Source organism: Rhinoderma darwinii, chromosome 3 (assembly GCF_050947455.1).
Source record: "Rhinoderma darwinii isolate aRhiDar2 chromosome 3, aRhiDar2.hap1, whole genome shotgun sequence".
NCBI lineage: Eukaryota > Metazoa > Chordata > Amphibia > Anura > Rhinodermatidae > Rhinoderma > Rhinoderma darwinii.
In genome coordinates, this window is record NC_134689.1 from 26731331 (window position 1) to 27018625 (window position 287295).

At 41.3% G+C, this 287295-nt stretch overlaps 7 protein-coding genes across 8 annotated transcripts; 3 read left to right on the forward strand and 4 right to left on the reverse strand.

Annotated features, from left to right (window-relative positions):
* Positions 1-39171: 39171 nt before the first annotated feature.
* Positions 39172-204020, forward strand: CAMK2A (calcium/calmodulin dependent protein kinase II alpha). Of its 2 annotated transcripts, XM_075856171.1 has the most exons (19): positions 39172-39861; positions 74709-74803; positions 104752-104811; positions 126088-126142; positions 127947-128012; positions 129261-129333; positions 147599-147701; positions 154686-154769; positions 155148-155242; positions 157885-158007; positions 158091-158174; positions 166964-167006; positions 172705-172745; positions 184054-184086; positions 188036-188084; positions 189607-189682; positions 197039-197133; positions 197588-197816; positions 198240-204020. In XM_075856171.1, the coding sequence occupies exons 1-19, from the start codon at positions 39800-39802 to the stop codon at positions 198241-198243; spliced, it is 1470 nt and encodes a 489-aa protein (XP_075712286.1). In that variant the 5' UTR covers positions 39172-39799; the 3' UTR covers positions 198244-204020. The 2 variants fall into 2 exon arrangements, with proteins under 2 accessions (XP_075712286.1, XP_075712287.1); XM_075856172.1 differs by lacking the exon at positions 184054-184086 and having other exon boundaries at positions 39177-39861.
* LOC142748481 (uncharacterized) lies at positions 55347-58729 on the forward strand. Its single transcript, XM_075855569.1, has 3 exons — positions 55347-55581; positions 56170-57096; positions 57583-58729. Exons 1-3 carry the CDS (start codon positions 55347-55349, stop codon positions 57597-57599), a joined length of 1179 nt encoding a protein of 392 aa, XP_075711684.1. The 3' UTR covers positions 57600-58729.
* Positions 204021-211062: 7042 nt separating the features above from the next.
* Positions 211063-211452, reverse strand: LOC142750333 (histone H2A-like). The gene has a single exon (XM_075859330.1). The coding sequence runs from the start codon at positions 211450-211452 to the stop codon at positions 211063-211065; it is 390 nt and encodes a 129-aa protein (XP_075715445.1).
* A 1648-nt stretch (positions 211453-213100) lies between these two features.
* Positions 213101-213490, reverse strand: LOC142750334 (histone H2A-like). The gene has a single exon (XM_075859331.1). The coding sequence runs from the start codon at positions 213488-213490 to the stop codon at positions 213101-213103; it is 390 nt and encodes a 129-aa protein (XP_075715446.1).
* Positions 213491-217698: 4208 nt separating this feature from the next.
* LOC142750930 (calcium/calmodulin-dependent protein kinase type II subunit alpha-like) lies at positions 217699-220382 on the forward strand. The gene is made up of 3 exons (XM_075859905.1): positions 217699-217787; positions 218242-218470; positions 218888-220382. Exons 1-3 carry the CDS (start codon positions 217712-217714, stop codon positions 218889-218891), a joined length of 309 nt encoding a protein of 102 aa, XP_075716020.1. The 5' UTR covers positions 217699-217711; the 3' UTR covers positions 218892-220382.
* An 11499-nt stretch (positions 220383-231881) lies between these two features.
* On the reverse strand, positions 231882-232271 carry LOC142750335 (histone H2A-like). The gene has a single exon (XM_075859332.1). It carries the CDS (start codon positions 232269-232271, stop codon positions 231882-231884), a length of 390 nt encoding a protein of 129 aa, XP_075715447.1.
* An 11588-nt stretch (positions 232272-243859) lies between these two features.
* LOC142750336 (histone H2A-like) lies at positions 243860-244249 on the reverse strand. The gene has a single exon (XM_075859333.1). The coding sequence runs from the start codon at positions 244247-244249 to the stop codon at positions 243860-243862; it is 390 nt and encodes a 129-aa protein (XP_075715448.1).
* Between the last annotated feature and the right edge of the window lie 43046 nt (positions 244250-287295).

Consider the following 287295-nt stretch of genomic DNA (forward strand, 5'->3'; position numbering starts at 1 on the left):
GCAGCTGTATCTCAAAAAGCGAAAATATTTTTTAATAAAACGTAATTACAAAGTTGCACCAAACACACATTTTTATTAAAAAAAAATAAAACCGACGTGATTTTTGCGACATTTTTTCCGTAGACAATGCAGGTTTCGTTTTTATACACACCTTTTTTGCTATTTTAGAATTTTTATTCATAAAGTTTGAAAATAATAGTAAAAAAATAAGCTTTTTTACGTTTCAGCTATTTTTTTGGGTAATAACATAGTTTTACCCTAAAATAGACCTTTTATTTGTGATCGTCATTGTCTACCGTAAATTTAAATATATTACATGTCTATATTAGGGTAATTGGGTCAGCGCTAGCGTTACAACAATGATTGGCGGGGGGAAGTTTTTTTGGGGTGGGTATTTTATGTGTATTTATTATTTAATTTTTTTTTGCACTTTACTTTATTTTTTTTTTATTACTATGGTCTGTTCCTCAAAGGTCAAAAAAGACCTTTGGGGAACTTTATATATTTTTTTTCCTTCTTTTACACCATGTTTTTCCACTGTAACTGGGGCTGCACAGCAGCCCCAGTTACAGGGGAAATCAGCCCTCTCATAGTGACGATTGTCACTAATAGGGCTGTGTTGGGTCTAGTAAGACCCAGCAACAGTCTGCCACTAACGGCACCCGGCGATCATGTGACCAGTCACATGATCACCGGGAGGAATAGAGACAGCGCCGCTGCTGCTGTCTCTATTCCTTTACACAGCGTTCATTGAGCGCTGTGTAAAAAGACATCAGAGAAGACAGAAGCAGCGAAAGCTGCTTCTATCTTCTCCTCAGGGTCCCCGGCAGTCACTGACTGCCGGAGACCCGACATTCAGCTGCCCGATCGCGTGGGCAGCAAGTTAAAACCCGAGCCGTAGAAAGTCTATGGCTCGGGTTTTAAGGACCCGTCCCTGACCGCTGGCCGTAAAAATACAGCCAGCGGTCGGGAACCAGTTGGGCAGGATAAGTCTACTAACCTAAGCGCCGGTGACCGACCGCCCGGCTCTTCTCTTGCAGCTTTGGAGTAACAGAACAGCCGTCCATCGCTGTTCTGTTACTCAATGGCGGCACCCGCACTGTCAGGGAGGCGTGTCCTACCCCTGGATCCCGGCCAATTCCCTGCTCCTCCCCATCTTCGGCAGCTAGCAGCGCTAGCGCGCTGAATAGGTTTACAGGACGATGTGCGGTTCGGGCTGCCATGGGCCCCCTGGCGGCCCCCCGAATCGCCCATATGATAATCCGCCACTGTTTGTGGCAGTCTAAGGCTTTGTTCACATCTGCATTGGGGTTCCGTTCATGGGTTCTGTCAGTGGGAAACCATGAACACAAACCAAATGGAAACCATAGGTTTCCTTTTGCATTATCATTGATTTCAATAATAAGGGTTTCATTGCTAATGGTTTCTGTTTGTCTCCGTTCCATAAGGTTTAAATTTTTTGGGGGGAATCAATAGCGAAGTCGACTACACTTTTGATTCCGCCAGAAAAGCGGAAACCTTACGGAACGGAGACAAATGGAAACCATTAGCAATGGAAGCATTACCATTGAAGTCAATGGTAATGCAAACAGAAACCTATGGTTTCCGTTCATGGGTTCCCCTGACAGAAAGGTCTGACAGAACCCATGAGCGGGACCTTGACGCGGATGTAAACGAAGCCCAATGCTGTGAGAGGGGTGGAAGGAGGAGGGGTGTCATGTTACAGTCTCTTTTTCTCAGCCTGTGTGTTAGATTCATGTTGTGGGAGGGGAGTGGAAGCAGCAACGGGAGGAACTGATTGGCCAGAGCACACAGCAAAGCTCTAGAGCTCCACACCAGCAAACTCTAGAGCTCCACGCCACTCGTCACAGTTATAGAGAGAAAACTAACATAAAGAAAAGAATATAGAAAAAGAATATAGAAAATGCCTTTCCACATAGTCAATAAGATGTAGGCACAGCCTTTATAATTATATGAAGAACAAAAAATGTAAGGCATGTATGTCAATCAAGATCGTAAAACAAGATTTAAATTACCATAGTCATACTCTACTAACAATGCTATATGGTAGGGAATCTCTGGTTCTAGGGTGTCGAGTATGACAAATCCCTGCTATTACCATAATATGAAATACTATGAATAAATGATGGTTATAAAATAGACATGAAGAAACTAAAATAAAATCTGCCTGACTAAAATGAGCACTGGTGGTTATATTGGAAACTTCATCACTGTCAAACTCTTGCATTAGTAATTATTCTCTTCTGCAACTATGACATAGTTTAATCAAAGCTTCATGCATTTTATGCAGGGAGAATATGATTCTATTACCCACTGTGATTTTTTCCTGCTAGAGGAATTGTTGAGTACATATTAAGGAGGATGGTGTATGGACCCCCAGCATTCAATGCTAAAAAAAACCCACACACAAAGGAATAATATAATATCACTCACACATAAAATACAAGCTACACATGCGCCACTCACATACAGGACACATGTCGCACATGCCCCAATCACAAACAGAGCCCATGTCGCACATGCCCCACTCACCTACAAAACCCATGTCGCACATACCCCACTCACATACAGGACCCATGTCGCACATACCCCACTCACATACAGAAGCCATGTCGCACATGCCCCACTCACATACAGGACCCATGTCGCACATGCCCCACTCATATACAGGACCCATGTCGCCCATGCCCCACTCACATGCAGGACCCATGTCTCACCAGCCCCACTCACATACAGGACCCATGTCGCACATACCCCACTCACATACAGAACCCATGTCGCACATGCCCCACTCACATACACGACCCATGTCGCACATGCCCCACTCATATACAGGACCCATGTCGCCCATGCCCCACTCACGCGCTGTAAACATACCGCATGTATGCCAATCACAGGCTGGAGACATGCCATACAAGCGCTCATCACACACTTTCACATTGCACACCGATCACTCGTACTAACCAGGTTTCTCATTCTTAATGCTGATGCCTGGTAGAATCCCTGCAGGAAGTAAAGGAAGACAACACCTGCTGATACAGAGCCACGACCACTTATCACAGAAAAGCCACTCTTCCATGACATGGTTACCTTCACGTAGATTTATAGATGAGTCAGTCCCTACTGCAAGCCCTATAGAAGTCCCCCTACCCCTGTAGGAGCCTGATACATATGTAATCTCCAGGCCCACATGTGTTTATCAGCAATGCTGTTTAGTGTGTATTGAGTTTACCATTACACTATAGCCAGCGTGAGAAAATATCCATTCCTCCATACTCACAATAAAATATTCTGAAGAAAATTACATTCATTAAGTTTAATTTGATCATATATTCTTTAAGCAAGAAGATCGGTGGATGTCAGAATAGCTAATCATATTGTAAAAGTAGGGTACAATAGGGTTTTTGTATGCATCTTGCCTTTGCCCAAATTTGACCGTAACTAATACCATAGCAGCTGCCTAGGGTTTAAGTTGCGGTATCCCCATTCTAGTGAAATACAGGGATTTCAATAGACTGTCTGGGTCTTCCAGAGGGTGAGGCACTCATTGTAGCCATTCTCTTACCTAATTGGTGAGTGTCTTAAACATGGGACCTCCACTCTATTTATTCAGAATTCCATAATCGGGTGTTTGAAAAGGGGTTTTCTAAATTAGACAACCCCTTTAAGGATGAGGCCAAGACAAGTGCTAACTGGATAGTTCTTTACCAAACTGACACATGGTTGTGGATTAAGGGGGTGATCTGGAATAATAGAAATATACAAATCGAATTCAGTCTGTATTTTCCAAAAGTTTCAGATTTGGGATTTGCGGCGCATGAATTGTGGCAACAGGGCGGCCTTTTCATTTTACAGATTAGGAAAAAGATCACATGACCTCGGGTGGGCTTTCCCATAATGCCTTGAAGGCAGCAACCTCAAAATGAACTTCGGTTATCCCATCTTTTAGCACAGCCAATCATGAGGGGTATTGGTGGATGACTCATATTCACTAAAAAAGGCCCAACCAGAAAATATGCTGCTGGTTGGATACAGTCCTGGAAAACATCAGAGATTCAGACACAAGTTTGGTCCAAATGTAATCAGACGGCTGATTCAATCAATTCCGACCCAAATAAAATTTTGGTAAAATTTGCTTATCTCTAGAATTTTTTTATTTATTTCTTTTAATCATCACCTTACCTGGTTGCATGTTTCACAAGGAAGTTATGACGGTTCCTTCTTAAACTGTGAGATGTCTAAGTGTGAGTGAGGAGCTAGTAAAATATAGTCTACATGTGAACCTTTGACTTGTATACATTCATGCTTCAAGCCATCAGGTAATTAGGTCAGCTGAGAATTGGTTAATTCATGGGATATTAATGACCTACTAGACATAATACATGAATCTTACTATACTTGTAGTGGTTCCAATCAAAATTTGTGTTGATTTGATTTATTTTTTATATTTTGTCCTTCATAATATGATTTTATTAGAGCAATACAGGAATCTTATGTTGAGTAATTCAGATTAATGTTTGTATCGGAGGAAATCGATCATATGACTTGCGATATAAATCATGTTTATTGATGTAGTGCCTGAACTAAATGTTTTATTTTATTTTATTGAAAACCATTTATTACCATGTGTACGGGGAGCATATAAGCTGTATATGGGCGGAATGTAAGTGTCTGAGTCTCAGTATAATTATATAGAATATCTTAAATAGACTAGTAGTAAGCTACAACGTCTTTGTTTTGAAAGGGTTACACTTTATCAGACTCAGATTCAACAATAATGGGTGAAAAATGTCATCACTGATGCACAGCGCCATTTAAAGAGAATCTATCGTCAGAATATGACCTATTGTTTAAATCAAGTTCTTATGTTAATATTTTATTAAGAATTTTAATAATATTTTTTCAAATTTTCCATGTCACTACATATACAGTATGAAAAAAAGATATTTTTCCCACTGAACACTGGATGTCACGATAGGGAACATGAGTCTACGCCCAGGGCAGGTGGCGCAATGTATTGACAGCAAAGTCACTGCGCCAGCCCACTGAGAGAGCAAGATGTTGGGGGCCTGGTGCAGACAGCACGATGATATCAGGGCGCGCCAATGTCTTGTGCTCTTAGCACCACAGCACAGGCAGCACGATAACACTACTGCATCTTGCCGTCTGCAGCTAACGGTACAGGCCAGAAGAGGCCCCAGCCACTCTGCTCGTCGGCGGAACGGGTTATGTAAGTATAATTGTTTCACATATTATTTTATATTGCTTTAAAATTACTGTCAGGAAGCACAAAACGGGACATTCATTTTGTATGTGGGGTACAATTTGGGCATTATTGCTCAGTGGAGTACAAAGAGGGTATATTTTATTGTGTGGAGCCTTAAAGGGCAACGTAATGTCAGTGGGAGGTCTGAAGGGTGGCACTTTTAGTGAGTGGGGCCTAAAAGGAGGCGCTGTTACCCATACAAATGGGTGTTTTTACTGTGTGGAGCACTATTACCGTCCAGGTCACTATAACTGTTTGGCTCAATATTTATCTGTCATTATTTTTTTCAGTGATATCGAGTCATGGCTGGAAGAAGTCATTATGGTAGTTTGGGCCGGATTGTGAAGAAAAGGAAGGGATAACGACTACAATACAAAAAATATATCACATGTGAGTCTAAACCCTTCCTATTTAGTTGCCACAAAAAACGTATCTCTAAATAGATAGAATTGTTCTTTTGATGTTTAATTGTTAGGGTACGTTCACACGCAGAGTCAAAACGTCTCAAAATACGGAGCTGTTTTCAAGAGAAAACAGCTACTGATTTTCAGAAGTTTTTCGTGCCACTCGCTATTTTCGCGGCCGTTTTTGGTTCTTTTTTCAATAGAGTCTATGGAAAACGGGTCCAAAAACTTCCCAAGAAGTGTCCTGCACTTCTTTTTCGCGGCCGTTTTTTTACGCGTAAGAAAACGCAGCGAAAAACGCTCCGTCGGAACAGAACCCTCATTTTTGCTATTCATTCTATGAACATAGCTGGTGCTTTGGCCCGGTGTCCCGGATCCCTGGCGACTGCCGCAATTCGTGTCGCAGTTGCGACCGGGCCGTGGAAGCCTGCACCACATAAATAAAAGTTTCTATGGTAACTGGGGCCTATGTAATAAAATATACGGGCCCCTGTTACTAGAGGAGGAGGAGAGGGAAGTGTAAGGTTACAGTCTGCTGGGGTCCTGTATCTAAGCCTGCCTTGTGGTAGCCTTAGATACAGGGTCCAACAGACCATGTCACACATGGACCCTGTATCTAAGCTTACCACATAGTAGGCTTAGATACAGGGCCCCAGCAGACAGTAATCTTATACTGTATAAGATTACTGTCTGCTGGAGGCCTGTATCTAAGCCTGCCTTGTGGTAGGCTTAGATACATGGTCTAACAGACAGTATCACACATGGGCCCTGTATCTAAGCCTACCATATTTGTTACTAATGGGGTTTTTGTGTATTTTTTGTTTTTTTACAGGTTCGGTCGTTGGACTACGTCGGATTCGAGGACTACTTCGATGACGGATTTTTTTTATTTTAAATAAAATGGTTAATGAGGGTTGTGTTTTTTTTTCAATTTCAATAAAATATTTATCTATGTTTTTGTATTTCCTTTTAAACTTTATTGCTAATGCCTTAGTAATGGTCGCTGGCTGATTGAGAACGTCCATTACTAAGGCGGGGCTTAGAGTTAGCCGGTGTAGAGGCTAACACTAACCCCCATTATTACCCTGGTACCCACCGCCATCAGGGGTACTGGGAAGAGCCGGGTACGATCCAGTACCCGACCATCTGTAGCGATGGTCGGGCTCTGGGGCGGCCGCAGGCTGATATTATTAGACTGGGAAAAGCCCAAAACAGTGGCCCTTCCCACCCTGGTAATGCTAGGCTGCTGCTACTGTGTTATATCTGGCTGGTGATGAAAATTGGGGGGGATCCCACGTTATTTTTTCTTATTATTTATTTTATTTTTTTATAAATATTTGGAAAAAACGGCATGCCTCTCCCCCATTTTTATCACGAGCCAGATGCAACAAAGCAGCAGCAACCTAGCATTACCAGGATGGGAAGGGGCACTGTTTTTGGCCTTTCCCAGCCTAATAATACCAGCCTGCGGCTGCCCCATTGCACGACCATCCCTACAGATCGTCGGGTACTGTATCGTACCCAGCTTTTCCCGGCACCCCTGGTGGCGGTGGGTTCCGGGGTAATAATGGGGGTTAATGTTAGCCTCTGCACCGACTAACACTAAGCCCTGCCTTAGTAATGGACGCTGTCAATCAGCCAGCAGCTACTAATGAGACAGTGGTAATAAAGTTTTAAAAAAATATTTTATTGAAATAAAATAACCCACACAACCCGCATTAACCATTTTATTGAGAATAAAAAAAGCTGTCATCGAAGTAGTCAGTAGGCAGTCATTAACACATAAAGGCATTCTACTTAATAATACAATGGCAACATTCATTCCATGGGTACAGAATAATGTATTCATGGAAAGTTATTTGAAACAGATAGGTAGAGAAACAACAATATGCATAGATTGAGAGATCATGATTGTGTTTCACCTGTATGAAGCATCGGGGGTTCTCTTCTGCTTTGTATTGGTAGTTTTCGTGTTTTACATCACAAGTGAGTCTAGAGTAGAGAGTAGGAACGGAAGAGGAGCATCTTATTGGCTTAAAGAAGAGGGGCCAATCCTAATCCTTACATGAAGTCAGGGGCAGAAAACACTCTCTAGACTTTCCCAACTACCCTTTTTTTCCTTTGGAACTGTTCAGGTTGCTAAGAAAAATCTTCTGCTCCTGGTCACCACCTCTACATTATACCGTAGATCTCAATGCTAGTTACCGAGAACGGATGTCATCTCGTTGTCTCAGCAACCAAAAAGCTTTATAAAGAAAAAATCAGCTGCTCTACTACTGATACTACCAGTGGATAAGGTGCCAAGTGCACTGGTCATAAGCATAAACTCTACAAGACATGAGCTAAAAAAAAAGTAAATGTATCAATGTAGACCTTTAAGGCCGGGTTCACACAGAGTTTTTTGCAGGTGGAAAATCTGCCTCAAAATTCCGTTTGGAAGTTTGAGGCAGATTTTCCTCTGCTTGCATGCCGATTTTCGCTGCGTTTTTCGCCCACGGTCGCGGGAGAAAACCGCCCCCGCCTCCCATTGAAATCAATAGGAGGCATTTTCGGCCGTTTTTTTTGGGTGAGTTTTGGGGAGCGGTTTCCGCGTCAAAAAACTTGTAAAAAAACTCAGTGTGAACATACCCTAAAGGATCCAGCCTTTGAAAAGTATTTAGTTATCATTATACTGTAATACACATAAATAATAAACTTACTAATGTACTTTGCATTGCCAAGATGCCCAGGAACTTGGCTCTGAGATAGGGGCACGTGATGGTAAGTCAGCTGTAAACTTCCTGTATCTGTGATGTTTCGTATTTTAATCACACGGTCCCTCTCACCCCTTTTACATATACTGTACACATTTGTGCAGTCCAGTTCCCTCCTTACGTGTACAAGTGGGGGCGGCATGTACCTCCTGGTGAATGGCTTATTATAAGCAGGCGACTGATGCACCCCTCCCATGTGGCTGGTGGTGGTGGCCTCGTCCGAGCCCCATCTCCCTGTTACTCCATGGTGGCTCTGGGTCTTGCAATCACTGTGTGTACAGTACATGTGTGTGCCCTGCGGATGGTGAGAGGCGCACACAAATATACTGTGCACACTTCAGCTGCCTGATTATAATTAGCCAATCTCCAGGTACACGCCGCTGCCGCTCATACCTGGGTAGTGGGAGCAGGATTGCACAAGCTGTAAGATAACTTTTCATACACCGCCTGGGAAAGACAAACATCTCGGAGTTCCCCGGGGGGAGGGTGAGACGACGGTGATTGGGAGATTGATTACTACATATTGTGTGTGAAGGCTGTGGTTAGAGCTGAAGAGAAGGGGCCCCGTTTCAAAGCAAGCACGGGAATCATGGAACATGTAGTTACCACTTTGATACTAGCGTAGCAGGACCATTCAGGTTTTGGAAGAAGCAGATATACACAAGAGCGCCATGAGACAGAAAATGTAACAAAACAAGAAACTGCACGATAGGACACAGGAGGCACGTGTGAGTATACATTCATGTCATACATATTTTTCATTTTGAAAGTCGGATAACCCCTTTAACCACTTAAGGACACAGTCTGTTTTCATCTAATGGACCAGGCTATTTTATTCAAGTCTGGCATCTGTCACTTTATGTGATAATAACTTTTGGAATGCTTTTATTTTTTCAAGTGATTGTTTTCTTGTGACACATTGTACTTTAAAGAGGCTCTGTTACCAGATTTTGCAACCCCTATCTGCTATTGCAGCAGATAGGCGCTGCAATGTAGATTACAGTAACGTTTTTATTTTTAAAAAACGAGCATTTTTGGCCAAGTTATGACCATTTTTGTATTTATGCAAATGAGGCTTGCAAAAGTCCAAGTGGGCGTGTTTAAAGTAAAAGTCCAACTGGGCGTGTATTATGTGCGTACATCGGGGCCTTTTTACTACTTTTACTAGCTGGGCGTTCTGACGAGAAGTATCATCCACTTCTCTTCAGAATGCCCAGCTTCTGGCAGTGCAGACACACAGCGTGTTCTCGAGAGATCATGTGACATCACTCACAGTTCCTGCATTGTGTCGGACGAGCGAGGACACATCGGCACCAGAGGCTACAGTTGATTCTGCAGAAGCATCAGCGTTTGCAGGTAAGTCGATGTAGCTACTTACCTGCAAACGCTGATGCTGCTGCAGAATCAACTGTAGCCTCTGGTGCCGATGTGGCCGACACGATGCAGGACCTGGGGCAGGAAGTGAGTGACGTCACAGCGTGATCTCTCGAGAACACGCTGTGTGTCTGCACTGCCAGAAGCTGGGCGTTGTGAAGAGAAGTGGATGATACTTCTCGTCAGAACGCCCAGCTAGTAAAAGTAGTAAAAACGCCCCGATGTACACACATAATACACGCCCACTTGGACTTTTGCAAGCCTCATTTGCATAAATACAAAAATGGTCATAACCGTTACTCTTATCTACATTGCAGCGCCGATCTGCTGCAATAGCAGATAGGGGTTGCAAAATCTGGTGACAGAGCCTCTTTAAGTTAGTGGTAAAATTTGGTCGATACATTCAGTGTTTATTTGTGAAAAATACCAAGATTAAGACAAAATTAGGAAAAATTAGAATTTTTCTAAATTTAAATGTATCTACTTGTAAAGCAGTTACTAATACCACACAAATCACTTACTAGTTAACATTTCCCATATGTCTACTTTATATTTGCATTGTTTTTTGAACATTCTTTTATTTTTCCAGGATGTTACAAGGCTTAGAACTTTAGCAGCAATTTCTCACATTTTCAAGAAAATGTCAAAAGGCTCTTTTTTCGGGGACCAGTTCAGTTCTAAAGTGGCTATGAGGGCCTTATATATTAAAAAAAAAACTAAAAAAACACCCCATTCTAAAAACTACACCCCTCAAAGAATTCGGAACAGCATTTGGAAAGTTTCTTAACCCTTTTGGTGCTTCACAGGAATTAAAGCAAAGTGGAGGTGAAATTTACAAATTAATTTTTTTTTGCAGAAAATCTATATGAAATAATTTTTTTCTGTAACACAGAAGGTTTTACCAGAGAAGCGCAACTCCATATGTATTGCCCAGATTCTGCTGTTTTTAGAAATATCCCACATGTGGCCCTAGTGTGCTACTGGACTGAAGCACCAGACTCAGAAACAAAGGAGCACCTAGTGGATTTTGGGGCCTCCATTTTATTAGAATATATTTTAGTTCAGGTTTGAAGAGGTTCAGTGGAAACCCCACCAAAAAGACACCATTTGGCAAGCTACACCCCTCAAGAAATTTATCAAGGGGTATAGTGAGCATTTTAACCACACAGGTTTTTTTGCTGAATTTAGTGGAACTAGGGTGTAAAAATGTAAATCTCAATTTTTGCCAATAAAATGTAGAAATCCTCAATATTTACAAGGCGTAAAGGAGAAAACCCATCCCAACATTTAAAAAGCAATTTCTCCCGATTACGGCAATTCCCCATATGTAGTAATAAACTGCTGTTGAACCCATGGCACGGCTTAGAAGAGAAGGAGCGCCATTTGACTTTTGGAGCTCAAGTTTTGCTGGAGTGGTTTTCTGGTACCATGTCACATTTGCAAAGCCCCTGTGGGACTAAAACAATAGAAACCCCCCAAAAGTGACCCCTTTTGGGAAACTACACCCCTGAAGGAATTTATCGAGGGGTATAGTGAGCATTAGGCTGTGAAAATTAAAATCTAAGTTTTTCCTAATAAAATGTACTTTTAGCTAAGATTTCTCCATTTTCACAATAGATAATAGAGAAAAACACACCAAAATTTGTAACGTGAACTCTTCTGAGAACGGCAATACCCCATATGTGGTGATAAACTGAACTGCTGTTTGGATCCACAGCAGGGCTTAGAAGGGAAGGAGCACCATTTGGCTTTTGGAGCTCACATTTTGCTGAAATGGTTTGCGGCACCATGTCACATTTGCAAAGACCTTGAGGGACCAAATCAGTTGAAACGACCAAAAATTTACCCCCGTTTGGGAAACGACACTCCTGAAGGAATTTATAGACGGGTATAGTGAGCATTTTGACCCCGTAGGCTTTTTGCTTAATTTAGTGGAATTATGCTGGGAAATTGAAAATTTAATTTTCTTCTGACAAAATGTGGAAGTTTTCAACCTTTACAAGGAATAAAGGAGAAAAAGTGCCCCAACATTTGCAAAGCAATTTCTCCCGAGTACTGCAATACCCCACATGTGGTCATAAACTGCTGTTTGGATACACGGCAGGGCTCAGAATGGCAGGAGCGCTATTTGGCATGCAGATTTTGCTGGCTTGGTTTTTGGGCGCCATGTTGCATTTGAAAACCCTGAGGTACCAGAGTACAATGGAAGCCCCCAAGAAGTGATCCCATTTTAGAAACTACACCCCTCAAGGCGTTTATCATTTGCCTGGACATATGACAGGGCTCAGAAGTGAAGAGCAACACACGCATTTGATGTCTTTTTTGATGATTTTCACAGCATAAGCCCACAATTGCAGGGCTCTGATATCAAATAGTAAAATAAATTCCCCAAGTAGTGACCCCTATTTTGGAAACGACATCCCTTAAGGCATTTTAAGAGGTGTAGTGAGCATTTTGACCCCACAGGTGTTTTTTCATTAGAAATTAATGCGCAGCGGATGGTGCAAAGTGAAAATTTCAATTTTCCACTGATATGCCATTTTAGTGCACAATATGTTGTGCCCAGTTTGTGCCACTGGAGACAAATACCTCATAAAATGTTGAGCGGGTTCTCATGGGTATGGTGATGCCATATATGTGGACGTGAACTGCTGTTTGGGCACGCTGTAGGGCTCAGAAGTGAGGGAGCGACATTTGGCATTTAGAGCGCAGATTCTGCTTGGCAGTTGTTGTGTTTGGGGTTTTGCTGGTATTTCAGTTTATAATCTGGGGCATATGTAATCTGTGCGGAGTACATCAGGGTATAATAATGGGAAAAATAAATAATAATTCATAGATGTGTGGCCAGTGTCACACTAATAAGTGGTGCCCAATCTTATCTGCTTTTGGAACGCTCTGCACATTTTGTGTTGTCATATTCAGAACCAGAACCAGAGCCAGAACTGTGTGAGGGCTTATTTGTTGCGGGACAATCTGTAGTTTTCATTGGTACCATTTTGAGGTACACACAATTCTTTGATCACTTTTTATTACATTTTTTGGCAAGCAATTCTGACAATGTTTTATATTCTTTTTTTTTTTTTTACAGTGCTCACCTCTCGCTATAAATGACAATTTAACTTTATTGTGCGGGTTCATACGATTACGGCAATACCAAATGTATATATTCTTTTACGTTTTACATCGTTTGTGCAATAAAATCACTTTTTTTTTTTTTTAATTTATTTTTTGTCACCATATTCTGAGAGAGCTCTGAATTTTTTATTTTTCAGTCAAAAAAGCTGTGTAAGGACTTGTTTTTTGCGGAACAGATTGTAGTTTTTATTGGTACCATTTTGGGTACTTTTTGATCACTTTTTATTCCATGTTTTGGGAGGGGTGGTGATAAAAAAAAATAGTGATTCGCGCACAGTTTTTTTATAAATTTTTTATGTGCTGTTCACCGTGCAGGAAAAATAATATTAGAGTTTTATAGTTTGGGTCGTTAAGGATGCGGTGATACAAAATATGTGTACTTTTTTTTAACGTTTTAATTTTTTTCCTGTAATAAAAGCCTTATTATAGGAAAAAAGGCAGTGTTTGTTGAAACTTATAATAATAATAATAATAATTTTTATTTATAGAGCGCCAACATATTACGCAGCACTTTACAATTTAGAGGGAACATAAACAGACAATATCAGACATTAGATAGTGACAAAGCTAATTCACAATTCAGACAGGATTGTGGACCCTGCTCGCCTGAGCTTACAATTATTTTTACATTTTTTTTCAAAATTTTTAATACGTTTTTCAACTTTGTTAGGCATCCAGTCTGCCAGATCAGTCATCGGAACCCCGCGATTGCATTGCGGGGTTCCGTTCTGCTAGGAAACACCATAGATGCAGCGCTCACTTTTGAGCGCTGCATCTAAGGGGTTAGTTGGCCGGATCGGAGACTAGCTCCGGTCCTGGCCATGCAGCAGGGTGTCATCTCTATTATACACCTAACACCCGCTGGCGATGGTGCGGGCTCAGCTTCTTAGCCAGCATCAGCAATACAACGTACTAGTACTTTGGATGTCGTTAAGGGGTTAACATTGTTTTGTCCTAGCAATGTGCACTTGAATGTTTGGAGTGATGATGGAGCTTCAACTTCCAGCTGCTGACCATCATCTATTAAAAACTAAATTACCTGATGACAGACATTGGAATCCTTGCCCTGTTCATTTTCTGCCATATTTCAACCAAGCACAGAAGAGGCCCATGGGAGGTAAACCGGTTTAAGATAAAAAAAAATTAGGAAAGTCAGAGAAAAGACACATTGATATATACTTCACAGTGTAACCTAATGTGAACCTTTTCACATTTCTCTAGAGAATGCAAGAATGTAATAATTCTCTAGAGAATGCAAGAATGTAATAAAAAGTATAAAAGAACACATAACAGCAATGCTAAAAACACATTTCACTTAGTCCTTAGTACTGTGGTTCATGAGGGTTGTTTAGTGTCAGTGAAATAGAGGAATGAGGATAGTCTCTTTAGTACGCCTATCATGAGACTGATAAATTTTACAGAGGGATCTCTGCAAGATGCCCCTAAGGAACTAAACTAGTAGGCTCTGGCTAGAGTAGGTACTCCAGTCATTCATCTAAAGCGGAGATCAGGGAAGTGCAAGAAAGACTTGTCGGCCTCATCCTTAACACTTTGGGGGATTAAATAGGGGGCGCTGTTAACTTGCACCAAATAGGGTCGAATTATGGGGAGAACAAAAAGGGCAACAGCCCTATGGCATCCACCCCTTAGAGCAGGGGTCTCAAACTCGGCCGGTAAATGGGCCGTACATATAAAAAATATGAAGTTCATGCACCGCATTACTTTCAAATTTGATACAACACAAAATTATTGTTAATCAATTAGTCTTCGTTCACATCTTCATCAGGGCTCCATTTATGGATTCTGTCGGAGCTTTCCATCAGGGGAACCCAGGAACGGAACCCTGACTGAAACAAATGGAAACCATAGGTTTCCGTTTCCATCACCATTGATTTCAATGGTGACGGATCCGGTGCAAATGGTTTCCGTTTATCACCGTTGTTTAAGGGTTCCGTCGTTTTAGCGGAATCAATACCGTAGTCGACTGCGCTATTCATTCCGTCAAAACGACGGAACCAAGATATGATAACACCACCTTGAGGAAGGAGGTTTCTTCATCGTGAGAACTGGAAATAGCATATATCCCACTGCTGCTCAGTTTTTAGATGATATTATTTGATTATTCATATTATATTTGTTGTGTATTTTTTTGTAATAAATAATTTTACATGTGGTATAATAAGTCTTCTGTATGTATAACCATGCAAATAGCAAATAAATTACTATTTCTTATAAGGTGCATTGTCTTGTTGAGGGTATCCTCTGGAGCTTTTATAAATGGTATCTGTAAGCAGAAGAACCTGGAATTAATATCCTGCGCTGTCCTGTTTTGTCCAAACTTGTTTTAAGGGACCCATTTCTGATAAAGAATGACATACTGTTTGCTGAGATATATTCCAGCTGTCAGTTGATGACGTATGGCCCGTCATGTCTGTCATCAGGCCGTCTCTTTTTTTTTTGTCCTCTCACGAAAGCAAAATTTCAACTTTATATATATATATATATATATATATATATATACATATATACATATATATATATATATATATATATATATAAAAATGTAAACATTTTTTTTTATTTTTTCATTGATAGCAATGAAAAATGCTGCTTTTATTGATTCCGACAGGATAATCACTGTGTGCTGTCAGATGGACTAAGTGACTCCCTCTTTCTACACCACTGTGAACTGTCTCTGTTCCAGTGTCACTATCAGCATGCCTGAGACTAATGGCAGCTATTTAGTCTTGCAGATAGAGCAATTATTCCATTGCGGGAACGTCCACACACATAGAAGCCTGTTCTGGCTCCTGATGTATAACTAGTCATATGGATTCCTAATACGGAGCCTATAGCCTGCTATGGGTCCAAACTGTGCTACTCATTCTAAATGGAGCCAAACTGAGATCCATGCTCCATGACATGTTATTTTATGGAGATACCCTCCCCCAGAAGCGACCATACAGCGGCACATGAAGTGCCTAAGGGTCTTAGACACTACGTGTATAGCCATGCGCAGAAGCTCTTAGATAGTAAGCTCTTCTAACATTATATTGACATGCTTCTCTTGCCTGTTGTATCTAGTTTAAACTGGGTATAATTTAGTCTTGTTGTATGCTGCATTGTTTTTATGTATCTACTTATTATAAATGGGTAAATATCTTACAATGCACCAGTAGTATATTAGCAATAATAATTATTATTATATGTATCCTTACGGTCACGGATACATTTTCTAATCAAGGGTGCAGATTTCCCACTGTGTATAACAATTATGTTAGTAGAATAGATCCATAGATTTGCATAATGAATAATCCTTATTGGTCGGATCAGCTTGGATGGGGGGGGGGGGGTGGGGGGACGGGACGGGACAAGTAACAATGTCCCCAGCTAGCGGTATATTCTATATAAATGTTTGTATACTATGAAGTAAAGCCTGATTTAATTAGTACACGGTCTCAGTCATGTGGAAATCTAGTTACAGCCTTGCTTTAAATTGCAATATAATCAACATCATTTGGAATGCAGATCATATGGGATGATATGTACCATCTGGACGGAGAGTACATAGCAGGGCAATACACAAGGCGTTTGATTCGGGTTCAATTGTTTATACTGGTTTAGTTGGGTATTATGACCTAACAGTTTCAGAAGCTCATAATCATTGCCAGCATTTCACAGGTTATTAAGGGGAGTTTTAATGTTATTCCTGTTTATAACAAAATAATAAGCTTTTAGCACACTGAGAATAGCACACTGTGAGTGTGTGGGTGTGGGGCTCTATTATGCTTAGTATGTTCTGCACAGCGCTGCTATTAAGCTGCTTCACAGTGCTGACATTGTGCCTGCTATCATAATGAAGATATAGGGGGACTTTGCTATTGTATAACTTTTGCAATCGAACCACCGATTGGGGGCTCAAAGTACATTTGCCTGTAGCAAACAACCATGCTGAAAGTGTGATTGTTAGAAAATTAAAGCAATAATCAGTGGCTTACATACAGTGGAGGAAATAAGTATTTGATCCCTTGCTGATTTTGTAAGTTTGCCCACTGTCAAAGTCATGAGCAGTCTAGAATTTTTAGGCTAGGTTAATTTTACCAGTGAGAGATAGATTATATATAAAAAAAAAAAAAAAAATCACATAGTCAAAATTATATATATTTATTTGCATTGTGCACAGAGAAATAAGTATTTGATCCCCTACCAACCATTAAGAGTTCAGCCTCCTCCAGACCAGTTACACGCTCCAAATCAACTTGGTGCCTGCATTAAAGACAGCTGTCTTACATGGTCACCTGTATAAAAGACTCCTGTCCACAGACTCAATTAATCAGTCTGACTCTAACCTCTACAACATGGGCAAGACCAAAGAGCTTTCAAAGGATGTCAGGGACAAGATCATAGACCTGCACAAGGCTGGAATTGGCTACAAAACCATAAGTAAGACGCTGGGTGAGAAGGAGACAACTGTTGGTGCAATAGTAAGAAAATGGAAGACATACAAAATGACTGTCAATCGACATCGATCTGGGGCTCCATGCAAAATCTCACCTCGTGGGGTATCCTTGATCCTGAGGAAGGTGAGAGCTCAGCCGAAAACTACACGGGGGGAGCTTGCTAATGATCTCAAGGCAGCTGGGACCACAGTCACCAAGAAAACCATTGGTAACACATTACGCCGTAATGGATTAAAATCCTGCAGTGCCCGCAAGGTCCCCCTGCTCAAGAAGGCACATGTACAGGCCCGTCTGAAGTTTGCAAATGAAAATCTGGATGATTCTGAGAGTGATTGGGAGAAGGTGCTGTGGTCAGATGAGACTAAAATTGAGCTCTTTGGCATTAACTCAACTCGCCGTGTTTGGAGGAAGAGAAATGCTGCCTATGACCCAAAGAACACCGTCCCCACTGTCAAGCATGGAGGTGGAAACATTATGTTTTGGGGGTGTTTCTCTGCTAAGGGCACAGGACTACTTCACCGCATCAATGGGAGAATGGACGGAGCCATGTACCGTCAAATCTTGAGTGACAACCTCCTTCTTTCCACCAGGACATTAAAAATGGCTCGTGGCTGGGTCTTCCAGCACGACAATGACCCGAAACATACAGCCAAGGCAACAAAGGAGTGACTCAAAAAGAAGCACATTAAGGTCATGGAGTGGCCTAGCCAGTCTCCAGACCTTAATCCCAGCGAAAACTTATGGAGGGAGCTGAAGATCCGAGTTGCCAAGCGACAGCCTCGAAATCTTAATGATTTACAGATGATCTTCAAAGAGGAGGGGGCCAAAATTCCATCTAACGTGTGCAAACCTCATCACCAACTCCTAAAAATGTCTGACTTCTGTGTTTGCCAACAAGGGTTTTGCCACCAAGTATTAAGTCTTGTTTGCCAAAGGGATCAAATACTTATTTCTCTGTGCACAATGCAAATAAATATATATAATTTTGACAATGTTATTTATTATTTTTTTTTATATAATCTATCTCTCACTGGTAAAATTAACCTAGCCTAAAAATTCTAGACTGTTCATGTCTTTGACAGTGGGCAAACTTACAAAATCAGCAAGGGATCAAATACTTATTTCCTTCACTGTAGAGGATAAAAATGTGGCCCCTTTTCAGGAGCTGCTTGACACCATCACACTCCTAACACCCGTGACAGGAGGTTCTGGTGCCCTCATCACATTTTGAGGCCTCGAGTAAAAAAAATTCTTTGTTTGCTAACATCGCAGCACCTGTGGAGACCCCATTCATGTGCAGGTATCACCACCCATTAAAATAGGGACAAGAACAACTTGCAGGGCTGGCATCAGCACCCAGCAAGGTCAGGGCCCACTGGAGGGTCCACTGCTGCTCTCCATTATATCTTGTGTAGAGTCTCCTCTGACCCAGGATGTTGGCGGTGCTCCAGCCTAGAGGATTTTCTCTGCCTATAGCACCTCGATAGCATGCTTCTTCACTGTCATAATGTACTGGTATATAAATACATATTTCTATATGCCAGTACATTATAGGTAGAAAAAAAAGGTGAAAAGTAAAAGTTGCATTTTTTTTCGTTAAAGTTACTAAAAAAATGTCAGCGCATAAACAAATACAATAAACACATTCTTTTAAATACACAAAATAAACCTCATATAACAGTACGTAACATATTTGGTATCCTTGGAACCGTAACAACCCATACAACACAATGAACATGATATTTACCATACCATCTTGGGGTTGTCGTTGGGGTTGTTGAGACAATCCCTTTAAAGGTTAGCTTACACTACAATTCATATATATCCATGATTAATTTGGGTAGATGTACTGTTAGTAACCAATAATAAATGAACTGTTCCAAAATTATCTATAATAAAAGGTGGAGGTAGATAGCAAACATATGAATACATGTAAAATAGATCCAAAAACCAGGCAATTTCGGCATATGGTGCTTTCACAGTAACAAGAATTTGGAAACAGGCATATAAATGAGAAAATTTATAATATTTGACTGTGAATAGAAAGTGGGCCATAAATCCAAATGGAAATATAAGAAATGATGTACGGCACAGTGGAAGATGTAGAGTTTGGTAGCATTTTAACTGTGGTCACCGACTAATATAACCAGTATTAGAACCTCTTGAAATACGGTGATGAGGTTCTGTTTACAAGGGTGTATTTTACTCCCATGTGTTGTAATAACTCTTCCGGCAAAATTGTGCAGCAACCATGGAAATCATGCATAATGGATTTTTTTTTCCTGAGTTTATTTTGCTGATAGCTATATTTTATTGAATTGTAGAAATTAAATAATGTGTACAGTAAGCAAACAGCCCTTCTTACTGTTCACATTCTTTAATTTATAAAGTTTAACAGAAAGCAATCATAATGATAAAAAAACTTGGGGGAGACTTACCAAAACTAGTGCAAAACTGAAGAATTTGCACATCTTATTTATTGCAACTGCTCCACTTTTCTAGATTTGATAATTCTTGCCAAATTGAGTTCCAAATCTGCCCAGTTTCTTAAGATGGGTGCTGCTTCTGGAGATGCTGTTGTTTAGCATCCAAGGGCATTGCACAACAGGATCCTTTGGTAGGTCCAGTCTGTCATGATCTGTGGGTGTGTGGACCCACTGGGCAGCACCTCCGTAGCGGGATAGCAGCTGGCCAAACTACAGTGTACCAAGTCAATATATATATAGTCCAAGCACAAGCGTACCTGTGATAGTCCAGACAGTAGTAATGGTAGGCACAGACGGGATCTTTGGCAGCAGGTGATGCAAGACGATGCGGAGGACACCAGACGTGGTGTAACACAGCAGGCGTAATAGACAGCACAACGCGACTCCACATTAGAGATGGCACAAGAACAAGTACAGCATGGGATATAGGATACGGGAACACAGGGAACAGGATACGACTATGGGACCATTTGCAAGACTAACAGAGGAATACAAACAACACTCAGGCAAGGAGTGAAAGGGCAAAGCCCTTGTTATAGTCCAGGGTGATCATGGGCTACGTAGAACATTTTACATGTGCGTGCGCTGGCCCCTTAAGGCCGAGCACGAGCATGCATGCGCCCCCTACGGGAGACTGCAGAGCGTTGCGGAAGTGAGTGCTGGCATCTCCTAGGAAGGAGACGCAGGCCGGCACTCACAGATCCATGGCCGCGGCCGTCGAGGAGTGAGCAGGAATAACGGTCCGCGGCAATGGACGCTACACGGTCTTTGACACAATAATGGACCCCATATGTCCATTAGAAGAGAACACAGAATTCCCCATTATTAGAGCTACCTGCAAAGAGTTTGTCTTACAGAGGCATGGAAGTAGGGCCCATCCGGTCCTAGAGAAGGTGCCCCAAACCAAATTAGAAGGCATTCGTTTGGTTTTTAACTACGGGTTGGCTTTAAGAGAAAGATTTTAAAGGGATTTTCCGGGACTTTTATATTGATAGCCTATCCTTAGGCTAGACCATCAATATGAGATCGGTGGGGGTTCGATTAACGGCACCCCCACGATCAGCTGACTGAAGGGGCCGCGGCGATAATTACCCGAACCTTTTCATAGTTTATCAGGCCCAGCGCCGTAGACATCTGCAGCGGCTGTGCCTGGGATTGCAGCTCAGTTCCATTCACTTGAATGGGACTGGGCTGCAGAGAACTGAAATCCCAGGCACAGCCGCTATGGATGTGTATGGCACTGTGCCTAGAAAACTATGAAGAATCCATGGCATTCATCACCATGGCCTCTTCAGTCAGCTGATCGGTGAGGATGCCAGGAGTCAGACCCCCACTGATCTTACAATCAAAGCCTATCCTAAGAATAGGCAATCAATATAAAAGTCCCGGAAAATCCCCTTTTAAGTGAAGGATTAAAAGATGGATGTGTACATGTTCTGTATAGATAAAGGGAATAACTTCCTCTGGTGGGTTCAAAGAATCCGAGTATGGTGCTGTATCCATGGACAAAAAAGGTCAAGCTGTAGATTGCTTTATGACATTATCCTATTAAAAGCTTCTCTTCTTGAAACACGAACACATGCGCACACACACACACACACACACACACACACACACACACACACACACACACACACACGGCTCTGTTCATACTGTACTTCCATCAGTTCTTTTCCATCAGGTTTCCATTGATTTTTAAAGGTCAGAATAATGTAGCATGCTGCAATATACTGTCCAGTAAGTAAAATGGAAACCTAACGGACCTATTGTAAGTCGATTGGAAAAAATGATTGTGAAAGATCATGGTGGATCATAATAGATCATCATATCCATCATGAGTGTCCGTATCCTAACTCTGTGATGCCCCACTGGAGGCCCTCATGTGACTAATGTGTGCCCCCAAAGGAAAGGCAAATTCATATAGTATAGTTGCCTTCCCCAGGATAATGATTAGGTATGGGTAGTCTGCTCAACCATAAAGAACGGAGCAGTCTTTCTGTTTTCTCCCCTGTAATGGTGGCACTGTCGTATCTTTCCTATCTCCAAAAGTTGTGTTGTGTCTTTGCTTATGTACATATAACTATGTATAGGTTTTTTTCATGCCTATATTTGCAATCTGTGTTCCCTTTTAGCAGATCGGTTCTGCACAAACTTGTTTTTGCCAAAATAAAATGTATGGAATAAACACTGGCAGAAATACAGTTGTGTAAAAAAGTCATGTATGTGCCAATCCCTTCAAGCCAAGGGACAAATTTTGTGGCTTCTCACAATATATGTCTGGTTTACCACTACCTCCCTGTAGCACTTAAATTGGATTTAAACTGGGACACATCCTTATTCTCGGGAATAATGAAGGTCTCAGTTGGAAATACACACCAGAGAAAATCATTGAGAACCCACTATACAGAACATATACATATTCATATTAAATGAATCACAAACCATGTTGGATCTCCGGAACTCTTATGGCTAGGCTCCATTTTTGCATCAGAACCTAGGCTCACTGGGGGATCCTCTGATGGGCAGTCCAACCCTGACACACAAGGGGGCTTTCAGTTGAATAATCTTTTGACTGATAGCTTTAGTATCTTCCTCAACTTCCTAGTAAATATACAAGATCAACTTGGTTGAGCATGCATGTTCTTCATAAGGGTTATAGGGATTAGCGGCAACTAGACTTCAATTTGTTTGACCATTGTTTTTCCAAATGGAAGACAATGGGGGGACTGCTAGGCTGTCCCCATACACATTAGGATGGGTTCTACAGAACTAATGTATAGTGCCAGTTTTTCTGTATACAATATACTATTTAGCACTGGTAGACAGTAAACCTAGTCTCTCTTATCTACCCTTGCTGCACCAGAATGCAATCTATTGTTTCATGTTACTGAATATAATTAGACAAAAACAAATTTAAAACATAGAAGGCTGAGGGTTCAGAAAAAGCATTCCAGGCTTACTAAGATCTCAATGATAAAAGTAAATATTAAATCAGGTTAGCAAAGTTATCCGCAGAAAAACAAATTGCTAACAACATTAAACTGAATCCCAAAAATGTTGTCAATAAATAAATGCCAAAAAGAAAAATATCTGATATCAGCCCCTTAAAAAATTACCATGGGAATATAATAATAAAGGACAAAGGGAAGGCAGAGATAATAAACACATACTTTACATCTGTGTTCCCCAGTGAGCTGCCAGTGGCAGATATCATTCAGGGGGACACTAATCAAGGTTCGCCACCCAATAATACTAAGTTAGAACTAGAAAAAAATCTGCTGAGTTTGAGCAAATTAAATATTGATAAAGTCCCTGGCCTAGATGGCATTCATTCCTGGATATTAACGGAATTGAGTTTGGCAATTGATAGAGCATATATATTTAAGAAGGGTAAGAAGATGGAACCGTGCAACTACTGTCCAGTAAGTCTGACATCTATGGTATGTAAAATATTTGAAGGTATTCTAAGAAATAAACTACAAATGTATATAGCAGAGAATTATCCAATAACTGATAACTGGTATGGATGAATGATAAACTGGACTTTAGTCGTGTGAATTATGTGATACAGTATATCTAGATTTTTGCAAAAGCATTTGATATCTTACTGCCCAACCGCCTTGTACTGATGCAGGGACTGGAAGAACATGTATGTACTTGGGTAAAGAATTGGTTAAGGGACAGATAACAAAGAGTCGTTATAAATGGTATGCACTCAAAATGGCCTAAAGTCAGTAGTGAGAAAGCACAAGTATTTGGGTAATATCTTTATTAATCGTCTTTTATATAGGATTGAAAGTAAAATGTAATTTTTTGCTGGTGATAGAAAGCTTCGTAGGATACTCAAAACTCAGCTTGATTGTAAAATATTACAGAAAGACCTTAATAAGCTGGCATACTGGACAAGAAGGTGGCAGATGAATGCACCTAGGCTGCAGTAAGGCTTCAGTAATCGTATTGCTACATTTACATTAAATTGAATAAAACTAGGGAGAACAAAACAAGAGAAGGACTTGGATATTTTGGTTACAAATAAGGTAAGCAGTACTCAATGTCAAGCAGCAGCTGCAAAAGCAAATACGAATTTAGGGTTTATAAAAAAAGATATAAAATTTCTCTATTAATCCCTTGTAAGACCACATCTTGAATATAGGATTCAGTTTTGGGCTCCACATTGTAAAAAGAATAAAGGAGAGCTGAAGAGGCTTCAAAGGCGGGTAAGTAGATAACTAAATGGGATGGGATATCTCTCCTATAATGAGAGGCTAGAAAAATCGGGGTTTGTTTAGCTTGGAAAATAGACTCAAAGGACCAGGGGACTTGCATTATGTGTGGGGGAAAGTCAACTCAGACATCAATGTAGAAAAGTATTCCTTACAGTTAGAGTAGTCAAAATATTGAATGCGCTACCCCAAGAGGTAGTAATGGCAGATACTATGTCAGCATTAAGCTAGTCTTATCTTATGACAAATGGCATTGAGGTTTATAATTAATCTAGCAATGAATGACGTATAATTGATCGAGGAAGGTTGAACATTTCTTTTTTCAACCTATGTCACTATTAACCATTTCAAGATGGAGAAATTCTGACCATAGTCAATAGGATTGTTCACAAAGCATCAATAAAATGTCCATCTCTAATGATCAGCCACACCTTATCTTACATATCTCCAGACGCATTTACATTTATTTGTTATATATTCGCATTTTTTCACCATTTGTTGCATGTGTCATGTGTATGCGAAGTATTATAAAAGAACATGTGCTTTTTACAAAGACTTACCACGAATCTTAATTTGTTTTTTAATCTGCAGCTTTCCACTTTCCGCAGTACAGAGATAAATGTGTCAAATTAGAAGTCTTTTGTCAATTTCCCAAAGTGCTTGTGTTTCGCTAGGTAAAATACAGTACTACTCTTTTGCCATGATCTGAGACTTTGAATGTCCCCTATGCTGCCAAATTTTATTTAAAGAACAAAAGTATGAGCAAGACTTGTATCAGCCAAAGGTGCCGTAGTGAGAAGATGTGAAAATGAAACACTTGTAACAAGGCGACAGGTTTTATTGTGATTGACTACAAAATGACTGCAGTGGATAGAAGCGTAGAGTGACATTTCCAGAATTGTAAAATCAAGAGAATTGCTTTTCCTCAGTGCGTTGTTTGACAATGAGGCTGGGTTCACACGACCTATTTTCTGAAAATACGGCTCCAATACGTCGGCAAACATCTGCCCATTCATTCGAATGGGTTTGCTGACGTACTGTGCCGACGACATGTAATTTACGCGTCGTCGTTTGACAGGACACTTCTTTGGATGTTTTTGGAGCCGTTTTCTCATAGACTCCAATGAAAACAGCTCCAAAAACGGACGTAAAAAACGCTGTGAAAAACGCTGCGAAAAACGCGAGTTGCGTATTTTCAGACGTAATTGCAGTTATCGTGTGCACATACCCTTAGGTTGAACATGGCTAGAATTATTTTGCCAGTGCCTATAGCAGAGTTGTCAAACTAATTTTCACCGTGGGCCACATCAGCTTTATAGTTACCTTCAAAGGGCCGATTGTGATTGTAAGACTGCATAAATATAACAGTTCGCTTAACTGTAAGGCTGGGTTCACACGACCTATTTTCAGACGTAAACAAGGCGTATTATGCCTCGTTTTACTTCTGAAAATACGGCTACAATACGTCAGCAAACATCTGCCCATTCATTTGAATGGGTTTGCCGACGTACTGTGCAGACGACCTGTCATTTACGCGTCGTCGTTTGACAGCTGTCAAACGACGACGCGTAAAATGACTGCCTCGGCAAAGAAGTGCAGGACACTTCTTTGCAACGTAGTTTGAGCCGTTCTTCATTGAAGTCAATGAAGAGCAGCTCAAAATTACAAACGTCAAAGAAGCCTCGCATATTACGAGGAGGAGCTTTTACGTCTGAAACGACGCAGCTGTTCTCTCCTGAAAACAGTCTGTCTTTTCAGACGTAAAAGCCTCTCATCGTGTGCACATACCCTTAAGGATTTATGCACGGCCATGACACGATTTCGATATGGGAGTAAACCAGGGTTTCCAAGCTCCACTCCAGTAATTTCTGGACGACTGAGCTAAAAATCTCTGACAGAGCAACATTTTTACGGACACAATACAAAATCATTGACTGTGCACTGTGCAGTATGCTAGGAGTGACTCACCAATCACAGCTCCGCTTGTAGCTTTCCCACTCTAACTTAGGTGATGTTTTCTCTGATTAGAGTCGTTTACTTTTCCTTTTTTTCTCCATCTGGCCCAGACCACTGTGACAACTTATTCCAGCCACGACTCGTCTCTGCAGAATTTGACACACAGACATGTTGGTTTCCCGCTTTTCCAGCATCCTCCCCTCCTACACCCCATCCCAGTCCAAACAAACTCGTAATCCACAGTGCCCCAGATGGTAATAATGATCCCTCAGTGCTCGACACAATAAAAGTGCTCCCTCAGTAACCATGCCCCCACACAGTAATAATGCCCTTGTTGAGCCCAACTCACACAGCCCCCTGGAGATAGCCCAACACACACCCCTCTTGTAGATAGTGCCACAAAGCACCCCTTGTACAGAGCATCACACATAGCCCCCCCTTGTATAGAGTGGCACACACATCCCCCCATGTACAGAGTGCCACACACAGCCCCCCCCCCCTTGTACAGAGTGCCACACACAGCCCCCCTTGTAGAGAGTGCCACACTTCCCGGGTGTATAGAGTGCCAAACAGCCCCCCTTGTAGACCGTGCCGCACAGTCCGCCCCTTGTAGATAGTTCCACACAAAGGGCCCAGAGTGCCCCAGGCCACAAAGGCCTCAGAGCAGGGAGCAGTAGCTTACCGCCACCGCTCTCCGCTCGGCCTGACGTCACTCACATTTAGGAGCAGGTCACGCGGAGGCTGTCTGAGTGAGGTCAGTGCCGGCCCGGGAATGATCCAGTCCAATCACCTGACCTGAGTCAGTCACCTGACCGCACGTCACTGACGTGAGGTCAGATGACTCAGGTCAGGTGACTGGAGTGGTCCACTCCCAACACTGACCTCACTCAGAAGTCAAACTTAGGAGTCCTGTGGTTGTGGCGCTGCATCTAAAAACCTGATTCAGGTTTTTACATGCATCAGACCTCGCGGGCCACAGAAAATGAGGTGGCGGGCCGGATTCGGCCCACAAGCATTATGTTTGACATGTGTGGCCTATAGGGTTCTCCCTTCAGAATGCTATCACAATAATTGATCTGCATTTTAAGGTGTCAGATTTTCCTCTAAAAAAAGACATACAAATGACTGTAGTAGTTTCTGTGGGTCCAGTGGGAATGGCTGGACATGGTGCCATGAACCACCATCACGAGGAAAAATACATTAAAGAAAAACATAAGAAAACAAGTTTTACGTTTGCCAAACAGCATGCGGCAGCCTCCCCAAACTCATGGAAGAAGGTTCTCTGGTCAGATGAGACTAAAATTTTACTTTTCGACCATCATGGTGTAAGGTAGGGGTGGGCGAGGTGCATTGATGAAGCCCCCTGCAGGAATGCCATGGAATATGATGAAACGAAGCAGGAAGTCAGCTTTAACTTTTACTTTAACAATATGTACAGTTCGTTTGCTGTGGCTGATGGTGCACTCGGCCACAAATATTATATACATTCTTCACAATGTAGGAGTTACAGCACATAGTTACAACTATATGCAGATGGAGCAGGCTGGCAATATAGCTGGCTTATTATTTTGTGTGGCTAGCAGACTTACAGCCAAGTGCACACCTCTCTGGATGCAAGGGTTTTTCTGCTTGTGCCTAGTAGGCCTCAAGATGGTGGCTGCTGCATCTGCGCACTTCGGGCCTATCTTCCCTTTTGTCAGTGGTGGCTGGCTGCTAACTCAGAAGCCCCCGATCGAGACCTATTGTGTGAGAACCAGCTACCCCCCCCCCCAACCATTGCTTGCTCTGTGGGGCCCTGCTGCAGCAAGGCCCTAACACAGATACAGCCTAGCCCGGTTCTCACCAGTCCTCGTGTGTTGCCTCAGTTCTAGTCCTTTCCTCAGACTTCACTTGTTTGGTCCACCGCAGTAATGAAAATTACTAAATGCTCACTGCCTCAATAAGCCATTGCACTCTTCTCTTCTCAATTCATAGCACACAGTTCAGGTTACACCTAGCTCTATCCCAACCCTGAACCTAGTTTGGTGGGGTTCACAGCATCGCGCCCTTAGTCGTGATGATATATGCACGTGCATGCGTCCATCATTACAGGACATTTTTTGGCCTTGGGTATAATAGATGTGTACAATGGCCCCATCTAGTTGGGAATGCAATTTCCACGTTACAATGGGAAATGCTGTCTGTGGCGCAAACCCAACACTTCCTATCACCCCCAAGAAATCCATTTCCACAATACAGCATGATAGTGGCATGCTGTGGGATTGCTTTTCATCGACGGGGACTGGAAAACTGGTCAGGATTGAAGCAAAGATGGGTGCCAGTAAATACAGGGAAAAAAAGAAAGAGAGAAATAGCAGCACATCACAGTCCCAGTTGCTTTATGGGAGATGGTTTTCAAATTTCAGGTATAAATTCGGTGCACGCAGTATAAGTCGTAGCAAAGCCGACTTTAAATGTAGGCAAAAAAAAATAGAAAAACCGCAGCACGCATTTCTTGAGATATCCTGAAATGTTAAATACTTTTGTGTCAAAAGTATTTATTCCACCATAATAGACAGCGACTTTTCGACCCTAAGTGTGGGTCTTTATCAAACAGTTAAGCAAAGCGCAAAGTGCAGTTTATATAAGGGATATGACATCACATTATCAATTCCATATGCAAATTGGTGTTTACAACAATCAAATTAATACAGACATTTATATATTTAATTATTTAACAATTACATGCAAAGTCATTTAAAGAACCTCATTAGATGTAAAACCGGACTTATATCCCACAAGAAACATAGCTATGAGCTAATGCATCAAAACGGTGTTCAATCCTCCCTACTGCCCATGCGCGAACCTAATCCCGCCTCGCGAGGGCATTGTCGTTACCTGGATACCATATGCACGTGATCACACGTCACGTCATCTCCAGTCACTCTCGACGCCATCGTTACCTGCTGTATACAAAAGAGCAGCACGATACATGGCCACATAGTTGCGTACAAACTCAAAATCGTTCTAAAGAGAGGGACTTATTGCATTCTTTTGCAATATTAGGGTAGGACATGACCAAATCACTATAATACCCCAAAACCCCAGTCAACTAACACACAGGGTAATTCATTCAGCGATCGCCCATTCCTACATCAGGAATTGGATGAGAGCAACGAACGATAAACCCGCATGGTCCACATCAGCGCCCCCCACGATGAAATCCTCAAATAAGGGGACAACTATCAAGGTAAGGCACCGACAGGGGCCACCCAGGAATACCCACAGAGAGGACATCGCCAAATTCATGACGTCCCATCAGCGGGAAACCCAAGGGGTAGAAGAAAGTGTACCAAGATCAAAGAAAAGAGATCAACCCATAAAACCCTATCAACAAAAAAGGTACCAGGGGTAGAGAGAATAACTTTTATTAATCACTGGTACAAGTGCCTTCATATCACTACATTAGATTAAATAATAAATATTCACTTATGGAAAAAGTACACAAGGCAGAGGGATATTGATCGTCGGATGCAAGAATTACAATGAAATACAGTCCGGGATTTCATCTTCACATATTTTCTAATTTAGGGATTTATATCCGCATATACAAATACCCTATAAAAAAGAAAAATAAACATATCAGTTTTATCAAACAGATTAAAAACATCATAACAGGCCAGTCCAATAAAGGATGACCCGCTAGGTACAAAACGTAATTGCTTGACACTCATGTTTAGAATCAAATCTATAGCAATGTAACACATACACGAACTCGGAAAAGAGACCTAAAAGAGGGAGCATATCCTAAACTCTCGATTTAACCCTTTGGGTTCCAAACAATCCAACTCATAGATCCAGCGTAGTTCTAGCCTTTTTAACATGGCTTCTGTATCGCCTCCTCTCCTTAATAAAGGAATCCCATCAATGATACTAAATCTTAATTGCAAAATATTATGTCGGTGACTGTCAAAGTGTTGTGGAATAGGTAACTCCAATTTCTGCTTACGAATGGTATATTTGTGCGGGTTTAGCCTGTTGCTACATTCTTGGGTAGTCTCAGCTACATACAGTAGCCCACAGGGGCACTGTATTAAGTAGATGACGTATTCAGATTTACATGTAAAATACTGTTTTATTAAATAACGTTTACACGTTCTGGGGTGTACAAAGCTGTTTCCCTTCTGCATGCTGTTGCAATTACAGCAACTAAGCATGGGAAGCAGCCTGTGTTTTTATGAGTCAATACCTGTGGGCCCATAACGTCCGTCTTAACCAGATGGTCTTTGAAATTCCTTGATCTACTGAAATACATTAAAGGTAAAGAATTAAATTCTATAATCTCAGGCAATGTTCGAGATAAAATAGACCAATTTTTGTTCAAAATCGTACCCATCTTTTTACCCGCATCTGAAAAAGTAGTCAGTATCATACCTCCTACATAGTGTCTCCTCTCTTTTGTATGATTTACATTTCTCCTATGTGTATTTATCAAATTCTTCGGATGACCTTGTTTCAAAAAACATCTACACATCTCATCTAGGCGTTCATTAACCTTGTCTTCCTCAGCCACTATTCTCAGTCTCAGTAGCTGGCTGAAGGGTAGGTACTCAATCAACCTCGTCTTCCTCAGCCACTATTCTTCTCACTCTCAGTAGTTGGCTGAAGGGTAGGTACTCAATCATACTTCTGGGATGTTAACTCTCATTTCATAAAGTACTATTCCTATCAGTCGATTTTACATAGATGTTGGTAATCAAACAACCGTTTTGTATGTATACCTTAATAACCAGAAACTGTATATATTAATTTGAATAAACCAAGGTAAATTGTAATACTCCATAAATACTGTTTAAATGGTTTAACCACTCATTGAGGCATTCTTCAGAACCTAACCACACAAAAAATATATCGTCAATGTATCTCATTCACCCCTTCACAAATTGAACAGGGCTGGATGAGTACACAAAATCTTGTTCAACTAATCTCATAAATATATTTGCATATGTTGGGGCCACATTTGACCCCATTGCAGTTCCCCTACATTGAATGATTGAAAATTAATTGAAAATCTATCTTGGAAAATAAAATAATTTACACGTAACACCAATTCAAGTAATGTACAGTAGAAAATTTCTACCATCCTCATCAAAAGACGAGTCTGACAACATATGTCTGACAGAGTCTATACCTTTATCATGGTCTATACTTGTATAAAGACTCAAGACATTAAATGAGGCCAACAAACACTCATCCTGGTCTTGAATATTCAAAGCCTCTCATTTCAAAATAAAATCGGTCATATCCCTGACGTATAATTGAGCCCCTATAGCAAAATCCCTAAATATTCTAACCAAAAAGGTAGCTAATGGAGTAAATACAGAACCTACCCCCAATACTATCGAGCGACCTGGTGGATCTCTTATATCTTTATGAATTTTAGGTAAAGTATAATTCATGTAGTGTGGTATCTATTATATCTGCGGTGAGCGCATAGTCTACGAGCAGTTTAATTTTCTGCATTATATCAAATTTGGGATCAGAATGTACCCTCTCATAAACATCATTCAATTGTCTTTCTATATCAGAATATAATAACAATGGCTCCCCCTTTGTCCGCAGGTTTAATCACGAGATTAAGGTTATCACATAATTTCCGTTCCCAAGAGATTAGGTCTGAATGAACATCCCGATGTCTTATGTTTAAACTCTACTACATCCTTTTTAACCAATGATATATAGGTCTCTGCCGCGCCACATGTAGTTGGAGGCTGAAAATCAGTTTTTTTCATATAGACCGTCATTTTTTAATGTCATCATATTGGAATCACAATGCTTAGCAGTACAAGCTATATTCACATCATCATCGTTTTTTACCATAAAAATATGCCCTAAAACACAATCCCCTAAAGAAAGCATTTAAATCAATTTCACATTTGAACCAATCAGTGTCAGCCCCTGTGCAAAAGGAAAGACCTCTATTCAATAAACTAATATCTGTAGGGGATAGTACAACAGATGAAATACTTACCACTAATTGTTCTTGGGCATTCCCCGTTTGTGCTGGTACTTCTCTGAATCTATTCTCATTTGTAAGTCCATTCCTGTAGGTAATTTCTTTGACCTGGTCAACCTGGTTCTTTCGCCATATGTGGTGCTTACGTCCTCTCCGTCTGTTATGTTTATATTTTTGTTCTTTGGTGCTGGTCTCTGACCTAAAAAAGAGGAGCTTCCACTTGGTTCATCTGATGATTCTGTCTCCGTAAAATTGATCAATGGACCCTTTAGCTTTTTTCGTTGAGTTCTCTTCGTCTGACGACTCCCCTGCTTTTCAAAAGAAGATTGCAAATTGTATACATAGCCTTTGTTATAATTTTCTAGGTCTCTATATAATTTCTGTTGTTTCATTAGTTCAATATTTTGAACGATGTTTAACTAGATTCCCCAATACCTTTTCATAAAAAAACAGGGCTATTCTTGAGGAAAACCTGTTTTAGTCTGCCAGAGATTCGTGACTTGGATGTAGGTTCACCTTCCAGCAGGACAATGACTCTAAACATACTGCGGAAGCTACACTGGGTGGTTTAAGGGGAAATATGTAAATGTATTGAAATGGCCTAGTCAAAGCCCAGACTTCAATCCAATTGAGAATCTGTGGCATGACTTGAACCCACTGTACACCAATGCAAACCATCTAACTTGAAGGAGTCGAAGCAGTTTTGCCTGGAAAAATGGGCAGAAAATCCCAGTGTCTAGATGTGTAAAGCTAATAAAGGCATACTCAAAGAGACTTACATCTGTAATTGTAGCAGAAGCTGGCACCACAAAATATTGAATTTCAGGGGTTGAATACTTATGTACAGTGTCATTTTCTGCTTTTTGTCTTAATTAATACATTAAAAAATATTTTGTACCTTCAAATTGGTAGATATTTTGTGTTAATCAAATGGTACAAACTCCCCAAAAGTCCATTTATATTAAAGGTTGTAATGATACAAAACAGGAAATACACCAATGGGGGTGAATAGTTTTGCAAGGAACTGGAAATTCATTTTCAAAATAAGTCTTAAGGGTGGTTTCACACATGGCTTAATTTTAAGCCACAGATTTGTCCGCAGTGTATCCGCTGCAAAGGATCACCATACAGTCCCTATACAGGGGTCACAACCAGTTCTATATAGGCGCTCTGCAGAGTATTATCACACTGGGTATACAGTGAAATGAATACAGTACAATAACATCCAGTGATTGGATTTGTTGATATTCCCTTTTCTCTCGATTCAACACAGAATGCCATGACGACTTCTCCCGGCCACAACTCGTCTCTGTAGATCTGGCTCTTCACTCTTCTAGCACCCTCCCCACCTTCTACACAAACTTTCCATCCTGCTTCTCACTGTAACAGTGTCCCAGTGCTGCATAGCTGCATCTATAGTGCCACCCAGAAGGTGCCCCCAAAAGTAATAGTGGCAAACTGTAAAGGATTTGCCTGACACAGCTTCTGTGTCGACGCCCGTGGTTAATCAGCCTGCATTTGTTCCTAGGTCTGCTAGAGTGACTCGATCTGCTACCACTCAGGCTGGTAGGCTGAGGAGTGGGAGAGCCTATCGCAGCCTGGCCAGTTCTAGCTCCCGCCCTTGGTCCACTTATACCTTCATTTGCTTCTTGTCCTTTGCCTGTGATTCTCCTGTTTCCTGGCTCTACTGTTCCTGCTGTTACTATTGACCTCTGCTTCATATTGGCTGACTATTCTCCTGCTCTGCATTTGTTACCACGTACACTCCTGGTTTGACTCAGCTTGTCCACTACTCTGTTGCTCACGGTGTTGCCGTGGGCAACTGCCCCACATTCCTTTGCTTTTGTGTTCCCTTGTCTTGTTTGTCTGTCGTGCACATATTGAGCGCAGGGACCGTCGCCCAGTTGTACGCCGTCGCCTAGGACGAGCTGTGCAAATAGGCAGGGACTGAGTGGCGGGTAGATTAGGGCTCACCTGTCTGTCTCCCGATCCTGTAATTACATAAACAGATACAAATGTAGTAAAGTTTAACTTGACTGATAACTTGCTGAAGCAGGATATCACACCAAAAAGCCATTGAAGAGTCACTAAAAATGTCAAGTTAAAGTTTATGGCCAAAGTGTATTAAATGGGTCAAGAGTCAAGTTAAAGATTGCTACATCCATAGTGCCTAACAATGTAAAAGTGCCCCTTTGTGCCACACACACTTTCATAGTGCCCTCTTTTTGTGCCACACAGTAACAGTGCCCCCACACAGTGATGTACCCCCTCACTGTAATAATGCCCCCTTAAAACCACTCACACAGTAAGGTCCCCCTCACAGTAATAAGCCCCCTTAGTGTTTCACACACAGTAAGGATGCCTTCTTAGTGCTCGCATATAGTAAGGAAGCCCTCATAGTGCCCCACATTAAAATTATGCCCTCTTAGCACCTCACTCACAGTAATGATGCCCACTTAGTGCCCCCTTTACAGTGATGATGCCCCCTTAGTGTCCCCTCACAGTAATAATTACCCTTTAGTAGCCCTCACACAGTAAGTATGCCCCCTTGGTACCCCTCAGCTAGTAAGGATTCACCCTTAATGCCCTACATAGTAAGGTTGCGCCCTTAGTGCTCTCACATAGAAATTATGTTCGCTTAGTGCATCCCTGACAGTAACGATGTTCTCTTTGTGTCCCACAGCAGTAGTAATGCACATTAGTGCCCCTCACACAGTAGTGATGCACCCATAGTGGCCCTCATGAAGCAGTGATGCCCTGTCAGTGCTCTATACTCAGTAGTGATGCCTCCTTAGTGGCCCCAACAAAATAGTGATGCTTGCTTAGCACCTTCCCACACAAGAATTGTGCACCTTAAAATAATAAACGTAACACTCAGCTCATTCTTCAGGGGTCTTCCGGCCTGTTAGGGGGTAACAGAGTGAATGGTGGAGCAGAGACCCATCAGCCGTCAGCATTATATTCAATTGTATCCACGTCCCGAATACGCAGATATGATTGAAAGTGGTTGTGGGCAACCTGGTGCGCCTGTGGGACAGCGGGTCAAGTAATAACTGCTATATCTGCTTTGGCGCTAGTTGCACCACAGCCTGTGTCCCTCTTGGTGCGGCTGCTAATCTGTGCTACTGGAGGAGATGCAGCTGACAATATTGTTGCCAATACTGTCAGCTGCCAGATCCCCTCAGGCAGCTGACAATATTGTTCTTTTCTTACTTCCCCTACATATAGGAAACACGGAATCCAGAAAAGTGAAGAAATGTACTATGTGACATCCACAGTATGAACTCTCTTGGAAACCAATGAAAATATAATAAACCATAAAGACTGAATAGACATGTGCATATCTGCTGTCAGGATTCAGAGCTTTAAAATCCAACAGACTAGGAAGAAGTCTCCTCAGCCATACGCCATGGTACTGCAGGGGCTCTGCTCCTTCCCTGACAAGCAGGGCAGAAAGCTGTTTCTATTGGCTGCTTTGTCCAGAGGATTACTATGCAGAGACCAGACTGTGGTGAGAGTGACTGAGCATGTGTGTCAACCAGCACTCGGCTTAGTATGTGGACATGCACACCAGGTGGCGCCATACTATGCACGGTAACTTAATGTCATACCTCTTCACTGGATCATTTTTTTAGCAGCATGTAAATGGCCAACATTGTTCTTTTTTTTATGATCTATACAAAGAATATGATATTTTATAGTGGGACAACCCCTTTATGGGTGAAAAATTATCGTGCTCTATCTCCATGTATGTTCCTCAAGTCAAGGATCTGTATACAGAATTTTTCACTCTCCCTTGACTTCCAGAGCTTAAAATCAACATCCATATAGCCCTCTGATGGACCGGGTTGCAACTTATTTTCATGAAGTAGTACACAGACTTCATTTAAAAAAAACTCTGTGCATCTATAAACATTTAAAACCTGCATTTTGTCAAGTTTTCAACATTTTGTCAACAATTTCTATTGTCTTTTTCTTTAAAGTTGCAAAATTGTTATTCAACTCTTTCTTGGTTATCCAGGAGCGTAGCTAGGGAGGGCAAGCGGGGCATGTGCCCCGTGCGCAAGTAGGTGGTATGGAAGGGGGGCGCCGCAGAGCAACTGATTGCTGATGATAGACGCCCTGTATGTCGGACAGCGACAGCGATTAGCGTTAGGAAGAGCCAGGAGTTCATGCGGCGGCGTTGTGAGTGGGGTCTGAGACGGCCCGGGAGTGGACCACTCCAGTCACCTGACCTCACATCAGTAACATGAGGTTAGATGACTCAGGTCAGGTGACTAGACTGGTCCACTCCCGGGCTGTTACCGACCCTAGTCACCTGCGCCGCGTGACCTCCTCGGCTCCTCCAGTGAGTCATGTCAGGCAGAGCAGAGAGTGGTAGCGGTAGGCTACCGCTACCACTCTTCGCTCTGTTTACACTGTGGCGCTAGTTACAAAAGGGGCGAGTGTGGCGCTATTCACAGGAGCTGGGGTGGCACTATTTACAAGGGGGCAGTGGGCTGTGTGGCACTATCATTCAAGGGGGGAGTGTGCCGCTAATTAAAAGGGGGGAGTGCGCCGCTATCTACAAGGGGGCAGTGTGCTGTGTGTGGCGCTTTCTACAAGGGGGCTGTGTTGCACTGTTTACAAGGGGGAGAAGTGTGGCACTATTTACAAGAGGGGGCAGTGTGGCGCTATTTACAAGGGGGCAGTGTGGCGCTATTTACAAGAGGGGGCTGTGTGGCACTATTTACATGGGGGTTGTGTGGCGCTATTTACAATGGGGGCTATGTGGTGCTATATACAAGGGGGCTGTGTGGCACTATCAACAAGTGGGAGTTGTGTGGAGCTATCTACAAGGGGGGCTGTGTGGAGCTATTTACAAGGGGGGCTGTGTGGAGCTATCTACAAGGTGTGCTGTGTGTGGTGCTATCTACAACAGGGGGCTGTGTGTGGAGCTATCTACAACAGGGGGCTGTGTATGGCACTATCTACAAAAGAGGGGGTGTGTGCGGCACTATCTACAAGGGGTGGTGAGTGTGGTGCTATTTACAAGGGGGCTGTGTGTGGCGATAGCTACAAGGGGGGCTGTGTGGCGCTATCTACAACAGGGGGCCTGTGTGGCGTTAACTACAAGGGGTGTGTGGCCTCTTTAATTTATTTTCTTTTAATTTATTGTTATGGTAACTCCCTTATGTAACTATATCGCTTGTAAAATGTAGACATGGTTTTATGAATGAGTTACATTAAAAAAATAGGGGAAAAAAATGTACACCTCATTGATTGGTAGGGAAAGAAAAACATGGCGAGGGGAAAGAGATGTCAGGAAATAAGTTGGGGACGGGGGACGCCAATCAGAATCTTTGCCCTGGGTGCAGGAGAACCTAGCTACGCCTCTGGGTTATCTAATTGTTAGTCAACCAATATGCAGGTCATTAAAGAGTTGTTGTCCAGCGATACATAAGGCTGGGTTCACACAACCTATTTTCAGGCGTACACGAGGCGTATTATGCCTCGATTTACGCCTGAAAATACGGCTACAATACGTCGGCAAACATCTGCCCATTCATTTGAATGGGTTTGCCGACATACTGTGCCGATGACCTGTAATTTACACGTCGTCGTTTGACAGCTGTCAAACGACGACGCGTAAAATGACTGTCTCGGCAAAGAAGTCCAGGACACTTCTTTGGACGTAATTTGAGCCGTTTTTCATTGAATTCAATGAAGAACAGCTCAAATTTACGGCCGTCAAAGACGGAGCTGTTCTCTCTTGAAAACAGTCTGTAATTTCAGACGTAAAAGGCAGCTATCGTGTGCACATACCCTAATCCCCCTCTTCTGGTTGTATAGCTGAGCAAATGTCACTTCTTCGTTTAGAACCTTAGGAAAGCAATGCAAGCCATTTGTTTATTTCAAAGTTTTTTCATAAACATCTGAAGGACTGATTTCCACAAATAAATGTCATATAAATATATATTATTAAAGAAACTTACATCCTCTCTGCTACCTCTCCTACTGCTTTGACTATGTGTCAGTGTTTACTGCAGTTCTGAAATTTCATTCATGAACCAGGATGAAAATGACAATAAATAACTTCCAGATTGCAAACTGTTCAAAATTGTGCTGCAATGCATAGAATTGTGGGAGGACACAAAAAAAATAGGAATTTAAACAGTAAGATACATTTATTTGTCAAATAAAGTATGAATAATACAGTATCTTGATAAGTAATGCTGCTTTTCAGTCTGCAATCTGTGGGTGCCTCCTGGTATCGCTCTTTAAAACTTAAAGGAATTGTCCAGTGTTTAAAAAAATATCTGCTTTCTTTTCAGATGCAGTACCCTTCTTGTCCAAGGGCTGTATCTGATATTGTAGGCCATCCCCATTCAGGTTAATAGGGCTAAGCTGCAATACCAGTCACAGCCCATGAACAGGAGTGGCGCTGTTTTTCTGAAGAAAAAAAAACGACCTTTTTTTTGTATTTATGTATAATGCCATAAAGCAGCATTATCATATATGTAGCTATTGTCATTTTTATATGTAATTAAACAACATTGCTTGTAATAAAGCAAATAAAACATTTTCTGTCGCTCTATTTGCGATATATGTGATGTGTCGGTGTCTATCCAATTCCAATAAAACCTTTATTAATTATAGCTATAAAACTGCACATTGTAATAAACTGATATGGATGTAAAATGTGATGGCGCTTAGGAATATTTAATTTCTTTACCATAATGGGGCAGAAATTTCTCTCCTTTTGGGCAATTAACTAAGCAGGGAAAATGCTGCTTGGAAACAATTTGGTACCTGTCTATAGTAAGGTATCAATCATGGTCACCATGGTAACAACATCCTGTCTTTCTAGGGACCAACTCTGAAGCTGTTGTTACCATAGTGATCTATCAGCTCGTACGGAACAGGGTCACCGTCCGTGCATATAATCAGGAGAGATGTGAGACGTTATTGTCACACTCCTGTCATCTGCTTGTCCCTGTGATTGTGATCAGCACTTATTTATTGTCCTCCAATATTCAGGAATTTTCTAAAAGTCAAAAGCGGGGTGGAAGGAAGGAGGAACAGGGAAGGGAAGGGAAGGGGGGCAGATGTTTGGGAAGCAGTTGCCCTGGCAACAGAGTTTGGGCGTTTCAGAGGGTGGTTGCTATGGAGATGTGGATGCTGACGACGGCTGGTAAGGTTGGGAGGACAGATTGGCTTCATGCTTATCTGCAGGCTTGTCAGTCAGAGCCCCTGCCTTCCTCACCTTCAAGATAGCAGCAGGGACCCAGCAGAACAAGAGTGAGCTACAGGGCAAATATTATACAGTGCCAAGCTGCCAGCACATATAACAGAGGGCTAGAGAGCCAGGGACGGGTACAGAACAGGCTGAGAAGGAGACAGAAAGGTGACCGTGGGGGAAGGAAAAAAAATATATTTTAGGGATAGATACCAAATTTTATGGAAACCTATATTTAAGTCTATAGCTTATATATTGGTGGAGCACATGCCCAAGTGATAACGGTGTAGGAAGACCAAGAAGGCAAAGAAGAGGGCGACAGGCTTAGTCAGTGACAAGAACAGAGGGGGAGTATAGAGACATCGCAACACTTTCAAGCAGCAGAGACCATTCTTTCGCATTTAGAAAAGGAGAACCAACCTGAAGATTGGCTGTCATCTGCCTGTGACATCTCCATACGACTGTCAACTACTGAACATCTCCAGGTCATTGCAGCGTGGTTAAAGCATGGCTACCATCACCTGCACACGCTTCAGCGAGGAGTACCAACTCTTTGAGGAACTGGGAAAGTAAGTCTTATATTCTTATAATGCTCTTGAAAGCTTGAAGGACACCTAGGGGGTCATACATGGGGTGATAAGGTCCTTGTAAGACATCTGATCTTTATAACATAGCATTGAGCTCAGGAATTCTGTACTTTGATGGTGCTTGATCTTGGAAAGTTTGGTGGGAAGTGTCTTGGACCAAGAAAAATGTATTCTGTAAAGATGTCTTAGTAGAAGAGATTTTCATGGATGGTAATGATTCAAAAGCAAATGGATTAAGCTGGCAACTTTGGTTGAGGGACCACAATGTCCAAGTATGTAGGAAATATTGGTTCTTCTAGTTCTTCGACAGGTTTATTGCTTACTCTACAATCTACCAGTCCAAAGTCAGATATCTACATTGTTCTTGTCTTCAGTATTAACCTCAGTTGAATACATTCCTTAACCGTAAGATCATTTCTTCAATAGGTTTTGGATACGCAATATAAAATGTAACCTTTAAATAGTCTTGGCATCTGTATGTGAGTCGATTTGATGGTCTCAGAGGTGACCATAAACCCTTCATGTTATCCATTTAACTAAATCAATCTATGAATAAATGACTAGACTGCTATCTGGTGATAGCCTCTGGGGTCATCTTCTACAGGTCCTTTTAGGAAATTTGTAGTGACATATGGCTGCTACGATGCACTGGGAATAGGATCAGTTTGCAAAAATCAAGGGCATCTTACACCTTTCAATTGGCATAGAGTCAAGAAAGCCAATGCCATGCTATGGATAGTGATAGTGTTTCCTGATATTGTGTCTGCGATGACAGCCACCGCCAACAGTATCCCAATAGGAATTCAGCTTACCCCGATCTATATTACATTAATTACACTTGCAACTTAGTCTATTAAATCAGATGGATCTACAGAATCTGTACGGAGCCTGAGATCTCCCATTGGAATAACTTAGTGACTATTTGTATTAGATAATTATACTGTAATTGATAAGCTGTGTCTACATCTATAGCCATAGTCAATATTCGGGATCAGTATTATGCCTGTGTGTGGTCGTACCCTGTATTATTGTATTGCTTAGATGGGGGGAATAATAAGGATTATATGGGAGCATTCTTGTGCACCATTCTTATGGTGCCAGCTTGTTGCTAAAACTTGGCTACATGTATATGTTGTATAGATTACAAATATTGCAACATATTGCAGAGTGCTGTTCATTTGCTTGCAGATGTAGCGAAGACACATTTGTCTATTTCGTTTCGTTGCATTCCTATGGAAAGCCACACAGATGACACATAATAATATCACGATGAGCTCTGCCAAATGACAAATTCATTTCAGCTACATTAACCAACTCAGCTCTGCTGCATCTGCATGTGAATATCGTCTACCATGGGTATCTTTTCCATGCATTAACATGGAATACTGAGATTCGCTAATGATTTAAACCCCCCCCCCCCCCACCACTTGTGATTTTAAAGCAACAAGATCCTGTTGCATTTAACAGTTTCACAGCTGAGGCGGTCGCTTGAATGTAGAGGTTATTATTTGCTCCAGAAATGCAATGTTTAAAGCTCTACAGCAATTGTATAACCAATAGTTTGAGCATTTTTTAATTGAAAGGGTTAAAATCCGAGTGGGAAAAAGAAGCTAAAGAAGATATATAGGTGGAGAACTGAATTTGATACACCCCCAGCTAGAATGGATGTTCCTGACAGCTTTTTCCCACCCACTGCAGTGTAATGACATCCAGCACAGAGAGGCTTAATGGGGGACCCCACGCTGCTCTCTGGAGCAGCCCCTAGAGCTTTTACATAGGGCTGGCTTGTGTTTTGCAGGGAAATCTGAAGGACCGTTTCCCATTTCGTAGACGGATGTTTTTATTTGCATTAAATTGGATAACCGTGCAGCTGAAAAGTGAAGAACATATTTCATTTGTCTGGTAGAGGGAAGAAGAAAATTGTCCCAGCGTGGGTCCATTGACCAAATTGTACTTCTACCACTGCGCTGTTTATAGTGCCCATGCCCTCGCCAACATCTTACAAAAAGCAAATCTTTCAATGCTACATTCTAAATAAGTGAACATCCAACATCTTGAGAATTGGCTTCTTTTGTACAAGAAGAAATTTGACCAAGAACATATACATGCAGGGGCGGACTGAGGTTAATCCAGGATCCTTGGACACGGACCTTTTACCACTACAGCCATGATATACATGGGTTAATAAAATTTATTTGAGCAGCAGTTATCACTTATTTTTCCCTTTCTTTCCTTACATGCCTTGCTCTTACTAACAAGGCAGCTGTGGACCCCCTCTGGCCATGGACCCTCAGGCACAGCTCGAATGCCAAAATGGTCCGCTCGCCTATGCATATGTATTATATAAGTTATATCTACATTAATGTGTCAATCATGGACAGCCTTAGGGGTATGTGACCTGTATTGTCACACAGGGCACATCACCTGTCTCTACTGAAGGGGGCTCCACTGGCCTAGATGGCTGTGGTTTGCACCCACAATCTCATACTTGGCGCACCAACCTAAGAAAGGCAGGTACCCAGGATGCAGCTACACTTCTCAGTTTATTAGTGCAATTTGGGCGCCTTACGGCAATGTTATTTGGGCACTGTATGGTATGATTATTTGCACACTGTATCATTTGAGCACTATATATATGTATAACGTAAGGAGCACATCAATAGAAGGTACTGCACAGGGCACCATCTAACCTAAGTGCTGTATAGAAAATGCATTTATATTGCTGCTATCCCTTCTGGGGTACACAGTCCATATCATAGGAAGTTTTTCGAAATGTGAAGAAACTTGTGACTGCAGGGAGAAAATGCAATCACCATATAGATCTACTCTAAGGTGGACCTCATCCTTTGTGAACCAAGGCAGCGAGTATGATGTCACTCCAAGTATTTATTATAAGCTTATGTTCAATGTACTTAGGCTACATGTGAAATTTGGCATTTACGGATGCCTAAGGCTGACGCCGGGTAATAATGTTTTGTTACCGACAGATATTACTTGCACTCTCAAATGGTGAATAGGGAAAGATTTATTCACCTGGTGTCAGGTGGCAAACCATCAACTTCCCCTTGTTTATTTGAATGTTTACTAGTGGGGCAATAAGACTAGCCTCTCAGGAAGCTTTGCACAGTATATTAGATGTAAAATGACAGTCAATGATTAATATAAAATCCCATTCATACAGTATAATAGTGCACTTTGCGTCACTGAGCCCCTGCTGCATTACATAACTATCGCAGCAGGCCTCTATCCCTTTTGTTAGTCCTGTGTTAGTCCATTAATCTGAGGTAGACTAGTTGCTAGGGATCTGCTACCTGACAACCCTATTGGAAGTGCAGCTTTTTCATAGCAACCATACTTCGATAGATGACAGCAGATAAATGAGAAGCTTGGCAAAAGTCAGGCCATGCCTTTATGTTGGGGAATAAGACATCTTATAAAAATATAGGTAGAAAACCTCTTTACAAACATTGTTAGGACCGGTCTCTCTTCTATTAAAATTGTACCTGTCTGGTGACATGATGTTAAATCTTAGGGCTCTCCTGGTCTTCTTCTCGCCACATGGGCCTCTAGGAACTGTTGACTTAACCAACCCCAGTGTCTTTGTAGGTAGATACTCTTTGTGCCAGAACCCATCATACACTACACAGCAAAAAGTATATGGATACCCAAATACAACTTCCATATTTATAAGTTGGACATCTCCAAGACCATAGGCATTAATATGGAATTGGTCCGTCCTTAGATGCTATACCAGCCACCACTCTTCTTGGAAGGCTTTCTAATAGACTTTGGAATATGGGCACATTGTCATGCAGTGACAGGAAAGGGCTTTCCCTAAAAATGTCCACAAAAACAGTTTTGAGTTAAACTCAAAATAAGAAAAAATAGTGCCAGACCCTGGTCCTTCACAATACATTTTTTAAGTTGGCACTGCACATTCGAGTAGGAAGTCTTCTCCTGGCATATTCTAAGACCCAGACTTGTCTATTAGATGGTGAAGCATGATTCATCATGCCAGAGAAATCCTTACAACTGTTCCAAAGTTCAGCAGTGATGTGCTCTATACCTCTTCGACAGACCACTGATATTGCACATGGTGATCACTATCTGGTATGTGACTCTTTGGCCATGGAAACTCATTCAATGAAACTTTTGATAACCAGTCCCTTTGCTGACGTTGCTTCCAGAGTCAGTTTGTGTGTTATTCTCAAGGACAGATCATTTTATGCACTATGCACTTCAGCACTCAGAGCTCTTGTTCTGTCAGATTCTGTGACCTGCTGCTTCACTGCTTTTCTTTAAATTTGATAAACTGACATCTACAACTAGTTGGAAAGTTGTCAGCCTATGACAGCTCCCCATTAGGTACGCAACAAGGTTAGGGTAAGGACAGCGCAGCAGTGAAAGTCAGTTAGTTTAGTGCACTTAGGTGCAAAATGATTATTTGGCCATTAGGGCAATGCCCGAGGGCCCCATGCTAGAAGCAGTCCATAGTCCCTTAGTCAGATACGTTAAAGTCCAGGGCCTGCAGAAAAAAAGAAGAGGTAAATGTTGCTTGAATGCAATGTCTTAACACAGCTCATGTGTATTATAACTATGGTGGTTAGTAAGAGGTCCATGACCATTAATTCTTGAGAGCTCACACCGCTCTCTGTCCTCCCCTGAGTATGACCATAACCATTTTATTGCTGGGGTTTCTCTATGGAAATTTCATGGCTGCTCGCCATACTTATTAATTGGAAGTAGTTTCTACATATTTTTTGCCGTGTAATGCTTGTACCATCTGGATCATCAGATATCACTAGGTATCATAACAACAAGCCTTGCAGGATACTTAGTCAGGAGGAAAGAAGACTAAGAGATTCCCCGAATCAACATATTAAAAGGGTTATACCAGAATAGACAATTATCACCTATCCACAGGATAGGTGATAATTATTTGAATGATGGGGCAGCACCACTGGGATCCCTGCCCATGCCGAGAACGGTGGTCCCGAACCTACCTTTCCTCTTCACTGCACCTCTTTCAGTGAGGAGGACCGCCGTTCCATTCAATGCCTATGGGGCTGATGGAAACAGCCAAGGCCTGTACTCATCTGCTTCCATCATTCCTATAGACAATGAATCGACTGGCAGTCATCCTCAATGCAGAGGGTGCAGTGAAAAGGAATTGGGGGTTCGGGAGGGCACATGCTCGACCACCGCTCCATCTAATGTCCTCCTCACTGCACTCGAGCAGTAAGGAGGAACAGGGAGTTCGGGACCCCGTTCTCGCGATCAGTGGGGATCCCAGCGATCAAACATTTATCAACTATCCTGTGGATAGGTGATAATTGTCGATTCTGGGAATATCCCTCTAAGGGACCCCTGGAATACATTTTTAAGTGCTTACGAAAAATCATGTGTTATTAGATATTAAGTGTTTTGGCATAGGGAATATATAGTTGCATAGATCTTTCGAAATTTGGAGAGAAAATAGGGAAAGAGTGATTTGGGTCATGAATAGATGGAGGTATGACTGAACACCAGCGTTGTCCATTACCTGTGACATAAGAAGCAATGCCATCCCAAATTCTAATTGAAGGGCAGGGTCAACTTACTGCAACACAAAGTAGTGATGAGTATATGATGTTACGCAACTTGATACAAAGAACATGGTCATTAGAGGTTGTTGAATCGATTTGCCAGGATTGAGATCCTCAGCAGATTAGACTCTTTTACTTCTTGGAGGATTTTGTTACGTTGCGCTCATTTTATATGGATGGTGGTCTCAATAAGAGTGGTTAGCATACAGCCTTACAGTCACTGACAGGAAGCATTTTAAAAAACATTGCCCCTCCACAAGTCTCATGGACCACATTCTAACAATTAAAAATCCATGTGTTCTGTCATTGAAGGTGTATTTAGATTAACTCTTTGAAATCATCATCCCAGACTCATGTATGAGAAAAAATTGATCAACAATAAAATTGATCAACAATAAAATTTTTATAGATATTTCTATTTATCACATTTTAATGGGGTTTCACAACATTTTTTTTTAACGTTTATATATATAGACCTAAAAAGTTAAAATAATAAACTTTCCAGCTGCGCTCCATTTTCCGTAGCTAGTCTCCTGGGTCCCATCCCTCATCCTGCAGGATGATATATCCATAGTGACCGTGCCATCCAAAGGTTGCGTACTGTGGTGACATTTTGTTCATAGTGATGTCATGTTTCATGGCAGTGATTGGTTGGTGCAGTCACATATCATGATGCCACTATGATCGGCACATTAGTCTGCAGGATTCCAAACAAAGAACGGTGGAGGACAAAGAAGACTAGCGATGGAGAAATGGGGGTGGTATTGTAGAGTTCAGTATAGTGGAAAGTTTATTATTTTTGTATTTTAAATAAGATTTAAACTTTGTTTAACATACTCGACTACCCCTTTAAGTTTACCCCTATTTTGGGACAATATTTATTCCAAACCATTATCCTAATACTGTAGAATTAACAAATGTGTAATGACAGATCAACCCTTTTGTAATCAGTACTCCGCCTGCAGCACATATTATATTTCATTATAATGTTTTCATTAATGAAAACAACAAATCAGCGGTCCGCACATTCTACCGCAATAATCAGTTAAATGAGGTTATTCTGAGTTGTATCATCAGGTCTGCTTCTGCAATCATACTCCCTTCTATCTATCCCCAACTTATTGCTAACAGAAGTAGAGGTCAGATTGAAGGAAATATGATTGAAGGATCAGACTATACAAGGCTTGTTATTAGTTATCTGTAACCATGGAAACACATAGGTATATAGGAACTGTATACCCAAAACGGTAGAATATCTTAATTAAAGACTATTTGCAAAGTTGCTTCATTTCATTTTATTTAGATGCATTGGAGCACTAAAAAAAAAAATGGTTGCCAAAGTGGACATAGCTTTTAAAAATTGTACCAGGGAATTATATTATCAGCATTTACTTAATATAACTGAGATCCATTTATTAGATTGATATATAAATAAATTAGACTAAATGTATTAGATCTAATATAATTCAAAGTGAGTGCCCCCTTCATGGTCTTTAGAAGCAGCCCATTGTATCAGTCCTCGGTTATAATTCTTCATTATTAAAAATGCATGTGCTGAAAAGTGTATAAGAGAAAAATGTCACATCAAAGTCTTACCTACTTTAGGATTATCAATTTCATTAAAGGACAACCCATCAGGGCAATCCTCTATTAGGAAATATGCACACCATAGATGGGGGTCCCCTGCTTGGGACCCTCTCTGAGTCAGAATGGAGAGCAGCTAGCAAGCATCAGCTCTTGAGGCCTTGGACAGTCAATGTGTTACATGGACGGCTATTCATCTGAGTGGCATAGATTTAATTCTACAAATGTTCAGCAACTGCAAACAGCTGATTTTGCTGGGGGTCTTGGGAGTCAGACCCATGCCCCATTATTAGAGGGGGTTGTTTTTTTGGCGCTGATCTTGACATGGAAACCGTGTCGGAATCAGCACCAAAAAACTACCGAAATCACCCCCCATTGATTTCAATAGGAGGCAGAGGCGTTTTTTTTCCCGGGCGACTTTTAGCCACTGACCTCGCATTGAAATCAATGGGAGGCAGAAAAAACCTGCGGCACTCATTTCTGATCGTTTTTCGCTTGCATTTTTAGCCTGCGGTCCTTGCATTAGCTTCAATGGCAGCAGGCAAAAAATTTTGTGAAAAACGCAACAAAAACAGTTGGCAAAAAAGCGCAGGCAGGTCAAAATCTGCCTCAAAATTCCTGAAGGAATCCTGAGGCAGATTTTTTCTGCCGGCAAAAAAACTCTTTGTGAACAGGGCCTAAAAGTGTGTTTTGTGTGTGTATTAAACTTACTAGTTATGTGGTATTAAAGTTAAATGTATACTCCACAACAAAATGATAAGCACCATAAGCACAAAAAGTTGCACCGGACGCAATGTCGCCCTATGTAAAATTTTGCTTTGTTGATGTGGTGCTTTGTGAAAAAATGTCAGTGATAAAACTTTATAAAATGTTTTGTTATTGTCAAAAAAATCTGTGAGTAAGATGAGTTTGATTGCCTGATTGGCTGCTATTGACATCAAGTCTGGTACATATAAGTGAAATTAATGAGTAGTAGTTGTTGGAAAGTTTTTAGTAAGTTGGGAGAAGATTTTTTGCTGTAGGTGGAGAAGTACGGGGTATTACTTAAAGCTCATGTGAAAATCTTAATTTGACTCTTCCATTAAGGCTGGGGGTAAAGTATATAAAAATACCTGCCAGATATATGAAGTTTATGTTCTCCCATACAGATGTTGGTATGTTCAGAGGCAGAGGAATGGAAATATGGGAATGAACAATACATAATGGGAAAGGAAAAGGAGGAGCAGTGTGTGGTTCTATTATGAAAATAATAAAACAATAAACTATATTGATTAGGCTCTGTTCACATTTGCGTTGGGGTCCCGTTCTGACGTTCCATCGGAGGTTTCCGTCAGAACGGGACCCTGAGCAGACACAAACTGACACAGACGCATTTCCATCACCATTGATTTCAATGGTGACGGAGCTGGTGCCCGTGGTTTCCGTTTGTATCTTTTGTGCACCAGATTCGTAGTTTTGCCGGAAGCAATAGCGTAGTCGACTACGCTATTGCTTCCAGCAAAACGACAGGTCCGGTGCACAACAGACACAAACGTAAATCACGGGCACCAGCTCCGTCACCATTGAAATCAATGGTGATGGAAACGTGTCAGTTTTTGTCTGCTCAGGGTCAGGCCAGGCTGTGATAGGTTCTCCCTCTCCTCAGCCAGCAAGCCTGAGTGGTAACAGATCGCGTCACTCTAGCAGACCTTGGAGCTGATGAGGGCTGATTAACCCCGGGCGTCGACACAGAACCTGTGTTTGGCAAACCCTTTACAGTACCCCCCTTTTATGAGGGGCCACCGGACCCTTCCTAGGTGGGCCTGGCTTGTTGGGGAACCGAAGATTAAATTTCCTGAGCAATATACTGGGTGATCATCCCGGGCGGGTACCCAAGTCCTCTCCTCAGGCCCGTATCCTCTCCAATGGACCAGGTACTGGAGGGAGGCTTGGACCATCCTGCTGTCCACAATCTTGGCTACCTTGAATTCGACCCCATCCAGAGTAGGAACAGGGACCGGAGGTTTCCTCGATGAAGCCAAGGACGGGGAGCAGCTTTTCAAAAGGGAGGCATGGAACACGTTGTGTATCTGAAAGGACGGGGGTAACTCCAGCCGGAAGGAGACAGGGTTGAGGACTTCCATGATCTTGTACGGCCCTATAAACCGGGGAGCAAATTTCTTGGACGGAAATTTAAGGCGCAAATTTTTAGAAGACAGCCACACCAGATCCCCGACCACAAATAAGGGGTTAGTGGAACGTCTTTTATCTGCCTGTGTCTTTTGGATGTTCTGGGACGCCTCAAGGTTCTTCTGAACCTGGACCCAGACTGTGCACAGTTCCCGATGAACGACATCTACCTCGGGATTGTTGGAACCACTAGGAGAAACGGAGGAGAACAGTGGATTAAACCCAAAATTACAGAAGAAGGGGGAGACCCCCGACGAGTTACTGACCCGGTTATTAAGGGAAAATTCGGCGAGGGGAATGAAGGAGACCCAATCATTTTGACAGTCTGAGATAAAACACCTTAAGTATTGTTCTAGAGACTGATTAGTCCTCTCAGTTTGGCCATTAGTTTCAAGATGGAAGGCCGAGGAAAAGGACAGATCAATCCCCAGCTTCTTACAGAAAGCTCTCCAAAATAATGAAACAAATTGTACCCCTCTGTCAGAAATAATATTGACCGGGACCCCATGGAGATGCAGGATGTGTTTAACAAACAAGGTAGCTAATGTCTTGGCATTGGGTAGTTTCTTGAGGGGTACAAAGTGGCACATCTTACTGAAGCGGTCTGCTACAACCCACACCACCAACTTGCCTTGGGATGGAGGCAGATCGGTGATAAAATCCATGGAGATATGGGTCCAAAGTCTCTGGGGAATGGGCAAAGAACATAGTAAGCCCGCAGGTCGGGACCTGGGAGTCTTAGACCTAGCACAAATCTCACAAGCGGCGATGTAGGCCTTAACGTCTTTAAGCAACCCAGGCCACCAATAGGTTCTTGAAATGAGGTGCTTGGTGCCCAGAATGCCTGGATGGCCAGATAGTGCGGAGTAATGATTCTCCCTGAGCAACCTTAGCCGGAATTGCAGGGGAACAAACAGCTTGTTCTTAGGAAGGTTCTCGGGAGCAGAACCTTGATCAGCCGCAATTTCGGAGACTAAGTCAGAATCCACGGAGGATATGATATGATATGATATGATAAATACAAGTGGGGTCCTCCTCAGGAGGCCATGAAGCTACGTGACAGAGCATCAGCTTTAATATTTTTTGACCCAGCCCTATAGGTAACCACAAAGTTGAACCTTGTAAAAAACAATGCCCATCGAGCTTGTCTTGGGTTTAGCCTCTGTGCAGATTCTAGGAAAACCAGATTCTTGTGGTAAGGACCGTTACCTTGTGCCTAGCCTCCTCCAGGAAGTGGCGCCACTCTTCAAATGCCCATTTAATGGCTAGGAGTTCGCGGTTGCCAACGTCATCATTTCTCACTGTGGAGGAGAACTTCCTGGAGAAGTAGGCACAGGGACGGAGATGGGTGAGAGACCTAGTACCCTGGGAAAAAACAGCACCCACTCCCACCTCGGAGGCGTCAACCTCCATGATGAATGGCTCCATTTGGTTGGGCTGAACCAGCACTGGGGCCGAGATTAAGCACTTCTTAAGGACCTCAAAAGCCTGGACAGCCTCAGGAGGCCAGTGGGGGAGATCAGCACCTTTGCGAGTGAGAGCCGTAAGAGGCTTAGCGATGACCGAGAAGTTAGCAATAAATCTCCTGTAATAATTAGCAAACCCCAGGAAAAACTGTAAGGCCTTCAGGGAGGCAGGGCGGACCCATTCTGCCACAGCCTGAACCTTGGCAGGGTCCATGCGAAATTCGTTAGGAGTGAGGATTTGACCCAAAAATGGTATCTCCTGCACCCCAAACACACATTTTTCGGTTTTAGCAAAGAGTTTGTTTTTCCGAAGGGCCTGGAGCACCTTTCTAATATGCTCAATGTGGGAGGACCAGTCCTTGGAAAACAGAAGTATATCATCAAGGTACACTACAAGCAATACCCCCAGATAGTCTCTTAAAATCTAATTTATGAAATTCTGGAAGACCGCGGGAGCATTATACAACCTAAAGGGCATGATGAGATATTCGAAATGACCTTCGGGTGTATTAAACGCAGTCTTCCACTCATCCCCCTCTCTGATCCGGATAAGGTTATAAGCCCCCCGAAGATCGAACTTAGAGAACCATTGGGCCCCCTGAACCTGATTGAAGAGATCAGGAATCAAAGGAAGGGGATATCGGTTCCTTACAGTGATCTTATTTAAATTTCGGTAATCGATGCACGGCCTAAGACCACCATCCTTCTTCCCCACTAAGAAGAAGCCAGCACCTACCGGAGAAGTAGAGGGGCGAATATAACCCTTGGCCAGGCTTTCATGGATATAACCTCTCATTGCTTCACGTTCAGGACAAGAGAGATTAAATATCCTACCTTTAGGGAGCCTTGCTCCTGGTACCAAATCGATTGCGCAATCGTACTCTTTAGAAAAGACATCAGCGAAGTCCTGAATAAACTCAGGTAGAGAGATCACCTCCTCAACTAGAGAAACCAAATTAATAGAAAAACATGACATCATGCATTCATTACCCCATTTAGTAAGATCACCAGTATTCCAGTCAAAAGTGGGATTATGCGTCTGCAACCAAGGGAGGCCTAAAATCAAATCGGACGATAACCCCTGTATCACTAACACAGAACACTGCTCCAAATGAATGGAGCCAACAATGAGTTCAAAAACAGGGGTATGCTGCATAAAATAACCATTGGCAAGCGGTGTGGAGTCTATACCCACTACCAAGATAGGCTTAGGCAAATCAATTAGTGGCATAGCTAGAGACATAGCAAATTCCACAGACATAATATTAGCAGCAGACCCTGAATCCACAAAGGCACTCGCGGTGGCAGACCTACCATCGAAAGAAACCTGAAAGGGAAGCAAGATTTTATTAGGCTTCATGTTTACGGAAAATACCTGTGCGCCCAAGCGACCTCCCCGATGGTCACTTAGGCGCGGAAGTTTTCCGGCTGCTTATTCTTGCGCCTGGGACAGGAGTTCAATTGATGCTTGTCATCCCCACAGTAGAAGCAGAGACCATTCCTCCTGCGGAAATCTCTACGTTGTTGGGGAGACACGGAGGCCCCGAGTTGCATCTGTTCATCCGAGTTCTCCGTGGAAGAACGAAGCAACGGAACCTCTGGAGCCATCATAGGGGAGCCAAAGGTGACGGCCCCAGAACGTTCAAGTCGTCGTTCCCTGAGACGTCGGTCAAGACGTACCGCTAAAGCCATAGCCTGATCTAGAGAGTCTGAGGAGGGGTAGCTAACTAACAGGTCCTTCAGGGCGTTCGACAGACCCAATCTAAACTGGCACCTCAAGGCAGGGTCAGTCCACCGAGAAGCAACACACCACTTCCTAAAGTCAGAACAGTACTCCTCAACGGGTCTCTTACCCTGACGTAAGGTCACCAGCTGACTCTCGGACAAGGCAGTCTTGTCAGTCTCGTCATAGATGAGCGCGAGAGCAGAAAAAAAAAGGTCAACAGAAGAAAGTTCAGGGGCGTCAGGAGCCAGGGAGAAGGCCCATTCCTGGGGACCGTCCTGGAGCGGAGTGGGGTCTTAATCGGAAATAGAGTCTACAACTCTCCCGAAAAGAGAAAAAGGTCCTCCGGTCCCCTGAGAACCGGTCAGGCAACTTGAGGTGGGGTTCAAGAGGTGAAGTGAAGGGCACTACCTGGGTAGCATCACGCTGGTTGAACCTCTGAGCGAGGTCTTGAACCTGTAGGGAAAGACCCTGCATTTGCTGAGCCAGGGCCTCAAGGGGGTCCATAGTAGAGTCAGGGACCAGGGAAGAAAAGGTATGTGGCCTGTGATTATGTAATGAATCGGGGTAGGGAGACGGACAGGTGAGCCCTAATCTACCCGCAACTCAGTCCCTGCCTACTTGCACGGCCCGTCCTAAGTGACGGCGTACAACTGGGCGACGGTCCCTACGCTCAGTAAGTGCAAGACAAACAACACAAGACAAGGGCACACAGAAGCAAGGGGGGGTTGGGGCTGTTGCCCACGGAGACACCGTGAGCAACAGGGAATGGTGAACGAGCCGAATCAAACCAGGGGAGTACGTAGTAGCAAATCAGAGCAGGAGAATAGTCAGGCAAGTCAGGGTCAACAAGTAACAGCGGTCAATCGGGTGAATAGCTGGAATCGCAAAGCCAGGAAACCAGACAATCACAGGCAAGGAGCATGCTGCAAGTGAGGATATAAATAGACCAAGGGTGGGAGCTAGAACTGTCAGGCCAGGCTGTGATAGGTTCTCCCTCTCCTTAGCCTGCAAGCCTGAGTGGTAACAGATCGCGTCACTCTAGCAGACCTTGGAGCTGATGAGGGCTGATTAACTCCGGGCGTTGACACAGAACCTGTGTCTGGCAAACCCTTTACACTATCATTAGAGAATTTTAAAAACGAAACACCCGATGCACGTTTCTCCTAGAACAAGCCGGAAATGACGGCGAAATGCGCGTCAGGTGTTTAGTATTTAAAATTGTATACGTCTGAAGGAGGCCTGTGACAGATGCCATTCAGTGGCATTCGTCCACCATGGGGTTTCATTGTGACCCTCTGTATGGAAAAGCGCAGTCTGCTGCTCTTTCCTATACAGTTTAAACGCATACTGGCCTGAACAGAGGCCAAAAGGACACTTTGGCCTTTATAAAGTAAATGGGGGCCTATGGATACGTTTAACATATACCCTGAACGTTTTCCAGAGAATTTTCTACATTTTTTGGCCTTTTATAGAACCTGTTGACTTGGTATATTCTTTGAATATCTGTTGTTGCATTGAGCTTTGCTTCACAGCTGTTTTATTTTAGTGGATATCCTACTTTTAGTTTTTGTTGGTTTTTATTATAAATTCTCCTACTTGCAAAAAAGGTGACAAAATCCATTAGCCAAACCCCCTTGGGTGAATATTTCAGCCTCTTACTTTTCTGCTAATGTGATAAATAACTTTTAATGTTAAAATATTCCCCCAATTGATTACGAAAATGTCACTGAATATGGTACTTTAAGTTATAGGGACATGTTGATTGTTGCAGATCATTATCTCTAAATGCGTAGAAAGATTTTATAATTGCGATCTAATCCCATGTTCCTTTTACTGTTATAGGATCATGATTGTATATAATATGATATTTATTTCATTACATGCATTTCATTCTCTTAAAATATATTGGGGGAAGCCTACAAAGCGATTTTTGCCCTTATTATGAATTCACCATATCTGTGAAGGCCACTTCAGACTGAGGGACCGTTGAGAAACTGCTGCTTTCCAGACACCATTAGTTTTTGATTTTCAATGAAAAAGTGATGGAGACAAATACAACCTAGTGTTACTTAATAGCATGCTGAATATTCCCCAACAGGCGTGCTCCTTTTAGGTTACATTACAAAGAACATGGGAAACTAGTTTGTCAGAGAACCTGTGGGCTCACAAATACATCTTAGTCAAGAGCTGAGACATAGCACAGTATATTTCAAGCAGAGGTGAACACAGACTGCAAAGGGCCCCTGTGCAAAAAATGTGCCTGGGCCCCCGATAACCTAACCACGCCCGCATGCATATAAAACTATACAAATCTATATTGACCATTTTATTACTAGTTTAGAACAAAAGTAACAAACATAAATAATGCAAAGAATTTCAATATTTAACAACTGAGTATAACACAAAGAACTCATGGAACTAACTTATAATGACTTCATCGTGCTACACAGGGCTGTCCTAAGCATCACTCCAGCAGGTGGAAGGGGGCGCTGCGCTGGCTCACTTCCCCTGCTTGTTTCAGAGCAGCAGCCTTTCCAACTGGGGGCTTCTTCACTCAGTGGCGTCGCTACCGCTGTAACAGGCATAGCGGCTGCTAGCGGCGACACAGGGCATGAGGGCGCCCGTCGGGAAGGCCCCCCCATGGTGGCGGTGCCGCTAGCAGCCGCTGCGGTTGCTACAGTGGTAGCGACGCCACTATAGCAGAGCAGGGAGGTATCGCCCTGATCTGCTATCTATTAGCACCACTGTAGTTCCCTGAATGGCAGAATCCCTGTGCGGCCGGGGATTCCGCTCCTGTACGGAGCGCTTGATGTCTCTGTCCATATATGGACAGTGACATCAGAAGCAACTCCTGAAGCGGAATCCCGTCCAAAGCGTTGCCGACTCGGTGACCGGGGATTCCACACTAGGAGAAACCCTTGATGTCACTGTCCATAAATGAACAGAGACGTCAGGGGCTACTCCTGGAGTGGAATCCCCGACGCTGTCACCGGGGATTGCACTACAGGAGAAGCCAGTGATGTCACTGTCAATAAATGGACACAGACAAAACAACTAACTAATACATCTTTTTACCAGGTTTTACCATCTGACCCAACTGATACCTTTAAGAAAAAATTGGATTTACTTATTGATGCAGCATCCCATTATGGTACCATCAATAACAATGAATGTAAGTATCTAAAAACAGAGAAACCTATTATACCAACATTTTATTTGGTGCCCAAGGTGCATAAATCTTTGACTAATCCTCCAGGTAGACCAATTGTAGCTGGTATAGGTAGCCTTTGTGAAAAGGCCTGCACTTATATAGATTATTTTTTACAGCCCATGGTACTACAACTTAAATCCTATACTAGGGATTCTATGCATCTTATAGAACAATTGAATGACTTGGAGGTTCCCCTTGGCACCCTGGTTATATCCTTGGATGTAGAATCCCTGTATACTAACATTAGGCATCATTTGGGACTGAGAGCAGTTATGCATCACCTTAATCAGCAGACGGCATCTAACAGACAGCATGATTCCTTTTTGCTTGATCTTCTTGAATTTGTCCTTGGACACAATTATTTTGTGTTTGATAGGAAATTTTATCGCCAAGTTTCTGGCACAGCTATGGGGGCACGTTGTGCTCCCTCCTACGCTAACCTTTTTTTAGGTTGGTGGGAGGAGACATACGTATATTCATCTATAAGTTTTCAACAGCATGTCATTAAATGGCAAAGATATATAGATGACATTCTCATTTTTTGGACAGGGACAGCAGAAGAATGCGGGTCATTCATTGAAGAACTTAATGAGAATCCATGGAATATACGCCTCACTGCCAAAATTTCAAAGGAAATGGTTGAGTTCCTCGACTTAAAAATCAAAATGCACGGACCTCAAGTAAAGACCACACTGTACCGTAAAGAAACAGCTACTAATAATCTGCTCCATTACCAAAGTTTTCACCCTCCACACTTGAAAAATGGTATTCCAACAGGACAATTCCTGAGGATTAGGAGAAACTGTAGCGAGGAACAAGATTTCAAATTTCATGCAAAGGATCTAAGTGAAAGATTTAAATCAAGAGGATATCCACAAAAAGTTATTTCGAAAGCTTTTTCAAAAGCAGCAAAGAGCAATAGAATCCAGACATTCACACCCAAACATCGGATAAAAGACAACAAGCCAAGGATCATAACAGCCTATAACAGTCAATGGCAAGATATCACCAAAATATTAAATAGAAATTGGAACATTCTATTATGTGAACCCAAACTTATACCACACATAACCGAGAGACCTCTCCTAACAGCAAGAAGAGCCCGCAATCTTGGGGACAGGGTAACAAGAAGTCATTTTTCAAGACCGACGACACGACTAGGTAGAGGAACTAAACTTATAGGTTCATATGCATGTGGGGATTGCAATATATGTCAATTTGTTGAATCTAGTGACACTTTCACAGATCCAGTTGACAAAAAGCAATACCCACTTAAGTCATACATTAACTGTCGAACTAAAAATATCATTTATGCGATAACCTGTTCTTGTCCCAAGGTTTATATAGGTCAGACAAGTCAAGAACTACGAAAACGAATACAACATCACCTATCAACCATCAGATTGGCAGAAAGAGATATTAAACAAAACAAGATTCTGACCTCGGTGGCTTCACACTTTTTACAAGTACACAAAGGTAAGACTTCTTGTCTTAAAGTGACCGGTCTGGAACACATACAGACAAACATTAGAGGGGGCAATATAGTCCCCAGACTTCTGCAACATGAAGCAAGGTGGATCTTCAATGTAAAATGCATGTCCCCTAGGGGCATAAATGAAGAACTACTATTCACCGGTTTCTATAAAACATAACGAGTCACTTTTCATTTTTACATATAGATTTTTCTTATGTTCTATTTGCACAGATCACATATTTTCGTTCACATTTATTATGACCTTCATATTTATTATGATTTATTCAGGTCTCTTACATTTCACATAATAATTCTTATATCCTTTCCCTCATTTATTTTTCACGTTCTAAATGATTTAAGTCACTAATGTTTATTTTATTATTATCACATAGCACGTCATTTATTGGCATTGTTATATGACAGATATAGTAGTTCATCTTGAAGCCATAGGTCTGAGATCAATTATTAAGTATGTTTTCTCCTTCTAGATCATATCTATGTATAGTGATCGGTTCTGAGGTGTTGAGCATCATATGAGAACATATGGACACAGAAGAGGAAAAAACAAAGAGAAAGAAAAAGAATATATTGTATTATAATCTGATACCCACTCTCGTATATTTTCTACACATATATATTGTCCAAATTCTGGTTAAACTGTTTTCTTCATTAGAAAATGTATCATACTCCTCAATTGTGTAAAATTAAATAAACAACATATTGACATAAAAGGTAATTAGCATGATGTATTCATCATTATGCCTAGAAGATTGAACGCTTAATATTTATGCACAATTACTCGATAACTAACTTGGACTAAGTTCCAACACATTGACATGTGATAACCTATATGTTTATTATAGTAACCTGTTGTTATGGGGTATGATAGTTTGTAGCGACTTATCCATAGCTGTCAATACATGTTGGCTTTCCAACCTCCCAGCCCTCCTTTTTTTTCCCATGCCTTTCCTCCCCTCCCGGTGACCTGGTTGTGCGCGCGCGCGGCTCACTGCATCATGATATCATGGTTGCGGGCCGGCGCGAGCGCATACTAAGTAACCACTCGCCTTGATTTACATGGCGATTGCAGTCCTGCTGGGTGTACTGCGCGTGCGCCGGGTCCGTCATCAGGTGCACATGGTGGCGGCTTCGGCGCATGCGCAGAGCGTCACGGCAATAGGGCAGCTGGGTTATCTCACCAGCTCACTCGTGGAGGTAGGGGTAGGTGTGTCCACAGGTGCAGGCCATTGCACTTTTGATTACTTTTTCCATTTGCTGTTCTACATAAAGACACTAAATGTTCACATGCAAACTTACCCCTGAGGAAGCCACTTTGTGGCGATACGCGTGGGGTTTCTTTCCCCTATTTTCCCCCATATAGCCTGAGATATAGGACATGCTGATCTGATGCCTAACTGATGCAACATTTTTACACACTCTTTTCAAGATTAATGCATTGCATGTCTGCTCTGGGGGTTTAGGTGAGTGTAAGGAGGTAGCTATTTGCTAGCCACTTATCAGGGTGGTATTCCTCCTTCAGTGATTTGTATATGGCATATCATATGCTATTTTAAATGTTTTTAACTTCTATGTAGTGTTTTGGTATTCAATAAACGGTTATTTTGTATACTCATATGGTTATTCTTTGAAAGTTATACCCGTTGCCTTATACATACCCATTTGTTTTGCTTTATATAAATGGACACAGACGACAGGGCTTCTACTGGAGTGGAATCCCCAGTCACAACGTCGGCAACGCTGTGGACGGGGATTCCGCTTCAGCAGTTGCCCCTGATGTTACTGTCCATATATGTACAGAGACATCAAGCGGAGCGCTCCAGGAGTGGAATCCCCGGCCAAAGGGGGATTCTGTTCCTTTAGGGAGCTACAGTGGCGCTATCTACAGGAAGGAGGGGTGCTATTTACAAGGGTGCTGTGTGGCACTACCTACAAGGGGGCTGTGTGGCACTATCTACAAGGGGGCTGTGTGGCACTACCTACAGGGGGCTGTGTGGCACTACCTACAGGGGGCTGTGTGGCACTACCTGCAAGGGGCTGTGTGGCACTATCTGCAGGGGGCTGTGTGGCACTACCTACAAGAGGGCTGTATGGTACTATGTACAGGGGGAATCTGTGAGTGTTGGGCTGATTTAAAAGTGCTATTGGGGGTGCTATTTACAAGGGGGCTGTGGGCTGTGTGGCCCTACCTACAAGGCAGCTGTGTGTCACTACCTACAGGGGGACTGTGTGGCACTACCTACAAGGGGGCTGTGTGGCACTACCTACAAGGTGGCTGTGTGGCACTAACTACAGGGGGCTGTGTGGCACTATCTACATAGGGCTTCATGGTACCACGTAAAAGGGGCCTGTGTGGAACTACCTACAAGGGGGCTGTGTGGCACTATCTACAAGGGGGCTGTGTGGCACTACCTACAGGGGGCTGTGTGGCACTACCTACAGAGGGCTGTGTGGCACTACCTGCAAGGGGCTGTGTGGCACTATCTACAGGGGGCTGTGAGGCACTATGTACATGGGAAATCTGTGAGTGGCAGGCTGATGTTCATTTTACTGTGTTTGCTGAGCTTATAGTCCTTTTAATGTGAAAGGGGGGCTGATGATTATTTTACTGTGAATGGGGGGCTGATAGTCTTCAAGTGGTTTCCACCTCTGAGCTCCAATTGAAATTAATAGGAGGCAGAAAATACGCTAGTTTGGTGCTTTTTTTGCCTGCGTCTTTTGCATTAGCTCCAACAGCTTTAAAAAAATGCAAAAAATAAAGGAAGATTTTTTTTTGCCTTACAAAAAACGCTGTGTGAACATACCCTACGAGTGTAGTGCTTGTTTTTAGCCATTTTCTGTCTTTCGCTAAAGAATTTTTGGTAGGGTGAGGGCCCAAAGTCCCCTCTGCCACATAGGAAGACGGCAGTATTATAAATGATGACAGGTAGGTGGAGGCCCTGTTACAGATTTTGCATTTAGACCAGGGAGCTTCAAGTTACGCCACTGCACTCACTGCTACCGTGTTTCCCCGATAGTAAGACACCCCCGATTGTAAGACGTATCGGGGGTTTCAGGGGGGTCGGCTAATATAAGCCGTACCCCGAAAGTAAGACATATGTCTTACTTTCGGGGAAACACGGGGGTATTGCCGCCTCCTGCCCACTTCCGCGCCGCCCCCCTCTCCATACGTCTCCATCAGCGGCAGGAGCACGGCTGTTATACACAGCCTGGCTCCTGCTGCAACTGCCGGAATCGAAGCGCGCGCCGATTCCGGCAGTTTAACCCATTAAATGCCGCTGTCAATAGTGACAGCGGCATTTAATGTGTTTGACAGAGGGGGGAGCTCCCTCTGTCACCCGATCGGCGCCCCCGCAAACAAATCGCGGGTCGCCGTCGGGTTTCCATGACAGCCGGGGGTCTAACAAAGACCCCCAGGTCTGCCTTCAGCATCTGCCTGTTAGGCGATGCCGGAGGCATGACCTAATAGGTTGCCTGTCAGTTTTACACTGACAGGCAATAATGCTTCGGTATACTAAGTATACCAAAGCATTATATATGCGATCGGCACATCGCATAGTGAAGTCCCCTGGTGGGACAAAAAAAAAAATGTAAAACAGTTAAATAAAGTTTGTGAAAAAAAAAAAAATAATAATTCGACAATTTTTTTCCAATATAAGACATACCCCGAAAGTAAGACATAGTGGGGCTTTTGGGGATAAAAAGAAAGTAAGACACTGTCTTACTTTCGGGGAAACACGGTAGCTAAAATGACCTCAATAGTAGGTTCCTGGGATGAGAACAGTTTTTTCAGGGGTTTCCCTGTGGAGACAAGGTTGATATAAAATATAAAAGTTGTAATTTCCCAAATCTGTGCCAGAGAAAAAAAAATTGATACATGAGGCACCACATCTCCTCAGTTTCTTAGGAATTGGACCAGACATATTTTGCAAAAACCAAAGATTAATGAGTAACCTACTTGTTTACGAGAAGCCTACTTTGTAATGTCTGTTATGTGCATTAACTATAAGGTTTCTGCATAAAACAATGAAAGATCTCATATCACCACTAACTCCTTGGAAAAGCAAGGTGTAATACACTCCCGGAAATAGACATGATACTGTCAGTGATAGGGACAACCTGTTGTACGTATATCCCCGACAATACCGGGCCCAAAGGAAAAGTCACAATGGCCATACATAAGCTGGAGAGCTTATCTCAGGAGTTGAAAAGGAACTCAGGTATTACCGACCCATGGGACCAGTATTTCTCATGGATGACTGGATGGCAGAAAATATTAGCGCAAATAGGAGTAGTGGTAGTCGCCTTTTTAATACTATTCTCTGTCCTTGTGTGCTGTGTTTTCCCTTGTATCAGGAAAATGATGACGAAAGCTGTAGAACAGACTGTGCCCACTATGTTTACACAAATAGACGAGGTGACACCGACAGTCCCTTTAAAGACAACCATCCTGTATACTGAGGAGAATAGGGACAGTTAGGACCATTCAGAAACCTTGGAAGTCCAGGTACAAAGGGGGGTTACTTATAAGGAGTAGCTGGTCTCAAGCTGGTGAAGAAATCCAAAACCCCTACCCGCCTAGTTCGAGTGGTCAGTGGTAGGTCGATAGGCAAGACTCAGGGATAGAATAATATTTTTAGGGGGGGACTGTCAGGGATCATTACCATGTATATTGTTTGAAAAATATTATCCTTACATATATATATATATTTATATTTATTCGGTATATTACACAAAGAGATTGGATTAATGGAGCACAAAGAGCCTGCATAACACGCCTATGGAAGACACCGCCCCCTGGAATGCAAAGAGGAGTGTGCAGAAGAATGTACAGGAAAACTTACAGCAGAGGAGCCAATGGGACTTAAGCAAGTCCCACATCTATAGGGAGGGGCATGTGTCTTCTCTGTGTGTTTCTTTCTTCTGAATAAAAGTTCAGTTCTCCTCTTTTCTGATGAAGGGAAAGTTGTGTAGCGAACATTTCTGACTCGTTCACTTCTTTCCAGGCATGCCTTCAGCTTTCAATTTACAGAGGTGGTTATTCGGTGTGAAATGACAGGGAGAAAGGAGCTTCCCTGATATACGGACCTGACATTTTATACTAACATCTTCACATGTCATTTTAACAAATGGATCCTGGCAAGTTTTACTAAAATAAATTCTCTTGATTATCATCACTGGTGAACCATATAGCAAGGTGTAATAATAACAACATATCCCTTTAGAAATCTGTATTCCAAGGGAGGATGCGCAGAGGTATTACTTGTTCAAATCAGTCTCCTCTGACACATAACTGTATGCAGCCAAGTGGAGCGCCCAATATTGATGGGCTTCTCCACTGTAGGCCTCATGTATATGGCACAGCCATGTGGACGGAGCCCGTATGGTGGAACATGAAGGCCCTACATATCTGTATTACGAAGTCGTAAGTGTGTGTCACCATGTGGTGCCTTCATGCGCTCCTCCTTTCCTTCGCCATTCTTTTTAATTTCAGCTCCCCAGCCAGTGCAGGGAGGACATGAATATTGCCGTCTCTCCTGCAGTCTTGCTCTATTATATTCAGTCTAAAGCACAAGCATCGCACTTGTTCTTTCAGATTGGCAATTATGACTGATGTGATGTTCTGGAAGCCACTAGATTTTGTTGAACCTGAAGCCCAGTATGAAGGCTTTAGTATTTCGAGGCACTAATACTTCAAGGCCACCATACTGAGACAATATCAGGCCATCTATTTTGAGAGAACGCCGCCATATGATGCATGACAGTGGCTACTATTATCAAACAGTGTTAGGAAGGAAGAGTCATTTTAATATATTTTGCCTTTACCTTCAGTCTAAAGATCATACATCTTGGGCTATAATCTAACTTAATAGTCCATGCTGACATCTCATCGGAAGGCTATTCAGGAAGGGTGTGAATTATGAAGGTGATTTTCTTCAGAGTAAGGCCTCATGCACACGGCAATGACATATGCCCAGGGTGCGTCTGTATGGTGGCACCATACTTTGGAGCCTTAGGCACTACGTACGCTGCCATATGGTGCCTCTATATATACAGTTACAGTGTATTAAGGAGATATTCTCTCCTAGAAGCAATGATTCTAGGGAAGGATAGCTCTGTAAAATAGCATCTGATAGCACAGTGCAAAAATTTATTTCTGTTGCATTCAGACGAAAATACCATCCATATGTTTTCCAAAGAAATCGCAGGTATACAGAGGTACAGTATGGCTTCAGAGAATTCCATGGGTTGTGTATTACAACATTCAGAGGTTATATGAAGCTGTAATGTGGCAATTTACATGAAGTCTTAAAGGGGCTGCCCAAAATTAGAAAAGGGTTTATCTAAACCGGATTGAGCTGCAATACCAGATACAACCCATGGACAAGGGTGGCGCTGTTATTGGAAAAAAAAAATAATCTTTTTTCAAATCTCAAACAACACTTTCAAGCAAATGAGGATGTTTATTTTGAAGCATGATTTCACAGAAGACATTAAAACACATGTATTAATATAGGCACATGCAATGCCTGGAAGAAGCGCTGTCAATTGGCTCCGCTGCACCTAATTTGCATACATTTGTGAAGACTGGGTTATAAATTAGTAATGGTGGTGGCCGTAATCATTCTTAGGTTATGGCATACATTTACGATTTCTCTGATAATTCGTATCTGAACACCATAGACATAGATTTCTGCTTTATATATAAGGCAATTATTTTTGCCATGCTATGTCATATTCCCATACACAAACAAACTTTTACGAGGTGCAAAAACAGAAAAAAATGACACAATGATCGTAAGGGCTCATGAACGTGGCCGTATTACTGCTCAATAAACCTCCAAGCTCTATGAAACGGTAATATAGCAACCATAAAGAAATATGGGCCCTTATACGGAAACAAATCTTGGCATGAAAAAAATCATAGAATTCTCCATCGGATTCCGTATGTATGGAGGTATTCTACCCTAGATGCATTGCTTCTTATCTCTATACATATGGCATGTGAAGGAAGACTGTACAGTGGCAGAAAGAGGCCACGCAGCTCCAACAAGCCTTCCCCAGACAGAAGTGAGGGGGGACACAACAAAGATTTCTAGTCTGCCAGAAAGGCTTGTCCAGGCTTGGAGATGAATATATGTATCTATATATGTATGTATGTCTTCTTTTGGGCAGAGAGACTTTTGGGACCTCTCAGGCACTAGGACCCAGGTGCAAAAGTTACTGCTGCACCCCCTCTAAGGCCATTTTCTTTTTTGTGTTTGGCGGGTGCAATATGATAATCTTCCTGCCAATCCAATTGGGAACAGATGACGGACATTTGTAAAGTATCTGTGAGGACATTGGTAGGGTACTGACTGTCAATGCATTGTGCAATTATGGCTGTTAATGCAAAGGGCTAAAAGCTATTGGTACACTGTAGGGCAATGGCCATTCCTGCAATGTTTGAGAATGCCTGTTGGTGCTGTGCCATTTCCTAATGTCATGCCAAACAGGATATTTATGTCATTCAGACTGCATGTTTTGGTTAACTTTATGAACATGGTTTCTTAAAGGTTTTTTTTCACAAAACACGTGTGATCCGACCGTTGCCACACCCAGCCATGAGGAGAACGTGCAACCGAAAGTCCCCGAAGTTCTCCATGAGAATGTAGCGCTGGTGCGCATGCTCGGCGGGCACTCCATTCAATTATATGGGACTTCTGGGCTGTCTCTGGCAGCTCCATAGAAGTGGACAGAGCGCTGGTCAAGCATGCGCACCAGCGCTACATTCTCACAGAGCACTTCGGGGACTTTCGGTCCCTCGTTCTCCTCATCACTTTGGGTCCCAGTCGTCGGACCCCCAGCGACCACAAATGTATCCCCTATCCTGTGGATAGGGGATACATGTCTTCGTAAGAAAACCCCTTTAAGTATTGTTGAACTGTGTTTATTATCAGTATTTTATCATTCGAGGAAAATTATATATGTATGTTCTATCTTCTTAATAAAACGGCTGCTGTGGCCATTTAATCCAGCCCGTGAGTCTGTGCTTTATTTAATACTTAGTGGAGTCGATGGGGACAACTCGACTTATTCAAGTCAGGGAACTGCAAACCTGTATTCAATATTTGAATTTATTTTTTTTGTGAATATGGATAATAAGTGGTAGGGTGAGTGAATTTCCTTAGAATTTTCGGCCTGAAGCTGGCCTGACGGTTTTGTCATTGTCCCTTATGCATTTAACTTTAGTTTTCCCTGGTGGGTTAGGAAGCTCATTATAGCTTAATTCAGAAGGCGCTGAACTGAAATACCTTAAATTGCTTTGTGAACACATCATTCTGATCATTTAAATGCTATAATGAGACTCCCATTGCAACACACCACAGACGTGGCAAAATCTTTCCGATAGGTGCAACACAAAATAAGAATTCTTTATTGGGCCATACAAAGCCAAAAATTATGTTAATGCGTTCAAGGGGTTTATTAGTCCTTTCACAGTTACCAAGGTAACAACAGAAATGTTTAATTATAAAACACTTCCATTTCCAAGAGCGCGATCACATAGAGATAGACATTCTGTACATGACTTTTAATTTTTATTACAATTTTTTTGTGCAAATTTGTAACACGTTCATTGTGTTACTGTGTCCCTCTGTACCCAGCTGCCTGCGTTCCTCCATTAGTTGTCATGCTGTGCAGACACTGATGATATACAATAAAAATACAATATGTTCTTTGCAATTTCTTACTGCATTTGAATGAAAGAGAACATCAGCAGGATGTTGTACTTAGTAAGAGGACAATGCAGTAAATGGAGGTATATCAGATCTCTCCTTCCAGGCCTTTCCTCCAGAGAACACAAAAATCTGAGCTACCCATAGTTATTTTTTATAAGAAATTCCTTTGGTAATAGCATCTTGTGTAGTGGTTCCCAACCCCATTGGTGTGAGGAAACCTTCCCCCAAAAATTTTTTCTATTTCCAGGAACCTCTATTTCCTTTCCTAAATTGAATTTTTGTCAAGTAAATCAGTCTATAATTTTTGCCCAGTGCTATATACTGGCCAAGATTTTTTTTACTTCTGTGTCTGCTGCTGCCCCAAGCATTTATTATCCATCAGATTCCTATCTTGATTCTGAAAGCTTTTACTGATGTCCTTCTCTAGGGTACAGTGACGTAACGATCATGGCCGTGGGTGGGGGTGCGATGACAAACAGGCTGGTAGAGAAAGGGAGCCTGCCCTGAATCCCTGATCGAGTGCCGCTTTCAACTATTAAAAACTCTTCACTGCCCTTCCGTACACAAATTTCCGTGCCCACAGGGCCCTCTGCCACATCAGGACCCGTCATACAAGGTCTGTGGGTGTTGTGCTGCCTAACTTCAGGACCTTGTATGCACTGCAGCACATACCTTGTGTGCCGGGCCTCATGTGGCAGGAGGCCTTATGTACCAGACCCTGAAGACAAGAGGAGCGAGGAGTGTTGAAAATATGTCCTTTGTTTTTGTTTTGTTTTTTTAATGTCTGATCTGGGGGTCTAATTTAGAGGGCTCAAATCTGATCTGGGTGTTCATGCTCAGGGGAGCCCCATTCAAAAGTGTGGCATAAGATCTAGCCCACTGTAGTTATGCCCCTGTTGGTGTACAACTCAGGAGCATAGCTATAGAGGTTGCAGAGGTAACAGTCGCAGCTGGGCACTGATGCCACAGGGGGGACCCCCCCTGACACATAAAAAGACCAATATTATAAATGGCACCAGATAATTGGGGACCTGTTACAGATTTTGCATTATGGCCCAGAGCTGGGGGAAGTTGCAGTCGACTAAATATTTTCCCTACAGAGGCTATATTACGTGAACGGCCGGCCATATAATACCTAGTTGGCTCTCGGTGGCCGGATTGAGAACCTCTTGCTCATAGAGGGGGGTCTCTTTTTGAGACAGCCCATTTAATGACACAGCATATAATTCCTGGTGAATCATCATAAGTATTTATGATATAAAACATATATTCCACAGAGTATTATATGACATGTATTATAAATTTTAATATTTCAGGAGTGATGGGTAATAGTTCTATGTTGCCCGTCTCCAGCTTCATACAGACTTTAGTTAGAAAAGAGAGGACAAGAAATATAAAAAAAAAATCACTGAATGGGTACAATGAGGTATAAACACCTCCGGTTATCTCAGGTACACATAGTAATAGTAGGATTACATGCTCTTTGTAGTCAGATCTGTATAAAGCTTTTAGCTACACTTCATTATTGGGAAGCAATTTCAAGAATAGATTTAACAGTAAAATGATACTCATTTATATCAGACAGCAAGTACTTAACGTCTAACAAAGAGAAAACAAGGAATTTAAGGCTCAAGTTAAAAAGAAAACATTTAATAAGCTTCACAGGAGATTTTCCAGAGGTGTGCATTAAGAGGGTATTATTGTGCTGGCTCATAACATTAAAGAGTTGCATCAGGGCTCCTCTAAGCATGTAACACTGGCATTGAGATTAGGAAACAATAAGGAATCTGGGCATTGCCAGGACATTTATTTTTTTTTTTTTTTTGCACATATAATGCTAACTCACCAGCAATATTCTACCAGTGTCATTTATTTCTTCCAGCTCAGCTGTATCCATGTATTTTGAACCCTTTCATTATGGGCAGCTGTGTCATGTGATCTCAGTCTGACCACCAGAATAGTCCATGCTCTCATGTGTAGACAGGTCACTCTCCCCTGGGTGTCTGACTTCCTGTGAACTACAGAATTACTTCATCACCTATCAAATCCCACTTGGCAGCTCTCAAACCCCTTCCCCTTCCCAACCAGCTCCACACGCCTTGTTCCTCTGTATGTCCCCCATGCATTTAGTGCTGTTTAACAGATTATTTCTGCCCTATCAGCAGGAGTGCAGTGATATAATAGGTGAGTCCATACAATGGTTAGCTTTAGAATTATAAAACTCCCCTGACTTACAATGACTGTCTATACTATTTGTGTGTACTATCTGCAGAGAGTTCAGTGTATTTCTATGAGATGCTGCTCCTCACTGTCTCCTGTGTAAAAACTGACATGGAGAAGTCTAACACAAGCAGCAGGCAGAGGAGACAGGGTGAGCTGCATCTCTGAGATTTTGCAGTGTGAGGACGTTCTATGACACTGATCTATCACTTGCTGCACTTAGATAGGACTCAGAGCAGAAAAAAATGCAGTGATAAGACTCCACCCCCTGCCTCTGAAAAGTCAGAAGCATCATGGGTAATGTAGGCTGCATTAGGGGAAGCATATTACAGGGTAAGAAGGAACCAAGATAGCAGACAACCCATAAGTGACACATTGACGAAAACAGGTATACAAAAGGCATACAAGGGAGCCTCTACAATAGCCTGTACTGCACCATATAGGCAAAAAAAGTATCTACTGGAGTGCTTCTTTAATGTATACACAGGGAAAAACTTCCAACGTATACGGTCAATGTAGGCTGTGATGGATGCCTAACATTGGCATCTGTCACCTACAGACTATTAAGGGTTACGTTTTATGTATACGTCATGAACTCTCATAACCTTTTCATGACATATATATGTTAAATAGACAATGGGTGACGGATGCCCCTGTTAGGTATCGATCACCCAAACACTATAATGGCATCTGTTTAACATATACATGATGGAAAGCTATTCTAGCGCTCTTGATGTATACATTTAATAGATGACTGTGCTGTATTCTATACAGTAGCATACCTCACCCATAGACTACCAAGTCAATAAAACATATATTGTAATACACATCGTGTGCATTTGGCCTTAGCCTCTGGCGGGCTAATAAAGCCTTATAGAGATGTTTAGCATGTCCTCCTCTCAGTCGCAAAGCATTATATATGTATAATTAACATATACATAGCCATAATTTACAGCTAAATCTACACTGTCCAGTGGATTCATATGTACATTTTCCCTGTAGCAGATGCTCTTCTCCCAGGTCAGCCTACTGTGGCTTTTGGTAAACCTGGCCATGTTTATTTTACACATGCCATATTTTGTACTGCAGCATTAGAATCGTTCTTGGACACATCATAAGGGACAATGCACAAAATCTGTATTAGGGATCTGTGTTGTACGGATCCGTAATATGGTGTCAATAGACTGTTATGGGCCCATACGATTTTATACATTAATGCATGTCGTATCACAGAGCTATTCTCCCCTAATTTTAGCAAATAATACGGTACTCCCACTGGGGCACCATACAGGGGCACATGGAATGCCTATGGGTCTAAAAAAACAGATCTGTAGGGACTTCATGTGCTGCCAGACAGTTGACCATGTAAATTGTAATGACTTCAATGTTTTTGGCCATTAGTCAAAAGCTGTTGCCTGTTTATGCGCTGCCAAGTAAAGAAAGGCTGGTCACCATAATGAGCATTCACATATCCTGCCTGAGAGTATTCATGTACAGTCATCTACACTGTCAAAGGTAAAAAACAGTGTACTATTTTGAAGAAGGTGTTGGCGGTCCTACTAGACGTAAAAACAAATGGTCATCCGGTAACTTCTGAACTTTAATAGAATTTTATGAGTTTGTCAAACTTTACAGTCATAAATTTCAAACAATTCAGAATGAGCAGCTACCTACGGTCTGTCCTAGATAGAATTGAATTACAATCCATATCTGCAAATAATAGATCTTTCTAAGTGACTCTCAAAAATGAAACATATCAACTTCATGACTTATTTGTTAGGCAGATGGATATATTTGAGATGGAGCCAGCAAATAGATGCTCATACTGAATGACTTGGGCATCAGACTGGGCATCATCATAAGTTTTTACTTCCAGACAATAGATTTCTGTTACTTAGACCACAATTTCTAGGACATGTGTCAGGACCAGCTGCTCCAATCTGGTGAAGTCTCTGGGCTTATAGAGATGGGATATGTCCAAGATAAAAACTGGTAATAAGAAGAGGACAATGTTCCAAACTATGTAAACTGATAAAGCTCACTCAAGTCATCTAGTTACAGTGCCCCTCACCCCTCCTAACGAATCACCAAAACCTTCTAGCAAAGCTTAATATTTTTATTATTAATATTTTATCTAAATTATTAAATAATTTCTACAAAAAATCTAATATTGTCTAACCATAACAGTCAGGTTTCCCTGGAATGTGATTCAATGAAGAAAAGTTACATGACTTAGATTGCACAGCTCGGCATTGTATGACAGAAGTCGCCATCATGATCTCAACCATAATTTGGGTAATGAACCCTGGGCTAAAAGGAATGTCCCTGTTATAAACAGAAATAGATATTGGGATGCAGTCCTCAATCTATTAGCGTGGTGCTAGTAAGGTAGGGACGAGAATCACACAATATTGGAAATATATAACCCCAGCACACACAGAGGTACACAAGAGATCCAGATGCAAGCAAATTTAAGTTTTATTGCAACAAAAGTTGGTATGGGATGTCCGCCGGACACACAGGGAAGATCCGGCGGACATCCCATACCAGCGATATCGACGAACAGCGACAGTGACAAAGGCCGGGGTACGGCCGAAACGTCTTACCAAGTCGCTTACTACCTCAACTTTACCAACTTTTGTTGCAATAAAACTTAAATTTGCTTGCATCTGGATCTCTTGTGTACCTCTGTGTGTGCTGGGGTTATATATTTCCTGCTATAAACAGGGCTGTCCTTATGTTGGATACTGCCTGTGCACTGCATTCCGTTGGCAGTGCCACCACCACAATGGATTGCTAAAACAATATACTGTACAGGAGCAGTACGACTCAAATTAAATACTACCATACAGTTCTCAAATATTGCCAAAATATAGTGACCAAAATCATTCCATATAGTAATCTATAATCTGTGCTATACAATGTCTAAATAATACTGCTATACAACTTATATTAAGATTTATGGTGGCCGCAAGTCTCTGCTGCCAGGCCATCAGTGGCACCCCCTTTCGAAGGAGCATCTCATTCATCATGTGTGACCACAGGTCGCACACCATTCGGCCTTGGCTGTATATACACATAATATATAATATAACAAGAATAGACTATACTGTACATCCACATATAAATACAGAACATACTACGTGGAATTGTTCTTTAAAACAACCTCAACTCATCCTTGTTTAAACTGGATGGAATTCATTTAAATCTCTAAATATACATCCCCTAAAACCATTGTTCATTAAAGTGTAGCGTTTCTGCTTGACACACACTATATCATTATATTCCCAGGGGTCATGCTCTATATTTATCTACTTCTTGAATAATATACTTTAGGGGTAAATTGCTCTACATTTGATACAATACATTATGTTTGAGGTATAAAACGCACTGGCAGTTTTCCTGGGGGTAAAATTGGCATAGTATGCTGACATAACCTCCTCCGCTTTTACATAGTTATGTATAATATAGTGAATTGAAAGATACAGTTGAATCACATATTAGGCTGCATAAACTATTAATTTTCTAGGCAAAAGCTGGCCCCATAGGGTATACTACAAAAAAAGAAATACATTCATCGCAAGAGATTATCTGTTAGAATTGCAATATCGCAACAATTAATATATGCCCCCATAGGGAAATGGGGGATGATTTATGGGGACCCTGACTGTTGCCCCAATTGAAGTGAGTCTTTATGCACTTGAAGGTGCTGATCTCTGATGATTGTATATCTGCAAATTATATTCCAGCCAATGATCGTAGCTTTCATATGGGCAGGGGGATAGCACCATGACCCACCTCACTGTCAGAGTGTCCTTTAAGACCAGCTAGTGTAGGCTGATATTTGGTGGCACATATTGGCATTGAGTCGCTAACATTGGTGGACCTTTGCAGAAATGGCTAAAACCTGTTTGGGAGCTAAAGTTTTTCTTGAGTATTGGTATCTGTAGTATACATGTTGGAAATTATATTTGAAGCCTATGGTGACATGGCATGTGGAGGAACTTGATGGAAGACTAATGGACTAATAGGTGAAGACTGTATTGGAATGATGCCAACCTGTCTATTGAAAATGCTTCTTAATTATTGCTACTGAGATACTAATAAATAGGACATCCTAGATAACTGATTTTAGTAGAGATGAGTGATCTCCTAGATGCCAGGCATGGTTGTCCACTTTTGCTATTAAAACAGTATGGAACAAAGGCATCAACCTCTAGAGAGCACTAATACAAGTGAGTGTGTAGTCCTTGTCCAGAATTACGAAATAGAATTAGGTCCTGATTTTTTTCCCCCAAAAAACAGCACCAAGCTTGTCCATGGGCTGTGTCAGGCATTGTAGTTGTCTATTCAAGTGAATAGGTGTGAACTGTAATAAAGACACAAGCCAGGACAAGAGGAGTACTGTTTCTGGAAGAAAAGAAGACCCCTTTTCTCAAAATTTGTTAACCCCTTTAAAATAACACACTGTCATGATAAAGAAACTTCAGATCTAATCTTTCGTATTTATTTTCGTATTTAATGGTCCCCCCTTCTCTATTAGCCAGAGAAACAAGCATTTCCCACTCTGGAGGACCTAGTGCATATGCTCATTACACATATACAGCCTATTAAATTTAATGTGTGCCATGTTATACCGGATTCAGATGACAAATAAAATATATATTAGACTTCGACCAATGCATACTTACCAACATTTAAATCCCTAAAATTTGGATATTTAGGTCCCGCCCTCATTCTGCCAGGGAACACTCACAAATTATTTGTAAACGCTCACCCTAAGTGTAAAATTCCATAAACCACGCCCCTTTTGTGGTCCTGTTTGTGGGGTTGTCCCTAAATTAGGACTGTTGGCAAGTATGCCAATGGGTAGTATAGGCTTCATTATGTTCTTGCTGGTGGGGTCCCAGTAGAAAAAGGTTTGGAAACACTGCTTTAGGGGACATGAACATTTGCTGGCTACTTAAAGGGGTTTTCCACGACCGGACAACTGATGACCTATCCACAGGATAGGTCATCAGTATATGATCGGTGCGGGTCCGACACCCGGACCCCACACCAATCAGCCGCTCTGGCTGCCTCTGGGTGCTAGATGTTTTGAATGGTATGTAGTAGTTGGAGCCAGAAGCAGATGGCTCCGGTCACGGAATAGCGGCCGAGCTGCAGTACTGCAGCTCTGCTCTTATACAAGTGAATAGGAGCAGAGCTGCAGTTTTGAAGAACGGCCGCTATGCAGTGGACCCGCACCGATCATTTACCGATGACCGATACTGTGGATAAGTCATTCGTTGTCCGGTCGTGGAAAACCCCTTTAACACAGCTCATTGCAGGGTTATCCCAGCAGTGGAGAATCCATAAAATCAATCAGAACATATCACTGGATCGATAGCCTACTGTATATCAAGGAATCTAATAAGCATCTCTAGTATCATTATGTGACGTGTTGTAAGAAGAAAATATATTGACATGTAATATAATATTATTTAATGTATATCTTAAAATAATGTAAAATACATTTTATATATTTAATGGATAAGATAATTAAAAACAAAATCTATTGTACCAATTAGAATAAAATAGGATACAAGTCACATGTGAGGTATCCCTACTATGACATTCACTATGTTTTAATCCCTACGTTTTCAAATACCTTTAAAAGGTTAGATAAGATTATAAATACATGACTGCTATCTTCTTGCATCAGCGCCAGTCCTGTCTCTTCACTTTAATGGGGCTGACCTGTCAAGGGAAACCGGGGTTTTGCAACAGAAAAAAATGAAGCTCTGACTTTTTTTTAACTATTTAGTATAAAAAATATAATGATAGACTGACTTTATTTTAAACCCACACTTTTTTTAAACATTAGATTGCAGATCCAACCAAAACTGGCGTGATCTACCAACAAATGTCCCATGTTTCAAATACCCTATTGTAGATTAAAGGGTGATCCCTATTCCAGACCCTCATCTTTTAGTTGAATGTCACTACATAGAGCTTAGTTCTACCTGGAGGACCCAGGATGTCCATTCATTACATAAATAGCTCACTGATTATAGTAGGCACTGTGTAATGCTTAATTTCCCCTCTGGTGGTGCTGCAGGGGAATTAAGCATCTGCAAGACACTCTATCTTCAGCTTTTTGAAAGGGAATTCCTCTAACAAAAAGATTGTCTAACAAAAATCTGTTAACATCCACGTGTTTTTTGTTGAAGGGGTAGTGGGTGAAATTTCGTTTTTGTGTAACAATGCATGAAAAATGGACTTGCAAATAGTTAAAAAATTGTATCAATATTTAAACTTATTCTTCCAAAGAATCGTTAAAGACATTTTTTTCCTAAAAATTTATGTTCATTCAGTTTTGGTTTTAAAGGCCAATAACAAATTGAATCTAAAATTATGATCTGTATATCCATAAATTTAACAGAACAAAACAGATTTCAATGCAATGGAGACAAACCAATTAAAATCAGCATTTTCTCATAAGTTCTAACCCCATAAAAGTCAAAAATATTTATACCCAACAACAAAGTGGACGACACCTAAAACTTTCTCCAAGAAATCGTGGTAATCATAATTCCTGTTTCCATCAGTGATCACTGCTGACATTTCAACGTACTATAACTAAATATTGACTATGCCGCCTTTTTCTTTCCTAGGGGAGCTTTCTCCATTGTCCGCAGATGCGTGAAAGTTTTATCTGGTCAGGAGTATGCAGCAAAAATCATTAACACCAAGAAGCTTTCAGCTCGAGGTGAGTGCGGGGTGACAACCTTTATTTCTTCCAGGCTGCCACAGATAGATAAGGTCACAGCTCCATATAGAATAAATCTAGATCCTATCTGTGAAAAACTAATTAAAAAAACTCAGAATGTGGGATGGGAGAGGGCACGTGTCACGGTGATGGAGAAGATGAGACATAACCGATAGAGAGACAAGAAGGAGGTGAGAGCTGAATACATACAAGAGGCTTAGAGTTATGTTGTAATTACCAAGTAACACAGATCCCTTAGTGCTGCGCAAATGGGGGCAAAAAGGTCAGGTTCATACACTGCAATTTTTTTATTTTGTAGTAAAAAAACAAAAACTCACTCTTGAAAAGTCTGCAGCACCATTTTTGCAATCAAAAATAGGGGTGGACACAGGGCCGGCCTTAGGATAGATGTCGCCCCATGCAAAATTATCTTTCGGCGCCCCACCTCATCATAAAAAATATGCCCTATAAAAAAAGTATAATGCCCCATACAGTATAATGCCCTATAGAGTGCCCCCACACAGTATATTGCCCCTTAGGTAGTGCCACACAGCCCCCTTGTAGGTAGTACTACACAACACCCTTGTGGGTAGTGCCACACAGACCCCTCGTAGGTAGTGCCAAACAGTCCCCTTGTAGCTAGTGCCATGCAGCCCCCTTGTAGGTAGTAGCAAACAGCCCCCTTGTAGGTAGTGCCACACAGCCCCCTTGTAGATAGCACCCCCCTTCCTGTAGATAGCGCCACTGTAGCTCCCTGTGGGATTCCGCTACTGGACGGAGCGCTTGATGTCTCTGTCCATATATGTACAGTGGCATCAGGGGCCACTCCTGAAGCGGAATCCCCGTCCATAGCATTGCCGACGCAGTGACTGGGGATTCTATTCCAAGAGAAGCTCTTGTCGTCTGTATCTATTTATGGACAGTGACGGCACTGGCTTCTCCTGGAGTAGAATCCCTGATCACAGCGCCGGCAATGGGGGATTCCGCTCCTTCAGAGACCTACAGTGGCGCTAGCAGATAGCAGAGCAGGGAGATACCTCCCTGCTCTGCTATAGTGGCATTGTGACCGCTGTAGCAGCTGCAGCGGCTGCTAGTGGCGCCGCGGCTTGCGGGGGGCGTCCCGACAGACGGCACGGGCGCCCTCATGCCCGGTGTCGTCGCTATGGCTGCTACAGCGGTAGTGACGCCACTGGGTGAAGAAGCGCCTGAGCGGAAAGGCAGCTGCTGAGTTCCCAGGCCCAGGTGTTTCTAAAACAGGCAGGGAAAGGGAGCCAGCGCAGTGCCCCCTTCCACCTGCTGGAGTGATGCGACCTGTGCAATGGCACAGGTCGCACGCCCCTAAGGCCGGCCCTGGGCGGACATATCATATGTGCACCTTGACAAATATAACGCACAAAAATAACAATGACTAAACGGGACTGTTGGCAAGTATGTGTAAGCGTCATCCATTACTGTGGTAGAGTCCAACTGAAGGGCTTCATCTGAAACATCTGCCCATCATCTATTTTCTGTAGGGACCAAGATGGTGTGATCACTTCCTTTAAGGGGTGGTACAGTATAGAGTAGACCCATAGCAGTCTAAGGGTAGAATATTATGGATCCATACCACACCACATGGATCCATACCATAGACTCAGTTCAGACTAAAGCAGATTTTCATCAGATTTCCCTGGTTTTTTTTAGATTTATTTACCCTCTACCTTGACCGGCCCTCTATATCTTTCTGGAGAAGAGTATCATAGAATGATGAAGACTCCACTATGGTGGGGATAGTCTTTTCTGGGTTTTTTTTGTTCCCATCGGACCATAAAAACTTTCTACCTGATTGCAGAGTCTTTTACGTGCCTTCGGCACACCGTTGGGCTGTGTTCACACTAGCGTCATGGCTTCCATTTATTCTGGTCTATTCTTGCTGTCAAAAGGGACAGAAACCCTGATGCAGGCTCTAAATGTTGATGCATGTGGTGTATTTACAGGAGGCAGTTTTGTAGGGTTTTTCCAGGTTTGACGTGTCAATCATAAACAGTTTTCGGATGATCTAAAATTGTGATTCTCCGTAAACAGGATGTAAGTGATTTGAAACGTTCCCTTTATCTATCCCCTGACTGGCCATTCTTGGTACTTGTGTTATTTATTAGTGTGATTTCATCATTATCTTTTGGCCTTGGTTTAAAGGCCCTTTACACTGGCCAATTATCAGGCAAAGGAAAGTTCACAGAATGTTCGTTCCTGATAAGTGCAGGGCAACGATCAGCCGATGAACAAGCAAACGCTCGTTCATCAGCTGGTCGTATCATTTTAAATACTGAAAATACTTTGCCTCTAAAAATAAAGCGTCATAAATGGGCTTAATAAAATGCACTACCACCATATTCAGTATCGATGAAGCATGCCGCAATTTGTACGAAATATAACAGAAAAAAACTCAATTTGCCTCTAAGTATTTTCTCTTGGATTTCGTACAAATTGCGGCATGCTTCATCGATACTGAATATGGTGGCAGTGCATTTTATTAAGCCCATTCATGACGCTGTATTTTTAGTCTGCATAAAACAGAATTGCAATGTGTGCCATTGGATGTCATACTTAGGACTGAGTTTTATCCTAGACTTGGTCTAAAATACAGCACTTTAAACCGTACTATGATGCACAAGGTCAGGTGTATGAGGCCTAATACTCATCCAAATTGCTCATCTCTAGTATTTCAAGAAACATTTTGGGTACACATAGGTTATCTACATTTGACTTGCCATGTAGAAAGAGCCCGTATGGCAGGAAGCGGGGAACATTGAGATACAGTAGATACAAAGGCTACCATGCACTAGAATAGGAGCCCTTTTCTGGCTCAGCTTATAACGGAGCTGTAATATCATGACCGTATGAATGACGCCATATTCTGTAACTTCTGAATCCAACAGGCAGGCTGTGTCAGTGGTGACTAGTAATAAGACGATGCATTTAATTATTTATATTTTAATTGCTATGGATCACTTTGTAGAGATTAGTGTTCACTTTGTCAATGAAGAGTCTTCTTCTATTGATTAGAGTAAAAAAAAAAACCACAAAATGAATCAACGAACCGTCAATGTTGTTATGTAATAAAACTCTAAAAAGCTCATGGTGCTGCAGCATTAAAATACAACATTTAAGATTTACTGCATCAATGTATTTATTGTATCGATTAATTTTTATAGTCACGATCATTTAATAACAAGCAGATGTAGATATATTCACTGCTTATCAATCTCTATATTATAGTTACATCGTAGCTACTATTAATATACTACTCAGCAGCACTGTCGTATGGGGCAATTTGATGGCACTTTTATTGGGGGGCACTTTAATGGAGCTACTAATGATGGCACTCTCATGGTACTGTTGATGGGGCACTCTCAAGGCCCTTTTAATGGGGGTACTGTTGGTAGTGGAACTCTGATGGCACTGTTATTGTGTGCCACTCTAATGGAGCTGTTAATAATGGCACTCTCATGGTACTGTTGATGGGGCACTCTCAAGGCCCTTTTAATGGGGGTACTGTTGGTAGTAAAACTGATAGCACTGTTATTGGGAGGCTTTCTGATGGTGCAGTTTATGAGGGCTCTAAAGACACAGGTAATGGGGGCAGTCTGATGGCACTGTTATTGGAGGGCATTTTGATGTTGTGTGCTGTAACAAGCATGTATGTTTCATTGGTACAGTTTATGCCCAAATCTTGATTGTGATAGATTTTCATATTCGCATATTACTCTGCATCTCTAAGGTTGTCGATCCCCAACCTAATGTGCCAATTGTTACATTTTCATATCATATGTATGATATATAATTTCATATCTATCATGTTAAGGAGGTTGTTCAGTTTAGAAAACCCATTTTCATATACCCTATTAGGGAATTGTAAGTTAATAGGGGAGGGGGTCCTTGGTTTAGGATCCTCATCTGATGGCTAGAATGGAGAGCGTCTCTTACTCTGGAGGACCCATCCTATCCTACATTTTACACAATCCATTGACATTAATTGGCCCGTATAATGCTTAATTTCTCCTGTGGTGGTGCTGCAGAGAAATTGAACACTTACTGCCAGGTTTACCCACAGATTACATCTGATATATGAGGGTCAGAGCAGGGAGATACTTTGTGACCTGCTTATTGTTAAAGGACCCTTTTAACAAGTAAGGATTTTTCAGAGCGGAGAACTCCTTTAAGGTCTTCTGGACTAGCAGATGCCGCCACAATGTGCACAATATAATCTGAATCACTGCATTCGCATGAAAATGGAAAGATACAGACAATAACAACAGCGGGTTGATTTGTCAAAAGTCAATACCTCCCCCAACCATATATTCAGTATTTATAGTCTGTATATTTGCACTATTCCAAATGACTCAAGATATATTTCAGGATAAATCACATAATATGGCATCTTCCATAGGAGATAATAATCATCAGAAGCCTGAAATAGCATCAATCTCCATAAAATATTGGCGACTTTGCTTGCAGTATTTTATAATGAGTTACATGATATGTTCTTCCCCATTTACATTGAAAGCTGATTCCAGTTTCCTGTTACCAAAATACAATGCATTGTGGGGGCTCAGACTCTAGGAAAACCACAAACATGCTTCAAGCGGCAAATAGGTGTAATGTTGCTTTTGCTTTGAATGTGAATGGTGAAGAAAACATGATAAATTAACATGAATCTATTAATTGTAAGTTTTCTATTAGCACAAATATTATATGACTATTATGGTCTAATATTGTAAGGGCACAGGCTTCTGCATTAATGAGCTATGGCACATCCAGCAGAAAACATTGCCATGGGCCATCCATAATTGGAGAATTCAGAGACACTGTAAACTGAGAATTTATGCAATGTTGATCAAATCCATTGTTGGCTGGGGAATTTGCAGATACATGGATCTTTCTTAAAGAGGCTCTGTCACCAGATTTTCAAACCCCTATCTCGTATTGCAGCAGATCGGCGCTGCAATGTAGATTACAGTAACGTTTTGTTTTTTTTCAAAAACGAGCATTTTTGGCCAAGTTATGAGCATTTTTATATTTATGCAAATGAGGCTTGCAAAAGTACAACTGGGCGTGTTTAAAGTTAAGTATAAGTGGGCGTGTATTGTGTGTGTACATCTGGGGGTTTTTACTTGTTTTACTAGCTGGGCGTTGTGAATGGAAGTGTATGATGCTAACAAATCAGCATCATCCCCTTCTCTTCGTTAACACCCAGCTTCTGGCAGTGCACAGACACACAGCGTGTTCTCGAGAGATCACGCTGTGACGTCACTTCCTGCCCCAGGTCCTGCATCGTGTCGGACGAGCGAGGACACATCGGCACCAGAGGCTACAGTTGATTCTGCAGCAGCATCGGCGTTTGCAGGTAAGTCGATGTAGCCTCTGTCGCCTGGTGCCGATGTGTCCTCGCTCGTCCGACACGATGCAGGACCTGGGGCAGGAAGTGACATCACAGCGTGATCTCTCGAGAACACGCTGTGTGTCTGTGCACTGCCAGAAGCTGGGTGTTAACGAAGAGAAGGGGATGATGCTGATTCGTCAGCACACCTTGCTTGTGTTACAAAAATATATTTTTATTTTTATTATGGATGCCAGAGGCTGTATGTGCGACGTCGACGTTTCGGTCAGACAGACCTTCGTCGGGCACTGAGCCGTGCTGGGGACTGGATCGGTACAAAATGATGCGTGTATAGCGCTGCTGTGGTCAGTAACCGGCGGCTTACCGCTCTGTGTTGGCGCTCAACACAGAGCGGTAAGCCGCCGGTTACTGACCACAGCAGCGCTATACACGCATCATTTTGTACCGATCCAGTCCCCAGCACGGCTCAGTGCCCGACGAAGGTCTGTCTGACCGAAACGTCGACGTCGCACATACAGCCTCTGGCATCCATAATAAAAATAAAAATATATTTTTGTAACACAAGCAAGGTGTGCCGAGTACAAATTCTTAACCTATACCCGGGTTGGGACCCTACCTCGAGCACCCAAAGAAACCAGTGCCATCTGAACACAACCATATATGCTGATTCGTCAGCATCATACACTTCCATTCACAACGCCCAGCTAGTAAAACAAGTAAAAACGCCCAGATGTACACACAATACATGCCCACTTGAACTTAACTTTAAACACGCCCAGTTGTACTTAAGAAAGGCTCATTTGCATAAATATAAAAATACTCATAACTTGGCCAAAAATGCTCGTTTTTGAAAAAAAACAAAAAATTTTACTGTTATCTACATTGCAGCGCCGATCTGCTGCAATACGAGATAGGGGTTTGAAAATCTGGTGACAGAGCCTCTTTAAGGCAAAATGTTGCTAAATAATTAAGTCCTACTTAGAGATTGACAGTTATCTCTGTATACAGACTCGCAAAGGGAAGGCTGTCAATGACTGACTCACTCCGCCCACTAGACTCAATAGGCTTTGAGGGAGCAGGGATTCAAATTATTATAAGGAAAAGTTATACTGAATCTTTTTTGCACAAAATTACAAATAAATTTGCTTCTCCTGCTCTATAACAAGCCACCAGCAGATAGGGAAGCACTTATCTCCTGAATGTGGGTCACCGAACATCTAGGCGGAGAATGAATGGAGAGGTGGCAGAACAGAATTGCGATAACCACAGCCACCTCTCCACCTGCCGCATCCAGCATTAAAATTTATGGAGGTCCAGATGACTCCAGTGGATATGCCATAAATGTCTAAGGTGGAAATAACCCATTAATAACAATGTGTCAAAACCAAATATAATGTACTGCTTGATTGATATATTTTAATGAAAATAATAATTATCGAGGAAAAACGTATTCATTTGACAAGCTACGTAGATGGTCAATGAGTAAAACCATTATCATCAAAGTGTGGCTGCACCAAAGTGGGTAAAAGCTGCCATAGACACATAATTCACCTAGTGTGATTGGTAAGGAACATTTGTAGACCGATAATTGGCATTTGTCAAATCTTATATTTAAATAAAAATCTCTTGCCATTTGTTGACCATAGATGTAATTAATATCATTAAAGGGGTATTCCAGGATTAGAAAAAAACATAACTGCCTTCTTCCAGAAACAGCACCACACCTGTCGATGGGTTGTGTCTGGTATTGTAGCTCAGTTCTACAGATTTAGGTCAAAGGCACTGTCACTGAATGGTAATCCATATGATGCCCTAGGGAATGTATGCTTCCATATGAAATGGGCATAGAAAGGTAGATCAAGGTCCCATATACTTCTTGGAGGTTGTACAAAGCAGTAAAACAGTCATATGCACAAGAACGAATGTTTTAATCATATTGCAGAACTTGTCAGATTGAGGGTAAATCATACAATTTATGGCCATTTTACATGTCCCCACCCTTATCTCTGAATGAATTTGGTTAAGGGCTCTAATTTCTCATGAAACAAATTCAATAAATTATCGCGACATGCTAGCAAAGCTCTTGACAGACTGCAACTCATACCACAACCACTGGGTGGCCACACAGACAAGTATAGCATAGACATCACGTGACATGTTGTTTTTTTAAAGCTGGTCATCTCATGCCACACATTCCGAGATATGTTGCGATATGGGGAAAGATAAGGAAGGACACATATGTAGGTGTTAGCTATCCGATAGCCTGTTGCTGCACATTGCTATTACCATTCAATACATCTCCTCTACTTTCCTAGTGATAGCATATACCATACTGTATGTGTCCCAACTCTTATGTGTTATTTGTAGTAATTGTCTGCCTATTTGGGGCAAAGGGACTTTTGGGCCACCTCAGACTCCATACTCTCTATACTCTCTATAGTTACACCCAAATTAATATTTGAAAACCTACAATATAAAGCCCCATGCACACGACCGTATTTTCATCTATCCGTAAATAATGTCCGTAAATATGGATCCGTAGTCATTTGTAACTTATCCGTACATACGAAACGGAATCTGCATATACGGTCCGTAGTGCATCCGTATTTGATCCGTATATATGGATTCGTAAAAAAAGAGGGGAGCTGCAAATGATGTCACCAACATGTTGCATAGCAACGCTTCCCTAAATAAAGATGGTTTACGGATGCACATCCGTAGCCATCCGTATTTACGAAAGTGCCTCTATGGGAGAGTTTGTGCCATAATTACGGACAAGAATAGGACAGGTTGTATCATTTTTTCAGCACAGACACCCATCCGTAAAAATAAGGAAAGGTGTCCGTGGCCAATAGAAAAGAATGGGTCCGTAATTACGGATGAAAAATACGGTCGTGTGCATGTGGCCATACAGTTATAATATAGATAATTTTTTAATCAATTAGTTAGAATGTAAGTGACTCCGCAAGAGTAAGACTAGCAATGACATTGCAATTAAGGTGAAATGTGTGATTTAGGACTAAAAATTTAGCTGCAAAATCCAACAAGATGCTAAATAATCCAATAAAATGCTGAATCTAAGTGAATCTCAAAAACTATGCAAATTAGTTCTAATAATTCCAAGTAATACACCCATCAATCTACAGTAAGAGTCAGTAGGGTGTCCAATAACATGGTCATTAGCAGTAACCCAATCATTATTCCCAGTAATACTCCAAATCCCATTAGGTCTAGTTATAAGGTTTACATTAGCAATAATGACCCATGCTTATTAGTAGACAGTGGGGTAATAATATCTATGCTAAGAACAGGAATGCCAACAAATCTACAATAGTAGCCATTCAGTATAATGCACACAGAAAGCGTTGTGATGATTATTGACCGGAAAATTAACTGCATTTAAAGGGACTGTCTTATCACAAACGTTCCCTTTCACATTGGAGCCTATGCGTCAATCATCTGATCTCTGTATGCCCGGCTATAAGGGAAATATAGTATTACATTGCAGCCATTCATGGCTCTCTGCTCTGGGTCATAGTGGAGGGTCTCGAGTGGGGGACCCCCTCTTTGACATCCGTATTCCCTAACAGAGCATTCCATCATGAGACAACCCCTTCAACAGTAATATTTGATTCCATCCCCCCCTAAGAAGCAAGCTTAGAAGAGGTTAGGAGATATTTGGTGGACTCTTCACACTAGACAGCTGCTTCATTCGTCTCCTAATTTAGTCTCCTCGACCCGTCTATGCATTTCATGGATGCCCATTAAATACTACATTACATGTCTGGTCAAAAGCAGCAGGAATAGCGGCTGATCGCCAGGAGTTAGAAAAGCTGCACCCTTGTCGATCAGCTGATTAGCTTTAAGGGTTTGGGAAATTTCTGAAACAGTACATGCGTTCCATACATCTGAATGGGGTTGTCTCTGCAGCGTGTGCATGGATATTTACAAACCGCATTCAGATATATGGGACATATGCAACAAATCTGCCATATGTGAGCATACCCTAATTCTGCAGCATACGATATAGATCTAGAGAACTGGGTGCTTCAAACTTTGTGGCAGCAGACCAAGAGATGGTCCTGAGATGGTCCTGACTCTAAAAAACCTTTGGAAAAAATGGTATAGAAATGTATGACATGTGAGTTTGGTCTTATTACCCAACATTAGTGCTTTACCTCAGTAACGATTTTGTTGCTGAATGGATGCGAATCCCTACAACTATTCTCCAACAACAGAGGGCACCTGTGCAAGAGTAGATTTTGGGTTCCTGGTTTTCAACTGGAAATTCGATTACAGTGGGGTGCTAGCCATAGAGCCCCTCATAAACAGCTCTCCCCCATCAGTGTGCCAATCCACTAATCCATCCATGGGTGGGAATGATCAAAGTCCCTTAGATGTGATCTAGCAGACAGTAGGGAGCACTGTTTTTATTTTTAAGGTAGCAGTGGGCCTCATTGCCTGCAGGGCGCCTGTGGAGCAGAATAGGTTCACAAATGGTATGTCCGCCCCTGCTCCAGAATAGAATCTCATATCCATCTATCTATCTATCTATCTATCTATCTATCTATCTATCTATCTATCTATCTATCTATCTATCTATCTATCTATCTATCTATCTATCTATCTATCTATCTATCTATCTATCTCATATCTATCTATCTATCTATCTATCTATCTATCTATCTATCTATCTATCTATCTATCTATCTATCTATCTATCTATCTATCTATCTATCTATCTATCTATCTATCTACCTATCTTCAGCCAATGAATAAAGAGTTTGACAAAAGCATCTAATGGATCATTGTAAGCGTAGCAATGTCTTCTTATCTCTGTTATAATGAACTTCAGCAACAACATGACATTTTGACAGCTTGTCCATTGCCAACCTGAACTTACCATCCAGATTATTAAAGGGTAACTAAACTTTCAACAAACTTGTGACATGTCATAGTGACATGTCAGAAGTTTTGATCAATGGGGGTCCGAGCACTGAGACACCAACTGATTGCTAGAACGAAGAGGCAGAAGCGCTGTACAGACTCAATAGAAAGTCTATTGGCCCATACACCGCTACATCGGATTTTCTGAAAAAAGCCGATCAGAAACTAAGCGGCTCAGCGCTCACCCGAGCGCTTCTGCCGCTTCATTTTAGCAATCGGTGGGAGTCTCAGTGTTCGGACTCCCACCGATCAAAAAGAAGTTTGTTGAAAATGTAGTTACCCTTTAAGCATTTGGGTTGGAGTTTAGGGATTCCTAAGGGCACTTTAGCTGTCGATACACGTGCTAGTTACTTGCCAATGGTTGTTTATCTGGCAATTATAATCACATATTCCTTTATTGATTTAATAGTTGATTTTTATGGAAGTCGCTCAGGTAGAGAAACAAAAATATCAGCGAATATAAATCCAGCATGGCTTATTTTCTAAAGTCTCTGGGTGCCTTAAAAGGGTCGTCCATATTGCGTAATGCCTAATAAATCTATATGAAAAAGTTAGGCAATTTTGTAATATAATTTGTGCAGAATTTTCAAAAAATATGCCTGCTGTCAGTGAATCAAAACTTTGTTGTCTAGATTTAGAGTGTAATGGCAGGAAGGGGGTGAAGGGAAGGTGAGCCCTAATCTACCCACCGCCCTGTCCCTGCCTACTTGCAACGACCCGCCCTAGGCGACGGGGTACAACTGGGCGGCGGTCCCTACGCTGACTAAGTGCACGGGAGAACAAACAGGGAACACGCAAGGGAAGGGGCAGTTGCCCACGGAACGCCGAGGAAACGGAGTGGTGAATGAGATGTCAGGACCAGGATGAAGTGGAGTATACCCAAGTGAGCACGGAGGAGGAAGCAAGCCGGAGGCAAAGCAAAGCGGGTTAAGCAGAACAGCAGCAAGGCAGAAGCACGGCAGGAGCAGGCTGGAGCAAGCAGCAGTGGGGCCAGGAATCCAAAAGAATTACAAGCACTGAGGAGGAGAACACAGCAGGTAATAAAGGACAGGGGGCGGAGCTAACTCAGACTGACCAGGCCGCGATAGGCTCTCCCACTCCTGAGCCTGCCACCCTGGTTGGTGGGAGATGGTGTCAGTCGAACAGGTCTGGCCTCAGGTGTGGATTGATTAATCCCAGGAGTATACCTAGACGTAGTACCTGGCAGATCCCTAACATAGAGGCTGAAATCTGTCCTGAACTAGTCTTGCTAGCACATCGGAGAGTTTGCTATAAAGCCTTCCAGAGCACAGGAGAAGTTTTGGAGAAGAGAATAAGCGATTGTGATTAAAAGAGCACCTGTCACCTCTAATGACATCTTTATTTTAGTAAAAACTTGTATTCTCCATGATATAACATTTCGGGAACATAATTTCTTAGAACACGCTGAGGCACTGCAGAGAGGGACAGAGCCCTTCTTATAGTCCTGGGTGATCTGGGAGCAATCAGCTCAATCTCACATATGTGTGCGCTCTGGCTCCTTACGGCTGGACTGAGCTCACGAGCGCACCCTAGTGGTCACTGCGGAACAGGATGACCGCATGTGCAGACATCTCTGGAGAGAAGGGCATCGACAAGTTGGGAGGAGTTCGTGTTCAGTGACCACGGACGTTACACATCCCTATACATTTGCACTTTGTCAGCAAAACATCCCCTGTTTACACAGGGAGATGTGCTGCTGACACGCAACCATTTATCTGGCTCCATAAAAGATCCGATCAACCGATCGACTGATTGGTGCCCTGTTTACAAAGGGCAATGGTCAGAATAGAGCGTTCAATCTAAGGGTCAAGGTTCGTCTAATAGGGCCTATAGGCTATAGGTAGAACCGAGCACCCTCTGTAGCAGCGATCTTATAGCCAACTATACAGATATTGAAATGTAAAGAAACAACGTTCCCTTCTCGATTGTATCCAACAAACAGAATTTACCTTTACGATTTAACATAATTACCCTTAAATAAGCCGTTTTTGTCATTTATTAGTGACAGATCAGCTCCATTGTATCTATTTTAGCACGGTGCATACAAGTCACCGAATAACAGATGGTCATGGCAGCTTCTATTCATTCTGCCATCATAGGACCTGGGCTGTCAGTTTGTTCCTGGCCTCCTCCTGATCATAGACAAACATTATTATTCAATTTGATGTGATGTAATTAGCAAATAGAATACATTGAATTTACTGAAAAGTGACAATGATATGTTGTCTAAGCTCACAGCAATTAAAAGTGTCAGGATTATCACTGCAGCTCTATTGATCTGGAGCCCCTGTAGCTGTGGATTCAATGTATTTTTGTAAGCCTTCTCCTGCATTTTTGTCATTTAAGATATTGGCACTCAGAACTTTTCATGGTGGAGCAATGTATGAGCTGAACAGCGGAGTATTTAATGGTGAGTCCTTTGGGGTGTGAGAAAGAGCAGCAGAAGTGATAGAAAAGGACGCTCGCTATATTGTATTGGAGACTATAAAGACAACTCAAGAAAGCTTCTGTATAGGATACAATGCTGGGGGCCAAATTATAAGTAGTCCATGGTGCACATATTCTGGTTTCTGGAGATGTGGAGGTGAAACCAATAAAGGCAGTGGTAGTGTATGACAATAATTGATGGGCACCAAAGTGGGTGCTGTTGCCAGAATTGCCCTGGAATCTAGAGCTATAGCTGGGTTTTCCTTACCCCGAGGCAAAGGTTTAGTGTGATGCCCCAACCCTGTATGTAAATATACTGGCCAAGGCAAAGTGGCTTATTGGCACCGCCCTGACAACCAGCCGGGCACATGCCTCGGTAGCTCGCACCCTAGCTTAGCTCCTGCTGGAATCTTACGAAGTCTGCTGACTAGCCAATAAAAGTACCGGTAAGCCTGATTTGCTTCAAGATTGTTCTCACACAGTCAATTATATTCTCTATATATCATTGTCCTTGAAGTATGAGACTTAAAATGTTGTGGAATGTTGATAATTGGGAAGGTGGAACAGGAATTGAGGATTTGGAAGGTGCGGGAGGGGTTAGACATGGTCCACTGTAGCATGTGTCAGCAATGGTGGGGTGTAGTAGTTGGGTATGGTAGAAGCAGGACTGGGGTAAAGGGTATGGCAAGGGGAAACGTTTGGACATGGCTTCGTGAAGCATGTGTTAGTAATGGTTGAGTGAGGTGGTTGAGGGAAAGTTGTGGCAAGTTGGAGAAGGTTGTGTGGTTGAGGCAAGAATTTTCACATGACCCAATAAAGTAGCAAGGAAAGGTAGTACCATTCAGGAGGACTTTAGTATGGTATAAGGTGGAGTTTGTTTGGTGTGTGCCAATTAAAGAACTGCCTCATACCATGAGAACTCTTAATATGGTTCTGTCTACTCCTATTCTGAGTTGCACGTAAGTAGCGGTATCTCAACTGTTAGGATATCAGTTTTCTTGTTAATGTTGAATCAACAAAGACCTGAAGACTGACCGCAATCCCCTTCACTCCTTAAAGAGGCTCTGTCACCAGATTCTCAAATCCCTATCTCCTATTGCATGTGATCGGCGCTGCAATGTAGATAACAGTAACGTTTTTTGTTAAAACTTTCATTTTTGGCCAAGTTATGAGCAATTTTATATATATACAAATGAGCTTTGAAATGGATAACTGGGCGTGTTTTTTTTCGTATGTCCAACTGGGCGTGTATTGTGTTTTTAACTAGGTGTGTTTACGTGTATGACGCTGACCAATCAGTGACCAGTCAGCGTCATACACTCCTCTCCATTCATTTACACAGGACATAGTGTTCTTACTAGAACGATGTGCAGCCACATACACAAGTGTCCTGATAATGAATACACATGACCTCCAGCCTGGACGTCATGTGTATTCAGAATCCTGACACTTCTGAATCTTTTCTGTGAGATTTCCAGCAAGGGAAACGAAATCTCGTTTACCTCGTAATCTCGTGAGATTACGCGTGACTTAATGAAATCTCACAGAAAAGGTTCAGAAGTGTCAGGATTCTGAATACACATGACGTCCAGGCTGGAGGTCATGTGTATTCATTATCAGGACACTTGTGTATGTGGCTGCACATCGTTCTAGTAAGAACACTATGTGCTGTGTAAATGAATGGAGAGGAGTGTATGACGCTGACTGGTCACTGATTGGTCAGCGTCATACACGTAAAAACGCCCAGTTAAAAAACACAATACACGCCCAGTTGGACATACGAAAAAAACACGCCCAGTTGTCCATTTCAAAGCTCATTTGCATATATATAAAATAGCTCATAGCTTGGCCAAAAATTAATGTTTTTAAAAAAAAACAAAACTTTACTGTTCTCTACATTGCAGCGCCGATCACATGCAATAGGAGATAGGGATTTGAGAATCTGGTGACAGAGCCTCTTTAAGACCTACTCAATCAATTCAGAGTAGGATGTAGCAGTGTGCAGCCTCCAAACTCTTAGTGCCCTCAGCTTTCACCCTAGATGGACATCTTATAGATGTCTGAGTTCAAAGGGTCTCATGACAGATGTGTTTTGGTATCCAATAAAGCGATAACTGCACCATGCGACTAAATATGAAGTCATCTTATAATAGTATTAAAGTATGTAAATAGTATTAAATGTAAGTAAAATTTTTGACAAAAAAATTATAATTTTTATGAGTCCTTTGATACCTCCTGTTCCCCTGACAATCATTGTCAGGCATGGTTCAACTGAAATCCCGGCTGTTGGCAATGATAAGTCTATCTTGTTCATGGTGAACCCGCTTCAACTTCTTTAACAGGTTCCCGACCGCTGGCCGTAAATATACGGCCAGCGGTCAGGGTCTCTAAAGTCCGCCGTATAGACTATTTACGGCGGCACTTCAGAGACTGTGCACGCGCGATCGCGTGCACACAGCTCTATGCCCTGGCTGTTGCTAACAGCCATGGGCACTGGGCAGAATGTCAGGGGTCAATCTTTTGGCCCCTGAACATGTGATCGCTGTGACAACCAATCACAGCGATCACATGCATTTCTGCATAGAAAACAGTGTGCACGCGATCGCGTGCACACAGCCCTGTGCCCACGCTGTTACCAACAGCTCTGGGCACTGGGCAGAGTATCAGGGACCAATCTGATGGTCCCTGAACATGTGGTCGCTGTGAAAACCTATCACAGCGACCACATTTGTTTTATTTAGACTTTTCTGGCAGTAAATCTCCTGCCTCTTTTCTTCTCCTCAAACATTGTTTCAGTGTGAGGAGAAGAAGAGACTCGGGAGAATTGCTGCCAGAAGATTACAGTTACAGTTTTACACAAAAAATACAGTTACACTCTAAAACATTCTCTGTATAGATAGATTTCTATCTATCTATACAATCTATCTATCCATCTATCTTTTTTTCTATATATCTACCTTTCTATCTTTTATTCTATTAGAATAGGCAGGTAGGGAGTATATAATTATATATATATCCACATATATATAATATATATAGCAATAGCGGTTTATTTTTTTGTTAGCGGTAGTGTAGATATATATAGCAGTTAGTTTGTGTGTTTTATATAAAAAAAAAACTAAAAAAAACCAATTTGTTTAGTTAGTGTTAGTGTTAGTTACGTTATGGCGAGGAAGTTGTTTAGCGCCGAGGAGGCATACGCCATGCTGTGGTCTGAGTCGGAGACCGCATCAGAGATGGCGTCCGAGATGGAACCTGTTTTAGGTAGTGACGATGACAGCGTCACTTCAGGTTCATCTTCAGGGGACGTTGTCCCTGATGCAGTTGAAACTGCAGAACTTGAAAGCGCAGGGCCAAGTAGCGCTGTAGCACGGGACAGCCTGGTCCCTTCAGTCCAGGCTCTTGTATGGGCACCTGCCCCATCTTTTGGGCCTAGAATCCACGGATTTACTGCCACTCCTGGCATAACCGTGGACAATACAAATTTTGTCCAAATGGATTACTTCCATTTATTTATAACGGACGACATCCTAAATCAGATTGTCCACGAAACAAATTTATATGCCACGCAATATATAAGGCAGAAACCTTCATCCACCCATGCCAGAGATTGGACGCCCACCAATTTGCTGAAATTAAAAAATTTTTTGGGGCTCACCCTAAATATGGGTATTGTCAAAAAGCCCTCCATTAGGTCTTACTGGTCAACAAGACCCGCCCAAGCCACCCCAGGATATTCTGCAGTAATGCCCAGGTCTCGTTATGAGACAATAATGAGGTTCCTCCACTTCAATGACAACGCACAGGCCCCCCCAAGTACCGATGCAATAATTTATTTCTGCAACTCTACACCCCTGAGCAGAATGTAAGTGTGGACGAATCCCTCCTCAACTTTCATGGCAGACTTAGCTTTCGCCAATATCTACCTTCAAAAAGGGCAAGATATGGCGTTAAGCTCTACAAATTGTGTGAAAGCGGGTCAGGATATACCACCGCCTTCAGAATTTATGAAGGGCGGGACCGCACAATAAATGTTCCTGGATGCCCCCCTGATCTTTCCACCAGCAGTAAGATCGTGTGGGAGATAATGCAGCCTCTGCTTCACAAGGGGTACCACCTGTACTGTGATAATTTTTATTCGAGTGTGCCCCTGTTTAGGCATTTGCATGCTGCAAGGACTGGGGCATGTGGTACCATGCGCAAAAACAGAATTGGTTTTCCACAGCAATTAGTGGGGAAGCGCATGGTAAAGGGGGACTCCTGTGCTTATGCATCTGAAGAATTGCTGGCGGTCAAGTTCAGGGATCACAAAGATGTGTATGTGCTAAGCACGATTCATACCGCAGGAACAGTGGCAGTGAGGGAAAGGGGGGCAACATCGGACAAGCACAAACCAGTGAGCGTGTCCGAATATAACAAGTACATGGGGGGGTGGATTTAAGCGACCAGGTTTTACAGCCTTAGGGTATGTTCACACGGCCTATTTACGGACGTAAATCGGGCGTTTTTGCCCCGAATTACGCCCGAAAATAGCGCCTCAATAGCGCTGACAAACATCTGCCCATTGAAAGCAATGGGCAGACGTTTGTCTGTTCACACGAGGCGTATATTTACGCGCCGCTGTCAAATGACGGCGCGCAAATAGACGCCCGCGTCAAAGAAGTGACCTGTCACTTCTTTGGCCGTAATTGGAGCCGCTATTCATTGACTCCAATGAATAGCAGCGCTAATTACGGCCGTAATTGACGCGGCGTTCAAGCGCCTGCACATGCCGGTACGGCTGAAATTACGGGGATGTTTTCAGGCTGAAACATCCCCGTAATTTCAGCCGTTACGGACCCCCGCCGTGTGAACATACCCTTATTTAGTAAAACGCAAAACTAAAACCTGGTACAAAAAGGTGGCCATTTATTTGTTACAGGTGGCCATCCACAATTCATTTGTGCTCTACAAAAAAAACAGAGGCAGAGACACATACCTGGATTTCCAGGAAAAAATTATTGAAGGCCTCATTTTTGATGTTCAGGACACCCGAGAATGCCCCCAGTCTGAGGATGTCACGCGACTGACTGAAAGACACTTCATCAGTCGGATTCCCCCAACACCAACCAGAAGCAACCCCCAGAAAAAGTGCCGCGTCTGCAGAAAAGACGGGCACCGCAAAGATTTCCGATATTTCTGTCCCTCATGTCCCTCACAACCAGGCCTGTGCATTGAGCCATGTTTTAAAAAATACCACACTGTTCTGAATTATTAGATTTTAGTTAATTCGTTGAAAATATATTTGCCCTTCATTACGTTTTTATTTTTCCCCTGATTTTACTCCAAGGGTGAGGGAGGGAATGGGTGGGGGGTGGATGTCATGTTTGCATATTCTCTAAAGTTCATCTGCTGGAGAGCTCCATTTGCATAAACCTGCAATTTCTTATTTTAGAAAACCCCAAAAAATAAATTCCCATTATACCCCTAGATGAATATTTTGGGATTTCTGCTTCAAGAGCAGATATTTTGGAAGTGTTATAGAAACTCTGTTGAGTTTTGTAAAACCAGCTTTGAAAAAAAGCGATTTGTGAAATAATCTTCTTCTATCGTCCGCCCTCCTACATCTCTATGTGATAAATAAGACACACATATTTGGTATCCCCATGCTCAGGAGAAGTGAAAGAATGTGAAAGGAGATGAATTTTGTCCGTGGTCTATGCCGTATGTGAAAAATACTAGCCTAAACTGACGCATTTGCTAAAAAATAGCTGTTTTTTTTTTGTTCCATCTTATTCAAGAAACTTTCAGAAGAAAACTGGACTTGCTAAAAATATGATAAACCCCTTGAAGGAAACCTTGTGGGGTCTACTTGTGTGAATGAAGTCATTTATGGGGTGATTCTAATGTTTCAGCAGCATTAGGCCCCCCAGAAAACAGTATGCGGCTATAAAATCAAATGCAAAATTCCTGGACCGAAAAGGCCGAAAAGCCTCCTTTTATGCCAAGCCCTGGCACATGCCCGCACAGTGAATAAGGCACACATATTTGGTATCCCCATGCACGGGAGAAGTGGAAGAATGTGAAAGGAGATTAATTTTGTCCGTGGTCCATACCGTGTGTGAAAAATGCTAGCATAAACTGGCGCAATTGCTAAATTCTTGCATTTTTTTCCAATTTTGCCCACTTTAGAGAAAAAAATAAAAATGATATATACTGACAAATGCCACTAAAACAAAGCCCTATCTGTCCTTTAAAAAGAGTGTAAAATTCAAAGATGAACTTTATTCACCTGCTGAGTTATAGTCATCTAAATAAGCGCATAGCAAAATTGTGAAATTTGCTCTGGTCATTTAGCTGTAAAAGAGCCTAGTCCTTAACCGGTTAAAGATGTCTTGTCACCGCAAAATATTACCGTTTATGGGCTCCGTCGGGCACCAATGGTGTCTGTCATGCGATGGAACTGGCGCTTCTGGTATTTTTATTGTTTTGCTCCTCTGACAGAGCAGGGCAACGGAAACACTGACGCAGCTGTGAACAGGCGCTTATTTAGTAGATGACCCACTAATGCTGAACTACTGTGTGCAGAGGCATCAATTAAACAGAACTGGCAGACAAAGACAGGAGAGGGCCCATGTGTAAGAATGTTTTGTGGGCCCACAACAGTTGATTAGTCAAGAACAAGGTGATTATCTTAGACCACCTCTCTAATGACTCTTTAGCAACTCCTGGCACTAGTGTGTAAATTTCTCTGGTATATCGCAATCCACTAATATTTGTGACCTGAGGGAATCATTAAAACAGTCCTACATGCCATCTAGTAGACAATAGGAGGACATTTGTTTTTGTAATGGCCCCAATGGCCAAAGTTCTTTAATGGTCATAACGGGCCATTGTGCAGCTGCACATACGATATGTCCATCCCTGCACAACCTCCATAAAAATAGCTGGCAGCAAATTAGCAGAGCCAAATGGGGTGACATCTAAACGTTACTTGTCTCAAGAGTAAAAAGGTAGGAATTATCCTTAAAGTTGTTAAAGGAAATTGGGTTTAGGATATAGCTTTATATATATATATATATATATATATATATATATATATATATATATATATATATAAAAAGGTTTAATTTCTCATTTATCGTATTTATTCAATGTTTTTATATAAGGAAGCGTTTCATATAAAGCATTAGAAAAATGCGGCAGCCGGGGTAACGGGAGCTCCTGGACCCCACTGAAAAACATAAAACATGTTCCTCAAATTTCATGCATCATTTATAGTCCTGGTCCCCTCATATTGGACCTCTTCAGGCTGTAAGCCCTAAGTGCAACCACAACCTATGCACCCCCTATATTTACATCCCTGGGCTGTAGGGAATTCTATACCCTTTCTGCTTCCCTGTCAGCCATGACAGCTTTTGCCTCTTACTCCATAGATAGGCTGCATGGTAAAGCAAGGAAGTTCAAGTTCCTTGCTTCCAAAGGGAACAATTACAAGAATAAGAATATATAAGGACATTTTTATTGTAAGCCCACGCTCTCCACCTTTATATGTTTGTCCCATACATTTGATGGATACATATATATCCCAATGGCCCATGGTAATCTGGTTAAAACCTGCTCTGCTCTTGTCAAGCAGAAGTTCGGGCTAGACAAGAAGCCTGCAATTACCCTGTCACTCAACCACCCAAATATACCTGTAGCCCCTGTACCTATTTTAATTACTAATTTATTTATTAATTTTATAAGAAGATAATAAATGGTTTTACAATTCTTTTATTTTTAAGTGGATTCACGGATAAAACATTTTGGCATCTTGTTTTGCGATTAGTAATAATGTAAGGAGAGGGCTCATCTGAGGCTTTGTTCAGTTTAATTCTCTTGGCAATAATACCATGCAGTTATTCTGCTGTGAGCACACAATGGTTTCTGATTGTTCAGCAGAGTCGCAGTTATCCCACTGTGTGATTGCTGCCTGTTCTCTAATGCAATTACCTATCATTGTGTCTCAGGCAACAACATAATAAGAAAAGGTTTCGTTTCTAAAAAAAAAAAAAGTGTGGAAAACATAGAATAAAATGATGAAAGGACAAAAAATAGGAACTAAAAGAGATAACAGATATATAAATTGTCATAAAAAGTAAACAAAAAAAATCTAATTTATACAGAACATACAACATATGTAATATTTATTAATAAGCGTAGGCAACATATGGGGGCATGGAATGAAATAATATCTCCCTAACTGAACCCTAAAAACAAATTGCTATTTAAAAAAATATATATATTTTTATATTTTTTACTCAGTTATCTGTCAACAAACTTGACAACAAAAAAAACATAATTAATGGTGCCTGTATAGACAGCATTATTGTATAGATTTACAGAGAGAGATAGAATGGGAGCTACATAGTGTAAACTAGGACTTGGGTTTGTATGGGGAGGCTTAGAGGGGAAAGAGTTAAAAGGGACCGGGGTGGAGGGAGATTAGGAGCAAAAGTGGCTTTGACAGGAGAAACAACAGGGGTGGAGAGTTAGAGGTACTTTGTAGGAAAAGTTGCCACACATTCCTGCCACAGCTCGGACCTGGAAAATGGTACCCATTGCCCTATTTTGGGGTTCCCATTGGGCGAGAGTTTAAGCAAGAGCACATTGTCATGGCCGTTATTTAGTTGGTTGTGGCCCATCCAAGGTATTGAGAACCCTCTGTAAGTTAGGGGCAGAGTAATGTCTAGTGTTCTTACTGGTAAACAGGTTGTAAAGGAACCAGGGTTTGGTCTCTGACAGCCTTGTCACCCTGAGCCAGTACGATGGGACTGGGGATTTGTTCATCCTGGTTAAAGGCCCTCCAAGGCCAAGATGTTCCTGAATGAACTTAAATGTACATGAAATTTATTTGCCTTGACACACAGCACTGAAATCTTTACAGTAACTACAGGCAAGACAAGCAGTATAACATGATAGTGTAAATTATTAAACTCACTAAATCCTGGGAGCAGCTGTCTCATACCAGCTGCGCCCAAATGAATACGGATAAATTCATACATTTCTTACTGTTCAGGGTTGAAACAGTAAAAATAAAGCAGGGTTGCCCTGAACATCAGGTTTAATGTGTTTTTTCAAGTTTGTTCATTGTTCGAAATTTTATAACTTTTTGCTTTTATAGTTGATGGCTTAATGTAGCAACATAAGCGCCTGATGCAAATTGTCCTTGGATATTTTTGGGAACAAATATGTCGCTGATAATTTTGCATATTATTTTTTCCTTTTTGCTATGTTTATTTTTTAGGATATGTCATATACATAACATTTTGGTCTGGGTCAAAATTTGTGTAAGGACCATTTTAAAGGGGTCCTTTCCATTTTCTTAGAATAGAATAGTCTCGTCCAGAAAATGAGCCTAATAACAATTTCATTCAGTGTTAAAAATCACAGTGCCCAAATAATAGTGCCATAAAGTGCAAAAATTATATTGCCATGTAGTGCTCAAATAAGTAACTTAGAATTGCACTGAACACTGGACTTAATATTTTTAACTTTTAGCACGTGCATTTTGAGATTCTTCGGGTGTCTTGTTTACAGTGGTCCTCGGCAGTGGAGGATTAAGTAGACCATAGGCCCTAGGCCGTTACCCAAACTTGGGCCCCCCTTCTCCACCGCCGCCCTGCTGCGCCGTAACTATTGTTAAAACTAACTTTTTGTGCAAGCATTAACAAATTGGTGTTACGATTCCCCTTGTCAAAGGGCTGTGTCCCTACATGCTGACAGTCTCCAACCATCGCTGACAGTATCACACTGTGCAGGGACACATCCTCCTGAGAAGGGGAATGGTAACACCTGGACTACAGAAAGACTTTTTGTGACATACAAGGATTTCCTATAATAAACATATCAGGAGAGGTGACAGATTCTCTATAAATCCAGTCACTCACAAGTGACTGCTCAGATTCTAGTCGTTATTTTTTTCTTCATCCGGTCCAGACCTCATGATGACTTCTCCCGGCCATGTCCCATTTCTGCAGAATATGCCACTCAGATGTCTTCTGCTCCTTACTTTTCCAACTTCTCCACACCTATAAACGAAGATAAAATTCTCATGGTGCCACACACTGTGCCTCTAAATATAATAGCACCATACACTGAGCCCCTGAATAAAATAGTACAAAACACTGTGCCCCTGAATGTAAATGTGTCAAACACTGTAAAGTAAAGCACCACATACACAGTGCCAACTGTGTATAGCGACCACACACAGCCCCTGTAGATAACATTACACACCCTTATAGATAACGCCACACACAGCCCCCCTTTAGATAGCACCACACAGACCCCCGAGAGATAGTGCCATACAGCCCCCCTGTAAATAGTGCCACACAACCCCTATAGATAGCGCCACACAGACACATGTAGATAGTGCCACACAGTCCCCTGTAGATAGCGCCACACACAGCCCCCTTGTAATTAGCGCCACACACACACTCTTGTAGATAGAGCCAAACAGCCCGCCCTGTAGATAGCGCCACACAGCCTCAATGTAAATAGTGCCACACATTCCCTGTAATTAGCACCACCCGCCTTGTAGATAGCACCACAGAGCCCCCTGTAGAAAGCGCCACACAACACCCCTGTAGAAATCGCCACACAGACCCCCTGTGGATGCGCCACCCGCTGTAGTTAGTGCCACACTTACCTGTCCCCGTTCCAGCGCCGTCCACTTCTCTGACGATGCAGGCCTGGTCTAGCGGAACGACGCAAGTGGTGCGATAACGTCATCGCGCCGACGTCATCGCACCACCTGCATTAAAAAAAGGCTGGATGGCGGGGAAGAGAACCGATGGTCCCCCTGCCTTGCCAGCGATGTCAATTGTATCCGCTACCTTTGGACGAGGATACAATTCATTCCAGGGGCCTTCAGTTTTGCTGTGGTTTTTGCTAATATTCGCGGCAAAAACATGACAAAACTGCGATGTGGTCTTTGGGCGGCCGCCCATAACAGATCTATGGGGATCCGCTACTGGTCCTCAGCTTTGAAGAGAAAAGGAATTTAATCCCAAGGGTAGATGAGGTCAAATTATATCATATACTGAGGTGCTAAATTTTACATGGGAATAGTTTATTTACCAGTCTTTTCAACAGTATCACTTTATGGTGGCTGTTTCAATTTATGGTAACTGTAGTGTTAGACCATGGTTGAAATATGGCAAGCTCTATGGGTTGACAAAAAGGGGCACATTTAAAAAAAGGTATGTAAGAATATGGAGCATTTACTATATATTAGTATACACTCAACAAACACATTCATTGGAATACTGTATAGGACATAGAACATTGCTTTATTGTCCCTACCCACAAACAGAAAACCAAGGAAAAAAGTTCCAAATATACAGTATATTAGCGACATGAAGATGCAATTCTACTCTAAAAGACTATTTGGGCCGGTTTTTAAAATAAGGCACCCCAGTCTTCTCTGCAGGTCAATAGCAAAAGTTCTAGTAAAATTAGCAGTGCTGCTACTATCAGGGTATGTTCACACGGGCTATTTTTGGCTGTTTTTCGGGCCGTAAACGGTCGAAAAACGGCCGAAAAATTGGAAGCAGAACACCTTCAAACATCTGCCCATTGATTGCAATTGGAAAAACGGCGTTCTGTTCCGACAGGACATTCTTTTTTTTAAAAACAGCCACGAAAAAGAAGTGCATGTCACTTCTTGAGATGTTTTTGAAGCCGTTTTTCATAGACTCTATAGAAAACAGCTCCAAAAACGGCCGTAAAAAACACTGTGAAAAACGTAGCGAAAATCGCGAGTGGCTTACAAAACGTCTGAAAATCAGGAGCTGTTTTCCCTTCAAAACAGCTCCGTATTTTCAGACCATTTTTGCTAAGCCTGTGAACATACCCTAATACTAGTCAGAAAATACACTATAATTTAAGTTCTAGATTTTGGGAAACGTCGGCACAAACTCTGTTATCCAAATTTTTAAGACTCATTTTCTTGCACAGTACAGTGCAATTTTCCTACAGCCAAAGTTGTATTTTTTGAATTACCCAACAGAGGGATTGCTCCAAGAATGTAGACTTCAAGCTCAAAAAGTAACTTTATCTGGTCTACCTAAGTGACATAGTCAACTATTGTCTTACAAAAACTCGGAAGCCTTGAAAATTCCTAAAGGAGGTGTAAATCATCTGCATCGTTACCCCAAATTTGGGACATAAGGATTTTTTACCTCCTACAACTGTACTCTTCCAGAGAGGTCATGCATGCGCAGATAGCCCAACCCTGCACTCCGCCTTCCCTATCTTCGGCATCTACAAGCACAGATGCTTATAGAAAGTATGGCTCTGAGACATTCTGCTGCAGTGTAAAGGTGTCCATATACATTCGACCAATGTCGGCCAAATCCACCGATTTCGGCGGCCATTTAATGTATAGTTCTTTTTTCACATCTAAAATCTAAACATCTATTTATAAACAAATACAATATAAATATATAACCCTTTTATCCCCTACAACCCTTCACCCCTAAGATAGAGGAGAAAAAAACACCTCAATATATAAACAATTTCCTAATATCAGAATTAAGTTAGGGTTTTAAAGCTTTTGAAAAAACAAAACAAAAAACATGACACGTCCCCTTTAAGTCCTCCTGTGCAGATTTTCATTAAGGACATTTATCCGTCTCTCTATAACGCATTTTTTTATTTTATTTAGTAGGGGTATAATGAGCTCTATGTAGCTAATAACTGTGAGCATCAAATAAAGAAGTATGTGGCACTATTCCTATGATATTATTCCACTGTTCCTTCGACATACCAGTTCTGACTTTCCTGTATTTTTCGTTAACAGTTGGTATAGCCTTGTTGTCCCTGTCTTTAAACGTATATATTTAAGAATAAACCCCAATCTCTCAAAGCCATCTAAGTCCACTTTATCTAGCATTACCTGGACTTTCAATGCTGAGGTCAGTTGTACATACTGAAAATACCTCGATTTCTTTACTCCATATTCTTGACAGATTCTTTCCTTGACTGCCTAAAGTTGGGATCCTTTTTTAGCTCCCAATTTTTAAACCCTTCACCATTGTAATAGCCCACCATACCTTTTGCATCAAATACTTTGTTCCATATATCTTAACAGGAAATTTCATCTTTGTTCCAGGGCCCCTAGAACTGATTCCACTTCCATGTGCTGTTGGACTAATTTTCAGTTAATATCTTGGCATTTAGGCTGCCCCATTCCCTTAATAAGTTTAGATAACATGCAAATAAAATATAGGCATGAGTTAGGAACAGCTATGTCCCTTTTCAGAGGCCCTAGGTTCTCCAGCACCCGGAGCAAAGATTCAGCTTGACGCTCCCCCCCCCCCAACCTCCTTCCCGACATCTCCTTCCCCCTCGCCATGTTTGTTTTCTCTACAAATCAATGACGTGTCATTTCTTTTCCACGTTTTTTTTATGTAACTCGAGCATAAAATCATTTGTACATTTTACAAGCAATATAGTTGTATACACAACACCAGAACCAAGCTCATTAATATATACAGCACCAGAACAAAGCTCATTACATATATACAGCACCAGAACCAAGCTCAGTACATAAATACAGCATCAGAACCAAGCTCAGTACATAAATACAGCTCCAGTACCAAGCTCTGTACATATATACAGCACCAGAACAAAGCTCATTACATATATACAGTACCAGAACAAAGCTCAGTACATAAATACAGCTCCAGAACCAAGATCATTACATATATACAGCACGAGAACAAAGCTCAGTACATAAATACAGCTCCAGAACCAATCTCAGTACATAAATACAGCCCCAGAACCAAGCTCAGTACATAAATATATAGTACCAGAACCATGCTCAGTACATATATACAGCACCAGCACAAATACAGCACAATTTAGTGCAACCCCTGCCGTATAGGTTTGTACTAAATTGTTACCAGCTCCCAGCATGGCCCGAACAATGGTAAGGATATGCTGGGAGTTGCTATTTCACCAAAAAAAAAATCATATCATAATCATACCACCCATTATCTCGCTGCAAATCATACAGTGACTACAGTACTGATTAGAGGCAGAATAAACATATACATTCAGTGACTCACTGGTGACGTCTCAGATCCTAGTTCTTTTTCCCAATCCGGTCCAGACCTCTATGATGACTTCTCCCGGTCACAGCCCATTTCTGCAGTATGCCGCTCAGATATCTTCAGTTTCTCACTTTTACAACATTTCTAGACCTATAAACAAAGATAAAGTTCTCATTATACCACACACTATGCCCCTAAATATAATAGCGCCATACACTGCAACTCTAATTATAAAAGCACCATACACTGAGTCCCACACGCACACACACCGTGCCCCCTGTAGATAGTGCCTGCCATAGAGCCCCCTTTAGATAGTGCCCCCCCATATAGCCCACCCCTGTATATAGTGTCCCACATATAGCTCCCCCTATAGTGCTCGACAGATAGCTCACACCTGTATATAGCGCCTCTGTAGATATAGCCCACCCCTGTATTTAGTGCTCCACATATAGCCAACCTGTGTATAGTGCTCCACAGATAGCCCACCCCTGTATATAGCCCCCTGTAGATATAGCCCATCCCTGTATATAGTGCTCCACATATTGCCCACCCCTGTATATAGTGCTCCACATATAGCCCACCCGAGTATATAGCCCCCTGTAGATAGAGCCCCCCATAGAGAAAGCCCCCCCATAGATAAAGCCACCCCCCATAGATAATGCCACACACTTTTTTATTAGGATAAAAAAGCAAACTATACAAACTCACCTTAATCCGTGATGTGATCGCGCCGCTTGCACCTATGAAAGGTGCTGACTGTCAGGGCAGAATGACTTTCCCTGTCACTCAGCGCCTTTCAACGACGCAAGCGGCTGCGCCGCTTCACTCATAGAAAGGCGCTGAATGGCCGGGCATGGAACGTACCCGGCCATTCATTGCTTCTAATTGTACCTGTGTTCTATAGATGCAGGTACAATTATAGTGGGAGTGGCTGGTTTCAGTGGCGCCGCCGACCCCTCAGAGAGGCAGCAGGACGCCGCCATGGATGGTGCGGCCTTGGCGCCCCCATCTAAGTTGCGCCCGGGGCCCTCGCCTGCCCCCCCCTGCCCTTTTATCTGGTCTATGTTGAAGTGTTTTAATCCTATCCTTGGGTTGCTCCCTTTCTAAATAATGCCCCTATAGATAAAGTCCACTTAAGTTTTGGATTAATCCATAATGGGATATTTGTAAGCAAATACAACAAAGGTGGATGTAAAATAGATTTTAGCAGGACTGTATGCCCATACGGACAATGGGAGTTTAGTCCATATTTGAACCTTATCTCGAAAATGTGGACAAAAGTAGCTTTATATTTAATTCCTCATAATCCATAAAAATTTTAGAAATTTGAATGCCCAGATAATTAAAACTAGAGCTACATATAGGGAGTGGCAAGATAAAGTTCTCTAATGGACCATCCGAAGGCATTATTACTGCTTTTTGTTTGTTTATCTTTTTAACTAAGTATGCAGAGAACTTTAATATCACATCAATATCAATCAGATATTGTCAGCATAAAGTGTAATTTTATTTTCCATACTCTGATACCTAAAACCTAATATCTGGGTCCCCATGAAGTGCCACGGCGAGAGTGCATTCCGCTACTCAACTGAAAGCAATGTATATTATTTGTTCGGCAGATGTCAGAGCAAAAAGGAACCGGACATGTTGAGTTTCCACATGCCCGATCTTTTGTTCCCAAGGGAGTTAAGCTGCCACCAGCAGAGTCTGGCAGCGGCTTATTCCCCTCTCCCCATTGAGAACACATAAATGTTCGGCCAAACCGAGCGTGCATATGTATGGGAATGTCGGGAGAAATAATTGTCTACCAAACGATCCTGTGGTCGACAGCTGATGAGGGTGTATGGCCACCTTTATATGATCTCTCAGCTACTGTATGATAACAGATATAGATATACATGTATAGGGTTTTGTTAGATTTACAGCCCCTGGCAGATGTTTTAGTGTTGAAAATATGGGCAGGGCAGCAGTCCGGGAAGCCGGTGTAGGTATACTCTTCTGAGAGGTCTATGCTAACCAGGAACAACAGAGGAGCCACATTTGAGATGAATAAGGCATGAAACATATGGGAGTAAGTCATTTGAAAGAATAAAGATGCTCAGATGCTTTATTCAATAATAACTTATGAACTTGGACACTTTTTCTATGAATTTCCGTCCTGAGACAACCCCCTTACATAAATGCTATATGAAACCTTAAGCAGATGTACCTGATGATATCATACTTTATTTCTGCACACGATTATACTTTGTAAACTGGGAATGGCACCAATTTTTAAGCTTAAGCCGCCAATGACTAAACAACCTTAATAAAAAAAACATGACACACTTTTGGCTGACGGTTCCTATTTTTTACTTTTCTTCCTTTCTATTTCCTGGCATCCATTGACTCATCTTATTATATATAAGTGGAAGAGGGGGAGATACATGAAGGTTGGTTTTGGAAAACATAGTCTATCCTCAATTTACTAGATATCAACTCCAAAGTTCACCCTTAGGACAGGACTACACAGGAACGTTTTTTAGTATTGCTCCAGCAACATACTGTAAATGGTCTACAAGTTTCCTTGTAGGACTGGACTGCCATATTAATTCCCGTTAACCTGGACGAACCAAGTTTTATCCCCTTTTGAGCAGCAGGGTCATTTTACAGCAGTCTTCTGAGTGACCTTCTTGACCGAAAAGCATAAACGCCTGTGTAGGTTTAGCCTTATAGAGAAGATTCAGTCAGGATCAGAAGGATCATCCGCCACAAGACTCACCACCAGTATTCTTTATAAAGAGCAGGAGACTAAATTTATGATGATATCAGCATATCTTGAGCATGCCTTGTTATATGGCACAACTTATAATGTCACAATGTGTTGCCTATGTTTTTCCATAGGGAAACCTACTGGGTTTTCTCAAGGGAAGTGAGCTATCAAAGTATATATATGCATAAGAAGCAATTAAATAACAAGTTTAGCTCTGCTACATTTAAATAAGTACAACTGTGTGAACAAAAAGGACTCATCATAGGATACCTAGTTAAAATGGTAACTTGGGCATCTTTACAATGGATTTATGAATAACTTGTTTTTCATTTGAATTTTTTAGATCACCAAAAACTGGAACGTGAAGCAAGAATTTGTCGTCTCCTGAAGCATCCACATATAGGTCAGTCTCCAGTATCTTACAAAAATATGGTTAAAAAACAGCCCCAACCCCAGGTTCAGCTGGTTGGTAAGCACAGCAATATGTGCTCACTTGTTACTTTAAACCAAACTAAAAAGGGAACATCTCACCTCAAACATGCAGCATGTTAAAGAGCGGGAGGAGCTGAGCAGTGATATATAATTTTGTGGGAAAAGATTCTGGATATCCTATAATTTATTGATTTAAATGCCTACTAACTGTGGGATTAAGAGTCAAGTGGGCGGTCCTAATGATTGGCAGCTACTTCTGCATTTACATTCATATAGGAAAGGATGTCAATCAATTATTGAGACCGACCACTGGACTCTTTAACCTAGTGAGTAGGGATTTTAATTAATAAATTACAGGTAATCTTGAATATTTTTCAGAAAACTATATAGCAATCTACTCGGCTCCTCCTGTACTATAACATAATGAATGCAGAGAGTGCAGCATGTTTAATGTGACAGGTTCCCTTTAAAAAGTGCATCTATCCTCCAAAAAACTTACAGGAGCTCAATGTACACCACATTGCTATGATCCTACAGGGTTCCAAACCCACTAACTGCAGGGCTCAGTACTCCATGCTTTATTTAACCTATCATTTGGCATGTTTTGAGTTCCTTCTATTGTTTTTGCCTTGTTAGTGTTTACTGTTATTCTCCACCTGCTGGTGGCCTAGTCATTGCCAATCCCAATACTGATGGTCTACTCTTTGTCCACAGGCCGCTGTAACTTGGGCTTACTGAAGGCTAACTGGTGGATTCAGGGGTCCTCTTAGCAGGCAGATATTGATGTGAAATTTTACCACTCCCTCTCCCCCAATTCAGGGGGGGGGGATGTGGAATGCTTTTTTGACACAATAGGTACACAGGCGAATGTTCAAGACAAAACTCTTCGATTCTAACTGACTAAAAACAATTCATGTTTGTGAAAGGTGTACCACCATCTATGAGGCACTGCGATAGGGAACCTCTGTGCCCCATCATATGCAAATCTGTTCATTTTCTGGTGGCTAACTAGGGGCAGGAGAATAGCTATGGAGGGTGCAGATGCAACAGTCGCAATCAAGCCTTGGTGCCTGAAGGGACCAAAATACCTCTCTGCCCCTATAGAAGACACCAATACTATAAAGGTGGGTTGGGATTTTTATTCGGGCCCAGGAGCTTCACGTTATACCTCTATTTAGGGAATCCTATTAATGTGACAGGGTCACTTTAAGGGCTTCATGCATTCTATATTGGTGATTGATTAGCAATGCCTTGTGGCACTAAATTTTATTGCAACCAGGGAAAAATATGCATGGGACGTTATATTAAAGTAGCACTCTGTTTGTTTTGTCCTATCATTAGATAGACGCGAGTATTACCCTATTTAGTTATTCATTTCTATCTGAATTCTTATTCTTTAGTTTGTTCATGTGACCTCACTCTGACCTGATAAAATATACAGCAATTAATGTGATTGAGAGTCAGCCTATTCACTTCCTGATTTATGGACTGTACCAACAGGTTTTTCATAGAGGGGATACAGAAACTTATGTTACTAACTACTGATGAGCAGACACATAACTGTCACACAGTTATAAGTCAGGAGATTGCCACCCCCTTCGTTATTACTGTATGATAGTTATGTGCTGGGGCGTAACTAGGAAAAACTGGGCCCCATAGAAAACTTTTGACAGGGCCCCCCCTAGGTGCCACACGCAGCCCTGTTATAGATAGTGCCCCCTGTAGACTGTACCATACAGCCCCCCTGTAGACAGTGCTATACAGCCCCCCCTGTAGACAGTGTCACACCCCACTTGTAGATAGTGCCATACAGCCCCCCTTTAGATATCGGCATAAAGCGCCCTTGTATATAGTGCCATACGGCTCCCCATGTATATAGTTGCACACAGCCCCCTCCCTTGTATATAGTGCCACACAGCCCCCCTTAGTAGATAATGCCACACAGCCCCCCCCTTAGTAGACAGTGCCACACACAGACCCCTGTAGATAGCGCCACAGCCCTTTCCTTTATAAATAGTGCCATACAACACCCCTAGCAGAAAGTGCAACACAGCCCCCTTAGTAGTGCCACACAGCCCCCCCTTTGTAGTGTCACACAGCCCCCCCTTTGTAGTGCCATACAGCCCCTTGTATATAGTGCCACACAGCGCCCCTTAGTAGTGCCACATAGCCCCACCTTAGTAGTTTAACACAGCCCCTTGTATATAGTGCCACCCTGCTCCCCCCTTGTATATAGTGCCACCCTGATCCCCCTTGTATATAGTGCCACCCTGCTCCCCCCCTTGAATATAGTGCCACACAGCCCCCCTCAAAAAAAATATATTGTACTTATCTTGCCCCGTTCTTGCGAAGGACGGAGTACTGCAGTGTCTCCGGTCGGGACACATGCGCAGACCAGTGTGATGCAGTGATGTCATTAGGCCGGCCCGCACAGGGAGTCTTCCCAGCACCTTATAGGCTGCAGGCCTAAAGTAGTCTGCAGCCTTAGGGCCAATTCTAGCTTTTCTGCTGCCTGATGCAAAAATTTAAATGCCCCCCCCCCCCAGACTTTGTTTGAAATCCCCCTGGCTGTTCTAAATTACTACCAGCTTCCTCAAACTCTTGCAGATGCGCCGTTGCCTTGTCCCTGGCATGCATGGTGCAGCGATAAAGCCGGACAGAGTACACCTTGCTGCAAGTAGTACAAGGCATTGGCGCATATGAGAAAGTTGTATCAGTCAGGGGGATGTCAATCAAACATGGAAAGGTGGGTTTGGAGGCAGGACTTTGTGACTCTTCAAGTTAGCGGCACCACCCCATGACCCTTTAATGAGTAATTAGCATATAGTGTGCACGGTTTAAAAGTTGATTTTTATAGATTTTGCTGCATCTGAAAATAATATACATTTGGAAATATTGTCAGATCATGTGTTACCGCATAGTGGCGGTTTAAGAGGTTAAAACAACCAGACAGGTTCCCATTAAATATACAATGAATTGAAAACAATCCAATCTGCCCACAATTTCGTTATTATAAATATATCCTATATAATTACAGCTCCAGAACAAAGCTCATACATATATACGGCACGAGAGCCAAGCTCAATACATATATACAGCACCAGAACTAACCGCAGTGTCACGCTGGGTACGTGGACCCACTGGGCCGTACCGCCTTAATGGTATGGCAGCTGGCCAACAGGACTCAGGTCACAGTCTATAGTTCGTATAGGTGTACCTGTGATAGCTCAGACAGTAGCAAGACAAGCTCGGCTGGGACCATACAGCAGGCAGGCACCGGCCGTGGTGTAGCAGGACAGGCATGGTACTCAGCGCAGCACGACTCCAACTCAATGCGGCACTTGGACCAGGATAGCACGGGATACAGGTTACAGGTAGCAGGAATGGGAAACACTGGAAACTGGAAAACACTTAGTAGACCATTTGCAAAGACAGACTAGGGTAACGACAACAAAGTTCAGGCAATGCAAGGAGGGGCAGAGCCCTTCTTATAGTCCAGGGTGATCTGGGAGCATTCAGCTCAATCTCACACATGTGTGCGCTCTGGCTCCTTTAGGCTGGACTGAGCTCGCAGGCGCACCCTAGTGGTGGCTGCGGAACAGGACGGCCGCATGTGCAGACATTTCTGGAGAGACAGGCATCGACAGGATGGGAGGAGTTCGTGGTCAGCGACCACGGATGATACACTCAGTACATAAATACGACACCAATACCAAACTCATACATATACAGTGAAGGAAATAAGTATTTGATCCCATGCTGACTTTGTAAGTTTGCCCTCTGTCAAAGACATGAACAGTCTAGAATTTTTAGGCTAGGTTAATTTTACCAGTGAGAGATAGATTATATTAAAAAAAAAAAAGAATATCACATTGTCAAAATTATATATATTTATTTGCATTGTGCACAGAGAAATAAGTATTTGATCCCTTTGGCAAACAAGACTTAATACTTGATGGCAAAACCCTTGTTGGCAAGCACAGCAGTCAGATGTTTTTTGTAGTTGATGATGAGGTTTGCACACATGTTAGATGGAATTTTGGCCCACTCCTCTTTGCAGATCATCTGTAAATCATTATGATTTCGAGGCTGTCGCTTGGCAACTCGGATCTTCAGCTCCCTCCATAAGTTTTAGATGGGATTAAGGTCTGGAGACTGGCTAGGCCACTCCATGACCTTAATGTGCTTCTTTTTGAGCCACTCCTTTGTTGCCTTGGCTGTATGTTTCGGGTCATTGTCGTGCTGGAAGACCCAGCCACGAGCCATTTTTAATGTCCTGATGGAGGGAAGGAGGTTGTCACTCAGGATTTCACGGTACATGGCTCCATCCATTCTCCCATTGATGCGGTGAAGTAGTCCTGTGCCCTTAGCAGAGAAACACCCCCAAAACATAATGTTTCCACCTCCATGCTTGACAGTGGGGACGGTGTTCTTTGGGTCATAGGCAGCATTTCTCTTCCTCCAAACACGGCGAGTTGAGTTAATGCCAAAGAGCTCAATTTTAGTCTGATCTGACCACAGCACCTTCTCCCAATCACTCTCAGAATCATCCAGATGTTCATTTGCAAACTTCAGACGGGCCTGTACATGTGCCTTTTTGAGCAGGGGGACTTTGCGGGCACTGCAGGATTTTAATCCATTACGGCGTAATGTGTTACCAATGGTTTTCTTGGTGACTGTGGTCCCAGCTGCCTTGAGATCATTAACAAGTTCCCCCCGTGTAGTTTTCGGCTGAGCTCTCACCTTCCTCAGGATCAAGGATACCCCACGAGGTCAGATTTTGCATGGAGCCCCAGATCGATGTCGATTGACAGTCATTTTGTATGTCTTCCATTTTCTTACTATTGCACCAACAGTTGTCTCCTTCTCACCCAGCGTCTTACTTATGGTTTTGTAGCCCATTCCAGCCTTGTGCAGGTCTATGATCTTGTCCCTGACATCCTTAGAAAGCTCTTTGGTCTTGCCCATGTTGTAGAGGTTAGAGTCAGACTGATTAATTGAGTCTGTGGACTGGAGTCTTTTATACAGGTGACCATTTAAGACAGCTGTCTTTAATGCAGGCACCAAGTTGATTTGGAGCGTGTAACTGGTCTGGAGGAGGCTGAACTCTTAATGGTTGGTAGGGGATCAAATACTTATTTCTCTGGGCACAATGCAAATAAATATATATATATAATTTTGACTATGTGATTTTCAGGTTTTTTTTTTCATATAATCTATCTCTCACTGGTAAAATTAACCTAGCCTAAAAATTCTAGACTGTTCATGACTTTGACAGTGGGCAAACTTACAAAATCAGCAAGGGATCAAATACTTATTTCCTTCACTGTATACATTACCGGAACAAAGTTCAGTACATAAATACAGCCTCAGAACCAAGTTTAGTAAATAAATACAGCACCAGAACAAAGCTCAGTACATAAATACAGCACCAGAACAAAGCTCAGTACATAAATACAGAACCAGAACAATCTTAGTACATATATACAGCTCCAGAACACAGCTCACTACATATATACAGCACCAGACCCAAGCTCAGTACATATATACAGCACTAGAACCAAGCTCAGTTCATATACACAGCACCAGAACAAAGCTAAATACATATATACAGCACCACAGCCAAGCTCAGTACATATATATAGCACCAGAACCAAGCTCAGTACATATATATAGTACTAGAACCAAGCTCTGACATATATACAGTACCAGAACCATGCTCAATACATATATACAATACCAGAACCAAGCTCAGTACATAAATACAGCACCAGACCCAAGCTCAGTACATATATACAGCACCAGAACAAAGCTCAGTACATAAATACAGCACCAGCACAAATCTAAGTACATATACTGTATACAGTACATATATACAGCCCCAGAACCAAGCTCAGTACATATATACAGCACCAGAACTAATACAGCTCAATTTAGTGCAGCCCCTGCCATATAGGTTTGTACGGCATAAAACTATAGCTCCCAGCATGGCCCGAATAATGGTAAGGATATGCTGGGAGATGCTGTTTCACGAAAAAAAATCATATCATAATCACACCACCCATCATCTCGCTGCAGATCATACAGTGAATACATTACTGATTAGAGGCAGAATAAATATTTACATTAAGTGACTCACCAGTGATGTCTCAGATTCTAGTTCTTTTTCTCTTTTCTTCTTCACCCAGTCCCAATGTCTATGATGACTTCTCCTGGCCACAACCCATTTCTGCAGTTTTCTGCTCAGATGTCTTCAGCTTCTCACTTTTCTGCACCTATAAGTGAAGATAAAATTCTCAACACCCCTAAATATAATAGTGCCATAAACTGCACCTCTAATTATAATCACATCATACACTGTGTCCCTGATTATAATAGTACCATACACTGTATCCCCCCCCACACACACACACACGCACGCATGCACACACACACACACACACACACACCGTTCCCCCCTGTAGATAGTGCCCCCATAGCCCCCGTGTAGATAGTAACCCCCATAGAGCCTCTGTAGATAGTGCCCTACACAGAAGCCCCTGTAGATAGAGCCCCACTTATGGACTCCAAAGCTACAAGGCAATAGTGCTAACCACTGAGCCACCGTTATGCCCTGTATATAGCTCCCCCTATAGATAGTGCTCCACATATAGCCCAGCTCTGTAAATAGTGCCTCACATATAGCTCCCCCTGTATATAGTGTTCCACATATAGCCGACCCCTGTAGACAGTACCCTACATATATTCCCCCCTGTAGATAGTGACCCACAGGTAACCCACCCCTGTATATAGTTTCCCACATATAGCCCACCCCTGCAGATAGTGCCTTACAAATAGATCCCCCTATAGATAGTGCTCCACATATAGCCAACCCCTGTAGATAGTGCTCTAAATATATAGCTCCCTCTGTATATAGTGCTTCACAACCCAACATATAGACCCCCCTGTAGATAAAGCCCCCCCTGTAGATAATGGCACCCAGTTTTATTAGAAAAAAAAAAAACTTTACATACTCACATGATCCCATTCCCGCACCGTCTGGTGGCAAGTCGTCTCTTATGCTGGGGCTGAACAATGCAAGTTCATGTGAACTAGCGTCATTGAAAGGCGCCCGATTGGCAGGGCAGAATGATTTGCCCCGTCAATCACCGCCTTTCAACAACGGAAGCGGCGCGATGACTTCATTGCGCCGCTAGCGTAGTTGAAAGGCGCTGATTGGCGGGCGGCACGGGCCCCTCATGCCGCAGGCCCCGTAGCAGCCGATACAGCGGTAGTTACACCACTGGTTATGTGTCTGACAGTTGTTTCTGTGTCCCCTCTGTGGAGAGCCTGTTTGGCACAGTCCATAAATCAGTAAGTGAGGAGGCTGACTCTTATCTACATTCACTGCTGTAGATTTTATCAGGTCAGAGTGGAGATCACATGACCCAACTAAAGAGAAGATTTCAGATAGAAATTAATAACTAAATAATGTAATACTCGCTGAGTATATATATTGGGGGGATAGGTATCTAATGATAGGAAAGAAAAACGTGCTTCTTTCATGTGACTTATGTTTGGGTATTACAGTTTTCTCCCAGTTTTTAAAAATGCAACTGAGATAAGGATGGAAAGTGCATTACAGTATTGAAGTCCATAAATCATGGTTAATAAAAAAAATTGAAAAAATTCCACATCTTATATATATTTTCGAATGTTTGTTTGAAGCCCGATTTTTCATTGATTTTAAATCAGGCAATAGCTATTTTTGATTGGACATGCGTTCCCCAGGTAACGGATTGCACTGACAGGCTCTGCCCCCTATTGATGATGTGGCAGCCCATAATTGGCTGCAACATACATCATTCTTCGCTGAATTGCCTAACACAGCAGCACTGCGATGTTGGCCACAGCGGGTTTACACAGAGGCAGGACAGTTGTCCTGTCTCGTATAATTGAGGGACTAAAATGCATGTAGAAGCAATGAGCGATGGAGGGACTAATGGTAAAGATGAGTAGCGAGGAAAAATTATGCCAAATGGGCACTAATCAGAAGTCCCCGCCCCTCATCCACCACTTCGTCTAGGAGCACTGGCTTAGGACTTTTATTTCCTAAAGGGAATAATTTTTTTTGATCATGTGATCATAGTGTTAAGGATATTTAATGGTGCTTCCAATAACATTGGGTCCGGTTTCACCAGTATTCCACCCGTACTTACGGACCCGTTTTCTATGCACTAATCGGCACCCTTCTCTGTATCAGTGCTGGAAAGGATGAAGTGGCAGACCCTTCGGGCAGTTTCCACAGCAATTGAAAGTAAAAGAAGTTCACACGTACCGTTGTCTTGGTGACATGTCCCTCTTGACATCCAGTCCGACCTCTCTGGACGACGCGGCAGTCCATGCGACCGCTGCAGCCTGTGTTTGGCCTATAATTGGCTGCAGTGGTCACATGGGATGAAACGTCATCCCGGGAGGCCTGACTGGAGGAAGAAGCAGGTAAGTTAACTTTTAATACTCTCTAATTATTATGTGGGTCGTGCTCCCATATAAAGTATGGGAGAACGGTCCGTAAAAAGCAAAAACAGGACATGTCCTATCTTTTGCGGAGCCTTTCTACGGCACGGACACCTTCCTGTAAATATACAGGAAGGTGTCCATGGGCAATAGAAGTGAATGGATCCGTAATTACGGACAAATTCTACGGTCGTTTGCATTGGGCCTTACAATACATAATTGCTGTATTTAAATAGTGAGCTTATACTCTATCTATACCGTAAGTCAACTTCCCGAGCAACGCCGGGTATAAAAGCTAGTATGGAATATTTTTGTCCTACAGAACATGTCTGTTTATCATACATTAAAATAACCCTAAGCTCTATGAAAAAATTGCCTTTTTATGTGATACCCACAAGGAAGCCGAAACGCTCAGCCGTTCCCAGCCCACAGAATTTATCATTCTAACAGAAGCAGAAATTTGCACTCGTGTTTTTTTCAGTCGACCCGCAGTATATTGTAAATAAACACCTACAATAACAATAATTGATGCAAAATAGAAACACAGAGCAGGCACAATATTATGTCTCTGCCACCCCGGTGATTTTGCTGCGCATACACTCACATATACAGAACAGGAGCGCCAGGGATTTATTAATGTTTTATATCATTTATGAGTAGCCTGTCAGGTTCAATCTGTCTCCAGCACCATGGACCTCTCATTCGTTCTTTTTCTTTTATTGGATAGTAGAACAGTTTCTTGCAGCGGGGGTTTCCATAGCAACAGAATTCTGAAGCACATGGAAATATTATAGAGGTCCGAAACAAGTAAACCCACTAAGCATTAGTACATCCTAGACCAAATCTATCACTAAAATAATCAGGTTTAGTGTCAGGTGCTTAGGCCAGGCTCATAGAATGGGGCTCATTTACAAAAAGAGCCTTTGTGCCAGTTTTTTGTATTCTTTGTATTTTTTGGATTCTAATTTTTAACAGGTTTTCTGTTTTACTGAGAAAGACATACCCGCCGAGGGGGGGGTCGCCGTGTTTTGCGGTTTATCGCACCATGGAAAATTATGCTAATAATTAAATAAAACAATACAATATTCCAAATACACCCACATATTAAAGTGGACTCTAAATAAAGAATTTCCCTGTCCAGAATCTTTAACTGGATTGCCACACTATGTATATAATTACATAAGCATACCTACCTACCTACTCACACATTATATTAAACTCACCCATTACGTATAGACCTATCTGCGCACATTCAATATCCTAAGCGTGCTCAGCCCATTTAGTTAGGCTGTGCACTGTAAGAAGGGTGGAGGACAGTGTGGTGTGCGCAGCAATCCGCGACAAATGTCCCAGCTAATGCACAGATACAGTGCCAGAACAGAAATCAGTACATATATACAATACCAGAACAAAGCTGAGTACATATATACAGCGTCAGAATCAGGTGCAGTAAAAATATACAGAACCAAGCTCGGTACATATATACAGCACCAGAATTAAGCACAGTACATGTATACAGAACCATAATCAAGCTCAGTACATAAATATAGCACCAGAACCAAGCTCAGTACATAAATACAGCACCAAAACCAAGCTCAGTACATATATGCAGGACCAGAACAAAGCTCAGTACATACATACATACAGCACATATACAACTCAGTACAGAGATCATTTGCAAATTCAATTTAACCGCTGCTATATAAGTTTGTACGACATAAAACTACAACTCCCAGTATGGCCTGAACAATGATAAGGATATGCTGGGAGTTGCTGTTTCACAAAAAGAACGATACACCCATCATCTAGCTGCAGATCATACAGTGATTACAGTACTGATCAGTCACAGGGAGAATAAATATTTACATTTAGTGATTGACAGGTGACGTCTTCTCAGATTGGAGTCATTCTTTTTCTCTTTTCGTTTCCATCCAGTCCAGACCACCATAACGACGCTTCCTGGCCACGACCCATTTCTGCAGAGTTTGCCGCTCAGATGTCTTCAGCTCCTCACGTTTCCAACATTTCTGCACCTATAAACGAAGATAAAATTCTTATGGTTCCACACATTATGCCTCTGAATATAATAGTTTCATACACTGCACCCCTGAATATAATAGTACTATGCACTGTGCCCCTGTAAATAATAGCACCATACACTGTCCTCATGAATATAATAGTACCATACACTTTGCCATAAATAAAATGGTGTCATATACTCTAAAGTACCACACATTCACAGTGCCCACTGTAGATAGTGCCACTCACAATGCCCCAGGTCGATCATGCCCCTCATAGAACCCACTGTAGATAGTGCCCCCATATAGTCCCATGTAGATAGTGACCCCTGTAGAGTCCCCTGTATATAGGGCCCTCCATAGAGTCCCCTGTAGATATTGCCTCCTGTAGTCTACAGGCTGTAGATAGTGCCCCTGCAGAGTCCCACAGATAGGGCCCCCTGTATATAGTGCCCCCTGTAGATAGGTCACCCCATAGAGTTCCCTGTAGATAGTGCCCCCTGTAGATAAGCCCCCATAGACTCTCCTGTAGATAGGGCCCCTGTAGATAGGGTCACCCAGAGTCCCCAGTAGATAGGGTCCGCCATAGAGTCCCCTGTAGATAGGGCCCCGTGTAGATAGTGTTCCCTGTAGAGTCCCCTGTAGATAGCACCCCCTGTAGATAGTGCCCCCAACCCAACACTGCCCACTGAAAAATAAATAAAAAACATTACATGTTCACCTGTCCCCATACCCAAACCATCCTCCAGCAATGCCAGGCCTCATCCAGCAGAACAACGTAGCTGCACGATGATGTCATCACTCTGACTGCATCATTACTAAAACGCCGAATGGCGAGGCAATCTGTCCCTCGCCAGGCAGCGCTGCACTCATCAATTGTGGCCGCATCCTAAGGACGTGGATACAATTGAGGGCAGGGGTCCGGACACAGCACTCACTAGAATGCCGCAGTTCCTTCAAACAGCTGACCGGTGGGGGTCCCGAAAGTCGAATCCCCATCAATCAGATATTTATGGCCTATCCCGAGGCTAGGCCATAAATTTTAGCTCACCAGGACAACCCCTTTAAAGTGAATCTCCAGTCTTTTCTTGATGCCTTCAAAATATCTACTCTTCCCAACCCCGTTCTGTCTTCTTCTATGACATCACCCTGCCAAACAGTGTGTGTTGGGTTTTAAGCTATGTCCTCCCTCTATGGCCAATGAAAGCAAGCAGTGATCTATAGCAGGTGTGGACATAGGCAGCAGAGGGCCCCACCCTGTGCAAGAACAGTTTATGGGCCCCTTGCTCTCAATTCATAGAGGATCCCTTTTATGTTTCTCCAACAATCCACCTGTAATTGTGAGCTATGAAATTCATTTGCTCAGTCCCTCACATGCATGCTAGCTGCCATTGAAGTAGCACATGTGGTATATCCACCCAAGTCAAAAGTCATGGTCACAGCTGTAGTTGTGACAACCCATGTTGTTGTGTTAGCAGCTATAAGCTACTAGCCAGATTACTATCAAATAAAATGTTTAAAGGGTACCTATGGTTTCATAAAACTCCTGACATGCTCATCTCGAGGACAAAAGCAGAGCGGTGTACGGACTCATAGAAAGTATATGAATCCATGGACAGACGAGTAAAGCCAATCACAGCCACAGGACCACAGCATATGAGCACTTCTGCCTCTTTGTTTCAGCGATTAGTGGGTGTCTCAGGACCCGGACCCCACTGATCAAAAACTCTGACATGTCAGGAGTTTTCTGAAAGTATACGTACACTTTAAACCCCTTATTAAAGAATCTCGAGCATGACAAATAAATTGTTGGGTCAATAGTGTGCAGCTACAGGCACAGCAAAGCATCTGTGCATCAGAATTGTACCAATATCATGCTTATATGTTGGAATGATGTTCTGTAAGCAGGATGTGGTAATGGGACCTCTGTTATCCAAAAAGTTTCACTTTTCACGGCTCAGTCCATGGAACAATATGCCAAAAGTCTAAGGGATCATCCAAATGCGCAATAAGAATTGATTTTACTCGTGGACCTCAGTTTTCCTTTCTAGTTTCTTTTGCCTTGCTACACTCCTGTCAAGGACTGTGACAGCTTCCGAGTGGCTGTATCTATTAGGCAGGAGGGCGCAAACAGCAAGAGTAATTAAGTAAAAGTCCTGGTTCGGTAAACAGATGAATGACCATAGGTAGTTATGTCAGGCAGAGACGTAGTCAGGAAAAAGCCCATGTTCGGTACACAGATAAACAGCAATTGGTAGTTACGTGAGACAGAGAAGAATTTAATCACAAGCAAAAAACCCATTAGTCTGAAAAGGAGTTACTGCAAGGTCCAGATTTATTTAGGAGCCGCAATGGTGAGACCAATCAAGGCAAGGAATCCGGGATGGCAGGAATCAATAGAGGCTAGTGTAAAGGATCTGCCAGGCACAACTTCTGTGTATACGCCCATAGGTAATCAGTCTGCACCTGAGTCTATGTCTCTGAGACTGACTCCATCTTCCACCACTCAGGATGGCAGGCTTAGGAGCGGGAGAGCCTATCGCAGCCTGGTCAGACGGAGCTAGCTCCCGCCCTCTGTCTATTTATACCTGCCTTTCCTGTTCCTCCTTTGCTTGTGATTCTTCTCGTGTGGTTTCCTGGCCCAGCTACAGCTTCTAACTATTTGATCCTGCTCCATACTGACCCTGGCTTACTGACTACTCTCCTGCTCTGCGTTTGGTACCTCGTTCACTCCTGCTTTGACTCGGCTCGTTCACCACTCTTGTTGCTCACGGTGTTGCCGTGGGCAACTGCCCCATTTCCCTTAGCTTTGTGTACCCTTGTCTGTTTGTCTCGTGCACTTACTGAGTGTAGGGACCGCCGCCCATTTGTACCCCGTCGCCTAAGGCGGGTCGTTGCAAGTAGGCAGGGACAGAGTGGCGGGTAGATTAGGGCTCACTTGTCCGTTTCCCTACCCCCATCATTACAGCTAGACATTAAATTCATCACTGGAGAAATTCACGGCACCAATGGTTCAATGAGAAGAGCTTGTGGATGGCACGCAGGAATCTTCAGGCTCAGATCCTGACGATTTTGGCCAGTATACTTCTTATAGTGGACTTTTGGCTGTAAGCTAAGTCTATAGAAACTGTAGGAAGCCCCACAACACCGAAAACCTGAAGTAACTCTTGACAAGGCCAACCCAATATCTGAATATTAGACACTAATTCTCTGTGGGTATCAACCATAGCTTTTATTTATTCATTAACTGGTTCCCGACCGCTGGCTGTGTATTTACGGCCAGCGGTCAGGGTCCTTAAAACCCGTGCCATAGTCTATTTACGGCATGGGTTTTAACTTCCTACCCGAGTGATCTGGCAGCTGAATGACGGGTTTTCGTCTGTCAGTGACTGCCGGGGACCCTGAGGAGAAGATAAAAGCAGCTTTCGCTGCTTCTGTCTTCTCCGATCTCTTTTACACATCGCTCAATGCGCGCTGTGTAGAGGAATAGAGGCAGCGGCCGCGCCGCTGTCTCTATTGGTCCCGGTGATCATGTGACTGGTCAATCATTGTCGTAATGCTAGTCCCGAGCTAATTACCCTAATATAGACATGTAACATATTAAAATTTCTGGTAGACAATGATGATCACAAATAAAAGGTCTATTTTAGGGTAAAACTATGTTATTACCAAAAAAAATAGCTGAAAAGTAAAAAATCTTATTTTTTTTTTACTATTATTTTCAAACTTTAAGCCTAAAAATTCTAAAATAGCAAAAAGGATGTGTACAAAAATGATAAAAAAAGAAACCTGCATGGTCTACAGAAAAAAACATCGCAAAAATCACGTCGCTAGCCCAACAAATAAAAACGTTATAGCCATTTAACTAACGCGTGCTAAAAATGGCTAAACGGTGTCTGGTCCTGAAGGCTCAAAATAGCCCAGTCCTAAACTGGTTAACACAGGTAATTAACCAGCAGATGCTAAAGGCATCCTATGCCAAGAACTGGTAGCCCGGCAGTATTTTTGTCCTTTGTGTCAAAACTCTAAACTGCTATATTAGCATTATGTGTATGCCATGATTTTCAACAAAAATAATAACACAAAATCAGTAGAACTAGAAAATTCCATAAAAATGACCATGCCAATAAGGGAAGGCGGTGATGTCCTAAACTTGCTTCTGGGCCCATCAGGCCTTTAGTTCTTTAGGTACTTTCCTAGAATGCTGTGTGACTCCCTGGATGAGCTGGTGCTGTACCTATAGGAAAAAGGAACAAATATGGTTACCAATAATGCTGTAAAATGCCATATTTGCATGGCCGGTGATTTGCATGACGAAAAACCAGCATTTATTTATTTTCTTTATGAAGCATGTGACACATTTATTATTTAATATGAGATCCGAAAAGAAGGATGTGGGATCAATGAATTTTTTTGCTACAGTAGGAAAGTCTAATGAGCTTCTTAGGATATAGTATCTTGGGGATATCTACGATTTATTCTACTTCTTTCCCTATACATTGTTCTTGCAGCCTAAACACATTGAAGAAGCTGTCATATTTTCTTCTGCTACTTAAATAATTAGTAACTTAGGTGACACATAAAGGAACAAAGAAAGCTTGAAGACTGGAGCTCCAGGGATAGAAAATGAGATGAGGCACAAAGATTTTGTAAATTAAGCAACTGCTTTGGGTTTAAACAAGCTCAAGGTCACTAATAATTGTGAAGAATAAAGCACCAGAAAGATGCCATTATAATGTCATTGCCACCCTTGAACCTCTGCCCAGAACACGGCAAAGGCAACACTTCAGAATATGAAAGTGCCAATGCTTCAAATATATGTATATATATATATATATATATATATATATATATATATATATATCCCTTTAAACCTTGTAAGGCACAGCACATTTTTCATATAAATGCATAGGATGGTGGATAAGAAAATCCAAGGACATTGTAAAATGACAAACTACGGGCTTGACTAAAAACATATTGTTATCGTGTGTTAATATTCTACAAATTTGCATCAGAATTTAGAAATACAGCCCCCACATTTATTATAATAAAATACCGGTATATCATGCTAATGTATCTGGCTGCTAAATTCCTATGCTTCCAGATAAATGTACCTGGATTGAAGCGTGGGCAGGCGATGTACCGCAGATATTATCACACCTGCCTCTGCTGCCAGCACCCCCGGAGAAGTAGGTCACATTGGAGCAATATCTCTCTAGGGATGCCGGTTTGAAAAGATGAAGGTTGTGTTTCACTGTCGGTCCTGGAGAGCTACAGGCAGGCAGCAGCATTGCATTTTGACAGCTCCTTGACAGGGAAGATTAGTATTGAAACTCATCTACCTAGACAATGTGATGTTTGCCACTGACAGAAGAACTCATGCAAAAACCTGAAGTAAACTGTGTGTAAACTCTGGCCAAGGCAGGGTGAACAGACTAAAGTAGTGTTCTCAACTTGTGTCCCTGCAGTCCTGATCTGGACACATATGTTGGCAAGAGATAAAGATAAAGGATGGTCAACTCCCTTTATCTGCTAAATAAGCCCTAAAGGAGTATGTGAAAGTGGATAATCCCTTTAAGAAAAAACAAGTACAAACTCGCCTACAAAAATTGCTGTCCCTCTGAAAAAGTTTTTTTTATTCAGATGGAAGCAAAGACATTGTGAGAATTTTGGTGGGATCCATTGACAATCGTCTCTGGAGAACGTCAGACCGTTTCCAGATTGAAACAAGGAACTAATACAGTAGGCATGATTTTACAAGTTTGATCCTATTTTTTTTTTCTCATAAAGATAATTCGCACCAGAGGTGTCTGTCAGCAGCTTATCTTCCATCTTTATTGATCATGCATGTTGAAGGGTTGTCTTTTTATAACACCCCATTAGGAAATTCTGAGTTAAGAGGGTACCCTCATTTGGAACCTCATCTATTAGAGTGGAGGGTGGTTACAAAAAGCTCCTAAATTAAATTAAGAACCTTGTAATGCTTGATTTCTCCTGCAGAGGCACTGCAGGGAAATGCTGGGAACACTTTCAGCACTGCCATATTTTCCCACAGATTACAGCTGATCGCAGGGGGTTCCATCAATGGGACACCTTATAAGCAGCTCATCATTAGGGATCCTTAAAAAAAGAAGGGATTATCAAGTCACCCCCACCCATGGCTTGACAAAGGTAGAGTATGTCTCCTAATCTCAGTGGACCCTTGTTGCTGCCTACGCTTTCATAACCTTAGCCCTGTAAAATAAGATTCATTCTCATTCACTACTATTGCATATCTGACCACTCGGCTTCTGAAAGGCAAGGATGATAATGATTTATTTTAATAAATCTGTACCATATATTTCAGGCATTTATTTGTACTATTCAAATTAGACAAGCTCAGCTCTGCTACATTTGCAACTATAGTGTTCGATAGAGATATTCTGTGAGTTTTTATCTGCGGACTAGGTCTGTGGACTAGGTCATATCCCGATACTCAGAATACCTCCAGCATCTTCTTAATAAGGCTCCTTTTCTTTAGTATATGTGTGGCCGTTACCTAATAAAAAAATTTTTTTTAACCTCAAACTGATTCAATGAAGAGGTCAGTGATGTCAACATTTTTACAGAATTTACATTTTTAAGTGTTCTGAGGTGTAAATAGATTACAAATTTCTAAATGTCTCCAGTACAAATTACGCGATGGGGCCCAATGAGTATTACCCACCCTGAGAAACAAGGGAACTTACAGTACTACAAATAGTTGAATAGAGTATATTAGAGGTGCATGGCTAAGTGTATTTTGGAAGCCCCAATCGGTGTAAGACTGGGGTGATATGGGCCCACCAGGGGGATTTATTTTTAGGGCCCAGATACACAAAAAACTGAAGGACCCTTGTGGCAAAAAAAATACTTTAAAGTCAGATGGGGTTGCCTATTGCTGGAAATCATGGGTCAATTGTAGCTGAGCCCTAGTATTGTGTCAGAACCTGGGCCCACAAGAGGATCCTCTGGTTCTCTGATGGGACAGTCCAACCTTGGCCCCACTAATGATTCATCGCCAGAAACCCCAATTATGGAAACATAAAAGTTCCTTCTGCAGCAGATTTTCTAGAAGCAATCTAGATAAAATCTAGTGTCCATGACGTGTGACTCACGGAAGACTGAATACAATTGTATTAAAGGGTAACTAAATGTTCAACAAACTTCTAACATGTCATAGTGACATGTCAGATGTTTTGATTGGTGGGGGTCCGAGCACTGAGACCCCCAACAATCGCTAAAACTAAGCATCAGAAGTGCTCGTGTGAGCTCCTCAGCCGCTTTGTTTTTGTTCGGCTTTTTCCGGAAAGCCGAAGTACAGGCTCATAGACTTTCTATTGAGTCCGTACTCCAATACATTGATTTCCGTAAAAAGCCGAACAGACACGAAGCGGCTCAGCACTTACACAAGCACTCCTGCCGCTTTGTTTTAGCAATTGGTGGGGGTCTCAGTGGTTGGACCCCCACCAATCAAAACTTCTGACGTGTCACTATAACATGTCAAACATTTTTTGACCGTTTATTTACCCTTTAACTACTCCACAATTTTTAGACTCGAGATGTAAACAAGAATGTTGATATTCATTGACAGCAAGTAGAAACTTCGAAAATGAAGCACAATCTATATTAGGAAGTTGAAGAACTTTTACATTTTACAGTGATAAAGCTTTAACCTGAAAAAGGCCATTGAAGCCGTTTTTGTTGTATGGAAATGAATGTAATATAATGCCATATGACAAACTCAGCACTGCTACGTTTACAAACTGGGATCGGCTACATCTTATATACATTAATTATAGAGTAGATATATATGTCATGCATGACAAATCGAAGTATGACGTGACTGACAGGGTGGGCTGATAAGTTGGAATATATACATATTTCAGGTCATCTTATATCTTGCTGTCATATTTCAGTTTGTCATCTACATTTGGTTTTCACGTTTGACATTACTTTCCCACTCCCTCCCACCTGCTCTCTGACAATTATGGCTTTCTTTCATTATCTTACATGTTAAGCAAGGTAAAATCCGCCTCCATATTTTCTGAAACGATCAGCTCGGGACCAATTTGTTGAGTACAGTCTTACTTAGAAGCTTTTTAGTTACAGTAAAAGACAGCAAAGAACTCTCAAATCCTCCGGCTCCATCTCCCCGAACACCCTGAAACTCCAGAATGCAAATGTTATTCATTGTAAAAGGTAACAGTCACATCGAAGAGGGGGTAGAGCCCAGTGATTTGGAAAATTAACTGGAAATAGGAGCACAATTGGCAAAACGTTCCAAATGTCTTTGTGTGTGGAGAGCTGATGTTTTGTAATCACGGCAGGTCTTTGTAGAGGGATTTTTAGTTCCCCTCGCTGTGTAAGTGTAGTGTGTATGATAGAGGAATTAGGCTACAATTAACATATCCAGTGCTAATTGCCAGTCTTCGAACCCGCAATCGGGTGGCAGCATACAGAAATAGCCCAGTATTCCCTCGTTGTGCATTGTGACAAACATTACTATTAACATGTCGCTGTATGGAGTCCCCCTCCTACACTGTCCTCCCCTCACAGTGTGGGGTTTTCCACGGTCGAAGGGGGTTAAAGACGAAACAATCGGAGTTGCAATTACGTAATGAAGAGTTCAGATTAATGAACGCCTCTCCTTTGCTGTTCTTGTTTCATAAATGAATACATAAAAATCTATTATCTGGTCCTGTGATCCTCAACCGTCTCCAGGATGGATCCCCAAGTGTCAGTACCTTACTATTCTGGGATTCTAAGTGTCACTGTAGTAATGTTTTGCTATCCTGCCCATCAAAAACCACAGGAGTCTAAATTGAAGCCAACTGATTCCAGTTATCATCAGAAAATAGCATTGAAATCAATAGGGACATGAAAGGGGCTGTCTGGTTTAGAAAACCCATTAATAGTGAGGTGTCTCCCTTTCAGAAGCCTCATCTATTAGCCAGAGCTGAGATCACCTACAAAGAGTGTCTTTCAATATGGAGGACCCGGCACATCCGTGGATTGCATTGACAGCCCATTAATTTCAATGGACACTATGTATACCTTTTTTCCCCTGTGGTGGTGCTCCAGGGGAGTGGAACGCCCACACATTTTACAGCTGATCACTTATTATCGGGAGACCCTTCAAACTAAAAAGGTTTGTTCAAAGGGAACAACCTATTCCCTTTATGTTTTGGTAAAAATTATTTGCAAAGACACACCCCTGTCTATATAATGATCAGAAATAGTGTTATTCTTCATGTACATACACATGATAGCGTATTCTGAAAAGTCTATATAAGGTTTTACAGCTGACAATGCATATCAGAGCGAAAACCAAGCCATAAGGAGGAAAGATCTGCCTGTAGAGCGCAGAGACAGGATTGTGTGGAGGCACAGATCTAAAGAAGGGTACAAAAAAAGTTCTGCTGCACTGAAAAGTCCCAAGAGCACAGTCACCTCCATAATTCTTATATGGAAGAAGTTTTGATCAAACAGGACTCTTCCTAGAGCTGGCCACCCCACCAAACTAAGTAATTGGGGGAGAAGGGCCTTGGTAAGAGGGGTGACCGAGAACCCAATGATCACTCTGACTGAGCTCCAAAGATCCTGTGTGCAGATGGTAAAAACTTCTAGGAGGTCAACCATCACTGCAGCACTGCTCCAATCTGGGCTTTATGGCAGAGTGGCCAGAAAAAAGCCTCTCCTCAGTAAAAGACAGATGAAAGCCAGCCTGGAGTTTGCAAAAAAAGTACCTAAAGTACTCTCAAGACTGTGAGAAACCAGATTCTGTGGTCTGATGAAACCAAGATTTAACTTTTTGGCCTCAATTCTAAGCGTCAGATCTGGAGGAAACCAGGCACTGCGCATCACCTGCCCAATACCATCCCTACAGTGAAACATGGTGGTGGCAGCATCATGATCTGGGGGTGGCACAGGCAGAATGGTCAGGGTTGAGGGGAAGTTGAACGGAGCAAAGTACAGAGATATTCTTAATGAAAACCTGATCCAGAGTGCTCTGGACCTCAGTCTGGGCCGAAGGTTCACCTTCCAACAAGAAAATGACCCTAAGCACACAGACAAGACCACACAGGAATGGCTTAGGGACAACTCTGTGAATGTCCTTGAGTGGCCCCAGCCAGAGGCCTGACTTGAACCCAATCGAACATCTCTGGACAGACCTGAAAAAGGCTGTCCACCGACGGTCACCATCCAACCTGACAAAGCTTGAGGATCTGCAGAGAAGAATGGCATAAATTCCCCAGATCCAGGTGTGCAAATGTTGTAACATCTTACCCAAGACGACTAGAGGCTGTTATCGCTGCCAAAGGTGCTTCATCTAAGTACAGAGTAAAGGGTCCGAATACTTATGTCAATGCAATATTTTAGTTTTTCCTTTTCAATAATTGAGCAAAGAACTAACATTCTCTTTTCACTTTGTCATTATGGGGTATTGAGTGCAGAATGACGGGGAAAAACAATATTTTTTTTTTATTGTAGCACAAGGTCTCAACATAACAAAATGTGAAAAAACCGAAAGGGTCTGAAGACTTTCCGAATGCATTGTAGGCACCTAAAGATAATTTCTGCAAGAAATGTAACTGTAGATTGTAATAACATGCAAATTATAGTCCTTCTAAATATTAATTTGTTTTGCATCATTTATTGCAGGCTGAGCTCATTTAATTTCATCAATTAATGTTTGCTCGTCTCTTTTGCAGTGAGACTACATGACAGCATCTCGGAGGAAGGACACCACTATTTAGTGTTTGATCTGTGAGTATGTATGTTCAGCAATGACGGCTCTGCTTTGCATGCAGCAATATGTGATTAGAATTCCAATGTAATTAATTTTCAGTTTAACCCCTTAATGACAAGTCTAAAAGGGCCTTAATGACCAGCTAAAAAAATGTTTTGCTTTTGCCTCTTTGCCTTTCAGCAGCCATAACTTTTTTATTTTTTGATTGTAGTGGCTATATTAAGCCTTGTTTTATGTGACATAAATAGTATTTTTTTTCCTGCGCTGTTTAGGGTTCAAATAAATTACTGTGGATGTTTTGTCATTTATTTTTCCGGCGTGAATATAGAAACAAGGGATTTTTGGCTTCTTTTTTTTTTGTTTATTTTTTATGCCATTCTTGTTTTACACTAAAAACCTGTTAAATGAATTATTCATGTTATTACGGTCGTGTAGATACCTAATATGTGTAGGGTTATTTCTAACCCCTTCCTGACCATCCACTGTCTTTTGGAGGCGGGCGTTGCAGGTCCCGACTATACGGCGACATCTTTTGGGATCGCTGTGGAAGAGGATAATGAGTTCTACAGTGAGTGATCATTCTCTAAGCAGGAGCTGTTACTAACAGCTCCCATATTTAGAGCCGCCTCCTGAATATGGCCGGGATCAGAGGAACCTCCATTTAACTTCTTGATCACCACGGTCCGTGACTGCGGCATGATTAAATGGGAGTCCCCCTTTTGGTCGCATCACCAGAATTCCTGATGGCCCAATCAGAGACCTGGGGACCTAGAATGGAACCCAGGGCTGTCTGTTCTATAGGCCTGGTGTAGGGGCACACTATGTGTTGCCCTAATAGCAGCCAGTATCATAGTAACACAGTGTAACTTATTAGTATACAGCAGAATGCTAACGCATTATAAGTAAAAAATAAAGTTGTTAAAAAGTTATCCCTTCATGGAATTAAAAAAATGTAACAAAAATTAATAATAATAAAGAAATGTTCACAAAAAAAGTCATTATTTAGTGTAAAATATATTTTATTGTCCATACATTATTTTAATAAAACTAAAAAAAGCTGTAAAACATCATTGTTTACTCCCAGTGGATAAAAATCTGTCCAGGTCATGTGATGGACACACAGCTGCAGGGTTGGTTACAGTACGGTTATCAGAGCTCTCTCTTGTAACGAGCCGTGCACCTGTGTGTCAGTCACATGACCAGGACAGATTTTTATCCACTGGAGGTAAACAGTGAAGGTTCCAATTGAATGACTGCAAGCAGAATTTTTAAAAACTGTGATGAATTGATACAGAAAGTATATTGGAATATCTAATTAAAGTTTTAATAATGCAAAAAAAATAACATGGAATTGCTAAATAACATAATACCTTATGTTGCTCCTCCTGGAAATGTATAAATAAATAAATGCTGTGTTTTACCATTCCCCTGACTTGACAGTGTCAGACTGTGTAGTGACATTCCCCATTGGCAAGGGGAATGGTAACATCCAGTTGTCAATAGAGTCATACATTTCCAGGAGGAATAAAAGAGGAATCATACAATGCAGAGTTCTAATACAAGATTCACCAGAATTATTACTTTATGGGGTATACAAGTGTTTACTAAATCAGACATGTCAGCCTTGCTGACAGATCCCTTTTAAGGAATAATAAATGCGGCAGATATTACGTTATAAACATCTATGATAGGTAAACGTTAAAAATATGAGTGTTCAGGTCACCAAATCAGAAACTGAGCTTCACAAATAATGTATGAACTATGATGTAGTGAGATGTGCCAGTTATGACAGCTGACCTCATGCGCGCTGTGTCTTTGCAGGGTCACCGGTGGGGAGCTCTTTGAGGATATTGTAGCGAGAGAATATTACAGTGAAGCCGATGCCAGGTCAGTGTCTCCTACAAATATCAATGCAGTGTCTGTATTTTTACTTAGTTCTTTGTAGTCAGCGGTATGCAATGACCCTTAAAAACATAAACTGGTTCAGAGCTGTAACGTGCAGCTCCGGGTCCCCGATGCCAAATCTCTACCTGAATCCACCACCTGTTCCGCTATATATAATAATGGCATGTTGTATAGGATCCATATACAGTGCCAGTTCTACTAATCTTTCCATTAATCCATGTATGTATTTCCAGGAGAGTCAGACATCTCACAGCGACACGTGTCCACGCACAGCCACTCCACACGACTACTTACAATGTCATTTTATACAGTTAGTAAGGTTGAAAACAACCATCTAGTTTAAATGGGTTGGCTGAGATCAAATAAAATGGCATGTTTTTCATTTTTCCCCCAAAAAAGTGCCACTCTTGTCCATGGGCTTTGTCTGGTATTGCAACTTAACCCCATTCAAGTGAATGGGGCTGAGTTGAATTCCGAGACACAGCACATGGGCAAGAGTGGCGCTGTTTCCGGAAGAAAAAAATAATAATCTCAGACAACCCCCATTACCCTATTATCCTGCAATGTTGATCTAGAGGAAGTCTAACCAAACCATACAACTTAATGGCAGTAATACTAGGAAAGCGCTGTGCCACTTAATCTCCAGTCAGCTCCATTAGGCTTTTTATGGACGCCCATTGACAATGACCGCCTGGAGAAAGTCGAGTGGAACCAACGTGTTAGCACAACAGTCAAAACACACCCATCGGGGATTGGGGACATATCCTAGCAATATGCCACCTATGTTTGTGATGCAACAACCCTATTAATGGATGGTGTAACAGGAACCTTTTGGGCCCAATTACTAAATCTGTAGCAGGTCCCACCAGCCATCAAGTGGCATTTATAGTACTGGCATCCCCTGTGCCACATAAGTCTTAAACCTAACCACTACCTATAGTTAAGACTCGATCTCAATGCATTTCTTTGGACAAAATATATCCATGGCACTAAGGTGTGTGGCTCAGGGTGGTAGCTATTGTGGATGAAGAGGGAGCAGTCGCACCCAGGCCCTGTTTCAGATTTCGCATTGGGGCCCAAGAGCCCAAGTTAGACCTTTTGTGTGCCTGAAGTTGTTGTCTGTGTCAAAAAATATATATATTTCCTTATTATTTTAATGTGCTTAGTAGCTGATAGATTAACCGGTTTTGCTTTCCTCTGCTATTTCACTGCACTTTCTTTTATGACCAGTCACTGCATTCAGCAAATCCTAGAGGCAGTACTGCATTGTCACCAGATGGGGGTGGTACATCGAGATCTAAAGGTAAGAGAAGAATTACACATGGGTGTATTATATAACATTTATCTTCCTAAATTAGAAAATCATATGTTGCAATTTTATCCGGTCTACTGGCATCAAACCTTCTAGTGTTTATAAAGATAACGCCATGATTATTAGTGCTCGTTTCTTTACATGTATTACTGTAGCATATGAGAAACTCAAATACCTTGGTAAGAGTCAAAGGCAGATACGGACAACAGAGGGCAACTGTGCAAGAATAGTGTATGGACCCCTAGTCCTTAAACTAGCCATTCAAAACCCCATTCCTTGCCCACTAGAAAATCCCTCACCAGTGTGCCAATACACCATAATTGTGAGGCATGGACAGAAATTAGCATAGTCCCTTCATGAGATCAAACAGATAGTAGGGAGCACTATTATTTTTTTTAAGGTAGACGTGCCTCTTCCCCCCCTCCCCCACCCTTGCCTGCAGAGCCACTGTATATCTATACAGGTTGCACATACAGTCTGCCCCTGGTAACAATGTCCCATTGAGCCACCTTAAGCGGGTTGTCTGGTTTGGACAATGTATTTTTTTCCAGAATGGTCCCTAACAATAATCTGCAGCTGAGACGCTGAACATTCAGCTGTAGATTGCAGGGACCCAGCATCAAGTATTCGATTTGCCTGTAGCACCACAACAGGAGAAAAGGAAGAATTACACAGTTCCCATTGAAATCAATAGGCTGTCCATGATGCCCAGAAATGCTGGGTCCTCCAGTGCAAGAGACACTTTTTTTAGCCGCTCTCTGCTGTGACTCATAGATGAGGGGTCTTGAAAAGGGAACCCCATCTATTAACTCAGAATTCCCGAATAGGATATTTGAAAATGGGTTTTCTAAACTAGAAAACTAATTTAACCCCTTCCCGCCCACCCCACGTAAATTAATGGGCTGCAGCGCTGGTCCTTGTGCCTGCAGCCCGTTAATCTATGTGTGCTCCTAATGGAGCGAACAGGCATTTCCCTATGCCTGGGATCTCCCAGTACAGGCTACTACTAGCAGCCTTAGTACTGGGGGAAAACATCGGGTCGGATCACAGCGGTGATCCCTGCCGATTAACCCCTTAAGTGCGGTTGTTAATAGCGACAGCCACACTTAAGTTGTTACAACAACATCCGCCCCAATGCGGCACAAATGCCGATGGTTGCTATGGCAACCAGCGACCTAACAAGGGCCTCCAGTCTACCATCTACTGATGGCGATTAGGTCTTGCCAGAGGCAGGACCTAATAGGCCGCCTGTCAATGTGAAACTGACAGGTATAATACCCCGCAATACATAAGTATTGCAAGGTATTAAAACAACAATCCAGAAGTTTGATCTTTAAGTCCCTAGTGGGAATATATAGGGATCAAAAAATCACATTTTCCCAAAAATGTTACCAATTAAAAACGACAGTTTGTTCTGCAAAAAACAAGCCCTCACAGAGCTTTCTTGATGGAAAAATAAAAAAGCTATGGCTCTTAGAATATGGCAACACAAAAACAAAATAATTTTTTTAAAACCGTGATTTTATCGTGCAAACACCGTAAAACATAAAAAGCCTGTATACATATGGTATCGTCGTAATCGCATCGACCCACAAAATAAATTAAATTTGTCATTTTAAATGCACGGTGAACGCCGTAAAAAAAAGAATAAAAAACAATAGAAGTTTTCATGGCCCAATTACAATAAATTCATAAATGAAACCTGTGGGATCAAAATGCTCACTATACCCTTAGATAAATTATTTTTAGGGCTGTAGTTTCTCAAATGGGGTCACTTCTGGGGGCTATTCACTGATTTGGTCCCGCAGGGGCTTTGCAAATGCGACATGACACCCGAAAACCAATCCAGCAAACTGGAGCTCCAGAAGCCAAATGACCCTCCTTCCCTTCTGCCGTGTATCCAAACAGCAGTTTATTACCACATATGGGGTATTGTCGTAATCAAGAGAAATTGCTTTACAAATATTGGGGTGCTTTTCTTCTTTATGCCTTGTAAAAATTGATAATTTCTACGTTTTATTGGGAAAAAAATGATTTTTATTTTTATGGACTAATTCCTCTAAATTCAGCAATCTTAAGATAAAAAGGGGGGATAAAAAAGAGAAAAAAAAGAAAAAAACGGCGCTCCTCTAAGGTGATATCGTTCTGGTATTTGTAAGATATTGAGTAACTTAATGAATGGAGCTCACCTTGGTGAGTTGTGCAATGTCGCCAGCACAACTTAACTTTGTAGCTTGTACATGCTTGATCACACTGTGCTTGCCTCTGGAGCCATAACCGCATGGGGTGAATTCGTGTCAGGAACTCCTCTCCTTGCGGTTTTGAAGTAATGCAGATTAGGAAGAAAAAGCTGCTCCTCTGAACGGGCGCTCAGGTGTGGATTGTACTGATGTCTTCACAAAATCGTCAGGGTGTATTTTCAACGATTTTATTATTGAAAAAGAACAATATAAAATTTGATTGCTGCAACGCGTTTCAACCACGCACTGTGGTCTTCATCAGGCTTATAAATTTGGTTACAATACATCATCTTATATACTTGTATCATATGCTTCACTTCCAGGTTAAACTGGCAAGGTGAAGGTTCATCATGGGTGTTTCAGCACAGGTGTGTGTATGTTTTTTCCTCAGACTGATTTTCTCTTAATTGCTATTTCTCCTCTTTTCTACCTTTTTAACCACCTATTTTCTGCCAAATGGTAGATATTCTTAGCTTTAGTGTAAAAGAGGATTGATTTTTTGTATACATATATATATATATATATATACATATACACACACACATATATATATATCTATATATATATAGATATATATATATACATATGTCCACATGCAGGTGACCGTATATTTCAAAGAAATCATCATCGTCCGCGTATTCTCGCCGCTGACAGACAGTGTGAGTACTCTTAGTTTCTTTGATAATTGTGTTTATTCTTTTTGATAGTTTTGATGCTATCCTTTATTCTAACTAAGATAATTGTATTACTGGTAAAAAATGCTTCTAGTTTCATTGCTGTTCGTTTGAATCTAATTGTCGGGAGCCAGGCGCTCCTGTTTTTTATGTATATATATATATATATTTAATTTTAAGAAGAGAAATATTCCCATTATTATTTATTCTTTGTAGGTGTATCACACTCAATCTTATCCTATCATTTTTGATACAGATGTCATTGTATTTTAATAGATCGTTCAAACTACACTTGATCAATTTTTTCATTGAGTCCATTTGGGCTCAAGGTCCCAAATTTAAATATCCAGAAGGACTCCCTTTTATTCAGGGTAGAGATTCTGTTGTGTGTTTTAACATTTACTTGTTCGATTGGGGAAATTTTTATTTTAGAAAAATCAGATGAATGGTTATATAGTAAATGCCTTGATAAGCTATGTTTGAGAAAACCGTTTTTTGCATTAAAGCGGTGACCATTTAATCTCTTTCTTAGTGTCTGGGTTGTTCTTCCAATATATTGCAATCCGCACTCACATTCAATCATATAAATTACATAATCAGTTTCACAGTTCATATAAGTATTAATTTCAAATATTTCTTGTGTTACATTTGATGTAACTTGAGTTTTTCCTTTGTTAATATTAAAACAACACAAACAGTTTCTTTTTCCACATTTATGGATCCCTGCCGGTTTATAATAATGATCTTGGGTAGAGGTGGGGATATTCGTTTTCAACCTACTAGGTGCTAATATATTTTTAATAGTTCTCCCCCGACGGAATGTTATCCCTGGTTTTATAGGGATAATTTTATTTAAAATCGGATCGTTTAAAAGTACATTCCAGTGTTTTTGCAATGCACTTCTAATAACATTATGATCTTTATTAAATGTTGTAATAAAATTGTTTGAATGTCTTTTCTTTAAAATATCTTTGTTATGTGCTATATGTACTTTTTCTACAAGGCATGCTTCTTGAGATGTATCTAAATTTTTTTGATACGCATGTTTAAGGAGATCTTGAGGATATTTTTTCTCCTCAAACTTTGCTTTGAGGATTTTGGATTGTTCTTTGTATCCATTCACTGAGGAGCAATTTTTTCTTATTCTCCTATACTGACTGTGTGGGATATTTGTTATCCATTTTTTATAGTGTGCACTTTTGAAATTTAAAAAACTATTTTTATCTGTGTCTTTAAAATGTGTTTTTGTTAAAAATTTATTATCAGAATGACTGATTTCTAAATCTAAAAATATTATTTTTTCTTTTGATATATTTTGTGTAAATTGTATTCCCCACGTATTCTTATTTAAAATATTTATGAAGCTGTTCGCTTCCTCCCTAGTACCAGACCAGATTAAAAAAAGATCGTCAATATACCTTTTATAATAGACAATTTTATTCCGATATATATGAGCATTCTCTATATGTATTGATTCAAAATGCCCCATGAATAGGTTGGCATAGCTAGGGGCAACTCGTGTCCCCATAGCTGTGCCCCTTATCTGTTTATATAATTTAGAATTATGTTTAAAAATATTGTGGGTGAGAATAAAATGTAATCCTTCTAATAGAAAATCATTTTGTTTTTTCGGGAGTATACCTCCATGTTCTAAAAAAAAATGTATGGCCTTTAATCCAAGAGTATGATCGATATTCGAATATAAGGAAGTCACATCCAATGTTATCAATACGTAATTTTCATTCCAGCTGTATCCTTGTAATTCTCTGATCAGACTCGTAGAGTCTTTCAGATACGATGGTAATTTTTTCACTAGATTTTGCAAATGTAAATCTATATAATGTGAAAGCTGACTTGTCAGGGAATTGATACCAGATATTATTGGTCTACCTGGAGGATTCGTTTGATTTTTATGAATTTTAGGTAGATGGTAAAAAAAAGGGGTTTCCGGATTTGCTGTCATTAAAAATGATTTTTCTTTTTTATTTATAATGCCCTCTTCGAAGTTAATTTTTATAAAATCTGAAAATTCTTTTTCATATTGATCTGATGGATCAGAGGTTATTGTTTCGTAATATTTTTTATCAGAAAGTATTCTCTCAGCTTCTTGGATATAAGTTTCTCTATCTTGTATTATAATTCCTCCTCCTTTATCCGCTGATCTTATTACAATATTTTTATTATTTTGAAGGTCTTTGAGTGATTTTTTCTCTCTTTTATTAAGATTACATTGGCTAGGTACGCTTTTTTTCTTATTGATTATTTTCAATTCATTTGACACTAATATATAAAAAGTTTCTAAAAAATTGCCCTTATGATGCAGTGGGTAGAAGCTCGATTTTCCATTGACTTCAAGATGTGTATATGGGTCTTCTACACTATTATCTTTTTCCGTTTGTTTGGATTTCCCTGTTTCTATAGAAAAATGACGTTGCAATGTGAGTTTTCTATTAAAATTATTTAAATCTAAAAAAAGTTGAAATTCATCAGCTGATTGTGTGGGACAAAACGACAAGCCTTTAGATAGTAACTCTATTTCTCCTTTTTTGAGTATATATTGTGATAAATTAAACACATTACTGGATTTTTCATGTATATTCTCAATTTCAATAGATTCTTGCAAGTCGGTTTCTAATCCTCCCTGCTTTTTTTGTGGGTTTCTTTTTTTTTTTTTTTTTTTTTTTTTTTTTCTCCCCCCTCTGCATCCTCTGATCTTTCTTTTCTTTTCGTAGATCTGGATAGATGCATTTGATTTGGGAGGGCTTGAAAATATTTTGTGATTACATGATTCCCTATAGGGGGTGATGTCTTGGATTTTTGTGTTTGAGGACTGATGTTCGAACTTGGGGGGAACTCTAAAAAAGATATATTGGTTAGTGTGCTATTTATTGTAGAGTTCGATGTCTCTATTTCAGGAGTGATAGGATCTGCGGTGGGTCTATCCATGTCATTGAGATATAGTATCAAAGGTGATGAGAAAGTCGGTTCTGGGCGACTACCTGTGTGGACCGGAGTGCCTATCCAACGGAAAGTGGTATTTATACCGTCAGGTGAGTCATGTGTGGTAAAAAATGTGTTATCTATTGAATTAGAATGATGTGACATATCTATATGCGCTGTTTCCATAGTAGCTTTAGGAAATAGTGGGGGTAAATTAATATTGGGTGGAATCCATGGTTCCGTATTCTTTATTGTTTGGTGATGATCTGTTTGCCTTACTATGTTCTGATGACTATAATCCTTCATTTTGTTTTCATTATATTTTTTATAGATTCTATTGGTCTCTACATTTTCCTGTTGAGGTGTATTAGTATTTCTTCTGTAGGTGTACCTACTATATCTTTTTGTATTTGTACTTATGTTTTTATTAATCCTAGGATTTCCATATGGTCGATTATGATGATATAGAGTTGACTGTTTGTTTTGTTCTTTGTCTAGGGATTCTGTAGTGGGTTTGTCAATTGATTGACATGCAAAATCCTGTCTATCACGTTTAAATTTAGTTGCTTTTTTTTCGATTACATCTCTCTCCAATTTCAACAATCTATTCTTAATAGATAATTCTATTTTTTGGAAATCTTGGTGTTTTTTGTATAATTCTAACTTGACCCACGTGATATTGAGAAGTTTGGAAAAATGGTCAGATAGCGATGTTCTTTTATTATATAGTCGCTCCATCATACCTCTAGAGCATGTGGACATGTATTCTTTCCATTCTAAGGAAAAGAGTGTATCATCAGGGAATGCTGATAAAAAGGGTAATCTTAAACCTCTAGGGGTGAGATTCTCTGTGATATACATTTTTAAAAAAGTGGCATCTAGATTATGCATCAGTTCCGCTTTACTAAAATCTTCAAATTCTAAAAATAAGTCAGTCATGTATTTCGTTTCTTCAGTAGTATATATTTTTGTTGCGATCCTCCTTGTAGGGCTTCTTTTCTCAGTTGGAATGGTATTAGTAAGTAATAAGATCAATTTGTTACGATTGTCTAAACGATGTTGATAATATTCCATTTTGTTGAATGAAGAGTGGTTGGGCTGAACTTTTAACCACCTCTAGTATGCTTGCCGTACTCTTGAGGACGTATTTTTTCCTGGAATGGAATCGTCCACCTATTGAATCCGGTATATCCTGGTTGACAACCGTATTGAAGATTCTTAAGATAAAAAGGGGGGATAAAAAAGAGAAAAAAACGGCGCTCCTCTAAGGTGATATCGTTCTGGTATTTGTAAGATATTGAGTAACTTAATGAATGGAGCTCACCTTGGTGAGTTGTGCAATGTCGCCAGCACAACTTAACTTTGTAGCTTGTACATGCTTGATCACACTGTGCTTGCCTCTGGAGCCATAACCGCATGGGGTGAATTCGTGTCAGGAACTCCTCTCCTTGCGGTTTTGAAGTAATGCAGATTAGGAAGAAAAAGCTGCTCCTCTGAACGGGCGCTCAGGTGTGGATTGTACTGATGTCTTCACAAAATCGTCAGGGTGTATTTTCAACGATTTTATTATTGAAAAAGAACAATATAAAATTTGATTGCTGCAACGCGTTTCAACCACGCACTGTGGTCTTCATCAGGCTTATAAATTTGGTTACAATACATCATCTTATATACTTGTATCATATGCTTCACTTCCAGGTTAAACTGGCAAGGTGAAGGTTCATCATGGGTGTTTCAGCACAGGTGTGTGTATGTTTTTTCCTCAGACTGATTTTCTCTTAATTGCTATTTCTCCTCTTTTCTACCTTTTTAACCACCTATTTTCTGCCAAATGGTAGATATTCTTAGCTTTAGTGTAAAAGAGGATTGATTATCAAAGGAACTAAGAGTACTCGCACTGTCTGTCAGCGGCGAGAATACGCGGACGATGATGATTTCTTTGAAATATACGGTCACCTGCATGTGGACATATGTATATATATATATCTATATATATATATATATATATATATATGTGTGTGTGTATATGTATATATATATATATATATATGTATACAAAAAATCAATCCTCTTTTACACTAAAGCTAAGAATATCTACCATTTGGCAGAAAATAGGTGGTTAAAAAGGTAGAAAAGAGGAGAAATAGCAATTAAGAGAAAATCAGTCTGAGGAAAAAACATACACACACCTGTGCTGAAACACCCATGATGAACCTTCACCTTGCCAGTTTAACCTGGAAGTGAAGCATATGATACAAGTATATAAGATGATGTATTGTAACCAAATTTATAAGCCTGATGAAGACCACAGTGCGTGGTTGAAACGCGTTGCAGCAATCAAATTTTATATTGTTCTTTTTCAATAATAAAATCGTTGAAAATACACCCTGACGATTTTGTGAAGACATCAGTACAATCCACACCTGAGCGCCCGTTCAGAGGAGCAGCTTTTTCTTCCTAATCTGCATTACTTCAAAACCGCAAGGAGAGGAGTTCCTGACACGAATTCACCCCATGCGGTTATGGCTCCAGAGGCAAGCACAGTGTGATCAAGCATGTACAAGCTACAAAGTTAAGTTGTGCTGGCGACATTGCACAACTCACCAAGGTGAGCTCCATTCATTAAGTTACTCAATATCTTACAAATACCAGAACGATATCACCTTAGAGGAGCGCCGTTTTTTTCTCTTTTTTATCCCCCCTTTTTATCTTAAGAATCTTCAATACGGTTGTCAACCAGGATATACCGGATTCAATAGGTGGACGATTCCATTCCAGGAAAAAATACGTCCTCAAGAGTACGGCAAGCATACTAGAGGTGGTTAAAAGTTCAGCCCAACCACTCTTCATTCAACAAAATGGAATATTATCAACATCGTTTAGACAATCGTAACAAATTGATCTTATTACTTACTAATACCATTCCAACTGAGAAAAGAAGCCCTACAAGGAGGATCGCAACAAAAATATATACTACTGAAGAAACGAAATACATGACTGACTTATTTTTAGAATTTGAAGATTTTAGTAAAGCGGAACTGATGCATAATCTAGATGCCACTTTTTTAAAAATGTATATCACAGAGAATCTCACCCCTAGAGGTTTAAGATTACCCTTTTTATCAGCATTCCCTGATGATACACTCTTTTCCTTAGAATGGAAAGAATACATGTCCACATGCTCTAGAGGTATGATGGAGCGACTATATAATAAAAGAACATCGCTATCTGACCATTTTTCCAAACTTCTCAATATCACGTGGGTCAAGTTAGAATTATACAAAAAACACCAAGATTTCCAAAAAATAGAATTATCTATTAAGAATAGATTGTTGAAATTGGAGAGAGATGTAATCGAAAAAAAAAGCAACTAAATTTAAACGTGATAGACAGGATTTTGCATGTCAATCAATTGACAAACCCACTACAGAATCCCTAGACAAAGAACAAAACAAACAGTCAACTCTATATCATCATAATCGACCATATGGAAATCCTAGGATTAATAAAAACATAAGTACAAATACAAAAAGATATAGTAGGTACACCTACAGAAGAAATACTAATACACCTCAACAGGAAAATGTAGAGACCAATAGAATCTATAAAAAATATAATGAAAACAAAATGAAGGATTATAGTCATCAGAACATAGTAAGGCAAACAGATCATCACCAAACAATAAAGAATACGGAACCATGGATTCCACCCAATATTAATTTACCCCCACTATTTCCTAAAGCTACTATGGAAACAGCGCATATAGATATGTCACATCATTCTAATTCAATAGATAACACATTTTTTACCACACATGACTCACCTGACGGTATAAATACCACTTTCCGTTGGATAGGCACTCCGGTCCACACAGGTAGTCGCCCAGAACCGACTTTCTCATCACCTTTGATACTATATCTCAATGACATGGATAGACCCACCGCAGATCCTATCACTCCTGAAATAGAGACATCGAACTCTACAATAAATAGCACACTAACCAATATATCTTTTTTAGAGTTCCCCCCAAGTTCGAACATCAGTCCTCAAACACAAAAATCCAAGACATCACCCCCTATAGGGAATCATGTAATCACAAAATATTTTCAAGCCCTCCCAAATCAAATGCATCTATCCAGATCTACGAAAAGAAAAGAAAGATCAGAGGATGCAGAGGGGGGAGAAAAAAAAAAAAAAAAAAAAAAAAAAAAAGAAACCCACAAAAAAAGCAGGGAGGATTAGAAACCGACTTGCAAGAATCTATTGAAATTGAGAATATACATGAAAAATCCAGTAATGTGTTTAATTTATCACAATATATACTCAAAAAAGGAGAAATAGAGTTACTATCTAAAGGCTTGTCGTTTTGTCCCACACAATCAGCTGATGAATTTCAACTTTTTTTAGATTTAAATAATTTTAATAGAAAACTCACATTGCAACGTCATTTTTCTATAGAAACAGGGAAATCCAAACAAACGGAAAAAGATAATAGTGTAGAAGACCCATATACACATCTTGAAGTCAATGGAAAATCGAGCTTCTACCCACTGCATCATAAGGGCAATTTTTTAGAAACTTTTTATATATTAGTGTCAAATGAATTGAAAATAATCAATAAGAAAAAAAGCGTACCTAGCCAATGTAATCTTAATAAAAGAGAGAAAAAATCACTCAAAGACCTTCAAAATAATAAAAATATTGTAATAAGATCAGCGGATAAAGGAGGAGGAATTATAATACAAGATAGAGAAACTTATATCCAAGAAGCTGAGAGAATACTTTCTGATAAAAAATATTACGAAACAATAACCTCTGATCCATCAGATCAATATGAAAAAGAATTTTCAGATTTTATAAAAATTAACTTCGAAGAGGGCATTATAAATAAAAAAGAAAAATCATTTTTAATGACAGCAAATCCGGAAACCCCTTTTTTTTACCATCTACCTAAAATTCATAAAAATCAAACGAATCCTCCAGGTAGACCAATAATATCTGGTATCAATTCCCTGACAAGTCAGCTTTCACATTATATAGATTTACATTTGCAAAATCTAGTGAAAAAATTACCATCGTATCTGAAAGACTCTACGAGTCTGATCAGAGAATTACAAGGATACAGCTGGAATGAAAATTACGTATTGATAACATTGGATGTGACTTCCTTATATTCGAATATCGATCATACTCTTGGATTAAAGGCCATACATTTTTTTTTAGAACATGGAGGTATACTCCCGAAAAAACAAAATGATTTTCTATTAGAAGGATTACATTTTATTCTCACCCACAATATTTTTAAACATAATTCTAAATTATATAAACAGATAAGGGGCACAGCTATGGGGACACGAGTTGCCCCTAGCTATGCCAACCTATTCATGGGGCATTTTGAATCAATACATATAGAGAATGCTCATATATATCGGAATAAAATTGTCTATTATAAAAGGTATATTGACGATCTTTTTTTAATCTGGTCTGGTACTAGGGAGGAAGCGAACAGCTTCATAAATATTTTAAATAAGAATACGTGGGGAATACAATTTACACAAAATATATCAAAAGAAAAAATAATATTTTTAGATTTAGAAATCAGTCATTCTGATAATAAATTTTTAACAAAAACACATTTTAAAGACACAGATAAAAATAGTTTTTTAAATTTCAAAAGTGCACACTATAAAAAATGGATAACAAATATCCCACACAGTCAGTATAGGAGAATAAGAAAAAATTGCTCCTCAGTGAATGGATACAAAGAACAATCCAAAATCCTCAAAGCAAAGTTTGAGGAGAAAAAATATCCTCAAGATCTCCTTAAACATGCGTATCAAAAAAATTTAGATACATCTCAAGAAGCATGCCTTGTAGAAAAAGTACATATAGCACATAACAAAGATATTTTAAAGAAAAGACATTCAAACAATTTTATTACAACATTTAATAAAGATCATAATGTTATTAGAAGTGCATTGCAAAAACACTGGAATGTACTTTTAAACGATCCGATTTTAAATAAAATTATCCCTATAAAACCAGGGATAACATTCCGTCGGGGGAGAACTATTAAAAATATATTAGCACCTAGTAGGTTGAAAACGAATATCCCCACCTCTACCCAAGATCATTATTATAAACCGGCAGGGATCCATAAATGTGGAAAAAGAAACTGTTTGTGTTGTTTTAATATTAACAAAGGAAAAACTCAAGTTACATCAAATGTAACACAAGAAATATTTGAAATTAATACTTATATGAACTGTGAAACTGATTATGTAATTTATATGATTGAATGTGAGTGCGGATTGCAATATATTGGAAGAACAACCCAGACACTAAGAAAGAGATTAAATGGTCACCGCTTTAATGCAAAAAACGGTTTTCTCAAACATAGCTTATCAAGGCATTTACTATATAACCATTCATCTGATTTTTCTAAAATAAAAATTTCCCCAATCGAACAAGTAAATGTTAAAACACACAACAGAATCTCTACCCTGAATTAAAGGGAGTCCTTCTGGATATTTAAATTTGGGACCTTGAGCCCAAATGGACTCAATGAAAAAATTGATCAAGTGTAGTTTGAACGATCTATTAAAATACAATGACATCTGTATCAAAAATGATAGGATAAGATTGAGTGTGATACACCTACAAAGAATAAATAATAATGGGAATATTTCTCTTCTTAAAATTAAATATATATATATATATACATAAAAAACAGGAGCGCCTGGCTCCCGACAATTAGATTCAAACGAACAGCAATGAAACTAGAAGCATTTTTTACCAGTAATACAATTATCTTAGTTAGAATAAAGGATAGCATCAAAACTATCAAAAAGAATAAACACAATTATCAAAGAAACTAAGAGTACTCACACTGTCTGTCAGCGGCGAGAATACGCGGACGATGATGATTTCTTTGAAATATACGGTCACCTGCATGTGGACATATGTATATATATATATCTATATATATATATATATATATATATGTGTGTGTGTATATGTATATATATATATATATATATGTATACAAAAAATCAATCCTCTTTTACACTAAAGCTAAGAATATCTACCATTTGGCAGAAAATAGGTGGTTAAAAAGGTAGAAAAGAGGAGAAATAGCAATTAAGAGAAAATCAGTCTGAGGAAAAAACATACACACACCTGTGCTGAAACACCCATGATGAACCTTCACCTTGCCAGTTTAACCTGGAAGTGAAGCATATGATACAAGTATATAAGATGATGTATTGTAACCAAATTTATAAGCCTGATGAAGACCACAGTGCGTGGTTGAAACGCGTTGCAGCAATCAAATTTTATATTGTTCTTTTTCAATAATAAAATCGTTGAAAATACACCCTGACGATTTTGTGAAGACATCAGTACAATCCACACCTGAGCGCCCGTTCAGAGGAGCAGCTTTTTCTTCCTAATCTGCTCTAAATTCAGCAAAAAACCTGTGGGGTTAAAATGCTCCTTATACTACTCTATAAATTCCTTAAGCTGTGTAGTTTCCAAAATGGTGTCTTTTTGGGGGGTTTCCTTTTTTTTTTGGCCCCACAAGACCTCTTCAAACCTGACATGGTGCCTGAAATATGTTCTAATAAATAGGAGGCCCCAAAATCCTTCTTTGCTTCTGAGGTGTGTTTTGTGTTTCAGTCCATTAGGACACTAGGGCCACAGGTGCGATATTTATAAAAACTGCAGAATCTGGGCAATAAATATTGAGTTGCATTTCTCGGGTAAAACCTTCTGTGTTACAGAAAAAAAAGGGATTAAAATGGATTTTCTGACAAAAAAAAAGAAATTTGGAAATTTCACCTCTACTTTGGTTTAATTCCTGTGAAACACCTAAATGGTTAACAAACTTTCTAAATGCTGTTTTGAAAACTTTGAGGGGTGCAGTGTTTAAAATTGGGTGACTTATTGGGGGTTTCTAATATATAAGGCCCTCAAAGCCACTTCAGAACTGAACTGGTACCTATAAAAATAGGTTTTGGAAATTTTCTTGAAAATGTGAGAAATTGCTGCTAAACTTCTAAGCCTTGTAACGTCCTAAAAAAATAAAAGGATGTTCAAAAAACGATGCAAACATAAAGTAGACATATGGAAAATGTTAATTAGTAACAATTTAATAACATTGCTACCTGTTTTACAAGCAGATACATTTAAATTTAGATAAATGCTAATTTTTGCACATTTTCTCGAAAAACTTTGGTGTTTTTCACAAATAAATACTGAATTTATTGATCACATTTTTCCTCTAACATAGAGTACAATATGTCACGAGAAAACATTCTCAGAATCGCTGGGATAGGTAAAAGCATTCCCAAGTTATTACCACATAAAGTGATACATGTCATATTTGAAAAAATCGGCTGTGTCCACAAGGCCAAAACAGGCTCAGTCCTGAAGGAGTTAAGCAGAGAGTCTCAAATATTTTCATAATAAAATCTGAAATATCTATCAGCAATGTGTGTTTTCCAACAAAATTTAAGCAGATCTTTGCATTACTGCAAATAAGACTTATAATAGAGAACATGTAGTGCTGACACTTTCTAATTAATATACAGTACGGATGTGTGTTGTGATGTAGTCCACTAATGATGATGATCTCAAAGGTTGTCTCTTTCCATCCATACATCCTATTCATAGAACCACCTATGTAGATACTGTATGTAAAGAAACAATGCAGCCCCCATGGCCTTACATATAATCAAAGGTGGGGGCCCATATATTTACAATAAAAAAATTACACCGACTTTTGCATAAAATTCCCACGAGATATACAAAATGCATTAATACTTTCAATAACACAAGTCTGAAGTGCTGCGTGTGAATCAGAACAAGAAAATAACACCTTTCCAGTTACAAAAGAAACTGCTTTCACGCTCAAGTATTGCGTAGGTACTGAAAATGTACTGAAAGGCAGTAAATTGCTGTACTTTCCTGCAAGACTTTTCAATTTATTGTCTAGAACTGACCCTAGCACTATCCATAGCAATACAAAGAACAATGACCAACACAGGACAGTACACCATATATCACAAAGAAGTGGCTTCAACTTATTATAATAGCTTGAAATATCTGTAACTCTACTTTATCGCTGTAATGTAGTGCAATGTCTAAGTAACATTTTAAAGGTATACACATCGAGGGAAGCCTTAAAGATTATAATGGTGCCGATTCCTGGCACTCGCCCCCATCCCGAGATAGCGGACTAGACTTTGTGCATCTCATCCCCCGCTTCCTGTCCATTGTAGTAGAGAAATTTTCCTCTTCCCAAGAGATGGGTCAAATCTGTGCAGTGGCGCCTATCTCTAAGAAGGGATTGTCTTTAGAAAAGCCACTTTTAAAGGGTAACTAAACATGTAAAAAACATTAAAAAAACTTTTGACATGTCATAATGACATGTCAAACGTTTTGATCGGTGGTAGTCCGAGCACTGAAATCCCCCACCGATCGCTAAAATTAAGTGTCAGAAGCGCTTAGGTGAGCAATGCTCCGCTTTGTTTCTGTTCGGCTTTCTAGTCTATTAGTCCATTTACCGCTGGCGTTGTTTTCATAGAAAAGCCGATCAGAAACGCAGCAGCACAGCGCTCAAACAAGCGCTTCTGCCGCTCCGTTTTAGCAATCAGTGGGGGTCTCAGTGCTTGGACCCCCACTGATCAAAACATCTGAGAGGTCACTATGACATGTCAAAAGTTTTTTAAAAGTTTAGCTACCCTTTAAATATTATAATCTGGAATTCTGAGTTAATAAAGGGGGATCCCCTGATTTGGACCCTCATCAATTACCCATAGTTGATACCGTGTACAGAGGGAGAATCACTCTCTCTGGAGGAACCCTCAAGTCCAATGGGAACTTTGCAATACTTAATTTGCCCTGTGGTGGCGATGCAGGGGAATTTTTAAATTCCCTGCTGGGGGTCCTAACAGCAGAACACTCTATGATCAGCTCAGCCCTATAATCACCTGAAGCTCCTGGGCCCCAAGGCAAAATCTGTAACAGGTTCCCCCACCTTCTATTTATAATACTGGTGGTAGAGGGAAATTTGGACTAGGGTAGGACTTTTGCCTTTGTACCTCCTTTAAATACAAGTCTAAGTCTTCGTTCACATCTGCGTCAGTGTCCCGTTCTGATGTTCCGATGGAGCATAGGTTTTTGTTTGCATCACCATTGATTTCAATGGTGACGGATCTGGTGCTAATGGTTTACGTTTGTCTCAGTTGTGCAAGGGTTCCGTGAATAGAGTAGTTAACTACGGTATTGATTCTGTCAAAACGATGCAACCCTTGCACAACTGACACGAATGGAGACCATTGGCAAAAGATCCGTCACTAATTAAATCAATCGTGATGCAAACGGAAACCTATGGATTTTGTTTATTTCAGTCAGGGTCCCGTTCTGACGGAAAGCTCTGACGGAACATCAGAACTGGACCCTGACGCAGATGTGAACGAAGCCTAAATCAGCTTATCATTGGGGATCCTTCTGACAAAAAGGGATTGTCCAAAGCAAACAACCCCATTAAGTAAAAAGTGCCTACCTACAGTTGCGAATGTTATTTCTCTATAATACTAAGCACACTTTCTAAACATACAGGACAGCTGATCGTTGGGTGTGCCAGGAGTCGAAACCCCCACTGACCTGATATTGATGACCTATTCTAGTCGCGGTTCTGTTTTATATATTATGGACAATTAAGTACAACTCTCACTTTCTCTTTTTACTTCCATAGCCAAAAAAACTGGTACTCGCTGGCTTCTAAGCTAAAAGCTGCAGCTGTGAAATTGGCCGATTTTGGCTAACTATTGAGGTGGAAGGTGAAAAACACCCCCACTGGCGTAATAAACAGGAATAGGATGAAAACCTTGCACTTTCAGCACAATACAATCTACTTGCATGAAGCGCCATGCTCGGAAGGAAACCCTAGACCCCAGTGCAATGAAGCAGCTCTGCTAAGCACGGTGCCTCGGGGCATGTCAGTCTCTTATAATAGTTCTGTTCCGCTCAAAGATTTCAGGAACACTAATAAAAAAAATTATATTGTTGAAATATGGAAATCTTGTATTCCCGTTTTTATTTGTCTAGTGTCCTTTAAGTTTGTGACATTTCTGTAAGCGATAAAATCAGAGTTCCCTTAGGTAAATCTAATTTTCTATTTAAGAAGTCAGTTATCTTGCATTGTGTAGTCATCATCCAGCCTCTGGTGCTCTCGGGATCCTGTGCACTTTAATTTGTATTTTAATGCATTTTTACAGTGACCTTTGGCTCTTAAGCATATTCAAGCATCTCACAATCTCTCAAGCTGTCTGAAGGTCTCGCTGCTAAAAGGTTCAGATGTGAGACTGACTGCTGAGGGGCGAGGGGGTCCATCAGATTCTAACATCGTCATTTTTTATTTATTGACTTGACACAAACATATAACAAAAGTAAAAAATGTTTATAGAGTTAGTTCACCAAACATTATTTTTAGAAAAATCTGATTACTAATGCAAGGTAAGATGGCATGACTGTGGACATTGCAGCTTTGAGACAGACTGGTTGTCTAACAGCGATAGATAGATTAGATAGAATAGATAGATAGATAGATAGATAGATAGATAGATAGAATAGATAGATTAGATGATAGATAGATAGATGATAGATAGATAGATGATAGATAGATAGATAGATAGATAGATGATAGATAGATAGATGATAGATAGATAGATAGATAGATAGATAGATAGATAGATAGATAGATAGATAGATAGATAGATAGATAGATAGATAGATAGATAGATAGATAGATAGATAGATAGATAGATAGATAGATAGACTAAATTAACTTGACTTATTTAGAAATCTTGGAGACCTTTTACCATTTGTCTGAATAGAAGAATCAATATATAAATAAGTGGCAAAAGATGTACATAATTGTTAAAGGGGTTTTCCGGGATTTCTAATATTGATTATCTGTCCTTACAATAAGTCATCAATATCAATCAATATCAGATCGGTGGAGTTCCAACGCCCGTCACCCCCACTGATGAGCTGATTGAAGGGGCCACAGCTATCCAGCGAGTGTCACACTCCTCTAATTGTTTACCAGGCAGAACTCTATACATTTTGTAGTGACTGTGCCTGGTGTTGCAACTCTGTCCCATTCAAATGAATGGGACTGAGCTGCATCACCAGGCACAGTCACTACCAAAGGAAGAGCGCTATCCCTGTTAACCAGAAAGAGGCCTCGACCTGGCCCCTTCAATCAGCTGATCGGTTGGGATGCCGGGAGTCACACACCCACTGACCTGATACTGACCTATCCTAGTCCAGGTGTTGTTTTATACGTTATGGACCATCAAGTACATCTCTCACTTTCTCTTTTCATTTCCATAGCCAGAAAACTTGTTACTGGCATCTAAGCTAAAAGGTGCAGCTGTGAAATTGGCAGATTTTGGGCTTGCTATTGAGGTGGAAGGTGAACAGCAGGCATGGTTTGGTAAGTACATGGAAAGAATGATAGATATTTGTTTCTGGGAGATACATGGTGTCTATTGGCATAGAGACAATTTTTTTGGTCCACTTTATAGATTTTCTTTAAAGTGTTAAGTTGTAAAATCTGCCTTTTACATCCATGGAACTGTCAACTAGAAACGTAAATGAAATCTCTATATTTTAGCATCATATCATTTTCAAGTACAACTTCCTGCACTGATTAATTTCTTAAATATATCTTTTTTAGATGTCAGAGTTCTGTTTGTTTTATATAGAGCTTCAAATCCACTGCATAGACAGAGTTAAAAGATAAAATTATGTCTGCCTGCAGCCACCACTAGGGGGAGCTTATGATCTTACTGCATACTGCTTTATTATGGAATTGAATATAAAAACAGTATGCTGTAAGCTCCTATACTCCCTCTAGTGGTGGCTGCAGGCACAATGTATGTAGCGCCAAGCATCATAAATGTATTGTGTAGAAATAGTGTGAGCCTGTATATTACACTGACACTCTGCTGCAACGGCCCGGGATTAAAGATTGATCAGATCCCAGCCGTTTAACCCCTCAGATGCCACGATCAATAGTGACCACGGCATCTAAGCTGATAGATGGAAGGAGGGGGCTCCCTGTCACCGCATTGCCAACTCTGCAACATGATAATAGAGGGACGATGGGTTTCCGTGGCAGCTTAGAGCCTAAATCATGACGTATGTATTCCATCTGTGTATTAATATTAGACAGGGCCTAATAGGATGCCTGTCAGTTTTACACTGACAGGCATAATACACGGCAATACAGAAGTATTGCAGTGTATCGTTGCAGTATGTTATTGACATAGTCAATAAAAAAAAAAATAGTAAATAACAACTCAGAATTGTTATCGCCGCACCGTAGCAACCTGTATTCCAAAACTAATGTGTTATTTATTTAGCATGGAGAATGCAATAAAAAATAAATATCGGAATAGCGTTTTTTTTTTATTATAAGTTGAAATAAGTTTTAAATAATGCCTATGTACTCTAAAAATGGTACCAATCAAAACGACATTTGGTCCAGCACAAAAAAAGTCCCCATCGATGGAAAAATAAAACAGTTATGGCTCTCAAAATGTGGCAAAATAAAAACAAAATATTATTTGTGAAAAAAGTAGTTTTGTGATTTAAAAAAAAGTGTTTTTAGTGTGCCCAAAAAATAAAACCCAAAAATTATATAAATTTGATATTGCAATATGTTATATGTATCTGAAAATTGTGCCATTAAAAAAACATCCTGCAAAAAACAAGCCCTCATATGGCTATGTCGATGAAAAATTTAAATGTTATAGCTCTCAACAGAGTGATGAAAAAATGAAAAAGAAATAGCGTACCTATGTTCTCAGAATAAGCTGTCATATGGGTGTGTATGAGAAATAACACTATTTCTGGCCATTATATGACTTGTATGTGGCATTATTTAGCAGTTTTCCCCTCTGCAGGCTGTATCTGTAATTCTCCGTTTTCTCAGAGTTAGTGGGCGGAGCCTAACAGCTATCATGTCTTCTGTACACAGCACAGAGAAGAATCCTGCTCTCCTTTCTCTATCTATCACATACATAGAAGTTGCAGCAGCGTGGATCAGATTATTCCCTTAATGACACAGACAAATTAATTTTTTTTCCTCCCCGCCAACCATAACTATTTTATATTTTTGTTGACATAGCCGCATGAGGCTTGTTTTTTTGCGGGACAAGTTGTAGTTTTTCATAGCGCCATTTAATGTACTGGGAAACTGAAAAAAATAATAATAATTTGTGGTGTGAAATGAGCGAATGCGCTATTTTTGGGGGGTTTCGTTTTTACGGCATTCATTGTGCAGTAAAAGCTACATGTTCCCTTTATTCTATAGGTTGATATGATTACGGCGATACCAAATTTATATATTTTTTATGTTTTACCACTTTTATAAATAGAAAACTATTTGTTAAAAAATTATTATTTTTTGTCCCCGCATTCTGGGAGCCATAACCTTTTTATTTTTCCGTCGGTTAAGCGGTGTGAGGGCTTATTTTCTGCGAGACGAGCTGTAGTTTTTATTGGTACCATTTTGGGGTACATGCGACTTTTAGATCAGTTTTTAGTCCACTTGGGGAGCTTAGGTGATAAAAAAAAACAGGAACTTGGCCGTTGTTTTTTCACGGCGTTTGCCGAGAAGGTTAAATAATATTATATTGTAATAGTTTGGACTTGTACAGACTTTTATTTTTTAAAACATTTGTTTAGGGAGAAAATGGGATTATTTGAATTGATAATATATATATATATATATATATATATATATATATATATATATATATATATATATATATTTATTTATTTATTTATTTTTTTATTTATTTTTTTTGGTACACTGCTGTAAACTTTATTTAATTCTTTTTGTACATTTTTCCCTTAGGGGATTTGAACCAGCGATCCTAATTTTTACAGACTGAATTTTGCCCCCGGGCTGCCATGATAACCATCGGCATCCAGATATTGTGTTGCGCGGAGGCCAATGGACTGTCAGAGGAGGCCGCCCTCCTCTTTCTAACGTCTTAGATGGCACGGTTGCAATTGACTGCAGCATCTAAGTGGTTAAACGGCCAGGAACAACTCGATCGCTGTTCCTGGTCGTTAGTGCAGGGTGTCAGCTGTAATACGCAGCTAACACCCCCATCATATGGAGAGGGCTCAGCGTGTGAGCCCGCTCCATACATCTCCCCCCACTCCGCACCAGGACGTATCCGCAAGTCCTGGTGCGTCAAGGCGTTATACAGCAGTAATGAGAAGTGTAGCTGTGAATCCAGCACTGGGGTGAAATATAAATCTTACTAGCAGCCTGTATCTCCTCTCTGCTCCTGTGCCCCCTCCTCTCTCTATAGACTTCTATGGGCAGCACCGTATGTGTCTCTCTCTCAGCTACTGCTCCCCCCTCCTGCTGCTCCCTTCTCCTGCTGCTACCTTCCCCCTCCATAGACTTCTATGGGCAGGGTGTGACAGGACATACTTCTACTTCCTGCAGTCTGCCTCCTTTGCTCTGTAACTAGGCATGGATTTTGCATGACAACAGGGATGGACAGCAGATTACAGGAAGGAAGACAACTAGTTGCACACAGAATTTGCATGGATATTAACAGTAAGTAAATTATAAAGTTGATCGATATCAGGTATACTATTAGATTAGCACAGAGTATCCATTTAAGGGATTAGCTCTATGTCTATGCAGGGAATACACATTCTGACGCTGTCCAATCAGTGCTGACAACATCCGACTATGTAAAGACACACCCTTTTTACAAGGGGAATGGTAACACCCAGTTGTCAATTTGGTCATAAATTTCCAGGAGGAATAGCGTAGGAATGGCAAAGTTCAAAATTCTAAGTAAAGCTGCTCCAGATTCTAACTCCAAGGTTTTACGAAAACAGACATGTCAGGGAAGGTGACAGGGCCTCTTTAAATGGGTATTCCAATCTCAGACATCATGTCATTAATGTCTGATAGATGCGAGTCCCAGCTCTGAGACCCCACCTATCTCTGGGACCCCAATCCCATCTATGTCTCGTGTGGAAATGCCATCAATGTCTGAGATGGGAATAAGCCTTTAAGTTAAATGGGACCAAAATATAATAATGTATTTTTAAAGATAATTGTTGTGTTGATGGTACTAAAATTATTTAATACAATCTATTTAAATCCCTTGGAATTGTTGGGAAATTTTTTTATGAAGTTTTGACATTTCTGTTGAACAGTTATCCTTTTGACATGTATTAAATTTGGCAATCTGACAGGTCGTGAAAAACAATTTACGGAGGCACACTGAACATACTGGTCATGGATTTTCAGTAATCAATGGAGAAATCATTTTCATCATTACAATTAGTTGTCTCATTTATGGGACAAATTGAAAAGATTATTTAAATAAAAATGATAAGACCATAGCCAGGTTTGGAATTATAGCTGAAAGACATCAGAGAAAATGCTAGCAAGGAAACAAGAGAAAATTAAAAATGAGAAATATAATTACAAATTTTAACATTTTATCTTTACTATATCTTTATTAATAACTGTAGTTTTCATACTGAATTGGGCAAAATAATTCAAACTGACAGATGCATTTTGCATGTTTTATACCATTGACAGTATGTGTCTCCAGCTGCTTCTGTTTCTCCCCAACATATGGGTGCCACACAGAGGCGTAAGTTTAAAGGGAACCTGTCACCAAGATGATGCTCGCCTAACTGCAGGGCCACTGTGCAAGAAGTGTGTATGGGTCCCCTCCCTTCAATGCCAACCAAGCCGCAAAAAAGGAATGTTTTATATATATATATATATATATAAAATCATTAAAAATATAATGCACACGTGTCATTCACAACACTGTACACATGAAGCACACATGCCACCCATACGCTGCCCCCCACCCTAACACTGACAAGCTGTAGCAATTATGCAAATGTACTACTCATGCGCTTCACACACGCCACTCACACTCTGAAAACACGCGTCACCCAGTCTGGACCCATGCCACATGTGTGCCGATAACCACGATAAATGCCGCACATGCGCCATATACAAATAGGACATGGGATCATAGGACACATGGTGCAGGAGGGGGGGTTTGTTTTGGATGATCTCAGCTGCAGTCAGGGCGGTGCAGAGAAGGTTTCTACTACCGCCGAGCCTGAGACAAAAAGTCCTAAGCCACCCCCCCCCCCCCTGTTCCCTAACCCATTGTTCACATTGGAGATGGAGCTAAGAAATGGGAGATAAAATAGATGCCTCCAGAAAAAAAAAGAGAAGAATGAAGAAAGATTTTTGTTATTACATTTTGGATTGTACAGTAGATCGATTCAGAATAGTGTTTTGGAAGAGGAGAATATCATGGTAACCGGTATTTCGTCTTTATATTTTAACTTGAATGAAGCCTAGAGCTCACACCAGATGTACATTTCGCTACTTTTCCAAGTAATCATCTGACAAAAGTGGAAAATGATTACTTTGAACATGATGGAAAATTTAGTTTGATTGCTGGCATCTCCTATTGGCATGTGTTTACATCTTAGACCACAGAAACAGACCGGCCTAATCCTGACATCTTGAGGGCCTACTTTAGTAGCCAAATGGCACAATTATAAATTATTGACTATTATTAATTATTATACGATATTACATTAAATCATTTGAGAGATTATAGTGTAATAATAATAATCTTTATTTATATAGCGCCAACATATTACGCAGCACTTAACAATTTAGAGGGAAAATAAACAGACAATATCAGACATTACATATTGACAAAGTTATTTTACAATTCAGACAGGAGGATTGAGGACCCTGCTCGCAAGAGCTTACAATCTATGAGGAAATAAGGGAGACACAAAGTGTAATAGTGTTTGTTCTGTACAATGGTCCGGCCATTTTTATACACATGCGGTGGTGACATAAAGCTGCATGAGCCGGTCACCAGCCAGTATCTGTGTATGACGGACATGAAATGCAGTACGGTGCAAGGAGTGTGAGGGAATCTTATTCTAATGACTAATGGGGCCACGAGAAGCAGTCTGATTAGGGGATGTTATAGGCCTGTCTAAATAGATGTGTTTTCAGGGCACGTTTAAAACTGTGGATATTGGGAATTAATCTGATTGTCTGGGGTAGCGCATTCCAGAGGACTGGTGCAGCACGAGAAAAATCTTGGAGACGTGAGTGGGATGTTCGGATTATGGAGGATTTTAATCTAAGGTCGTTGGCAAAACGTAGAGCCCGAGTAGGGTGGTGGACAGAGATGAGGGGGGAGATGTAAGGAGGTGCAGCACTGTGGAGAGCTTTGTGGGTGAGAGTAATAAGTTTGAATTTTATTCTGAAGGGGATGGGCAACCAGTGCAGTGACTGGCACAGATTAGAGGTGTTAGTGTAGCGGTTGGTCAGAAAGATGAGTCTGGCTGCTGCATTGAGGATAGATTGGAGAGGGGAGAGTTTAGTGAGGGGAAGACTGACTGGTAATGAGTTACAGTAGTCAAGACGAGAGTGAATCAGAGCAACAATGAGAGTTTTGGCGGTTTCCTCAGTAAGAAAAGGGTGGATTCTGGAGATGTTTTTGAGGTGAAAATGACAGGAGCGTGAAAGTGATTGTATGTGAGGAGTAAAGGAAAGATCTGAGTCAAAAATAACCCCGAGACAGCGGGCGTGCTGCTTAGGAGTTACAGTAGTGCCACACACAGAGATGGAGACATCAGGTTTACGGAGGTTAGTAGACAGTGGGAACACAAGGAGCTCAGTTTTAGAAAGATTCAGTTTCAGATAGAGAGAGGACATGATGTTAGAGACAGCGGACAGACAATCACTGGTGTTTTGTATTAGAGCAGAGGTGATGGGAAGTGGCATATAATTGGGTGTCATCAGCATAGAGATGGTACTGGAAGCCAAATCTGCTGATAGTTTGTCCAGTAGGAGCTGTGTAGAGAGAAAATAGGAGCGGACCTAGGACTGATCCCTGAGGAACCCCGACAGCAAGGGGAAGAGGAGAAGAAGTGGAACCAGCAAATGACACACTGAACGAGCGGTCATAGAGATATGAGGAAAACCAAGAGAGAGTTGTGTCTTTAAGGCCAATAGAGTGGAGCATGTTAAGTGGGAGTTTGTGGTCTACGGTGTCAAAGGCTGCAGAGAGATCCAGAAGAATCAGGAGAGAGTATTTACCGTCCGATTTAGCTGCCAAGAGATCATTTGAGACTTTAGTAAGGGCAGTCTCTGTGGAGTGTACAATGGATACAGCATATACTAGACATCTCTCATCATAATTTAGGCTATCACTGTGATCAATACGATGCATTTTCATTGATGTTAATTATGGATAATACATATGGGGATGCAAGGCTAGGCCAGACTAGGTGTTTGCATTACCCTCACCATCCAGGCTGCAGCCGTATACTAAAGATATTTAATTACTTCTGCCTCTTTCTATCTTAGGATTTGCTGGAACACCAGGCTACCTCTCCCCAGAAGTGTTAAGAAAAGATCCTTATGGAAAGGCTGTAGATCTATGGGCTTGTGGTAATGCATACACTTCATTGCTTATAAAGGCCTCTGGGAAAGTCTACATCTATTTGATTGAGGACCTACCTTCTAATAAATGATCTCTCTCCATTTCTCACTCACCCGTATTCAACAGTATTGACAGATTCTCTGATGAGAAATTCCACCATGTCCTGCAAAATTCAAGCTGGACCTTGTTCTTTACATTGTAGTTTGCCACCTCTGATCTATAATATCTGTCTACAGTATAAAGTAACATTTCTTCACATTCAAAAATGTCAGTCATACTTTCCTTGTCTTTTCACACATTGCCACTTGCCATGTATGGCTGTTCAGCTATGGTTATTGGCACCAGCTTCTACATACTGATAATTGTATTTTTTTTGTCCCCAACAGGAGTTATTCTTTATATCTTGCTTGTTGGTTACCCACCATTCTGGGATGAAGACCAACACAGACTGTACCAGCAAATCAAAGCTGGTGCTTACGATGTAAGTAAACCTACAGACCAAGGAATTGTTCAAAAGAAGGTCAAAGTAGACCGTTTGGGTACCTTTTTGCAAACATATCTAACTTAGGAACACCATCTTCACGCATTTCACAAAATGAGCATTCATAGAAAGAGTAGGTCCCCAAAAAATAAATAACCCTTACCTTATTTGCTGGTTCCAGCAAACACCACCAGACTTCAAATCCTTAGAGTAGGACATGAGGCATGCTGCCCTCTCCAGACATCCAATTCAATATTGGTAACAAAAGTTGGCGTAACCCTAAGACCCTAAGGCTGTTTCCCCCCTCCTTTGCTATCGGGTTGACCTCATGCAGGTTTAAAGCATTCATAGGGAAGAACTTTTTGCAAATTTCTGTTTTATTTTTCTTAAAGTAGCTGTACCATCTGGACGACTCCTATCCATCTCTCCTATTAGGGAATATGGACATGATGGGTGTCCCCACATGGGATCCTTTCTTTGAGCCACTGTTGAGAGAAATAGTAAAGAACTACTCCCTATCTGGCAGACTCAGTGTAACCATGTTTTACACAGTCACTCAATGAGGCCAATATCTTTAAATGTCCAAATAATAAGAGGGCCCTTTAATAATGAATTATTCTGATAAACATCACTTCTTTATAAGCATCAAGTGTAGTCTATCAGATCCAAACCAAAAAATAGAACCGGGTGTAAATCTGTTACATCATTAGCAGTGTCTTGTGTTGATGTATTCAGCTTTGCATTTCTGGCACCTCATTAACAACATGTTTGTTAAGACCAGAGTTTTTGGTAGAAAGTGTTTACAAATTACTAGATTTGCTATGACCTCGTAATATTCATTTCAGCTGTCTACAAATAATGAGAGCAGCAATTTAAAGTTATAACAGTTTGCAAGTACAGTATGTGAAGTTCTTAAAGGTCTATAGCAGGGGGTACTTCGAAGAAAGACGATCCAAGGGCAAAAACAAAAATGTCCCCCCCATTCCAGTATTGGTTGATGCCACCATATTTATTATAGGGATGGGAGAGAAGTAGACAATCATGGACCATTACATTCCGATAGCAGAGAAGGCTGCAATATTTCTTGTTTAATACAAAAAAGCAAACTGTAATTGAAAAACATGAAGAAAAATATAGCAATCAATAGGTCTATACAAAGGAACATCGTACAAAATGGACATGGACATTATGCATGGTAAAATGTTTGCCTGCATGGGGCTTAATTCCCCAAAAATCAATAAACAAGCTCCTTATTTCCAAATTGCAGATGTCTCCACTGCCTTAAGTTAACTATATTCAGTGTTAATATACATGACCCGCTTTAGTACCGCTGGTCCACATTCACCCGCCGGTCCATGTTTACATTAATTAGAGCTGTTATGTTCCATACTGACACGTGACCGCTCCAGCCAATCACTGGCCCCATTGGTCATGTGTTGTACTCACTAAGGTCACAGCTGCGGTGAGTGATTGGCTAGAGAGGTAACAGGGTGATACAAAATTTCACAGCACCAACCAAAATAAACAGAGACCGGCGAGGTACTGTGGACTTGTGGCGCTAGAGCGGGTCATGTACATGATATTAATGCTTGGATTACTCTAGTTAATTTAAGAGCTGGCACAGAAGGGGATTAGAAAGTAAAGATTAGTTATATTTCAGTAAATTATGCCATTTAAAGGACATTTTTTTTAATTTCTATAAAGCCCGGACACCCCCTATAGCTCAATCATAATCACAACAAGTTTGGAGTAAGCCAATGTGTGTAAGTACCAAGGTAGCAGCTACAATGGGGCTGAGCAAGTAAGGGGCCACACTTCCACTTAGAGATGAGGAACAGTTAGTGATCACTGAGAGTAATAGAAGGGGAGAGTGAAATATTGAATACAGATCACTGCAGACCAAAATATTTACATGTTCTGTATCTCATGTTCTGATCTTTCTTGATCCTGATGGTGGAAGGCTCATTCCAGGTTCTGCTGCCAGACCACATGGTTACTTATTTTTCCCCTGAGTAAACCCAAATATCAAACACCCCATGTCACACTCACAGAGGTCCAGTGCCAAGATCGGTACACAGATAGGCGGCAACAGTTTGTAGCATAAGGCAGAGACATGGTCAAGAAACAATACAAATTTCGGTACACAAAAAAGTAGCAACAGTTTGCAGAGTTGCAACCATGAACTAGACTACCGTCTGGAAGCTCAATAGTCTGGCAAGTAGGCAGTGCAAGGGCAAGGCTTATTTTTAAGAGGCGAAAGGGTGTAACTAATCAGGTAATCAAGGAAGGAATCTCAAGAGGCAAAAATCAAGAGTACCAGACAATAAATGTAGCAGTGGAACTGTCTAGCAGCACCATTAGCTCAATGAGAAGAGCTGCTGCATGGGACACAGAAGTTTCTTGTTTTGACTCCTGCAATCCAGATAGAAAATTTTTGGGGAAACTGACAATGAGAAATAGAGCCTGCGGAGGGCAAAAACTGGTGACAAATGCAGGATACAAATCAAATAATAACCAGATATAGTGCATGTACACACATATGACAGCTTATTGTGAAAGATCCCTGAAAGGCTTATGTACGCTTTGAAATGTTCTGCTTTCTGTGGTGTTTAAATGTTGCCCTTTTCCTCCCCATTTGCTAGTTCCCTTCCCCTGAGTGGGACACTGTAACTCCAGAAGCTAAAGATCTCATTAATAAGATGTTGACTATAAACCCTTCTAAAAGGATCACTGCTGCTGAGGCTCTCAAACACCCATGGATATCAGTAAGTGTCTTTATGACCTTCCTTAATGCCCTTAGTTTTTCCTTTAGTAAGCAAAAACTGACTTTATCCATTACTGTTTTTAGCACCGCTCTACAGTGGCTTCCTGTATGCACAGACAAGAGACGGTGGACTGCCTGAAGAAGTTCAATGCCAGGAGGAAGCTAAAGGTAGGTGCCAAACTGAGATCATGTAAGGACTCTTGAAGTTGTCCTCTTTTGTAAAGTGGATAAAAAGCCAAAGTGTCCTTTTATGTAAAGTCCTTGAAGTCCTTATGTCAAGGTAATTAAATCATACGCATAGTTATCTAGTGAATGGCTGAAGAAATTCTTCTACTGTGAATGTGTAGACACACCAAGGAAATCTTAGTACAATTTAAAATCTGTCTAAAAATCTATGTTATCACTAGTCACCAAGTAGGAAATAATGTCAAGAGGTTGTCCAGAGTTAAAATAACATGGCTGCTTATTGCCAGAAACATCACCACACCTGTCCACAGGTTGTTTTTGGTATTGCAGCTCATCCCCATTGAAGTGTATGGGAATGGGCTTCAATAACACACACAACCTGTGGACACTGTTTTTTTAAGAAAACAGCCATGTTTTTCTAATCCTGGACAATCCCTTTAACCCTGTATTTTCAAACAAAGCTGTCATGGCATATGATGAAATTTATTTTTTTAGTGTATTCTTGACCTACTACACAAAGATTTATGTAAGGTACAGATAAAGGTTAATGATAGGTAAAAATATTACATCAATGGTGGTAAATGAGCTGGATTGCACACCAGTTCCTAAAAATGAAGAGCCGTGGCAATGGTTTTGCACCCAACCACTTTTGTCCTTATGAGAGATTTCTGCAATTCGGAATCTCCAACAATCCTCATCTTCTGAAGCACCAAAGATCTGGCACTGGGTCTAATATGTCACATTAAAATTAGTGTCACTTCAAAAGAAGATTCTCCCACCTGTTGCAAAAGAGTTAAAAAATATTACTAAGCACTACAGTCCCTTATGCTATTGGTGGGAGTCCCAGCTCATGGACCCCAACTGATATTCTATTTTTTCTTCACAATGACATGCCAGATGATAACCAAAAGTTAATTCCCCATTTAGGCTGGGTTCACACGACCTATTCTCAGACGTAAACGAGGCGTATTATGCCTCGTTTTACGTCTGAAAATAGGGCTGCAATACGTCGGCAAACATCTGCCCATTCATTTGAATGGGTTTGCCGACGTACTGTGCAGACAACCTGTAATTTACGCGTCGTCGTTTGACAGCTGTCAAACGACGACGCGTAAAATGACTGGCTCGGCAAAGAAGTGCAGGGCACTTCTTTGCCACGTAATTTGAGCTGTTCTTCATTGAACTCAATGAAGCACAGCTCAAGATTTACGAGCGTCTCAGAGCGTCTCAGACGCCTCATAAATTACGAGGAGGAGCATTTACGTGTGAAACGAGGCAGCTGTAAACAGTCTGTCTTTTCACACGTAAATGCCTCTCATCGCCAGATGATAACATGCGGGTGGTGTTCCCCCACCAATGAACAAAATTAAACAGGTAGTCCTTTAAATCGTTTGAAGAGTCAGAGAACTTGGGATCTCAAACCACTGCTTGACCAGAAGATCCTTGCATTTCAATAATATTTGAGAAGTAACAATGCGTTGAAGATTCCAAGTTATGGAGTTGTAATGCAACTTCCAATGTGGTCTTCAAGTTGAACGTCATGATTCCTTTTGCCATTGGTTCATGTACCTTGTGTTCAACCTCTATCTAACCATACAAGTAAAAAGACAATAACAATGTTCTACATCCTGCTAAAGATCCACCGTGACATTTACACTAATCCCGGACATCTATTCTCCTTGATCTCTTCTTTATATGGTATGTTCTAAATAAGAAACAGTGACCACTGAATCCCAGCATTGCACATCGGTAGATTTGGCAGAGCAATAAAGACTATTGTGCCTGACTTGTATTTACACTGGAGCAACACCAACAATGTCAAGTATCAGGCCAAAAAATTCTATGAGCCCGTAAACTATTAGAGTAAGCTCTCACATAGCGTAAATACTGCGGATGTTCAGCAATGGAATTCGTTGCGGAAAATCCGCAGCATAATACAGTAACAGCAAAGTGGATGAGATTTGAACTAATCTCAACAACACGCTGCGTAAATGCTGAGCAAAAAAATGCTCAGAAATCGACCAGCGGTGCCTTTTTTTTAATCCGCAGCACGTCATTTCTATTTGCGTACACTCTGCTTATTTATTGCATGTTTTCACCATTGAATTCAATAGGGAGGTAAAACCCGTAAGAAATAGCAGATGTGTTTTTTGCACAATCTTATTCTCAACCAGGCCGACCTCCTGGGATGATGTTTCCTCCAATGTAATTGCTGCAGCGAATCACAGACTACAGCAGTCACATGTTATGAAACGTCATCCCAGGAGGCCGGGCTGCAGGACGGCTGAGTGATGGGTCGCCATGGCTACGTAACTATGAAACTTTTTATTTCGTGTGTGCAGTTTTGCGTAGCAGACTTAGCGGAATGAAAAACGGCAACATGTGATGCAGTTATTCGGCTGTAATTCCCTGCCACGCACAGGGTGTATATGCTACGTGCCTTTACGCAGCGTATCCACCATGTGTGAACATACCCTTATGCTACACTGACAGAATGTAAGGAGGTTTGTCCAGTTTGTAGGTATCTCCTCCCCCCCCCCCCCCCCCCGTATTGTCACTTTTTTTCTAGAACACACTCTAATGCGGATGGACCTTCAAAGCAGTCACAGAAGGGACATGCGCCTGTTATTATCGTCTTTGTAAGATTTTAGAGCACAAAAACAAAATTCTATTATACATTTAATTATGTTTTCCTTTTAAATTTGTATTTAATTACTCGCTGCAACCTGCTGTCTGCCCACCATCTCATTTTGCCAGTACATAATTAAAAAGTGCACAAATTGCAAAGCTTAATTAAACTAATCTTACTCAGTACAACCGTTTCAGGCATTGTAGGACGCCTGCCAGATATTGGTTGTCAGAAAACGTAAAGTGATTTTTTTTCCTCTTTTTAATAAATTAAGCTTTTTTAGTTAGGACTTTTGGATATGCGATGGACCCTCACTCCACCTTAAAGAGGCCTTGTCACCAGATTATAAGTTCCCTATCTCCTATATAATGTGATCGGCGCTGTAATGTAGATATCAACAGTGGTTTTTATTTTGAAAAACTATCAATTTTGAGCAAGTAATGCACAATTTTAGATTTATGCTAATTTGTTTCTTAATAGACAACTGGGCGTGTTTTTACTTTTTTACCAACTGGGCATTGTAAAGAGAAGTGTATGCCGCTGACCAATAAGCTGACCAATCAGCATCATAAACTTCTCTCCATTCATATTTAGCAGTACTCGCAACACAGCGTGATCTCACGAGATCACGCTGTGCAGTCACATACTCCCAAATTAACTTTACCGAAGTGTCATGGAAGTGAATAGACATTGTCTCCAGCCAGGATGCGATGTCTATTCTCACTCCCGACACTTTGGTAAAGTTTCTGTGAAAGACAGCACATGTGATCTCGCGAGATCACGCTGTGCTGTGTGAGTAAATCCCCAAGAAACTTTACCGAAGTGTCGGGAGTGTGAATATGCATCTTATCCTCTCTGAAAGCGATGTCTATTCACTCCCAAGACACTTCGGTAAAGTTAATGTGGGAGTATCTCGCGTGATCACGCTGTGTTCCGAGTACTGCTAAAAATTAATGGAGAGAAGTGTATGACGCTGATTGGTCAGCGTCATACACTTCTTTTTACAACGCCCAGTTGGTAAAAAAGTAAAAACACGCCGAGTTAGTCATTAAGAAACTAGTTAGCATAAATCTAAAATTGTGCCTAACGAACTCAAAATTGATTGTTTTTCAAAATAAAAACCACTGCTGTTATCTACATTACAGCGCCGATCAGATTATGTAGGAGATAGGGCACTTATAATGTGGTGACAGAGCCTCTTTAAAGCTATGTTCACACAGGTTGGATATGCTGCGTAAAGGTACACAGCGTATCCAACCTAAACCCGGAAATTCTGGCGAAAAAACGCACCAAATCATGTTGCAGATTTTTGACTGGAATGGCCAATGCAGAAAAAACAGAGCAGGAAAAAAAAAGCCTCTACTTTCACTGGCATTGCCTTAACAACACATCCGTCTGTTCTCCGTGCAGCCCGGCATCCTGTAATGACGCTGCAGCTCATGTGACTGCTACAGCCTGTGATTGGTTGCATATGTCACATGAAATCAATCATCATGCCAGGCGGCAGGGTTGCACGGAGAACAGCCAGGAGAAAGAGGAGCTGTCGCTATGACAATGCAAGGGGCAGTAAGTATAGACTTTATTAAATTTCATTTTGAAAAAGTATTTTTTTTTCCAGATTTGCAATTTTTGCGTCAGAATCGCAGCTTTTTCACTGTAAAAGTCACAACATTTGCTATTTGTTGTGGCTTTTACCTCCCATTGTACTCAATAGGGAAACTCCGTAACAAAAGTGCAATGATTCCGCAGCATAAATTGACATGCTCTGTATTAAAAAAAAAACAAAAAAACCCAGGTCGATTTATGCACATTTTTTTCGCAGCGTGTGGATGAAATTTGTTCAAATCTTATCCACTTTGTGGCTACTGTAGAATGCTGCAGGTTTTCTGCAATGAAATCCGTTGCGTAAAATCCGCAGCTAATCCGCATAGTGTGCACATACCCTAAAACAGCCTAAACAACAGTAAACATGACAAAATAAAAAATAACTTAATTTGGGTGTCAAAATATCCTCAGCTTTTTTTAAATCACAGGACTAAAGCTGGGTTCACACCTGCGTTGTGCAGTTCCGTTGTTCTGCACCATCAGAGGAGCAGAACATGGGATTAACGGAACCAACAGTTCCGTTGCACAATGGACATCGTCGGTTGCCGACGGAATCCATTGACTTTAATAGGTTCCGTCGGCTTTCTATCGGGGTGTCCGTGATTTAACCGGACACAATAGCGCAGCATACTGCCCTATTGTCTCCGGTAATCCCCGCCGGATCTGCGACGGAGGCCCCTAACCAAGCCTCTAACGCAGATGTGAACAGAGCCTAAAACCGGTAACGTTTTGGCCAGCACCCAACCAGACGGCAATAAAGGGGCGGCACACTCTAGCTTGCCATTCTAGAAGAGCCAGTACACTTTAAGGGCAGCAATGACACCGATCCTCACTCCTGTGCTTAACCACCATGCCCGCCCCTGGCTGACGTTACCATTACCACATTCTTCAGGCTGGCCACTTCCCAAGTTCTCTGCCATAAGGTTTAACATCCTCTATTAGTTAAAATTTATCCATCATAACTTTCCTGCAACCACAAAATTAAAGCTGCAAAATGTTATAAAATATGCCATGCCACATGTAATATATTCCTTCATAAAATTAAACTTCATTTATTTGTACACTTAATATAATGTCGCAAATGTCTAACTTAAAGGCTATGTAAACCTTTGAATGGGATTTTGTTTATTTTTTTAATAAAAAGTCAATCAGTGTGTTTGGTGCAACTTTCAAATTCGTTTTTATTAAAAAATATATTTTTACTTTTTGAGATACAGCTGCATTCAGAGCAACTGTATCTTATGCTGAATCCTGTACCCCATCAGGTCTGCGGGACTGACGGGTTCAGTGAAAGCGGGGATCCACTGTTATCCATCACATCTAAGTTCATAACTTAGATGTTATGGATTACAGGTGGATCCTGCATATCAGAGAAACACAGGACCCACTGACATTGACGGATTCAGGACCCACGGGACTGACGGATTCAGGTTTTAGCGAAAGCTACAGCTGCTCTGTATACAGGAAACAAAGAAGCTGTATCATGAAAAGTTACAATAATTTTTAATAAAAACCAAATTGAAAGTTGCACCAAACACACTGACTGACATATATATATATATATATATATATATATATATATATATATATATATATATATATATATATATATATATATATATATATACAGTGAAGGAAATAAGTATTTGATCCTTTGACTTTGTAATCTTGCCCACTGTCAAAGACATGAACAGTCTAGAATTTTTAGGCTAGGTTAATTTTACCAGTGAGAGATAGATTATATAATTTAAAAAAAAAAAAAGAAAATCACATAGTCAAAATTATATATATTTATTTGCATTGTGCACAGAGAAATAAGTATTTGATCCCCTACCAACCATTAAGAAGTTCAGCATCCTCCAGACCAATTACACGCTCCAAATCAACTTGGTGCCTGCATTAAAGACAGCTGTCTTAAAGGGAATGTGTTGCTAGCAAAAAATGTATTTTTTTTTTTAGTTAAACAATTAGTGTATAGGTGATTAAACATTGTTCTAATTTTTTTTATTTTTTTCACGAGTCAGGAAATATTATAAATTAGATTCTAATTTATAATATTTCCCAGTGCTTGTCACTAGATGGAGCAATTCCCAAAATTGCAGCATTGCATGTGGTAAAGCAACCACATTGCTTTATGCTGCAAAATTGGAAAAAAATCCCTCGCTCTAGTGAGCTCTCAGAATCACCCCCTCCTTTATCCTGGCTAGTGCCGGGAGAAACGAGGGGATTGAATGGTCAAACCTCCTACACTGTGTGTCGCCATTTTTTGAGCTAACACACAGTGTAGAAGGTTTACATACACTAGTAAACACACACTGAAACACGAACATACATAGAAATCACTTACCTGCTCCTGCCGCCGCCGCTCCCTCCGGTCCGTCCGCTCCGTCTGCTGCCGCTGCTCGAAGTGCACAAGTCCGGAAGCCGCGACCGGAAGTAGTAATCTTACTGTCCGGCCGCGACTTCCGGTCCACAGGAAAATGGCGCCGGACGGCGCTCAGTTCAACTTGGACTGTGTGGGAGCGGCGCATGCGCCGTTCCCACACAGACGGCGTACACCATAGTGGATGGAACGGGCCCCGTTCGCATTCACTATGGGACTGTAGCTGCCGTATTCCATGTCTGTATGTATCGTTAATCGACACATACAGAAATGGAAAAAAAAATGGCAGCCCCCATAGGGAAGAAAAAGTAAAAAAATAAAAAAAAGTAAAACACAAACACACAAATAAATACAAAAGTTTTTAATAAAACACTAACATCAAACTGATATAAAAAATGTTTTTGGGGTGACACTGTTCCTTTAAATGGTCACCTGTATAAAAGACTCCTGTCCACAGACTCAAATAATCAGTCTGACTCTAACCTCTACAACATGGGCAAGACCAAAGAGCTTTCTAAGGATGTCAGGGACAAGATCATAGACCTGCACAAGGCTGGAATAGGCTACGAAACCATAAGTAAGAGGCTGGGTGAGAAGGAGACAACTGTTGGTGCAATAGTAAGAAAATGGAAGACATACAAAATGACTGTCAATCGACATCGATCTGGGGCTCCATGCAAAATCTCACCTCGTGGGGTATCCTTGATCCTGAGGAACATGAGAGCTCAGCCGAAAACTACACGGGGGGAACTTGTTAATGATCTCAAGGCAGCTGGGACCACAGTCACCAAGAAAACCATTGGTAACACATTACGCCGTAATGGATTAAAATCCTGCAGTGCCGGCAACATCCCCCTGCTCAAGAAGGCACATGTACAGGCCCGTCTGAAGTTTGTAAATGAACATCTGGATGATTCTGAGCGTGATTGGGAGAAGGTGCTGTGGTCAGATGAGACTAAAATTGAGCTCTTTGGAATTAACTCAACTCGTCGTGTTTGGAGGAAGAGAAATGCTGCCTATGACCCAAAGAACACCATCCCCACCGTCAAGCATGGAGGTGGAAACATGTTTTGGCGGTGTTTCTCTGCTAAGGGCACAGGACTACTTCACCGCATCAATGGGAGAATGGATGGAGCCATGTACTGTCAAATCCTGAGTGACAACCTCCTTCCCTCCACCAGGACATTAAAAATGGCTCGTGGCTGGGTCTTCCAGCACGACAATGACCCGAAACATACAGCCAAGGCAACAAAGGAGTGGCTCAAAAAGAAGCACATTAAGGTCATGGAGTGGCCTAACCAGTCTCCAGACCTTAATCCCATCGAAAACTTATGGAGGGAGCTGAAGATCCGAGTTGCCAAGCGACAGCCTCGAAATCGTAATGATTTACAGATGATCTGCAAAGAGGAGTGGGCCAAAATTCCATCTAACATGTGTGCAAACCTCATCATCAACTACAAAAAACGTCGGACTGATGTGCTTGCCAACAAGGGTTTTGCCACCAAGTATTAAGTCTTGTTTGCCAAAGGGATCAAATACTTATTTCTCTGTGCACAATGCAAATAAATATATATAATTTTGACAATGTGATTTTCTGTTTTTTTTTTATATAATCTATCTCTCACTGGTAAAATTAACCTAGCCTAAAAATTCTAGACTGTTCATGACTTTGACAGTGGGCAAACTTACAAAATCAGCAAGGGATCAAATACTTATTTCCTTCACTGTATATAATTTTGACTATGTTATTTTTCTGTTTTTTGTTTTTTTTTTTATATATATAATCTATCTCTCACTGGTAAAATTAACCTAGCCTAAAAATTCTAGACTGTTCATGACTTTGACAGTGGGCAAACTTACAAAATCAGCAAGGGATCAAATACTTATTTCCTTCACTGTATATATATATATATATATATATATATATATATATATATATATATATATATATATATATATATATATATATATATATATATATATAAATCATTTTCATAGGTTTACATAGCCTGGTTGTCCAGGCAAAGGCTTTGCAAAAGGGGATAAACAGGGCAAACTCATGAAGAGTCCTCATGGTTTGCACCGAGATTGTTCCATGGCTGTGTCTTCAAGTGCTTTTTACTATTGAAAATAACTTTTTTATCTTTAATATAGGGTGCTATTTTGACCACAATGCTGGCAACTCGAAATTTCTCTGGTAAGTGGTAACTCACCTTGTACGCAAATGTATGAATCTTCTTAGTTTCAGTTTTTGGTGGTGTGGTGAGGAAAGTAAATTTTTAGTAGGATTTTCATGTCTGTTCTGTATCAAACATCATGAATAATCATGTTTATAACGTGCCTGTCCGCTTCCTTCAAGGGGTTTTCCAGCCCCTAAAAATTGATGGCCTATTCTCAGGATAGGCCTTCAATAGCTAATCGGTCAGGGTTCGAGTCCCTGGACCCCCGCCGATCAGCTGTTTTGAAGGGGCCGCAATGCTTGTACAAGCGCTGCTTCCCCCCCATTTCTACTTACTCACTGTGACTCGTCGACATGCATTTATAGCAGCGATTCACATATAGTGCAGTCTTCTTCTACCATTGAAGTGAATGGGAGAAGAAGGCTGCAATACCAGTCAACCGAATAACATCCGTGTCGACGATTCACAGTGAGCAGATAGAAACGAAGGGGAAAAGCACTCGTTTGATCACTAAACAGTTGATCGGTGGGGGTCTTGGGAGTTGGTCCCTGACCGATCACCTATTGATGGCCTATCCTGAGGTTAGGCCATCAGTTTTTAGGGGCTAGGAAACCCCTTTAACAGTTATTTAAAGCAGTGTCATGTCATGCTGGTAACTGGAATTTAAAGAAGTTTCTGGGTTTTTTCATGTTACCTACATGCAGGGTTGGACTGAGAGTGGGGTAACAGGCTATGGGCCCCTTATTAACCACTATAGCAATTATACTTTTAGTTTTGGATAAAAATTTCATTTGAGGAGCATTTATTACTTGCATAATTTTGTTTTGCAGTTAGTTTTGCAGGTGTTATGGACCCCGTGAGCACTGACCTAATGGTCAGTCTGCCCCTGTTTACCTGGTACCCCTAAAAATGAATGTAATGAAAGATGAATTCAGTAAACTGTAGTATTTCTGTCTTGTTCTCAGCTTTTTGACCAACATTATAGATATTTTATGACATATCTAAGTGAAATATCAAAAATAATAAAGCTGGAGAACTTATTTAAATTGTAGGTTCAACATTGGCGAACCTAACCTTGTATATTAAAGGGGTTGTATAAGGTTAGAAAAAGCATAACTGCTTTTTTTCCAGAAACAGCGCCGCTCTTGTCCATGGGTTGTGTCTGGTATTGCAGCTCGGTCCTATTAACTCTAATGAGGCTTAGCTGCAATGCCAGATACAACTTATGGACAAGAGAGGCGCTGTTTCTAGAAAAAAGCAGCCAGGTTTTTTTTTAACCTTATACAACCTATTCAAGAATGATCTTATATATTATGTTAAGATTATTAGTATCTTTCCATTTATTATTGGGAGCTATCCAAAAGCAGAATAGGAAAACAACAAGGACATACGCTTCCAGTCAAAGGATGTTTAATACATTCTTCTAACCAACTTTAAAGTCAATGATGGGGCATAAGACTTCATTTTTAAAGACGACCTGTTAGCTTTCCTGACATGTCTATTTTAGTAAATAGTTGTATTCCCCATAAAATAACAATTCTGGAGTGTCTTTTCTTAAAACTCTACATTGTGCCGTTTCTCTGTTATTCCTCCTGCAATTGTATGAATAAATTAACAACTGGGTGTTACCAGTTAGTTTGTGCCTACACAGTCTGACACTCTTCAATCAGTGCTGACAGTGCCAGCCCGTTGTCAATTTATTTATAAATTTCTAGGAGGAATACCAGAGGAACGGCATGACACAGAGTTCTGAAAAAATAATGTTTCAGAATTGTGATTTTATGAGGAATACAAGTATTTACTAAAGCAGAGATGTCAGGGGAGCTGAAAGGTCTTCTTTAAGTAAAGTACACCTCTGTGACAGTTTCTATTTAACATTCTCTCCGGTCTCTAAAGGCTTCATGCTCCAGGAATACTGCACACAGTGTTCCAAAAGAGAATCTGACCTGGCACTTACACTGCCTGCAAAGTACAGAGGTACCCAACATGTAAGCTTCAGATCCCTATATAGTCAATACGCCAGACAGATAAACTCTTCGTTTGGAGCCTCCATCGCAAATTCTATCAGATTTGGTGTGCATTCAGCGCTGTTCTTCCTGTCGTACTGGGTTCTATCGTGGTGTGTGTCATTTTGATGGTAAGAATAACGCTGCATGCACGGATCCTCTGACGTAAATGTGAACAGAACTTAAAGGCCCTATTACACCGGCCAATTTTGGTCGGTGAAACGAGCGCTGATCAACGAGACATCGTTGATCGGCACTCGTTTGCTGCTGTTACATGGAGCTGTGGATGGGGACGAGCAGTCGTTACTCCGATCGCTCGTCCCCATACATTATTATCATGTCGGCAGCGCGTCCCCCTGTTTACACAGGGAGATGTCCTGCCGATAACGATAATGTTTCAGTTTTTTAAAACGATATGATCAGCAGATAATCGAGCATTTGCTCGTTCATCTGCTGATAGCTTCCCTGTTTACACTGGCAATTATAGTCAACGAGTGTTCTATGAACGCTTGTGTGCCCGATAATTGCCCAGTGTAAAAGACCCTCAATTGGGTCTTTAGAGCGCCATTGGTGTCTGTCGAACGACAGATCTGGCAGATATGAACAGACCCTAAGTATTATAGGCAATAATGATTTGCATTATCATAGATAATGAATCACTGCACAACAATCATCTTTTATGAGCAGAGCTGTACACAACTAAAGGGGGTTTTACACAGGGCGATTATCGGGCAGACGAGCGTTCATAGAACGCTCGTTGCCGATAATTGCCCTGTGTAAATAGAGCAGTGATCAGCAGATGAACTAGCAAACGCTCGATCATCTGCTGATCGTATCATTTTAAAAAAGTAAAATAATATCGTTGTTGGCAGGACATCTCCCTGTGTAAACAGGGAGACGCGCTGCCGACATGATAATAATGTATGGGGACGAGCGATCGGAGTAACGAGCGCTCGTCCCCATACATAGCTCCTTGTGACAGGAGCAAACGAGCGCCAATCAACGATGTCTCGGCCGGTGTAATAGGGCCTTAATAATAACAGGGATGAAGCTTCCTCTCTTAGGATCTTTTTTTAACTTTTTGTACTGCCCTGGCTTACACCACCAATAATAAACTATTGGTAACAAGGGAAAAGGGATATGAACAGTAAGAGAAGAGGACAAAACGTTACTTGGATCATTGGATCTCTTAATAAAAATGAATGGACCGGCAAGAGCAGGCATAAATTGCATGACAGGAAAATATAGGGTGAGCAGTCCCTTTACATAGGACGCCCTATTACAAATTATCCACAACTAATAATATAAAGAAAAAGAATAGTAGTGGTCAACAAACCTAACAGTTATAACTATATCAATAATTTGTTTATTGGTATGTGACCAAAAGGGGTAACGTATATTGTCTGCATTATGACCAAATACATATAACCGGAAAAAAAGAATTGCAACAAAAATGTTTAGGTATCAAAAGTATGACATAGTATTTAGGCATAGATCATTTCTAGTGCGGATAACATAAAAGGACCATACTGACCCATAATAATATATAGACAGAGAGCAGCAGGCTGGAGTCCACCCCGACACGCGTTTCACGCATTTGCCTTTGTCTGGGGGTCCTTTTATGTTATGCTCGCTACAAATGACCTATGCTTAAATACTATATCTTCTGAGTGTAGCACTTTGTTATATACTATATCGCATCTGCCATCACCTATTCAGGTTTGCACCTTATGTATTCAGTATTTGCATATGGTGGCAGTTCTAGTTGATTGATATCCAGTTAACCTGACTACACTGTCTACTATATAACAATACCAGAGTATAAGGCTAGGCGGTCCTCGTTTTTAGCGTGTCTGTATATCTTTTTAATCATTTGTAAATTACATGTTATCCATTAATAAGGATTTGTCATACTTTTGATACTTAGAAATTGTTGTTGCATTTCTTGTTTTTGGTTATATATTCATGTACACGACTGTATTATGGCTCCATACAACATTCGAATTGTACAAAACTGTAACACAGAATCCATAAAGATACATGTAGAGGGACACAGAGTTTTTTCTGTCAAATTGCGGAAGCACCATATGGCGGCACATAGAGTCCCTACAGCTCCATAGTACATAGCTGCAGGGGCTCTGTCTCAGGCTTTATACACACTTATGTCGGGTAGATGACACTTTCGCTTATTTGTAATGCATCTATAAGGGTATGTTCACACGCTTAGCAAAAAACATCTGAAAATACGGAATTGTTTTCAAGGGAAAACATCTACTGATTTTCAGCAGTTTTTTAAGCAAATTCGTGTTTTTTGCTGCGTTTTTTCAATTCAATTAAAAACGGCTCCAAAAACGGCTCAAGAAGTGACATGCGCTTCTTTTTCGCAGGTGTTTTTTTATGCGGCCGTTTTGAAAAACGGCCGCGTAAAAAAGCGCACCGTCGGAACAGATCGCCGTTTTTCCCATTGAAATCAATTGGCAGATGTTTGGAGATGTTCTGCTTTCTATTTTTCGTCCGTCTTTCGTCCGTTTACGGCCCGAAAAACGTCCGAAAATAAGCCGTGTGAACATACACTAACACTCATATCTTTACCACACCACATAAAGTTTAATTGTTTTAATTGATTCCATAAATGGTTGAGTCATTCATATATTATTTTCCAGTCAACTTTTTACAGAAATTTTAATTTTATATTTTGGAAAGAATGCTGATTCCCCTTTGGCTCTGAAATTTCTCAAAATTAGGATGAAATAGGAAACTCTTCATAGCATAGAATTTGAATACTATATATATATATATATATATATATATATATATATATATATATATATATATATAACATGTTTACATAACTCTATCCTGTACTACAAATGTAAAAGTATTCCTATAAATAATATATGTACTAACTATATATTCGAGCTGGTTTACTTGCAGGTCACAAGTGTAGACATGTTAAAGTCTAAACAGACACAAGATTTATTTAAAAGCTGCTCGGTTGACAACAAAAAGACCAAATAAGTAATTTTACTATTATACATAAAAATCTACTTCAGGTTTAGTCCCCTCTACGGAAGACAGGAGCCAGAGGTTAACACAATACTTCCTGATTCCGAAATTCCTGTTGTCTGTCCTCTTCCCTGTGAGGAATTCCTTTTCGAAATGGTCCATGAAACTTGTATGAGGTAGTGAAAGATATAGATGGACAACTGCTTATCATGCACTTGTGCAGCTGTCTTTGTGGGATACTTGACCACAGCATTATAGGGCTATTATTAGTGAAGAGGCAGGAGGCTGGGCGTTCAGGGACTGGAAATATAGAAACAAAACAGCCCATAGAGATGTGCCTCCTCTCCAGCAGAGCAGAACTGTGTCTTACAAGTTTCAAAGACTCAAGGGGAAGGAGCCCGAGAGTTGAGTAGAGGCAGAAGGTTTATGACACGGGAATGTGATTACCATAGAGGAACTAGCATAGTATCTAATAGCGTTGTCTAGTCAGAAGTGATCAGGACCATGTCCTGATGTTCATGTAGATAACAGAAAGTAGATCTCAGAATTCTAAACATCTATAAGTTGAACGTCTACTAGATGTCAGTAGTTATCAGAATCTCAATACCTGAAAACAAAGCACAACTCATTATGCTTCTCCTGATCTTCTGCATCCTCGTGGCACCTGGCCTGGGCCTTCTTACCGCCTACTTTCTCTTCCTAGGAGGCAAGAGTGGCAGTAACAAGAAGAACGATGGGGTTAAGGTAAGGGCTAACCATCTATTAAACCAAGTTCCCAATTACTAACTTTATTTTATTTTTATTATAGCTTTGATGGTTTATATCAAGTGATGTGTTTTAAGCTTATGGGTAAATATAAATAATATCGACATTTATATAATTTTTTGATGTTTTGATGTCATTGAGTTGTCACCATGGATTTGCCTAAGAACTATATAAGAGCTTGACCTACGAGGGAGTGCCTAGATGACTTGGAACTCCTTGAGGGTCTACTAATGTTCCTTTATTAGACCATGGGTAATAGATGATATCCCATCCATATGTGTACAGATACCAGCTATTCTACGAGCTATAGACGTAAAAAGCTGGCTTGTTGTGAAGCAAGCGTGGCCTATGATTTCCGGGTCACTGACTAAGACATGATTGTATATTGGGATCATATTGGAAAATATATCACAATGACTGTATGGCCCATTTAAATTAGCAAATTAGAAGTTTTTCTTTTTCGTTTATCGTCCTTGGCCACTTTACACACAAAGCAATTAACAAGAAAAACGCCATGTACCTCAAACATTGAGGTCTAACACTGAGTCAATGTTCTTCTGGTTAAACCTGGTACTTGTGTTCAGGAAGAAGTATATGTAGGACTTTCCCATTTGGCTAGTTCACACAAATTGTCAATAATCCATGATAAGGACAGCTCCATTAATAATAGACCTTACTTATTGCCTCGAAAAAGACAATCTCTACTTGTTAGAAAGGTTTCTTAACAATAAGTAGACCACAAAGCGTGCCCCTGCTGGGATCCCCAGCAGTCAACTGTAATCTGTGGAGAAATCTCGAAGTGTTCTATTTCCCTGCAGTGCCACCACAGGGGAAATGAAGTATTACACAGTGCCCATTCATATCAATGGGATGTCTGTGTAATGCAGCATAGGTCCTCCTTAGCGAGAGACGATCTTTGTAACTGCTCTCCTCTTTGGCCAAGAGATGAGGATGCTGATCAGGGTACCCCCCTATATTAACTCCGAATTCCCTAATAGGCTAAATGAAAATGGGTTTTCTGAACTGAACAACCCCTTTAATGCTACAAAAACTGAAACCAGCCTATCAGCCTGTGTTATCATGAATGTTATACATGATGGGTGCTAAGGTGTTGCAGCCACAACAGCCGACTAATATAGATGATAAGCAAGTGAAAATAATGGCAATTGCTGATGACCCCTGTAAATGGCAGCATGTATTACATGTAAAATTGGTACTGGCTACTCTGTATATGTAAACCTACAAAAAAACTCAAACAAAAGAACAAGGGAGTACCCACTGAACTGTATAACAACCTAAAAGCACAAAAAGCAGAGGGAACATAACATTCTAATGAAATATAAGGATGTAAGCCTACCACGTATCGTCAAAAAATATGAATCTTTATTGATAATAAATAACAGTACATGGTAACACATAGATGTATATAGATACACTGAATAAAAAACAGGTCATATATGGAGAGCAGCATCAGTGTGGTATAGATGTAATAATACCCAGGGGTAAACAGAACAACCCATCTCAACTAAACGTCCCATACTCTACTTCACCATAATATACAAAGCATTTATAACTGGACAAAAATGGCCAGGTAGCCAGATGAATACTATAGGTACGTGAAAATAAATAATGAGATGTGCAAAAGGCCAGACATAAATACAACGCTGATCAAGCACTGGTTAACTAAAGTGAAGTAAATTATCAAAATAAATAACCGTACCTAAAGACATGGTAGAGGGAGGAGGAAACGTCAGGAGATGTGGCACAGAAAAAACACCTCGACGCGCGTTTCGCCTACGACCGGCTTCGTTAGGGGGCTAACGATACTAAAAAGTCAGGGGTTTAAATAGAGGTGCTGGGAAGCACAAGACTAATATTCACCTCTATTTAAACCCCCGACTTTTTAGTGTCGTCAGCCTCCTGACGAAGCCGGGCGTAGGCGAAACGCACGTCGAGGCGTTTTTTCTGTGCCACATCTCTTGACGTGCCCTCCTCCCTCTACCATGTCTTTAGGTACAGTTATTTATTTTGATGATTTAGTCACTTTAGTTAACCAGTGCTTGATCAGTGTTGTATTTATGTCTGGCCTTTTGCACATCTCATTATTTATTTTCACGTACCTATAGTATTCATCTGGCTACCTGGCCATTTTTGTCCAGTTATAAATGCTTTGTATATTATGGTGTACTGTTATTTATTATCAATAAAGATTTATATTTTTTGATGATACGTGGTAGACTTATATCCTTATATTTTATTAGGGTGTTATGTTCCTTGTGCTTTTTGTGCTTTTAGGTTGTTACTCTGTATATGTAGGTTGAATAAATTTTACAGCAGCTGTTAATTTAACATGCTATGTACTAACATTTGTTGAGGCAGGGGAACTTTGATGTGTAGCTTTTAGAACTTCATTAATAGTTTATGTTTCTTAAGGTTCTATTACACTGGGCAATTTTGGCCGGTGCAACGAACGCTGATCAACGAGCGCTCGTTTACTCCTGTCACAAGGAGCAATGGATGGGGACGAGCGATCGTTACTCCGATCGCTCGTCCACATATATTATTATCATGTTAGCAGCGCGTCTCCCTGTTTACACAGGGAGATGTGCTGCTGACAACGATAATATATCAGTTTTATTAAATGATACTACCAGCAGCTGCTCGTTCATCTGCTGATCGCTTCCCTGTTCACACAGGGCCATTATCAGCAATGAGCGTTCTATGAGCACTTGTCTGCCTGATCATTGGCTTATGTAAAAGAACCTTTAGGCTAAGTGACCCTATCGCATACCTTAATTTTGTCCACTGAAATATAAATTAAAATATTGAATATCAAATTATCACATTAGTACTTGGGATAAAATGGTAATAGATTCTTGATTAGATCTGGGGACGTATTGCGCTATGCTGTTATGTTATTTATACCTAGCTGCAGTCATCTAATAGGTAATTATTATCCCTACATAAATAGCGTTGACCTCAAAGCAGTGTGACAAATTTACAAGACATCTCATTTATTTATGGCTTGTGGTTTAATATAGCTTGTGTGTTTTGTTTAGCTTTTTATTTTTATTTTTTAAATATTCTGTTACTTATTTTGTCGTTTGCTGGGTCTGCACACACATATCATATCTTTAGATAAGGACATTATGCAATAATTTTATTTCAGTGTAAATTAAATAGCTCTCTGACCACTAGAGGGCACCTTAAATCATCAAATATACTATTTTACACTGACCCAGGAGATGTTATTTTAATAGATGAAAGAGACAAGTGGTGGTGATAAGTGGTCCTATACAGCAGGGGCGTAACTAGGAAACACTGGGCCCCATAGCAAACTTTTGACTGGGCCCCCCTTCCCAGGGTGCCACACACAGCCCGCCCTTGTAGATAGTGCCCCTTCCTGTGGACAGTGCTATACAGCCCCTGTAGACAGTGCTATACTGCCCCCCCCCCTGTAGACAGTGCTATACAGCCCCCCCCTGTAGACAGTGCTATACAGTGCCCCTTGTAGACATGGCTATATAGCCTCCCCAAACAGTGCTATACAGCCCTCCATGTAGACAGTGCTATACTTTGAAGTATCACAAAGAGGGACAAACGATGTGGCGTGCAGCGGCAATTTTTTTATTTTAAGCCACGCCTCTAATCCCACCAAATCCCTGCCCATACACACCCGGTTCAGCCCACACAGTATCATGCTCCCATAGTGCCTCCCACACAGTATAATGCCCCCATAGCTGCCACCATACAGAATAATGCCCCCATACAGTATAATGCCCACACAGATGCCCCATACAGTATAATGCCCACATAGATGCCCCATACAATATAATGCCAACAGAGATGCCCCATACAGTATAATGCCCACACAGATGCCCCAAACAGTATAATGCCCGCACAGATGCCCCATACAGTATAACGCCCACACAGATGCCCCCATGCAGTACAATGCCCAAACAAATTCCCCCATACAGCATAATGCCGCATAACTGCCCCATGCAGCATAATACCCCCTTAGCTGCCCCCACTGTATAATGCTCCCTATAGCAGCCTCCACACAGTATAATGCCTCCCATAGCTGCCCCCACAGTATGTTGCCCCCATAGCAGCCCCCACAGCATAATGCCCCACGCAGTATAATGCCCCAATAGCTGCCCACACAGTATAATGCCCCCCATAGCTTCCCTCACAGTATAATTCCCGACACAGTATAATGCCCCATCATAGCTGCCCACGTAGTATAATGCCCCCACAGTATAATGTCCCCACAGTATAATTTCCCCCATAGCTGCCCCCACACAGTATAATGCCCCCCATAGCTGTCCCCACAGTACAATGCCCCTCATATAGTAAAATGCTCCTATAGCTGCCACCATATCAGCCCCCCTTCCCTACCAAGTATAATGCCCCATAGTGCCTAATAGAAAAATAATAACAAAATTACTTACCTATCACCATTCCCCCGACGGGTTGTGGATCCTTCTCCTCCAGTCTGTGCGGTGTCACTCAGCGCAGACAGGCGCGATGTAGTCACTACATCGCGCCTGCCTGCGCCGAGCCGCTCACGGCAAAGGGAATGCTGGAGCATGGGGCCGTCAGCTCCTTGCTCCAGCATTCACGAAGAAGGACCAGCGCTGTCTGTCTACGGGGGCCCTGTGGGGCTTAGGAGCCCGGTCGCAATTTTGACTGTATTCGACCCATAGAGCTACGCCATTGTTACAGTACCTCTGCCATAGTGTTTAATAGCATCAGCGTCCAAAGTACGCAGACACTATTGAATGTGGCATGACTGGCATCTCTACCACTGTAGCAGCCATAGTGGCCGTTAGGGGCGCCTCCGGGCATGGGGGGGCCGTGGTGGCTAGCAGCACAGGCCCACCATGCTGCGGGCCCCGTAGCAGCCGATATGGCTGCTACAGTGGTAGTTACACCACTGCTATACAGTACATTGATGTAAAGATGTAAATAATCTGCTGGCAAATATCTAATGTATCAGATATTGCTCTAAGGACTATAACCTATTTTACATTTTACTCCTATCATCTTTGTTATATTGCCTTTCACTAATTATTCACAAGCTTTAAAAAAATCATTGAAAGGAGAAAGAATTTGTATACAGGGTACTTGGGTAATATCAAGAATGGGGCTCCTACCAAGCCACATTCTCACAAGACTTATAGGTGTCTTGGATTGAGAGTAACTGTGAGTGGTGCTCATCTACTTCCCAGGATAGGACTTCTTGTATCAATGTTTGAACAATAAGAGTCTGACCCCTAGGACCCTTCCTGAACACCCCCAATGAAGGGGCCGCAGCGGTCCTGCAGCTACCACTTAGCCTTTATTGTTTACACAGGCACAGCGACTCTTCCATGCGGGCATCTTTGCCTGGTACTGCAGATCGTCCCATTTACTTGAATAGGACTCAATTGGACAAGCTACGGCACCAGGCAAAGCCATTTCTACGGATGAGCCACTGTGTCTGTGTAAACAATGAAGGGGACTTGGTGCTGGTAGGAGTGCTGTGGCCCATTCATTGTGCTGATTGGCATTGGTTCAGGAGGTCGGATTCTCACAGATTAAATATTGATGTCCTATGCTAAGGATAGGCATTTAGACATCATAGAGGTGGGTCCCCTGCTCGGTCTCCCCTCTATGAGCAAGAATGGAGAGTGGCTCCAGCTCTGACGCCCCAAGCCTGCCCATTGTCAGCGATTCATTTGAATGTACAACATGTACTACAACATTTCTCCTGCAGTGGCCGCTGCAGGGAAAATATATAGTCAGAGACAACTAATCGCCATGCGGCTTCTATCGCTAAAGGGGTTATCTTCATGAGTAAACCTGTTTAATAGACTTTTTATTGCAAAACTTGTATTCATAACTTTAGCAATATATAGTATATACTGGCATTAACATTTAGTGGACATGTTTCACCATTGAGGTATTTGTTCCTTTTTTTTATACTTTTATAATTATAAATTGTTGTAACATTTGCAACAGATTCATAGGTGTCAACAAATATCTTCCAGAGTGACACTGATGTGATAATTACAGAAGGCAGTCATTTCATTGTCATTACCATTATACGCCTTTCAGTGTTGGTTAGATTGTAGACTGCAGCTTTAATAAGAGGGTTGTGTTTAGCTCTACAGCTCAGGACTGTACACCCACCATATGTTGCACTTCCTCTGCTTACAAAGAATACAAATGCTGCCTGCAATATGCATGTTCATAGAAAAAATATTCAGTTTTGCATTTTTTTTTTTATAATTTCTTCCTTTTTTTATTCGTTTTATGCTGTTTTTAGTTGTTGAATTTTGCTGCAAACTACTATAAGTGATTGAAATAATTGACACCAGGTTAAGTATATACTTTATGTCTATAGCTAATACTATAGAACAGTGTTTGCCAACCTGTGTCTTTCCAGCTGTGGCAAAACTACAACTCCCAGCAGGCACTAACATGATGGGAGTTTTAGTTTTGCCACAGCTTGAGAGCCACAGGTTGGGAAGTAGTGCTATAGCGAAAGGTTAAAGAGATTTTATTGAATGTGGAATCTGATTGGACAGGCATATTTGGAGCTTCTGGGATATACATCTCATCTATATCTGAGAGAATCCCAAAGATGGCAGGATCCTGCTCTACAAACATATGACTAAGGAGGAATAATAGGAGCCATCAGGTATATAGTAGTAGCACAGTGAAATTGTTGAAGAACCAAGAAGAGAGAGGCACTTCCAAATGAACAATTCCTTTAAAGCCACTAAAAGTAAAGCGTTCCCTTGAAGCATTTTTTCAGAAAATACCAGAACATTGTTTAAGTAGCAATTACCTAATATAATGTTATTCTTGGAATTGCTCCTGGTACCTTTAAGAATGAATTGAACACACAGCATTACTGATGATAAAATTTGAGAATGCATCTGACCACTACAGTATTCAGTTTATGGCAAAATATATTCTGTAAATGGGACCTGGAATAAACACTATTTATAAAATCATCTGTAGTCTCCAGAAATTATCAGTAGCTTACTGGCTCTATTCTGATAATGGGAGATTGCTATTTAAAACATATCTGTCAGGTTTCCTATCTGAGGTTAGCACAGGATAGAGGAGGAAATGCTGAGCTCGGGGATATATAGTCTTCTATGATTTCATTCAAAAATCTGTAATTGCTGCCAGGACTCATAGAGAAAGCCTGTGAGTCCTGCTTCCCCCGCCCACACACTGCTGATTGATAGTTTTTCCTCTATGAGTTTGTATACAGACTGAGCTGTCAATCACTGTGTGTGGGAGGGAGAAGCAGGACTCACAGGCTTTCTCTATGAGTCCTGGCAGCATTTACCGCTGTTTATATGAAAATATTTAATCAAATCTATATATCCGCAAGCTCAACATCTCTCCCACAATCCTATGCTGCACTCAGATGGGCGATATGGCAAATCCACTTTAAGCACTTCTTAAAAGCAGCTCCAATGTAGCATCAGTTAAAGCCCCTTGTAGGCTTGGGATGGAGAGGGCTATTCAGCTTGTTCAATCAATATACAGTAAATAAGGTCTCATTTACACAGTATATCAAGTTTTACTTCCAACTAAAAGATTGTGTAATAATAATCAAAATTTGGGATTTTTGAAAATACATTTTATATATATATATATATATATATATATATATATATATAAAAAAACATTTAAAATAAATACCTTAACCAGATATTGAAGATCTCTGAATTGTTATGACATGTTATGATACTCCTATATGAGTGGTCTGCAATCTGTGACTCTCCAGCTGGTTGCAAAAGTACAACTCCTAGCATGCCCTTTACACCTTAGGCTGTCTGAGCATGCTGGGAGTTGTAGTTTGCAATAGCTGGAGAGTCACATAAACCACTGTTCTATGTGATTGTAATTATTTTGATTTTAGTATTTCGTTGCTTTTACTGTATGTGGATAACAAATGCGCCATAGAAACCAATGGACGTTTGAGCGCAATGAGGAGTCTTGGATCAGTAGACTTTGGTTGCATATGTGGTGAACACTGAACCATGATGTCACCACAGGTTTCTCTGCACTGGGAAAGTCATTGTAAATAATGGTCTTCATGAGGGGATTTCGGTTTGCTCTGAAGTAACACCTGTTGATTATCAGAATTCTAAGGACAGGTGACCAAAAAGGATCCCACCAAAAACGTTTCCTGTCATCAGCTGCGCTCCTGCTGCACACTGTCCTACCTGCCGCTTCCCTGCACTGCACACTGTATGACATGCTGTGCTCCATTTGCTGCTTTACTGCACTGCACACTGCTCCGTCTGCTGCTTTACCGCACCACATACAGTTCTACAGCAGGTCATTTAATGACAAACTCATTTAAAAGGATTTATCTCCTAGGAATCCTACCCCTAGTAACCAGACTGACTCAACATACTGATCTGTTTAGCTATAAGGTGGATTAGCACAGTGCTGACAGCAGATAAGTGGCAAAATCAAGCCAAATATTTTGTGAAAAATTCAATTTGGGCATTGCGCGCTTCCCTATTTCTGCTGCCTTTTCTGGTCTTGGTGGCCATAATAGTAAAGTATAGAGAATTCTTTTCATTGAATTGGTCTAACCTTGCAACTGTCTCCACAATCCTCACGGCAGGCCGAAGTTGTTTGAGGCGGGCAGTGCAGAACAGACAGGATAAGTCAACACCACTTCTGCCACCTATTGGCTGAATAACAATGTACCTCTAAGGTCAGGGGTCAGATTAATAGTATGGAGGCAGTACATACAGGTAAGATTTCCAGGTGGCATCCTTCTCTGGTATTGAAGGGACCCAAAGCCAACAGACCAGCTGAGTGTCAAAAGCCGTCAGTGGAAAGCAATCTGCTGTGTCAAGGAAAAATCCATGACTGGCACTGTGACTTCCATATGGTAGAAAGGGGTTCTATGGCCTCTATAGCCTTTAGTTATACACTCCCCTGTTATGGGTACACTGCATTGGGTAAAAATAATGGCAGATAAATCGCAGGGTCACATCATGTGTATGTTCCAAGGTGCAACTGCAACCTATGCACCACATATACATACGCTGCTGAAAAGGCACACAGTGATGTCACTGAAGAGAAATAATTCTTACAGTTGTCATAAAACATAAATTCAAAAATATAATGCACACAATAATATCCCATCACATGGATAATAAACACAGGGATGTCACAGTACAGAGACAGTAAAAGCAGTTATGTTACAATACAGAAATAAGAAATACAGTGATGTCACAATAAACTTATAATAAACACAGCAATGTCACAATACAAGGATAATAAATGGAGTGATGTCACAGTTTAATAAATACAGTGATGTGACAGTAGAGGGATGTCACAGTACAGAAATAATAAACTAATGTCACTGTACATGTATAATAAATACAGTGATGTCACAGTACACGGATAATAAACTTGGTGATGTCACTTTACATGTATAATAAATACAGTGATGTCACAGTACAAGGATACTAAATACTATAATGTCACAATACAGATATAATAAACAGTGCTATTTCGTTTTTTGCAGGGATAGTAAAGACAATAATAACACATTATACAATAATAAACACTGTCAAATTATAGGAAAGGGTTATTGCATACAGTGATGTCTCCGTATGGTGATAATGCACACAGTGATGCCACAGAATAGGTATAATAAACACAGTGATGTTACAAGAAAAGTTTATTGCACACAGTGATGTCACAGTATGGCAACAATGCACACAGGTATGCCATTATGTGGCATAGTGGCTGTTGAGCCCAGGTGTGACTGCAACCTTTGCACCCACTATAGACAGTCACACCCTTGCTATTTATGCTGGTTGTGACTGGATGGATTTGGGCTCCTTATTCGGAAAGCCGGCTAGATCATTGATTGTGTCTTGTCAGTAGAATAGCCATAGAGGCTGCAGAAGTGCTGTGTGCGTGGTACAGAATAAAGTACAAAGGACGTCCTTATCGCAGAATTTATGGATAAAGACAGAACTTCCTCCTTCATCCGTGGTATCTGAGATCAGCTCTTGGGGTCTGAATTTTGACATAATTTACTTACTTGCAAAGTTTGATCTCTACAGGAACCCTATTAACAATACAAAAATAAAAAGTAGACTATGCCACTAATCCAGTATGTTCTTGCTCCACAAATCTCAGCATGCTTTGCACTACCTACATGATAAGCAGCTTAGGAGCAAGTAGACACCAACCACACTAAGGGCTCATTCAGACGAGCGTGTATCATGTCCGCGTGACGGCCGTTAAAACAAAGGACTCATGTATTTCAGTGGGTTGTTCACACGATCGTTGTTTCAACAGAGCGTGTGAAGGGTCCGTGAAAAAATAGGACATGTCCTATTTTTTGAGCTTCACGCATTCCTCCATAGACTCAAGTTTATGGGGGATGCGTGACAACGCATCCCGCACGGGTGCACCACGGACGTGAAAAACTGCAGTTTTTCACCTCCGAGGTTGGCAACGTTCGTGCGAATGTAGCCTAAAGGCAATACCATATTAAATGTATGTGTTCCTATGAATGCGCATCACTCTGCATCTGCTCTCTGCTTCCATCCACTCTCTCTGGTTAGATTTTGGTCACTGTGATCTGTCCTGAGCCTTGGTCATGTATTTCTCTTACTTGTGTCACTCACTTTTGTGCAGGTTGACATACTGCTGAATGTTAGGATGCCTTATTAATGTATGTTCCCCGCTGTGATCCCTCCTCTGTTCTCTGACTGTGCTTCTGCTTCTATATGCTTTTCCAACATGTCCTTCAGCTCAAAACCGGGATGTGTAGATCTCCTATCCAACCACCCAACTGATTTTGTGCTCGAACCCATTGAATTTATCAGAATAGTTTTATTCACATTATGCAGTGAGGATTGTGGAAGACTATGTGCACAAGCTGTTCAATGGGTGATAGGGAACATTGATCCCCTCTGCTGGTGGCCAAAATAGACAATTCTACATAACCAATGCTGCATGTAGGGGGACGTCTGGGGATTACTATACCAAACACTTAGCTTTTACCCCATTATCCACCTCTTCATTTTGGGCATCTTCACTTTCTATGCTACATGGCTGTGTTGTTAATTGTTACCCTTAATGTTCCTTGTGTATTTTACATTCTGCTGGGGCTTCGTCTTGTGATGCGGCTTCTGCTTGTGGTCACTGTGCAGACTTCTGTGCTTTCCCCTGTGGTCACCGTGCTGCTGGCTGTGTGTCTCACTCTCCTTCCTATCTGTTCTCCTTGTTTTTCCAGAAAAGAAAGTCCAGTTCCAGTGTCCAGTTGATGGTGAGTCTATGTTTTGTCTTATTCAGTGCTGGTTCCTCTGGGTCCCAGAATGGAGCAATAATCTTCTTCACTCCCCCTATAAGCTGAAGGATCTTAATATATGTTCTCCCTTTGGTCCAGTGTTGCACCAATGGGATTCAAAATCCATATTTTGTCATCAGCTTACAGGGCGTTTTGGTCTGCTCATACTGGCACATTGTACTTCACAATATATTCATAGTATAGGTATAATAAGTTAGGGTGATGCCCCACTGACTTATTGATCGGTGAGACATGTCTATTCTTGGTACACTTGAGTAGTCTACACCACAGTTCTATAAAATCCGTGAGATCTTCTTGTGTGATACCAAACACTTCCTCTAAATCTTCACAATCCAATCATCAACCACTATATGGACAAAATTATTGGGAAACCTACACATTACACTTACAGAAGCTTTGATGACATCCAAGTATAAATCCATTGACATTAATATGGAGCTGCCCCCCCCCCCCCAATTGCAGTTTAAACAGCTTCCACTCTTCTGAGAAGACTTTCTACAAGATTTTTGTGTGTCCGTAGGAATTTTTGGCCATTCATGGATGGGGTTGAGGTCAGGGCTCTGTGCGGCCAATCAAGTTATTTCACATCATACTCCCCCCCACCATGTCTTTACAATTGTCCAAAATGTCTTGGTATGCTGAAGAATTAAGATTTCCCTTCACTGGAACTAAGGGGCCTAGGCCGACCCCTGAAAAACAACCCCATAGCATTATCCCTCCTCTACCAAACTTTACAGTGGGCACAATGCAGTCAGGCAGGTAATGTTCTCCTGGCATTCACCAAACCCAGACTCGTCCATCAGACTGCCAGATAGAGAAGCGTGATTCATCACTCCACATAACATGTTTCCACTGATCCAGAGTCCAGTGGCGGCAGCTTTACACCACTCCATCTGACGCTTGGCATTGTGCTTGGTGATGTAAGGCTGGCATGCAGCTGCTCGGCCATGGAAACCCATGTCATGAAGCTCCCGGGGCACAGTTTTTGTCCTGATGTTAATGACAGAGGAGGTTTGTACTCTGCAGTTATGGAGTCAGTAGAGCATTTGCAACTTTTATGCATTATACGTGATCTCCACTTTGTGGCTGAGTTGCTGCAGTTCCTAAACGCTTCCACGTTATAATAATATCAGTCACAGTTGATGGTGGATCATCTAGGGAGGAAGAAATTTCAGCTGACTTGTTACAACTGTGGCGTCCTATTACAGGACCACGTGGGAATTCAGTGAGCTCTTTAAAGAAGCTATGTCACCGTATTATAAGTGCCCTATCTTGTACATAATGTGATCGGCGCTGTAATGTAGATTACAGCAGTGTTTTTTATTTAGAAAAACCATCATTTTTGACCTATATTAGCTTTATGCTAATGAGTTTCTCAATGGACAACTGGGCGTGTTTTACTATATGACCAAGTGGGCGTTGTACAGAGGAGTGTATGACGCTGACGAATCAGTGACCAATCAGCGTCATACACTTCTCTCCATTCATTTACACTGCAGATAGCGATATATCTATATAGCTATTTGCAGTCACATAAACACACTATAACGCTACTCATGTGTAATGACAATGAATATACATTACCTCCAGCCAGGACGTGATGTGTATTCATTCTCCTGACCACTTCTGTAGCGTCTGTGTGACTTACAGCACAGCACAACGAGATCTCGCTGTGAATGACAGTTTACAGCGTAATCTCGCGAGACTACGCCTGCTGTATTGTAAATCACAGAGACGCTACAGAAGTAGTCAGGATAATGAATACACATGACGTCCTGGCTGGAGGTAATGTATATTCATTAGTAGCGTTATAGTGTGTTTATGTGACTGCAAATAGCGATATAGATATATCGCTATCTGCAGTGTAAATGAATGGAGAGAAGTGTATGACGCTGATTGGTCACTGATTTGTCAGCGTCATACACTCCTCTGTACAACGCCCACTTGGTCATATAGTAAAACACACCCAGTTGTCCATTGAGAAACTCATTAGCATAAAGCTAAAATAGGTCATAACTCCGTAAAAAATGATCGTTTTTCTAAATAAAAAAAACTGCTGTAATCTACATTACAGCGCCGATCACATCATGTACAAGATAGGCCACTTATAATGTGGTGACAGAACCTCTTTAACCCCTTCCTGCCGCAGCCCTTTTTCAGATTTTCATTTTCGTTTTTTCCTCCCCACCTTCCAAAAGCCATAACTTCTTTATTTTTCCGTCGATGTAGTACTGAGAGCTTTATTTTTGCTGGACAAGTTGTAGTTTTCCGTAGCACCATTTATTTTGCCATATAATGTACTAGAAAACGGGAAAAAACAGCAATTCCAACATGGTTTTTTGGGTGCCGTTTTTACGGAATTCACTGTGCAATTAAAACAACATGTTAACTTTATTCTGCGGGTAAATACGACTACAGCGATACCAAATAGATATAGTTTTTTCTATATTTTACTACTTTTACAAGTAAAAACCTAAGTGTAAAAAAGAAAATGTATTTTGTGTCCGAGAGCCATAACTTTTTTCTTTTTCCGTCGATTAAATGGTATGAGGGCTTATTTTTTGCGGGATAAGCTGTAGTTTTTAATAATACCATTTTGATGTACATGCGACAGTTTGATCACTTTTTATTTCATTTTTTGTGGGGGATTAGGTGACCAAAAAATAGACATTCTGGCATTTCAAATTTTTTTTTTTATGGCGTTCACCGTGCGGGTTAAATAATGATATATTGTAATAGTTCAGACCTTTACGGACGCGACGATACCAATTATGTTTAATTATTTCTTTTTTACTATGCTCTAGGGGGGAAATGGGAAAAGGGGGGTTTTTTGAACTTGTAATTCTTTATCTTTCTTTATTTACATAAAAAAAAACTTTATTTAACAAATTTTTACTTTTTTCATTAGTCCCCCTAGGGGACTTCAACCAGCGATCATCAGATCGCTTGCACGATATACTGCAATACTAATGTATTGCAGTATATCGCGATTCTGACAGGAATCTATTAAGTCCTGCCGGAGGCAAGGCTTAGTAGGTGTACAAAGATGGCGGACCTGGGGGCCTTCATTAGGCCCCCAGGCAGCCATAGCAACCATCGCCCCCCGTGAGCCCGTTCCATACTTCCCCTACCCGACTTTGGCGTCTACAGGGGTGCTCTTATAAATCCCTTTACCCTGCTCTCCTAGGGTCACATTGAGGTTTACACCATATTACCTACTTACATTGGACATAACCATAGCAAACCTACTTGTATATTGCAAGTAAGCGGGCGTTAGGAGGTAGATACGGTTTCCTAATTTTGTCTTTACTCATAGGAAATAGGTGAGAATATCTGGACCATTTAGAAAGTTGACAGTACTATGCCAGTATGAGCGGCCATTCTTTTCTTTCTCCTCTGACTTATTTTATAGCACATGTTCTTTGCTAAGCAAAATAAGGCGATGGGCATATCTGAAGGGAACGTGTGACTTATTGTCCTGTGCCTTTTTGCCCAGCAGAGGGCGATGTCAATCCACAACTTTGGGCTCACAGAGGAATGAGCAGCTATGTTTGTAGTCACAGCACTGTGTGCAGTTGGCGCAGCTGGTATTGGGATATGTGGGAGAAATAAATAATGAGGACTGCACCGGATGGGGTTGGGATTTCATGTTCTCAGAAAAGGAAGGAAACATAACTCTTTGAAGTGCTGTCCTAAAAATACATTAAAAATACTTTCCACTAAAAAGTTTTTTTTCCTGGTGAATGGTGACCTCTAGTGGTCAATAGATAAAATACAGAGGTATTTCGACTCATCTGGACAGGACGAGAACGCCTTCTGGTCTAGGGTGGTCTTCTGGTGCCCAATACACTTGTCATGTGGTTTATGTTGGAATAACCCAATTCTTCCTCCTTCTCTTTTTATCCAGGAATCCTCAGAAAGCACAAACACTACTATTGAAGATGAAGATACCAAAGGTAGGTCAGGGGATGAATTAGCGACCACACTGAAGAAGATCCTTTCAGAAGGATCCTTCACTGTCAGGATGCTAGCCATGTGAACCATCTTGGCCAGTCCACTAAGGGCTTATTCAGACGAGCGTATTATACATCCATGTGCTGTCCTTTAAAAAAACAGCACACGGACCCATACAATTCAATGGGGTTGTTCACACAGCCGTTGTTTTAACGGACCATGTGAAGGGCCCGTGAAAAAATAGGACATGTCCTATTTGTCCGTTTTCACGGATCCCTCAATAGACTCAAGTCTATGAGGGATAAGCGATAACGGGCCCAGCACGGGTTTAGACTCGGATGGGAGAAACAGACATTTTTCACGTCCGAGTTTGCACTTGTTTGACTGAATTATCCCTAAGAGAAACACAATGCTTAGCATATATGACACACTTTTCATATATCACACACCTGTTTAGCAGTTACAGTAACATCCAGAATCCATGGGCACCATTTATTACGCCCTAGGTAAAAAGGACTGTCCCACGATTGGTCCAATGTAAAGGACCTCAACTGTAGTGACAAGGAATTTATGCCACACACCAATTAACACAGGGCGGGCATTAGGACCTCACACTATACCTACGCAATGTTGCTCCATCCTGCAGCTCTTCTTTGTGGTAGTGGTTGCCCATCCTTTTACACTGCCTCCCCCCCCCCCCCCCTCCATCCTCTGGCCGCCTCCTTCTATCCAGCCACATAGATCACGTCACAAGTACAAAATCAGATAGTGTAGATGTTAAGCCCAGAGAACCCCTGTACTTATTTGGGGGGGAATTTATTGAGACTAGTGTTTTAAACTCTGGAGTAATATTCACCTAATTTATTAAGAGACACAAGCCGCTTTATAAACATCTCTGGCCGTCCGTGCGCCAGAAAGTCAAATCTGGATCAGAAATATAAGTTTTTTTCCTGGCGTAAATGATAAGCATTGTCCACTTTTTGAAACCAGGCAGTGTAAAAATGGAAAATTGTTGCGACATTTCTACGACGGGTTTTTATTTCATAAATACCCCCATTGTTTAGATCAGCTACAGTTATGTAGTAATCTACAGTGCCCATTAAAATCAATGGGTTGTCTGTGTAAGGGCCTGTTCACATCAGCGTTGATTTCCGTTGAGGGGTTACGTCGCAGTCAACTGAACTATTGATTCCATCAAAACAACGGAACCCATTCCCAACGGTGACAAACGGAAACTTTTAGCAACGTTTCCGTTACGATTGAGATCAATGGTGATGCAAACGGAAGCTAAGGTAACCTCCGATGGAGCCCCTCAACGGAAAGCAACGCTGATATGAACACAGCCTAACAGGACAGATCCCCCAGAGAGAGGCGAGAGAGACGCTCTACACTCTGGCCAAGGGATGAATGAGGCTTTAGAACAGAGGACCCCCTCTATTAATTGGGTATATGGAAATAGGTTTTCTAAACTGGACAACCCCTTTAAGATCCTTGGATTAACATTCACTTTTCTCATGCTTACAGTGAGGAAGCAGGAAATTATTAAAGTGACAGAGCAGCTAATAGAGGCTATTAGCAATGGAGACTTTGAATTCTACACGTAAGTATTTGTACAAAGGCGGTCTGTGTATTAGTGGTAAGAAATATTTTAAATTGAAGTAATATCTTTTTATTCTGCTATATATAATCAATATATCCAGGCTCCGTCCATAATATGTCCTTTAGTAAATGTATTTTATTGCTATCCTATCTCTTGCCTCCTCATTGTAAGGTATAGTAAGTATAGTATTAGGTATGTGAGAAAAAGCCCCAGCAAGTAGCCTTCTCTTCCGAACTTGTATCTCAGCATGCTGTGCATACTTGGCAAGTCTAAGTGAGATTACCCACCGAGACACCCACATTTCACGAGAGAACAAATCTGTTGATACGTTCCACATTGTACATCTTTAAGAGAATATATTTTAAAAAAGTGACATTTTTGGAATTATTATATATATTACATGCTTGGTAGCAACTCAAAAGATCCCAAGATAACATTGTGCAATTACGAACACAAAGTCAACGTGAAGCTCCTGTGCCCCAATACAAAGAATGGATCCGCACGGTAGATACATTATTTTGGAATGGTCCCTGTCTGGCCAGCCTATGGTTCTTACTCTCCTAACACATCCCCAATCACATTTCTGCATAAGGTCCTCCCCAAACGGCTGGTTGATTGGAGGCGACTTCAAAATCCTGTTCTCAGCAGCAATGGACAGGGTTTCCCTCTCACATAGTACCACTTCCCCCACCCTCACTGGACTCTCTACCCACTTTAGGCAATTGATTAGAGGACATCACCTCTTTGACCTGTGGCAGGTGGACCATCCGGGTGACCCCCAATGAGAGCATGTCACTGGCGACTGAATGAGTCGATAGTCAAAACCTCTACACTCAGGGACGATCGACGCACACGTTTACAGGAATTTTACGAACATAATGAAGGATCGGTCTCATCTATTTACACCCTTTGGGAGGCCCATAAGGCAGTACTTAGAGGGTATTGCATGGCTATTGTCTCCAGGTTAAAAAAATACTTTAAGGCTAAACGTACTGTGCTTCTTAAAAAAAATATCTAAACTAGAAAGGGCGATGGGGGACCACCCGGCTGTGTCAACCTTGAGGAGACTAATTTAGGCTCAAGCTCAGCTCAAGGATGTTGCTATGAAGGGAGTAGAAAAGTCACTCCTCTACACTAAACTACAGTACTATGACAAGGGCAATAAAGACTATACCCTCCCCACACGACTACTGACGGATCAAAAAACTGATCGAACACCGCAGGCTCTTAGAGACAGTACGGATCTTCATCACCACCCCGACGCTATCGCCACACTTTTCCAGGACTACTATAAAGCCTTATATAACTTACCTTCCACGCTATCCACAGACCCAGCCCGTCGCCAGTAGTCATTGAAAACCTACTTATCCTCCTGTAACCTCCCAAAACTCACTACTGAGGAACTTTCCTCTGTAAATGCCCAAATCTGCTCCGAGGAGCTTTTGGAAATCCTGAAGGAACTACCAGATAGTGAAGCCCCCGGACCAGATGGCTTCACATATATTTATTATAAGACCTTTGAGGAATTCCTGGTCCGAAAGATGGTCTCCTTGTTTAATACCACCTTACAGGGCTCCACCATCCCTCGGACCTTTTTACACTCACAAATCACCTTGATCCCTAAACCGGGTAAGGACCACACGGACTGCACTAATTATAGACCCATAGCTCTATTGAACTACGATCTTAAAATCTTCACTCGACTCCTAGCTAATAGACTTAATGTTTGGCTTCCCTCTTTGATCCATAAGAATCAAGTGGGTTTTGTCCCCCTTAAACAGGACGGAGGAAAACACAAGACAGACCCTCGACCTCATTGATGTTCTGATCGGACAGAAAGAATCAGCGGTCCTTCTCAGCCTTGATGCCGAGAAGGCGTTTGATCGCCTAGGGTGGCCATTCCTGTTTGAAACCATGAGCACTTATGGGATCTCAAGTCCATTTCTCGCAGCTCTGCGTGGTCTTTACTCTGCACCAACAGCAGCGATTAAACTACCGCACTCCACCTCCCCTCCGTTTCCTATATGGAATGGTACGCGCCATCGAAGTCCATTGTCCCCACTCCTATCTGTGCTCTGTATTGAGCCCTTAGAGGCTCAGATACGCCAATCTCTGGACATAAAGGGAGTTTTGATACATGACACAGAGTTTAAGGTCTCACTATTTGCGGACGACGTTCTCTTGACCATCACGAACCCTTACATCTCCTTACCTAACCTCACAAATGTTCTCTGCACATATGGGATGTTGTCGGGCTATAAAACAAATATAGCTAAGACTGAAGCACTCCCCATTAATGTCCCCCCGCATACCCTCCAACTATTTCAACAAAACTACAAACATAATTGGAAAGAAATATCTCTGTCCTATCTAGGGGTCCAACTCACCTCCTCATACACCTCGGTTTATAGGGCCAACTTTCCCCCTCTTTTCCCTGAGTTACGTAGATGTATGGCCAGGTGGAGCTCTCTCACTTTGTCCTTTTTTGGACGCATTGCGGCGGTCAAAATGACCCTGCTACCTAAAATGCTATACTTTTTTGAGACTCTACCAGTGGTGGTACCAATGGGGGAATTGAGGGCAATGCAATCCATCCTAAGATTCATATGACAATCCGGTAGACATAGAATCCATAAATCTTTTCTGCTATCTAGTAAGTCTGCTGGAGGACTATCTGTTCCTGACATTGTGAAGTATTACTGGGATGGCTCACCTCCGTCCTGTCCCATCCTGGGCATCCCTTAGAGCGTACAATAAGTGGACTGAAATTGAGAAACTGTGGATGGCTCCGATTCATCCCAACTCCATGCTGTGTGGTGACACCCTAGTTTTGCCCTCATCTACCCTGCTGGGCCCTATGCGATTTCAGAGAGAAGTATGGGAGATGTGCAAGAAACGCTTCCGTTTGGCGTCGGAATGTCCCCCCTTAACTCCCATGTTGTACACTCCCTCTATTCCAGGGGAAACCACTTCACGGATGGTCCGACTTTGTACTGGGGCTGATATTTTCCACCTGGCCGATATGGTTAACCCCCTCACACTAGATCTACACTCATTTTCTTACTTCCAACAATACCATAATGTCCCCTCCTATGTTTTTTTTCCCACTATCTGCAAATTAGATACTACATGCAACATACTTTTGGATCCGTCCGGGTCACTACACCTACTACCTTTGAATTATTATGTCGTCACAACACTACAACTAAGGGTCTTATATCCGCTATTTATGCCATACAGCTCTCTCCGGATAACTCCAATCCACCCATACATAGATACATGACTAAGTAGGAAACCATATTAAGTAGATCTATTCCTTCTACACTATGGTAGATAATTTGGTCGAAGGTGGCCAAAACTTTCATTTGCACGACATATAAAGTCAGTTAAAAAAAATTCTGATGTTTTGGTACCACAACCCCGCCCTACTGTAGCTTCAACCCGAACATCTCTTCGGTGTGTTGGCGATGTCAGATTCAGGTGGGTAACCTGTTTCATATTTTTTGGGAGTGTTACCTTGTGACACCGTTCTGGTCAGAAGTTGAAGATCTGGCAGGTGCATTGGTACAACAGCATATTCCCTTGGATCCCCTACACTATTTGCTAAATGTCCCTCGACGGTCAACAGGAAAACACCTGGCTCGTCCATTTCAGCACTTTCTTAGGCAGCTAAGACCCTGATTGCATGGAAGTAGAAGCAAACCATACCTCCTACTAACACTGACTTGCTGACTAGAATTAGGGAAATCTGCACTATGGAACTTATAACTGCTTCGCTGAACAACTCTTTAGATAGATTCTAATTAATTTGGGACTTATGGGCTATATATTGGATTTCCATGTCATCTTGATGGCTCTTTCACCAGCAGCCCATAGGGTCTTGCCCTCAATATACCTTATGACCCTCCCTCTCCTCCTACTGTTTTTACCCCTTGTCTCTGTCTTTGTCAAGTCCAGTTTCCCGGCAGGGACTTGCTTCAGTTTAAGTTGTTGCGCATCTATATATTTGTGTACTTTTGTACAATTGCTACAACCTGATTGTATGATTCGTGTTTTTTTTGTATAACCTGACCTTCTGATTTATTGTTCTGTATACATTTTAGAAAAAAATCTTCACTAAAAATACAGTTGAAACCAAAGAATGTAACAGGATCTCCCACCTACCATGTACCATTTATAATACTAATGTCTTCTTATGTAGCAGAGAGTCGTTTGGTCCCCTCAGGCAAAAGGGCCTGGATGTGACTGCTACCTTTGCACCCCCTATAGCTACTTTCCTGCACAAAGTCTTTACCTACACTGATCAGTTACTTTTCTTCCTCGCCAGCCCCCAAGTTTTGATTCTTAAACCTAATGGCAGAGCGGCACACCTTCATCCAAAGAATCAGAGACCCTACTCATAATCCTCTTCAGGCTGCTCCTCATTCTGATAAAAAAAAAAATGTCCTGTTCAAGACGGACTCAGGTACAATAAAGTATCTAGAGATCAAACTTCCCAGTGATCCCTCACTACTGCTTGTGGTCCCTGCCGCCGGGCCACCCACACTCTTCACCGGCGTCCTGGCTCCTTTCCTGCTTGTGGCCGCCGGTGCTTCTACTCTCTCTGCCATGGCCAAGTTCCTCATCTTGCTCACTGCCATATGACCCATAGGGTGCGCACGCGCTCTGTGTATGAATCTTAAATGGCCAACACACACATTCACAATGCTCCTTAACCAATCCCTGATGATCTGGGCTTATTTAAAGCAGCTCCTATGGTCACATGGTGCCACAGCAACTTTGGTGCAACTTAGTTGTTTCCTGAGAAGGTTCTTGTTTGTATCCCGCTACCTGTTACCAGACCGCATCTCGCTACCTGCTATCAGTCAGTATCCTGCTACCAGTCTGCATCCTGCTACCAGGCCGTATCCTGCTACCTACTACCAGTCAGTACCATGCTACCAGTCCATATCCTCCTATAAGTCTGTATCCTTCAACCTGCTCGCAGTCTGTAACCGGCTACCCGCTACAAGTCGGTATGATGCTACCCAGTCTATATCCTGCTACCAGTCTGTATCCTGCTACCTGATATAAGTCTGAGGCCTACACCTAAGCCACTAATTATATAAATATGCATTACTGCTAAATCTACTTACAATTAGGAGTAGGGAGGTTCTTAGCGCACATTTTGATCAAATTTTGTGTGCCCACCTACCACAACAAGGCGACCTCTATGAGGTGAGAACCTATGCTGCACATACACCCAAAACTAGGACTAAGCCTACATATACTTGGGGATGGTACGAACCAGCATTAAACTAATTAAAATCACCCAGGGCAGAATGGGAGGAGTGCAAGATCAAAAATGGAGGCAGTCACTAACCCCACATATATGAATCACATAAACACAAAAGTTTGAACTGCACATTCCAACAAAATAAAACAACACGTGTATACAGGTGCAAATAACGCCTGTGACTGCAAATTTATACAGCACACAAGAAAACGCCGACAGCACTCTGCGAACACTAATGTCACCTAAGCTGCTAAATATAAATAAATATGCATTACTGCTAAATCTACTTATAATAAGGAGTTTCTTAGTGCACATTTTGATCAAATTGTGTGAGCCCACCTGCCACGACAAGGCAACCTCTATGAGGTGGGAACCTACGCTGCACATACACCCATGTAGGCTTAGTCCCAGCGTATGTGCAGCGTAGGTTCCCACCTCATAGAGGTCGCCTTGTCATGGCAGGTGGGCTCACACAATTTGATCAAAATGTCTGCTAAAAACCTCCCTATTGTAAGTAGATTTAGCAGTAACGCATATTTATTTATATTTAGTGGCTTAGGTGGCATTTGTGTTCGCAGTGTGCTGTCACCATTTTCTTGTGTGCTGTATAAATTTGCAGTCACAAGCGTCCTTGCACCTGTATACACTTTTTGTTTCATTTTGTTGGAATGCGCTGTTCAAACATTTGTGTTTATGTGATTCAGATCTACACCTGTCTGCCAAGGTATCATCTGTCAGTAGCACAGTGGGTCCACAACCCACTGGTCATTACACCACAGATGGACCTGGTGACTTGGACCTCACATACAGTTTTTGGTTTGGACATTGTATTGTTCTTAGAAAATATTCTTGTATTCTCAATACTTTACAACTACAGGCCACCCTCACAATAAACCCCAGGTTTTGTCCTCAAAAATTTCCATGCAATGTTCTATAAATTTATTTGGTCCAATTAACACTATCACATGGCTAGGTTGCTCTGTATTGGATGCCGGAGGGGATGGTCTGTCTGATCTGGAGCTTTAGTGGTAAACTGGTGTGGGCATAGCCATCTGAAACTGTGAGTTGAACTTGAGCTAGGGGCATACATTATTTTCCTTCAGTGCGCTCCCTGTATAGAGTACTTGCACAAACACTGTCTGGACACATATTAGCATAAGTTCTACAATACATGTGCTTTGTAACAGTTTTTTTTTTTTTTTACTTCCCATCCAGGGGAACTCTGTGTTCCCACCAGGAATAGAATATTCCTGAATGTTGGTCTGACTTAATTCCATTTACTTTAGACCGAGAGACATTTTTCCCAATGGGAGTTAGTTCATGGATGAGAGCCATCAGATATCTCTAATCTGTCCTTTGCTTTCAAGATTGATAGAGTCCCTATGGTCCTCGAAGAAAATCTTTATATTGTTGTAAAAATGTATTCAGGTCAGATTGACCTTAGATTGCATCAAAAGGACATTCTTCTGGGAATGTATGTGCAGGGAATGTTTTGCCTACTCTGAAATGGAATGTCTAAGTATGAGGAATTGAAAAAAAATGTCCTCTTGTTAAAGAGGACCTGTCACTAGGTCATATAAATTGAACTGGTTTACTGACCTAAATAGTGCTGTCTCCCTAATTCCAGCGCTGTTTTTATTTTTTTCCTGGACCCCCTCATTCCAGAGATATGGCCCACTGTTGTGTTGGCTTCCTATATGCTAATTTAAAGTAGTTAGCCAACAGGATGGAGCTATCTTCCCTGCCTCTGATTCTGTCCAATCAGCACGAGGCAGCTAGAGGGTAGTTCACATCATTTTGGCTAACTACTGCAAATTAGCATATAGGAAGCCAACACAACAGTGGGCCATATCTCTGGAACGAGGGGGTCCAGGAAAAAAAGAAAAACAGTGATGGAATCAGGGAGACAATGCGATTCAGGTCAATGATAGACATATATATATATATATATATATATATATATATATATATATATATATGTAATCATGTTCCTTTTCTAGCATCATATCTCCATATGCTTTGTTACATCATTATGTTATTTAGTTAGAGATTAAATGCTACTTACCTTTTGTCTCTTCTAGTAAAATGTGTGACCCTGGGATGACAGCATTTGAGCCTGAAGCACTTGGGAACCTGGTGGAGGGTCTAGATTTTCATCGCTTCTACTTTGAGAATTGTAAGTTATTAGAAACTTTTTTATCTAATAATAAAGGCAGTTCTATACCTACACTGAAACGGAAACTGCTCTTGTTTTATGCTAAATAGATGTCAGCTAATGTTTGGTGGGTTGATTTAATGAGTTGTCTTCATCTATTTTTGTCAATTTTTTTATAAAGTTCTGTTCACATTTTGGGCATTATTTATGAAGGTTCACGAACGTCCTAATACTACAATGACACACAAAAATATACATTTGTTAAGGTACAGTATGTAGATTTTTTTTGTATGACCCCCTTCCCTTATGAAAAAAAAATCCTGGACAACCCCTTTAACTTGTCTCAATGATTATAATATGACTATTACTGGCATACATAGTATAAGCATTAATACAGTTGAAGAAGGACAATACATTTTTCCAAGCTGTACATGCAATAGATAAAAAAAATATAAAAATGTTCGTCTTTTTCCAGTGTGGTCACGAAGCAATAAACCCCTGCATACAACCATCCTAAATCCTCACATCCACTTAATGGGAGATGAGTCTGCCTGCATTGCCTACATCCGCATAACTCAGTATCTGGATACCAGTGGTGTCCCCCGCACTGCCCAGTCAGAGGAGACATGTATTTGGCACCGCCGTGATGGCAAATGGCAAAATGTTCATTTCCACCGATCGGGAGCCCCTTCCGTCCTCCCACAGTAAGAGCTTCTATTTGTTTATTTCTGTTATAGATTTACATATCTTAAGATCAAAAATCTTACCACTAGTTTGCTATTCTTTCCTTCCGTTGTAGAAGGCTTGTGTAACATTTGGGCAGTTTCCATCTCATTGGTCCCTGTGCAGATTCATCCCATTTTTATGAAGAGGGTTGGGACCAACCTAAGCAGAGGTTTCTCCGCTCCACTCTTTAGCAGCTTCATGGGTAGCTTTTATGGTCTTGTTCACCCATGTGAAATAGGTTATTAGTATTATATGAGTATTTGGGCTATCGAGAGTATGGAAAGTCTCCACTTGTGTTTCAACCTAGAGAAAGGATAGTATATACTATCACAGTTTTGCTTTGGAACTGTAAACCGGTTTGCCATAACATTTTTGTAATATGATCTTGTTCTATCTTTCAGCTGAATTTCGAGCTATGGTCAAGGACATTAATTATCAACACCAGAAGAAGAAGTCCCATCCATCTTCTGTTCCAATGTCCCATTCCCTCTCTCTCTGTGCACCTCTTTTAACCATTGGTCTATCCATGCCTTTCTTTCTTTAAATGATATACCAGGTGACAGGTGGCATTCAACAGTGTGTGAGTGTATGTACGTGTGTGTGAGCCTGTGAGTGTTGACATGTCCTATGCACATTCCTGGTCACCAAGTCAGAGAGAGAGGGGGGAGTATCTTTCTCTGGAAATGATGTCATCGCAGACTGGTCCTGTGATATCAACAGTGATATTGAATCAGATAAAAACCATCCATCACAATTTGAATATTGTTTTGTAGTATTTTAACCTAACACTAGAGACAGATTTATATGACGTGCAACTTACGTGCTGACCATCCCCTTTTAATAAAGTCCCGGTGCATACATTTTTCTAACCCATAATCCCATCAACTCCAGAAATCAGTTTTAAAATAGCCTCATATTCCAAAGGAAACCAAAAGCACAAGTTCTAACATTGCCAATGGAGGCTTCAACTCTTGGACTTCCTGCAGATATTATGAGATCATCAGTCACTTCTCTATTTTAGTCGGATTTGTTATTTTTGAAATTCTTTCGAAAGCTAAGGTTGCCTTAAATATCAGAGCATCCTATTAAGATATATACATGATATAGTAGTCCAGGGAACAAACAGTAATAACTACAATATAATGTCAGATATGTGTCCGACCTATACCTGCGGCATCTTTTCAGAGACTGCATATGTATTTAAAACCTAAAGGATTTATATTATAAGTTGCAAAGCAACATAAAGCAATGTTGTGCGGAACGGACAAACAATAAAAAATAAAAGTTCAGCGCAGAGCGATAATGCAAGCTATAGTAATAATAAATATATATAAATATTCTTACATATATATATTTTGTGGGAATACATCAGCGTGTTGAGGAAAATCTGTATTTCTATTTGAGATCTATTATATGCATGCTTTTTATAGAAGTAACACATTCTTGTAATAACCTATTTGCAATATGTTATCACAGAAGATTTTTTTTTGTTTGTTTAAATTGTCGAAAGCAACTATGAAAGCAGTGTATTCCATTTTGTGTGCCCACCTGTGGGTGGATGAGGGTACTGCTTACATTTTTGAACTTTTTGAAACTTTTCTTTTAATGCTTGTATAATATTCAGCAGTTGATTGAAAACAAAATATCATTTTTTTTCTTTGCATTTATATAGGTTTAGATTGCAATTTCTAGTGCAGTGCAGGTTCTGATTTTAACTCAGTGACTGCTTTATTATATTCATAGGAAAGCTCTTAGTAAAAGACCTTCCTAGTATACAGGGCATTCACGTTTACTGTCCTCTTCTGCATGGTGGCTTCTAAAATTGACAAAGTCTAAAGATGAGATGGTGAAGGCATGTTTACAATGTAGATAAAATAGTGATCTGTCCTGTTAGGCTGCTTATATGATAAATGTGTAGGGTCCTTGTTCTGCTTTCTAAAAAAAAACAAAAAAACACCAGAGAATGACTGATTGTCTCGGAATGATGTGGTGTTTGTTACTTTTTTCCAGTGAATAGGTGGCGTTTTAGAATGTCCCGTATGTAGATACTCTCTAAAATTGAAGCAGTTGCTTGTTCTTGCATCTAACAAGTTGAACAGAAGACCTGGGTGAAAAACGAGACTTCAAGTCTTGCCGATGGCACAAAACTTTGTTTAAACAGAACTTTTGCTGGGTCTTGCCCATGTGCAATGGATACTCAAGGACTATTTAGGATCTTAATCAATGGTGTTATGTTGTCACATCAGGAATGGAAAAGACATTGGTACTTTCAGTTCAAAGACCACTTGCTCTTGTCATCTTGTGTGATCAATGGTGGTCCATGGTGGAGTTAACTTGTCTTGGAGATGATTATCCATGACTTTTTTTTTTTATTAACCATCATGCTTTATTGCTGAATAGATTTGATTTTTTTTTGTAAATAAACATATTTAATAGGCCTAGAGATCGTGGCCAAGGAGCATACCTACAACACCTTCTTTCTTCTCAATCAATGGAGACCATGTCATTTTCAGAATAGATAATTGTGACCATAGGCCAAGTTTTCAAGCCCATCATGGTTTAGTATTTGGCCATTTTAACAGTATGTGACCTAACAGCCTAACAAGTTTATTGACTAGGCTTTCTATGTTAAGTAGGCTCAAATTGTTGCATGGTATATATGTTGCCCAAATCTGGGCTGTGCCAAATGTCTCCTTAAAGGAGATACTTTTGCATTCACTTCTAGAGGTAAATTATAGGAGCAGGGTTGTTTGCAGAATGTCTTGTCTATAGTCTTCCGAAAATTGTAAATTTTTAGAGTTATACCTCTCCATCAACACCTACCCTCTCACCTGCAACAGGGTTATCTTTCATTTTACCATAGTTTTTGGGTTAAATTTTAAAAAGTCTTTTGGTAGGATCTAAGACCCAATAAGACGAATTTAGGAAGAATTGTGCCTGAGAAAAAGTAATGTTGTCTATGGCATCCAATGATTTGTGACTTCAATTTTTAGGTATACAGCGCTTAAAAACGTGAAGGCTAAAAGCTGTTTACTAATGGCACAGAATTTTTTTTTCTACTTTGTAAATGCCCCCAAAGCTATTTTGCTGTACAAGTGACACCTATCAGTATGGACCCCTAATACAACACAAAAAAATTATCATACAATACAAAAAAGAACTACAGAAATGTATAGTACTCCAAAATTCATGGTCGGACCGGCTCACCAGAGTACCAGAGGATCCTCCGTTGGGCCCAGTCTTTGAAACAATAATGGAACCCAAAGGTCCAGTAGAATAGAACCCCATTTTGACATGATCTGGGGCCAATCATTACCCACTAGTGTCTATTTCTTATAGGTTGGTTGACAAATAATCTACTAGCCTAAGTGTTTATTGATATGTCCTGTACGTGCAATGATTAGGCCCAAGGAACCATCATTGCACAGCGATGCACGCGAGGAACCCCAGTCCGACTCTGAACTCTATAACCTGATACACAAGGGCATGCAAAGCTTGACTGCTTGACAGAAAGATTAAACCTACCATTTCATAAAATATGTTCATAAGATTTAGTTCACAAAAATATCAGGCTCAAAAAATGACCTTGTGTGTCTTGACTTTTGAGGTGCTATGACTTTACTTAATAAATGTATTCTCTTGAGTGACCAAACAATTGTTGCCTTATCTGCACCTTCAAATTGAACAGTTTTAAAGTCAGATAGAACTCGATAATATCTTAGTCCTTTTTGGGAAAAATATAATATTTTTAAAGCTAGGTGGATCTAGATCTTATGGTAACGAGGGGATAGATTTGACTCTTCCACACATCTTCCTACTTTGTCTCCAAATCTTTTTTCCTACCTACAGTCAAGATAGACATGTTAGGATTAGACCAATTCCAATTTGCCAATTCACAAAGAATGCAGGGCAAAAATGTATGATTTTGTACATTCTGATGCCTAACTCCACGATTGATAGGCCATGCTCCAGTAATGTTCCAAGTGCATTGGTAGGATACAATTTATAGATATTGGTTCTATTGTATTCAGTTACACACACTAATAATTTTTCTAAACATTGTTACTATGGTTAACCATGAAGTGCCATGTGATATATTTAAAAAAAATAGAGATTAATACGAAATTGTAAAGTACTATTGTATAATCGCATGTTAGGTATTAGGAGGATCTTAAATGACCATTCCCGCCCATGAGTTAAAGGGATGGTCCACTTTAACCTCTGGAACGTGGGGCAACATTTGAGGACCCACAGCAATTCTTGTGGCTTTTGATCTCTGTTGTTCCCTGTCACCGAAGATGGCTGTCTAAGCTTACGAGCTTATAGGTAATTGTTAAGTGGGCCCACTTTTCTATTCAGCCTTAGGGTTTAGTAGGTGTAGTGTTTTAAGTTATTTTTTTTGAGGCTCCTGCCTTTGATTCTGGTCACAACTCTTGCCAGTTTTCTTCGGATGCCTGATTTATCATTTCACAAATGTAACAACTTACATTTTCAGTTTCTTGTCATTTTGGTTATTTTTGATATGTAGAACAGTTTTTATTGTTCCTGAATATTGATGCATGGTTCCCATGAGCAGTGGATGTGTATTCGGAAAAAATATGAGCTTTATTGCATGTGTGCTAGTGAAGTAATGCTTTTGAAGCAGATCTGGTTACACTTTTTAATTTACAGATATGGGATTTACAAAGGTTATAATGGAGCGATATTTACTAATGGAAGTCTGCACAGAAGTGACTGAAGTCATCTACTGGCCACCAATAACAAATCAATTTCAACCAGCAACCCCCCAAGATCAGCAGCTCTGTAGTAGGTGTCTAGTGATTGAGTTTTCACTGTACTGCAGGCAGGATGAGGACACTGTGGAGCTGAAACAACCCTCACTGAACATGATTTGTATTGGAAATCTTTATTTGGGTGGGTCACTCTTCAGCAAAGGTCTCTGTCATTTGCTGGCCATCTAGTGGTGTCATGGTCCCCTTTTTGACATGTATACCCTCCTATCTATGGTTAGATATGAACACAGAATGTCTCTTACGTGCCCAGGCATGTCATAAGGCAAAACACCAGAAAAACCACCGTATGCTGTGAGTACAACTAAATAAAAAGTTAATTTCCAATATACCTCTTTATAAAATTTCCTTGGTGCACACTTTAAGGAAATGTGCTGGTTGTAGTTATGTTCTTTACCATCTTCTTAATAAGATTCTATATGGGGCAATATAGACAATAGATACTCTTTATGGCCCCAGTTTGGATATTTTATCTAAATGTCCGGCATCTAACAACTTTTAGTTCTAAGTAAAAAAATAATTAAAGGGGTCGATCACTATTGACAATCCCCTTTTGTTTGAAGGTTCCTCCAAAAATAAGTTGATCACAGGATGTCGTGCTGCTGGGAACTTCAGGCAACAGTTCTAATCTGTAGTGGACTTGTTAGCAACTGCTCTGTTTTCCTGCAGCACCCCCGCAGGGGAAATAAAGCATTACACAGTGCCCATTGAAAATAAATGGGTTCTCAACGTAATGCACAAACCATCCATGTCCTCCGGAGTGAGAGACGCACTTTATAGCCTTATTTGGCTAATAGATGAGTGTTCTGAATAAACTAACCCAATCTATTAACTCAGGATTCCCAAATAGGATGTTTTTAATTGTTTTTTTCGTTTTGTTTTTTTAAACCGGAGCACCCCTTTAAAGCCTCTGACTGCTTGCTATGAGCTAATGTTTGGTACAGTGACTGGTGCAATATTAAATATAATAGCTCCATTCCATACACCTTGTAGACCTCTTTAATAGTTTAGACAGCATATAGATTGTTCCTACCACATCAAGCCAAGACTGGTCCCATGGGTATGACCTGATTAAGGACTCATTTGTCTAATATTATATTTTTAGACACTGACCCTGTAACAGGTGAGAGGCCAAAGCACAAATTATTTTCCTCTAGGCATTAAAGAGACCGAAAAAAGTTAAAATCTATATTTATTTATTTTTTAAGTAATTGAAACCGTGCACCGGTGTAACGTGTTGCAGAAATGTTTGTTCAGGTTGACAACTTAAATTTTTTTTTAGCCTGCGGATGTTACACTAATAAGGTGGTGGTGAATAAACTGGCACATTTTTTGCTGGCTGTATATTTTAATCTTGATGTCTAAATTCAATAAATGGCACAATCTGAAATATGCAATGTCTCACTTGTCACTTTCTGGTTATAGTTTCTTTATAGAGCGTAAAGTCTTGGCAACATGAAGAAGATCTTCAAGATTACAGCTCACATATAGATAATTATAAATCTATATATGTACTTTTAAAATACTTTTTATTAAAAATGATTCTTACTTTTTGAGATACAGCTGCTTTGTATCCTGTATATAGAGCAGCTGTATCTTGAGCTAAAACCTGCATCCATCACGTCAGCGGCACTGACAGGTTCAGTGTTAGCGGGTCCTGCGTGATCCACCTGTTATCGACCACATACAGGTTTCAGTGCTAGACACAGCTGATCTGTATACAGGCTACAAGGCAGATGTATCTAAAAAAAGTAAAAATAATTTTTAATAAAAAGTATTTAGAAAGCTGCACCTAACACACTGATAGACATTTTTCATTTTTTTTTATTTAAAAAAAACCAAAACTATTTCAAAGGGGTTTTATATATGCTTGAAAAAGGTCCCAAGGTGGGACGGAAACGTTGCACAATAAACTTTTTTTCACCTTGATTATCGGAGTGCTGCTGGATTTTCTTTTGGGACATCTGTATGGTCTTTGGATCGGGACTATCAGCTGGCACCCTTTACTATTGGATTTCTCACTTGGAAACAGAGTGCTGCTGCCTTTCTACTGGTATATATATATATATATATATATATATATATATATATATATATATATATATATATATATATATAATGGCTTCAAGGGGTTGTCTCATCTGGGCAACCCCTTATTAGAATAAAGCCTCCTCAGCGATCAACTGATCCCTGAGTTTTGGCTTCTTTCACCATCAGTGATGAGTTGTTATCACCAAGGGAAGTTCTGTGCAACCACTAATTTCCCCTGCAGAAAGCGCCTACTGGCCTATTTGATGACTAGGTGACCATGTAATACATGCTTGCATTGAATTTGCCAGGGTAAGAGCCACTCTAAGGGCTTATTCAGACGAACGTGATATACGTCCGTGCAACGCGCGTGATTGTCACGCGCCTCGCACGGACCTATGTTAGTCAATGGGGCCGTTCAGACAGTCCGTGATTTTCACGCAGCGTATGTCCGCTGCGTAAAACTCATGAAATGTCCTATATGTGTGTGTTTCTCGCGCATCACGCACCCATTGAAGTCAATGGGTGCGTGAAAATCAGGCACAGCACACGGAAGCACTTCCGTGTGACGCGCGTGATTCGCGCAACTGCAGTAAAAACTATGAATGAAAACAGAAAAGCACCATGTGCTTTTCTGTTTACAAACATACAAACAGAGTGTCATAATGATGGCGGCTGCGTGAAAATCACGCAGCCACGCATCACACGCTGATGACACACGGAGCTGTTATGTACCTTTTGCGCGCGCAAAACGCCGCATATTTTGCGCGCGCGAAACGCACACGCTCGTGTGAATCCGGCCTTACACTTCTCTGCTTTGGCTCATTCACGGGAGTGCTGAGCAAGTCCACATTGCCTAATAGAGCCTATGGAAATGGGATGTTCTGATAGTTCTAATCTCCGATAATGTAGAAGGTGTGTTTACATGTGCTTGCTTGTGTGGACAGGGTGGGCATCATGTATGGAAACAAGTGTAGACAAGAACTTGACTTACCAATACCAATACAGATCACCAATACAGAACTAAAGGAGTTTTCCTAAAATCATAAATTATCACCTATCCACAGGATAGGTGATAATTTTCTGATCGCTAGGGGCGCAACCACTTGGACCCTCATTGTTCATGAGAACGGAATCCCGAATCCCCAGACCCTCTTTACTGCCCCCCAAACAGTGAGGAGATTGAATGCAGCGGCGGTCAAGCATACGGTCGAATATTTACACTGACACTCCATTTACTAACTATGAGAATGATTAACTATGAGAATGACGGAAACAGCCGAGCAAATCCCTGTTTTGATTACTTTATTTAAGGGCCACAGGGAGCCATTGCTACTTAAAAAAACAAACTACAAAAGTGCTGATGATTTCCATCCATGGCACACAATTACGGTATAAGTAAATAGGCAGACCAGTAATAGATTTTCTGGGGTGGCATGAAATAGATCATTCTCGCTGCTCTGCACAGGGCGGGCCCTGTATTGTCTTCGAGAGAGGACTCATAATAATGTCCTACTACTGTAGGTGGATGGCACCACACACCCCATTAGGAGAAAAGATGTAATCAAAATAAATGAGGCTAAGTCACTGTACAAACATTACCTAATTTATAAAGTATTATATTTATACATTATTATTATACTGTATATATACCAACTACGCTGTTTATTGTCTATGCAGAGAAGTAAGGGTCTTTGGAACTCCTCCAATAATCCCAATAAAACAATTATTAAACCTGGGGCCTCAGAGGACACCAACACATAATACTTATGGGAAGGCCCGGCTTTCGGGGTCTACAACCTGTGTGGCCGCACAGGGTGCATCACCTGTCAATACTAAAGGGGGCAACAGTGGCCCTAAGCCCCCAGAGTTTGTACCCTGATCCCACAATTGGAGTCCAAATCTATGGAACGACAGCTGCACAGACTGCAGCTATATACCCTAGTTTATTAATAGGGCAGTGTTATTTGGGCACTGTATGTGTAAGGAATATCTGCAACTCAGTCCCTGCCTACTTGCACGGCCCGTCCTAAGTGATGGCGTATAACTGGGCGACGGTCCCTATGCTCAGTAAGCGCAAGACAGACAACACAAGACAAGGGCACATAGAAGCAAAGGGGAAGTAGGGGCAGTTGCCCACGGAAAACCGTGAGCAATAGGCAGTGGTGAACGAGCCGAATCAAACCAGGAGTGTACGTAGTAGCAAAACAGAGCAGGAGAATAGTCAGGCAAGCCAGGGTCAAAAAGTACAGCGGTAAATCAGGTAAATAGCAGGAATAGCAGAGCCAGGAAACCAGAGAATCACAGGCAAGGAACATGCTGCAAGTGAGGGTATAAATAGACCAAGGGCGGGAGCTAGAACCGTCAGGCAAGGCTGTGATAGGTTCTCCCTCTCCTCAGCCTGCAAGCCTGAGTGGTCACAGATCGCGTCACTCTAGCAGACCTTGGAGCTGATGAAGGCTGATTAACCCCGGGCATCGACACAGAACCTGTGTCAGGCAAACCCTTTACAGTATGATTCTATTATTTGGGCGCTATATGGTATGTCCTAAGGGAGGGGAGTGTCCATAGAAAGTTGTGCACTGGGTACCAACCAACCGAAGGCTGATCCTGGTTATGGGGCCCTGTTACAGATATGTTACGGTTTCAATTTCTCTTTTTTTCCAAATCTCCCTAAAAAACTATAGTCCAATATAATATTGGTCTACCCGGCGTATAACTATAGAGGTTAGGCTTCGTTCATATCTGCGCTAGGGCTCCGTTCCGTCTGGGCTTTCCGTCAGAACGGAGCCCTGACAGACACAAACAATCGATTTGAATGGTGACAAATCCGGTGCCAATGGTTTCCGTTTGTCTCCATTGTGCAAGGGTTCCGTCGTTTTGATGGAATGAATAGCGCAGTCGACTACGGTATTGATTTAATCAAAACGACGGAACCCTTGCACAACAGGGACAAACGGAAACCATTGGCACCTGATCCGTCACCAATGAAATCAGTCAGGGCTCCGTTCCAACGGAAAGCTCCGATGGAATGTCGTAACGGAGCCCTCGTGCAGATGTGAACAAAGCCTTACAGAGGTTGCAGTTATGCCCAAGCCCTTAAGCCGGAGGGGGTCTGAAGGTCATATAAGGAGACTATTACTATAAATTAGGTGTGATAATGAGTTAAGGGACCTATTACAGATTTTGCATTAGGCCCAGGAGCTTAAATTTACCCCATTGGGTCTACCTAAATTTTTGACAAAATCTCTGCTTGTTGTTATTCAGTATAAACATTCATTGTCTACTTCAAGTGGATAAATTCCGTTTATGGTCATGTGATGGACACACTGGTGCTGAGATCGTTACAGTTACAGTATGTGTATCAGCACTGTGTCTTCTAACAACCCCATTACCTGGGCAAACATTATTGTCAGACTCCCTGTCTGGTCTTTGCCGTAGGTCTTACTATTTCTGACTGTCCTCATCTGTGTGAGCCGATCCAGCGCTGTCACTGAGAACAAAGGATGTGGGTGGGCGGCAGCAGTGGAGTACACAAAAAACAGAGGGTCCCATAGCAAAAATCAGAAATGACCCCCAAAAAGGAAAAACGCATCCATGCACACTGCTAAACTATACTGCCGAAATAATACAGCGTACAACGCCAAAAAATGCCACAGTGTCCAAAACACACAGGGGGATAAACCAACAGATTTACGCCAATTTTCTGGTGTTAAAAAAGTCGCAAATTTTGGCGCACGCCATAGTTGTTCTAATTTTTTGTGACGTAACATTTCTCACCACTTTTCGAAAGCAACGTTAAAGGGGCAGAGTTTAGTCCAAGGGAGCAGGCCTTTCACCGAAAATAAAACAGAGTAATCATAATTTATTCCAGAAATTGGTGTAAGTTATGCCGCAAATCTACAGCTGGTCATTGCCTTTCTGTCGCACGGACAGCAAAGATGCGTCAAATATATTAAGAGATGTGTACCTCCTTTCCGCCAACATAAATTAGTCTAAGACTGGTGTTCCCCCATTGTGTGTATGAAAATGATGCTGTGGAATTTCTGATTGGCAGCATGCCCCAAGTCCAAGGATTTTATCAAATACCGTTCACTGTAGTAAAATGGACTTCAGCATTCCTCCCAAATGTCACGTTTTTGTTTTTTGCGGGATTGCCCTGTGAAACGAGAATTAAAGGCCTTGTGCAAGTGTACCCCACAATGGTAGTTTGTGGGAGGGTTTGTGGGCATTCTTAGATGGATCGGGCAGGGCTGGGTAGGGAGGTATGTTTTAGTTATAAAAAAAAACATGCAATGTGTGAACATACCCTTACCCCCACAACACCACCTCCATCAACAAAAATAAGTCTATAATCCCCTCCATGGTACACAGGACAGGGACCACACACAACCCCCCCCCACACAACTCCCACTTCCCCATAGTACACAAAGCCTGAGTAGCCCCCAGCACACAGGATCCTCTTATAACTTCCCCACCAACATCACACAGAATCGTAATCCCCCTGCCCCATAAAACACAGAGTAAGGTCCCATGCACACTAATGTATTTTTGCGCCCGTAATTCACCCGCAAATCTGCGGGTGAATTGGGGCCCCATTTATTTCTATGGGCCCATGTACATGACGTGATTTCCACCGGCCGTGCTTTGCCCGGGAGCCTGGACCGCAAAAAGATATGACATGTCTTATTATGGCCGCATTTTGCGGTCTAGGCTCGTTGAACTTAATGTACACGGCAATGTGCATGGCCCGTGATTTGCGGACTTCCGCAGGTAACGCTCCGTGGCCGTCCGAGCCGCAAATCACGGGCCGTGCACACCACTACGGTTCTGTGCATGAGGCCTAATTGTAACAATGTACCCACTACCTTCCATAACAACACATGATCCAGCATCCTCCTCATGCTAGTGTTCCTTCATTCACTGACAGGAGGCGGTGGATGTTATCAGGGAGTCTCCCCCTCCACGTACATCTGTGCAGCCAGAGAGCCCTCCCCCTCCATGTCCTGCACCGGACAGTGTGCAGTCAGAGCTTCCCTTTTGCTGATTGGTGGAGCACCTTTCAGCTGACAGACTTTCTACCAATCAGAGCTACTGCTCAGTAAAAGGGAATTTCTTATCTGCCGTCTGTAGCAGCTGCTCGGAGCATGACACAATATCAGAGCGCCCCCGATCAGCTGCATGAGGTATAATCCCTGTCTCTCCCTAAGGCTGTATAGTGCAGAGAGTAAACTGTGCTTCGGCTGCTGGGGAGGAAGAGGAGAGCGGCCCTTTGGGACACTAGGCCATCTGGCATGTGCCAGAATTGCCAGATGGGCAGTCCGGCCCTGCCCCAGCAGAAAGTATCACACAGGGATAGGCTTATATACAGGGCCCCTGCAGACGGTAGCATACATGATAGGCTTAGATATAGGGCCCCAGCAAACATAAATATGGCCACATAATAGAGTCTTCTAAAATAGTGTCAATGTCACTACAGATTGTTGTAGCGTCATATTTAAATGATTACCCAATACGAGATCCCCTCCTTATATTATAAAGTGATGGAAGCACAAATGTTACACACACATAAAAAAACACACACACACACACACACACACACACACACACACACACACAATAACACACACAAACACACACAAACACACACACACACACATAATACACATAATAACACCCACATAATAACACCCACGCAAAATAGCACACATAATAACACACACACATTTAACACACACATGATAACACACACACACCTAATAACACACACACACACACACACTAACACACACACACACACACACACACACACGTAATAACACACACATAACACACACATCATAACACACATAAAATCACACACAATAAATAACACACACATATAATAACATACACATAATAACACACACATAATAACATACACATAATAACACACACATAATACCATACACATAATAACACTCACACATAACACACAATTAATAACACTCACACATAACACACAATTAATAACACTCACACATAACACACACATAATAACACAGACATAATAACACAGACATACGTAATAACACACATAACAGACAACACTCATAACACACACATAATAACACACACATTAAATAACACACACATTATAACACACACACACATAATAACACACGTATAATAACACACACATAATAACACACACATAACACACATAATAACACTCATAATAACACACACATATAATAACACACATAATAATAACACACACATAATAACACATGTAATAACACATATAATCACACACATAATAACACACATAATAACACACATAATACACACATAATAACACAGGTATCTGCTCTTTGGTACATGTGGGTGGCCCTTAAAAGGGCCTTTGGGTCAATAAGAGAGGCTTTTAGATGCCTGGAGAGCGTTGGTTTATCTGGACGTACCAGCGGGGCTCGGCCTGGATCTTAGGCACGATGCCCCCCTGCGCTACGATGACATTTTTAAGCAGCTCGTCCAGCTCCACATCTCGATGCATTGCCAGCTGTAGGTGACGAGGTGTAATGCGGCAGCTATTACAACGTAGGGCTGCGATGCCGGCGCCAACCAGGATCTCCGCGGTCATATACTCCATCACAGCGGCCAGGAACACTGGAGCATCAGAACTGAAGCGTCTGCCATAATGCCGTTTCCTCAGAAAGCGGTGTATACGGCCAACTGGAAACTTCAGGCCAGCCCTGGATGTTCTGCTCCTGGCTGTGGCTCTTCTCTTTCCTCTCAGACTTTCTCTTTCTGACATGTTCACAAGAAACAAAAGGACTACTGCATAAAACAATAATCCAGAATGAGCAGAGCAGGCGGCGGCTGCTATTTATACCCAGTGCTGCTCTCTGGTGCAATTCCAAGTCATGACCTCACAATCAGCCTGACTATTACCTCATGGGAGGTTCCAATTGGTTCTTTTGGACATTGCTGCTCTCTGATTGGTGCAATTCCAAGTCATGACCTCACAGTCAGCCTATTAACTCATGGGTGATTATAATTGGTCCGTTTGTACGGTGCTGCTTTCTGATTGGTGGAAATTTAAGTCCACTTTATGATATTACAGTTAGAAAGAGCAGTACTGCAGAGCATATTCAATTTGCTTTATTTAAATGTCCAGTAGTGCTGCCCTCTGATTGGTGGACATTAAATTCAGCTTCATGATATTACAATCAATTTGGCTATTACCACAGGGGATGTTCAGATTTTTTTGTGGGAAGACTGGTTTGATATTCAGGATATTAGCCGCCATCTTGTGCTTCTGCAGATACTGAACCCAACAAAATAATTGATTATGAGGGTCCTTCCTTCAGGTTTATGAAAGTTATGACTGAGCTTTATATTTTTTCCTAATAAACATAAAAAATGCTGTATCATGTTCCTCAACAGTTGTGTGCCATGTTGGGTAATACGGTGCGTTGGATGGTGCCCTGTGTGGGACTCTCTATTGCCGCCCCTTACACAAACCAAAAATTAACCACATATATAGACACGCACATACTGGAACATATATGCTGTACATACATAAAGACAGATATTTAGACATACAGGCAAAAATACACACACACATCTGGAATATATACATACAGGTAAATATATAGACGTACAGACAGATATATACACACACACACACACACACACACACACACACACACACACACACACACACACACACACACACACCGGCAGATAAATACACAGACAGGAACATATACAAATACATAAAAGGCACATATATACAAGCGCAAAGACACATTCACAAACAGACCCATATATACCCAGTACAGATAATGTAGTAGATTTCACATGCAGTCCTATGTAACACCACAGATAACACACCATAATAACTGAGTACAGAAAATGTAGTAGACGTTACCTGCAGTCCTATGTAACACCACAGATAACACAGTGATAACTCTCTGAGTGCAGATGATGTAGTAGTTGTTGCAAGCAGTCCTATGTAACACCACAGATAAAACAGTGATAACTCTCTGAGTAAAGATAATGTAGTGGATGTTATCTGCAGTCCTAACACACACATAATAACACAGACATAATAACACAGACATACGTAATAACACACATAACAGACAACACTCATAACACACACATAATAACACACACATTAAATAACACACACATTATAACACACACACACATAATAACACACGTATAATAACACACACATAATAACACACACATAACACACATAATAACACTCATAATAACACACACATATAATAACACACATAATAACACACATAATAATAACAACACACACATAATAACACATGTAATAACACATATAATCACACACATAATAACACACATAATAACACAGGTATCTGCTCTTTGGTACATGTGGGTGGCCCTTAAAAGGGCCTTTGGGTCAATAAGAGAGGCTTTTAGATGCCTGGAGAGCGTTGGTTTATCTGGACGTACCAGCGGGGCTCGGCCTGGATCTTAGGCACGATGCCCCCCTGCGCTACGATGACATTTTTAAGCAGCTCGTCCAGCTCCACATCTCGATGCATTGCCAGCTGTAGGTGACGAGGTGTAATGCGGCAGCTATTACAACGTAGGGCTGCGATGCCGGCGCCAACCAGGATCTCCGCAGTCATATACTCGATCACAGCGGCCAGGAACACTGGAGCATCAGAACTGAAGCGTCTGCCATAATGCCGTTTCCTCAGAAAGCGGTGTATACGGCCAACTGGAAACTTCAGTCCAGCCCTGGATGTTCTGCTCCTGGCTGTGGCTCTTCTCTTTCCTCTCAGACTTTCTCTATCTGACATGTTCACAAGAAATAAAAGGACTACTGCATAAAACAATAATCCAGAATGAGCAGAGCAGGCGGCGGCTGCTATTTATACCCAGTGCTGCTCTCTGGAGCAATTCCAAGTCATGACCTCACAATCAGCCTGACTATTACCTCATGGGAGGTTCCAATTGGTTCTTTTGGACATTGCTGCTCTCTGATTGGTGCAATTCCAAGTCATGACCTCACAGTCAGCCTATTAACTCATGGGTGATTATAATTGGTCCGTTTGTACGGTGCTGCTTTCTGATTGGTGGAAATTTAAGTCCACTTTATGATATTACAGTTAGAAAGAGCAGTACTGCAGAGCATATTCAATTTGCTTTATTTAAATGTCCAGTAGTGCTGCCCTCTGATTGGTGGACATTAAATTCAGCTTCATGATATTACAATCAATTTGGCTATTACCACAGGGGATGTTCAGATTTTTTTGTGGGAAGACTGGTTTTATATTCAGGATATTAGCCGCCATCTTGTGCTTCTGCAGATACTGAACCCAACAAAATAATTGATTATGAGGGTCCTTCCTTCAGGTTTATGAAAGTTATGACTGAGCTTTATATTTTTTCCTAATAAACATAAAAAATGCTGTATCATGTTCCTCAACAGTTGTGCGCCATGTTGGGTAATACGGTGCGTTGGATGGTGCCCTGTGTGGGACTCTCTATTGCCGCCCCTTACACAAACCAAAAATTAACCACATATATAGACACACACATACTGGAACATATATGCTGTACATACATAAAGACAGATATTTAGACATACAGGCAAAAATACACACACACATCTGGAATATATACATACAGGTAAATATATAGACGTACAGACAGATATATACACACACACACACACACACACACACACACACACACACACACACACACACACACACACCGGCAGATAAATACACAGACAGGAACATATACAAATACATAAAAGGCACATATATACAAGCGCAAAGACACATTCACAAACAGACCCATATATACCCAGTACAGATAATGTAGTAGATTTCACATGCAGTCCTATGTAACACCACAGATAACACACCATAATAACTGAGTACAGAAAATGTAGTAGACGTTACCTGCAGTCCTATGTAACACCACAGATAACACAGTGATAACTCTCTGAGTGCAGATGATGTAGTAGATGTTGCAAGCAGTCCTATGTAACACCACAGATAAAACAGTGATAACTCTCTGAGTACAGATAATGTAGTGGATGTTATCTGCAGTCCTATGCAACGTCACAGATAACACACAGCAATAACTCTCTGAGTACAGATAATGTAGTGGATGTTATCTGCAGTCCTATGTAACACCCCAGATAACACAGGGATAAGTCTCTGAGAACAGATAATGTAGTAAATGTTACCTGCAGTCCTATGTAACACCACAGATCACACAGTGATCACTCTCTGAGTACAAATAATGTAGTAGATGATAACTATACCCACAGAGACATATAAACACACACAGATAGGCATATATATATATATATATATATATATATATGGGCAGCAGAGTTTATAAGGGGCAGCAGGGTATATAAGGGTCAGCAGGGTATATAAGGGGCAGCAGGGTAAATATGGGGCAGCAAGGTAAATAGGGGTCAGCATGGTATACAGGGGCAGCAGGGTATATAAGGGGCAGTAGGGTATATAAGGGGTAGCATGGTATATAGGGACAGCAGGGTATATAGGGGGCAGCAAGGTATATAAGGGGCAGCAGAGTTTGTAGGGGCAGCAGGGTATATAGGTGCAGCAGGGTAAATGAGGGGCAGCAGGGTATATAAGGGGCAGCAGGGTATATAAGAGGCAGCAGGGTATATAAGGGGCAGTAGGATATAAAGGGGGCAGCACAGATATCTTTGTTTTATCTGTTCTACTTTAATATTAAACACACTTTTACAAAGAGACATAACACATGCAGAGACACAAACACACACAGTAACGTATACACATACAAACACAGAGACACATACTGTATACACACAGAGACACATACTGTATACAGACAGAGACACATACTGTATACACACACAGACACACACAGACACACATAGATGCTCACCATCACTCCTTGCAGGACGGGCTGTGGGCGGAGCTTCCTCCTCTTCTCTTGTTCCTCGGCTCTTATTTACTCCGTGTGTGTAACTAAGAGCAGAGCACAGAGTAGAGGCAGAGCCCAGTAGCACCCCCTACATGCTGGAAGGGTGCAGCACCCTGTGCGCTCGCACAGCTCGCACACCCCTAAGGTCTGCCCTGGCGCCAGTATTAGTAATTGTAAATATCAGGCCTGTGGCACACATATAATAAGCTCTGCAGGGGTCAGGTGGAGGAGGGGGAAATATGATCATTAAGAAAAATAAAGATAATGTTGTTTTTAACCCCTTTCCTCCCCCCTGGGCATATACAGGAACCTGTCACTAGATTTTAGGGCACAAACCACCATCATGTCATTATACTACTGGGGTTTGGCGTCCTAAGCATGCCCCTCTCAAAACTGTGCGTTTCAGCATTTTGTCTAAAAAGAAGTTATAATACGGCGTCCGCTGAATATAAATTACCAGAGAAGAGTCTTGAGATGATCCGGACATCCTGGTGACACAATGTTTGGGACACTAAACCCCAGTAGTATAATGATAGGCTGGGGGTTTATTCCCCTAAAATATAGTGACAGGATCCCTTTAACCCCTTAATGCACCTTGACGTAAGCGTGCAGGGGGAGAAGTATGGAGACCGCTCAATATGCTGCGGGTGTCAGCTGTTTTACAGCTGACACCTGTAATCACTGTGTATATAAGGTGTCTGGTTTGTTTTCCCTGGTATAATTCAATTTCTCACTGGTTCATATCTTTAGGGATATGTACTTTAAATAGGTAGCGATGTCACTCTGTTTGATACATAATACAACCTGCCTATGTCAAATACACAATGCAGATTGCAATAATATTATTACTTGGTTCAAGTGCAAATGCACTAACATTGCCACTATAGACTCTGTGACTTGCTGAAAATCCAAGGTATATATTCAAGAAAGCCTATAATTTGTTTACACTGGATGTAGTACTAATCTTGAATAATGGATTTATTGTTTTTAAATTAGTCTATTTTTATTTTATTTTATTTATATCTTGGTATTTTGTAATTTTTAAAAGATTTTTATTAATCCAAGTAGTTCAACAATAATCCGGGAATTGGGCTTTGAATATCAGTAGGGAAGGTAACCCCGTTGGTATATTTGTTAAGCCTAGTAGGTGCAGTTAGAGCTCGTTCTCTGTCTGCTGCATTCGACTAGGGGTTAAACGCCTATATTATCACGGCTGGTCCGGATATTATAGTTCTAAGCCTAGCTGGCTGCGCTATTTAAGGATGTGGGCCAGTATGTATTTGCTGGTTCAGCTGCCAGCTGCTTAGCCCTAATAAGGGCTGATGCCTCGTACCAGCAAGTCACAGGAAATGCCCTACGCGTTTCATTGCTGTCAAATGATATCTGCCGTAATTATCCTTCAGTGACAGCACGGCACTTCGGACACAGACAGGCAGAGCGAGTCATCTCAGGCTCCTCCCATGGCTCTGACGACGAAGAGTATGGTAGGGACCTCTGCACTAGTTCAGTGCAACCCGTCCAGCCAGTCATCCCCATCTACGTCACACTGGGGAAGCCGGTCTCCAGAACGCTATGATTGGCTAAGACGGACGAGCCCCTAGAAAGGGGGAGAAGCTCGCTGAACGTGCTGGACCCCCTCATTCCAGAGATATGGCCCACTGTTGTGTTGGCTTCCTATATGCTAATTTAAAGTAGTTAGCCAACAGGATGGAGCTATCTTCCCTGCCTCTGATTCTGTCCAATCAGCACAAGGCAGCTGGAGGGTAGTTCACATCCTTTTGGCTAACTACTGCAAATTAGCATATAGGAAGCCAACACAACAGTGGGCCATATCTCTGGAACGAGGGGGTCCAGGAAAAAAAGAAAAACAGTGATGGAATCAGGGAGACAATGCGATTCAGGTCAATGATAGACATATATATATATATATATATATATATATATATATATATATATATATATAATCATGTTCCTTTTCTAGCATCATATCTCCATATGCTTTGTTACATCATTATGTTATTTAGTTAGAGAATAAATGCTACTTACCTTTTGTCTCTTCTAGTAAAATGTGTGACCCTGGGATGACAGCATTTGAGCCTGAATCACTTGGGAACCTGGTGGAGGGTCTAGATTTTCATCGCTTCTACTTTGAGAATTGTAAGTTATTAGAACCTTTTTTATCTAATAATAAAGGCAGTTCTATACCTACACTGAAACGGAAACTGCTCTTGTTTTATGCTAAATAGATGTCAGCTAATGTTTGGTGGGTTGATTGAATGAGTTGTCTTCATCTATTTTTGTCAATTTTTTTATAAAGTTCTGTTCACATTTTGGGCATTATTTATGAAGGTTCACGAACGTCCTAATACTACAATGACACACAAAAATATACATTTGTTAAGGTACAGTATGTAGATTTTTTTTGTATGACCCCCTTCCCTTATGAAAAAAAAATCCTGGACAACCCCTTTAACTTGTCTCAATGATTATAATATGACTATTACTGGCATACATAGTATAAGCATTAATACAGTTGAAGAAGGACAATACATTTTTCCAAGCTGTACATGCACTAGATAAAAAAAATATAAAAATGTTCGTCTTTTTCCAGTGTGGTCACGAAACAATAAACCCCTGCATACAACCATCCTAAATCCTCACATCCACTTAATGGGAGATGAGTCTGCCTGCATTGCCTACATCCGCATAACTCAGTATCTGGATACCAGTGGTGTCCCCCGCACTGCCCAGTCAGAGGAGACATGTATTTGGCACCGCCGTGATGGCAAATGGCAAAATGTTCATTTCCACCGATCGGGAGCCCCTTCCGTCCTCCCACAGTAAGAGCTTCTATTTGTTTATTTCTGTTATAGATTTACATATCTTAAGATCAAAAATCTTACCACTAGTTTGCTATTCTTTCCTTCCGTTGTAGAAGGCTTGTGTAACATTTGGTGCAGTTTCCATCTCATTGGTCCCTGTGCAGATTCATCCCATTTTTATGAAGAGGGTTGGGACCAACCTAAGCAGAGGTTTCTCCGCTCCACTCTTTAGCAGCTTCATGGGTAGCTTTTATGGTCTTGTTCACCCATGTGAAATAGGTTATTAATATTATATGAGTATATCGAGAGTATGGAAAGTCTCCACTTGTGTTTCAACCTAGAGAAAGGATAGTATATACTATCACAGTTTTGCTTTGGAACTGTAAACCGGTTTGGCATAAAATTTTTGTAATATGATCTTGTTCTATCTTTCAGCTGAATTTCGAGCTATGGTCAAGGACATTAATTATCAACACCAGAAGAAGAAGTCCCATCCATCTTCTGTTCCAATATCCCATTCCCTCTCTCTCTGTGCACCTCTTTTAACCATTGGTCTATCCATGCCTTTCTTTCTTTAAATGATATACCAGGTGACAGGTGGCATTCAACAGTGTGTGAGTGTATGTACGTGTGTGTGAGCCTGTGAGTGTTGACATGTCCTATGCACATTCCTGGTCACCAAGTCAGAGAGAGAGGGGGGAGTATCTTTCTCTGGAAATGATGTCATCGCAGACTGGTCCTGTGATATCAACAGTGATATTGAATCAGATAAAAACCATCCATCACAATTTGAATATTGTTTTGTAGTATTTTAACCTAACACTAGAGACAGATTTATATGACGTGCAACTTACGTGCTGACCAACCCCTTTTAATAATGTCCCGGTGCATACATTTTTCTAACCCATAATCCCATCAACTCCAGAAATCAGTTTTAAAATAGCCTCATATTCCAAAGGAAACCAAAAGCACAAGTTCTAACATTGCCAATGGAGGCTTCAACTCTTGGACTTCCTGCAGATATTATGAGATCATCAGTCACTTCTCTATTTTAGTCGGATTTGTTATTTTTGAAATTCTTTCGAAAGCTAAGGTTGCCTTAAATATCAGAGCATCCTATTAAGATATATACATGATATAGTAGTCCAGGGAACAAACAGTAATAACTACAATATAATGTCAGATATGTGTCCGACCTATACCTGCGGCATCTTTTCAGAGACTGCATATGTATTTAAAACCTAAAGGATTTATATTATAAGTTGCAAAGCAACATAAAGCAATGTTGTGCGGAACGGACAAACAATAAAAAATAAAAGTTCAACGCAGAGCGATAATGCAAGCTATAGTAATAATAAATATATATAAATATTCTTACATATATATATTTTGTGGGAATACATCAGCGTGTTGAGGAAAATCTGTATTTCTATTTGAGATCTATTATATGCATGCTTTTTATAGAAGTAACACATTCTTGTAATAACCTATTTGCAATATGTTATCACAGAAGATTTTTTTTTGTTTGTTTAAATTGTCGAAAGCAACTATGAAAGCAGTGTATTCCATTTTGTGTGCCCACCTGTGGGTGGATGAGGGTACTGCTTACATTTTTGAACTTTTTGAAACTTTTCTTTTAATGCTTGTATAATATTCAGCAGTTGATTGAAAACAAAATATAATTTTTTTTCTTTGCATTTATATAGGTTTAGAGTGCAATTTCTAGTGCAGTGCAGGTTCTGATTTTAACTCAGTGACTGCTTTATTATATTCATAGGAAAGCTCTTAGTAAAAGACCTTCCTAGTATACAGGGCATTCACGTTTACTGTCCTCTTCTGCATGGTGGCTTCTAAAATTGACAAAGTCTAAAGATGAGATGGTGAAGGCATGTTTACAATGTAGATAAAATAGTGATCTGTCCTGTTAGGCTGCTTATCAAATATCTATATGATAAATGTGTAGGGTCCTTGTTCTGCTTTCTAAAAAAAAAAAAACACCAGAGAATGACTGATTGTCTCGGAATGATGTGGTGTTTGTTACTTTTTTCCAGTGAATAGGTGGCGTTTTAGAATGTCCCATATGTAGATACTCTCTAAAATTGAAGCAGTTGCTTGTTCTTGCATCTAACAAGTTGAACAGAAGACCTGGGTGAAAAACAAGACTTCAAGTCTTGCCGATGGCACAAAACTTTGTTTAAACAGAACTTTTGCTGGGTCTTGCCCAATTGCAATGGATACTCAAGGACTATTTAGGATCTTAATCAATGGTGTTATGTTGTCACATCAGGAATGGAAAAGACATTGGTACTTTCAGTTCAAAGACCACTTGCTCTTGTCATCTTGTGTGATCAATGGTGGTCCATGGTGGAGTTAACTTGTCTTGGAGATAATTATCCATGACTTTTTTTTTTATTAACCATCATGCTTTATTGCTGAATAGATTTGATTTTTTTTGTAAATAAACATATTTAATAGGCCTAGAGATCGTGGCCAAGGAGCATACCTACAACACCTTCTTTCTTCTCAATCAATGGAGACCATGTCATTTTCAGAATAGATAATTGTGACCATAGGCCAAGTTTTCAAGCCCATCATGGTTTAGTATTTGGCCATTTTAACAGTATGTGACCTAACAGCCTAACAAGTTTATTGACTAGGCTTTCTATGTTAAGTAGGCTCAAATTGTTGCATGGTATATATGTTGCCCAAATCTGGGCTGTGCCAAATGTCTCCTTAAAGGAGATACTTTTGCATTCACTTCTAGAGGTAAATTATAGGAGCAGGGTTGTTTGCAGAATGTCTTGTCTATAGTCTTCCGAAAATTGTAAATTTTTAGTGTTATACCTCTCCATCAACACCTACCCTCTCACCTGCAACAGGGTTATCTTTCATTTTACCATAGTTTTTGGGTTAAATTTTAAAAAGTCTTTTGGTAGGATCTAAGACCCAATAAGACGAATTTAGGAAGAATTGTGCATGAGAAAAAGTAATGTTGTCTATGGCATCCAATGATTTGTGACTTCAATTTTTAGGTATACAGCGCTTAAAAATGTGAAGGCTAAAAGCTGTTTACTAATGGCACAGCATTTTTTTTTCTACTTTGTAAATGCCCCCAAAGCTATTTTGCTGTACAAGTGACACCTATCAGTATGGACCCCTAATACAACACAAAGAATTATCATACAATACAAAAAAGAACTACAGAAATGTATAGTACTCCAAAACTCATGGTCGGACCGGCTCACCAGAGTACCAGAGGATCCTCCGTTGGGCCCAGTCTTTGAAACAATAATGGAACCCAAAGGTCCAGTAGAATAGAACCCCATTTTGACATGATCTGGGGCCAATCATTACCCACTAGTGTCTATTTCTTATAGGTTGGTTGACAAATAATCTACTAGCCTAAGTATTTATTGATATGTCCTGTACGTGCAATGATTAGGCCCAAGGAACCATCAGTGCACAGCGATGCACCCGAGGAACCCCAGTCCGACTCTGAACTCTATAACCTGATACACAAGGGCATGCAAAGCTTGACTGCTTGACAGAAAGATTAAACCTTCCATTTCATAAAATATGTTCATAGGATTTAGTTCACAAAAATATCAGGCTCAAAAAATGACCTTGTGTGTCTTGACTTTTGAGGTGCTATGACTTTACTTAATAAATGTATTCTCTTGAGTGACCAAACAATTGTTGCCTTATCTGCACCTTCAAATTGAACAGTTTTAAAGTCAGATAGAACTCGATAATTTCTTAGTCCTTTTTGGGAAAAATATAATATTTTTAAAGCTAGGTGGATCTAGATCTTATGGTAACGAGGGGATAGATTTGACTCTTCCACACATCTTCCTACTTTGTCTCCAAATCTTTTTTCCTACCTACAGTCAAGATAGACATGTTAGGATTAGACCAATTCCAATTTGCCAATTCACAAAGAATGCAGGACAAAAATGTTTGATTTTGTACATTCTGATGCCTAACTCCACGATTGATAGGCCATGCTCCAGTAATGTTCCAAGTGCATTGGTAGGATACAATTTATAGATATTGGTTCTATTGTATTCAGTTACACACACTAATAATTTTTCTAAACATTGTTACTATGGTTAACCATGAAGTGCCATGTGATATATTTTAAAAAATAGAGATTAATACGAAATATTACACAATATAAGTACTATTGTATAATCGCATGTTAGGTATTAGGAGGATCTTAAAAGACCATTCCCGCCCATGAGTTAAAGGGATGGTCCACTTTAACCTCTGGAACGTGGGGCAACATTTGAGGACCCACAGCAATTCTTGTGGCTTTTGATCTCTGTTGTTCCCTGTCACCGAAGATGGCTGTCTAAGCTTACGAGCTTATAGGTAATTGTTAAGTGGGCCCACTTTTCTATTCAGCCTTAGGGTTTAGTAGGTGTAGTGTTTTAAGTTATTTTTTTTGAGGCTCCTGCCTTTGATTCTGGTCACAACTCTTGCCAGTTTTCTTCGGATGCCTGATTTATCATTTCACAAATGTAACAACTTACATTTTCAGTTTCTTGTCATTTTGGTTATTTTTGATATGTAGAACAGTTTTTATTGTTCCTGAATATTGATGCATGGTTCCCATGAGCAGTGGATGTGTATTCGGAAAAAATATGAGCTTTATTGCATGTGTGCTAGTGAAGTAATGCTTTTGAAGCAGATCTGGTTACACTTTTTAATTTACAGATATGGGATTTACAAAGGTTATAATGGAGCGATATTTACTAATGGAAGTCTGCACAGAAGTGACTGAAGTCATCTACTGGCCACCAATAACAAATCAATTTCAACCAGCAACCCCCCAAGATCAGGAGCTCTTTAGTAGGTGTCTAGTGATTGAGTTTTCACTGTACTGCAGGCAGGATGAGGACACTGTGGAGCTGAAACAACCCTCACTGAACATGATTTGTATTGGAAATCTTTATTTGGGTGGGTCACTCTTCAGCAAAGGTCTCTGTCATTTGCTGGCCATCTAGTGGTGTTATGGTCCCCTTTTTGACATGTATACCCTCCTATCTATGGTTAGATATGAACACAGAATGTCTCTTATGTGCCCAGGCATGTCATAAGGCAAAACACCAGAAAAACCACCGTATGCTGCGAGTACAACTAAATAAAAAGTTAATTTCCAATATACCTCTTTATAAAATTTCCTTGGTGCACACTTTAAGGAAATGTGCTGGTTGTAGTTATGTTCTTTACCATCTTCTTAATAAGATTCTATATGGGGCAATATAGACAATAGATACTCTTTATGGCCCCAGTTTGGATATTTTATCTAAATGTCCGGCATCTAACAACTTTTAGTTCTAAGTAAAAAAATAATTAAAGGGGTCGATCACTATGGACAATCCCCTTTTGTTTGAAGGGTCCTCCAAAAATAAGTTGATCACAGGATGTCGTGCTGCTGGGAACTTCAGGCAACAGTTCTAATCTGTAGGGGACTTGTTAGCAACTGCTCTGTTTTCCTTCAGCACCCCCGCAGGGGAAATAAAGCATTACACAGTGCCCATTGAAAATAAATGGGTTCTCAACGTAATGCACAAACCATCCATGTCCTCTGGAGTGAGAGACACACTTTATAGCCTTATTTGGCTAATAGATGAGTGTCCTGAATAAACTAACCCAATCTATTAACTCAGGATTCCCAAATAGGATGTTTTAAAATGTTTTTGGTTTTTTTCGTTTTGTTTTTTTAAACCGGAGAACCCCTTTAAAGCATCTGACTGCTTGCTATGAGCTAATGTTTGGTACAGTGACTGGTGCAATATTAAATATAATATCTCCATTCCACACACCTTGTAGACCTCTTTAATAGTTTAGACAGTTTATAGATTGTTCCTACCACATCAAGCCAAGACTGGTCCCATGGGTATGACCTGATTAAGGACTCATGTGTCTAATATTATATTTTTAGACACTGACCCTGTAACAGGTGAGAGGCCAAAGCACAAATTATTTTCCTCTAGGCATTAAAGAGACCGAAAAAAGTTAAAATCTATATTTATTTATTTTTTAAGTAATTGAAACCGTGCACCGGTGTAACGTGTTGCAGAAATGTTTGTTCAGGTTGACAACTTAAATTTTTTTTTAGCCTGCGGATGTTACACTAATAAGGTGGTGGTGAATAAACTGGCACATTTTTTGCTGGCTGTATATTTTAATCTTGATGTCTAAATTCAATAAATGGCACAATCTGAAATATGCAATGTCTCACTTGTCACTTTCTGGTTATAGTTTCTTTATAGAGCGTAAAGTCTTGGCAACATGAAGAAGATCACAAGATTACAGCTCATATATATATACACTACCGTTCAAAAGTTTAGGGTCACTTAGAAATTTCCTTATTTTTGAAAGAAAAGCACAGTTTTTTTCAATGAAGATAACATTAAATTAATCAGAAATACACTCTATACATTGTTAATGTGCTAAATGACTATTCTAGCTGCAAACGTCTGGTTTTTAATGCAATATCTACATAGGTGTATAGAGGCCCATTTCCAGCAACCATCACTCCAGTGTTCTAATGGTATATTGTGTTTGCTAACTTTGTTAGAAGGCTAATGGATGATTAGAAAACACTTGAAAACCCTTGTGCAATTATGTTAGCACCGCTGTAAACAGTTTTGCTGTTTAGAGGAGCTATAAAACTGACCTTCCTTTGAGCTAGTTGAGAATCTGGAGCATTACATTTGTGGGTTCGATTAAACTCTCCAAATGGCTAGAAAAAGAGAGCTTTCATGTTAAACTCGACAGTCTATTCTTGTTCTTAGAAATGAAGGCTATTCCATGCGAGAAATTGCAAAGAAACTGAAGATTTCCTTCAACGGTGTGTACTACTCCCTTCAGAGGACAGCACACACAGGCTCTAACCAGAGTAGAAAGAGAAGTGGGAGGCCCTGCTGCACAACTGAGCAACAAGACAAGTACATTAGAGTCTCTAGTTTGAGAAATAGACGCCTCACAGGTCCTCAACTGGCAGCTTCATTAAATAGTACCCACAAAACGCCAGTGTCAACGTTTACAGTGAAGAGGCGACTCCGGGATGCTGGCCTTCAGGGCAGAGTGGCAAAGAAAAAGCCATATCTGAGACTGGCTAATAAAAGGAAAAGATTAATATGGGCAAAAGCACACAGACATTGGACAGAGGAAGATTGGAAAAAAGTGTTATGGACAGACGAATCGAAGTTTGAGGTGTTTGGATCACACAGAAGAACATTTGTGAGACGCAGAACAACTGAAAAGATGCTGGAAGAGTGCCTGACGCCATCTGTCAAGCATGGTGGAGGTAATGTGATGGTCTGGGGTTGCTTTGGTGCTGGTAAAGTGGGGGATTTGTACAAGGTAAAAGGGGTTTTGAATAAGGAAGGCTATCACTCCATTTTGCAACGCCATGCCATACCCTGTGGACAGCGCTTGATTGGAGCCAATTTCATCCTACAACAGGACAATGACCCAGAGCACACCTCCAAATTATGCAAAAACTATTTAGGGAAGAAGCAGGCAGCTGGTATTCTATCTGTAATGGAGTGGCCAGCGCAGTCACCAGATCTTAACCCCATAGAGCTGTTGTGGGAGCAGCTTGACCGTATGGTACGCAAGAAGTGCCCATCAAGCCAATCCAACTTGTGGGAGGGCCTTCTGGAAGCATGGGGTGAAATTTCTCCCGATTACCTCAGCAAATTAACAGTTAGAATGCCAAAGGTCTGCAATGCTGTAATTGCTGCAAATGGAGCATTCTTTGAGAAAAGCAAAGTTTGAAGGAGAAAATTATTATTTCAAATAAAAATCATTATTTCTAACCTTGTCAATGTCTTGACTATATTTTCTAGTCATTTTGCAACTCATCTGATAAATATAAGTGTGAGTTTTCATGAAAAACACAAAATTGTCTGGGTGACCCCAAACTTTTGAATGGTAGTGTATATATATATATATATATATATATATATACATATACATATATATATATATATATATATATATATATATATATATATATATATATATCAATCTATATATGTACTTCTTAAATACTTTTTATTAAAAATGATTTTCACTTTTTGAGATACAGCTGCTTTGTATCCTGTATACAGAGCAGCTGTATCTTGCGCTAAAACCTGCATCCATAATGTCAGCGGCACTGACAGGTTCAGTGTTAGCGGATCCTGCATGATTCACCTGTTATCGACCACATACAGGTTTCAGTGCTAGATACAGCTGATCTGTATACAGGCTACAAGGCAGATGTATCTAAAAAAGTAAAAATAATTTTTAATAAAAAGTTTTGGCTTCTTTCACCATCAGTGATGAGTTGTTATCGCCAAGGGAAGTTATGTGCAACCAATCATTTCCCCTGCAGCAGCACCTACTGGCCTATTTGATGACTAGGTGACCATGCATGGTTGCATTGAATTTGCCAGGGCAAGAGCCACTCTTACACTTCTCTGCTTTGGCTCATTCACGGGAGTGCTGAGCAAGTCCACATTGCCTAATAGAGCCTATGGAAATGGGATGTTCTGATAGTTCTGATCTCCGATAATGTAGAAGGTGTGTTTACATGTGCTTGCTTGTGTGGACAGGGTGGGCATCATGTATGGAAACAAGTGCAGACAAGAACTTGACTTACCAATACCAATACAGATCGCCAATACAGAACTAAAGGAGTTTTCCTAAAATCATAAATTATCACCTATCCACAGTATAGGTGATAATTTTCTGATCGCTAGGGGTGCAAACGCTTGGACCCTCATTGTTCATGAGAACGGAATCCCGAATCCCCAGACCCTCTTTACTGCACCCCCAGCAGTGAAGAGCTTGAATGGAGCAGTGGTCAAGCATGTGATCGAATATTTACACTGACACTCCATTTACTAACTATGAGAATGACGGAAACAGCCGAGCAAGTCCCTGTTTTGATTACTTTATTTAAGGGGCACAGGGAGCCATTGCTACTTAAAAAAATATATATATAAACGTGCTCCGTGCAGATCATAATATGTATGGAAGCGACTATGCTGATGATTTTCATCCATGGCACACAATTACTGTATAAGTAGATAGGCAGACCAGTAATAGATTTTCTGGGGTGGCATGAAATAGATCATTCTCGCTGCTCTGCACAGGGGCCCTGTATTGTCTTCGAGAGAGGACTCATAATAATGTCCTACTGCTGTAGGTGGATGGCACCACACACCCCATTAGGAGAAAAGATGTAATCAAAATAAATGAGGCTAAGTCACTGTACAAACATTACCTAATTTATAAAGTATTACATTTATATATTATTATTATACTGTATATATACCAACTACAACACTGTTTATTGTCTATGCAGAGAAGTAAGGGTCTTTGGAACTCCTCCAATAATCACAATAAAACAATTACTAAACCTGGGGCCTCAGATAGTTTACTTAATCTTCTGCCCCACAAGAGGACACCAACACATAATACTTATTGGTCTACCCGGCGTATAACTATAGAGGTTAGGCTTCGTTCATATCTGCGCTAGGGCTCCGTTCTGTCTGAGCTTTCCGTCGAAACGGAGCCCTGACAGACATAAACAATGGATATCAATGACGGATCCGGTTCCAATGGTTTCCGTTTGTCATCAAAACGAAGGAACCCTTGCACAACAGAGACAAACGGAAACCATTGGCACCGGTTCCGTCACCATTGAAATCAATGGTGATGGAAACGGAAACCTGTGGTTTCCGTTTGTGTCAGTCAGGGCTCTGTTCCGACGGAAAGCTCAGACGGAATGTCGGAACGGAGCCCTAGTGCAGATGTGAACTGAGTAATGGCTCTTAAGAACTAGAAACGCGTCAGAGGGGACGGACGCTTTATGTAATTTGTCCACTTTAAGCTGTTCTGCTTTTCCGCTGGCTATTTAAATAAATAAAGAAGATTTATTTTTCAAATTCCACAAGGAGTGCTGATCTTTTCCTCCTGAATGTTGTTCCTATAGCGTGGAGATCGCTGTCTTCTTCGTGCACCTGGGAGGATGAGCTGACATTTCTACTTTTATTTATTGCAGATGTGAACAAACCCTTACAGAGGTTGCAGTTATGCCCAAGCCCTTAAGCCGGAGGGGGTCTGAAGGTTATAAAAGGAGACTATTACTTTAAATGAGGTGTGAAAATGAGTTAAGGGATCTATCACAGATTTTGCATTAGGCCCAGGAGCTTAAATTTACTACACTGGGTCTACCTACATTTTTGACAAAATCTCTGCTTGTTGTTATTCAGTATAAACATTCATTGTCTACTTCAAGTGGATAAATTCTGTTTATGGTCATGTGATGGACACACAGCTGCTGAGATCGTTACAGTTACAGTATGTGTATCAGCACTGTGTCTTCTAACAACCCCATTACCTGGGCAAACATTATTGTCAGACTCCCTGTCTGGTCTTTGCCGTAGGTCTTACTATTTCTGACTGTCCTCATCTGTGTGAGCCAATCCAGCGCTGTCACTGAGAACAAAGGCTGTGGGTGGGCGGCAGCAGTGGAGTACACAAAAAACAGAGGGTCCCATAGCAAAAATCAGAAATGACCCCCAAAAAGGAAAAACGTTTCCATGCACACTGCTAAACTATACTGCCGAAATAATACAGCGTACAACGCCCAAAAAATGCCACAGTGTCCAAAACACACAGGGGGATAAACCAACAGATTTACGCCAATTTTCTGGTGTTAAAAAAGTTGCACATTTTGGCGCACGCCATAGTCGTTCTAATTTTTTGGGACTTAACTTTTCTCACCACTTTTCGAAAGGAACGTTAAAGGGGCAGAGTTTAGTCCAAGGGAGCAGGCCTTTCGCCGAAAATAAAACAGAGTAATCATAATTTACGCCAGAAATTGGTGTAAGTTATGCCGCAAATCTACAGCTGGTCATTGCCTTTCTGTCGCACGGACAGCAAAGATGCGTCAAATATATTAAGAAATGTGTACCTCCTTTCCGCCAACATAAATTAGTTTAAGACTGGCGTTCGATACGCCAATCTTAATATATTTCCCCCATTGTGTGTATGAAAATGATGCTATGGAATTTCTGATTGGCAGCAGGCCCCAAGTCCAAGGATTTTATAAAATACCGTTCACTGTAGTAAAATGGACTTCAGCGTTCCTCCCAAATGTCACGTTTTTGTTTTTTTGCGGGATTGCCCTGTGAAACGAGAATTAAAGGCCTTGTGCAAGTGTACCCCACAATGAGGGTTTGTGGGCATTCTTAGATGGCAGGGCTGGGTGGGGAGGTATGTTTTAGTTATAAAAAAAAACATGCAATGTGTGAACATACCCTTACCCCCACAACACCACCTCCATCAACAAAAATAAGTCTATAATCCCCTCCATGGTACACAGGGCCCACACACAACCCCCCACACACAACTCCCACTTACCCATAGTACACAAAGCCTGAGTAGCCCCCAGCACACAGGATCCTGGACCGCAAAAAGATATGACATGTCTTATTATGGCCGCATTTTGCGGTCTAGGCTCGTTGAACTTAATGTACACGGCAATGTGCACGGCCCGTGATTTGCGGACTTCCGCAGGTAACACTCCGTGGCCGTCCGAGCCGCAAATCACGGGCCGTGCACACCACTACGGTTGTGTACATGAGGCCCAATTGTAACAATGTGCCCACTACCTTCCATAACAACACATGATCCAGCATCCTCCTCATGCTGGTGTTCCGTCATTCACTGACAGGAGGCGGTGGACGTTATCAGGGAGTCTCCCCCTCCACGTATATCTGTGCAGCCAGAGAGCCCTCCCCCTCTATGTCCTGCACCGGACAGTGTGCAGTCAGAGCTTCCCTTTTGCTGATTGGTGGAGCACCTTTCAGCTGACAGACTTTCTACCAATCAGAGCTACTGCTCAGTAAAAGGGAATTTCTTATCTGCCGTCTGTAGCAGCTGCTCGGAGCATGACACAATATCAGAGCGCCCCCGATCAGCTGCATGAGGTATAATCCCTGTCTCTCCCTAAGGCTGTATAGTGCACAGAGTAAACTGTGCGTCGGCTGCTGGGGAGGAAGTGGAGAGCGGCCCTTTGGGACACTAGGCCATCTGGCATGTGCCAGAATTGCCAGATGGGCAGTCCGGCCCTGCCCCAGCAGAAAGTATCACACAGGATAGGCTTATATACAGGGCCCCTGCAGACGGTAGCATACATGATAGGCTTAGATATAGGGCCCCAGCAAACATAAATATGGCCACATAATAGAGTCTTCTAAAATAGTGTCAATGTCACTACAGATTGTTGTAGCGTCATATTTAAATGATTACCCAATACGAGATCCCCTCCTTATATTATAAAGTGATGGAAGCACAAATGTTACACACACATAAAAACACACACACACACACACACACAAACACGCACACACACACACACAAACACACACACAATAACACACACACACACACACACACACACACACACACAAACACACACACAAACACACACACACACACACACACATAATAATACACATAACACCCACATAATAACACCCACGCAAAATAGCACAAATAATAACACACACACATTTAACACACACATAATAACACACACGCACACACACACACACACACGCACACACACACACACACACACACACACACGTAATAACACACATAATAACACACATAAAATCACACACAATAAATAACACACACATATAATAACATACACATAATAACACACATAATAACATACACATAATAACACACACATAATACCATACACATAATAACACTCACACATAACACACAATTAATAACACTCACACATAACACACTTAATAACACTCACACATAATAACACAGACATAATAACACAGACATAATAACACAGACATACGTAATAACACACACATAACAGACAACACTCATAACACACACATAATCACACACACATTAAATAACACACACATTATAACACACACATTAAATAACACACATAATAACACAGACATAATAACACAGACATAATAACACATAATAACACACACATAATAACACACGTATAATAACACACACATAATAACACACGTATAATAACACACACATAATAACACACGTATAATAACACACATAATAACACACACATAACACACATAATAACACATATAATAACACTCATAATAACACACACATATAATAACACACATAATAATAACACACACATAATAACACATGTAATAACACATATAATCACACACATAATACACACATAATAACACATGTAATAACACATATAATCACACACATAATACACACATAATAACACACATAATAATAACACACATAACACAGATAATAACACAGGCATCTGCTCTTTGGTACATGTGGGTGGCCCTTAAAAGGGCCTTTGGGTCAATAAGAGAGGCTTTTAGATGCCTGGAGAGCGTTGGTTTATCTGGACGTACCAGCGGGGCTCGGCCTGGATCTTGGGCACGATGCCCCCCTGCGCTACGATGACATTTTTAAGCAGCTCGTCCAGCTCCACATCTCGATGCATTGCCAGCTGTAGGTGACGAGGTGTAATGCGGCAGCTATTACGACGTAGGGCTGTGATGCCGGCACCAACCAGGATCTCTGCGGTCATATACTCCATCACAGCGGCCAGGAACACTGGAGCATCAGAACTGAAGCGTCTGCCATAATTCCGTTTCCTCAGAAAGCGGTGTATACGGCCAACTGGAAACTTCAGGCCAGCCCTGGATGTTCTGCTCCTGGCTGTGGCTCTTCTCTTTCCTCTCAGACTTTCTCTTTCTGACATGTTCACAAGAAACAAAAGGACTACTGCATAAAACAATAATCCAGAATGAGCAGAGCAGGCGGCGGCTGCTATTTATACCCAGTGCTGCTCTCTGGTGCAATTCCAAGTCATGACCTCACAATCAGCCTGATTATTACCTCATGGGAGGTTCCAATTGGTTCTTTTGGACATTGCTGCTCTCTGATTGGTGCAATTCCAAGTCATGACCTCACAGTCAGCCTATTACCTCATGGGTGATTCTAATTGGTCCGTTTGTACGGTGCTGCTTTCTGATTGGTGGAAATTCAAGTCCACTTTATGATATTACAGTTAGAAAGAGCAGTACTGCAGAGCATATTCAATTTGCTTTATTTAAATGTCCAGTAGTGCTGCCCTCTGATTGGTGGACATTAAATTCAGCTTCATGATATTACAATCAATTTGGCTATTACCACAGGGGATGTTCAGATTTTTTTGTGGGAAGACTGGTTTGATATTCAGGATATTAGCCGCCATCTTGTGCTTCTGCAGATACTGAACCCAACAAAATAATTGATTATGAGGGTCCTTCCTTCAGGTTTATGAAAGTTATGACTGAGCTTTATATTTTTTCCTAATAAACATAAAAAATGCTGTATCATGTTCCTCAACAGTTGTGCGCCATGTTGGGTAATGCAGTGCGTGCTTCACTACAATAACACAACGGTGTACCAGATAGCAGTGCGCCAGTCAGGTCCGGCCTTAGGTTGGATGGTGCCCTGTGTGGGACTCTCTATTGCCGCCCCTTACACAAACCAAAAATTAACCACATATATAGACACGCACATACTGGAACATATATGCTGTACATACATAAAGACAGATATTTAGACATACAGGCAAAAATACACACACACATCTGGAATATATACATGCAGGTAAATATATAGACGTACAGACAGATATACACACACACACACACACACACACACACACACACACACACACACACAAACACACACACACACACACACACACGCACACACACACACACACATACACACACACACACACCGGCAGATAAATACACAGACAGGAACATATACAAATACATAAAAGGCACATATATACAAGCGCAAAGACACGTTCACAAACAGACCCATATATACCCAGTACAGATAATGTAGTAGATTTCACATGCAGTCCTATGTAACACCACAGATAACACACCATAATAACTGAGTACAGAAAATGTAGTAGACGTTACCTGCAGTCCTATGTAACACCACAGATAACACAGTGATAACTCTCTGAGTGCAGATGATGTAGTAGATGTTGCAAGCAGTCCTATGTAACACCACAGATAAAACAGTGATAACTCTCTGAGTACAGATAATGTAGTGGATGTTATCTGCAGTCCTATGCAACGTCACAGATAACACACAGCAATAACTCTCTGAGTACAGATAATGTAGTGGATGTTATCTGCAGTCCTATGTAACACCCCAGATAACACAGTGATAAGTCTCTGAGAACAGATAATGTAGTAAATGTTACCTGCAGTCCTATGTAACACCACAGATAACACAGTGATAACTCTCTGAGTACAAATAATGTAGTAGATGATAACTATACCCACAGACACATATAAACACACACAGATCGGCATATATATATATATATATATATATATATATATATATAAATAAGGGCAGCAGAGTTTATAAGGGGCAGCAGGGTATATAAGGGTCAGCAGGGTATATAAGGGGCAGCAGGGTATATAAGGGGCAGCAGGGTAAATATGGGGCAGCAAGGTAAATAGGGGTCAGCATGGTATACAGGGGCAGCAGGGTATATAAGGGGCAGCAGGGTATATAAGGGGTAGCATGGTATATAGGTGCAGCAGGGTATATAGGGGGCAGCAAGGTATATAAGGGGCAGCAGAGTTTGTAGGGGCAGCAGGGTATATAGGTGCAGCAGGGTAAATGAGGGGCAGCAGGGTATATAAGGGGCAGCAGGGTATATAAGAGGCAGCAGGGTATATAAGTGGCAGCAGGATATATAGGGGCAGCACAGATATCTTTGTTTTATCTGTTCTACTTTAATATTAAACACACTTTTACAAAGAGACATAACACATGCAGAGACACAAACACACACAGTAAAGTATACACATACAAACACAGAGACACTGTTAGGGATCTGCCAGGTACTACGTCTAGGTATACTCCTGGGATTAATCAATCCACACCTGAGGCCAGACCTGTTCGACTGACACCATCTCCCACCAACCAGGGTGGCAGGCTCAGGAGTGGGAGAGCCTATCGCGGCCTGGTCTGTCGGAGTTAGCTCCGCCCTCTGTCCTTTATTACCTGCCCTGTTCTCTTCCACAGTGCTTGTAATTCTTTTGGATTCCTGGCCCCACTGCTGCTTGCTCCAGCCTGCTTCTGCCGTGCTTCTGCCTTGCTGCAGTTCTCTTGACCTGCTTTGCTTTGCCCCTGGCTTGCTTCTGTCTCCGTGCCCCCTTGGGTGTACTCACTTCGTCCTGGCCCTGACTATTCGTTCGCCGCGCCCGTTCCTCGTGGCGTTCCGTGGCTACTGCCCCTTCCCTTGCGTGTTCCCTGTTTGTTTTCCCGTGCACTTAGACAGCGTAGGGACCGCCGCCCAGTTGTACCTCGTCGCCTAGGGCGGGTCGTTGCAAGTAGGCAGGGACAGGGCGGTGGGTAGATTAGGGCTCACTTTCCCTTCACCTCCTGCCGGCCATTACATAATTACAAGCCCTTACCTAGTCTACCATTTCTCCTACGCTGACGCCATCATGAACCCCCTTGAGACCCTGACCCAGCAGATGCAGGGCCTCTCCCTACAGGTCCAGGCCCTGGCCCAAAGGGTCAACCAGGGTGATGCTGCTTTAGTAGTACCCCTCACCTCACCTCTAGAACCCGACCTCAAGTTACCTGACCGGTTCTCAGGGGACCGTAAGACGTTTCTCTCCTTCCGGGAGAGTTGCAGACTATATTTCCGCCTAAAGCCCCACTCCTCAGGTTCCAAGAACCAGCGGGTGGGTATCATCATATCCCGACTCCAGGAAGGGCCCCAAGAGTGGGCCTTCTCCTTGGCTCCTGACGCCCCTGAACTTTCCTCTGTTGATCGTTTTTTCTCTGCCCTCGGACTCATTTACGACGAGACTGACAGGACTGCTTTAGCCGAGAGTCAGCTGGTGACCTTACGTCAGGGTAGGAGACCGGTTGAGGAATACTGTTCTGATTTTAGGAAGTGGTGCGTAGCTTCTCAGTGGAACGATCCGGCCCTAAGGTGCCAGTTTAGGTTAGGATTATCTGACGCCCTGAAGGATCTGCTGGTTAGCTACCCCTCGTCTGACTCCCTTGACCAGGTTATGGCCCTAGCAGTACGACTTGACCGACGTCTCAGGGAACGTCAGCTAGAACGCTTCAATGTGCTCCCCTCTGACTTTTCTGCGATCCCCCCCGAGGTCCCGTCTCCTCGCCCCTCCACGGAGGACTCGGAGGTACCTATGCAACTCGGGGCCTCCATGTCCCCTCGACAACGTAGGGAGTTTCGCAGAATGAATGGTCTCTGCTTCTACTGTGGGGACGACAAGCATCTACTGAACACCTGTCCCAGGCGCAAGAATAAGAAGCCGGAAAACTTCCGCGCCTAAGTGATCATCGGGGAGGTCACTTGGGCGCACAGGTATTTCCCGTTAATGTGAAACGCAATAAAATTTTGCTTCCCTTTCAGGTCTCGTTTGCTGGCCGGTCTGCCACGGGCAGTGCTTTCGTGGATTCTGGCTCATCTGCTAATATCATGTCTGTGGAATTTGCTATGACTCTAAAGATGCCTTGTATTGATTTACCTTATCCTATCCCTGTAGTAGGAATCGACTCAACTCCCCTTGCTAATGGTTATTTTACTCAGCATACTCCTGTTTTTGAACTCCTGGTTGGCTCCATGCATTTGGAGCAGTACTCTGTACTGGTGATGCAGGGATTATCGTCTGATCTGGTTTTAGGCCTTCCCTGGTTGCAGTTGCATAATCCCACGTTTGATTGGAATACTGGGGATCTCACCAAATGGGGTAATGAATGTCTTATGTCATGTCTTTCTGTTAACTCTATTTCTCCCCGGGAGGAGGTAAACACGCTTCCTGAGTTTGTTCAGGACTTCGCCGATGTGTTTTCTAAGGAGGCCTCCGAGGTGTTGCCCCCCCATAGAGATTACGATTGCGCTATCGATTTGGTGCCTGGTGCCAAGCTTCCTAAGGGTAGGATATTTAATCTTTCATGTCCTGAACGTGAAGCTATGAGGGTGTATATCCAAGAATGCCTGGCCAAGGGTTTCATTCGCCCCTCGACTTCTCCTGTAGGTGCTGGCTTCTTCTTCGTGGGGAAGAAGGATGGTGGTCTTAGGCCGTGCATTGATTATCGTAACCTGAATAAGGTCACCGTAAGGAACCAGTACCCACTTCCTTTGATTCCGGATCTTTTTAATCAGGTTCAGGGAGCCCAATGGTTTTCTAAGTTCGATCTACGGGGGGCATATAACCTTATCCGCATCAAAGAGGGGGATGAGTGGAAAACTGCGTTCAACACACCCGAGGGTCATTTCGAATACCTGGTCATGCCCTTTGGGTTGTGTAATGCCCCTGCTGTCTTCCAGAATTTTATTAATGAAATCCTGAGAGAGTACCTGGGTAATTTTCTTGTTGTGTACCTTGATGACATACTGGTGTTTTCCAAGGACTGGTCCTCCCACGTGGAGCATGTCAGGAAGGTGCTCCAGGTCCTTCGGGAGAATAATTTGTTTGCTAAGACTGAAAAATGTGTCTTTGGGGTACAGGAGATACCATTTTTAGGGCAAATCCTCACTCCTCATGAATTCCGCATGGACCCTGCCAAGGTTCAGGCTGTGGCGGAATGGGTCCAACCTGCCTCCCTTAAGGCGTTACAGTGTTTTTTAGGGTTCGCCAACTATTACAGGAGATTTATTGCCAACTTCTCGGTCGTCGCTAAGCCTCTTACGGACCTTACCCGCAAGGGTGCTGATGTCCTCCATTGGCCCCCTGAGGCCGTCCAGGCCTTTGAGACCCTCAAGAAGTGCTTTATCTCGGCCCCCGTGCTGATTCAGCCCAACCAAGAGGAGCCATTTATTGTGGAGGTTGACGCATCCGAGGTGGGAGTGGGGGCCGTCTTGTCCCAGGGTACCAGCTCCCTCACCCATTTCCGCCCCTGTGCTTACTTCTCTAGGAAGTTTTCGCCCACGGAGAGTAACTATGATATTGGCAACCGCGAACTTCTAGCCATTAAATGGGCTTTTGAGGAGTGGCGGCACTTCCTGGAGGGGGCCAGACACCAGGTAACGGTCCTTACGGATCACAAGAATCTGGTTTTCCTAGAATCGGCCCGGAGGCTTAATCCTAGACAAGCTCGGTGGGCACTATTCTTTACCAGATTTAATTTCTTGGTTACCTATAGGGCTGGGTCCAAGAATATTAAGGCTGATGCTTTGTCACGTAGTTTCATGGCCAATCCTCCTTCCGAGAAGGATCCTGCTTGTATTTTACCCCCTGGTATAATCGTCTCTGCCACGGATTCTGATTTAGCTTCTGATATCGCGGCTGATCAGGGTGCAGCTCCCGGGAACGTCCCTGTGGACAAACTGTTTGTTCCCCTGCAATACCGGCTGAGGGTACTCAGGGAAAACCATGACTCCGCTCTATCTGGTCATCCTGGCATCTTGGGCACCAAACACCTCATTACCAGAAACTATTGGTGGCCTGGGTTGCCTAAAGACGTTAGGGCTTACGTCGCCGCTTGTGAGGTTTGCGCTAGGTCCAAAACCCCTAGGTCCCGACCTGCGGGCCTACTACGTTCCTTGCCCATTCCCCAGAGACCTTGGACCCATATCTCCATGGATTTTATCACCGATTTGCCTCCATCTCAGGGCAAGTCGGTGGTGTGGGTGGTAGTCGACCGCTTCAGCAAGATGTGCCACTTTGTGCCCCTTAAGAAGCTACCTAACGCCAAGACGTTAGCTTCTTTGTTTGTGAAACACATCCTGCGTCTCCATGGGGCCCCAGTCAATATCGTTTCTGACAGAGGGGTACAATTTGTTTCCTTATTTTGGAGAGCTTTTTGTAAAAAGTTGGAGATTGATCTGTCCTTCTCCTCCGCCTTTCATCCCGAAACTAATGGCCAAACGGAAAGGACTAACCAATCCCTGGAACAATATTTAAGGTGTTTCATCTCCGACTGTCAATTCGATTGGGTCTCATTCCTTCCCCTTGCTGAATTTTCCCTGAATAACCGGGTCAGTAACTCGTCAGGGGTCTCCCCGTTTTTCTGTAATTTCGGGTTTAACCCAAGGTTCTCCTCCGTCTCCCCTGGTTGTTCCAATAATCCTGAGGCAGAGGATGTTCATCGGGAACTGTGCACTGTCTGGGCCCAGGTTCAGAGGAACCTAGAGGCGTCCCAGAGCGCACAAAAGATTCAGGCGGATAGTAGACGTTCTGCTAACCCCCGGTTTGTCGTCGGGGATTTGGTCTGGTTGTCGTCCAGGAACTTGCGCCTTAAGGTCCCGTCCAGGAAGTTTGCTCCCCGATTTATTGGACCTTATAAAATCATTGAAGTCCTCAACCCTGTATCCTTCCGTCTGGAGCTCCCCCCATCCTTTCGCATACATGACGTCTTCCATGCCTCCCTCCTTAAACGCTGCTCCCCGTCCTGGTCCCCCTCGAGGATACCTCCTGTTCCCGTTCTCACCCCTGAGGGGGTGGAATTCGAGGTGGCCAAGATTATGGACAGTAGGATGGTCCAGGGCTCCCTCCAGTACCTGGTCCATTGGAGAGGATACGGGCCGGAGGAGAGGACTTGGGTACCTGCCCGTGATGTTCACGCTGGGGTATTGATCAGGAGGTTCCACCTTCTCTTCCCCACTAAACCGGGTCCTCTTAGTAAGGGTCCGGTGGCCCCTCATAAAAGGGGGAGTACTGTTAGGGATCTGCCAGGTACTACGTCTAGGTATACTCCTGGGATTAATCAATCCACACCTGAGGCCAGACCTGTTCGACTGACACCATCTCCCACCAACCAGGGTGGCAGGCTCAGGAGTGGGAGAGCCTATCGCGGCCTGGTCTGTCGGAGTTAGCTCCGCCCTCTGTCCTTTATTACCTGCCCTGTTCTCTTCCACAGTGCTTGTAATTCTTTTGGATTCCTGGCCCCACTGCTGCTTTCTCCAGCCTGCTTCTGCCGTGCTTCTGCCTTGCTGCAGTTCTCTTGACCTGCTTTGCTTTGCCCCTGGCTTGCTTCTGTCTCCGTGCCCCCTTGGGTGTACTCACTTCGTCCTGGCCCTGACTATTCGTTCGCCGCGCCCGTTCCTCGTGGCGTTCCGTGGCTACTGCCCCTTCCCTTGCGTGTTCCCTGTTTGTTTTCCCGTGCACTTAGACAGCGTAGGGACCGCCGCCCAGTTGTACCTCGTCGCCTAGGGCGGGTCGTTGCAAGTAGGCAGGGACAGGGCGGTGGGTAGATTAGGGCTCACTTTCCCTTCACCTCCTGCCGGCCATTACAGACACATACTGTATACACACAGAGACACATACTGTATACAGACAGAGACACATACTGTATACACACACAGACACACATAGATGCTCACCATCACTCCTTGCAGGACGGGCTGTGGGCAGAGCTTCCTCCTCATCTCTTGTTCCTCGGCTCTTATATACTCCGTGTGTGTAACTATTTTTTTGTAAATAAACATATTTAATAGGCCTAGAGATCGTGGCCAAGGAGCATACCTACAACACCTTCTTTCTTCTCAATCAATGGAGACCATGTCATTTTCAGAATAGATAATTGTGACCATAGGCCAAGTTTTCAAGCCCATCATGGTTTAGTATTTGGCCATTTTAACAGTATGTGACCTAACAGCCTAACAAGTTTATTGACTAGGCTTTCTATGTTAAGTAGGCTCAAATTGTTGCATGGTATATATGTTGCCCAAATCTGGGCTGTGCCAAATGTCTCCTTAAAGGAGATACTTTTGCATTCACTTCTAGAGGTAAATTATAGGAGCAGGGTTGTTTGCAGAATCTCTTGTCTATAGTCTTCCGAAAATTGTACATTTTTAGTGTTATACCTCTCCATCAACACCTACCCTCTCACCTGCAACAGGGTTATTTTTCATTTTACCATAGTTTTTGGGTTAAATTTTAAAAAGTCTTTTGGTAGGATCTAAGACCCAATAAGACGAATTTAGGAAGAATTGTGCCTGAGAAAAAGTAATGTTGTCTATGGCATCCAATGATTTGTGACTTCAATTTTTAGGTATACAGCGCTTAAAAACGTGAAGGCTAAAAGCTGTTTACTAATGGCACAGCATTTTTTTTTCTACTTTGTAAATGCCCCCAAAGCTATTTTGCTGTACAAGTGACACCTATCAGTATGGACCCCTAATACAACACAAAAAATTATCATACAATACAAAAAAGAACTACAGAAATGTATAGTACTCCAAAACTCATGGTCGGACCGGCTCACCAGAGTACCAGAGGATCCTCCGTTGGGCCCAGTCTTTGAAACAATAATGGAACCCAAAGGTCCTGTAGAATAGAACCCCATTTTGACATGATATGGGGCCAATCATTACCCACTAGTGTCTATTTCTTATAGGTTGGTTGACAAATAATCTACTAGCCTAAGTGTTTATTGATATGTCCTGTACGTGCAATGATTAGGCCCAAGGAACCATCATTGCACAGCGATGCACCCGAGGAACCCCAGTCCGACTCTGAACTCTATAACCTGATACACAAGGGCATGCAAAGCTTGACTGCTTGTGTATCAGTTGTTCTAATTTTTTGTGACTTAACTTTTCTCACCACTTTTCGAAAGCAACGTTAAAGGGGGGGCAGAGTTTAGTCCAAGGGAGCAGGCCTTTCACCAAAAATAAAACAGAGTACCGGTAATCATAATTTACGCCAGAAATTGGTGTAAGTTATGCCGAAAATCTACAGCTGGTCATTGCCTTTCTGTCGCACGGACAGCAAAGATGCGTCAAATATATTAAGAAATGTGCACCTCCTTTCCGCCAACATAAATTAGTTTAAGACTGGCGTTCGATACGCCAATCTTAATATATTTCCCCCATTGTGTGTATGAAAATGATGCTGTGGAATTTCTGATTGGCAGCAGGCCCCAAGTCCAAGGATTTTATAAAATACCGTTCACTGTAGTAAAATGGACTTCAGCGTTCCTCCCAAATGTCACGTTTTTGTTTTTTGCGGGATTGCCCTGTGAAATGAGAATTAAAGGCCTTGTGCAAGTGTACCCCACAATGGTAGTTTGTGGGAGGGTTTGTGGGCATTCTTAGATGGATCGGGCAGGGCTGGGTGGGGAGGTATGTTTTAGTTATAAAAAAAAAACATGCAATGTGTGAACATACCCTTACCCCCACAACACCACCTCCATCAACAAAAATAAGTCTATAATCCCCTCCATGGTACACAGGGCCCACACACAACCCCCCACACACAACTCCCACTTCCCCATAGTACACAAAGCCTGAGTAGCCCCCAGCACACAGGATCCTCTTATAACTTCCCCACCAACATCACACAGAATCGTGATCCCCCTGCCCCATAAAACACAGAGTAAGGTCCCATGCACACTAATGTATTTTTGCGGCCGTAATTCACCCGCAAATCTGCGGGTGAATTGGGGCCCCATTTATTTCTATGGGCCCATGTACAAGACCGTGATTTCCACCGGCCGTGCTTTGCCCGGGAGCCTGGACCGCAAAAAGATATGACATGTCTTATTATGGCCGCATTTTGCGGTCTAGGCTCGTTGAACTTAATGTACACGGCAATGTGCACGGCCCGTGATTTGCGGACTTCCGCAGGTAACACTCCGTGGCCGTCCGAGCCGCAAATCACGGGCCGTGCACACCACTACGGTTGTGTACATGAGGCCTAATTGTAACAATGTGCCCACTACCTTCCATAACAACACATGATCCAGCATCCTCCTCATGCTGGTGTTCCTTCATTCACTGACAGGAGGCGGTGGACGTTATCAGGGAGTCTCCCCCTCCACGTACATCTGTGCAGCCAGAGAGCCCTCCCCCTCTATGTCCTGCACCGGACAGTGTGCAGTCAGAGCTTCCCTTTTGCTGATTGGTGGAGCACCTTTCAGCTGACAGACTTTCTACCAATCAGAGCTACTGCTCAGTAAAAGGGAATTTCTTATCTGCCGTCTGTAGCAGCTGCTCGGAGCATGACACAATATCAGAGCGCCCCCGATCAGCTGCATGAGGTATAATCCCTGTCTCTCCCTAAGGCTGTATAGTGCACAGAGTAAACTGTGCTTCGGCTGCTGGGGAGGAAGAGGAGAGCGGCCCTTTGGGACACTAGGCCATCTGGCATTTGCCAGATGGGCAGTCCGGCCCTGCCCCAGCAGAAAGTATCACACAGGATAGGCTTATATACAGGGCCCCTGCAGACGGTAGCATACATGATAGGCTTAGATATAGGGCCCCAGCAAACATAAATATGGCCACATAATAGAGTCTTCTAAAATAGTGTCAATGTCACTACAGATTGTTGTAGCGTCATATTTAAATGATTACCCAATACGAGATCCCCTCCTTATATTATAAAGTGATGGAAGCACAAATGTTACACACACATAAAAACACACACACACACACACACACACACACACACACACACACACACACACACACACACACACACACACACACAAACACACACACAATAACACACACACACACACACACACACATGATAACACACACACATAATAACACACACGCGCACACACACACACACACACACACGCACACGCACACACACGTAATAACACACACATAATAACACACATAAAATCACACACAATAAATACCACACACATATAATAACATACACATAATAACACACACATAATAACATACACATAATAACACACACATAATAACATACACATAATAACACACACATAATACCATACACATAATAACACTCACACATAACACACAATTAATAACACTCACACATAACACACTTAATAACACTCACACATAATAACACAGACATAATAACACAGACATACGTAATAACACACACATAACAGACAACACTCATAACACACACATAATCACACACACATTAAATAACACACACATTATAACACACACATTAAATAACACACATAATAACACAGACATAATAACACAGACATAATAACACATAATAACACACACATAATAATAACACACGTATAATAACACACACATAATAACACACACATAACACACATAATAACACATATAATAACACTCATAATAACACACACATATAATAACACACATAATAATAACACACACATAATAACACATGTAATAACACATATAATCACATACATAATACACACATAATAACACATGTAATAACACATATAATCACACACATAATACACACATAATAACACACATAATAATAACACACATAACACAGATAATAACATAGGCATCTGCTCTTTGGTACATGTGGGTGGCCCTTAAAAGGGCCTTTGGGTCAATAAGAGAGGCTTTTAGATGCCTGGAGAGCGTTGGTTTATCTGGACGTACCAGCGGGGCTCGGCCTGGATCTTGGGCACGATGCCCCCCTGCGCTACGATGACATTTTTAAGCAGCTCGTCCAGCTCCACATCTCGATGCATTGCCAGCTGTAGGTCACGAGGTGTAATGCGGCAGCTATTACGATGTAGGGCTGCGATGCCGGCGCCAACCAGGATCTCTGCAGTCATATACTCCATCACAGCGGCCAGGAACACTGGAGCATCAGAACTGAAGCGTCTGCCATAATTCCGTTTCCTCAGAAAGCGGTGTATACGGCCAACTGGAAACGTCAGGCCAGCCCTGGATGTTCTGCTCCTGGCTGTGGCTCTTCTCTTTCCTCTCAGACTTTCTCTATCTGACATGTTCACAAGAAACAAAAGGACTACTGCATAAAACAATAATCCAGAATGAGCAGAGCAGGCGGTGGCTGCTATTTATACCCAGTGCTGCTCTCTGGTGCAATTCCAAGTCATGACCTCACAATCAGCCTGACTATTACCTCATGGGAGGTTCCAATTGGTTCTTTTGGGCATTGCTGCTCTCTGATTGGTGCAATTCCAAGTCATGACCTCACAGTCAGCCTATTACCTCATGGGTGATTCTAATTGGTCCGTTTGTACGGTGCTGCTTTATGATTGGTGGAAATTCAAGTCCACTTTATGATATTACAGTTAGAAAGAGCAGTACTGCAGAGCATATTCAATTTGCTTTATTTAAATGTCCAGTAGTGCTGCCCTCTGATTGGTGGACATTAAATTCAGCTTCATGATATTACAATCAATTTGGCTATTACCACAGGGGATGTTCAGATTTTTTTGTGGGAAGACTGGTTTGATATTCAGGATATTAGCCGCCATCTTGTGCTTCTGCAGATACTGAACCCAACAAAATAATTGATTATGAGGGTCCTTCCTTCAGGTTTATGAAAGTTATGACTGAGCTTTATATTTTTTCCTAATAAACATAAAAAATGCTGTATCATGTTCCTCAACAGTTGTGCGCCATGTTGGGTAATGCAGTGCGTGCTTCACTACAATAACACAACGGTGTACCAGATAGCAGTGCGCCAGTCAGGTCCGGCCTTAGGTTGGATGGTGCCCTGCGTGGGACTCTCTATTGCCGCCCCTTACACAAACCAAAAATTAACCACATATATAGACACGCACATACTGGAACATATATGCTGTACATACATAAAGACAGATATTTAGACATACAGGCAAAAATACACACACATCTGGAATATATACATGCAGGTAAATATATAGACGTACAGACAGATATACACACACACACACACACACACACAAACACACACACACACACACACACACACGCACACACACACACACACACACACACACACCGGCAGATAAATACACAGACAGGAACATATACAAATACATAAAAGGCACATATATACAAGCGCAAAGACACGTTCACAAACAGACCCATATATACCCAGTACAGATAATGTAGTAGATTTCACATGCAGTCCTATGTAACACCACAGATAACACACCATAATAACTGAGTACAGAAAATGTAGTAGGCGTTACCTGCAGTCCTATGTAACACCACAGATAACACAGTGATAACTCTCTGAGTGCAGATGATGTAGTAGATGTTGCAAGCAGTCCTATGTAACACCACAGATAAAACAGTGATAACTCTCTGAGTACAGATAATGTAGTGGATGTTATCTGCAGTCCTATGCAACGTCACAGATAACACACAGCAATAACTCTCTGAGTACAGATAATGTAGTGGATGTTATCTGCAGTCCTATGTAACACCCCAGATAACACAGTGATAAGTCTCTGAGAACAGATAATGTAGTAAATGTTACCTGCAGTCCTATGTAACACCACAGATAACACAGTGATAAATAATGTAGTAGATGATAACTATACCCACAGACACATATAAACACACACAGATAGGCATATATATATATATATATATATAAATAAGGGCAGCAGAGTTTATAAGGGGCAGCAGGGTATATAAGGGGCAGCAGGGTATATAAGGGGCAGCAGGGTAAATATGGGGCAGCAAGGTAAACAGGGGTCAGCATGGTATACAGGGGCAGCAGGGTATATAAGGGGCAGCAGGGTATATAAGGGGTAGCATGGTATATAGGTGCAGCAGGGTATATAGGGGGCAGCAAGGTATATAAGGAGTTTGTAGGGGCAGCAGGGTATATAGGTGCAGCAGGGTAAATGAGGGGCAGCAGGGTATATAAGGGGCAGCAGGGTATATAAGAGGCAGCAGGGTATATAAGTGGCAGCAGGATATATAGGGGCAGCACAGATATCTTTGTTTTATCTGTTCTACTTTAATATTAAACACACTTTTACAAAGAGACATAACACATGCAGAGACACAAACACACACAGTAACGTATACACATACAAACACAGAGACACATACTGTATACACACAGAGACACATACTGTATACAGACAGAGACACATACTGTATACACACACAGACACACATAGATGCTCACCATCACTCCTTGCAGGACGGGCTGTGGGCAGAGCTTCCTCCTCTTCTCTTGTTCCTCGGCTCTTATATACTCCGTGTGTGTAACTAAGAGCAGAGCACAGAGTAGAGGCAGAGCCCAGTAGCACCCCCTACATGCTGGAAGGGTGCAGCACCCTGTGCGCTCGCACAGCTCGCACACCCCTAAGGCCTGCCCTGGCGCCAGTATTAGTAATTGTAAATATCAGGCCTGTGGCACACATAAAATAAGCTCTGCAGCGGTCAGGTGGAGGAGGGGGAAATATGATCATTAAAAAAAATAAAGATAATGTTGTTTTTAACCCCTTTCCTCCCCCCTGGGCATATACAAGAACCTGTCACTAGATTTTAGGGCACAAACCACCATCATGTCATTATACTACTGGGGTTTGGCGTCCTAAGCATGCCCCTCTCAAAACTGTGCGTTTTAGCATTTTGTCTAAAAAGAAGTTATAATACGGCGTCCGCTGAATATAAATTACCAGAGAAGAGTCTTGAGATGAGCCGGACATCCTGGTGACACAATGTTTGGGACACTAAACCCCAGTAGTATAATGATAGGCTGGGGGTTTATTCCCCTAAAATATAGTGACAGGATCCCTTTAACCCCTTAATGCACCTTGACGTAAGCGTACGTCAAGGTGCAGGGGGAGAAGTATGGAGCACGCTCCATATGCTGCGGGTGTCAGCTGTTTTGCAGCTGACACCTGTAATCACTGTGTATATAAGGGGTCTGGTTTGTTTTCCCTAGTATAATTCAATTTCTTACTGGTTCATATCTTTAGGGATATGTACTTTAAATAGGTAGCGATGTCACTGTGTCACTGTGTTTAACCCCTTAATGACCAGCCTATTTTGGACCTTAATGACTAAGCTATTTTTTACGTTTTTCAATCTTCGCATTCCAAGAGCTATAACCTTTTTATTTTTTCGCCGATGCGGTTGTATGAGGGTTTTTTTTTTGCGGGAAGACTTGTAGTTTTTATTGGTACCATTTTGGAGTAGATGCGACTTTTTGATCACTTTTTAATCACATTTTTTTAAAGTCAGGATTCACAGAAAACAGCAATTTTTCTGTCGTTTTTTATTACATTTTTTATAGCGTTCACCGTGCGGGTCAAATAATGTAATAGATTTATAGTCGGGGTCGTTACGGACGCGGCGATACCAAATATGTGTAACTTTTTTACTTTATTTTTGTTTTTTAATAGTAAAGCAGTTTGTAAGGGGAAAAAGTGGGTTTTTCATTTTTTTTCACATTTTTTTTAAAATTAACTTTATTAAACTTTTTTTTAAACTTTTTTACTAGTCCCACTAGGGGACTATAATATGCGATTCTGCGATCGCTATTATAATACACTGCAATACTTCTGTATTGCAGTGTATTATGTCTGTCCGTTTAAAACGGACAGGCATCTGCTAGGTCATGCCTCCGGCATGATCTAGCAGGCATTCGCTCCAGGCAGACCTGGGGGCCTTTATTAGGCCCCCGGCTGCCATTGGAGACACAGACACTTGGCGATCGTATCGCCGGGTGTCGGTGGGGGAGAGAGGGAGCTCCCTCCCTCTCTCCAAAACCACTCAGATGCGGTGCACGCAATTGTGCACCGCATCGGAGGGGTTAAACATGTGAGATCGATACTAATATCGATCTTACCCGGCAGAGCAGGGACGCTCCTAGCCCTCAGCTGCCTCTGGCAGCTGAGAGCAGGGAGATTTGACAGCTCCCTGCTCTGTTTACTTATTCCGATGCCGCGACGTAAAAAGTCTATGGCATCGGAATAAGGCCCGTTAGTGACCGACGTAGAAACACGATGGGCCAGTCACTAACGGGTTAATACAACCTGCCTATGTCAAATACACAATGCAGATTGCAATAATATTATTACTTGGTTCAAATGCAAATGCACTAACATTGCCACTATAGACTCTGTGACTTGCTGAAAATCCGAGGTATATATTCAAGAAAGCCTATAATTTGTTTACACTGGATGTAGTACTAATCTTGAATAATGAATTTATTGTTTTTAAATGTTTCTATTTTTATTTTATTTTATTTATATCTTGGTGTTTTGTAATTTTTAAAAGATTTTTATTAATCCAAGTAGTTCAACAATAATCCGGGAATTGGGCTTTGAATACCAGTAGGGAAGGTAACCCCGTTGGTATATTTGTTAAGCCTAGTAGGTGCAGTTAGAGCTCGTTCTCTGTCTGCTGCATTCGACTAGGGGTTAATATATACTATATATATATTATCACGGCTGGTCCGGATATTATAGTTCCAAGCCTAGCTGGCTGCGCTATTTAAGGATGTGGACCAGTATGTATATGCTGGTTCAGCTGCCAGCTGCTTAGTCCTAATAAGGGCTGATGCCTCGTACCAGCAATTCACAGGAAATGCCCTACGCGTTTCATTGCTGTCAAATGATATCTGCCGCAATTATCCTTCAGTGACAGCACGGCACTTCGGACACAGACAGGCAGAGCGAGTCATCTCAGGCTCCTCCCATGGCTCTGACGACGAAGAGTATGGTAGGGACCTCTGCACTAGTTCAGTGCAACCCGTCCAGCCAGTCATCCCCATCTACGTCACACTGGGGAAGCCGGTCTCCAGAACGCTATGATTGGCTAAGACGGACGAGCCCCTAGAAAGGGGGAGAGGCTCGCTGAACGTGCTGAGCCTCACGATAGGCTGACACATTACAATGGGGGTGGACACTCCACCTTATATCGAGGAGTGTTCTGCCGCCAACTGCGGCTAGCAAACTAAACCGACGTTAGACATGACTGGATGTCTCTTTATGCATTGCACGCTAACAACTAAATAAACAAACGATACTCACCAACTGATTGCCCTGATGAAGGCCTCTGGCAAGGCTTAACAGAAGCTGGTAAAAAATTATAATATACTGCAATACATTAGTATTGCAGTGTATTGTACCAGCGATCCAACTGGTTCAAGTCCCCTAGGGGGACTAGTAGATTGTGTAAAAAAAAGTTAGGTTTTTTAGTAGTGAAATTTTTTTTAATTTTTTTAATTACGTTAAAAAAATTCCCTTTTTTCCATTTTTCCTCTGAAGTAAAATTGATATCACTGCGTCCGTAAAAGTCTGAACTATTATAATATAGCATTACTTAATACGCATGGTGAACACCATAAAAATATATAAAACGCTAGAATTGCTGTTACTTGGTCATCTTAGTGGTGAAAAAAGATTTAATAAAAAGTGATCAAAAATTCGTATGTACTAAAAAATGGTACCAATAAAAGCCAGAGCTCGTGCCGCAAAAAATAGCCACTCATACCGCTCAATTGACGAGAAAAAAAAAAGTTATGGCTTTCAGAATGTGGAAAAAAATAAAAAATAAATTTCTAACTAATAGTGTTTTCTTTGTTAAAAGAGTAAAACATTAAAAAACCTATATAAATCTGGTATTGTCGTAATCATATTGACCAGCAGAATAAAGTAAATTTGTCGTTTTTGCTGGATGGTGAAAGACGTAAAAACAAAACCCAAAAGAAAATGGAGGAAACACCCCATATAGAATTTTTTTCAGTTTCCCAGTACATTATATGGTACTTTAAATGGTGGCAATAGAAACTACAACTCCTCCCGCAAAAAAAAAAGCCTTCACACCGCTCCATTAACTAAAAGGGTTAACGTTCACTTTACCAAACAGTAAAATGTGTAATAAGTTTATATTGGACACTGATTGAAAATTCAGACACCAAGATCTTGACGCTGGATGGGAAGTGTTTGCATTGTTTTATACACAGTCAGGCCTCATTTACACGAGCGTAATATACGCGCGTGCTTTTCACGCGTGTCGTACGCACCTATACTACTCTATGGGGGCATGCAGACAGTCCGTGAGTTTTGCTCAGCGTGAGTGCGCTGAAAAAAACTCACGACATGTTCTATAATCGTGCGTTTTTCGCGCATCACGCACCCATTGAAGTCAATGGGTGCGTGAAAACCACGCATGCCGCACAGAAGCACTTCCGTGCGAACTGCGTGATTCGCGCAAGAGCTGTCAAACTGTAGGTAAACAGAAAAGCACCACGTGCTTTTCTGTTTACAAACATCCGAACGGAGTGTCTTACAGATGACCGAACCGAACTTTACCGGGTTCGGCCGAACTCGTTTTGACCGAACCCGGCAAGAGACAGTCACTGTGCAGGGTGCTGAAAGAGTTAAACTGGTTCAGCACCCTGGACAGTGACTTCCGATCCCAATATACGTGAACGTGTAAAAAAAAAAAAAAAAGTTCTGACTTACCGATAACTCCCGGCTTCTTCCTCCAGTCTGACCTCCCGGGATGACAATTCAGTCCAAGTGACAGCTGCAGCCAATCACAGGCCAAGCACAGGCTGCAGCGGTCACATGGACTGCCGCGTCATCCAGGGAGGTGGGGCCAGATGTCAAGAGAGGCGCGTCACCAAGGACGCGTCACCAAGGACGCGTCACCAAGGCAACGGCCGGGAAGTTCTCGGTAAGTACGAACCTTTTTTTAACAGGTTACTCGATATGGTGATCGGAATGCACTGTCGAGGGTGCTGAAAGAGTTACTGCCGATCAGTTAACTCTTTCAGCACCATGGACAGTGACTGACGTCGACCAGCCTCATCTTTATGATGGCGGCTGCGCGAAAATCACGCAGCCGCGCATCATACACGGATGACACACGGAGCTGTCAAGTGCCTTTTGCGCACGCAAAACGCTGCGTTTTTTGCGCGCGCAAAACGCACACGCTCGTGTAAATCAGGCCTCACACATACACCTTTCATAGTTGTTAACTTTCCGGGGACACTTTGGTTATCCAGAAAAATTCCAGCGTGTCCAATCAATGGGGCGTGTCCTACCAAGAGGGCGTGTCTTTCTTCCCTTAATTTTTGCATACAAATAAATAATCTTAAAAAAACGCAAAGTCTCTATTTAGCATATGATGATTAGTTAGACATAAGGAATTTATATAAAATTACAGGTTGGGCTAAATATAGGGTCCCACGACCCACCAAACCAGAGAATGAAGAGACTACAACACCGTATAAGCACTGCGGCACTCCCAGCTACCTACAGCGCAGCCCTGATCACTTGTCAGGACCCCCACCAAAGAGAAAATAATAAAAACTGTTCCGTATGAAGGTTATTTACTTTCTATAACACATAGGGTAGGGGAATAAGGAAAACGGGTCCTACAAGATTAGAAAAACATGTCTGTTTCTTCCAAAAACAGCACCATGCCTGTCAACAGGTTATGTGTTGTATTGCAGCTCAGCTGGACAATACCAGACCCAAAAGTGTGGCGCTGTTTGTGGAAGAAATAAGCTGATAACTGTTTTAGTTAAAGTGGTTTTCCCATAATTAATATTTATCACCTATCCACATACATTTCTATGGGGCTGCCGTAGCAGAGCATGCACACTACCACTCCATTCCTAAGGGGCTCCTAGGAAGGGCAAGGTAAGACCATTCTCGTGATCTGTGGGGGTCCAAGCGGTCGGACCCCCACCAATCAGATATTTATCACCTGTCTTGTGGATAGGGGATAAATGATGATTATGGGAAAACCCCTTTAAAGAGTGGAGCCATGTTTCGGATTACCTGTGATGCAAAAAATCCTATCTGGTAACCGGAGGATGGGCACATTATTTACCGCTGGTGGTGGGGGATTGCATGTGATCAGGACTAGTCAGATTCAGAGTAGGCGCTGATATTACCAACCTAGAGAAAATACAAAAGTATCATCCAGTGTACAAGACATCACAGTTAACTCTCCAGCCAGAACTGTCCCCAATACTGTAAATCCTTCTCCTTACAGTCCTGTCCCCATCATAGTTGACCCCTCTAACCCCAGGTTACCCGGCAAGACACTAGTTGAGGATTTGTGGGGGGGACCCAATGTTGTCCATTTGATTTATTAATTTTAGAGACAGGGCCCCAACAGACAATATCACACATGATAGGCTTAGATACAGGGCCCCAGCAGTCAGTATCACACATGATAGGCTTAGATAGAGGGACTCGGCACACATTATTACACATTGGGAGGCTTAGATACAGGGACTCAGCACACATTATTACACATGATAGGCTTAGATACAGGGACTCAGCACACATTATTACACATGATAGGCTTAGATACAGAGACTCAGCACACATTATCACACATTGGGAGGCTTAGATACAGGGACTCAGCACACATTATTACACATGATAGACTTAGATACAGGGACTCAGCACACATTATCACACATGATAGGCTTAGATACAGGGACTCAGCACACATTATCACACATGATAGGCTTAGATACAGGGACTCAGCACACATTATTACACATGATAGGCTTAGATACAGAGACTCAGCACACATTATTACACATGATAGGCTTAGATACAGAGACTCAGCACACATTATCACACATTGGGAGGCTTAGATACAGGGACTCAGCACACATTATTACACATGATAGACTTAGATACAGGGACTCAGCACACATTATCACACATGATAGGCTTAGATACAGGGACTCAGCACACATTATCACACATGATAGGCTTAGATACAGGGACTCAGCACACATTATTACACATGATAGGCTTAGATACAGGGACTCAGCACACATTATCACACATGATAGGCTTAGATACAGGGACTCAGCACACATTATCACACATGATAGGCTTAGATACAGGGACTCAGCACACATTATTACACATGATAGGCTTAGATACAGGGACTCAGCACACATTATCACACATGATAGGCTTAGATACAGGGACTCAGCACACATTATCACACATGATAGGCTTAGATACAGGGACTCAGCACACATTATTACACATGATAGGCTTAGATACAGGGACTCAGCACACATTATTACACATGATAGGCTTAGATACAGGGACTCGGCACACATTATTACACATGATAGGCTTAGATACAGGGACTCAGCACACATTATCACACATGATAGGCTTAGATACAGGGACTCAGCACACATTATCACACATGATAGGCTTAGATACAGGGACTCAGCACACATTATTACACATGATAGGCTTAGATACAGGGACTCAGCACACATTATCACACATGATAGGCTTAGATACAGGGACTCAGCACACATTATCACACATGATAGGCTTAGATACAGGGACTCAGCACACATTATTACACATGATAGGCTTAGATACAGGGACTCGGCACACATTATTACACATGATAGGCTTAGATACAGGGACTCAGCACACATTATCACACATGATAGGCTTAGATACAGGGACTCAGCACACATTATCACACATGATAGGCTTAGATACAGGGACTCAGCACACATTATTACACATGATAGGCTTAGATACAGGGACTCAGCACACATTATTACACATGATAGGCTTAGATACAGGGATTCAGCACACATTATCACACATGATAGGCTTAGATACAGGGACTCAGCACACATTATTACACATGATAGGCTTAGATACAGGGATTCAGCACAAATTATTACATATGATAGGCTTAGATACAGGGACTCAGCACACATTATTACACATGATATTCTTAGATACAGGGACTCAGCACACATTATCACACATGATAGGCTTAGATACAGGGACTCAGTATACATTATCACACATGATAGGCTTAGATACAGGGACTCAGCACACATTATTACACATGATAGGCTTAGATACAGGGACTCAGCACACATTATTACACATGATAGGCTTAGATACAGGGACTCAGCACACATTATTACACATGATAGGCTTAGATACAGGGACTCAGCACACATTATTACACATGATAGGCTTAGATACAGGGACTCAGCACACATTATCACACATGATAGGCTTAGATACAGGGACTCAGCACACATTATTACACATGATAGGCTTAGATACAGGGACTCAGCACACATTATTACACATGATAGGCTTAGATACAGGGACTCAGCACACATTATCACACATGATAGGCTTAGATACAGGCCCACTTGCTGTGTTGTGAATGTGAAATATGTTTGAGCACTTTTGGGTTATTAGACGGTTTGGTGAGTGCAGTGTGACTACAGTATATATATCATATGGTCACGGATGTACCTGGTATTACAGCTCAGTTCCATTAAAGAGGTTGTCGAGTTTCAGCAAATTAATGTTGTTCTTTTTTTTCTTTCTAACGACCTGTGTGTCCATCACATGACTATGGACAGAATTGTATTCAACGGAAGTAAAAAATGAATGTACCTACTGAATAGCAGCAAGCAGAGATCTTGAAAACCATAAGGAATTGATACAGCTACTCTGAGACATAATATTAGGCACCGTCGCTGTGCCTGATAAACAATGAAGGAGCCGCAGCACTGATTTAGCCCTCTGTGCCCTTTACTGTTTTTCCCTGCTCAGCGGCACTTCGGCCACCCGCTCTGCCCTAAACTGCAGTGCTGCTCTATTCTAGTGAGGGATGCAGTTCCTTGCACAGCCGGGTGGCCGATAGCACCGATGTGCAGGGAAAAACAGTGCAGGAGACGCCTTGTTAAATCAGCACTGTGGCCCCTTTATTCTCAGGATCGTGGGGGTCCTAGCAATATGCCATCACGTTGCAAGATGGTAATACTCCTTTAAGAAGGTAACAAGTTCCCTGTTGAATGCAATCTGCTTGAAAACTACAACTCCCAGAAGGTCTACAGCTTTAATGGCATGCTGGGAGTTGTAGTTCCCTATGGAGGGAAAGAGGATGACAGTCATTTCTGAATGTATTTGCTTTAACTACCTAGTAGTGGAGGGGAGTCACCGGGCAAACATTATGTTTAGATCCCTGTCTGGGCCTTGCCGTAGGTCTTACTACTTGTGACTGTCCTCAGCTATGTGAGCCGATCCCGCGCTGTCACTGAGTACGATGGATGCGGGCAGGCGGCAGCAGTGACGTACACTAAAATCAGAAGGTCCCATATCAAAAATCAAAAGGGGCCCCTAAAAAGGAAAAACTTTCAATGCACACTGCTAAATTATACACTGCACAAACTAAAGCACATTTAACCAAATAGGCTACGTCACACATGACAAACATAAGGCACGAGGGGCGAATCCGGCCTGTCACCTCATTTTATGTGGCCCTCGAGGTCTGCTACATATAAAAACCTGAATCAGGATTTTACATGCAGCGCCACAACAGCAGGACTTATAAGTCTGCAAAAGCACTGTCTGGGATTTCGTTCTCCCGGAACATTGCACTGCGTATGCGCCAAACAGGACATGCGCAGTGCAAAGGGAAGAGTAGGCGGCCGCGGGTATATTTTCAATCTGAAAATATGCAGGCCGCGGCCAAGTGAGTATGTTTGAGTGAGGTCAGTGGCGGGAGTGGACCACTCCAGTCACCTGACCTGAGTCACCTGACCTCACATCAGTGACATGTGGTGAGGTGACTCAGGTCAGGTGACTGGACTGGCTCTTTTTTTTTTTTTTGTTTTGTTAAAGTAAAAATCAATTATCACATTGCCATGTTTCAAAAGGGGGAGGATGGGAAACTCGCTCTGTGTGAAAATGGTGAAAGACAAGGCAGGAAACAGGGGATATATCCGCAACACACGACCCCATGAAAATGGCGGGCTTTTCCCAACCAATCCCATCCTTCCTGTACCTCACACAGTCCCTTAGCCTTATTAGCATTTCTCACTGCAGAATTAACCACGTTTCCGCAGTCTAAGGCCCTGCGGCTATACAACTGCCGAAATAATACCACGTCCAATGTCCAAATAACACCATAGTGTTCAAAACACCCCGGGGGAATAAATCAACAGATTCTTGCCAGTTTTCCGGTGTTAAAAGAGTTGCAAGTCAATGCTACAATCCCCAGTAAAGTTGCATTTTAGCCAGAGTTACAGAAATTCACAACTAGCACTGAAAGGGTTATGCAATTAGAGGGACGCCCATCCCCCAGAAAATATAATGAATTGAATATTTCATTTTTTATATATTATCATTGCACCTCCATAATCTTGGAAACCTTACAGTCCTAGTGCACAATGCTAGAAAGCAATACAAAGCAGATTTAGAGGATAGGGGACTCATAATATATTGTGTCATAAACATAAGTTAAATGACTATACTGCTTTGTGCTACTGTTTTAATGACTCCCTTTATTTACCTAGGAAAATAATGCCTTATAAATCAGCAGCCATCCAATTACTTTAAAGCCTCACTAAAGATCTTAATGAGGTTTGATGACCATACACACTTCCAAGCTATTTATGACCTGTAATACACAAGCTTGACCTCAAGGTGGCGACATTTGTCTATAGTGAATTGAGAACTTCACATTGACCTCGTTTAACTCTACCTTTGCCGGACTAAATAGTTGCATTCCTAGGTTTCCCAGTAAAGGTTTTAGACTTTATGTGAGGACGATGGGGTTAATAAAGGTACATGTCACTGTTCACGTACACAGTATCCTCCCATCAGCCTTTGCTCCTGTGTTATCTCATAGTAATCTGCTTATCATGTCTTTTGAGGCTTCTTCCTCTTGCAGTGAAATAATAATTAAATGGAATACATTTATCACACAACACTTGGCACCCTTCCCTGGCACAGAAAAGGCCCTTTTCATGGGTTGAGGATCAGGCGAACGAGTGCTCATTGTAGCGCTCGTTCCCGATTATCGGCTCATGTAAACATGGCGGCGATCATCCGATACTCGTTCGGCGGCTGACTGGATCTTTTATGCTGCAATAAAAAGATCGGTGGTCAGCAGCACATCCCGTGTAAACTGATGACAAAATGCAAACTATATGGGGACGAACTATCGTATTTACGATCATTTTTCCCCATATAGCCATGACCATTGCGCCATTTCTATAATGTATCTACGGCTCGTTACAATTACAGTGTGTGCATCAGAGTGGTGTTTTGTAACGATCCCAGCACCTGTGTGTCCATCACATGACCATGGACAGAATTTTTTCCACTAGAAGTAAACAATGAATGTTCCTTCTGAATGACAACAAGCAGAGATCTTAAAAATCATGAGGAATTAATGCAGAAAGTATATTGGAAAATTGTATAACGTAATTATACAAAATATAACATGCTGAAACAAGACAACCCCTTTAACTGGTTCAGGACCGGGTTATTTTGAGCCTTCAGGACCAGACACCGTTTAACCATTTTTAGCACACGTTAGTTAAACAGCTATATTTTTTTTATTTGTTGGGCCAGCGACGTCATTTTTGCGACGTTTTTTTCTCAGACAATGTTACATAGTTAGTACGGTTGAAAAAAAGACACATGTCCATCAAGTTCAACCAAGGGATGGGAAAAGGGAAGGGAAAAATTTCTACACATAGGAGCTGATATTTTTTTGTTCTAGGAAATTATCAAAGCCTTTTTTAAAGCCATCTACTGTCCCTGCTGTGACGGCTCCTGCCGTAGAATATTCCATACATTCAGGGTATGTTCACACTCTGAGCCAAAAACGTCTGAAAATACGGAGCTGTTTTCAAGGGAAAACAGCACCTGATTTTCAGACGGTTTTTGAGCAACTCGTGTTTTTTGCGTCGTTTTCGCGCCTTTTTTTCAGACGTTTTTGAAGCTGTTTTCAATAGAGTCTATGAGAAAACGGCTCCAAAAACGTCCCAAGAAGTGTCCAGCACTTCTTTTGACGAGGCTGTATTTTTACGCGTCGTATTTTGACAGGTCGTCGGCACAGTACATATCGGCAAACCCATTGAAAGTAATGGGCAGATGTTTGCCTACGTATTGGAGACGTTTTTTCAGACGTAATTCGAGGCGTGAAACTCCTCCATTACGTCTGAAAATAGGTCGTGTGAACCCAACCTTACAGTTCTCACAGTAAAGAAGACTTGTCGCCTCTGCAGGTTGAACCTTTTTTTTCTCCAGATGGAAGGAGCGCCCCCTTGTTTTTTGAGGGGGTTTTACATGGAACAGGATATCACCATATTTTTTGTATGCGCCATTCATATATTTATATAAGTTAATCATGTCCCCCCTTAGTCGTCTTTTTACAAGGCTAAATAGGTTTAGTTCTTTTAATCTTTCCTCATAACTTAGATTCTCCATGCCCCTTATTAGCTTATTAGTGGCGTTTTTTTTAATCATTTTTATACACATCCTTTTTGCTATTTTAGAATTTCTAGGCTTATAGTTTGAAAATAATAGTAAAAAAATATATGCTTTTTTACATTTCAGCTATTTTTTTCTGGTAATAAAATGGTTTTACCCTAAAATAGACCTTTTATTTGTGATCGTCATTATCTGCCATAAATTTTGATATATTACATGTCTATTTTAGTGTAGTTGGGTCTGGGCTGGCGTTACGACAATGATTGGCGGGGGAGGGGAGCGTTTATTTTGGGAGCATATTTTATGTGTTTTTATTATTTCATTTATTTGCACCTTATTTTATTTTTATTTTCTTAATATTATGGTCTGTCCCTCAATGGTCAGAAAAGATCTTCGGTGGGCTTTATTTTTATTTTGTTTACACCATGATTTTTCACTCTAATTGCTGTGCACAGGGGAAATCAGCCCTCTCATAGTGACTATTGTCACTAATAGGGCTGTGATGGGTCTAACGGCACCCGGCGATCATGTGACCAGTCACATCATCACCGGGACAAAAAGAGGCAGCGATCAGAGAAGACAGAAGCAGCGAAAGCTATTTACTCTTCAGGGTCCCCGGCAGTCACTGATCACTCGGGCAGCCAGCTAAAACCCGCGGCATATATTTTTTAAGGACCTCGAACGCCGGCCGTTTATATACAGTCGGGAACCAGGTAAACCACAAGGAATTACAAGTTCTTTATATCTGTTTCTACTATTATATGTGTGTGTGTGTGTGTGTGTGTGTGTGTGTGTGTGTGTGTGTGTGTCTATATATATATATAGATATCTATATATATCTACAGACATATATGTATCTATATATATAGATGTATATAGATATCTATATATATCTACAGACATATACAGTATATATCTATATATATATATATAGATGTACAGTGAAGGAAATAAGTATTTGATCCCTTGCTGATTTTGTAAGTTTGCCCACTGTCAAAGACATGAACAGTCTAGAATTTTTAGGCTAGGTTAATTTTACCAGTGAGAGATAGATTATATAAAAAAAAAAAAAAAGCAGAAAATCACATTGTCAAAATTATATATATTTATTTGCATTGTGCACAGAGAAATAAGTATTTGATCCCTTTGGCAAACAAGACTTAATACTTGGTGGCAAAACCCTTGTTGGCAAGCACAGCAGTCAGACGTTTTTTGTAGTTGATGATGAGGTTTGCACACATGTTAGATGGAATTTTGGCCCACTCCTCTTTGCAGATCATCTGTAAATCATTAAGATTTCGAGGCTGTCGCTTGGCAACTCGGATCTTCAGCTCCCTCCATAAGTTTTCGATGGGATTAAGGTCTGAAGACTGGCTAGGCCACTCCATGACCTTAATGTGCTTCTTTTTGAGCCACTCCTTTGTTGCCATGGCTGTATGTTTCGGGTCATTGTCGTGCTGGAAGACCCAGCCACGAGCCATTTTTAATGTCCTGGTGGAGGGAAGGAGGTTGTCACTCAGGATTTGACGGTACATGGCTCCATCTATTCTCCCATTGATGCGGTGAGGTAGTCCTGTGCCATTAGCAGAGAAACACCCCCAAAACATAATGTTTCCACCTCCATGCTTGACAGTGGGGACGGTGTTCTTTGGGTCATAGGCAGCATTTCTCTTCCTCCAAACATGGCGAGTTGAGTTAATGCCAAAGAGCTCAATTTTAGTCTCATCTGACCACAGCACCTTCTCCTAATCACTCTCAGAATCATCCAGATGTTCATTTGCAAACTTCAGACGGGCCTGTACATTTGCCTTCTTGAGCAGGGGGACCTTGCGGGCACTGCAGGATTTTAATCCATTACGGCGTAATGTGTTACCAATGGTTTTCTTGGTGACTGTGGTCCCAGCTGCCTTGAGATCATTAACAAGTTCCCCCCGTGTAGTTTTCGGCTGAGCTCTCACCTTCCTCAGGATCAAGGATACCCCACGAGGTGAGATTTTGCATGGAGCCCCAGATCGATGTCGATTGACAGTCATTTTGTATGTCTTCCATTTTCTTACTATTGCACCAACAGTTGTCTCCTTCTCACCCAGCGTCTTACTTATGGTTTTGTAGCCCATTCCAGCCTTGTGCAGGTCTATGATCTTGTCCCTGACATCCTTAGAAAGCTCTTTGGTCTTGCCCATGTTGTAGAGGTTAGAGTCAGATTGATTAATTGAGTCTGTGGACAGGAGTCTTTTATACAGGTGACCATGTAAGACAGCTGTCTTTAATGCAGGCACCAAGTTGATTTGGAGCGTGTAACTGGTCTGGAGGAGGCTGAACTCTTTATGGTTGGTAGGGGATCAAATACTTATTTCTCTGTGCACAATGCAAATAAATATATATCATTTTGACTATGTGATTTTCATTTTTTTTTTTTTTAATATAATCTATCTCTCACTGGTAAAATTAACCTAGCCTAAAAATTCTAGACTGTTCATGTCTTTGACAGTGGGCAAACTTACAAAATCAGCAAGGGATCAAATACTTATTTTCTTCACTGTATATATGTATATATATATATATATATATATATATATATATATATATATATATATATATATATATATATATATATATATAGATAGATAGATAGATAGATAGATAGATAGTCGTCCAATTCCTCTATAGTCGTCCAATAAGAGACAGCACTCCAAGTAGTAGTGAAAAACGGCTTTTTATTAACACTTATCCGATGTTTCGGCTCTATACATGGAGCCTTTCTCAAGCATGCTTGAGAAAGGCTCCATGTAAAGAGCCGAAACGTCGCACAAGGGCTAATAAAAAGCAGTTTTTCACTACTACTTGGAGTGCTGTCTCTTATTGGACGACTATAGAGGAATTGGGAGCCGTGAACGGGCTCTTGGGACGTGCACCCACTTGTACCTTTGACTGGTGCTGCTGGATGGTGGACTTTCTAGATAGATAGATAGATATTTTAACTACTACTACTACTACTACTACTATATTTATAACACTACCCCTGTAACGGTTGCATTTATTAATAATCATGACTCCTATGTGGTTACAATAATTTCCTGGAGTATTTTCTGTATTGTCCTCGTCATATAGCAGATATTGAACTTCAACACAGAGAATGAAAATAGTGTTCAGTATTTAGGAAATAATCCTGATCAGATGTACATAGAAAGTGTCACTTTTGCTTATTTCATAAAGTTTCATACAAGTTTTTTCATACAATCAAGATGCTTTATAAAAAAAAACTGAACTGGAGTAGATCCATAGAGCTGGTCCTAAATACGGCATCTGGAACACAACTTTTTAGACAACTGAAGCTGAAAGAAAGTGTTTCCTCCAAGTCTCAGTTACAAATATTACTTTTTTATTAAAACTTCTGATTTGCTTTTCTCACGTTGTTATGCTCACACTTTTATTATAGTCGGTGCACTTCAGGGAAATTAATAAAAACCCAAGGAGTAAGACGCACTGCCAGCTTCCATCATGCATGCAGGCTTTCATTTAGACTAACACAAGACTGGATGGAAATAAAAGAACGAGAAGGGAGGAGAGAGCAGCGACGTGTCTGTCTATATTTGTATATACAGTGGCGTAGCTATAGGGGTCGCAGCAGTCGCAATTGCCACCACATCTATAAAAAGTTACTATAGTAACTGGGGCCTATGTAATAAAATACACGTGCACCTGTTACTATATTAGTAATAATACACTTACCCTTCCTCGTTCCTGACGTCTTCCTGCGTCATGACGTCACGACTCTGTGTGTGCCGTGCACAACGTCGCGACGCTAGATGGCATCAAGACATCCGCTGCCCCCGGAGCCGAAGCGAAGGGTAAGTATAACATAACTGTCTGCTGGGGCCCTGTATCTAATCCTACCATGTGGTAGGCTTAGATACAGGGCCCATTAGACAGGATCACACATTAAAGTTTCTGTCCACTACTCTGTTTTCAGGCCTAAACCTGTGTGCTGATCCTGTTTGTAATATATCCGTATAGGGAAGCTCGGTTTTCTAATTTTGATAAATGATAAAATTCTGGTTACATGCAAACACCACTAGGGGGAGCTAATAATATTGATCTCAGGGGGAGCTGTATAAATCTGTATGCCGTGAGCTCTGTCTAATGGCTATTGCATGTAGCCGCTATGACAAATGTGGTGAGAAAAAAAACCCTTCAGTGCCTTGACCCCTCCCGCAACCCTGCCTAGGTAGTTCCGCCACTGCTTTTAAATTTGGTTGCCAGGCGGTGTGCACCTTGCAACCAGTCTCAGATTGCTTAGGTCAAAGCTCACAGCTAAATTGGCTCTTCGCTGAGGGAGGACAGGCGGTAATGGTCCATAACAGTTTCCCAACTACAGTTGACCCTATGACTGCCTTATTAATCAGATTTTTTTAAGAGAAAATGTAGGTAAAAAATATCTTGGTGGAAATTGGTTAATTGGTTAATATCTGCGATGAAGTCTCCATGAAGTATGTCCCATCATCGGTTTTACAGTCAATTAAGAGTATGTATAGATGTATCTGATTATCAGCAGCCAAGATAAACGATTCAATTATATGTATATCTCCTGTAGTCTGCCGGAACACAGCAAAGGTTTCTTTCAGTAGGACAACGCAGCTTTCTTTACATATCTTTATATTTATGAAGGAGTAGGTCATTGCTGATAGGCAGGAAAATCAATTTCCTATAAATCTAGCTCATAGACACGCGCGTGCGTGTCACTATCAGCATTTTGTTGGGTAGAAATGTCACTTTTCATAGTCGTCCAGGTTTATGAGTTTGCCATTTGTAGCTTAAACATTGTTATTTTCACTACTATCATTTAACTGCCTGTAAAGTTAACACTGGAAAAACCAACATCTCAGGTATTTTCTACACATCATGGTAGAAATTCTTTATACAACAACCCCCAAGCGATTAATACAATGACTCTCACCAGTTTATATGTCCGCCACTGTCTCAGACTTTGTTGTATGAATTTCATATAGTTGTAATTTACTAAGCACACGCTCCGTACTATGCAATGTCAATCTATACAATTTCTCTTGTGTGCGGCAATAGACATAAAAAACACCTGATCTACTTTACGGTAATGATAGAAAATGATTGCGCTTATGTCTCTGGTGACATGGATAACGGCAGCATCAATAGGGGAGTACACAGAAAATAGAGGGCCCCATGGCAAATCTCAGAATGAATCCCACCCCAACTGAAAGCTGACAAATGTACGATTTCTAGTACATTTATTAAAGTTAAAGGGGATGTCTCACCATTAAATATCATATTCATTGTAAAGATCATAAAGAATGTTTGTCATTAACCCCTTTGGGACTGAGGAATTTTTTATTTTTCATTTTAGTTTTTCACTCCCCGCGTTCCAAAAGACATAACTTTTTTATTTTTCTGTCAATAGAGCGGTATCAGGGCTTATTTTTTTTTAGCAGGAAGAGTTGTAGGAGCTATTATACCATTTAAAGTGCCATATAATGTACTGGGAAACTGAAATAAAATTATTTGCGGGCTGAATTTGGAAAAAACAGCGATGCCTCCATTGTTCTTTGAGTTTCGATTTTACGACTTTCACTGTGCGCTAAAAATGATAACTTAACTTTATTCTGTGGCTCAATATAATTACGGTGAAACCAAATGTTTTCTATATTTTGCCACATTCCGTGAGCCATAGATTTATTATTTTTTGGTTGATTGAGTGGTGTGAGGGTCTATTTTTTTGTGGAAGGAGCTGTAGTTTTTATCGGTAGCAATTTTTGGTACATACAACTCTTTGATCACTTTTTATTACATTTTGTTTGAGAGCTAAGTTGACCAAAAAACAGCGAATTTGAAGGGTTACATTTTTTATTTTTTACGGCTTTTACGGACGCAGCGATTTTGTTGATTTTATTTGACTTTTTTTTACACATATCATTAGTCCCCCTAGTGGACTTGAACCAACGATCGCTAGATTGTTGGTACAATACACAGCAATAACAATGTATTGATATAGTTAGATCGCTGATACAATACAGTGCAATACTAATGTATTGCAGTGTATAGCCATTTTTCCAGGCTTCTGTTAAGCCCTGCCACAGGCAGGGCTTCACAGAGGCAGAGTAAAAGCAGAGTGTAGGCAGTCCTGCGGGCCTTCATTAGGCCCCTGGGCTGCCATAACAACCATTGGCAGCCTCCGATCGTGTTATTGTGTCGCCGATGAGCTGTCAGAGTGGGCTGCCCCCCTCTTTTTAACATCTCAGATGCTGCGGTCGCGATTGACGGCTACATTCGAGGGGTTAAACGGCCAGGAACAGCGCAATCGCTGATGCCTCATGGACGGTGCGGCCCTGGTGCTGGTTAACGCGCATGTTCAGTCACTCTCTCCACAGCCAAGTCTCTGCATAGTGATCCGCAGTTCACAGCAGAGCAACCAATAGAAATATTCCTGCTTGTCAGGAAAGGAGCAAAGTCTCTGCAGTAGCCTTGCAGTATAGCTGAGAAAACTCCTTCTGCAGGGGTAGTAAAAAGGAGCTGCCAGGCAGAAGGGAAAGGAAACTCGATTCTGCTATGATTCTGCTCAAAGCCCCTTTCCAGCTGCACAGATTAGCAGCAGGACCAAGGGGGATACAAGTTAGCAAAAAAATTATGAAAAAGGTATATTTTGTGCTAGAAACAATGCAAATTACTTTGATACACAAATTAACAGCATTTCGGAAATTTTTGTATGAAAACGACTCATGGGAATTACTAATTTAATGTTTACCGTAACTTTATAACATATCTTTATAGGGGTTGGGGCTCCAATATTTGCTCACAGAGTTCCAAATGCCCTGCTTTTTTTGTTTGACAGCTGTAGGAGGTCCTTTGGGACTTATATTTGATAAAGTTTATTTATTATAAAAAATATGCATTTTGCTTACGGACTTTCATCAGATTATTTTTTTTTAATTCATCTAACTTTTTTTTTAATCCCAAAGGGGCATTTTTTTAAAATTAAATAGTGAATTTTTTAACCATAATGTACTGACATATATCTACACTATATGCTAGTGCATAGCCAGTTGTTAGGGCATACCTAAGTATGAGTGCAGCATTTAAAGGGTCATTTAAAGAGATCAGACTGACTGACTGATTGACTGTTTATTACAGCCATTACCCTGCATGTGATTGCACAGGCACAGTCAAAGTAAACTCGTCATGATAGGGTAACCCCTGCTGCTCATGACAAGCATACTCGTCATCGGTCCTGAACTGATTAATAAAACCAGATAAACCAACGTATGTAAATACTTTCAGGACCATGGAAAACACCTGACATTTTGGAGACTTTCGAGTTGACACAACTGTTGGGTTTGGTCTAGTAAACTTCGGTTATATGACATAGGAAGAGTATAACTTTACCTATGGCAGCCTATATGAATAACTTAGGGACCAGCAGCACCGAGGGAGAACTCGCACAACTGCTTTTAACTATCGATTCCATTTTTAAAACAGGTCAAACAAAAGATTTTGGCCCACATTTTTTAATGTATGCACCTTTTTTTTTGGCATGTTTTTACTCCAAAATCAAGCCTCATTGCCGTGAGACATGTTTATTAACCATTTGCGCCGTAATCTAATGCTGTTTGCGCATGCATGTGAGTTTGTAAAAGTGGACTGAATAGTGGGTATGGCTTACAGCTTGACCAGGATTTAGACACATTTATAAGAAAAGCTGCAAACGGGAAAAAAGTTCTATCATTACTCCATTCAGACATTGATATAGAAAATGTGCCGTAATTTTAGCTAATGTGAAAGTTATTGGCTGTGATGTATCTCAATAAATTAGTCTAGCTTTACCTTTGAATTGGCTAAAATGACACCAGTTTTAATAAATGTGGGCCTCTAATTGATTCTATTGGTACCGTATTCAGAACCCTTATCTATTAGCCAGGGCCTACAGAAACTACAAAGGGAATTTCTTGCTTTGGAGTACCCTGAACATCTGTGTATTACGTGGACAGCCCATTGATTTTAATGAGAGGTGTGCAATGCTTCACTTTTCCTGTGGTGGTGCTGCAGGGGAATTAAACACTTACTGCCAATACTCTGTGATCAGGTCATTATTAGCAAAACCCTTCTAACAAAAAGGGGTTGTCCAAAGTGAACAAAAAGTGGTTATTGACATCTCAACAGCGGCAGCATATTATCTTAGCTTGTATGACACTTCCTGGTAATCACTTGCCGCCATCACGCCAGCCTCGATTGAATACCAAGATATACCACAAATCTTGAAATGTGATTTATCCATAACTCATAAAACTAAGTTCATTAACAGCTCACAGCAAGTATCTAGATATCCCTATTGCATGGCTGGGTTAGTGAAGGGCCTAATGAGATAACAAACAGCACCAGCACCTATTAAATTATTAAACTAAATACCCTACTTCCTTCTCATGTGCTCGTCTCGGGGCAAGGGCCAATGGGACGTCAACCAGATGGAAAACTGGCCAATGGGAGGCGCCATAGGAGAATAAATGGTGTGACAAGATCTGACAGTGTAAACAGAGTCAAGGTCAGAGCTTGGGTTTCATATCGCCCATAAATTTTTATTACCCTTACACTGCAATAAACTGAACTTTCCATAAACTATACTTTTATGACAGGATGCTAATCATTAATCTCCTGCCTCCTATCACTGACATGGGTTCCCAGAGTCACCGGGCACACTCAGGCATTTCCCATCACCTGCGTGGAAAGAGAGAACTTATGTACCTTCCTCCTTTATAATCTGTTGAGAAATGCAGTGTTTTCTAATCAAACATTATTGGAGATATGTAACTTCACAAGGCTCCCGGCACCCATCAGACGCCTGTTAACTAGCTACAGGCTCCAGCTATAATTCTACTCACTCATATAATATCTGTGTACAAGGAAGAAGCACAGTTCTCACTGACTTGTAGGTGATTGCAAAGTCTATTTTAAAGCCCCTTGGGTCACTAATTGCGAAAGGAATTTCAAATCAATATTTTTGTAATTTTTTATGAATTTTTTTATGAATTTTTGAGGGAAGAATTATTTTCATTCTATAGATCTCAAAACTGTCTCAAATCAATGTTATGTAGGTTTTTATGATTGTTAGTAGAGATGAGTGAACAAATACGGCATGATCTGAATAAATCAAAAGTTTTGGATTTGCCGAACTCCAAAAACTTTGCGGCGCACAAATCAGCAAAATGAAGGCCGCCGGCGAGCGATGGACGCATTTTACAGATTAAAGAAGAAAAAGAGAGAAGAGGAGATTAAAAAATATATATACCATACTCATCCCCTGCCATGGTCTCCCGTAGCGATGCGTCCCTTCCGGGTTCCTGAGATGACGTAGTTTTGTCCCATGTGATCATTGCAGCCAATCACAGGCTACAGTGGTCACATTGGAAAACACTACATCATCTCAGGAGGCCCAGCAAGTGAGATAACATAGTATTGTCTCATGTGATAGCTGCCGGCAGCACTACGGAAGACCAGGGGTGGTAAGTATGGTATTTTTTTTTAGTTCTAGGGGTGGAATACCAAGTGCCCTGTTTGACTCTCTGATGTCTTCAAGGACTGTATCCAAGACTACAGAGAGTCAGACTGGGCAATCAGGGCACGAAAACGCCCGAATTACGTCTGGAACACTGCGTGTGAACATACCCTCATTGTTATCACTGCACACACAGGTCAAATCAACAATAAGATCTATAGGATATTTATGGATCAGCCCATAAGAAATAGAGCTTGGGGCATGTGATTGGCTCCAGAGTCATCTCCAAACGGGGTTGTTTTCTGCTGGACCTTTGGGGCTCATTATTGTGTCAGAGTCTACGCCCTCCTAAGGATCTTATCCTATGTTAGGCCATAAGTGCTTTTGTCCCAGAAAACCCATGTAAAGTAATGAGGATTTCTCACAGACTATCTTTTATACATACAATTTGGTGTTTTTGAAGGACCTGAGATGTTAGATAAGTGTAGATAAGTCTGTGGCTCTCCAGCTATGGCTGTGCAGGAATATTGGGACAATTACTTCTGACGCTCTACAGAAATGATGGGCAGGGAAAATTCAGGAAGGGATGTGTGGTCCAGAAGGTAAAACATGAAGCTTGTATATGGAACCTCAAGTCTCCCACCTCTAGCTATATATTACATGACCACAACCCTTGTCTGAAGTATTATATGTACACTGGAAATTAATGGGAAACGCTGGTAAAAATATCTGATGTCATTTAAGTTTTTTCTGGCTTTCCGCATAATTGCATATCAATGGTACATGCAATCTTTGGGTGACAACGGCAAATGTCCATAACCCTGTGTGATGTACAATTGTCACTGAGATTTTACTTACTGTCCGCAGCAGATTATATTTGGTGATTCTTATACAGTTATCCGTCTCTCTCCCCAAAGAGGAGATCTCTCTGCTCATAACTGATCACCAAATATTGATACTTCTTCACATTTTTGAGTGTGATTTATTCAAACAATATGGCAGCCACAAGATGGGTAAGGCTGGGTTCACACGACCATGTTACGTCCGTAATGGACGAAAAGTATTTCGGCCGCAAGTCCCGGACCGAACACAGTGCAGGGAGCCGGGCTCCTAGCATCATAGTTATGTACGACGCTGGGAGTCCCTGCCTCTCCGTGGAACTACTGTCCCGTACTGAAAACATGATTACAGTACGGGACAGTTGTCCTGCAGCGAGGCAGGGACTCCTAGCATCGTACATAACTATGATGCTAGGAGTCCGGCTCCCTGCAATGTGTTCGGTCCAGGACTTGCGGCCGAAATACGTTCCGTCCATTACGGACGTAACATGGTCGTGTGAACCCAGCCTTAGAATATCCAAATAAACAGTTTAGAATTTAAATGGATCTGAGCTGCAATACCAGAAACAACCCATAGACAAGTGTGGCGCTGTTTGTGGGAAAAAACGCAGAATGTTTTCCAATCCTAGACAGCCCTTTTAAGCCCCTAAGGACAAAGCCAATTTTAATGTTAAAAACAGAAAGAATGTTTCTGTTTTTGCCTCTTCATATTCTATCAGCAACAACTTTTTTATTATTATGACTATGTTGCAATTTAGCAGTTTGTTTTTTGTGGGGCAAGTTGCAGACTTTTTAGGCATCATTTTGGGGTATATGTAAGTTAGCATATAATTATTTTGAATTGGCAGAATTCATAAAATTAGCAATTCCGCTATAGTTTTTAATATTTTTTTTTAAAGCGATCAAATTTTATGATACCATAACGTTATTGTGTGGATTTCTACGTATTTGGAAATGCCAAATATGCATACATTTATTAATTTTGTGGATTTTTTTGTAAAATAGAAAATATATTTTTTAGAGGAATAGGTATGTATTGTCCATTTTTGTGATTAAGATATATGTATTGTTTGTATTATTTTTTTCTTATTTTTTATACTTTAATTAAAGATAATTTATTTTTAGTTCTTTATAATCCCTTTAGAGTACTTTAATGTTTATAAAAACAATTTCAGACCAGATCACAGTGGTACTTTTCCAGGGCTGTGATAGGTGAAATCTGGTTCTTTCTTTCGGCAACTGCTGCACTTTTTCCATTCCAGACACCAAACCAGACACCTTAAACAAATACAGACCCCTTAAATAAAGACCTCAAACCAGACTCCCCTTAAAAAAAAACACCAGACCATACACCCCTAAATAAAGATCCCCCAGATTCAGCCCCCGGAGCAGACCATCCCCTTAATACAGAACCCAGACCAGACTACTGTCTCCTTATATAGACCTCAGACCAGACTTTTCCCCTATACAGACCCCAGACCAGACTATCCCTAAATACAGAACCCAGACCAGACTACTGTCTCCTTATACAGACCTCAGACCAGACTATGCCCTATACAGACCCCAGACCATTCTATGAGCCCAGACCAGACATACCAGGGCTCAGCCACAGACAACGTCCTGATGCTGGGGGCAGCATCAGGATGTTATTTGCAGCAACGCTTGGGAGAGCTGGGAACTGTCGGAACAGGGAAAGGTGAGTATTTGTGGTGCCCTGCAGATCTTCCTCCTGGACATTTTGGGAAAATTGGCAAGCCTGTTTAAACCCGACAATCTCTTTCAGATGCCAAAGACGTAAATATGTGACTATTAATGTAAAAAAAAAATTTACTAAAATTTTGTAAAGACGGGACAAGTAAAAATTTAATTTTCAGTAATGCCTCACAAAAAACTATTCAGGTTTATTTTTTATTTACATATAAATCTGTGAAAAGACTCAAATCAAGGACAATGTGAAACGGCAGGATGAATTATGCAAGGATTTATTTTCAGTTCTAATTGCCATAACCACCTAGGATTATCGAGTGAGTCATGCGATTTAATATGATAGTGAAAGAAATAACATGACAGTTATATATTGACAGGACTCTGCAGGGTATTGTCTTATACATCCAGTTTATGAAGATTCTTACATAAGACCCATCTTTACTAATACATGAACTTTCTGTAATGTCTTGACGACAAATATACTGACCAGTCTGACAGACATATTTCACAATTTGAAGGTGTATTCCCATGTTAATGAGTAATAACATATGGATAGGATTTGCCATCACATGATCATTGGGGGTCCGACTTCCGTGATCCCCACGATCCTCTGTGATCAATTACCCAATGAAAGGATTCCCCCAGTGACCGTCTTCTTCACGTTTGTGCCTGTTTAAGTTTGCATGTAGCTTATAAGAAAATCATAGTTCATGGTCAAGATAATTGTGAAGTTGAAATAGATGTCACCAAACACAATTTAAGCACTGCCAATAAAAAGCAAAAAATAGCTATTTTTACACACAGGGCAGACAGGCATCAACGCATAATGTGGCATAGTGACCCCTCATTAAAGCTAAGTTTAGAGGTATTATTGAGCATGATATGAGATAATAACGCCTAAAAATCTTGAGAATTTCCCAATAAATATACAAACTTGACAATTGGCACACTGAAGGTGTTGGAACCAAGAATATCATTGTTCTGTTTGACAAATGACTTGCATATTTGATCTCCTTAGCATTAGAAAATGAAAGAATGGTAGATAGCTTTGGTCCTGGGACCTGCCCAGTTGGTAGCACTGGGGCTGGGAATTGGGTATGACTGGACCTAGGGCCACATGTGTTTATGATCCTATTCTGCTTAGTTCCGGGGTTCCACAACTGCAACATCAGTGAATCCTTAAAAGAGGACATGTCACCTGACCTAACATGTCTATTTTAGTAAATACTAGTATTCCCCATGAAATAACAATTATGGAACACATTTTCTTAGAACTCTGCATTGTGCCGTTCCTCTTTTATTCCTCCTAGAAATTAATGAATAAATTGACTGGGTGTTATCATTCCTCTTGTCAAAGGGATGTGTCCCTCTGTTAGCACTGATTGGACATTGTCAGTTTGTTGTCAATTTATTCATAAATTTGCAGGAGGAATAACAGAGGAACGGTACAACATAGAATTCTAAGAAAAGATGCTCCGGAATTGTTATTTCATGGGGAATACAAGCATTTACTAAAACAGACATGTCAGGAGAGGTAAAATCCCAAAATAAACCCCATTTCCAATAACCGTGAGTTGTGTACATTCAAGAGGACCTCTCTCTCTCTACAAGGGCACCAGAGTGTTACCAATCAAAGAAATGGGAATTTATCAAGGGTCTAACCACCCTTCTCTTGAACAAAATTTGAGTAAATCGGAGGGTCAAACAAGTTTCGGTATCTTTGGTTACGGGATTGTGGTGGCATGATACAGCACAAGGAGTGGGACAGCTCTTTTGGTTCCCTTGGCAGGAGTTTTAGATTGTGTCCCACAATCCTTGAACCCATCGGATGGACTATCATTGATTTAATTCTTATTCTTGAATTAAATCGTCTGTCACTACTGTTCCCAACCAATCCCTAGCTTTCTGATATTTATAATACATACTCCAAATCTAGGAAATTTAAAGACAAATCTCATTTTTTTAGTTCTTGTAATTAATGAATTGCAACACCCCCCCCCCCCATTGGTGTCTTAGGCAGCCGGTTACTCTGTCCTGGCCCTGCTTTGCATATTAGTACTGGTGCTAACCATCACCCTGGTATGACGTTCACAATGGTTTTTATGTTGTGTTTTGTAAAGGGTTCTTACAGTAATAATAAAACGTGCTTTGGTAATCACAGTTACTATAAGTTGTAGTCTTGGTGTGTAGTAGCGTAGAAAAGCAGTGGTGTTATACCAGGCCATGAAGAGATAGCAGGTGTGGTATTATATGATCAGACAGTGAGTCTGCCTGACGTTCCATTCCACTGAGCCTCATAAAGTGTGCAGAGCCTCGTGCTATTACGAGACCTGCTAATAAACTCATGGGTCGATGGCAGACAGTTCTCGAACCAGCTGTACATGGAGTCTCAAACACCTGCTATTTAATTAATCCTATGTATGTCAGAGCAAGTACCTGTCAGCAATAGCTCATAAATTTTCAGGTTCACAATGTAACTCTGATGCTGATATCTATGAGACTTTGATACTCTTAGCGTCTTCAAGAATTTAGGTGCTTTTTTTTGTCTTAGAGTATATAAAGTATATTTTGCCAACATTTGCTGTGCAGTCAAATGCAGCTTATTGCTGTCAAGACAATGCAAGAGGAAATGCACATAGGGGTTCGGGGATGGTTGATCTAGCTTTATCTTATGCAGCTTTTATCTTACTGACTAGCTTTATCTTATGCAGGCAGGGCCACCATCAGAGCAGTACAGGTGGTACTGCTATCAGAAGACCAGACAAACAAGGGACCTAAACTCACCTGTGGGCTGCCACCTACCCACTGACCCCCAGTCACTGCATGGGAGCTATGAAGTTTCACTTAACCCATTTGACATAAGTGTAACTGCACAGGTCTCGGGATTTTGTTCATCTTCTTCCATGAGTCAAAAAAATGTCATGGGCCTGAGGAGCTGCGTAAAGTCCATGTTGTTCTACTGCATTTCAAAATGAGTGGGTCACTTCCAGGGCCGGCTCCAGGTTTTCCCTTGGGCAATAGAATCACAATAGGCCTACTTATGGCTAAATGTCTTTAATCCACCCAGTATACTGAATACCAATAATGTCCAATAATTTACTTTTTCATTTTTACTTCAACATAGCTGTATACAGTCTGGTTTTTTGTGAGATGAGCTGTAGTTTTCTTAGGCGTCACTTTGCCATATACATAAGTATTTAATTTATATTAACTGCTATTATAGGTTTAATGCAGAAAAGCAATTGCACCATTTTTATTTACATCATTTACTCATCATTATAAATAATGTGTTCACTTAATTGCACAGGTTGTTACGGCTGCGAAGATACCTAATATGTCCATGTTATGTACTGTTTTCTGATGTTTATTTAATAAAGTGTATTAAAAAAAAAAGAGCATTTATTATGTGTTTTTACGTCGTCATTGCCCTGGAAACTTTACTAACAAAAAAAATTCAACTTTTTCTCTCCACCTTTTTTCCTGTTTATAATGTACTGGCATATAGTGATATATATGTACATTACAGTACATTATAACATTGTATATGTGAAGAAAAATACTATTGAGGTACTTAGACAGACAAAAAAAATCTGTGCTGACTCCAGTCCTAGTCATTTTGCTTTATAAGAAGAATGACAGATTTCCTCGGGTGCCCACCAAATGTACACTACCGTTCAAAAGTTTAGGGTCACTTAGAAATTTCCTTATTTTTGCAAGAAAAGCACAGTTTTTTTCAATGAAGATAACATTAAATTAATCAGAAATACACTATATACATTGTTAATGTGCAAAATGACTATTTTAGCTGCAAACGTCTGTTTTTTAATGCAATATCTACATAGGTGTATATAGGCCCATTTCCAGCAACCATCACTCCAGTGTTCTAATGGTACATTGTGTTTGCTAATTGTGTTAGAAGGCTAATGGATGATTAGAAACACTTGAAAACCCTTGTGCAATTATGTTAGCACCGCTGTAAACAGTTTTGCTGTTTAGAGGAGCTATAAAACTGACCTTCCTTTGAGCTAGTTGAGAATCTGGAGCATTACATTTGTGGGTTCGATTAAACTCTCAAAATGGCTAGAAAAAGAGAGCTTTCATGTTAAACTCGACAGTCTATTCTTGTTCTTAGAAATGAAGGCTATTCCATGCGAGAAATTGCCAAGAAACTGAAAATTTCCTACAACGGTGTGTACTACTCCCTTCAGAGGACAGCACAAACAGGCTCTAACCAGAGTAGAAAGAGAAGTGGGAGGCCCCGCTGCACAACTGAGCAACAAGACAAGTACATTAGAGTCTCTAGTTTGAGAAATAGACGACTCACAGGTCCTCAACTGGCAACTTCATTAAATAGTACCCGCAAAATGCCAGTGTCAACGTCTACAGTGAAGAGGCGACTCCGGGATGCTGGCCTTCAGGGCAGAGTGGCAAAGAAAAAGCCATATCTGAGACTGGCTAATAAAAGGAAAAGATTAATATGGGCAAAAGCACACAGACATTGGACAGAGGAAGATTGGAAAAAAGTGTTATGGACAGACGAATCGAAGTTTGAGGTGTTTGGATCACACAGAAGAACATTTGTGAGACGCAGAACAACTGAAAAGATGCTGGAAGAGTGCCTGACGCCATCTGTCAAGCATGGTGGAGGTAATGTGATGGTCTGGGGTTGCTTTGGTGCTGGTAAAGTGGGAGATTTGTACAAGGTAAAAGGGATTTTGAATAAGGAAGGCTATCACTCCATTTTGCAACGCCATGCCATACCCTGTGGACAGCGCTTGATTGGAGCCAATTTCATCCTACAACAGGACAATGACCCAAAGCACACCTCCAAATTATGCAAGAACTATTTAGGGAAGAAGCAGGCAGCTGCTTTTCTATCTGTAATGGAGTGGCCAGCGCAGTCACCAGATCTCAACCCCATAGAGCTGTTGTGGGAGCAGCTTGACCGTATGGTACGCAAGAAGTGCCCATCAAGCCAATCCAACTTGTGGGAGGGGCTTCTGGAAGCATGGGGTGAAATTTCTCCCGATTACCTCAGCAAATTAACAGCTAGAATGCCAAAGGTCTGCAATGCTGTAATTGCTGCAAATGGAGCATTCTTTGACGAATGCAAAGTTTGAAGGAGAAAATTATTATTTGAAATAAAAATCATTATTTCTAACCTTGTCAATGTCTTGACTATATTTTCTAGTCATTTTGCAACTCATTTGATAAATATAAGTGTGAGTTTTCATGGAAAACACAAAATTGTCTGGGTGACCCCAAACTTTTGAACGGTAGTGTACACAATACGGTACTCCAGATAGTTTTGACGGCAGTTCTGCATATCGGTTGGTGGTCAACTTCACTTGCCTTGTACTAAGTCTCCTTGTGTTCCTATGGACTGTGATGACAAGGAGATGTATACAACTCACATTCTCATCTTTGGCTTTGGTAAAGATTTAAGGTCTTCTTACCCTGACCCGTTTTGGCCGGGACATGGAGCGCTGATCAATGAGACACTCATTGATCGGAACTAATTTGCTCCTTTCACAAGAAGCTATGTATATGGGGACGAGCATTCGTTACTACGAACATTCGTCCCCATATATTTCTATCATTTCGGCAGCACATCGTTGTTTACACAGGGAGATGTGCTGCCGACAACGATAATATTTTAGGCTGCCGAAATTATGCGGTCAGGTGATGAACGAGCGTTTGCTCGTGCATAGGCTGATCGTTGTCCTGTTTTCTGTGAACACTTGTTTTTCCGATAATTGCCCCGTGTAAAAGAGCCCTTAGGTGTACTATCTCTTCTGAATAGAGTGGCTAAACGCAACATTGAACAAAGAAAAAGAGACAAAATATATATTTTTGGGACTAATTAAAATTTAACGAATGCATTCCTGAGAATTTTTACATAGAGAGATATTCATAATCATTCATTGGTTTCCTGTTTCGAGATTATGAGCCGATAATAATTTTGTTGGTCAATTCCAAAATCAAACAGGATCTAGCGTCCCCTATCATGCCAAGGTAATAAATCTCCTCTCCTCCATTAGCCTGCAGAAAGAAACTACCCTATATGTAAAAAGTCTTCACAATTCTGCACATTTTGAAAGAGAGTGGAGGCGTTTATCAGCAAACTACCCCCTCAAGTGGTAAATCTGGAATAAGTTAACAGGACCAGGGGTAGACAGCAGTACACCACTTACCACTTAGAGTATTAAGACTTAATTTTGTACGGAGCCCTATTAGGGCACCCATAGAGGATCATGGGGCTTTACTGTACATCCATAAGCCTCTGATTTTATACAGAGGTTTTTTTCTGACGGATTTGTGTAGAACCGCGGTTCTATCACATGCCATATTATGGAGTGATGTTTCTAGGGTAGAATACCTCCTACATGTGGCATCTAAGGGGGCATAATATGGCGTCTCTGTAGCATGTGGCCGCAGGGCACTCCATGTGCCGCTGTACAGTCTACTGCACAAACCTCTACCACTTACATACTACATACAGTACATACTGAATGACGTTCTCACCACTATGGTTTGTAATGTGGGAGGAGTAAAGGTAACGTGAAAGTAGTTTTTCAACTAACATGTTTACAGATGTCGGAGATCACATTGAGAATACAAACATTTATATGATATATATAATTATATGACATTCTAAGGAATTCACTGCCAAGATTTTAATTCTTTCTTTTTACAAACCACGTGATTGTCAGTTTCTGGACTTAGCTTCTTACTCTTATAAATGATCAGGTTCATAATGTACGGTAACTCTGATGCTGATATTTACGAGACTTTCTATCCTGTTTAATTCCAGTAAAAAGTGACTGACACTTAATATCTTCAAGAATTTAGGTTCTTTTTATCGTAGAGTTTGCATTGGCCACGTTTCACTTTTATATGTGCACAGGGATAGGCACTCAATATAGGACACATGTGTCTATAAATAAAGCCATGTACTTACAGAGTAAAGGTAGCATGAGGTAAACAAGGACTTTGTGCTTTCTACGTATTATAGTGGAAGGAAATGTAAAAATGTCACTCAATCACATCATCACTTAGACTTTTATATAAATTTGAGCCTACATGATAGAGGTTTGGACCTCCATTCCACAAACCTAAAAGCTCCAAACACATGTGCCACTATAAACACTACGCTGGTATATTTGCCAGTGTGATGTAGCCCTAATCCAAGGGTATATGTACTCCCATTTGGCTGATGTGGTCACAACGCCCTACTTCACAGACAACTCATCCAAGACAGCAGCTGAAATCTATGTGGATTATCCATAAAGATCAGTGCCACAGTCTGCATCACATGGTGGTCAGTCGTACATTCTTAATCTGGTCGATCTTAGTAAATAAAATGTTGAGCACCAGATCTATGTGTGGTATAGTCAGCTTCTGGGCCTTGCAATGAATGGTCTGTGGTTCAGTCATTCTGTACAAAGAAGGTTTATAACAACACCACTGCCTCGGATCTGGAACTGCGTCACATCTCTAGCCACATGAATCCCCACTTGTATCCAAAATCCAGAAAAAAAGTTATCCAGTAGTACTGGTCTCCGGTAAATACATTTTATTGCTGTAATACAGAATACAACATGGCAAGATCTCGGCTCATATGCGTAGTTAAGTCTATCTTAAGCTTATGAAAGGCTCAACTATTTATATGAGGCGAAATCTTGCCATGTTGTAATTTGTGGTTTAGTCATTGTCATGAAACAGTGAAGTCCAGTGCTTTCCTATGCCATCTGTTCATATTTTTTTGATAAACCTAGACAAGAAGAGATATAAAGGGCATAAACTATGTCTAAAATGCAAAAATAAATTCAGCCAAATAGAAATAGGCAAACATCTAGAGGAAAAGTAAATAGCCAGGGATAGTCTGGAAACGCTCCTGTGATCGGTCATTTTTTTTATTTCATCACCGATTTTCTTTACGATTGTCTGACACGTCAAATTTGACCCGGCAGCTATTCCAAAAGTTAACTCCCTGCCTGTGTTATAAAACAGAGACTATTTTTTTTATGTCAAACACTCGTATACTGCCTGAGGAAGAGATCTGTTCGATCTCGAAACTTTTTGTTGCATTTGTACTTAAAATAAAGTCCGTTTTTACTCATCTGATTCTCCATACGAGTGAATTCAACTACCAAGGTTGCGCCAGAGGAAAAATCAATTTTTTTATCCCTTTCTTTTTTCCATTTATCAAATCTGACATATTTCACTTTATGTGGTAATAACTTGGGAATGCTTAAACCTATCCAAGAGATTCTGAGATTGTTTTCTCGTGAGACATTGGGCTTTATGTTAGTGGTAAAATTTGGTCGATATATTCAGTGTTTATTTGTGAAAAATAGCTAAATTTAGAGAAAATTTAAAAAAATAGCATTTTTCAGGATTTAAATGCATCTGCTTCTAAGACAGATCGTATTACTACACAAAATAGTGACTAGTTCCCATTCCCATATGTCTACTTTATGTTTGCATCATTTTTTGAACATTCATTTTTTTCTAGGACGTTACAATGCTTAGAACATAAGCAGCAATTTCTCATATTTTGAATACAATTTCAAAAGCCTCTTTTTTTTTAGGTACCAGTTCAGTTCTGAAGTGGCTTTGAAAGGCTTAGATATTGGAAACCCCCATAAAACATCCCATTTTAGAAACTAGACCCCTCAAAGTATTCAAAACCGCATTTAGAAGGTTTTTTTAACCCTTTAAGTGTTTCACAGGAATTTAAAGCAAAGTAGAGGTGAAATTTACAAATTTAATTTTTTTGTCAGAAAATTATTTTTATTCCATTTTTTTCTGTAAAACAGAAGGTTTTACCAGAGAAACGCAACTCAATACTTATTGCCCAGATTCTGCAGTTTTTAGAAATATCCCACATGTGGCCCTAGTGTGGTAATGGACTGAACCACCAGCCTCCGAAGCAAAGGAACACCTAGTGGATTTTGAGGGCCTGCTTTTGATTACGCACCATGTCCGGTTTGAAGAGGTCTTGTAATGCCAAAATGAGGGAAACCCCCCAAAAGTGACCCTATTTGGCAAACTACACCCCTCAAGGAACTTATTGAAACTTATTGAGGGGTACAGTGGGCATTTAGATCCCACAGTTTTTTTGCTGCAATTTGTGGAAATAGGCTGTAAAAAGTACAAATTTTTAATTTTCTCAAGCAATAAAGGAGAAAAAGCACCCCAAAATTTGTAAAGCAATTTCTCCTGATTACGGCAATTTTGCTGGATTGGTTTCTGGGCGCCATGTCGCATTTGCAGAGCTTCTGAGGTACCAGTACAGGGGAAACCCCTTAAAAGTGACCCCATTTTGGAAAATAAACCCCTTGAGGAATTCATTCTAGTTTTCATGGGGTGCATGCGACTTTTTGATCAGTTTTTATTCTATTTTTGAGAGGCGAGAAGACTTAAAAACAGCAATTCTACTATTGTTTTTTTATCCCTTTTTTTTTACAGCGTTCACCGTGCGCTATAAATGACATATTCACTTTATTTTACGGGCCAAGACGATTACGCCGATACCATATGTTTATAGTTTTTTTAATGTCTTATGGCGTCTGCACAATAAAATACTTTTTATAAAAAATCATTTACTTTTTGTGTTGCCTTATTCTAAGAGCCATAACTTTTTTATTTTTCCATCAAGAAAGCCGTGTGAGGTATTGTTTTATTCGGTACATGCGACTTTTTGATCTCTTTTTATTCCATTTTTTGGGAGGTGAAGTGACCAAAAAATTGTGATTCTGGTATAGTTTATTATTATTTTCTTTTGGAGTGTTCACCATGCGGGATAAATAACTAAATACTTATGTAGTTCAGGCCGTTACGGACGCGGTGATACCAATTATGTATAGTTTATTTGTTTATTTATGTATTTTTATTAATAATAAAGCACTGATAATGGAAAAAGGGGGATTTTAACTTTTTATTACTTTTAATACTTTCTTTTTTTGAACTTTTTTTGAACTTTTTTACTTTGTCCCACTAGGGTAGGAGGCCCCGATCGCTATTCTAATACACTGCACTACATGCATAGTGCAGCTTATTAGAGCTGTCAGCTACTCGATGACAGCAAGCATAGTGGGTCCTGAGTTTGTCAGGACCCACTAGGCTTCTGTCGGGGGCATAGCCGGACGCCATTATTAGGCTATCTTGTAGCAGGCCGTTGATGGTGGTTTAACCCCTAAGAAGCCGCGATCGCTATTGAACGCGGCTTCTAAGGGGTTAATCAGCGGGGACACCGCGATTGGTCCCCGCTGAAGGAGCTGCGGAAACTGCTGTACGAAACAGCAGTTGTCCCAGCTCCTGTATGTGTTGGGAGGATGGCCGAAATGGCCGATCCTCCCGTGACGTACTATTTGGTTATGGAGCGCGAACGATACAGTTACCATGACCTAATAGTACGTCCAGGAGCGCGAAGGGGTTAAAGGAATTGTCCAGAGTGCTCTAGACCTCAGACTGGGCCAAAGGTTCACCTTCCAACAAGACAATAACCCTAAGCATACAACCAAGACAACACAGGAATGGCTTAGGGACAACGCTGTGAATGTCCTTGAGAGGCCTGACTTGAACCCAATCGAACATCTCTGGAGAGAACTGAAAATGACTGTCCACCGACGGTCACCATCCAACCTGACAGAGCTTGAGAGGATCTGCAGAGAAAAATGGCAGAAAATCCCCAAATCCAGGTGTGCAAAGTTTGTGGCATCCGACCCAAGAAGACTGGAGGCTGTTATCACTGCCAAAGGTTCTGCAACTAAGTACTGAATAAAGGGTCTGAATAATTATGTCAATGCAATATTTTAGTTTCTCCTTTTCAATAAATTATCAAAGAACTAACATTCTGTTTTAATTTTGTCATTATGGGTTATTCAGTGCAGAATATGGGGGAAACTTTTTTTTTTATTTTAGCACAAGGACTCAACATAACAAAATGTGAAAAAAATGAAAGGGTCTGAGGACTTTCCTAAATGCATTGTATATTCTGCATATAAATAACTCAAAATCCGCTGTATAACCACAAATCCACTCACATTTTATATTTTGTAAAACCAGTCACATACATTGTATATACTAGTACATTATAGGGTGAGTGCGAGCATGGCCTTCTACTACTTGTTCAATTATTACAATATAGGCACTTACATAATATACAGTCAACATAAAAAATAACGGATTGTGAAAAGTAAGAAGAGCCTGGTTCCTCAGATGAGAAACATCGATCATTAAGAAATTCATGTGAAGGAACAATTTGTGCTGAAAGTATTTCTGGGACCATAGTAATTTACAGAACACAGCCTGAAAAACACTTTCCTAATATGCCAACACTGCAGACAGATGTCCAAACTGAGAATAGCCATTTTCCAGACATGACAGTCGCATTGAGGTTGGTCCTGGTCTGCAGTTTTTAAAGGGTTGTCAACTTCCAAGACCTAATATGTCCTGAAAAAAACACATGTCTGTCTGCCTTCTTACTCATTCTGTATATTTTATGTCTATAACATTGTAGTTTGTGCCAAATAGCATAGATAAGCATTAATACTCGAGCTGCCGTATATTTATTTGCAGTAACTGTGTGCTTTCTCTTGTAAGCTCATCAAATTGTGAACTAGACTGCAAGCCTTCAATTTCTGAACAGGAAGTAACTGTCTGGCAGCTACCATTGTCAGCCATAATAGCTCTCATGGGGCTAATTTTTCGGTCACCTAGTCACCTGGAGAATCATCTTCTGTCTATCTCTGTAGTCTATTTAAATTCAGTGAAACCTCCCATTCCCATCTCTTCATGCCATGGTACAAAGGCATGCTTGATTGAATCTATGCCAGAGGCAAACTGACCAATCAGGCGTTTCAGGTACTAAGTGCATAAGGTCCCTGAGGACGTAAGGGACCCATAGCCTTCCAGACAGACGTAGTTATTAAAATTGAAGTGCAGTGCCTGCAAAAAAAAAAAAAAAGTGATAAATTATATAAATGTTTCTTAAATACTATTCTAAGCTGTCTGACATTTTAAAAATATGTTGCAGATAATGCTCAAGTTATTGACATTTCTTATAAAGCACCAGGACTTTTTCCGTGATACAGCCTAGATAGAAATCCTTATGATATTGAGTGGCAGAAATACATGAATATTAATAGCATTGTCTCTAAGACAGGGGGCGCTACATCACAAGAACACTGATAGTAATGAATTAGCAAATCTGTCGTACTGTTTCAGAGAACCAGCACAATTACTTTTTAAGGAAATGGGGTTGTTTTTGTAACAACATTTCCTTTTCCAGACCCCCTATATGAGCCAGAGCACAAAACCACTAGCAAGGACAAGCTCCTGTTCTGGTGGACCGCTCTGTCCATGTATTATATGGTCTATTCATCTGAATGGTCAGCATGTAATTCTAAGGGCATGACCACACGTGGCGGATTTCCTCCGCAACTGTCCGCATCAATGCCGCACAGAATCTGCGTTGCAGATTCTGCTGCGGATCTGCACAAAATGTGCAGTAAATTGATGCGGACTAGCTGCTGCGGACTGCGGGAAAAGTGCTTCCCTTCTCCCTATCAGTGCAGGATAGAGAGAAGGGACAGCACTTTCCCTAGTGAAAGTAAACGAATTTCATACTTACCGGCCGTTGTTTTGGTGACGCGTCCCTCTTTCGGCATCCAGCCCGACCTCCCTGGATGACGCGGCAGTCCATGTGACCGCTGCAGCCTGTGATTGGCCTGTGATTGGCTGCAGCCGTCACTTAGACTGAAACGTCATCCTGGGAAGCCGGACTGGAGACAGAAGCAGGGAGTTCTCGGTAAGTATGAACTTATATTTTTTTACAGGTTGCTGTATATTGTGATCGGTAGTCACTGTCCAGGGTGCAGAAACAGTTACTGCCGATCGCTTAACTCTTTCAGCACCCTGGACAGTGACTATTTACTGACGTCTCCTAGCAACGCTCCCGTCATTACGGGAGCCCCATTGACTTCCTCAGTCTGGCTGTAGACCTAGAAATACATAGGTCCAGCCAGAATGAAGAAATGTCAAGTTAAAAAAGCAAGACGGATCCGCAGCACACATAACATGTGCATGACAGCTGCGGACTTCATTGCGGAAATTAGAATCTCCATTGAAGTCAATGGAGAAATTCCACCATGAGTCCGCCACTGCTCCGCAACAGACAGAGCATGCTGCGGACACCAAATTCCGCTCCGCAGCCTATGCTCCGCAGCGGAATTTTACGCCTCGTCTAAACGAACACTGCTAAATTAAAGTGTAAGTCAATGGACAAACGGCTCCGCTGCGGATTAACGCTGCGGAGTGTCCGCAGCGGAATTTAAGTGAAATTCCGCCACGTGTGAACCCAGCCTAAATGTCACCATAAATGTAAAGTTACATGTACCACTCATTTAGCCCAAAAAGTTATCAATTGAACTCAGTAATACAGCTGTAGAAAATGTGTTAAGTGTCACGATCTGTGGGTATATGGACCCGCTGGGCCGTACCGCCGTAGCAGTATAGCAGCTGGCCAAGCATGGTATAAAGTCAATGTCTATTTTTCGGATAAAGGTACCTGCGGCAGTTCAGACAGTAGCGATGGTTTAGGCTCGGATGGAACTCTGGCAGCAGGCAGACAACAGGTGCGGAGAAACACAGCGGGTGTAGTAGGCGACACAACACGACTCCAACTTAGTATAGAACAGGAACACGGTAGCACGGGAAACAGGATACAGGTAGCATCAACGGGAACACTGGAACTGGAAAACACTCAATGAACCATTTGCAAGACAGACACGGGTAGATACAAATACGCTCAGGCATTGTAGGGAGGGGCAGAGCCCTTCTTATAGTCCAGGGTGATCTGGGAGCAATCAGCTCAATCTCACACACGTGTGCAATCTGGCTCCTTAAGGCTGGACTGAGCTTGCAAGCGCACTCTACTGGTCACTACGGAACAAGATGGCCGCATGTGCAGACACCTCTGGAGAGAAGGGCATTGACAAGTTGGGAGGAGTCGGTGGTCAGCGACCACGGACATTACATTAAGCTCCTAAGCACCCCCTAGTGGTGGCTGCAGGTAGCCAGAAATGTATGATTTAACTTTATGTCTATGTAGAGGATCTGGAGCACTACATCAGAAATATAAAGCTGTAGGCCCTATTAAGATTTATTAAGGAATTAACACATGTTGGACCTAAAAAGTAAATGGTAGACATTTATTTTAAAGAGGTTTTATGATTCACTCTCATCTGGTATTGCAGCTGAATACTATTGATGAATGAAGGCGAGCTGAAATACCAGACAAAACCCATAGACACTGTTTTTGGAACAAAAATAAATGATCATTAAATCTTATACACCACTTTTTCCAGCATAGTAATAAAAGAAAAAAACAAATGGAAATGGGGAACAGAGACGTACATGCAGTTGTCAATTATTAAGCATGTTCATTGTCAGAATCTCATGGAAAAAGATTCTATAGATCTATAGGCAGAATGTTCCGTGAAAGTATATAATAATGCACAGCTTGTAGCAGCCGGGGTCCATGGCTGTGCTTTGTCAGGATTTCTACAATCTTTTTTGCCTTGGAAGCTAAAAATATGTGTTGAAAGGAATTTTTCCTTTGATAAATTGTCTCTGACCGAGGTTTTATAGAGGAATATATGATGTTAGCAAGGCACAAGTCAGAGAATATATTCCATGGCTCACATGTGACTTTTTCTAATAATATGCTTGGTTTTTAATAAATACTGGTAGAAATAGAAATTTATTTATATATTTTGTTAAAGGGGTTGTCCAATTAAGAGTGGTGAGAGTCCAATTCCTGGGATCATCAATTTGTCAGAATTTTACAGGTAAAAGTGCTATCAGAATGTAACGTGATTGTATCATGTTCTTGTCTTATGTTATGCAGCATGGGAACATGAGACACCCTAGAATGGCTGCGGGTATCTTTATTATTACAGTGGTGGGAATTTCCAAGGGCACTACAACCGTTTCAATACCCTCAGCCAATGAGAGATGAGAGCGCTAGAATGGTCAAGGTTAACCAAGGTTAACCATGTCCAGTTCTCTCATTAGTATATATACTATGTATGTAAATTACTCTATTGTAATAACGACCGAGGATTACACAAGAAAATTTTACACTTTTCCCATGTGAAAGGACCTGACCATTTTAAAGGGGCTGTCCACTACCGGACAACTAATGACCTATCCACCGGACAGGTCAACAGTATATCAACCCAACCCAGACCCCATACCGATCAGCTGCTTCGGCTGTCTGTGGGAACTGGATGTCATTGCATACTATGCAATGTATGGAGCCGGAAGCAGTTGGCTCCATACATTGCATAGCTTTGCCGCTATTCCGTGGCTTGAGCCATCTGCTTCTGGCATGGACGTCCTGTGCCCAGAGGCAGCCGGAGAATCTGATCAGTCCGGGTGTCGGACCCCACCGATCATATACTGATGACCTATCTGGTGGATAGGTCATTAGTTGTCCGGTAGTGGACAACCCCTTTAAGTGTTAAGGCTGGATTTACCAATAGGCCTGCGTCTGTAGATACCACTGGTGGAAGAGCAATTCCCCATATGTAACTTATGGGTATTTATATGTTAATAAGACAGTCACAGTGCCATCCATAAATTGTCCGTCCCCCCAAGGCCTTTTAGGTGACTACCTACCTCCAACCCCTGCCTACCGCCTTCTGATATGTAAATCCAATAAAGTATAAAAATGACAAGACTGATCCAGTCATTCTAACGCTGCAAAGACGCTACAGAGTTAAACCACAATAGGGAGAATAACTTGCAGGTCATTCTCATCACTGTTATTCACTTGATGGGAATTTGTCACCATAAAATGACTTATTGCTTAAATCAAGTTTTTATGTTAAGCATATTATTTAAGAATTTTTAGTGTTTTCTTTATTAAAAAATAATACAAAACTCTTGTAGTTTTCACTCTGACCACTGAGCCTCACCATAGACTGACCCTTCTTGTTCCGTGGAGATCGCTTCTCAGCAGCCATCTCATTATCATCACAGGCAGGATTACAGTGACAGGTAATATCTATATATAGATAAAACATGATCCACCATTGACAATAGGTGATGGACACAGCTCCCCTCCTCCCCCTGCCTGCACAATGACCCCTGCACAGGTTACAGAGCATGCCGAGAAAACTCTCCCATAGAAGTCAATAGGTCCCCTCCAGTTCACAGGTTAGTAATGTGGCTGCTGTAAAGCATATCTCTAAATGCTGAGAACAGTAGCCTCCCCAAAATAATGTACAGAATAGATAAAAACACACATAAAAATAAATATCACAGGATTTCTTGTCCTGATATCACACCAGTTTTCAATACTCTTTACAAGGATAATTGATACATAATATTATATATAATTTTTTGGTTAGTTTGGAGAAATACCTAATATTGCAGATTATATTTAATTTCAATGTCGTCTGAGGCAATAAAGCACAGATAATTCTAATTATTTTCTTAGATGAATACTGAACATTCGGGTTTGCCATATTAATAATGCCAGTTATGCATCAAGCAGATGCAATAGTGCCATATAATATATGGGCACTCGATAAAGGAAAACAACACATTCCTGTTAGGAAGAAAACATTTATTACATGGCTTTACAATCCAGCTTCAATAAATTTATCATAAATCATTCTAAAATAAATAAAGAGAAATAAAAATGTAGATAAAATAAC

Coding starts and splice junctions, on each gene's coding strand:
- CAMK2A (XM_075856171.1), top strand. CDS start 39,800: ATGGCTACCATCACCTGCACACGCTTCAGCGAGGAGTACCAACTCTTT. Junction 126,143..127,946: donor CACTATTTAGTGTTTGATCT/GTGAGTATGTAT, acceptor GTGTCTTTGCAG/GGTCACCGGTGGGGAGCTCT. Junction 155,243..157,884: donor TCAAAGCTGGTGCTTACGAT/GTAAGTAAACCT, acceptor CCCATTTGCTAG/TTCCCTTCCCCTGAGTGGGA.
- LOC142750333 (XM_075859330.1), bottom strand. CDS start 211,452: ATGTCAGAAAGAGAAAGTCTGAGAGGAAAGAGAAGAGCCACAGCCAGG.
- LOC142750930 (XM_075859905.1), top strand. CDS start 217,712: ATGACAGCATTTGAGCCTGAATCACTTGGGAACCTGGTGGAGGGTCTA. Junction 217,788..218,241: donor TCGCTTCTACTTTGAGAATT/GTAAGTTATTAG, acceptor GTCTTTTTCCAG/TGTGGTCACGAAACAATAAA.
- LOC142748481 (XM_075855569.1), top strand. CDS start 55,347: ATGAACAGAGACGTCAGGGGCTACTCCTGGAGTGGAATCCCCGACGCT. Junction 55,582..56,169: donor TACCATCAATAACAATGAAT/GTAAGTATCTAA, acceptor TTTTTTGGACAG/GGACAGCAGAAGAATGCGGG.
- LOC142750335 (XM_075859332.1), bottom strand. CDS start 232,271: ATGTCAGAAAGAGAAAGTCTGAGAGGAAAGAGAAGAGCCACAGCCAGG.
- LOC142750334 (XM_075859331.1), bottom strand. CDS start 213,490: ATGTCAGATAGAGAAAGTCTGAGAGGAAAGAGAAGAGCCACAGCCAGG.
- LOC142750336 (XM_075859333.1), bottom strand. CDS start 244,249: ATGTCAGATAGAGAAAGTCTGAGAGGAAAGAGAAGAGCCACAGCCAGG.